The 288,358-nt window shown below is 46.0% G+C and overlaps 11 protein-coding genes and 1 long non-coding RNA gene across 14 annotated transcripts; 6 read left to right on the top strand and 6 right to left on the bottom strand.

The window, feature by feature from the left end:
- Nucleotides 1-25,733: 25,733 nt before the first annotated feature.
- On the bottom strand, nt 25,734-26,592 carry LOC119388820 (ubiquitin-conjugating enzyme E2 Z). Its single transcript, XM_037656214.2, has one exon. The coding sequence runs from the start codon at nt 26,550-26,552 to the stop codon at nt 25,734-25,736; it is 819 nt and encodes a 272-aa protein (XP_037512142.1). The 5' UTR covers nt 26,553-26,592.
- Nucleotides 26,593-45,235: 18,643 nt separating this feature from the next.
- On the bottom strand, nt 45,236-47,377 carry LOC119390276 (uncharacterized). Its single transcript, XM_049414711.1, has 3 exons — nt 47,195-47,377; nt 46,719-47,014; nt 45,236-45,627 (listed from the first exon to the last, which is right to left on the bottom strand). Exons 2-3 carry the CDS (start codon nt 46,991-46,993, stop codon nt 45,528-45,530), a joined length of 375 nt encoding a protein of 124 aa, XP_049270668.1. The 5' UTR covers nt 46,994-47,014; nt 47,195-47,377; the 3' UTR covers nt 45,236-45,527.
- A 252-nt stretch (nt 47,378-47,629) lies between these two features.
- Nucleotides 47,630-55,479, top strand: LOC119390275 (structure-specific endonuclease subunit slx1). The gene is made up of 4 exons (XM_037657853.2): nt 47,630-47,965; nt 48,885-48,936; nt 49,714-49,899; nt 54,629-55,479. The coding sequence occupies exons 1-4, from the start codon at nt 47,799-47,801 to the stop codon at nt 54,989-54,991; spliced, it is 768 nt and encodes a 255-aa protein (XP_037513781.1). The 5' UTR covers nt 47,630-47,798; the 3' UTR covers nt 54,992-55,479.
- Nucleotides 55,480-59,941: 4,462 nt separating this feature from the next.
- LOC119390274 (Hermansky-Pudlak syndrome 3 protein homolog) lies at nt 59,942-63,730 on the bottom strand. Its single transcript, XM_037657852.2, has one exon. The coding sequence runs from the start codon at nt 63,256-63,258 to the stop codon at nt 59,980-59,982; it is 3,279 nt and encodes a 1,092-aa protein (XP_037513780.1). The 5' UTR covers nt 63,259-63,730; the 3' UTR covers nt 59,942-59,979.
- A 3,325-nt stretch (nt 63,731-67,055) lies between these two features.
- Nucleotides 67,056-104,558, top strand: LOC119390273 (microprocessor complex subunit DGCR8). Of its 2 annotated transcripts, none has more exons than XM_037657851.2 (16): nt 67,056-68,167; nt 69,106-69,248; nt 74,124-74,229; nt 74,761-74,850; nt 75,775-75,844; nt 76,458-76,518; nt 81,473-81,554; nt 86,269-86,370; nt 86,488-86,586; nt 88,666-88,754; nt 93,172-93,272; nt 98,129-98,228; nt 98,587-98,643; nt 99,332-99,415; nt 100,457-100,567; nt 104,382-104,558. In XM_037657851.2, the coding sequence occupies exons 1-16, from the start codon at nt 67,477-67,479 to the stop codon at nt 104,469-104,471; spliced, it is 2,076 nt and encodes a 691-aa protein (XP_037513779.1). In that variant the 5' UTR covers nt 67,056-67,476; the 3' UTR covers nt 104,472-104,558. The 2 variants fall into 2 exon arrangements, with proteins under 2 accessions (XP_037513779.1, XP_049270667.1); XM_049414710.1 differs by having other exon boundaries at nt 99,332-99,419; nt 100,461-100,567.
- Nucleotides 104,559-113,359: 8,801 nt separating this feature from the next.
- Nucleotides 113,360-116,215, top strand: LOC125758064 (uncharacterized). Its single transcript, XR_007415788.1, has 4 exons — nt 113,360-113,530; nt 113,999-114,114; nt 115,192-115,303; nt 116,168-116,215. It is a non-coding gene; the product is annotated as an uncharacterized LOC125758064 (long non-coding RNA).
- A 1,279-nt stretch (nt 116,216-117,494) lies between these two features.
- Nucleotides 117,495-179,839, top strand: LOC119390272 (Fanconi anemia group J protein homolog). Of its 2 annotated transcripts, none has more exons than XM_049414709.1 (24): nt 117,495-117,640; nt 123,458-123,613; nt 124,723-125,301; nt 125,984-126,090; nt 127,651-127,832; nt 134,235-134,324; nt 135,439-135,553; nt 143,375-143,473; nt 145,791-145,886; nt 146,212-146,347; nt 155,708-155,754; nt 156,075-156,227; nt 156,834-157,000; nt 158,512-158,570; nt 159,424-159,494; nt 160,282-160,422; nt 162,049-162,168; nt 162,679-162,750; nt 163,367-163,496; nt 166,871-166,974; nt 168,809-168,844; nt 178,362-178,492; nt 178,639-178,703; nt 179,251-179,839. In XM_049414709.1, the coding sequence occupies exons 1-24, from the start codon at nt 117,610-117,612 to the stop codon at nt 179,511-179,513; spliced, it is 3,150 nt and encodes a 1,049-aa protein (XP_049270666.1). In that variant the 5' UTR covers nt 117,495-117,609; the 3' UTR covers nt 179,514-179,839. The 2 variants fall into 2 exon arrangements, with proteins under 2 accessions (XP_049270666.1, XP_037513777.2); XM_037657849.2 differs by having other exon boundaries at nt 158,512-158,554; nt 159,405-159,494; nt 179,251-179,838.
- Nucleotides 179,840-180,203: 364 nt separating this feature from the next.
- On the top strand, nt 180,204-188,724 carry LOC119390271 (N-acetylglucosaminyl-phosphatidylinositol de-N-acetylase). The gene is made up of 7 exons (XM_037657848.2): nt 180,204-180,707; nt 181,860-181,959; nt 183,283-183,373; nt 183,466-183,533; nt 184,044-184,075; nt 184,169-184,299; nt 188,327-188,724. Exons 1-7 carry the CDS (start codon nt 180,476-180,478, stop codon nt 188,447-188,449), a joined length of 777 nt encoding a protein of 258 aa, XP_037513776.1. The 5' UTR covers nt 180,204-180,475; the 3' UTR covers nt 188,450-188,724.
- Nucleotides 188,725-189,817: 1,093 nt separating this feature from the next.
- LOC119390270 (protein HGH1 homolog) lies at nt 189,818-198,143 on the bottom strand. Its single transcript, XM_037657847.2, has 5 exons — nt 197,925-198,143; nt 196,682-197,105; nt 195,797-195,918; nt 190,917-191,107; nt 189,818-190,057 (listed from the first exon to the last, which is right to left on the bottom strand). The coding sequence occupies exons 1-5, from the start codon at nt 198,007-198,009 to the stop codon at nt 189,821-189,823; spliced, it is 1,059 nt and encodes a 352-aa protein (XP_037513775.1). The 5' UTR covers nt 198,010-198,143; the 3' UTR covers nt 189,818-189,820.
- A 317-nt stretch (nt 198,144-198,460) lies between these two features.
- LOC119390269 (transport and Golgi organization 2 homolog) lies at nt 198,461-212,095 on the top strand. Its single transcript, XM_037657846.2, has 7 exons — nt 198,461-198,992; nt 199,919-200,044; nt 205,996-206,110; nt 206,213-206,286; nt 206,610-206,766; nt 208,551-208,658; nt 211,706-212,095. Exons 1-7 carry the CDS (start codon nt 198,851-198,853, stop codon nt 211,833-211,835), a joined length of 852 nt encoding a protein of 283 aa, XP_037513774.1. The 5' UTR covers nt 198,461-198,850; the 3' UTR covers nt 211,836-212,095.
- An 11,083-nt stretch (nt 212,096-223,178) lies between these two features.
- Nucleotides 223,179-225,511, bottom strand: LOC119391310 (ubiquitin-conjugating enzyme E2 Z-like). Its single transcript, XM_037658991.1, has 2 exons — nt 225,496-225,511; nt 223,179-223,618 (listed from the first exon to the last, which is right to left on the bottom strand). Exons 1-2 carry the CDS (start codon nt 225,509-225,511, stop codon nt 223,179-223,181), a joined length of 456 nt encoding a protein of 151 aa, XP_037514919.1.
- A 5,487-nt stretch (nt 225,512-230,998) lies between these two features.
- Nucleotides 230,999-242,805, bottom strand: LOC119391309 (ubiquitin-conjugating enzyme E2 Z-like). The gene is made up of 2 exons (XM_037658990.1): nt 241,952-242,805; nt 230,999-231,149 (listed from the first exon to the last, which is right to left on the bottom strand). The coding sequence occupies exons 1-2, from the start codon at nt 242,803-242,805 to the stop codon at nt 230,999-231,001; spliced, it is 1,005 nt and encodes a 334-aa protein (XP_037514918.1).
- Nucleotides 242,806-288,358: the final 45,553 nt, after the last annotated feature.

Here is a 288,358-nt window from a genome sequence, read left to right as displayed (position 1 = left end):
ACGCTTACTACGTTGGGCTCTCGCCAGACCTCGAACAAACGAGAAACGAGAGCCCATCATGGCTTCAGTGGGGTCCGGTGCACAGAGCAACAGCGAAACCGGTGCAAATCGCCGATATTTCACATTGAAAGGCCATGCTGCCATGCCAGACAAGGTACAAACTGGCGGCACGTTCCGGCGTCCTGACGAGTGGGAAGACATTGCATGGTGCCTCACTTAATTCCGCAAGAAACCGTCCTCGACAGGCTCTGTGCGGGAACGCGTTAATCCCTTTTCGTTAGGCCTCTCGGCAAATGACCCCTAAAAAAAGAAAAGAAAGTGAGCTTGGTTCGCAATTGTATTGCATGCTGCAACATAATGCGCGTTCAGCGTTGTGCGATCATAAACTCATTGAAAGTGTTGCTTGTAGATAGGATACTCAAGAATACCCCGAATGCGACCAGGTGCTGCAGGATGTACTATGCCTCGTCCACAGACGCGTTGGATAGCCTCATCAAATTTCGTCGCGGCCAAGCGGTCGTGGCTAACATTCCAGCGTCATCCGAATCAACGAAGCTTTTAAAGACGATAGTCTTTCTTGGGATACTTAAACGGAGAAATTTTGGTCTGTCTTTTTGTCTGTCTGTCTTTCTGTTTGTCGACACGTCCCTCGATTCAGCCACTCGGCCAAAGTTGAACCACTTCCCTAAGGGCCAGCCGTCTTGAACTGGTACGGCTGTTCATACTTGTGAACGTTGTCGATCAAAAAGTAAATATCCTGCATATCTGAGGTGCAACATCACTAGGTAAGTATTAGGTGGCGTCTTCCTTTAATAGAAAATGCATACATACGTAATTTTAAGGACCCTAGTTTCTTAAGATGCGCTGAAACTGCGACTGCGCTGAAATTTGCCTTCCTCCGTGCCCTTCGCACGAGCTCATTGTTGTGTTTCGGTTTCGGTTCTGTATTTCACTGTACGAATGCCATGGGTTGGTGTTGAAAAACTTTAGTTTTCAGAAGGCCAAGAAGGTGAAAAAAAAATATTTAAAAAATGGAAAAGCAGCGTTGTGGGCGGCCTTCAGGCTGCCGGTTGTGGGCGCCGCTCTGGCATTCCTGTTTTACCCAGGCGACGTGTAAATAAAAGAGTGTAAAGAGTACTCGTTGAGTGCGGATGTTTCTTCTGCTTCAGCGCTTCGCGCCAAACCGCGTGTTCGGGCTGGCTGGCGTCCCCGCCGGTCGCGCTGGTCACCGCCGGTCTTCGCCTGCGGCTGCGCCGGGACTTCCAGCACACAGCACAGCACTCATGTTTCCCGACGTATTGCCAGATGGCGTCCATATCTCACACAGCGCCTCTTCTATCGTCTTTGCACGAGATTTGCAGCGAAGCACGCAGATACGCGGTCAATTTTTTCTTCTGCTTTTTCTTCGCGTACATTTTTTCGACGTGAACAGAAATGATGTCAGTGAAGTCTCGTGGACCCCGGCGTAAGACAATTTGGTGTTAAAATGCACATCGATAGCTCCGGTTCAAGTTAAGAGTTATATAGGCTACATATGATATGGAAGCGTAACTTTACTTAGGATAAGGGCCAAACTACTGTCGCGATAACTAATGAAAACTAATTGATGGAGTTCATTGAAGTAGCTGGAATCGCTGCAGCACCTGACGGAGCAGATCTGATCCACGCGACCTCTCTACGTGGCCTCTGAGATCCTCTTCGGCAGCGTGCGAAACACAGTTCACCCAAGGAATACAGCAGGGCGCACGAATGCGGACGCGCGAGCGCCATTATAAGAGACCTAAGTCCAGGATTAGGGTCGCCTCTAAATTTTATTTCTTGGCAGCTAAAATAGTACTTTGTCAAAAACTAGCAAACAATATATGCAAGTTATCGTTCTCAGTTGTATTCAGGGACATCGCAAGTAGATGTTTATTTTATTAGCCAGTTTGTTGCATAGGTTGCTGAAAATAATTTATTTGCACGCCTCTTCTTGGTCCGTTTGGGTTAATAATGCAAGAGAATAAACTGCGCATTCGTTGTCTTCTTGCTTGCAGGCTCGCTTCGAAATGAAATCATCCGCGAGTTTTTTTTTTTCGCTTTTATTCTTGACCTTTGCTTGTCCCGCCGTTGCTTTAGAGAATGCGTTTCAGGTGTATGATATTTTCGGTTCATGATAAATCGTTTCCGTTGGTCATACCGCTAAAGAAAATACATGTATTATACTTGGTCCTTTTCAAGTTGCTGCGCCGGCAATAGCATTTCCTTTATGCTTCAACAAGAAAAATTTCTGTTTTTGTTCCGTTTAGAACATTCGCAGCATTGCTTCATGAGACGCTTTCGGAATTCCAGGCCCTGCTTCTATTGCGCTGCACATGTTGTTTTTCTCCGTGTAATGCTCCGGACATCTGCTGCATTCTCAATCGCACACGACATTACAGCACGAAAAAATAAACGAAGGACGAAGGCACGGGACACAGACAAACACTGACCTAATTCCAACTAAAATTTATTTCGGAAAACACATTTGTCCCTTCGCGAGGCGCATTATGATCGACTGTCTATAAGTGCGTGAAATTTATATAAATTGATGTGAAGGTTCTGAAGACCACATTGAAAGCAATTAGAATGGTTAGAATAAGTTGTTTATTTATAGTAATTTGTTGTAATTAAAACATAAATTATTATCGAACTGTTGTACAGTCATACATGCTATATTTCTTCGTAAACCGAATTCAACGACCCACTCAAGTTACATTCGATAGTTATCTGCTGGCAGCAAGCATTCCTGAAAAGGTAAAAAAAAAGACTTTTAGATTCCTGTCGACAGGCCTCACGTATAACTTCTCGTTAAACAAGGTACTAGCTTCACCAATGAGAGCGTGTGAAGCAAAATATTCCAACGAGACATCATATAAGGGTCTCAAATACCCCGCTAGCGACCCGTCGTGCATGTGACGGTCTCCGTCCTATATTTTTTTTCTCCATAAGTTTGTTCATAAGTTTCATGGACGTGATTGGTCTCAATCACTCTTTTCTTGAAGCACCCAATGCGGTCACCATGATGTAAAGCATAACCGTGGAACAAAAGCTCTATATTCCATAATTGGCGACCAGATTGCAGTCATTCTCCAAATCAGTATACATGTGATCAGTAGAGATATATGACTATCTGACACGTTACGCCGAAGCAGCTTCCGTGACTTCTGCCTCAGCTTCGAAAGTAGCTGACTTTATACTCCGAGCCCTAATCCTCCGTCACGGTGCTCCTCGTGCCTTCCTAAGCGACCGTGGAAAGGCATTTCTTTCACAACTCGTCGACGAAGTGCTCAAGACCTCCGGAACCACCCACAAAACAAGCTCCATTAAGAATAGGAAACGAAGGGACTGATTGAGCGCTTTCATCGCACGCTTTCAGACATGATAGCCATGTACATCCGACCCGACCACAGAAACTCGGACACCCTTTCACCATTCGTCACTTTTGCGCACAACACCTCCGTACAGCGCACAACTGGTTACTCACCATTCTACCTCGTTCATGGTCGTTTCCCCTCTTCTTTTCTTGACGTCTCTTTCTTCCCTGCGCATGTTAAACTATCCCCACCCTCCAGTGAAGAATACGTGTCTCGTCTGCTTGATCGTTGCCAGCTCGGCCGCATCAACACCGAAGCAAAGCAACAGGACCGCAAGCTTGGCTCGCTTATCTCGTGATCGCGGTGGTTTGTACGTCTTGCGCTCTCACCGCAAGTTTGCGTTGAAGTTAGAGAGAGCACGAAGGTCACTTCGCTCACTGCAGCGGACGCTTGTGCGAAAGTACCGCGCTGCTCACAAACAAATAGGTTACAACTGTAACAGTTCGCGATCAAGCTATGTATACACCACAGCACGCCTGTCTCGCACCCAGGCTGCTGGCGAGCAGAGCGGATACTCTCGCACCCAGACGTTGGACTGCCACGGCGCGCTGGGTTGCGCCAAGTAAACAAGGCAAGCTGCAGCTCTGAGGCTTTAAAGTGCGAAAAAGTACCCGCTATCGCCCTTTCCGCGTATAAGAGCTCGTCTGGGCACTACTGCGTCGTCTTTGGATGCCAAAAGAAGCAGCGCAGCAGGACGATATTGCTGTCTGCAACGGTCACAACGTTCCGCAGGAATCGCGCCGGTTCGGTGTTTTCAGCTTCGCCGCGAGTGGATAACTGTAATTCAAGCAGAAAAACTACGAGCCGATTGAGAATGCGCGAGTAAGTATACTAACTGCGTGTATTCTATAGCGTGATGCCCACCTATTCCATTTTACGAACCTAATTTGCGTGACACGCAGCCGGGTTGAAGGCAGCTTTGTGTAGGGGTGCACTTAATACATTTCAGCGCCTCCTTTGACGAAAATGTAGCGCACGGTAGTGCTTTGAAAGACAAGCAAACAGCATGCTTTGCCACTTTCAACGCACTGTTAAGCTTTAGTGCTTTCGCTGGCATCCACGCCTTGAAGATTACCGTCTTTCGCCTTCAATTGGTAGTAAATGGTACGGTGTTCCTGAACAGCTGGCCAGAACTCCGTGCCTTCATTCCAGTGTTTGATGTACCCAAATTTTATTTGGACACAAGGCATCCCCCGCTGCACAGAATACATATTTCGGTGCCAAAGTAAACAGTACTCGCGCCAGTGTCCTTTCCGTCGCAGACGCAGGCGTAGCGCTAGCTCAAACAGCGATATTTTTAGCATATTTACACAGCACCCATTCAATGAAACACAGCGGGATTCCGCCCATTTCAATATCGGTTTAACAAAAAGCACAGTTACGCTTGTAAAGCATCATCGTTACAGGATTGAAAGCGCGCAGATAGCTTCTAAAAGGGATCGATGAACGATACTGCAGCTGATACTCTCTGATAGCACGCTTTTGTGAGCAAAACACATTATTGTAAGAGCACTCATGGAACAAAAATAACGTTCCGCGAAACTACCCGCAAAGCGTACACTAATTATAACGCGATGCATGCTAAAATGAGTTTTCACAAAATGTTATGCGCAACATGAAAGTACTGCAGCGAGAACGTTTTTTTTTTTTTTATAAATGTAACAGCGTACGTACTTGACGAGGTTGCTTCCGCAGCCTGCTTAGCACTTACTGTACACATGCATGCATACTTGCATGAACAAGGTGTTGTTGATGTTCCAATAAAAACAGCAAAAATGGCCAGGCTAAAAAAAACGCGAAACACACTCTCCGGTAGACTGAGTTCCGGAAGTTTCGCGTTCAGTCTGTGTAGCGTCTGCTGGCATGGCAGTCCAGGGACGTTGCTTCGTCAAGTTTGCGATAGATGGCGCGACGCGCGATGCAAATATGGCGCTACGCATGGAATTCGCTGTGTTCTGGTCTATACTTCTGCGATCGTTTCGTGCGTCCTCCTTTGTATTTGACCAGCACGCTTTAACTGTCGAGCTGTGACAGTTGTTAGTTCGCGCTCTTCCTGTGTATGTTCGTTCCGTGCGTCCTTTCTGCTTGAGCAGCGCGTTGCAAGTTTCGAGATACGTGCCGTTCTTTGCGTGACATTACAATTTCTTGCTATAGCAGTCATTCCTTCGCCCTTGGGGCGAAACAATGCACAACAAACGCTCAACTACGCCTGTGAAGACAAGTATTACTTTCGTGTTATGCCGATTCCTATGACAGAAGGATCAGCCATGTTTTTATTACGTCTCTTGATGCACGGAAAGCTGTTTTTTTAAATGCGAATGCATTTCTTAGTCGGGCTATGTAAGGCATCCGGCTTTGTCCGCGGCGCCCTCTCCCATAGCAACAGCTGCGGGCGCGCGCGCTTATCCTCGCCCCTAGCAACCGGAGCATGTGGTGCGAGAGAGTGTAGGAGAGGGTAGGTGAAGTGCTTCGCCGCTCCTTCTCTCGCCGTTCGCTCTCTCTCCTCCCTGCGCCCCACTCTCCCGTCCGCTCGCGCCTCACTTTCGACCGTTCGCTGGCTGGGCGCCTCTCAAGGCGATGGCAGAAGTCGGTGAAGGCGAATGTATGACGGCAACGGTACCCTCTCTAGGCGCAAGAAATGCATTCGCATTTCCTCACTAATACCTTCGGGGAGGTGGGGGCATTTTTATTGCAGCTAGTTTGATTACTAATTAATTGTAGTCGGGCGCTTTCACGTTGGTAATATTGCCGTTTTAGACATTGTCATACATTGAGCTTCCACTCTGACATGAATTATTTGCCTTTAGTGTCCTTTTAAGGAGGCTCCTCCCGTTACAAGACATTCATATAGTGTTTTTTTTTTTTTCGAAGCTGTTTCAAGCAATGGCGTGGCTCTACGGTAGAGCACCTGCTTGCCGCGCACGAGGCCTCGGTTTGATCCCCACTCGAACAAAAAATTTTTATAATCTTCATCTTTCTCGATTTTTCGGTCATGGACAAAGCTTATTCTTCGCTCAAAACCAACGACGCCGACACCGACGTCGACACCGGTATTTCTACAAACGATTTCTTTAACGTAATCGCGTTATTATTGATTTTATTCGTAAGCCTTTTAAACAAAACATCAAACCAAAATCATCAGAGCGTTGCAGTAACTTGTAGCTCCATATTCATTTGAGGCGATATTTTCTAGTATGACTACCGAGGCATTTTACCGGGTCTCGGCACCGGACGCATCGGGGGAGGCGACCGACGACGATCATCGCTATGCGCGACGGTTAAGAGCTTGGCATCCTGCCAGGAAAAATAAGCACTTACCGTGACGCATCATCTGCGTAGCCACACGTAATCTACCGAAAGTCTTGGTATTCTCGATATTGATAGCGCGTGTAGACAGAGTGATAAGCGTTGCAATGAAAGACACTTTTTTGGACATATGTGTGATAATTTATAAGTATTCCGAGGAAATTCGCAGCTTTGAAATTTTCAAAGACAAAACTGTACATACGGTATTTCTGCCCAAGCAACATCTTTGGATCTGTAAATAAAATCATACAAAGCTCTTCGACCATGCCAGAGACAACCTTGAAAATGACCGGGAGCAGACTTTACACAATAACAGGCTCTGCATCATCTTCGCTGTTCAACTTCTCTTTGAGAAGCCCGCAATAACATTCTAGTGTATTTCATCATTCGCCCTTTCAATAAGCCTTGAAGTGACTCAGTCACAAAGCTTGTCGAAGGGAAAGTGCAGCTCCTGCACCGACTTCAGCGAGCCCTCCGCCGCGCTCGAAGAGTCGAAAACCCTGGCGACGACAGACATGGACAGCAGCGCATCTAAAGAACTGCTCACGCTACTCCACGGTACGCCGAAGTCAGAAAGTTGCTCCCGGCTGACAGCGCTGTCGCTGCGGGGGCGGCCGACCTCATCAGCTGCCTGAGGCCCCTTGCAGTTGTCCCCCTTGGGAGGAACGACGCGAGCGTGCCTGAATGACACGCCCGAAGAACTGCGCTTTCGATGGGACTTGCCATTAAGCTCAGTCGGGGAGTTCCCGTCCTTCTTGGTCTTCTGCTCCTAAAGAAGACGTCGGAAACGCCAGACAAGCACCATCAGCTTCATGTTTACAGCAAGTCTGGAGTTAAAGCCTTGCTGGGCAGCGAAACGTTAACGATGAGAAGAAAAAACTTAAGACTCAAGTTCTTCCACCGTATCTTCTAAAAATTAACAGTCATTGACAGCCGCGCCTACGTCTCAGAACCATCCTATGTCTCGACTCTGCATGACCACTTAAAGAAGGTGCGCGAATACAGTTGCAATACAAAGAGTTGTTCCAAATCTTTCTTCCCAAAAACTGTATAGGACTGAAACGTGCTACCGCAGGAATACGTTTCTGTATTCAATAATCACGACTTTGATTTCCAACTGTATTTCTAATAATGTATTGTTGTCCCTGTTTTGTTTGAACCTTTTGTTACCTTGGAGAATGTTATCGTCCGTTTCATCTTGTTTACCTTGAAGTTAACCTTGCTTTGTGTATTTTATTGCCTACAAAAAAATGTAACACGTGGTACTCAAATTGTCACCCCAGCGATAACGCCTTCGAGGCAATTCAGGCATTTTTGAAATAAATAAGTCTCCAAGCTTTGGGCTTTTCTTGAGTTTTTATAGGCAAGGTAAACTATGCTTAAAGCTCGAAAAGGCTGTCACAAGACCCGACGTTACTGTGCACCTTTCTTTTTCATTTGTTTTTTACGCAGTCCCTGTTATGGGTGATCACCACATCTTATTAAGTGTATCGTTTAGAAAATTTGATACTGGGCAAGATAGTGCATAGCGTTCTGGGAATGTGTAAAGCGCGAAATACACATTCACATAGGCCAAGAAACATAGGACAGGCGCTGCACACAAAGGAGACGCAGGACAGGACCAATATCTGTCCTGTGTCTCTCCGCCTATTTAAATGTCTCTTTCGCGCCATATTTTTTCGCCGAAAGTTACTTGCAAAACAAGACATCCCACGAATTGCGTTAAACGGACCATGACATGGTCTACACTACGGCCAGTTTATCACTTTACCCCTCAGCTAAGGACCCAGTGAGTTTGCGTATACTATACAGAAAGCTGTGTTCTTAGCGACTGAGGTCGAGATCACAATGCATATAGAGTTCATGCTTTTGTTCCTGGCAAAACAGTGCCTCCACCTCCCCGAAGTGAATCGTGAGGAAATGCGAATGCATTTCTTGCGCCGAGAGTACACGGCGTAGTCATTTTAATGGCGTAAATTAATGACGCCGTCAGACATTCGCCTTCACCGACTTCTGCCATCGCCTTGAGAGGCGCCCAGCCAGCGAACGGTCGAGAGTGAGTGCTCGTTCACACAGCCGTCAAACCACCCGTCGCGTCACCGTCACGTCAAAAAAAGAAAACGTACAGCAGACGCGACGGAGCAGTGTACGAACAGACGACGGCGGTTGCAGCGTCGACAGCAGCACGCTTTTGTGCAGTGTTGACCAACTGATGCACCAAAATAGGAATTGTCCACGCAGCTCAAATGGTTCGCTGGCGCTCTCCCGACTCCGCTGGGCTCTCCTCCTCGCACCACAAACACACACAAAAAAAAACAACCACTTGTACCCCCGTTTTATGGTCCATTCAGTCAGGCGCGCGTTCAGTGTTCCAAGGCCACGGACCTGGGGGCCGTATGCTAGACGCGTGGCTCTTCTCAGAACTCGGAACTCCAAACGTAAACTTCTGATTGGTCCGTTTTCTAGGGGCGGGGCTCCGTCCCCGTGCCGGCGACGGAAACGTAGAGCACTGCTCTACGTCGCCGTCAACCGGTTTTTCCGGAGAAAGCGTCTCGGAAATCCTCTCCTCTGACGGAAATCGGTGCCGTGACGGTGACGTGACGGAGCGTTTGACGGCTGTGTGAACGAGCCCTGAGGCGCGCGCTTCACTCCAGCGGACGGGAGAGTGGCGCGCAGGGAGGAGAGAGAGCGAACGGCGAGAGAAGGAGCGGCGAAGCACTGCACCTACCCTCTCCTACACTCTTTCCACACACGCGGGAGCTCCGCCGAGCTCCCGCGATGCGAGCGCCCTCACACGCCAGAGCGCGCTCCTCCTCTCCACTCACTCTCCGCTACTCCGCCCGCACCACCTGCTCCGGTTGCTAGGGGCGAGGATAAGCGCGCGCGCCCGCAGCTGTTGCTATGGCAGAGGGAGTGAGAGCGGAGAGGTGCGTGGACAACGCCGGACGCCTGACATAGCCCGACTAAGAAATGCACTCGCATTTAAAACAAGTGCCCCGTTTGAAACGGTGGCTCCACAGCTGTTTCTTGTTCAACGGCTTCTCTTGTTCAACGGCTTCGCTGCGCAAGTTCTCTCTTGGGGGGACAGCAATGGCAGGGGGCGGAGCTTACGTTAATTCTGAGGTTGCAAGCGACTACAATACACAGCAGTTGCCACTGCCGATGGGTTCATAAGAGAAACTCCGCACCTCGTCAGAGGCAACTTCAGACACTGTACGTCCCGTACGGCCGTCGAGTGACATCGATCGCTGGGAGGCAGGCGTCGACATGACGGCAAGGTGCGGATACTTGGTGTACATCTGCTCATTGCTGAGCACCGGCCGCACGAACGACTCCTGCGACGTGCCGCCTAGGCCTCGAAGTTCGCTCATGCTGGGAGCGACGCCCTGGGTGCTCAGCTCCAGAAGGGAAGCCTGCGTGCATAGGCATGCGCAGTATTCTCTTTAAGCCGAGCCTCCAATTACTGGTCGATTACGAAATAAAAAAAAACGCCAGGCCTGCGCTGAAACCGCAGCACAGTCACAGCGAATGCTGGAAGAGCGGCGTTTCTACGTAGAGCCCGTTAAGCTCTCTTGGGGCTACAATACAAGTACACTAGAAAGGTACCCACTATGCCATAAATCACAATTTTTGTGAAGTTGGGAAGCACCTACTAAGCCATTATTCGTCATTGTGCGGAGAAGCGAGGCACCAGCTACACGTCTGTAAGGCATTATGTGCACTTTGTTGACGCGACAACTGATGACGATGAAGAATTATGGCTCAGCCCTTTGTAATGGGTTGGAATCTTTAAACGGCCCACCAGTTATGTAATTTGCATTGGGTGACGCCCGGTCGCTATTTCCCTCTCCCGTCATGCTGTATAACATATGTTGACGTGGGAGAGAGACGGGGGGGGGGGGGGGCGAAGAACTTTACTGAGACCCCGAGGAAATGGATCATGCGCTTATGCGCTTCCTTGGCAACCAATACAAGTGCACTTGCGAGGAACCCACTACGCTATAAATCACTGTAATTTTACTGAGAACCCGAGGAAGTGGATCATGCGCTTATGGGCTTCCTTGGCAACCAATACAAGTGCACTTGCGAGGAACCCACTACGCTATAAATCCTTGTAATTTTTGAGAAGTAGGGCAACAGGCACTGTGCCATTTTTCGTCATTCTACGGAGAGCGTTGGTACCTGCTAAACGCATGTAAGGCTTTATGCGCACTTTGTTGATGCTGTGCCTGATGACGATGAGGAATTATGACAGATCCCTTTGTAATGGGTTGGAAGCATTCAACAACCTACTCGTTGCGCAATTCGCATTGTGTGACGCCTGGTTACAGAATTCGCGTTGTGCGACGCTTGGTGCTTATTTCACTCTTCTACCACGCTATATTGCCTATGCTAATGTGGTTCCTTCCCGACATGAAGACTGTATAGGACCTTTTTGCAAAGCAGTTTCAAGCACCGGCATGGCTCAGAGGTTGAATACTGGGCTCCCACGCAGAGGGCCCAGGTTCGAACCTCGTTCCATCCTGGCATTTTTTTCTTATTTCGTTTTTTTTTTCTTATTTCGAGCGATACTGGTTACGGACACCGGCGGCGGCGGCGGCGGACAACTACGGCGCCAAAAACGGCCGGTGAAACGACCTCATAACAGCTTTCGCTGTAAAACAAGCTACGCAACTGGTGGGAAATCGAAATGAAGCGGTGATGTGCTCCCACAACGTAAAAAGTACTTTGCATGCAACATCAGAGGTCCTCAGCTGCCAACATCGGCAAGAACTTGCGTGGCCATAATCCTCGACATTAAACAATGACATGGACAAGTCCGATTGAGTAAAGGCACGGGGCAGACTTGGCGGCCTTTTCGGGTAATCCGGAGCCCCCCCCCCTTACCCCTGTGCATACATTCACATGCATACATTCGCAAGCGTGCATAAATTCGCAAGTAGGTCACTACACGAAACACCTCGTGCCATATATAGAAGCACATTTCGTTGCACCTTATCGCACTACAAACCAACGAGGTGAAATGCAAGGCATAGGCTGTTGCATAACGTTTAGTTTCAGAGAATTTTCAGAAACGTTCATTGCATGCCGTGTCAACCTAAGCATTTACGTACGGTCTTGTTCTGATGACATCCGGGGGAACTTAAAAGAGGCGCGCGATTTAAAACACGACGAAGACAACCTTGGAACGGGGAGGTGTGAACAAGATCAGCGCTCATCATTCTTTCCCCCCATTCATCGACAATTTCCCATGTTGACAACCGATGAAGATGTCACCACGGCTGTCACATATTCTTGAGGTACTTTAGCGAATCAAATCCGGTAGTGCAAGCACGTTCTCGTGCGTTACTGCTACTGGATAGTAATGTTTCCATTTTCTTGCTTAATCCTTTCTAACCTTTTTTTGACAGCGAAGCTGTTCTAGCTCGGTGTAAAATGTCTGTCGTGACCCAAAACTATCATCATCACGAACCCACACGCGCTTTCTTCGTCCTCCTCTTCATCTTCTGCTTCGCTCCCAGAACACGTGCGCCGATTTGTCCGGCGTACAGCAAGGAGGTGAGAGAAATAGAGATAAAGAAAGAGATTGAAAGAAAGAGAAATAGAGAAAATCTTGGCGAAAAAAAAAAATATCTCACACGAGGCAGTGGGATTCGAGCCCACGTATATACGATGCGAAGGCGAGCGTCTTAACCAGTCGGCTATCCAGTCGGCTGACAGAACATGCCATAGCCTTGTATAGTATCGTGTAGCGAGGGAGTAGCACAGGGAAGTGAGGGCGAGTAGGAGCGAAATGAGGTGATCTAGTAAAGCATGTAAAGCATAGCATGTAAAGAATGAGAAAGAGAGAATCAGAGAGAGAAATAGACAGAGAGAGAGAAAAAAAGATAGAAAGAAACAGGATGCAAGCCAGAAATAGAGAGAGAGTGAGACAAAGGAACGAAAGAAAGAGAAAGGTAGAAATAAAAAGAAAGAAACAGAAAGGAAAAGGGCGAGAGAAGTACAAATAAACATCGACAAAAAGACAGAAGAAAACAGAAGAGAGAAAAATAAAGAGAGGGAGAACGAAAGCGAAAACTAACGAGGAACAAGGAAGGCCGCCCAGCTCTGTTGTCACTTTAGCATTGCGCCTCCACTGCAAGCTATGCTAATTCTTTTATGCCATAGCATAACAAACTGATACCAACCACTACGCAGCTCTCCGTCTGACAAATAATGAACCATGTAGCTCTCGAAGTAGTTAAGCTCCTAATGTATTGCCACGGCCCAGGATGAAAAAGCTTTTTATCCAGCGGCCGTGGTATTGCGCTGCTAGCCCAGATGGTGCGACTTCCATTCGCGGCCATGGTGGCCGCGCTTAGATTGGGGGAGAAAGGCAAGAACGCCCGTGTGATTGCAGTTGGGTTTACGTTTAAAGTACCCCAGGTGGTGGAAAATCGATCCCGATTTGGAAACTACGGCGCGCCTCACAATTTTGTTGAGGTTTTCGGGGAGAAAAACTGCATAGTGTAGTCTGAAATCGCTACCTGCGATGGAAGAGGAATGCAAGAATTGACATGTGACGCACGCGCCTGGCGTTTCAAACAGCGAGCGGATTTGGCTAGAGAGAAGCGTGCCTAAAATTGCGGCTTAAAAAAGAAACATTGACACGTTTTTCCCGAAAGGCGTGGCACTGATTTTAATAGATTTTAGTAGCAATGCATTTGAGTTATACAAAGAAAGATTCGTAGTTTCATCGGGAATATACATTAGTGTAAACATTATCTTTTTAGTTTTAGCCACCGCGGTGGTACAGTGGTTACGGTGCTCGGCTGCTGACCCGAAGGTCTCGGGTTCAATGCCGGCCGCGGTGGTCGCATTCTCGATCGACGCGAAAATACCAGAGGCCCGTGTATTTAGATTGACGCGCACGTTAAAGAACCCCAAATGGTCGAAATTTCCGGAGCCCTCCACTAAAGCGTGCTTCATAATCATATAATTCTTCTTAGTTAAACGATTCATGGTTCATGCGCGCAAAAGCAAAGACGAGTGCACACTGTGAAAGCTATAATGTTTGCGGTCGATCACCGCAAACACTATAGCTTTCACATTGCAGGCGTGAGGAAAAGTGGGAACAGATGTGAACAAGCGCGCCGCGTCCCATACTGTGCAAAAGGTAATAACGCAACGCAAGGCATCGGAACAAGAAGTAATGGAAAGAGTGTCAGGAAAGAGCGTCCCATACCTGCGAGGATTCGTGTCCCTCCTGATGTTGCGCGGCGACCGTGGTGCCAGCGGCGCCCGTGGACAGCTGGTCGCTCTCGAGGACGACGCCATTCGTCTCGCCGGTCGTGGCGGGCGCTACGAACGTGCTGGTCGTGGGGTAGCCGCCGCAGAGGCTCGCCTGACCCGACACCACAATGGTCGTGGCTGACCGCTCGGCGAAGACCGGTCTCCAGAAGGGCCTCTCGGGATTTCGGCTCCTGCGTTGAGACGACATCGACACGCCCATGGTCCCATCTGAATGCTTTAGCGTTGTTGAGGTGTATGCGCAAAGAAATAACCATTGAATTTGTTTTGTTTTAAATAGAAGCTGAGGCTAGTCTACAGGAACAATCTCGGAATTTGCTTGTCGTTACTGGTACGACAAGCAAATTCAATGTTCTTGCAGAGTGGTTTAGACACTCGGATCACACCACTGGTCATCACTTGAACAACGCAAGATACCTGTCGCGTACGTCATGAAATCCTTTCTCTCAGTCACGTGTGGCACATACCCGCATAGCAAAGTTCATGTTATGCGGGTATGTGCCACAGCTGATACAAAGTCTCAACCGACACAGTAATCGCGAACACACACACACATTGACACGGAAGGAAAGTGATAATAATAATAATTGTTAGGGTTTTATTTCCCAAAACCCCGTTATGATTATGTAAGACGCCGTAGCGAAGGGCTCCGGAAATTTTGACCATCTGGTATTCTTTAACGTGTTCCGTGATCGCGCGGTACACGGGCATCTAGCAATTTGCCTCTATCGAAATTCGACCACCGCGGCCGGGATCGAACCCGTGACCTTCGAGTCAGCATCCGAGCACCGTAACCGCTACACCACCGCGGCCGACGCATAAAAAGTGAGGAAGCTGAAGACAGAACACCCCTGGAATACGCTCAACTACTATCCACTCGTCCACGTGGTCCGCAATGTGGACCACGTGGATTACGCAGAAACCGGGGCCAATGTTTTCTACAATAAATCTGCCGAGAGTACCAGACTTCTCATCATTACCGGTGACTTCAACATTGATTTAGAAAGCGCCAATAACGTCTGGTCCTTATACTGCTTGAAAGACGGCTTGGATTTGGACAGGGCATCAATAGACCGCGCTGCCACGTCCAGGACTGGGGGCATCATAGATAATTTCATCGTAAGAGGCAACCAGGATTTCCACAAGCTGTAGCATACACATTGCACTTCACTACACTTAGACGCAAACAGCGATCACGAATGGATTCCATTAACAAGTCCGGTCCAGCTGCTGGTGCTCACTCATCACGGTGATGATGACCTTGTTCAAGCACTGTCAAGAACCCCTTCCACATATGCACACGGGTTCGTGAAACGTGCGTGCGTTCTCCGTCATAACAGACAAGTGCAAGCATAACAACTGTAACAACTGCAACTGTGACTGTAACGTATGTGCAGTGCGCCTGCGTGTGCCACTCGGCTGTGTATATATCTAGGGAAACTTTCCTGAATAAAGCTTAGTTGAAAGTAACACCTGTCCTGTGCATCTGTGTTCTTTCTTCGTCCTGTTCGGATTCGCGCTATCCGGTATTGAAGAATATAGGCGCTACATATCAGCTTACCGCGTCTTGTGTTGGTAACAACCATGTTGCTGTTGGCATCGTTACGCAACTCTAAACAACTGGTGATATAATACATATGCGACTCTTGAACGTATGAGTGTGCGTATACCACTTCCACATTTCTCTAGCGTAATTCCAGAACGTTTCGCTCAATGTGAAAAATTACGCCACAGTCACCACCCTGCGCATGCTTCGCATAACATCGATTTCCATGGTACGAGGGATCTGCCGAATTTTTTGTTATCCGAAACGTGCAAAGGCTGCTCCTGTTTCTTCAGTAAAAGAAGGCTGATTATTGGAGAAGAAGACTGCAGGTCAGCATTTTTCTTCGGACGACATTTGCTGTGTACCCACAATGCAACACACGCCAAAATCTTCTATTCATTTCCATGCTCTTTTTTCCACAGCGGAGGTGTTTAAGCTCGAGGTTCGGCGCTGGATCGTTCGCAGAAAATTGCGTTGCCTAGCAACCACTTGGCACGGCTGCGTATGGCTTCGCCGAGTACGCCGCCTAGCAACGCGTTAGAGGAAAGAAACGAGGAAGAGAGGAGAAGAGAAGTGGAGAGGAGGAGGAGAAGAAATAAATAAAACAAAATGAAATTTCTTGGCGAGGCGGGATTGTGGTCCCGGGTACCCACGGTCCGAAGGCTAGCGTCGTAACCACTCGGCTATCCAGGCACGCCAGCAGAACAAGCATTTGCAGGAACCATATGATTGCGTTGCTATGGTAGAGAGAACGACAAAAAGATAGCGAGAAAGAGAAAGAAAGAGCGAAACAAAGACAGAAAGATAGAGAAATGGAGAGAGAGAAAGAACAAAAGAAGAAGAAATAGAGAGATAGAAGGAGACAGACAGAGAGAGAGAGAGAGAGAAAGCATAATACGGCCATGTATAATATAGCGTGCAGTGCGCCTGCGCGTGCCACTCGGCTATGTATATATCTAGGGAAACTATCCTGAATGAAGCTTAGTTGTGAGTAACGCCTGTCCTGTGCATCTGTGTTCTTTCTTTGTCCTGTTAGGATTCGTGCTATCCAGTATTGAAGAATATAAGCTTACCGCGTCTGGTGTTGGTAACACCCATGTTGCTGTTGGCATCGTTACGAAACTGTAAACAACGGGTTATATAATAAATATGCTACTCTTGAACATATGAGTGTGCGTATACCACTTCCACATTTCTCTAGCGTCATTCCGTAACGTTTCGCTCAATGTGAAAAATTACGCCACAGTCACCATCCCGCGCATGCTTCGCATCACGTCGATTCCCACGGCACGTGGGATCTGCCGAAATTTTTGTGCACACATACCGACCAAGTACATCACTTCATTCTCAATAAGAAACATCTCGTTCCTAAAGCAAGTTTTAAACGCGAAAAATGACACTGCCTACCGATATCCCACGACGCACAAGTAGAACACCAGCACGAGGATGAGGAGGATGCTTGAGGCCAGAATCATGAAAGCGAACCAGGATGTCACGAATTCTGAAAGTGACGAAAACATATTTGACCACAGAGCTGCCGTGCATACACTGCGTCAAACACACGTGAGCAAAACATTTTAATTCAAGTTATTTTGCCACGGTTCCTCGGTGCACAAGTTTTCCCCACATAAGTGTCTGTCGCTAAAACGTGCGTTATTCAAATCGTACACGGCGTGTCATTGTTCAAATATTTGTGGCGTAAATAGTAAGTGGAAACTCACGCGAACTTAGTTGATATAATATGCTGAAGACGAACGTTTGATGTAATGTAGGAAATATATAGAAAGCTTTTCCGAGACTGCTCATACTGGTCTCGTCTCATTTTTTATATACATATTAACCGTGTATTTCTCGCCTCAAGCGCCAAGCCTTAAACATTTTGGGACAGTTCAGTCGATCTGGAAGACCTTTGCACACTGTTCGTGGAAGGCTATATAGGTTTGCTCAGACATTTTTAAGATAATCTCTTGCTGGTCCTTTTCCGGTCATTTTCTATAGTTGGGCATGTATTTATCCGCAATAATTATTCGCCCAATTCAACTTATCTCAAGAAGAAGTCTTCTATGGCTGGCCGTTTGGTTGGCCCATTCGATTTGCAGGAATAATTGACGTTACCCTAATTCTTTAGTTCACTCACTTTAAGTCTGAAGGGAACTTAGCCCTCTACTTTCAATTTTCGTAGGGCTGCAACCGGTACTTCAAGAAGACAAAAATAAATGAAATTTTGCCTTAGTTCAGTGTCAATACAATGGGTTATTTGTCTAGGAACTTTCAAACTTTGATTAGTTGTGAAAATATTAAAGAAATCTCAGGGCGTGTTAGGCGCTACACAGGGTATGCGGAGCTTCTGCAGTGCCGACGTTTCGGCAAAGTAGCCATTTCATCGCGCAGCCTGTTTAGTGACGCCGTATACCGCTTTGCCTGATGACGCTGCAGTCCCGCTCGTCGGAAGGCTGGTAACCACGGGGACAACGACACTGTCCCGCAACACACGCGGCAGAGCTCGAGCAATCCGTGCTTACGGTGCAGTTTTTTCCCAGCGCCAGAGAAAGGGCAGACCCTGTAAAGGGACAAAGGCGGTTTTACGAAAACGACTACAATTCGACTGGATTCATCATATATGCGGAAGCATGGATGTGAACGATCCCGCAATGATTCCGGATACCGGGACTCATGGCGCTACCCACCGGCAGTCTGCATCACAATACCCTCGTAAATGAAGGGGCAACAAATTACATCGCATATCGGCAAACTTGGCATATGTATCAAAAACGCCAGGCCTGTGCGGAACATGCAGCACAGTCACAGCAAAAGCTGGAGGATAGGCCTTTCTAGAGCCTGTTGTAACTCTCTTGGCGTGACTACTGCAAGTACAGTCACAAGGTATCCACCACACCGTAAATCATCGAAATCCTGCGCAGTAGGGAACTACCCACTATGTCATTACTCATCATTCTGTGGAGAAGCGAGGTACCCGCTACACACCTGTAAGACATTACGTGCACTTTGTTGATGCAATGGCTGATGACAATGAAGGATTATGGCAGCGCCCTTTGTAATGGGTGGGAAGCCTTAACCTCACACACTCGTAATGCAATTCGCATTGTGTGTTGAGTGTTTGTTATTTTGCTCTTCTACCACGCTATATTGTACCTGTTGACGCGATTCCTTCCCCGGTATGACGTCTGTACAGAATCTTTTTTCGAAGAAGATTCAAGCACCGGCATGGCTCCATGGCAGAATAAACTACTGCCACGCAGAGAGCCTGAGTTCGAATCCCGCTCTGTCCTGGATTTTTTTTCTCATTGTTCGCGATAGCGGTTATGGACACCAGCGGCGGTGGCGGTCAGCTACGCCACCAAAATCAGCTGTTGTTGTGATCTCATAACAGCCTTGGCTGTAAAAAGTAACTGCGAGCAGAGGTGTCAGCTACGAGGGCTAGCGGCGGTTGGGAATACTACTTCGCCCCTCCCCCACCCTGCCACGTCCATCGCAAACCATATTAGCAGCTTCAACTACCCGCTGCGTCATTTTCTGGCAAGGTGTGCGGATGTAATTCACCATGTGGGAACAATGACCACCCATAACAAATGCGTCATGCGTAACCTTCAAATTTAAATTCCAAAATATGGTATCCTTCCGTCTGAATTAAATGTAAGAACAGCGCGAGAAACAAGGGCTAACGAGGAAGAACACACTAGTCCACCAGTTCCTAGTCTTTGTTTCCTAATTGCACTGTTCTTACATTTTGATGTGACCTACCACATGCCCAAGTCTCCAACCTTCGTTCTGTCTGAAGGTTCTAATGAAGGTTGTCCCACTAACACCATTCGTCCAAAAGTGAACGCTACACTTCTCAGTACGAGAGCCCAACAATATTTGTAATCGGAAGCATTTTGACTCGGCCTGATTTGTTCATACTTGCCTACATGCGCGCGACAGAGACGAAGAAGACGCATAAACACGTCCCGTACGTGTCCTTGTGACTCCATGTAACCAAGTGGGTAATCAAGTGGCCGTCATCCAGGAACCATGTTTCGAGAACTCGCAACCGGGAACTTGCGAATTAGTGACTACCAGAATCGGTGGTTCAGTCGAAATTGTTTTACTCATGCACAAAAGAATCGGAAACGATCATATATGAAGGTCGTTTCCGACAATGATCGCCGTGCACCTTGTACAAGATATGGCCTAGGGATTTCTGCCACATTATCTGCAAAAGCATAAAAGCGATCGAAAAAAGTTGCACTGCGAAGCTGCAGTGTTAAAGAATACATGACTCCTGACGTATTTATATCTCTCATGCGAGAAGTTGCGTTTGCCCACGTTGTCGTCTTCGAAATTACTTCAACCTAACAGCTGGTCCCTTCGGTGACATGCCTGTCACGCGCCTTCGCCGTACACGTCTACGACTGCTCATTCATAGTACGGACAATGTTTGCTCGATGATTATGACAGGCAACCGCGGAGAAACAAGGAAACTCGAGCGGTGGTATCCAGCATTTGTGCCAGCTTGCTCTCACTGTACGTTGCGTCTACCGCAACTGGTTATGTTAGTTGGTGTTGCGCCACATTGTGTGTTAAGTGCGATCGTTTAGATCGTATGCTCAAGTACAAGAAGACAGCAGGCTGTATTGAATGCTTTCATTCATTCCATCAATACATGAAGAAGTGGACTCACGGGAAGAGTTGCACCCTGTGCCTGTGGCGAGTGGCTCGAAGGAAGGGCAGAGGCACAAGTGTTCCGCGCAAGTCGCGCTCTCCTCGACAGCCGCGCATTGATCTGTCGTGTTGCACGCCACGAACGCCACAACTGCACGCAAAGTCCAATAGTCAGGGTGTACGCTGAAATACACCGGCACGTGACAAGACAAAATGGGCAGTTATCACGTAAACATGTACGACAGATAAAGCCGGACATTATTGTTGTCCGTTAACGTAAACTGCCTGCTTAATATCCCCCTGCAATTCGTAGCCAATCAGCTCATCAGAGGGAGAAATTAGTATATTTTTTCAGGTCTTCGTCGCAAAGTAGCCATTATTTTAGGGCGCAATTGCAATCGCACCACAAAGCGTTCCAGCTCAATGAGTCCTGCAGGGTCAAGGGACGTCGCCACACCAGCTGCGCCCTTTATCGCTTCTCGGCGATTCGTTAGATCGGCAAATAGTAGCCACAGTTTCAAGCAAAAGTATCTTTATTGACATGACATTTAACAAGCTTGCAATACACCTCCTTGTCAACACTGCTAAGTATTCCTGTTTGCTTTCTCGATTGTACCACACAAAAGCAAAATATATGCGTTTGCAACCACTGAGCAACACTGGACTCATACGCAAAATTTAGGCCCCTATAGCCACGACTCTAGGCTTACGTGTTTGCGCCGAAGGTGCCAGCATCGTTTTTGCAAGAGTCGCTCGGCTTCTGCGTAGAACAACGTTAAGAACGCGTTCATTTTCGCTAAGTGCGCACACTTCTGAAAACAGCGAAGGGCTGGCAACTCCTACTGCGCGGATGAGCTGGGTTTCCCTTATTCAACCCTCTATTCTCAGAGCGTCCTTGTCCACGCGTCTTGGAACATTACTACATTGCTATACATGATGTGCCAATGCATATAGACAGGCAGCTACTTTGTCCGTGTTCTTCACTGAACCTTTCGTGATGTATCACCACCAACAAGCCCATTCTTACAACCCAACAAGTCTATTCTTTCAAGTATTGTTGTTCTTCCATTCCCAGTCCGTTTGCTTCTTGTACAGAAAAAGTTCGAAAAGAAAAAAAATTTGCTGACATAAATATCAGAACATGTGAGAAAATGACGAGGAATCGGTCGTTCATAATGGCCCTCGTAGCCAACGTAGCCAATACTATCGTGACCCTTCTAATCATCTTATATTCTTCGCACTTCTTCAAGCGGAAAACATCTCCGTCCCCATTTTACCAATACCTTCGGTCATCGTTGTAGCGCACAGTGGATGAGCACTAAATAAACAGATATAACTAAAAGAAACAGCCAGAAAAGACTACTCGCCTTTTGTTTCGCAGGTGAACAACAGCGGATCTTCTTCTTTTCAGCCTCTCACGCTCCTGTCACGCGGTCGTTCAGATAATGTGCGGCGGCTTTGTCAACTAAACTCGTCGTCACGGTCATTCCTTCAAACTAAAGTAACTGAAAACGTTTTTTTTTTTTTTATTTTGAGGTGAGCTGCCTTACGGCCCAGTAAAGACGAAAAGAGCGTACCAACCAGCTCTGCAGCGCGTAAGAACTCCTGTACTGCCTGTTTATTAAATAGGGTATTTAGAAAACCAAATTAAGAGGTCAGGCTCAAAGCTAGGATTCTTCACGATAACCTGCCGGTTTCTATCTATCTATCTATCTATCTATCTATCTATCTATCTATCTATCTATCTATCTATCTATCTATCTATCTATCTATCTATCTATCTATCTATCTATCTATCTAGAGAGAGAGAAGGAATGTAGGAAAGGATCTATCTATCTATCTATCTATCTATCTATCTATCTATCTATCTATCTATCTATCTATTTATCTATCTATCTATCTATCTATCTATCTATCTATCTATCTATCTATCTATCTATCTATCTCGCCGCCTACGGCTGGGTGCTCCCGTAGTCGTCTCATTAAATAGCATAAGAGGAAACGAGTGTTTGACGAACGATAATAACAGGACATGACACTAATAACGTCACATGCGTGTCACGTACGTCATAAAACCCGTTCCATACGTGATTCACACTCCATATCAACGCAGGAACAGCGGAAAGGGCCATTGAAAGCTTTATAAGACAACTTGCGTGGGTTAATTAGCCAGAAGACGTACCGTTTGCTTGGTAATGTTGATATAGCATACATGCGCTCACAAACCTGCTGCAGCGGCCCTTAGCCAGCATCCACACTGTACAGACCGCAGACATATGCATTACTTCAACGGATTCTGCAGCACCACCACCATAACTCCGTTGTGGTGGTGGTGCTGCAACCCCTCGGCCGCGCTCCCCGTTGGTCGAGTCTGAAAGACAACGAGCTCCGCAATGATGCAAAAATGCGAATGAAGCGATGACGTGCTCCTCACAACGGCTTGCCATTTGTCCCCAGCGTTCCGAGGGTAAAGATGGGAAGCAAGTGGTTCTTGGAATGCAAAATGAAGTGGCCTTGGTCGCCATTGTCGTTAAAAAGCATGCGTAGCCATAACCCTGCGCATTGAAAATGACGCGAAACGTCCGACTTAGTAAAGGTACGGGGCAGAATTGGCACTCCGCCCCCTCTGGATGACTGGGGTGGGGAGCGCTTCCCCTACCCCCCCCCCCCCCTTGCGCATGGTTTCTTGCGGGAAAACTGTGGGGTGCACCCGTACGAGCGATGCTTCAACTGTGCGCTGCACTTTTCCTCGGTTTCGTGCGCTACAGCTTACCTGTGCTGGTCCGGACCCGAAGAACAAACGTACGCGTCCCCCAGTCGATTCAAGCTCAAGCACTGAAAATATGTCTTGGCCTTCCGAGATGTACGTCTTCAGCAGCGGCTGTCGTCATCGCGTGTGATCATCCAATCATAACACACATTCGCGTCGATGCTTTAAGAATGCGCATCAGACATTTCGCCCGGAGTCCATCACACCACCTCACCTGACTTCCTACTTCTAGGTCACACTCTGCGTTCAGCGGCATTATTGCTACCCATAGCACAGTGCTTCCCTCGAACTCCACGCAGGCAGCAAGACGGCCGTTACCGTTGGGGTGCCTACATCGCCCCGAAGCCCACATGAACATTCCCGGAATACCAAAAAAAAAAAAGCAGTCGCCGTATTTGGCCTTACAACTGGCCACACTACTGTTCCTGCATGAGAAACACAGCGGACGCCTTCCCATTTACAAGGATTGCTCAGTTCCTTCTGCAAGCTCAGCAGGGGCAGTAGTTATTCCCGCGAAGTCAGACGCCATAAAATTCAAGACGTCGCTATTCACACCATCGACGGCTGCAGAACTCGCCGCCACCCGTGCTCTTCTAGAGTTCGCAGTTTAAGAACCGTCACAGGCATGCATGGTCAATCTTCTTGGACTCCAAGGCAGCTATCCAGTGCATTATGTAATCATATGGTCATGGACCAACTGAATAAGTAGTCGCTGACATAAGACTGTTTCATCACCGCGCTATAGAGAAAAAGCACAACATAGCGTATCAATGGAGACCGGGCCATTGCGGTATCTACGAAAATGACCGTGCAGATGGAGGCCGCCCAATCTGCTCATGGTGTTCTCCATTGTGTAGCTATGCAGTTATCCATTACGGACGCAGATACAAGGCTTCGTTTGCTCTCACTTGAACTGGCACTTGCGCAGTGGAACGCGATGGAATCCACCAACGCTCGTCTTCACAACCTGGACCCGAATCTACAACTCCGTCTTCCGTCGGGAATGTCTAAAGCTGAGGAAGCACCCCTGTGCCGCCTGTGGCGTGGAGTGCCCTTCACGAATGCCTACTCATTTAGGATCTGACTGGCCAGCAGCCCGACATGTGATAATTGTAGCTGCGAGGAGACAATCAACCATCTTCTCTATGAATGTCCTCGCTTCAGTGTGCCAAAAAGAAGTCACAGTTTTGCCGCAAGGGTGAAGCAATGAATGCGATAGCAAGAAATTGGAATGTCACACGAAGAACGAGAAGCAGCTCGATGCTTCAGCGCGCCGCTGAAGCACAAAGAAGGACGCCCAAAAAGAACGCACAGGCATCCACAGGGCAAGCGTGAACTAACAACTGTCACAGCTGTTACGTCATTATGCTTGAATAACGCGCTGTAAATGTTGATAATGGGAAATCAGACGCTCTTAGATATTTCTTTCTCTTTGGAACTGCGGCGAGTGGAGTGACCCCGCTGCGCCTCCTGCTACACGGAGTCGTCTGACGAAAGGTGTGCCTAAAGCCCTCGAAGGTAGAGGGGCTTTAGGTGTGCCCGGTGTTTTTTGTTGTTGTTTTTTTCTTCCACATTACGAGCGGGTACAGAAAGGGGCCACTTTGTCGTGCGCGTCTCAAGGGCAGTTTCCAAATTGAAAGAAAATGTAGGGGCGTTGCGTGATAGAAAACACGCTGAAGCTCCTCCGAGATTTTCTTACGACCAGCTGTAAATGTTGTATATAAATAGCTCGCCGTTATTTCGCCGGCGCATGAATGGCGCATGGTTGAGTTGTCTAACGTAGCCCGCTGCGGAGCGAGGGGTCGATGGTTAGAATCCCCGGTCGGGTGCTTCGGAATTTTTTTCTTCTGTTTTATTTTTTCTTATCCATTTCTATATATATACATACATATACATATCCGGGACATGAAGGCGACGGCAAAAATCAGCCGAAAGTGTACATATAATTGTCATCGCAATAATAACGTTCAAAAGAGTTATATAGACTTCACAATAGCCCATTGTTGGTGGAGGGGGTCTTAGGACACTGACCGAGACCGTCTTCGACACAGAAGGCTTTGAGAGCGTTGTTGCGTTTCTTGCCGACAACTGGCCTTAGAGACTCTTCCTCCTGGAGCAGACTGACTGCATATTCAAGCCACAGAAATCCTGCAGGATTAGTTCTAAGGGATGGCCACAGGATGTGTGCAGGAAATTTACGAACTCGGTACACAGAGAGGTCAAGTCTAGAGAAAGCTGACGTGGGTGACCAAAGATAGACAGGATGTCTACAGCAAGGCCGAATTCATTTGGGACGTTCCTGCAACATTATCGATAGCGCTTTCGTATCCAGATTTCCCACCACAGTTTTATACACACAGCAAAGGAATTCGTGTCCGCCCGCACGCATTCTCATCGCGAATTGGGCATTTATGACGCAATATTGTGTAGAAAATTGTTAATTTATAAAGGTACAAACCAATGCGAAGGCATTGGTTAGGTTTACAGAAAACCACGCGCATTGGTACATAACTTCTAATCTGCGCTAGTGTCATATGTGCCTCCTGCTACCCGCAGTTCACTAGTAAATGTTCACTAAAAAGTAAATTTATACAAAACTGCGCGATTGAATGGGAGACCGAAAGAGTTTGACGGAAGCCAGGCACCTAAGAAACGACCATTACGAGACAAATCTAATTTTATTGTAGGCGGGGACTATCTCGCCCAGGCATTCGTCGCGTTCCGTAAATTCAGCAGTGCATCGGATGTTGATGTTTTTTTTTTTTCACTTGGCCACCTCTACTTGATTTTCTTCTTGCGCAGCGGCTTCAGCGGCAGCCTTCTTAGCCTCCTCGTTCTTCTTCTCGACCTCCTCCTTGAGGCTTTTGAGACGAGTCAGCAGAGTTTCGTACTGGTACGTCGAAACGTTCTTGGTGTACGGGTCCTTCATCTGCCTGCCCGTCAGATGGAGTTTCGCCGTGATGGCGTCTTCGTAGTTGCCGTAGGACTCGAGGAACGACTTGAGAATACGGCTCCTCAGGGAGGGCGGGCATTCAATGGTCTCCTTGAGGGACGCCTCGACTTGGTCGCACACGGTGACCCTCATGGTCTCGTGTCTAATGAACTCGTTGTAGCGTGCCGACGCTCCTGGAGGGTCCTCTACCTTGAATCCCTCGAAGTACGGCTTCTCGACCATCATCGACTGCACGCTCACCAGGACGCTGGACAGTGTTTGTGCAGGGCTCCAGGCCGGCCCCGTGGTCGTGCCCAGGATACTCAGGCACACCTCGCCGCTCCGGTAGAAGTGCTGGTTGAAGAGCACCCGGCCGGCGTCGGTGGTGACGTGTCGCAACCGGGGTGGACTCATAGGGTAGTCGAATGGAAACTTGAGGAGGAACTGGAAGAAGCCCCCTTCGTACGGCGTCCCGACGGGGCCCACGATGATGGCGTGCACCTTGGTGATGTCATTCTCCTCGGCCGCGACGAAGATGCCCGGCGGAGGCTGGGCGTTGAACTCAGCCAGATCCCGTTTCGCCCTGGCCGTGCACTGCTCTGACGGTTGCTCGTGGGCGAAGGCGAGCGGATCCCAGTAGTTGGGGGCCATTTGCGTCGTCCTTAAAATTTTGTTTCGAGAGGTGATCGAATGAACGAATTCCGATGCGGCTGAACGCGAACCCCGGGATCTTTTGCCTTCTCTTCTTCTCGTCCTCTGAACTCGTGGTCATGTGACCGGCCGCTATGCGAGATTGGCCAGCGCTCCGACGGATGAGGCTGAGTGAACACAGAATATGAATTCAGCTCGCAGAATTGTGTAAACTTAATACTTCATCGTATGTACATGATATATCTGAGTGATCTAACCGTCATCTTTCTCTTCACCTGTCATGCGATGATGACTGCCAACCACGGAACGTTCGCGTCGCCCCCCCCCCTCGCCATTCGAAGTTGGCTGACTCATAATCAGTGACTCTAAAAGAAGATGCAAAATGAGCAAGTACTCGGTCAAATGATTAATGAACTCGAATATATGTACCTTTATCCCACTACATAAAAAAACTTGCAGGACTCTTCAGCTTCGCCTTTAAATGTGCAACACGAGAACGTTGTCGGGCCCCTTTTGCATCGCCTTCTCGTTCGGTTGCCATGCTCCGAATTTCGGTGGACACTTTAACAATGCTGTGAAGGAAGGAACGTCTATGCGAGTGACATTGACCGTAGTAAACGCTCCTATGGTGCCTACGGCAGGTATTTCGGAGTATCCACTCTACGCCATAATCCACGATTTTTCGCATAACTCACCCCCCTACGCGACTCTAAGGCAACACGAGCCCCCTACATAGTCGAACACTTTCTTGATGCCCATTGTTGTGATGTCCTTTGCAGCCCTTTGTAATGGGTCGAAAGCTTTGCAACACTCACTCGTTTCGCTATTCACGTGGTGTGACACATAGTTTGACACCTGGTGCGATTCTACGATTCTGTAAGACATTATAACATCTATCAAGGGGATTCCTCAACCGACACGGCGACTCTATAGGGTCTTTTTCCGAAGCAGTTTTTAGATGCGAAGCATCTTATGGCGGAGTTCAAACCGGTGTTGGTGGTGGTGGTGTGCGGCGTGACCACCCTTACTGCGCATGCGCAAACCCTCTCTACACACCTCCTCTCCACTCCCCCTCTCTAATACCCCTCTCCCCTCCCCTCTTCACTCCCCCTGTGAAACGCGGGCTCGACATGCCGAAACGCTGCTTCGCATCGCCTCATGGTCCCCTTTAGCGGGAGATGATGTGATTTTCCGAAGCCCTACAACCAAAAACGCAATAAATAAGCGGTCCAGTTTATGTATGAGACGACTTCCCCTTCTTTCTGACCAGATTCTGCTGCGACGCGCCTTTTTTTCAAGGTTCATCACGTGAAATTCCGCTCTGACGTAACAAAGTGCCGGGCGTTCATGCGCGCCTGGCACTCAGTTTAGATATCACCTCCATCGGGGACTTGAATTTCGATGATTTTTACCACAGTATATCAAATTACGCGTGCTCTCTTTACTTTTTTCATTTCTACAAGATGAGTATGCCACAAATTGTCACGTCCTACAACATTTCCAAATTAACAACAACGCTCAAGTTCTTAATTAATAAGTTCATTAACGAGATATTGCTAATCACTCATTTGAACGTAACTTTACGTGCGGCGTAGTATTTCAGCCTCATCGCAGACTTCGCGTGCGAAGGCGACAGGTGCCTGACTGTCATAGCGTTACTGTAAAAAGAAAAACCTGTATTGTCTAAAAAACATCCCGTACACATACAGGGTGTTTTTTCATTAGCTGTCGTGGGTAAGGTCTGAGGAGTTGTGAGGGGTTGACCCGCATAGCTGAAGGCGATTGGAAGGTGAGGGTCTTCCACAGGAAGGGGAGGGTTTTCCACACTGTGCTGGAGCCGCTTGATAGCGCCTCTGACTGGCGTTTGCAGGTGGGTGACGCCATGGAGAAGGAGAGCGCAAATGCTGCTCAACGGCGCAGAAGAGCCGAGGAGCTTATCTCGTCGGATCCCGAAGTAGTTGCCTGGCAATTAGCGCTTCAGCGTACGAAGAATGAACAGAAGGAGGCTGATAATCCTAGACAATCTGGAAAGCTAAGAATAATCAGCTGAACCTTTGCTGACGCTACGTATATCCTGGCATGGCCGAGCTAAGCCACTGCAATTTTTTCGGTAGTTTGCACGTTCACGGAATAAGTGTTTTGAACGCCCTGGTATGTGAGCCCTACTGAAAGATGATCTGGTCGGCCACCTTCAATAGCACAGCCCACACACAAATAACCTGCTTCTCGGTCAATCCCCGATTTAGGGTGATGTAAAACTCTATGCAGGTCGACCTTATCATCATCCTCAACTGGTTTCGTTGGGGGCTTTGGATAGCTACGACGAGCAAGCCCTGCAGAACGATCATGGTTTGATGCGGTTGCTGATGGCGACAGGAAAGTCAGCATCCGACGCAGTTATGCCTGTTTTTTCTGTAATTTGCCGGTTCATCGAATAAGAATTTGGAAGGCGCTAACACGTAAGCCCTACTGAAGGATGACGATGGTGCCCTTCAATAGCGTGGGAAGTGTCATATAAGGCGTCACTGCCGACTACGGCGCCAGGAGATCGCACGTGTTCGGCGGCCGCCTCAGCGAAAACGTCGAAGAAGAAATACCTTATTGCGAGAAGCCTTGCGATTGTGTCTGGGACTCCCTAGGTTTGTAGCAATCAACGTTCTGTATCAGGAAGCGCGCTTGCCAACATTGCCTTGTCGATTCCGAATCCTGACGGTGCAGACATTTTCAAAATTTTATAGCTTTCCGTTAAGACGATCTGAATATGCTTTTATAAATGAGCCAGACTCTTTTTTTCTTGCTCATTGGCCACGTTTTCGTACACCACAGATTATTTTTGTTCAGAAGCAGCTAGACCGGATAAACGTGAAGATTCGAGATGTGCCTGCAGCAAATGTGTCCAATCATAATCTTAAGATAGAATTCGATGAGATTTTCCCCTCTAAGCCTAAATTTCAATCATACAGGGTGTTAAATAGTCGGCTGCAAGATTATCTTACACACGCGAAAACAAAAAATATAGTAGCCACAGATGCTTCAGTAATTGACGAAAAGGCAGGCGTAGGTATTTACTCCCCTTCGCTTGGCTGGTCATTTTCATTAAGACTGCCGGGCTTCACCCCTGTGTTTGAAGCGGAACTCTCGGCAATTATGCTAGCGCTGAGAAAACTAGATTTGAACGACCATTGCGCAATAATAATAACAGATTCCCTGTCAGTATGTACATCTCTAACAACGTCATCAAAATCAATTGCCTTAAAAACGCTCCTTACGCTAGTTCCTCCACAGTTGAAAATTTTGAAATTATTATGGGTACCTGGCCATTGTGGATTAGAAATAAATGAAATGGCCGACACACTAGCGAGAGCGGCATTGAACGGTCCAATAATTTCGGTCCTTCCTGTAGTAGCCAGCATAACTGCGATTAGGTATAGGAAATTTTCCCTTCGAGCAGACGCCATAGAATCAATAATTTCATGGACAGAATTTCGACATTTAAAATTTCCATGGAAAATCCAGTGGTGTCAAACTAGACAATTAGAAGTATTATTAACTAGATTACCATGCCGAGTGCCCCCGTTGAATCTATATGCACACAGGGCTGGTCTGGCGATATCTCCCCTCTGTCACTTTTGTTCAGAAATCGAATCAATAGAGCATTATTAAATGCGAAGCATTTCTTAGCGAACTTCTGCGACTTTGAGCGTATCTATCTATCTATCTAGCCGCCTACGACTTTGTGCTCTCCTGGCCGTTTCGTTAATCGGATGTATACCAAAATTGGTGTGTCATAACATGGCCTTATTACGAACATAAATGACAGGTGATATCATGAAAATCATGACACGCATGTCATGAACAGCATGATTTACATTCCACGACCTTAGGCTCTTGCGGCCGTTCCGTTAATTTCATATGCACCAAAATTGGTACGACGTGACAAGAATTCATGACGAACGTAATGGCTGGTCCTAATATGCAAATCATGACGCGCATGTCATGTGCAGCATGATTTACATGACATGGTCTCTGGGTGCTCGCGGCCGTTTAAATGAAGGGATATATACGAAAACTGGTATGACGAGACATTTCTGTATTAACAACATAACTGACACGTGGTAACATGAAAATCATGACATGCATGTCATGTATGACATGATTTACATGCCACGCTCATGGTGCACTCGCGGTCGTTTCGCCAGATGATATACACCAAAATTGGTATTGTGCTATGTGACTGTATGAAGAACATGAATAACAGGTCTAGCATGAAAACCATGACATCCATGACATGTATGTCATGATTTACATGCCACGCTCATGGTGCATTTGCGGCCGTTTCGCTGGCATGATATGCACCAAAATTGGTATTGCGTGACACGACCGTATGACGAACGTAAGTGAGAGGTGGTAACATGAAAATCATGACATGCAAGTCATGTACAACCTGATTTACATGCCACGCTCATGGTGCGCTAGCGGCCGTTTCAGTAGATCGATATGCACCAAAATTGGTATTGCGCTAAGTGACTGTATGAAGAACATGAATAACAGTTGGTAAGATGAAAACCATGACATGCATGTCATGTATGTCATGATTTACATGCCACGCTCATGATGCATTCGCGGCCGCTTCGCTAGCTTGATGTACACCAAAATTCGTATTGCGCGCAGCGACTGTATGACGAACGTAAATGAGACGTGGTAACATGAATATCATGACATGCATGACATGTACGACATGATTTACATGTCATGCTCATGGCGGACTCGTGGCCGTTTCGCTTGCTTGATATCCACCAAAATTGGTGTTGTGCTATGTGACTGTATGAAGAACATGAATAACAGGTGCTGGCATGAAAGCCATGATATATATGACATGTATGTCATGATTTACATGCCTCGCTCATGGTGCACGTGCGGCCATTTCGCTGGCATAATATGCACCAAAATTGGTATTGCATGACACGACCGTATGACGAACGTAAGTGAGAGGTGGTAACATGAAAATCATGACATGCATGACATGTACGACATGATTTACATGACACGCTCATGGTGCACTCGCGGTCGTTTCGCTAGATTGATATAGATTGATACTGAAATTGGTATTGCGCGATGTGGCTGTATGAAGAACGGGAATAACAGGTGGCAACATGAAAACCATGATATGCATGTCAAGCTATTCGCGGATGACTGTATCATTTATAGAGAAATTAGAAATGACCAAGATCACTATTCGCTCAACAAATCACTCTCTGCTATTTCTGAATGGTGTTCAAACTGGCAGATGACAATCAATGTAAAAAAATCAGCTTGCATGACGATAACGAGGAAGAGGGAGCCATCAAACTTTTGCTACACTATAAATGGCACTGCTCTGAGCAGAGTACACAAACATAAATACCTAGGCTTAACAATTACGTCCGACTTAAGGTGGGACGAGCTCATTAGTAACATTACTTCATCTGCCATGCAAAAATTATTTTTTCTTCGCAGATCACTTCAAATGGCTACCTTGCCAACAAAACTCCTAGCCTACAAAACATTCGTCAGGCCTATCCTCGAATACGGAAGTACAGTGTGGTTTCCTCACACCCGCACAAACATAAAGAAAATTGAAACAGTACAGAGGAAAGCCATAAGATTCATCCACAACAAATACAAGCGTGAACACTCACCCACTAGTCTTCTAACTCTTTCTGAACTTCCTACGCTAGAAGTACGAGCAAAACAGGCACGTCTAAAATTTATTTATCAACTATTGCACAATTATTTTAAAACAGACATTTCAAATTACGTGTGTTATTCACAAACACGAGCCACAAGACACAAACATACACACACATTAGTACAATACAAATGCAACACTGATGTGTTTAAATATTCTTTTTTTCCGGTTGCCATTCGCGAATGGAACATGTTGGCCCCTCACATCACTAATACTGAGTCACTGTCTCAGTTTGAGTTAGAAATGGAAAACAATTCTTAGCTTCTTTAAATACCCAATGACAATGGTAATGAAACCGGGATGTACTACTTGTATATTCTGTAAACAGCCATGTGCGCGGCCTTATTGTTAAACTTGCCATTTTGTATGCACTTGTATTTTGTTTGTTATGTTGTGTAAATATTGCTTATGTACACAGTGCCAGGTTGATGTTACTTTTATGTTCTGTATTACAGTTTTTTTTTTACTATGATGAGCAATCATAGCATCTGTACAGAGTGCCCACCTGCTATGGTCTCAGTAGAGACTGGCAGTATTGCAAATAAATAAAATAAATAAAAATATACACCAAAATTGGTATTGTGCTATGTGACTGTATCAAGAACATGAATAACAGGTGCTGGCATGAAAGCCATGATATATATGACATGTATGTCATGATTTACATGCCTCGCTCATGGTGCACTTGCGGCCGTTTCGCTGGCATAATATGCACCAAAATTGGTATTGCGTGACACGACCGTATGACGAACGTAAGTGAGAGATGGTAACATGAAAATCACGACATACAAGTCATGTACAACCTGATTTACATGCCACGCTCATGGTGCGCTAGCGGCCGTTTCAGTAGATCGATATGCACCAAAATTGGTATTGCGCTAAGTGACTGTATGAAGAACATGAATAACATTGGTAAGATGAAAACCATGACATGCATGTCATGTATGTCATGATTTACATGCCACGCTCATGACGCATTCGCGGCCGCTTCGCTAGCTTGATGTACACCAAAATTGGTATTGCGCGATGTGACTGTATGAAGAACACGAATAACAAGTGGCAACATGAAAACCATGATATGCATGTCATGTATGTCATGCTTTACGTGCCACGCTCATGGTGCATTCGCGGCCGTTTCGCTGGCTTGATATACACCAAAATTGGTATTGCGCCACGCGACTGCATGACGAACGTAAATGAGAGGTGGTAACATGGAAGCATGACATGCAGGTCATGTACGACATGATTTGCAAGCCACACTCATGATACATTCGCGGCCGTTTTCCTAGCTTGATATATACCAATATTGGTATTGCGCAACGCGACTGTATGACGAACATGAATAACAGGTGGTAACATGAAAACCGTGACATGGTGTCATGTATGTCATGATTTACATGCCGCGGTCATGGTGCATTCGCGGCCGTTTCGCTAGCTTGATATACACCAAAATTGGTATTGCGTGAAGCGACTGTATGACGAACGTAAATGAAAGGTGTTAACGTGAAAATCATGACATGCATGGCATGTATGGCATGATTTACATGCTATACTCGTGGTGCACTCGCGGCCATTTCGTTCGCTTGATATACACCAAAATTGATATTGCGCGATGTGACTGTATGACGAACATAAATGAGAGGTCTTAACATGGGAATCATGTTATGCATGTCATGTACGGTATGATTTACATGCCACTGTCATGGTGTGTTTCCGGCCGTTTTGTTAACTGGATATATACCGAAACTGGTATGGCACGACTCGAGTGCGTGATGAACATAAGTGACAGGTCATACATTGTATATACCAGAATATGCGTTTCATTGGCATGGTGTCTAGATTGTGCATGCATGCGTGCATGGCAAACATGCTATATATGGTGGACTAGATGCCATGGCATGAATGATTTCATTTGGCTCAAAGACAAACAAGGCGATGTATGCAGCTCTTTGCTGGCTGCTTCGCATTACATCGATTCCCACAGTGCGTGGGATCTGCCGAATTTTTTTTATCGTGTCGCCGCTATATATTACAAAGAAAAAGACTTCTTGAAACTCATTGTGCTAAGCTGGGGATAATTTTAACAATAGACGCTATTCTCACCTTCGGTGCTTCGGATTTGGGCGTCAGCCACAGGAATGTTTTTGATGCTGTAATTGCTTTCCTTCAGGAAACAAAACGAATGTGTTTTTAAGTTCTTAAATGCAAACCTGTTCCGATAATAGCAATGAATCAATAAGAAAAAAATCAATAAGAAAGAAGACGTTCGGTACCACAGCAATTTCATTATTCTAATTTCTAGTTAGGATGAGAAGTCTGGGCTGAATGTAGAAATAATTATTGCACTAGTTCTTTTTATGTTTGCTTGTCTTTTGGGTTAACTTAGTAGTTTTAAATCTTCATATCTGCAATTCTTGGCCAATCCCCCAGAGTGGGTGTGAGCCATGTGTAGAGGAACATCATCATCATCATCATTATTGCTCTTTATCTTAGGTATTTTTTTTCTACTTCAATGATAGGAAGGTAGACATTTTATAATTATCATAAATAGGCCACAACAAGTTTTCTTGGCCAATCCCCCCGAGTGGGTATGTGCCAATATGCAAAGGCTACAAACAAACAAACAAAACGAATGAGGAACGAATGTTTCCTTTTATGTGTCTTAATTGATATGCACGACACAACATATTTTGGCGACGACGGGTTACCAACCCAAGTGCTACCGGTCTGACCTTCATCTTCGTGCGTGCTGTTCGCCTGTCGTCCTCTACGATGAGTGTTTCTGGACTAAACCGCCACCCCCGTTCCTGCCGTCACCTGGACACCCGGTCATCCCTTGGGAGCAATGGATCCAAGCCTTCAAGAATTACATGGTTGCTTCGGGCGCTTCCGACCTACCTGCTCTTCGCCGGAAGGCGATTCTGCTAAACTGATTGGGCTTGGAAGGACAGCGCATCTTCCAGACTCTGACGGCAACGGACGACCCGGGCCTTGCGGCTTCGAGCCCCACGGAAGGGACGTTGGCGTCTCCTAGTCCGGATGATTTCGACCGTGCCGTCGCGACGCTGGAAGGTCATTTCAAAAGCAAGGTGAACGTCACTACTGCGCGTCACCGGTTTCGTCGACGTACACAAGCCCCGGGTGAGACTGCGGCGGATTACATCACCGCTCTGAGAAGTTTGGTAGAAGCGTGCGATTTCGGTGACTTGGCGGACGACATGATACGCGACCAGCTGATAGAGAAAACGACCAGCGAGTATTTACGTGAGCGCCTTCTGCTGGAAGAGTCCCTCACACTTTCAAGGGCCCTTACTATTGCAAAACAGCATGATCAGGCGACAAGTGAAGTCAGAGAACTGTCCCGAAAGGAATCACAAGTTCATCATGTTAAAGATAATTCAAATGAGAGAGAGAAGCATTGTAGCACGTGTACATGCTGTAAGACGCAAAGTCAAAGTCGCCGATCCTTCAAAGAGCAGGAGTGCTATCGTTGTGGTTCGGCGGAGCACCTTGCAAATAGCCCTCAGTGCAAGGCCGAGACACATAAGTATCGAAAATGTGAGAAAATTGGCCATTTGGAAAAGGTGTGCAAGTCGCTACGAAAGTTCGCGAAAAATGTTCAGCATGGAAGATAGCGATACAGCTGACCCAGACGATCACTTACGTGTGTGTCAAATCTGGAGCCGTAAGAAAGCAATTTACGCAGTATTAGAAATTGAAGGAATTTCTGTGTCATTCTTGATCGACACTGGATCATCGTTTTCCATTCTGGCTGAGGACCTTTACCAACGCCACTTTTCTAAAGTGTATCCTCTGACGTCTACGTCTGTTCAGCTTCTCGATTATTCCAAGTCAGCCATTCCAATTCAAGAATGTTTCATTGCTGCGGCCTCATTCCATGGTCGATGCACTTCTATCTTATTGTACATTGTGTCTGAAGGAACAACCATTCTTGGATTAGATGGCGTCGCGGCTCTGGACATGAAGATTCAAGGGTCACCGCTTAAGTGTCTTCTAATGACGCAAGAAACTTCTGTGTTGCCTGAAGAGTTACGCCTCGAATTCGAGCACCTATTCTCAGAAGAGCTCGGAACTGTTAAAGGCTTCTGTCACAAGGTCAAAGTTCGCGCGTCTGTTCAACCAGTGGCCAGCAAGCTGAAACGGCTGCCACTTGTCGTTCGCGAGCAAGTCTCGGCAGAAATACAAAAATTAGAAGGCCAGGGCATCATTGAGCGCGTCGACTCGTCAGAGTGGGTGTCACCTATTGTGGTAGCTAGGAAAAAAGATGGCTCGATTCGCATGTGCGTTGACCTACGGGAGCCAAACAAAGCTGTGGTAGTGGACAGTTTTCCTTTGCCACAAACTGAAGAACTACTGAACAGCTTGGCTGGGGCGCAGCGATTTTCAAAGCTCGACTTAGCTTCTGCGTACCACCAGTTACCACTCAGTCCAGAGAGCCGTGACCTTACTACCTTCATAACTCATGACAGCCTCTTTCGCTTCAAAAGGACTTGCTTCGGACTAGCATCGGCACCCTCAGCATTTCAAAAGATGATGCATTTGATCCTAAAAGGGTGAAAATGCGTCTTATTTTACATTGACGACATAATCGTGTATGGACGCTCCCGAGAGGATCATCTGGGCAATTTGCGCGCTGTTTTGAAACGGCTCACTGATGCGGGTCTCAGGCTCAACCACAAATGTGTTTTTAACGTCGCGGAACTGACTTTCCTTGGTCATGTTGTCAGCGCTAGAGGGTTATTCCCACTTATGTCATCCATTGAGGCAATAACCAAGGCACCATCACCTAAAAGCATCAACGAACTCCGTTCGATGCTGGGACTTGCAGGTTTCTACTCCAAGTTCATCACCCATTTTTCTGACGTTGTGGAGCCAATGCGTGCTTTGCTTCGAGGAAATGCACCTTTCGTTTGGACTGCGGCAGCCCAAAGCAGTTTGGAGCGGCTGAAAGCTCTTCTAACATCTTGCGAGGTTCTTCATCTTTTCGATCTTCACTTACCGGTGTACGTCACGACTGATGCCTCAGGATATGGATTAGGCGCGGTACTTCAGCAGGATAACGGAACCTCACTGCAAACTGTCGCGTTCGCCTCGCGTACCTTGCAGCCGCATGAACGGCAGTACTCAGTTGGCGAACGTGAGGCTCTTGCCTGTGTCTGGGCTTGCGAACATTGGCACGTTTACCTTTGGGGGAGACCTCTCATCTTACGCACTGACCACGCGGCATTGGTTACGCTCCTTTCAACGAAAGGTACAGGTCACCGTCCATTAAGGATTGCGCGCTGGTCCTCACGGCTGCTGTGCTACAACTACACCGTGGAATACAGAAAGGGTAGCGAAAACGTCGTGGCTGACGCTCTCTCCCGGCTGCCCGTACAGAGTTTACTCCGCGATGCACCCGAATAAGAATTCATATGCTTCCCGTCTCCAGTCGTTACCATGCAAGAGCTTCAAGAAGCCAGTGCCAATGACCCCTCTCTCTCTCAAGTCAAGCATTTCACGATTACTTCTTGGCCTGACAAAAGATCTTTGTCGAAAGAGCTGCTGGCTTACTTTCATGTGCGAGCTGAACTCTCAGGTGTAAATGATATCCTGTGCCGGGGTGAAAGGATTGTCGTGCCAGCGTCTATGACACGCCGTTTTATGGATCTGGCCCATGAGTCACATCCAGGCATTAGTCGCATCAAAGCTCGCCTGAGAGAGTCCCATTGGTGGCCGTGCATGGACAGTCAGATTGAAGAGCTTGTGCGCACATGTGTGATTTGCCAGTCTTGTGACAAGTCTGCACGTACCTCTGCAGCGCCAATGCAACCCGTTCCTCTTCCTGACAAAGCCTGGGAAAAAGTTGCAATCGACATCGTAGGACCTTTCACGCGAGCGTCAGCCGACTGCCGTTTTGCCATTACAGTTATTGACTATTACAGCAAGTGGCCTGAAGTGGCTTTCGTAAGAGATGCGACCATACCTACAGTGAAGAAATTTTTACTTGAACTTTTTGCACGCGAAGGATACCCACGTGGTCTCGTATCCGATCATGGGCCACAGTTTTCATCAGCAAATTTTGAAGAATTCCTCGCAGAACGTGGAATCAAGCATTACAACTCTTCTGTGTACTACCCGCAAGCAAACGGCTTGGTGGAACGATTCAACAGGGTATTGAAATCATACATACAACTGGCTCTCTTTGAACGCCGTGATATAAAAATAGCCATGCTTGACTACTTGCAAATATATCGATGTACGCCTCACGCGACTACTGGTGCTGCGCCCGCTGTACTTGTTCATGGACGCCAACCTCGGACAAGACTTGACATAGTGGGCATGCCCGACAAATGCTTCAGCACGGACCCGTCAAGGGCGCTTGAGCAGTTGCGAGAGCGCGTCAAAAACAAGCAAACCAGGTCGAAGAGCTATACAGATAAAAAACGCGGAGCCAAGGAACCAAGCTTCGCCGTTGGTGATTACGTGCGGGTTAAATTATCTGCCATTCCTGGGAAGCTATCTTCACAGTTCTCCGCGCCCAAGAAGATCGTTGAAAAGCGTGGACCGGCCTCGTACTTGTTGGAAGATGGACGAGTGTGGAACGCGTCCAAGTTAGCTGCAGTTCACTCTGCAGCTGTCAGCAAAATGAGATCCGGCACATCTGCTGTCATGAATTGGTCACCGGCATCCACTCAATCGTCTGGTACGAGTGGTACGAGTGATCTATCGCATCCTGGCACATCAAGAGTGGATAATCATGAAAATGCGGACTTTCCTGAACCACTCGCAGAAGACAGTGCGCAAGTTTCACCCAATCTATCGGGATGTCAAGCGCGCATTAGAAGGAGCACGCGTAAGAAGAAGACACCACAAAAGTTCAAGGACTATATTAGGTAGTAACTATATATTTTTTTTTTTCGCAAAAGAGGATATGTCATATAAGGCGTCACTGCCGACTACGGCACCAGGAGATGGCACGCGCTCGGCGGCCGCCTCAGCGAAGACGACGAAGAAGAAATAAAATGAGGAACGAATGTTTCCTTTGATGTGTCTTAATTGATATGCACGACACAACAGGAAGCACTACTGGCAACTGACAGAACCGGACACACTCCGAATTCGAACGACAGTTCGCGCCAGCGTGTCTCCACCACAAGTCGCCATCCACGTCTTGTAAGGCACCGATACGCTCGATACTGCTGCCACCGTTTTACGCATTTCGTGCGTAATTCGTGAGCTGGTGAGCGATGAATTCATTCTCGAATCACCGGCACTCCTTGCCACCCTGGCACCCTGTGGCCCATGCCGTCCCACAATATCACGACGACGCAGGAAGGTGTCCCGACGGACTTCGAAAGTTCTCTGGCTATACTCTATAGCACGTTGGTGCATTGGAGTCACTGCTCCCGTTATCGCTGACTGCTAACGGATTCAGTGTAGCTCATTCGCGGATCGCTAGGCCAGTCCACCGCTGTATCAGCGATCAGCTCTCCTAGACATGCATCGAGCACGAGTCTTACGACTTGTTTATCGAATAACCCAGTAAAGAACTTCATCCTGAGGTCTTATACTACTACATGTTGATGTTTCACGCTGTTTAGGTACTATACCGCAGCCCAGAGTGCAGACCCAGTAAGATTCAGCAGGTATATATAGTCCCAATATCCTGTAGCAAGCACCAACATCGTGTTCGAGTGTCTAAGACACTTGGATTTGGTGGTGGGACATCCGTTGATTCTGACACAGGATCGCGGGTGGAATTGTGGGATAGTGCCCGGGTTGGCCTGTTCCATCAGGCCAGGGCCGGAACCCGGCCCGGCTGTGTCTGGCTCCTCACCTCAGAGCCGGCAGACGGGTGCGGTGGGGGCTTTCAATAGCTGCGGTGGGTAAGCTCTGAGGAGCTGTGAGGGGTTGACCTCCGCAGCTGAAGGCGATTGGAAGGTGAGGGTTCCCCGCAATTTTACTTTTTTTTTTTTTTTTGCGCTGATCTCCGGCGAAGTCTTTTTAAGGTGCGGGCATGTGAGCCCTCCTCAAGGATGATGCTGACGGCGACCTTCAATAAAAAGGAGCTCCACTACCCGCTTTTCGGGGAATCACCGGGTGTGGGTCATGAAAATTTGTGTTTGTGTCGTCATCATCATTATGATCTTTTGGCTGGCGGACATTAATGGCTGCGATGGGTAAGCCCTAGCTGAGCAACTATCAGGGTATAATCCTGTTGCTGAAGGTGACCAGCAGGTAACGGCTCCGCAATGTCATACCAGTTATTTTTCAGTTATTTGCCTCGACACAGGCAAAGAGTTTTCAAGGCTCTGGCATGTGAGACCTACTGAAGGATGATGATGTCGGCGACCTTCAATATAACAGACCTCCCACTACCCATTTTTCGGGAAATCCCCGGTTTTGGGTGATGTAAATCTTAATGGGGGTCGCCGTCATCTTATTCTGCTTTTTCAGGAGGATTTCTAATACTGCGGTGAGTAAGCCCTGAGCAATAATGAAATGTTGATCCATTTAGTGAAGGCGGCCAGCAAGTGAGGATTCTGCTGAGATTTGCCAGTTTCTTAAGCTAATTTGCATGTTCGCAGATGAAGAGTTTTCAGCGCGCTGGCATGCGACCCCTAGTGAAGGACGAAGCCAAAGGCAACCTTTGATAGAGGAGAGAACCAACTACCCGCTTTTCCGCCAATCCCCGGTTGTGGTAATCTAAAACTGGATGGGTGTCGTCGTCCGCATCATTGTCTTCTGGTTTCGTTGGGGACTTTTGATGTCTGTGGGAAGCAAGTCCTGAAACGATCATGATTTGATCCTAGTGCTGAAGGCGACCAGAAGGTGAAAGCTCCGCAGAATTACACCAGTGTTTTTTTTTGGTAATTTGCCTGTTCAGCGATGAAGAGTTTTGAAAGCACTGATATGTGAGCCCTACTGAAGGATGATGTTCTCGAGCAACATTCTGTCTCTTCAATAGAACAAACCGCCCAATACCCGCTTTCCTTCCAATTCGCGGTTGTGGTTCATGTAAAGCTGTATAAGTGTCGTCCTAATCATCATCATCTGGTTTCGTTGGGTGCTTTCGATGGCTGCAATGGGTAAGACCCGCGGAACGACCATATGGCTTGATGCGATTGCTGATGGCGACAGGAAAGTCAGGATCCGACGCAGTTATGCCTGTTTTTTTTTCGGTAATTTGCCGATTCATCGAAGGCCAACTTGGAAGGCGCTAACATGTAAACCCTACTGAAGGATGACGACGGTGACCTTCAGTAGTGTGGGCACCGACTGGCATGATCCGCCCGACTCTTGGCCGATCCCCCTGAGTGGGTAGGTGCCAATAATCCCAGGAGCATCATCATTATCATCACTACTGGCAATTGACAGGACACACTCCGAATTCGAACGACCGTTCGAGCCAGCGTGTCTCCACCACAAGTCGCCATCCACGTCTTGTAAGGCACCGATACGCTCGATACTGCTGCCACCGTTTTACGCATTTCGTGCGTAATTCGTGAGCTGGTGAGCGATGAATTCATTCTCGAATCACCGGCACTCCTTGCCACCCTGGCACCCTGTGGCCCATGCCGTCCCACAATATCACGACGACGCAGGAAGGTGTCCCGACGGACTTCGAAAGTTCTCTGGCTATACTCTATAGCACGTTGGTGCATTGGAGTCAATGCTCCCGTTATCGCTGACTGCTAACGGATTCAGTGTAGCTCATTCGCAGATCGCTAGGCCAGTCCACCGCTGTATCAGCGATGAGCTCTCCTAGACATGCATCGAGCACGAGTCTTACGACTTGTTTATCGAATAACCCAGTAAAGAACTTCATCCTGAGGTCTTATACTACTACAGGTTGATGTTTCACGCTGTCTAGGTACTATACCGCAGCCCAGAGTGCAGACCCAGTAAGATTCAGCAGGTATATATAGTCCCAATATCCTATAGCAAGCACCAACATCGTGTTCGAGTGTCTAAGACACTTGGATTTGGTGGTGGGACATCCGTTGATTCTGACACAGGATCGCGGGTGGAATTGTGGGATAGTGCCCGGGTTGGCCTGTTCAGGCCAGGGCCGGAACCCGGCCCGTCTGTGTCTGGCTCCTCACCTCAGAGCCGGCAGACGGGTGCGGTGGGGGCTTTCAATAGCTGCGGTGGGTAAGCTCTGAGGAGCTGTGAGGGGTTGACCTCCGTAGCTGAAGGCGATTGGAAGGTGAGGGTTCCCCGCAATTTTGCATTTTTTTTTCGCTGATTTGTATCTCCTCCGGCGAAGTGTTTTTAAGGTGCCGGCATGTAAGCCCTCCTCAAGGATGATGCTGACGGCGACCTTCAATAAAAAGAAGCCACACTACCTGCTTTTCGGGGAATCTCCGGTTGTGGGTCATGAAAATCCGTGTTGGTGTCGTCACCATCACCATGATCTTTTGTTTCGCTGGGGGACATTGATGGCAGCGATGCGTAAGCCCTGAGCAACGATCAGGGTATGATCCTGTTGCTGAAGGCGACCAGCAGGTGAGGGCTCCGCAATGTCATGCCAGTTGTTTTTCGGTTATTTGCCTGTACGCAGGCAAAGAGTTCTGGAGGCTCTGGCAAGTGAGCCCTTCAAAAGGATAATGATGACGGCGACCTTCAATAGAACAGACCTCCCATTACTCAATTTTTGGCCAATCTCTGGTTGTGGGTCATGTAAAACTGTATAGGTGTCATCGTCATCGTCTCCTGGTTTCTCCTCGGATTTCCATGGCTGTCGTGGGTAAGCCCTGAGGAATAATGAGGTGTTGATCCGGTTGCTGAAGGCGGCCAGCAGGTGAGGGCTCCGCAATGTTATGCCAGTTTTAGCGCGAAGCGTGTTATCAGACCACAATGACCGTGGGGTAGTTGTCCGCTGCCGCCACCTCCTGTGTCGGTAACCGCTATCGCGCGATATAAGAAGTATTGAAATGAGAACATAAATTCTAGAAACGTCGGCCACTCCTACTGACTATCGTCATCAACCAAGCACCTCAAATAGCGGGTAAGGTTCCGTGTCCTCGACCTCGCTTTTCAAGATAAATCGATGGCGTCAACCTGGGCGACGCATACCGCCAGTGGTGGCTATTATTCTTTGCTTCCATCGACCTTACTTAGCCTTTTTTTTTGTTTCCTTACGCAAATAAAATGTGGGACAGTTTGCATGACGCATTTATAATGATGGGTGTGCCGATTTTGAAAATGCGTTAGATATATAAAGGTTTTGTAACAGTGTATTATAGACAAATTTTGGTACAAATATTTTCTTGCTGATTTTCATTGTATAACGAATTCATTGTTCCTTGTAGTTTTTTTGTTGCTTACCGATAGTGTCTCTTATGTTACTTAGAATGTTATTCTTTATGTATGAATATCGTGTACATTATGATCTCTGTAATGACTCCAGAAATGGGGTCGACAGTATCGAAAATAAATAAATAAATATATGGAAAGGTCGCTATTTTGTGCGGTCCTATACTCTAAGAAAATAAAAAGGGTATGTGTGTTACTTTTTTTGGTCAGTCCTGACCTTGCACGTGTGCGACTCTCTTGAAATAGACGCGTTAACTCGCTTTTAAGTCCCACGATTGTCCAACGAGAGTATATATGATCCCCAAAGAGAGTTCGCGCGTCTTTTAAAGACGATAGTCTTTCTTGGGGAACTTAAACGCAGAAATTTTGGTCTGTCTTTCTGTCTTTCTGTTTGTCGGCACGTCCCTCGATTCAGCCACTCGGCCAAAGTTGAACCACTTGCCCAAGGGCCAGCCGTCTTGAACTGGTATGGCTGTTCATACTTGTGAACGTTGTCGATCAAAAAGTAAATATCATGCATATCTGAGGTGCAACATCACTAGGTAAGTATTAGGTGGCGTGTTCCTTTAATAGAAAATGCATACATACGTAATTTTAAGGACCCTAGTTTCTTAAGCTGCGCTGAAAATGCAAAAGAATGGAAGCTTGAGCGAGTTGGTATGCGTTCATCTTTGTTGAAACAGCGCTCACTAGACGACGACGAAGTAAAAGAAGGCACAGGACAGGCGCTGCCTGTCGTGTGCCTTCTTTTACTTCGTCGTCGTCTAGTGAGCGCTGTTTCAACAAAGCTGAAAATGCGACTGCGCTGAAATTTGCCTTCCTCCGTGCCCTTCGCACGAGCTCATTGTTGTGTTTCGGTTTCGGTTCTGTATTGCACTGTACGAATGCCATGGGTTGGTGTTGAAAAACTTTAGTTTTGAGAAGGCCAAGAAGGTGAAAAAAAATATTTAAAAAATGAAAAAGCAGCGTTGTGGGCGGCCTTCAGGCTGCCGGTTGTGGGCGCTGCTCTGGCGTTCCTGTTTTACCCAGGCCCCCAGGCGACGTGTAAATAAAAGAGTGTGTGGAGAGTACTCGTTGAGTGCGGACGTTTCTCTGCCTCAGCGCTTCGCGCGAAACCGTGTTTTCGGGCTGGCTGGCGTCCCCGCCGGTCGCGTTGGTCACCGCCGGTCTTCGCCTGCTGCTGCGCCGGGACTACCAGCACGCAACACAGCACTCATGTTTCCCGACGTATTGCCAGATGGCGTCCATATCTCACACAGCGCCTCTTCTATCGTCTTTACACGACATTTGCAGCGAAGCACGCAGATACGCGGCCAATTTTTTTAAAGAGAGTCGTATACGTGGCATGTCGGAACTCACAAAAAGAGCCAAGGACTCGCGCATAAGACTCTTTAAAGACAAAAAGACACGTGGACTCTCTTTGGGGATCATTATATACTCTCTTCGGAGAGTCGCGAGTCCTAAAAGAGAGTTCACGAGTCCCTTTGAAGAGAGTCATATACGTGGCGAGTCGGGACTCACCGAAAAGAGCCACACATACTTTTTTTCTTACGAGTGTAGTATGCAACACAAAGAGAGCCTATCATAAGGGTGGAGTTTATCAAAACGATTGGCACAGGCGACACGGTTCCGTTTGCATTTTATTTTTGTGCTTAAGTTTTACAAGGTTGTGCCCATGCACGGCAGCAGTTTTTTTTTTTTTTTCTTCAATGTCCTAATATTTATTCTAAGTGCACACCACGGCACGCACGTCGCACCATCCAAGAACAGCAGCGGGGTCGTCCGCTTCCTTCTGACATTGAGCTTCCCTTTGTATGCTTCAGTATCACCACTTAATTAGCATTTTTTTTCCAATTACCCTAATTATGATTTCAGGCCAAATATATGTGAAGTAGTTGAGAAAAGAAAGAAAAAATGTGGATCAGCTAGTGCTTGTCTTGTGCCCATTCAGCAGTCTTGAGAAGCTTAATCCACAACTGCAGCTGCTCCTCGCTGTCGCACGTTCCACGAACAAAGTCCTCGTACCTGCAAGATCGTATATGTGCGAGAAAATGTATAGGCATAGAAAAAAAAAGCTCCGTAAAGAAAGGGAAAAAATGCATCCAGCTCCATTCCATCGAAGCCGTCAAAAAAGCGAAGTCGATGCCGTTTCGCACCCTCGTCAGGCTATTGCCTTTCTGTTTTTGGAAGTCTTTCTAAATGTTTTGCAATCATTTGCTAGGTATTCCTGTGTTGTATCACTGATCTTTATTCGGCTATGGGTTGCGAAGTGCGAGCAGTCGTGACCATCCTGTAAGAGCGAACCCAAAGAACCGGCAACTGTATTTATACCCCATCTCTGAGCTTACTCCTAGCAGACACCTGCGTTCTGACGCGCTTTCCGCCGAGCATCTCCCTCGCCACTCCAGGCGCACCTCCCATTGGCCCATCCTCTCCACCGAGCATCATCCTCACCACTTGGCAATGAAGGGAAAGCTACGAGGGCGGAGCGTCTGCACATGTACTGCTACGCGAAGTAGTCCGGTTTGGCGCGCGCCTCATAACGCCGTGGGAAGTGATGGCTAGCGTTGCATTTCGACGCAAACGCTGCTTAGCGTCTGAGGTACGGGCAAAAGGCGCGACTTTTTCACGCACGCATAAACGCAAAGTGACAACGCATAAAATAAAAGAAATACAAATATCTCGCTTGTGTGTGCTGCGTTCCGTCTCAAAAAGCTACATGTAGAAAGTGGAGGAGTATTTTATATATCTCACGCAGAAAATACGGACGCAATTGTTGGACTACCTTCATTAGCGGTGGGATACGTGCATTGTGGCTCTGTAGCCTTCGCTTCATTGCCAAGAAAAGTTGTCCACGAGTATAGTGCCTAACTAGAATGTGCTAAGCTAACAGGATCCACATGGACTAGATGGTGTCGCCTCACGTGAAACGCTGATAACAAGTCGTGATCAAACGGCGCTACAGGACGGGACACAAAGAACTGTAAGATGGAGAAGCGTAGCCAAACATTCGCTTGTCTGTCTCACCCTTTCTCTTGTGTCCCGAAGATGAACCTATAACAACATGGCCAGCTTTCTAAGCGACAAAGTGACACGTTGGTTTTACGGGTACGTACTTGTCGTCGGGCAGGCAGTTGAGCTGCATGAGAACGTTTACGAGGCACTGGCAGAGCTCGTTCTCTTCCGTAGGTAGGCTGATGTAGCCCATGCTCGCCTTGGAGGGGTCCGCGCTGATGAGCACCCAACGGAGCAGTTCCATGCGCTCCCTGCTAGGCTGGAGGAAGACCCGCCTGACGTCTTCGTCGTCTCCGCGCAGTTCCAGCGCATCCAGCAACAGGGATACGTTGCGGCACTTGGCAAGATCGGGCATGTCTCCAGATCCACTCGCCATGGTTTCGGTGGACGCTTCGACCTTTGGGCAGGAGAATAGAGTGTTTTTGAATAAGGTACGCAAAGCTTTGCGTTAGCGTTTGTCGCCAATGCGCATGCGTCGTACGCTACCCTCCTGGGCACCCCCGTTAAAAGGTCACACGCGCGCACAAGAACTAACCACGCGAGTTCTGAGAACACTAGTTATAAGCTTATAACTCACAATCGCCTCCAAGAAGTGCGTTGCTTTCGGCGGTGTGAACAGCGACGCGATGGAACGCACCGATGGAAGCAGGGCGACCCACGCGTTTTGACAGAAAGGCAATGGAACTTGTTCCTCTGTGATGGAACGCGGAGGGCTGCAGGGTCGGAACTGTTGCGCGAGCGTCGCGTTCGCACGCGCCCACCTCAACTGCGCTTACGAAGAAAAGTACAATATAGAAATCAATGAACAAGTTTTGACGTTAGTTACTTTGCAAGCCGCTACAACAGTCAACTTAGCGCGTTTTAGTTGCCACACTTTAATACTACCTCATTTTTGTGAATTATTCGAAATGGTTACCTGAAAGAGAAACTAAAACTGAAGCTATCTCGAATGGCGACGTCCATAGGAAGCTCTATGTTGACGTCCGTCAAAATGCGAGGCCAGTGGCGAGGCGGGTAGATTAAATTGAAATACGAAGCGCAAGTATGCAACGTCGTGAAGATAAGTAAACTTCTCCAATGCTGCTTTCGGAATTATAACTGTCGACAAACATCACCGAGCAGCACAGATCGCTTCCAACAACGTTTTTGTCTTCAAACGTGTATGCAAAAGCCTGCGTGGCATGCAGGTGGAGCAGTTTTACGGTTGCTACCTGCTCTACTGCACCAATCCCAAGTACAAGGGGCACACTTACATTGGATTCACGGTGGACCCAAATCGACGTATTAAGCAGCACAATAAGGGATTCAAAGCCGGAGGAGCGTGGCGCACCAGCCGTAAAGGACCATGGTGAGATCGTGTATCGCGAAAATTTTCCAAAGTCCTTTGCCGATGTATGGCATAATCTGACCGTGATCCTGACGACCACGGTCAGTAACTTCGCTTTTGATGTTGCTCGAGTCGGCACGTGTTTTGGCTACGTGGCGTAAACGCGTAAGCCACGTGATGGCATATGCGCTCACTGGATGGGACCCGGCGAAGTTAACGTGCCATTTAATTTCGAGGCTTCTCAGGAAAACTGCCTTCGCTTATACTCGTGATCACAAACGTGGGTGCTATTCTATTTCTCATCCGGTGTCAATACCGGTGTCACACGGCACTTTCGATCGCGATCTAAGAGTAGCACCAAAAACGATAGTGGCATATACCCTGTGTTCATCTTACCAGCAGAGAGACTTTCTGCACTAAGCATCGCTGTCACGTTCAATCTATTTCCTTAAGGCAAAAGTGACAGTTCTATAGCAGTTGAATAATGCAACTTTAACAGCGCGTGATTAAACTTTAGAATATTCTTCCTAAGAGTGGCACAGATATTGTAACATGCTACATCAGGTCATATAATGCTTGCTCTTTCAAGATGCCACTAAAGCCAATCGACTTGGTGGTCACTTTTAATTTATTAGAATGTCTGCATTCTTTGGAGACTAACATCTAACAGGTATCGTAACGTAAAGGCAGCAATTAATACAGTTTAAGAGCTACACTATGTCATTCACGTTGCTCATAATCCTATTACCTCGTCAGTTAATTGTCACAGAATCTTGTTTAGTGCTACGTAACTGCATAGCTTGTGAACACTAGCTGTTTCAAGCTTCGTTTCGTTTCTGCGAATGAAAATGAAAAACTTGTTACTACAATACGAATAGTGAATGAACAGGAGGTCATGAAAGTTCTAGTAACTAATGATGTTGCATTTCTATCATTTCAGGGACATGGCATTGATTGTACACGGTTTCCCAAATGAGATATCTGCCCTGCGAGTACGTCTCTTTACGTCATCTGCATTTTCTCACAGACTGTACATGTAGCATTATGGTGAAATCCAAAAGTGTGCGCGTCTACAAAGCAACATTGACCATAATACACATTCATAAGTCTGTACAAGCTACAAATGAGATTGGCACTCAATGCCTAATTGAAGCTTTCTTTTTTTTTGAAACAACCGTGGGATATAACATTATAAAGGTTTCTACATAGCTTACTGTTCTTCAGTTGTGGACACCATATTTCTCTCAATGTTTGCGTCTGAAATATCTCGTTTGTTTAGCATGTATAATCTGGCACAGTACTCACTGATTCAAATGCAACACCACAAGATTTAGTACAAAGACGGGTACGCGCAATTGCTCGATGTAACGGCGCCATGCTGTTACGAATCAGGCCGCTAAAGCTAACCTTGGCTCTGATCTCAATGCTAGAGTTGAAATTACATTGCTACAACACAAACTGCAGACAGTGGAAAGTAAAGTGTGTGCATTGCTTAGCCCTAAATTGTTGCATTTCTCTCCGGGAGCACTACACCTCTTAGAAGATAGAAAAGAAAGGAACGCTCCATATTGACTGAGCACTTCAACGTAAATTTATCATCAAATCTACGTCTGAGTGCTTTTTTCTATCACATAGGACGTATTTCTATATGCCAATAACCAACATGCACTTACAAAACTAAGGCATGCAAAGAGCAATGCTGCAGCTAATTATCTTTATGGATGACCTCACTGCAAATTGCACATTGTGTTTTTTTTCCTAAACTGCAGTTTGAATGGGCTTGGCAGCACCCAGACCGATCTCGCCGCCTCAGCCACGTTGGAAAGAAGCTTCGTACAGAAAGCCGTTTCGCATATGCATTCAGGGTGGTCTCTCATATGCTAAGGGCCGTCCCATGGGTCAGACTGCCACTTACAATACAATGGCTCATGGAAGACTATCAGCTTGACTTTAAGGTGAGTGCAAAAACACTTGTGCACAGGTTCGACTGACCAAATTCTGGCACATAGGCGTCACTCAGCTTGAAGTGACCTGGCATTGTTGAAAGGTATGCAAGTGCAACCTCACAAGCAACAAGAAAAGGTGCACAAAATGGAATAGGGTTTAATAGAAAACAGTGCAGACCCTTCAACGTGCAAGTACAGAGCTGCAAGCATGCAAAATCAGCCACAGAAGCTACAAACAAATATGCATATCAATAACGCGAAGTCACATGGTAGCCCTGGCAGCGCACGACATTGTACATATGCATGCTTCCCAGATAGCCATCTTGGTTTTTATAGTCGTCCGCAGCAATCTCTTCCTTGATCTGTGCCACAGCTTGCTTAAAAGCCTTCGCCACTACAACTTCTTTGGCATGTGCACAATACTATACCCTGTGAATAAGTGCCTCACCAAAAGCATGGTGACTGGATTATGCATGATCATGAGCATAGCCTTGTCATGTAATGGCAGCTGCAGATTAATTAGTCATGTCAGCAGCTGACACAATGTTGGAAATCTCAAGAGGCTGCACAGTAATGCACTGTATGACCCGTACTGACTATCATGTTGCAAATATGGTTGGCGCAGATCACTGCAGAATGAGTGAGGGTTTTATTGATCATGATAATCTTGCTCTTAGCAGTACATGTCCAGCACATATTATATGTCATAGCTATAAGGATTGTGGCTGCACATACTCTTTTTCGTACGATGCTTCTCTGCATTTATTTGCTGTTTTTTCTGTTTTTTACAATTGCTCCTCTCACATGGAACTGAGCCTCCCTCCGGTGCAATGCCTTTGGATCCTTAAGAAGGAAGTGAATGAATAGAAGCAAATGGCGGTGGTTTGCAAAGTGTTCGACACCAACATAACACCTGCGATCGACCTCAGTGACCAGTGAAGGAACCGTTGGTTTTTGCAATGTCTCATAAGCTGTCGTTCTCAGTCACTCATACTTAGTTTTAGACGCAGCTCACTGTATCTATCTTGGGCTGTACTCCCAAGCAGCTATTTTATACCTGGGCTCCATCCTTGGCATGCAGTTCCAGAAATGGTTCTAGGGCTCCCCACTGTACAGTGTGACCAGAACGTTCATGTTCGAAATGCGTGCAGTGTCATTGAAGGCAGCACCACAAAAGTTAGAGCACAAGAAGGACAAAATGCAAAGGAAAGAGAACAGACACTATGCACGCTCGTGAGCACATGCATTACGTGCCTGCTCCTTTTTGTTTGCCTTTCATCTTTCTGGCACTCCAGCTTTCTTCGCTAATGCAGTACCAGCTAGCCCGCCTATCCGTCCTATTGCGATGAAGGCAGCGCTGAGAGTTTGCTGATAGCTTTTAGGAGAGAGAGGCGTACTGTTAGGGCATTATGCCAGTACTTAGGCGTAACCTAAGGGTCTTGAGCTCGGAGGATAACAAATTAACTTGTGAAAAATACAAAAGGTCTTTATCAACACGTCGTGAAATTGGCGATGACATGCGTGCAAGTGAGAGTTAGGAATACAGTACCAAGCATTAGAGAGATGTTAAAAAACATATTTGTGATGCCTACAGTTACAGGTGCCCCCCCTTCCCCCCGCATAAGATGGTTTCGGCGAAGCTCGCATGTTCGTGCATTTAAAGGGACCGACAACTGCCCAGAATATGAAATGAGTTGACTCCATTGATGTAAAGATTGTCCGTTGCACTGACTCAAACCAACCTTGTTTTTTTCGTGAGATATGGATTTATATTTTTATTTCTTAATTGAAAGTCGCGAAAAATGACCTGTGGCGCCTCTGGCGGCAAAAACATGAATTAACCGATGAAGACGGCCACGTGACCATTGATTGCTGTCCGCGGTCGACGATTTTTTTCTTAGTATTGAAATATTGTTCGTTTCTTTATATTAAAAGGTATTACTCCATAATAATGTACATATAGGCCTGCATTAGTAGTATGCATTAAAGTGGCGCTGCCTTCGCGTGACGTAATGATCCCATGCTCGTCAGCGCGTCTTGAGCAACTTTTCAGCGTGCTCATGCAACTGTGCACGCAGTTTCCAGGTCGCTAAGATTTTAGAGCAACATAGTTTTGCTACCTACACTTCGTCTCAGAAATGACGCGCGCTGCTACTCGGTGCGGCCGTGCATATGCACAGTTACGTTTTCGATTACTTGGCTTGGCTCCTGTATCGAGAGAGTAACGACGCCGGGACAAGCCATCCATGACACAGGCGCAGGCAACCTTGGGCGCAGGCACACACAACGCTGTACAAATACCGGGAAGATGTATAAAGCCACACATCTCATTGTAACAGCTCGCTATCTTCAAAAATGGTTGGAAAGCTCAAAATAAGGGTGGTTAAGCATAGTTACAGTAACTCCTGCAAAAGCAGAACAACGACAGCTTTCACAAGGGCTAGCGGTATCACTATCAATTCTCAGCGTTGCTGGAGCAAGCCTCCATGCGTGTTTGGAGCCTTTCAGATTTAAAAATACTGCTTATAAAATAACTACATGCTTTTCGGATAAACCACTGCAGCTACAAACGCTACGAAGGGTGAGCTTCCTGTCGCGCCGTAAAAAACTGGGTCGAGAAAAATCAGTTGTCGGTCCCTTTAAGAGAGGTCCCAATCATAGAAGCTGGAGCATGGCTGACAGTCGTTTCTGTTGGAATTGTAAAATACAGTGGAATTTCGTTGATACGTTTTTCATGGGATCCGAAAAATGAAACATATGCAAAAAATCATATTAACCAGAGGCTAAAAAAGGAAGAAAGTATGCATACTCTGTCAGCAACTCATCTTTATTGAGCAATATTGAAGTAACTGGTCAATTTGCGCTGCCCTTTATTCTTTTCAACGTGTAGGAATAAATTCTTCTGAAAAACAAAAAAAAAAACATGGTTGATTCCTCCGTCATAGGAATCGGAATAACACGAAAGTAAAGCGTGCCCTTACAGAAGTAACTGAATGCTTATTGTACATTGATATAAGAGAGTTTGCACAATGTATATTGATATCTGGCACCGTTTAACGTGTATGCACCCACTTTGATGATTGGTGGTACATCTCCATCCCTACGACTAATGTCCATGTTAAATGATTAAACAAACCGTTGTGGTAGCTGTAGTAGTTAACGGTGAAAGCGTAATCAGAGAACGAGGTGTGATAGCCAGAAGAGCGTCGCATATTAGACGCAGAACTTGGTCGCCATCCCGCGGCATGTTAAAATGTGATTGAACACCACGGACGGACTAGAGGGAAACGCAAAGTGCGTCGTGCCGCCTCGGTAGCCCGGCCTCGATTTTTCTCGGAGCGAGCGTGTGAGCGTGGAACGCGGTGTTACAGCCAGGTGAGGGAGGCGCGCGTCGCAGAGCTATTTTTGGTTTGTATTAGCGTGAGGCTATGAGCGAGGTCGACGCTTTTACTACGCTTGGGCAAAGATCGCCATCTCGCGGTGTGTTAAGGCATTGACAAAATTCAACTTCTATTGAAAACGCGCCGAACGGGACGGGCGCTTAATGCGTTGCAGGTGCTAGTCGCGGAGGCCGCAGCAATGACGAATTACTTTAGCCTTACCACTCCCAGAGGTCAACACCACCCAGCCAACCGGGAGAGTAGTAGATATGAAAGGCGCGTTTGTAAGGACTCCAGAGTCTGTGACCGTGGCGCAGTGGATAGCGTGCCCGGCATCTGTTGTTGCGGACCGAGCGGTCGTGGGTTCAATGCCCGTTGACGGTACCTTTTTTTCTTTGCCACCTGATCGTGTATATTTTTTCAACGTCATTTCCGTGACGGAAATGCGTCACTGAAGTCTTGGTGGACCCCGGCATAAAACACTTTCGTGTTAAAAAAATAAGAGAAGCTGCAGTTTGCTCACTCAGCTCTGCATTCCTGACAAAGCTACGAAGTGCGTCCAAGTGTTCAAGTGCATCGCTTGCTGTTGAACACCGGCTGCCATGGCTCTCTCTGGCTTCTAATGTGTCATCGCCGTCGCCACCATTCTCAGCGACTCTGCAACGTGCATATCGTGGCCTGTTGGAACATGGTTTGAGCTTGTACACCGAAGAATGAACGTAGGGTTTCCAGATATATTGGTCAATATCCACTTTCACGGTCATATTATCCAATTATAGGCATTTGATTGTATTAAATTCATGAAAATGCATTATTCCCAAGGGACGTTGGCCGGAAATAATTCCATTGTATATGGTACAGGTGCAGCTGATATAATGTAGTTGTAAATAAGAGGAAGGGCCAGTAATGCTGGGCAGGACACACAATGAGTAGAAAGGATTACCAATAGTCTATTAAGGTTACAGAGGATTGCCAAAAGAAGGGAAATGCAGACCGGGATAGCAGAGCATCGTGTAATGTCATAAGATTAGGAATTCATACATAGGAAGGAGTTGGCTCTGAGAGAGTAAGGCTAAATGGTTGGCATTTGCACTGGACCCATAATAGGCCTAGCTTTGCTTCCAGCTACTCAGAAAAGCTTTTCTGGTTTCTTTTCCTCCACTCAGTGCACATGAGTGCCTGCTTTATTTGTCCTCTGTAGTGCAGTGCAAATACTACATGCATGCAATTAGTATGCCTTTAACTTGCATACGTTCATGTTGGTGTAGTCTTAATATTTAAAGAGGTTTAAGATGTTTGGACACTGCAAACAAACAAAACAGAATTCACTGATCTGCATTGCTCCTATACCGTTACAGCCCGACTTGAGACCACCACTTCACATGGCCATCGCATACGGACCTGTCAAGGCTGTTCGTGCTCCCGCCACACGTGACTCTCTTGACAGTGCCCTCGCAACACTGGCATGCGCCGTGTGCGGTGGGCCACTGGAGCGGAAGAGAAGCCTAGCCGAGTGCCCGTACCCCGAATGTATCGCCGTTTCCCATCTCTGCTGCCTCGCTCGGCTTTTCCTCAAAAGCGAGCCCAATCAGACCATACCAGTGGGTGGCAATTGCCCAGACTGCTGCAACTGGTTGCTCTGGGGTGACGTGGTGCGGCACAACAGGTGCAACTACGTGAATTCGACAGCTGCCCACGTTGCACAAAGTGGTGGACGTTGATTTGACTCTGGTGGCAGACTGAATTGGTGACTCGGTTTCCTCGTTTAAGCGTGATGTATGTCACCCTCACCAGTACTGAATGTAGTAACGAGATTCTCTGTGACACTGCTGACATTCTGCGTACAGTGTACTCAAATGACACCAAATCACGTCGTGCTTCATCTACGGACTGAATCGGCAGTTTTGTTTGCTGTCTAAATTCATCTGTTAGTGCTTTCATTTTGTGATCTGTTTTACAATGAATGCAGTTGAGTATCCTTAGAGACATGGTTTTAGCCAACAGTTAAGTGACCAATTGTTTGGTTGTTTCAGTGCTATTATTTTTATTTTGTGCATGCGTATCTCAGAACCGGGATTTTTGAGAGAAACAATTTTTAATGGACTGTGGAAATTACAGGTTATGGTTTAGTATACATGCACTGCATACATAATCGTTCTTATGCATTTACGTAGGTCACAAATATAGCGCTTTTCTGCAGAATGACTTTAAAGGGGCCCTCTAACACTCTTCAACCCCCCACTTTTTACTCGTGGATTGCGTAGTCTGAAGTACGGACGAACTAGTGCAGCAAGAACGGCAGCGATGGCGGCACGCAGTACGAAGTTATTCAATTTAGAAAATTCAAAATACAAGAAAAAAAAGCCTACCCTCAACTCGATTTTCGCGGGCTCACGTGACCACATTTCACTCTCTGCTGTGACGTCGGATGGCGCTCCAATGAAATGGGCTGAAAGCTCTTACGTAGGGGAAGCTCGCACACCATTGTTGCTTCTCGTTTCCAACGTATTGTTGACGTCGTTGCCATAGTAACAAATGTGGCTCCTGAAACCTGACTTGTCAGACCTTGAACGGGCGCTACTGCTTCAAAGCGAGGCTGGCGAGGCTTTGTCTGCTGTTCCTTGCAACGACATTCCATGTCATTCCCTCCTCTTATTCCGAGAAGGGAATTTGTGGAGCTGCATGGGCAGTTAAACACGGTCGCCCCTGCGCGGGTTGTTCGGTGTGCAGCCCGACGAATTACAAGTGTGCAGCGACAACAATTCAGCGAAGAGGATTACTTACACTGTTTCAACAACAATCATGAGCCTACCGCACATGCGGAAAGAGGCAGCTCGCAAACGTACAGACGCAAAAAGAAGGAAGAGGGGCAAGCATTTCATATGGACATCCAACCGGTGCAGGAAAAAAAAAAACAAAAAAAACAGATGCGGAATGGCAACCAGTGCCTCTGTCGTACTTTGTGGTTGTAGTGATATTTTTTGTTGCGATGGCAGCTATTTGGAGTTCATTGAAAAAGCACAGAAAAGAAAAACGAAACACAATAGTAATCTCAACTTTAATGCAACGCCGTTATTACTTCTAATGTTACATTTATCCAATCATAGGCCAGCGCTCATCTTCGTCATTTCCGCCCGCAATAGTTCTGGCAAGCGCCACTACGCGCTGATGCGGTCAGCAGCGATGTAGCGACTTCAACGCGTAATTAAAATACTAAATAATTTGATATCGGTGCTTAGACTTATGCTAAAATTATCCCCAGCCATCAGTCTACGCAACCCGCAAGTAAAAAATGGGGGGTTGAATAGTGTTGGAGGGCCCCTTTAAAGGGCGGCAAATCAACTGATGGTTTTCTTGCAGTGCTGTTTTTATTTATATATGTATATGTGTCACACTAGCTTTTACTGAAGTAATTTTAGTATTGAGGCGAAACGCGAATCTTTCGTGTCCCATAGGGTTCTTCCGGCATGGCTCTCACTTCCTGGAATCCAGAGACTTCTGCGCACACACAAATGTTGCTGAGCAAGACGGTGCCATAGCAATATACAGTACAAGCAATGGTGCAGGTATTGCAACGCCAGCATCCCCTGGCAACGAGAGTACTCGGGCACAAGATGAATTCATTTCTTCCTCTTCAGCTTGTGGACAGCGTCACGCATGAGCTAACCGAACACTTGTGAGCGTCTTTGGTCCTGCTTAACAGGACCGAACTGTGGAAAGCCTCGTGACTTGTGAGACCAAGTATTTGAAGTGCATTACTCTTGGGTGGTAACCAAACTCCTCCGATTTTTCGGCATGTTTCTTTGAGGATGTAGCTCAGCCATCTGATGTTTTTTTTTATTTGTCGTCGTTATGTGCAGCCAAGTCATTGTCAACTCCGGTGACAGCAGTGGCGCATTCTTGTCATTGCCAAGAAAAACACCATGAGTATCAACTAAGAGCACACCCTTGTGCGAGGAGTTGGAATAAATGCCAGATTTTTCGTCTGAGTTGCTGTGTGTAATCTGTTCTACATTGCCCAGAGCGCTTGGCACCAGACTTTTTATCACTTATGTGTAAATACAAGCAATACAAAGGGCGCACAGCAAAATAAAGACTTGAGGTCAACAGCGGCCAATCGAGAGAAACGTTCGCCTGGAGCCGATGTCCCAAGATGTGAACCTGTTTTCATCAGGGCCTTCTTTCCTGGCCTGTGTCTATGGACAGCTCCTTCGCCCCAGAGTCAAGGGCATTTGTAATACTGTATTCAATGTTACGTTGAATACGCAACCTTGTGCACAGTTGTGCGCTGCCCTTGTTATCACGCTACTGTGGAGAGAGAGAGAGAAAAAACTTTATTTTTAAAATCAGTCAATTACGTCAGGCATTGCCCTTCGCCCCTAGCCGTCGGCCGGAATCCCTTGAGACACGGCAGCAGCAAGGGAGATATTATTTCGTACTGCTGAAACTATAAACACCAAACCTCATTTTAACAGTCATAGCTAAGTACTTCAGTTATAGTATAGTTGTACTGGACCTTCGGTACATCCTGATATGTATTAGTGGAAACGCTGCAGACTTATTTCATTTTGTCCAGTAATGCTAATGTTAAGCTGTATTTGCAAAGAAAAAAGGTGCCGACAGAATATACGACATGTACGTTTCAGCGAGTCATGACTTCACAATAAGCTACAAAATGGTTTATTTGTCCGTAAGCACCCATTTCTTGTTGTGTATCGCAAGTTGTAACTCGTAGCTCGAGGGCAAGGCAGGGGGAGTCAGCGGATTAACATGTGCTTTGCTCGCATAGAAACTAGTAGTAGGAATTACATTGTTGCTTTTTATTTTTGCCCACATGGTACAAATTATGCAGCTGGCATCGGCCAGATGCGTTCTCACCGTCATGAAGGATGCTTGCATTTCACGGTGACACATTGTGCAGCTACTGCTGCAGCTTTAATGGCTCTGATATCTGTCTCCATCTTTTCCTTAACCATCTCCATACCCATACAAAAAGTGTGTATCCCCCAAAAGGGGCCGAAGCATATGGATAGTCAAAGACATACACAAGCAATGTATGATTAAAAGAAAATGTACTGCACCTTATGCTTTTGCTGCACTCATGTCAGTCATCCGTAACTATAAAAAAAATCTGATGGGACACACGAAAAACGGTGCTGCTAAAGTTTGATATGGGCCCTACTTCACAACATAATTTGACCAGGGCTGACATGGAGAATGGAGTGTCTGTCGCACGAAGGTAATTAGAAATCTTGTGCTAAGCACCTCTCTCTCTCCAAGGGGAGGACACTACAAGATGGCCTTAAAGGGGTCATGAAGCACCCCTTGGGCTGATTGAAAAAACACATCCTGTGGAAAGCTGACACGACTATGAACTGCTCTGCCAAATATTACAGTCGTGCGCGCCGCGTAATGGCCACAAGCGGAGCGCGAAGTTGCCGTTTCCCCAGGCACCCTCTTTTCAAACAGAGGCCGGTTCTCACTCTCGTCGGTGGGCGGGGCGTCTGTCCGCTGTACGTCGCAAGAGACATAGCATGCTTATTGGCCGATAGCCGACGTAAATCGAGAGCGGCGTTCGGATCAGATGCGCTTCTTGCCGTGGGGTGCCGCCACTTGCCGGCGCCGCACTCCTCAGTACACGGTAGCCGCACTCGCGCAAGCGAATCACAGCGGGAGAGCGATCGCGTTTCATGACGCGCGCTGGCGTAACTTCTTTCCCCCATGCCATCCCTCCCTGTCTAGCTTCCAGTGCGCTCGTCGGCACGAGAAAAGAGAGAAAGCGCTGGGAGCGTGCGCCAAACCCCCGTAACTCCGTTGATTCTTGACGGATTCGAGAAATTTTTGCGGCAATCGATTCGGGAGGCAGTACACTCCGATACTGAGGCCATTAGATCATTACTTGGAAAAGTGGTTCATGACCCCTTTAAAAGCAGTTACTTTTGTCAGCCCTGTCACGAAGACTCATGGAATTCCATGGACTGCTCTTCGAAAAAAGAAACAAAAACGCGTTTAGAGGAGCCACCGGCATACTTGCAGCACTAGGCACAGTCGAAATAACAATGCAGTAGACCTAAACTGAGCTTGAATAGCATTACAGAAGCCACTGGAATGTTCACAGCCGAGACAACCTCTCATCTGCATGCTAGATAAATCAGCGCAGCACTTGCCGGGCGGGAGTGCACTGGTGCGGGCAAGTGAAGTTGAGCATGAAGTGTCAGAAAAGCTATCAGCACATTCACAGCCAAGCCCAGCAAGGCTGATATAACGATTGGCTGTTTTAATTGCTGAGCTAGTTTGGCAGAGATCCAAGGAATTCCTGAGATATTCAACAAATGCTGCATGGTTGACAAAAAAAAAGTGCGCAAGAAAATGTGTATCTGCCTATATGAAGAATGCTCCATTCCTGCGTGTGATCTGTTGTATCAACAAGGATACTGCGAACACCCAATATTTATACATATTACAACTTAGTGCTGAAGTCCCGTCAGCAAGAAGCTACAACTTGCAGAACTTAAATCACACACAAACTAAAGTTTATTTTAATTGCCTCTTTAATCTTTACCTACATAGTGTGGCCACAGATCAACATCCGACAGCACCTCGTTACACAGTGCACAGTAGTCAAAATATCTCAATACAATTAGCATGAACTGAACAAAACAAATAATAAATATACAATGAAGTCGCCACACTCTATTTTCCATAATATTTACATCATGTCCTTTAGCTCTGTCCCAAGTGCAACAATCTTCTCTCTCAGTTGTTTTGCCTGGTATCGTTCCATGCACTGTTTCACATAATCCGCGTACTCTTGCTTGCCGGGTGGAAGCAGATCAACGAGCTGTTCTGGCGTCAGCGCTTGGCTCAGGTAAGACAGCGCACCTTCCATGATGCTTTTGTAAACACCTGCTTTCTTTTTCTTGCTTGCCGCCTGCAGCTTGTTGCTCACGGACGTGTACAGGGACACCCACTCTCCACTGTCTTCTGGGAATTTGTGTACCATGAATTCCAACACGGCGGTTGGATACGACTTGAGGAGCAGCGCAAGCGCCTTGGCGGGGGGCAAGCAGAGGACCTTAAGAGACACATAGTTCTCCGACTCGAGGAGCAACGACTGTTCCAGAACGTCCAGAACTTGCGGTCGGAGCGAAGCGGGCAACAGGTCTGAGCAGAGGAGCGACTGCATACGCAGCAGCTCGTCCCAGCAACTGGAGCAGATGCAGCACTCGGCAAGGTTTATCGTGGTCGAGTACTGGTTGCAGGTCTTCGTGACAGTCCGCCCCAAGAACGGGGGCAGTTCCAGGAGCCAGGAGGCCCGGTTCCCGAACAGGGTGGCCGGCTTCGTGTGAACCAGCTGTACCGGCATCTGTTGAGGACTTCCCGAACCACTGTAGGGTGCCATTTTGCCCACATAGGCCCTGACGAGCGTCATGAGGAGGTGAGGATACGCCTGGGCGTTAGTACGCTTGCTCGAAAGTGTGGCCTCCAGGAACTCCCTCAGCATCGGGACGCAGTGGGGCTCGGCCTGAGGGCTTGCAGCGTGCTGGAGGACCAAGACAATCTGCTCCGGCGCCATCGTTCCATTGTTCTTCAGGTGCACCAACATGGAAAAGTAGGCGTCGGGTCTGGTGGCCTTGACAAGCTCGCCCAGTGGCGTGAGGACTTGGTTCCTGTGCACGAGCTCATGCATTTCCAGGAGCACGGGCACCAGGAACTCCTTGGAAAGTGTCTTCAGCATGGCTTTACCTGCCTCGGCGTTCCCACTTTGCAGCAGTAACTGTACACACGCCAAGCTGTCGGCAGCTTGGCCCTGACTTTGTCGCCTGTCGAACAAATTTCTCTTCAGCAGGGTCAGCGCCTTCTCCGACCTGAAGGCTGTAAAAGTCGTACACAGGACAAGCTTGTGCAAGTATTCTGGACACACTTCCGAAAATATTTCGAGTATGGTGTCTGCCAGGGTGGACGACATGGGCACTAACTTCTTGGCTGACAGTGAAGTAGATTGCTCGCAGACCATTCTGATGTACTGTGCAACAGTCTTAGCCAAGTGAGATTTGTTTAGGAGGCCCTTGAAGAAGAGTATTCTATTAACAATTGTCTCAATGCACTCTTCGGACAAGCTGTAGTACAACGCGGCAATCTCTCTTTCGGCAGGTAATTCACTCTTTAGGAAAGTGTCCCCCAGAATGCAGCACGCATCAGAGTACACCGAGAGCAATTCGGAACTGCAGGAATACCTGCCCTTGAGTGCAATGCTGAGATTTAGAAGACGAAACCCGTGCTTGACAGCGTTTATGTAAGACAACAGATCATCATCTTTACGCATGCTAGCAGCCTCTTTGAGATCCAAAAAGAATTGATCCATGGAAGGTTTCATAAGAGAATACAGAGTGCACGAAGGCTCCGTTGCCTCCTGACTCGTTACCGAGTCACCACCTGCAGTCGAAGCCATGACTAGATGCTGGTCTGACATGAGTAACGTCTTCAAGCCCAGAAATGGTCGTAAGCCAACCATCACCGTTGGTTTTCCTGATGGGGTTATGCGTGAGTCAACGAGCTCCTTTGACTCATACAAAATGGGAACAGTGTAGGTTTCTAGCCCCGCAATTGTTAGTGCATGGAGAAAGAACGCGTCGACTGCCACGCTCTTTGCTTCCTTGGAGTACCTGTAGATGCTCACAAGCTGCGGAATGTCGCTCAACCTGTACAGGTAGCCACGCTTTGCCGATGAGACCAGGCAGGCCAATGTTCTCAGCTTGGTGAAAATTCCGGAATGCAGGACAAACGAAGCGGTCTTTGGGGCATTTGACATGGCCTCCGTGAGAGGGTGCGCCATGCTATCGTTGACATAATACGGCATCCAATGGAACGCGATCACAGGCCCGCTCTCTCTACTGCTGAAACACCTATACAGTAACACAACGGCAGAGACTTCGAGCGAGGAAACGAGGTCGGTGTCGGGATCGACAGTGACAGCAACCTTACAGGAGTCCGGAGGATTGACCCTGGGCCCAAGAACAATTGCGTCTGAGTCCTCCAAATCTTTTTTGCGACTCTTGCCCACCGGCTTGAGGGTGAGTTCCACTGGAAAGCACGAAGGATGCAGGATGGTTTTCAATTCCTGCTCCCAACTCGCATTTACCCACTCCGTAGATTCGTCGGATTCGAACCTCAATTGGACATAGTTTGGGTCATCTGGGATGGCGTCGCTTCCTGGAATGTTTATCGCTACCTGCTTCTTCTTCTGGCTGCCAGTATTCGTGGCTTCTGCGGCCTCCGAGCTTTTGATTGCTTCGGTCTCTTGCCTAATCTGAAAGACGAGAATCTCGCTGTTGGTGCAACAGGCCACGTGATCTTCACACACATAAACGCTGCTCGGCTGAAAGCGGATTTCAAGCTGCATCAACCGTTCGAAGTCATTGTACATCTGTTTCTTCGTCTTGTCGTACGCAGTCTTGAGAACAAACACACTGACGGTACGGCCGGCCGCAACAAGAGTCGTGCCCGCCTGACGGCAACACGCTACGCAAGACAGACCGTGCCTTTTCACGGGCAGTTCGACTATTTCGAGTCGCCTGCCGCCGCCGTTGCTCTCCGGTTCAGATCCGGCCTCCCTCATCATCGGGACCTGGTTGCAAGGCTCGACCCACCAGCTGAAGTAGGCGCGCACGTGAAACGCGTCCACGGACCGCGTCATCTTTTTCTCCAAGGCCAGCACGAAGTTTGCCCCTTCGCAGTAGTCGATCATCACCGCCTGATCGGTGGTCGGGAACGCGAACAGCAGCAATCCTTTCGAGTTGAGATCGCGGACCTCCACGCTCATCCTGGAAGTGGCGATGAGAAGCTTGTCCCTAGCCGCGCACATGGCTACGATGTCCTTGTCCTCTGTGACGAAGACGTCTTGGGAAACGAAGTTGTGGCAGGCCAGCAAGCGCCAGTTTGCGCTCTCCGTGGCGGCCGCCGGCTGCGCTTTTCCAGCGTTCGACATGATGACAACGGAACTTTCAGTTGTCGGTCGACGCCTCGTCGTCTCCGGTGGTCTTGACTTGCTGCGGAGGATGCACGATTCCCGAAGCGACGTCGTAGAAGACCACGTTCGTATCGCCGTCCTGCAGAGCAAGAGTAACTTTCGCTACGCTCGGAAGACAAGAAAGGATGCTCTCAATGGCTTCGAAGTCGAGCACGAGATTAACCGAGAGGGGCACAAGGAGCATAGCTTCGGCGTCTTTGCTTCGCTTGCCCGTCAGGTAGTGCGTGCTGCACTTATCGCAGATCTTCGACTCGACTTCCCACCAATCGCTCGACTCGCTCAAGTACCTGAAGACGTTGCTGGCGATACGCGCTTGCGCTTCTGAACTGCACATCTCAACGCGGCTTGTTGTTGCAATGCGTTTGGCTTTTGCTTGTCGCTACTTTGCAAACCTGGCAGACCCCTGCCCCTGGTAGCGGTCTTCGCCGCAGCACTTGCAGCACATTGCAGTGATTGCAGCCGCAGTTTACGAAAGCTGCATAAGCAATGTTAGAGTAACAAACAAGCTTTTAAAAGTAAATATGTGAACTTTTTTAATTAAATAAGATTTTATAAAGCACATTTGCTATTCATTATGCAACAATATGAGCATAAATACATGCGGTGGTGCGGAACCGCAGTAGTCCATAAAACGGGCTTACTCAGTAGCCCGCAGCGTTGCCAGATGGTGAAATTCGGCACCAGATTGGGAAAATCTGGTGAAAATTGGGGGCTGCTGGTGTTGAGGTGCCAGAACGGCTACACCAGACAAAATCTGGTGAAAAGTGGTGAAAAATGTTGAGGAGTGGCTTGTCACTACAATTATTCTTAGCGCCAGTTTCTTGCTGCACTCAAATCTACAAGCCTTCAAACCGAAACCGGCCGAGCAGGCTCATTGTGTGCCGAAGGTCGCGGGACAGTTCGCGGGCCTGCTGGACGCCACCCCGCTCGTACCTCTTGTCTTCAGTAATAAAGTTAATTTTCTCCTTCTCCTTGTTTATGCATATCCACCTTTATGGCTCTAGAAGGCGACGGGCTCTAAGGAGGTTAAAAAACTTCTATAGTGGAAGTAATCGAAACTTCGGAGAAGCGAATGTGAAGCCAGCGTTTGGACATACCTTACCTGAATAACCTACCCTTCTCGTCTGATGTCTGATTAGAAAATGCCCTTGTTCTGGTGACGTAAATGCTATAGGTTAGTCATTGGTCGGTTACGAGGAAAGTAATATATCCGAATGAGTATGTAAAGCTCGCCAAGGCTTTGATAAGGATGCCAGTAACATAGAGGCACGTTGGGAAGTATCTGTTCGGAACAATTATCCATCGAAGGTCCGTGTTCAAAACCAACCTTGTCTTTACCTCTTGTTTTCTTTGTAGTTTTTGGGCCCTTAACACGCGCTAAGTGGATAAAAACAGTAAACAGGGCTAAATAACTGAAGTCGGTTTGTGGACACTGGCTTCATCATAAGACAAAATGAGATGTATGGGCATGGTGTAAGATATATGTAGATCGAGTATATATCTTACACCGTGGGTAAGGGTAAGCTAATTGGTTTTAAACTAAGAAGAGCACATGTGACAGCTGACTTGCTACTTTTTCTTAGCTGACGACGTTTTATCGTTCGGCTTTTCCACTCCAGCATCTTTTTTTAACATCATTGGGTGGGCCACCCAAAAACCTCCTTGCCTGTTTCTAGGAGTACGTGTGCGAATATATATTCTAAAATTTCGAATAATTAATCGAATAGTGTTCTATTCGATTCGGCATTCGAATCGAATAGTGTATATTCGAAATACCAAATATTTTTCCAATATACACTCTTCAGCATGGACGGAAAACCCAGAAGTAACGACATGCTGGAGCATTGAGGGGTCATTTTTGTACACGCTTACATGCATGACTAACAACAGACGCAACTCTTATGTGTTGCACGGCGGGCTCGCTTGCAATCTTCCAAAGGCATAGCGCATGCAAGACGGGACGGCGAATGACAAATAGACAGGCATAGACATCAGGGAGTAGCCAGGGGGGGGGGGGATTCAACCCTCCCCCCCCCCGAAAATTTTCAGTTTTGCTTCCCCCCCCCCTCGCCGAAAAAGAAATTTCTGGCTTCGCCCCCAGCAGATACACATCGCTGTACATACACAATATGCTGTGTATGTGTGTTTATGCGTCATTCGCCTTGTCCCCTCTTGGACGCGCTACCTTTGGAAGAAATTTAAATGTTATCGCGTGATGTAAATTTCTTGCAGATCCAGTTTTCAACAATGATATTTATCTGTCTGTGGCGCTAAAGCCCATTGTACGTAATAACCGGTTGGTTTATCTGTTTCAATAAATGTTTAGCTCGATGTGCGGTGTTCGGTTAAAGAGACCTTAATTCTTATGCCTCAGTTTTATTTAAAGGCTAGTGACAAAAAGCCACCTTGAATAGTCTTGTCACTGTTGTATTTCAATGTAGGTATAGTTACAAAATAACCCGAATGCTCCAGTCGCTGATGTGTACGCCTACCTCAGTCTAGATAATTGTAGTAGTTTTTGTCGATTAAAAGTAATCGTAATGTTCCTTTAATGTTAAAATCTGTGAATATTTGTTGCAAAGAAAGTGTTATGGGATCCTGGAGCTGTTTCGAAAGTGGTTGCCTGACTATTCGTGCGTCACTTCGCGACGGTGGATGCATCTGTTGAGCGCCACTGCCACGTGCAGACGCGTCTTCGTTTGCGCGCACCCGTGCCCCCTCGCTCTCTCCCCACCCCCACACACAACCGTACGAGTGTAGTACAAGAGATAGCTACACTCCCGCCCCTCCCCCGCTGTTCTTCCCATCTGTACGTAGCCCATTTCATCCGTCTACGGCATTTGTTTCTTTGCCTGCTCGGAAGAGGCGCCTGCGGACTACGCAGCTTCGATGGTGCACCATCCACCCTCTTCCCATGCTTTTTTTTTTTCTTCGAAAAGACATTCCTGCTCCCTCCGCCGCCTTCCGTTCGCCACCCCCCCCCCCCCCCCGGTCCCGAACTTCTATTTTTATATATATTGTCTTTCTTCCGTTCTCGTATGTCACCCCGCGGTGCTTTGTTCGTTGAGAAGTTTGCCTGCTGATACACAGTGTGCCATAGGCACACGGTCACCGGATGTTGCGGGAAGCACACGCCTGCCTTCTTCAATGGCAGCGGCGGGGCCTTTGGCTTCGACAGCAGCACGTTTTTGTGCAGTGTTGATCGACTGATGCACCAAAATAGGAATTGTCCACGCAGCTCAAATGGTTCGCTGGCGCTCTCCTCCTCGCACCACAAACACACACACACACAAACAACCACTTGTCCCCACGTTTTATGGCCCATTCAGTCAGGCGCGCGTTCAGTGTTCCAAGGCCACGGACCCAGGGGCCGTAGATGCCGTAGACGCGTGGCTCTTCTCGGAACTCGGAACTCCAAACGTAAACTGATTTCTGATTGGTCCGTTTTCTAGGGGCGGGGCTCCGTCCCCGTGCCGGCGACGGAAAAAAAAAATTATACGAATGTGATACGAATACGCTGACAGCCACAAGTAAAAAATGCAGAAATAATCAAATCACTCTCCTTTGTAATAATATCGTTATAAACAACAAAAAATATTTTCTATGGGGCAGGGCTTTTGCAAAGTAAAACACTAAAAAGAAAAAAATGACGTCATAGTCGCCATTTTGTAGTGTTGGTGAAATCTGGTGAAATTTTGTTCTGGGGTTGGTGTCGAAGCCCCTTTCCAATCTGGCAACGCTGGTAGCCCGCCATTGTCGTTGTTGCGGTTGGTTGTAAATCGGTTGGACGGTGCACGAGGTTAACGTTTTGGTGTTTTTCAACGTTTTCCGCAGCATGGGTGTTTGAAAAGATGGGAATCTCTTCACGTCTTCAGCAGCGCAGCATTGTCGGCTTTTCACCATCTCATCCTAATCAACGTTCCCGATACCACTATAGATAAGCAGACGCGTTCTCTGCTAGTGGGTTCGCGCGCTACTCTCGTGACGGCACGTTCACTCATCTCCGCTCATTCTTGTTTGTTCCTCGGGTTCCAATCGTTTTAAACTCACTTGTCTTTCGAGCTGAACTGAGCAGCACTGCAGATGTCCTCATAAAGATGGAGCCGTTTACATCTTGAAAGGAGCTCCTTCTTTACCAGCGCATCTTGCAGTGTCTGTCTTCGTCGGCGCCTCACGATGGATAACGGCTGGTACGATTCGGCTGTAGCCGCCGCCGCCGGCTCCGAGGAAGCAGCGCCAGCCTCACCCCTGTCCATGCGAATGTCCAATCGGACGATAGACGAAGGGTTGGACTTTGGGCATGGCGACGGTGCGAGCGCTGAGTCGAAAACGTCGATGGCGGCAAAGCGCGTGGCCGAAGAAGCTGCGGGCTGTGGCGGCAGCGAGAAGTCCCCGCCATCGAAGCAGGCGCGCTACGACGGTGCGTCTTCATCAGACAACGCGTACGCCTGCAGAGGTGACCTACCCTCGACGTCGTCTCTGGGGGGCGACGCGTGCTTCCAGGACGATGACATGGTCGACAGCTTCGGCGAGCAAAGTCGCAGCCAGGGTGCGAGCGGCTACGATGCGGGTACGGCGACGGCAGATCAGCAGCAGGGGAGCAACAACGACCGCTCAGCCGCTGTCATGAGCTTCGACATTTTGGACGAAGTGGGTCGTGGCGACGAGGAAGACGTGGAGGACGAAGACAGCGCGAACAACGGCGGCAGCGGCGGGCCCGGCGAAGAGGAGGAGGCCACTGAAAGCGACATCTCGGACGACGAGATTGAGGCCATGCTCGAGGCGGGCATGCACTCGCCCGGCAAGCCAGAGATCGAAGTAGACGATGACGTCGCGCATGAGGTCAAGGAGAAGGTGATCCTGAAAGGTAAGGAGTGAAGGTCCACATCACCCTGGGAAACGTTTCATACAACCTTAATGAAAAACCAACACATAATGTAGCCAAGTAAGAAATAGGGGATGTTAAATGCACTGTTTTAAGTGTATTGTAGTAACTGTGATAATGTGAAGAAAGTGGACGAAAAGACAACTTGCCTACGGCAGGGACCAAACCTGCAACTTTTGAATAACACGCCCGATGCTCTACTAATCGAGCTACAGCGGCAGTCATCCTCCCATCCACTTGATTGGGTATTTACGTGCACGCAAACTGGGAGTTTTAGGCAGCGCCACTGGTTGCCAGGACGGCGAGTGTCACTGTGGGACACTCTTTTTTGTGGATTTTGGTGGCCGGGGCTCTGGCTACAGGTTTTACATGAAAAACGAAACACTAAGGTGTGGGGTTTCTTTGCGCACCACTTGTTATCGTCCTCGCTAAGTGTCAGTAGCAGAAAAAGCTTCCTAAGAAATGGCCTAGATAGAAATGAGGGCGGGAAAGATGATTTTCCGAGACAGGCATGTGAAGTTCTCTGATAAGGGTAAACACAGGCTGTCCTCATTTGACTATTGCCACCTGTAGCTACCGCAACAGTACCACATCATTTTTGAACTGCTACAAATACACCCGTGATAACTCCAGCACTTTTTCTTTTGCAAGCGCGCAACGTGCGTTCAATTATGCAGACAGCGAGAGACTTGAAACATTGATGGTAGCGAGAGTGTGGAGATGGCAGAGATGAATCTTCTTTCTTGCTGTAGTGAGCTTCGAGAAGAAAACATCGTTTCCTTTTCCCAATTAATGAAATCGTTGAAGGTGAGCAAGTGTGTTCTGCAAGGACCAGGGTCGGCAGACTTACAAGGGTTGTAGCACAGTTGGTAGGCTTGAAATCTGCACACGGCTGTTTTCCTTACCTTCTTATTTAACAGTGCGTGGACATGACCACTTCGAAGTACTGCCGGAAGGTTGGATCCAGGTGACTCATAACAGCGGGATGCCCGTCTACCTCCACAAACAGTCCAGAGTGTGCACGCTGGCCAAGCCGTACTTTCTCGGTCCTGGCAGCATTCGGGTGAGGCCACCATTTTAAATGGTCGTGGAAAATGAGGTGCTTAAAGGGGCCCACAACTAGTTTTTATGGTACCTGTTTCCTTCAGGGCAACCAAAAGCTTACCGGTCAGAGTGTAATCACGGAAAGGTAACGTGAAAAATGCTGTGAAACAATAATAAAAAATTCTCTATTTGTGGCGACTATGAAGTGATATACACAAAAAACATGCTGCAAGCAGTTGGAGGCGAGCGCAAGAGCGGTTCATGTTTGTGTGCGGCAGTTTGCTGCAAATGTGTGCACTCTGGGCACATGCGCCACAGCTTAACATGTTCCATTAGTTGCTGTGAAGGCAGCACCGCTTCTCTGCGTGCAACTCCTTTTGCCTCGTAAGCAGCACAGATCTGATCAAGCGGGGATGGATAATAATATACATACTGCAATTATGAGCTCTTATTATGGTGCGCGTGAAAGCATCAGACTATGTGCAGCAGAGTGAATGACTCCATATTCCAGCTTCGGGGCTCTTCCGCTAGAGTGCGCAATGTATCAGTTTTTGTGACTTCTAAATGCAATTTTAAGAATACAAATCCTACTCAGATTGCAGAAAGGATGCTTGAACCTTTCACTACAATTCACAATCTTTTCATTTCGACCAGGATCTAATCACACGTACTGGCCAGTGGTCGGTCCTTTTAAAGGAGTACCGTCATCACCAGGTGGAGCGTGAACAAGCAGTCACAAAGTAGAATACAGTAATACCTCGTTAACTCGAACTCTCATATCTTGAAAAATCGGCTAAGTCGAAATTTTCCGCGGTGCCAAACAATTTCCCCTAGGTTCAATGTATTTCTTGCCCTTTATCTCGAAGTATTTTCGTGCCCACTTTCGTTTATCTCGAAAGCTTGACTGAGAATGGAACAAAAACTTCGTCGCCGAATCGTTTCACAAAATACTAGCGGCATAATGTCATACGTTTCACAGGGTTCGCGCAAGGCTGCCGGGCTTTCGACAGTGGACACTGTTCCCGAAAGTGAAGTCGGAACCTAGCGGCATAACAACTTTGTCAAGCAACTCTGTGTCATGTCATGTGACGCTATAGACGTGCACAGAGGCAGTAACGTCGAAGTCTGGGTCAGTTGGTACATGACGCTGAGGCAAAAACCAGTCAAAAAAGACGCCGGACAAGGGGAAGAAGTGACACACACAAGGACTGGACTAGCAACTGTGCTTTATTAGCTGACAGCACCTCCCAGAGGCAGGCCTTGCAAAATAGCACGGGTCGTACACGTCGTTTTGTTTACCGTCAGAGATGCGATTTCAGCATTTTATTTACGCAAGGCACGTCGCGCGGATTTTTTCGTCGGCCGTGCGATGTGATGAAGATAACACCACCAAAGCAAAGCAAGTCACTGATGCTGCAAAGAATAGTAGCCCTAATCAGAGAAGTGGATTCGAGGCTCGAAGTTTCCGGACGTCAAAACAGCGTTGATTGTGTGGTTGCATCGTGCGAGAGGAGCCCCTTCCAGTCACAACATTGACAGAGAAGGCCTATTCTCTGAACCAGTGTCTCTTCTCGTTCTACAGTCGGATACAACTTTAGAAGTCAGTGGCATTTCCTCGTCAAAGGCAGATGAAGTAAGCCTGCACCAATTGGTGCGCACTTGGAACTGACGTCATGAGCGGGACGGCCGGTGGCTCCGCCTTCGGAGAACATCGGCGCGTGCATGAGCGGGACTATCTCCTTAGTCGCAGAGGCGAACGAGATCTCCTATATTGAAATTTGAAAACAGTGCTAGGACGGGACACAGAATAGAAGCGACAGGACAAGGCGTTGTTTTGTCGCCTCTATTCTGTGTCTTAACACTGTTCTCAAATCTCAGTATACAGTAGACTCTCATCAAATGGAACCTGAAGGGACCAGGAAAATGTGTTTCATTTAACAGGAGTTCCATTTACAGAGAAATGAACAGCTGTGCAGAATGCAAGTACAAAACCAACCATATTAGAGGCAGTTCAGTTTAAGAGATTTTATTGCGATAGCAATTATATGGACAGTCTCGGCTGGTTTTTGCCGTCGCCATCGCAGCCGTCATGCACCGTACATGTATAAGTATGTATATATATATGTAAATGTCCCAAAGAAAAATAATTCAGAAAAATGCTTCTAAAGTGCGGAATCGAGCCAGCGACCTCTCGCTCCGCAGCGCGTGGCGCTAACCACTACGCCACAAAGCACAGATCTTGCAGGTAGCTAACGGCGAGCGTTATATACACACCCTTTACCGCTGGCAGAACTCAGAGACGGCAGGCGCTTAAAGGGACACTAAAGGCAAATACAGTCAACTGCCGATTTTTCGGACGCCCGATTTTCCGGACATGCTCGAAAATTCGGACACTATCGCGGCACCGTCACCAGCCCCATAGACGTCAATGTATAAGAACGTCCGAAATTTCGGACGCTGAAGCTCTTCGGTGTCCGATTTTTCGGACTTTCTGCCCGAATTGTGGGTCCGAAAGGCATTAATTGGAGCCCTCACCTCTGCCGCGTCAATCATCTCTTAGGTTTGAACCAGCGCGTACGCGAGTCGATCTGTGTGCGACAGTAGCAGAGTCCGAAAGTCAGCGTTGCCGCAATGCCGAAGCGTTATGGGGTGAAGCAGACCAGAAATTCAAAGGGGCCGCTATCGCGGCGCCGTGCGGCGATGTTACGGATAAGCAGCGGAAATGCACGGAGGCGTGATGGCGGCAGCTGGCAAACGCGCCGGTACGACTTAATCGCTGGTAACCCTTACGATAAGCATCTTCAGTTAACTGCTCGGTAGTGCACGTGGCCTAGCGCAGTTGCATGCGTACTGCACGCATTTAATAGGCGAGAGCCCAAATGCGCCGCGCAGCCATTCCTGCTGCCTTTTTGTGCGAGACCGCTAAGTGCGCCGCATAGACGCATAGCCTTCGCGGACGAAACCAGCTCGCCATTGCCACGCCCGTGTGCGGTCAAGAACTAAGTGCGCAACACGAACCCTTTCATGATAAATGCGTGCGTACGATACAGCAACAGTAAAGTGACGGCGTCAGTTTAGTTGGCGATGTACTGCACACAACTAGAAACGATCGGCTTGATACGGCAGCAAATGCTGCGTATCAGAGGCGATTTGGCGATGTGTGTGCGCACACGCATCGGGGAATGCCGGACGAGTCGTCCGCTCTTCCGCCACAGTCTTTGTGTTCCGCGTCATCGTTTAGAAACGCTTCATGCGAGATAGCCGTAATCTATTCCTCGCTTTGCTGTTATCAGCGGCGCTCATCACGAGATGTAAAAGTGGCGGTTGGCACGTACGTAGTTAAGCGGGGTTCGCGGCAGGTACCGAATGTATTTGCGAGAGCCTGGGCGCGCACTAAAATGCCTGATAATTGTACTGGGAGGCATTAAAGCTATTTCGGACGTGGCTGTGGCGATTTGACCGCTTAAGCGGAATAAAAAAGCATGAATTTGTTTTTTCGGACTGCCCGATTTTTCGGACGATTTCGCGGTCCCTAGGGAGTCCGAAAAATCGGCAGTTGACTGTATTAAGTCGACGTTGATTGTTGAAATAGCGGTCCAGAAACCTCGTAGCGCTGCTTTTGTACCAAGGAAGTGCTTATTTTGAAATAAAATCACGTTTTTAGTGGTCCGCATCGCGTTAGCGCGCTTCAAATCTCCCGCCTGAAAATACGACTCATACGTCACTGCTGCCGTGCCCAACGTTGCCCACTTTTACTGCGCGGCCGCCGACACTAGTAGCAGCCGAGCGGAAGTAGCGGGACCTACAGTAGCAACAACGGCGCTGCGGCAAAGACTTGCTCGGATGGGCACATTCAAAGCCGTCACCAAGTTGCGGTTGGTCTCGTAATCCTCAGTACGAAAGTGCAGCGAGCACACACGCAGAGGTTTTGACTGTTTAGCACACTGGTGCAATGGCATCGAGCGTAAGTGTTCATTCCGCGGCACCCAGTGAAAAGACACACCGGTTTCCTTGCTGCAGCACTGGCGTTGTGCACCATTCGGGCATCCGGCAATATCACACGCATGCGGCATTTTGTCGAACTTTCTGTCAGAGCGACTTTCACAAGCGCGCAAAACACGCACGGCAGTACGCAATCCCGAAACTACCACTGAGACGGGCGAGGCACAGTTCGGCGAAAACGGAACCTTTGAACCACGCGCCGTTCCCCATCGCAACGCCACGGAGGTTTTGTTTTCCATGAATCAAGCAGAAACGAACAAACAGCATTTTATTACGTCTTTTGATGCCCGGAATGTTCTTTTTTTACTGTTGCTAGTTTGATTACTAGTGATTTATTGTACGCCGACTTCCCTACGTCATCGGGATCACTTCGAAAATGTCCCACTCGTGGCGCTCACCATGTGATACATTTAGCTTAATTTCTCGGTAAGTAGGGCACTGCTGTTGATAATATTGCCGTTTTAGAAGTTGTCATACATTGGGCTTTCACTCTGACATCAATTGTTATTTGCCTTTAGTGTCCCTTTAAAAGTGTTTCTTCATTACCAGCAAGGTGGCGCGGCGCAACGGGCGCATTTAAAAGTCGTCGGCCAGCTCGCTCGCTTCTAATATTTGCGCAGGGAGAACCTTGCCCTTCTGCTTTCTGCTCGCACGGTGGCTGCTGCCGGGGTAGATGTTTCTGCAGCATAGCAGCGCGACCATCACGGGCCGCGTTTCTTGCTATCACATTCATTGCTTCGCCCTTGCGGCGAAACTGTGACTTTTTTGTTTGCTGAGAGTCTATTGTATACTGACAAGCCCACATTAATGCACTTTGTCAGTTTATCTCCGATATATACTCTTTATTCTCTCTGGCGCCCCAACAAACCTCGTCGCCTGTTTGCTTTGCCAGAAACACGAAGTGCCCATCTCTGGCATCCCCTGCCTCCACTACAGGAGGGAGAAGGAGAAGGAAGAGCAGTGTCCGGTCACAAACGGAGTGTCGGAAGGGAGCGAAGGTACGCACGCCTCGATGCTTTTTTTTAAAACACCACAACAGATGTCACCTGTGACAACAGTCGCTCTTACTGTGAGGTGAAAGTGCCCTCCACCTAAGGTTTCTAGTTGCTTCTAGTGGGAGGTCTCCTCTGTGGTCTCTTGGCTATGGGACATCGCTCTGTTTGTGTAAGCTGTGTTTGTAACACTGTGATATGTGTTTAACTAGAAAATAAAAATGAAGCATCAGCCGTGCACGTTATCAAGCTTTCTGATGGCATCTGCTCAGGCCTAGTTGACTTTTATTGGTAAAGCTAAACTACTATGTAATTGCTTGTTCGTTTGCCTTTGTCTTCTCTGCTTATAATGAACCTATGGTGATTTAATTGTTGACAATAGCATTAAAAAATAATTTATAAGTCTAAACTGACTTGGTGTCTCACTTTATTGTCCCTTTAACGTGGTTATGTGACATGTAGCAGGTTATCCCTGCATTATTGGTAACTCTCTTGTCACTCCATTTTCATCCTTGCCTGTGCTGACTCTTTCTTCAGGGTTGTCGGGAAAGATGGCTGAGCTGGCGGGTCGAATTCCTATGGCGAAGGTGGAGAGTGTGAAGGAGAGCCAGAAGGAACAGTCACTAGGTAACTTAGTCACCACTCACTAGAAGAGTTACTTGGTCACTAAGTTAATGAGAACTAAGAGACAATAATGACCATTTCCTTGGCATTATTGTCTGTTAGTTCTCATTAATATTGTGTCTAACAAAGAAAAAGAAACCCTTAAAAGTCATCTTTTCTTTAGTCACTAAGTGTGCCTCCTCGAGTGGTTTTGTTCAATAAATTACACCATTTAGAACAATGCAGCCACAGTTCAGCATCATGTCGTGAACTTCTTTATGTGCAAGGAAGGGCCCAAATCAACCGCAGTCATACTCCGCATTATGTACTTGTAGTGTGAGGTTATGCCACTAGAGGGCTCCGGGAGGACCTACCCCGAATCGGTGTGCCACCTCACATCAACTGACAACCATGCATATGGATTTGCTGGTGTTTCTCTCTGTGTGTCTGCAGTGCACGCGTGACATGGAGAAAAATGGCATATTCTCATGAGCAAAGTGAAGTCAAGCAGAAAACGAACCTGAAGCAATGTTTGCGAAACGTGACTATTGCATGGCCTCTGATGGTGGGCTGTTTCTGATGCTGTGAACGTGGTTTTGGTTTCACATTTGATTGTATCACTCGGGCAGTTTTCTGACCAGTTTTCTTGAGAAGTTTGAAGGGTTTGTTTGAAGTGTGCACAAACAGTAAAAATTGCAGTGTGGTTTCTAGAATCCCCATTTTTTTGCAATGGCAGCAGCAATCCGGTGCTATTTTAACGTAATTTTCTTGCTTAATAAATCAGTGTTCTTCTCCACAAGCGTCAAAGTACGACTTCTTGGCACTCATCTGTAGCTTCTGCTTGGCTTACATTTCTCTTTGGTGTATTCTTAATGAAAAGCCTTCCGGGTCGGTTCATCACTACGAGTACACTTTCATTTTATCAAGTAACCCCTTCCCTTGTTGCAGATGCTCTGGCATTTCGAGAGTACTGTGAGAAGGTGTTCGACTTTCAGACCCTTCAGCTGCGAAAGTTCAAGTGAGTTTCCTGCATGCTTGTTTGCAACTTCCTCTTGCACCATTTGCTGGTAGGGCCCTTTGTCTTTCTTAATTAATTGTTTGTCTACTTCCATGAAGGCTTGCCATTGGCAAAGTGAAAATGAGTTGCTTGGTACCATTTCACTGTGTAGAGAGGCTGGACAAGCCTATACTTGTTATAAGCGGCTTGTACATATGCATGTTATAGGTGTTATGCGTACTCTTGTTAATATGCCACATGTAATATACCACGTACAATTGATGGTTTTCTTGGCAAAGGGCACAATGTGTAAAACACCAGCAAAGGGGAAAAAGGCAAGCTATTTTATACAATACCCGTCATTTTCTGCGCGATGTTTTCTCTATCACTTTCCACATTGTCCGCTTAGTGGTATTGCCTGGTTTCTTGAGTGGAATAGAATTCACCGCTTTTGGGCCTGACCCCTCAAACTTTCATCGAAGCCTCACAAGCACCGATGACATTGGCAAGATTTCGTCAGCCCATACTGCCATACAAGACAGCTCTCCGAGTATCACGTTGAAACGTCGCACCGTAACGTTTATTTACACACTTTCGCCTGTCTCAACATTTGTTGTTTCACCCTCTCCCTTAGGACTTGGGCCGGTCGTCGCAAACACAAAAAGAAGCTGAAGCAGATGCAGCGCCCCATGCTTGTAAGTAGCAGCTGTACCATATTTTCTTGTATATAACCTGCCCCTGCACCCCCATATACAACTCTTAAAAGACATTAAAGAAAAGGATTCTTGCGTATTGACATAAGGCTACTGTGCACACTAAAACTTGCATATAACCCACACCCTTACTTTAGCTCTGATTTTTTGCATCCTCCGTGTGGGCTATACATGAGAAAATCAGTGATTCCACTCCTGCGCCAACTGCGCCAAAGTGCGCCAAATTGTATTTACTGCGCCATCCTGATAATATTGACGAAATTTGCGCCAAACTGCGCCAAAGTCTCGGGTTTGGGGGCGTCTATCACCGGCAATCGCACCGCCGGCGCGTCAGAACATCTGCAGCTCAATCTTGGGGCTGCCAATAAAGTCGCAATCATGGACCAAGAATTATTCCGCTGAATAAATGGCGCTCGCGCGGGCGTTCCGAGTAAGCCACGATGCCATGCACAGTGCCGACGCAGCTTCTGTTCTGCAAGTCGACTCGACAGCAAAACGCGCTCTCCGCAGAGGCTCGTGACGTCTAGGCCTATCGGTAGCGAGAATGTGCGACGGCGATTCATCGGCGGACGTCGTCTGTTCCAGAAACGCTGCTGATAGCTCGTTTCAAGCGTCGCATGGCACGTAAGGAAAGCAATATGTTCAGTAATAACTACATGAGTGCCGCTAAAATGTCTGTCACTTCTGTTTCCGGACATCGCGGAATGAAATCTGGGATCGCTCGCAGTAGCTATATGGGACAATGTCGAATTTTCCTTGCTTCGCATTTATGGAAGAGCACGCGAACGGTGGAAACGCGTTGACACTTTTCCTCAGATATACTTTATCCATGGATCTTCATCCAGAACAGCTTTTTCGTAATTCCTTCCGCCAGCACGTCGGAGTTTGTAATCACTCTGCGGTAAATACCCCATAAAAGGCCCTGCCCTTTCAAGCTCACGTGCTAGGGTTCAAATTCCAATTTTTTGCTTGCTTTGTGAAAATGTCATCTCATTAGTAAAATCATATCTCCTGGTCGGAGCAGCCGCAAATGCGCAGCTGTCAGTAGCGGGCCCGTCGCTGACGGCCCACAGTGAAGCGGCTACGCCATGTTACACGTCCGCCCCTCGCTTTCGGGGGTCAATAGCTAACGGTTAAAAAAACTCAGTTTCGCTTAAGAGTGAAGCAATGAATGCGATACCAAAAAATTGTATTGTGAAACGAAGTAAGACTAGCAGCTAACTCTTTTGGATCCGATCTCGCGTAACTCAACAAAACGCTGGTTTAAGGGAATATGGCCCCTCCAGGAACCGAAGCGTTTTCTTGCTCTGAGTTCTCTAAACGCGAAGTAAGCGTTGAGAGCACAGCAAGTTTACGAGTAGTCTCCTGATGCGTCGAGATAGCGCGCGCGCAAGCGACTGCGCCCTTCGAACGATGCACCCCCCCCCCTTCCGCTCCCCTGGCGTCCCTTCATGCTCCTTACGAAAGACGGGCGGGGCGTTTCCTCTCTGTTTGATGAGCAATCGACGGCAGGCCCGCACGCGGGAAGATGTTATCTCATGCGCTGTCCGTGCGACGGAGACAGACGGCCGGCTAGTTTAATCTCCGCTTCAGCCGCGTTCGTCGCCAGCGCTCGCGAGCTTTTACCCGCGGCTAGAATGCGCGTGGTGATGTTATTAATTTGGACTTTATACGGAAAATTACGGTACGGTACGGCCCGGAAAATTACGGTACCCTCTTAGGTGATTAGGGGGGGGGGCACCCCCCCCCCGGCCCCCCCTGTGCGCACGCCTATGCTCCTGAGATGATTTTTTCCATGAGATTTGCAATGAATCGAAATATTTCTAGCCTTCATAAGAGCCCCATAATAATACTCAGGTGCTTGAATGTTAATGCAATATGCTTCTGTATTGCACTCCAGGATGTAAAATTCGCTGCTCCAAAGTGCTCCCAGATGCAAAATTATCTGCTCCAAAGTGCTCCAAGATGAAAATTTTGCTGCTCCAAGGTGCTCCAAAACCGAAATTTTGCTGCTCCAAAAATTGCTCCAAATCAGAAGTCCTCGGTAGCATCACTGGAAAATACAGAAATTGTGTTGCCATTCATACTTCTTTTTCATTCTTTACTGTGACCCGTTGTCACTTACTAAAACTGTTGAACGTTGTTGATTCTTGGTCAGCACACAACAGATAATACATGAGAAAGAAAATGGGACAACTGCTGGACTAAGAAAGGTTTTTGAAGCAAACAAATATATACAATAAACCCTGGAATGAATTGCATGTAAAAACACGAGGCTTCTGTGCATACAGTTAAACCTGGATATAACAAAATTGACAAATTCCCCCCAAAAATTCGTTACAAACAGGTTTTCGTTATATGCAGTTTCAATGCGAAAATTCGGAAAAGAAACACACAAATTAAACAAAGGGGGAACTGAAGGCAGGGCTCACCCAAAGCATTTTATTTATTTGGCGGCAAAAAACTGCGTTACTTTTGCTCTATAGATGGCTTGCACGTGACGTCATGGATGCAGCTTCTGAAAGGAACTGGGACTCTACGATGGTGGCTTTGATGACGAACAAGTTGCCTCTATGTGAAACCAACACGGCAGGAATGTCTCTGTGCGTGAATAATGAAAGAACCTGCATGTGACGTTTTGATAACAATGTGACATCGGAAACGTCGCATCCACACATGCTGGTGCTCCAACACGGTGCTTTCAGTGACGTCAGTGCAAGCAATCTATTGTTTGTTCGTGAGGGACGACAGTACCGACCATTACTTGGACATCAATACAATGCTGTTCCATCATTGTCTAGCTGTGGCCTCTGAGATCGGCTCTGGCAGCGCCGTTGCGTTGCCGGAGCTAATCACAGAAGCCACGGTCTAGTGAACCCATGGCGCAAAGCGGCAAAGCGCGTGACGAGTCGAACTTCAAAGATCTGTCGTTTTTACCATTAGATATACAGTCGCCGACCGTTTATTCCGACTCGGCGGGAACTGCCGAAAAGACCAAATAATCGGGAGTCCGAAAAAAAGGATTCACCAGAAAAAAAGCACCTTTATTGGCCCAGCGGCCAGAAAACACTTGTCAATGCGCGTCTGTACACATGCACGCTTACATGCGACCAAGTCGGCCTGTATTTCAGCCAATGTTTAGCCACCCCTGTGGGTCGGCAATAGCACTGCAACAACCTATACTAAATCCACATTTGATAGCTGTGGTGTGGGAGGCGTGCCATTTCGGCAGTCGCTGTCCACATGCTCTGGTTCGAGTAGTTGACGGATGATCTCATCGCCCAACTCAGCGAAAACACCCAAGCAACTTCGGATTGATGTCGGCCGCCTTCCACCTGGTGAATAATCGCAGCTTTTTTCGTCATCGTCAGGACCTTGTAGTTGCCGCGTTTGTTTAGTTATGACGGCACACATGGAACAGGCGGCGTCGGCACAACTTCAGCAAATCAGGCCTCGCACGCCAAGCAACAAACAAGGGAGTGAGAGACAAAGCTCGGGATGCAGATCAGGCCTAGCCACAGAAACACCTGACAACGCAAACCCTGAAACGCCAAAAGGGAACGACGTTGGGCTAGTTGATGTTGCAGCGCTCGTGTTGTCCTACTCTCTCTGTCCGAGTTAGGATCCGCGTCGTGCTAGTACGCCCAGTCGTTCACCTCAAACGCCGCACCGAGCCGATCCCGATCTTAGCTTGGCTTGGCCTGCTGTTTGGCCGTGGTAGCCGTTCGATGGCTAAAGCCAAAAGGTAACTGTTATAGCCAACAAACATAGCCTTCGAGGTCGGTAATTTCTGTGTGGATTTTGACACTGGCATGATCTCCAGCTATAGCCAGTGCAACATTTGAGTGCTGGCAACCTAGCAAAAATATAGTAAACATTGCTGACAGCTTGTCATGGCGTTCAACGTCGCACTCGATCAGCCAGCCGGAGTCCGAAAAATCGAACGGCGCACTGTGGGGCATCCAAATTTTTAGTCGTGAGTTTACATTACTTCAATAGGGCAAGTGGCGGTGCCACGAACGTGTCCGAATAAACGAGCATGTCCGAATTTTCAGCGCAGCGTCCGAATAAACGGTCGGCGACTGTATGTTGCATTTTGAAATGTACTGTAATTAGAGCATATAAGCCGGTATAACAAGCACCCCTCCAGTGCAGGGAAACCAGCTTTACAGGGGGTTAGATGCGGTGTATATGTATGTCTATTCGTTCACTTCGAATACTTTGAGTTAGAATAATTTAAATTTGGTGCACGCACCCGCGGCAGCAAGAAAGCCGGCTCGAGGAGTGCACACCCGCACGCACAAACGAGCGCTCGCTCTTGCCTCGCAGTCGCTGGGGCTTCGAGCGCACCGTGCACGGTGCCGCCGCTTCGTGCTCTCGTTGGCAGGGCAACCACAGAAGATGCATGCGGCTCCTGCTCATGCCAAAATGAGAAAATTCGGGGCGAAATCCCTAGATTGCCGGCAGTGAAAATTCGTTATATTGAGGGTGTCTCCCGCTGCCACTTCGTTACATAGAGGTCATAAATACATGTTCTTCTATGGAATAACGACAGGGAATAGAAAAACTTCGTAATATCGAGGAATTAGTTGTATGGAGGTTCATTATAGGCAGGCTTAACTGTACTTGCATAATGCTCACTCACTTCCTTCTCTACTTCCTTTTTCCTCACAGAAAATTGATTCAAAGTTAGAGGTACTGTAATTATGTGTGGAGAATTTTCTGATAGAACATTCTAGGCAATATAGATGTAAAAAAAATAGTGACTAAATCGAGGTTTAAGCTTGCTTAGCACTAAAAATTTTACATCTTTTTTATTACTGTTGAGGGTTATTTAACATTACACTTCATCATTTACCTGTTTGCAACTGTACAAGCTGTGCCCTTGATTGTAGTTTGTGGCTTCTTTTTCTGAAATAATTTTTTTCGCTTTCAGCCGGAAAGTACAAAGCTAATCATGTGTTCACTGCCGCCTACTTCAGACACAAGCCAAATCACCAGTGGTCATTCCAAGAGAGGTGAGGAGTTTGACTTGTATGTGAAGGTGAAGTTGCCCAGAGCCGTGTCTGGTAGAAGGCAGGCTCGTGTACAGTAGAACCTCGTTGTAACGCTTCAAAAAAAACTCGAAAAATAAACATACGATCCGAATCCGGTAAAAATTGAGGCTGACAAGCCCATAGTGAAGTGCACGGGCAAAAAACATTTATTTCTCAAAAAACATAGAGGGACTCTTAGATTTTCAAACTTCTGGCATCTCGCTGGCACCCAGAGGTCAGCCACCTAGTTCCGACCCTGACAGTAAACGTCAGTGGTCATTTGTGTTGAAATCCCGAGACAACCCGGATATAACAAAATTGAATGCTGGGAACCATGTAAACATAAAGAAACACTGCCGCCGTGGCAGCAAACGAAACTTCGCGCCGCGTGAGCGTCGGTTCTTTCTGCATTACCGCTTGGAAATAAAACAGAGAAACGCTACTGCCGTGGCAGCAAACAGAGCTTTGCGCCACATGAGCGTCGGTTCTTCCTGCATTGCCACTTGGAAATAAAACGTGAAGAAACACTACCGCCATGGCAGCAAACGAAACTTCGCGCCGCGTGAGCGTCGGTTCTTTCTGCATTGCCGCTTGGAAATAAAACGTAAAGAAACATTACCGCCGTGGTAGCAAACAAAACTTTGCTCCGCGTGAGCGTCGATTCTTTCTGCATTGCCGCTTGGAAATAAAACGTAAAGAAACATTACCGCCGTGGTAGCAAACAAAACTTTGCTCCGCGTGAGCGTCGATTCTTTCTGCATTGCCGCTTGGAAATAAAACGTAAAGAAACACTACCGCCGTGGCAGCAAATGAAACTTCGCAACGCATGAGCGTCGGTTCTTTCTGCATTGCGCTTGGAAATAAAACGTAAAGAAACATTACTGCCGTGGCAGCAAATGAAACTTCGCAACGCATGAGCGTCGGTTCTTTCTGCATTGCCGCTTGGAAATAAAACGTAAAGAAACACTACTGCCGTGGCAGCAAATGAAACTTCGCAACGCATGAGCGTCGGTTCTTTCTGCATTGCACTTGGAAATAAAACGTAAAGAAACACTACCGCCGTGGCAGCAAATGAAACTTCGCAACGCATGAGCGTCGGTTCTTTCTGCATTGCCGCTTGGAAATAAAACGTAAAGAAACACTACCGCCGTGGCAGCAAATGAAACTTCGCAACGCATGAGCGTCGGTTCTTTCTGCATTGCGCTTGGAAATAAAACGTAAAGAAACATTACTGCCGTGGCAGCAAACGAAACTTTGCACAGCGTGAGCGTCGGTTCTTCCTGCATTGCCGCTTGGAAATAAAACTTAAGGGGAGACCCTGCTTCTGAAACACGTTTCTTGTTTTTGAGCGTATCATTATGAAACTTTCACAGCTTATGTATTTTTATGTGCTGATTTCAAACATGCAATTATTGTTCTAATACAATATGTAGTTTTGAAACTATTAGATAGTTTTTGTATTGTTAGGAGCAGGCTTTATTTCTAAACTGTGAGAGTTATCAAGCAAATCAGCCTATCACAATAACCTGGAATCAATGCTGTCTGCAATAAGACAAGAATGGATGTTCTAGACCTATTTGAACAAAAGTTATGGTATGAAGAACATTCCCAGCTTGATCCCAGTTTGACCGAGCTCAAAATCGCTGACTTGCCGAGTGTTCAACGTACTATAACTTTTGTTCAATTGGGCCTAGAACATCCATTCTTGTTTTATTGCAAACAGTATTCATTCCAGCTTATTGTGATATGCTGATTTGCTTTATAACTCTTACAATTTATAAATAAATCTTGCTCCCAACAATATACATGAAATATTTGATATTTTGAAAACAGCATAGTGTACTAGAAAAATGATTGCATATTTGAAATCAGGACATAAAAATACATAAGCTGCATAAGTTTCATAAAAATGTACTCAAAAACAAAGAAATATATCTCCGAAGCAGGGTCCCCCCTTAAAGAAACACTACCGCCGTGGCAGCAAATGAAACTTCGCAACGCATGAGCGTCGGTTCTTTCTGCATTGCCGCTTGGAAATAAAACGTAAGGAAACACTACTGCCGTGGCAGCAAACGAAACTTTGGGCTGGGTGAGCGTCGGTTCTTTCTGCATTGCCGCTTGGAAATAAAATGTAAAGAAACACTACCGCCGTGGCAGCAAACAAAACTTTGCGCTGCGTGAGCGTCGATTCTTTCTGCATTGCCACTTGGAAATAAAATGTAAAGAAACACTACCGCCGTTGCAGCAAACAAAACTTTGCGCCGCGTGAGCGTCGGTTCTTTCTGCATTGCCGCTTGGAAATAAGACATAAAGAAACACTACCGCCGTGGCAGCAAACAAAACTTTGCGCCGCGTGAGCGTTGGTTCTTTCTGCATTGCCGCTTGGAAATAAAACGTAAAGAAACACTACCGCCGTTGCAGCAAACAAAACTTTGCGCCGCGTGAGCGTTGGTTCTTTCTGCATTGCCGCATGGAAATAAGACATAAACACTACCGCCGTGGCAGCAAACAAAACTTTGCGCCGCGTGAGCGTCGGTTCTTTCTGCATTGCCGCTTGGAAATAAAACGTAAAGAAACACTACCGCCGTTGCAGCAAACAAAACTTTGCGCCGAGTGAGCGTCGGTTCTTTCTGCATTGCCGCTTGGAAATAAGACATAAAGAAACACTACCGCCGTGGCAGCAAACAAAACTTTGCGCCGCGTGAGCGTTGGTTCTTTCTGCATTGCCGCTTGGAAATACGTGACTAGGTTTGCCGAAAAGCTGAAGCGATATTCTCGAGCATACGCAATTGGTATATGATCATGTGCGACTTGCCCTGTCCGTGAATAAAACTACCACACCGCTATTGGCTTAACAAGCTCAACTCTGCACACTGCATGTAACAATAGCGGTACAACATGATATGCAGAATCTCGCGAAAGTGATAAGCGTCCCCTAAAACGACAGCTGCTTACGGCTATTGTGTACTACGTCGCACACACGCGCTGATCAGTTTGCGTTCTGTCTTAACTTCAGACGTGCGGCGGTATGTTCACCGCCACTAGTAATCGCAGCATCTCGCACGGTGGAACGGGGTTTAAAAGATAATGCCAGGCGTAATGGCAACCAAAGGTGAAGTCCTCAAGCGCCAGCATTGCGGTCTGTCGAGTCCTCACAAAGATGGCGGTGAGCGCGCATCATCTCTTTTTGGCGCCAGATATCTTACAGAACAAATTTGTCCTGGCAGGTTCTGGATACCCAGGGGTAAGCAGAATTGTCCAGCCAGAGAAAAACAAACGGCGACTGGAAGAGCGGCGCGCAGTGGGCGGAGCAACTCGAAAACAAATGTGCTCTGGGAGAAAAGTGTATAGGAAATAACGTCTTATCAGCCATATACACTGCGCACAGGAGCATAGCCAAGGGGGGTTGGGGAGATTCAACCTCCCGCCCCCCACCCCCCGAAAATTTTCAGTTTCGCTTGCGTATAGTATATCCACGTGCACATACATAAGCACGCACGAACATAAAGTATGGTTGAACCCCCCTCTCCCCCCCAAAAAAAAATTTCTAGCTACGCCCCTTACTGTGCACAGTGGCGGCGTTGCTGTGGTTACATGGCGCGGCGTGTTGTGTAGCGGCGGCAGCACATGCGTTTCCGTACGTCTCGCACTGAACCTTGGCGGACTGGAGGAACGACGACCTCCGTTCATTCCGTGTGACGATTTTGACGGCCAGTGTGGCCGCCTGCCTTCAGTCGGTGTGTGGCTGACAGGAGCTGAGGCAATGGCTAAGGGGTCGATTGAGCAATTCAAAGACGCGGAGGGGACGATAGTAATTCGGAGAAGCCACGGAGGGGACGATCGAGCAAGGCAGAGAAGGCGCGGAGGGGGGAAATTAGGCCCTGCGAAAAAGCTGCCATCGCCGCGCGGCGGCAGTCTGCCACTTAGCGCTTCACAAGTGCACGAGTTGGCCCCTTTTTGCACAGCTGAGCGAGAGTTTCTGGCTGCAGAACGTACCATATGACTGCTGTTTCCTACGGTGCTAAACGTTGCTGCTAAATAATTGTATTTTCTGGGATTGTATTAACTGGAACGTATTACACGTAGCTCTATTGGGTTAGTTTTTGTTTTCGCGATTGCGAGCGTAGGAGCCTGGAAATCGTACTAAGCGGGAATGTATCAACGAGGTTCTACTGTATTTGTCAACCAAGTCGAACCTGGGTTTGTAGAACATGGGGATATTTTTTACTGTTGTACCATATATTTGCAGGTATAGCCTGCACCAAAAATGCAGTAATTTTAGCCTTAAAGTAACGTTCACGTATTATACACAGTTTTCCTTTAGTGTCGGTCTGGCGTTATGTGTGCTTGCTTGATGCCCTCATCACTAAGTCGTGACTAAGCCTCTCTCGGTTCGCTGATACGGCTATTTTTGCATGCAAGCCTAATTCAAATGCAGTGCCTAATTAAATTACCAGGAAAAAATATTGGAATGGCACGTAAATTCTCAGAACAGTACGGAAATTGGAAATCAGCCGGGAAATTGAAGGGTACACTTGCTCGGAATTTCACAGTAGTTCACTACGTTTTTTCTTCAAGCATACATTACGAGAGGGAACACTGAGTTCATGTTTCTGTGATTGTTTACTTCCAGCATCTCTCTTTGAACCTTTTCCAATCTCACCTATGACTGCTTTTTTTTTTTCCTTTTTTCCAGAATTCATCATGAACCCAAGCGGGAAATCAAACGTGTGCATTCTTCATGAATACGTGCAACACGCCATGAAAACACAGCCTCAGTACAAATTCAAGGAACTCGGTATGTGCAGGGTTTAGCGAATTTTTGTGGCTTACCCTCACCCATTTGTTGTCTGTTCAGCTGGACAACAACTCGAGTGAACGGTAATTCAGAGGATTCTTTATTTTGTGATCGCAGAGAGCTCAAGCATGCCGTACAAGGCCACCGTGGTCATTGGTGAGATGGAGTACGGCTCTGGCTTCGGAAGCAGCAAAAAGCAAGCCAAGTCGGAAGCAGGTGGGTGCCAACAGTTTAGCGGTGGTATTGTGCCTTGTCTTCTTTCCTTCTTCCTGCTGCCCATTGTGGAGCGCCGAACGTATTTTTGAAGACGTAGGCATTTGCTGATGCAAAAGGGGAAATGGCATTCAGGAAGCATGGAGGTGGAAAAGCGCGTATACATTATGAGGCCTGTGTGTTTTTGAACAGCTCTTACGGGATAAGAGACACAGAAAGACATATGCAGATAAGCGCTTCTTCTGTTGTCACACTTGTGCCATTTCGAATATGGACGTTATTGTTCTTAACTGTTCATTCTTGCTGCTCATGAAGTACTGCAGTCACCGACCGATTTTCCGGACTTGGCGGGGACTGCAAGATAGTTTAAAAAATCAGAGCAGTCTGTAAATGTTAAGACATAAAAATGAAGTTTATCTGGATTAGAGCAGCCTAAAGATGTCTCCAATAATGCCCTGCTTCGTGCTATGCTTAGGGACGAGCAGATTTGGTTGTATGTTTGGGCCACAGTAACGTCGTCGGTGCATTGGCGATCGCTGCCACCGACAGTTGCATGCTGCACAGTTGGTGGCTCCATGGAACCAAGCAAACAAAATTTGATGCCAGTCACAAAAAGATGCTCCCAACATCTCGTCTGGTTGGTGGGATTTAACGACGTGGTCTGGGGTTCTTTAGCCAGCACTGACATCGCACAGTACGTGAGCCTCCAGCATTTCGCCTCCATTGAAACGCGACCGCGGCGGCCGTGATTGAACCCACGTGTTTCAGGTCAGGAGCCGAGCACCGTAACCGCTGAGCAACCGCAACAGCAGAAAGCATGTGACGCGCACAACAGCTCAAAAACACTTGACACATATGCTTGACTCACAACCACGTGTAGAATGACAACCGGAAAAACAAACAAAAAAAACCTATTGGCGTGATAACAATAAAGATGACTGAAAAAGAAAAATTGCTTCCACTAGAGCGTTTTGCCAGCTAAGGAAAATTTGGCATGGCCTTCGAAACTGGGAGATTTTGAGCGCTCCCAATCTTGGAGGCAACACAGTTGGCTACTGGAATCCAAACTTGACCAAGCCAGTGGAAAATCCAACGTGGTGGCTAAAGCAAGCGATCTGGTCTGAAAAATCAAATTTTCGGGCATAAATTCTCTGAAAAATCAGTCGCGAAAATGAATTAGTGCTGGGAACCTTGTCTGTGCATTTATGAAGCCCGAAATATTCATGAAGTCCGAATTTTTGCAGTCCAAAAAATTTGTCGCCGACCCTGTTAATTTGACAATTTACAAGCGTCAACGGTTGGCCCTGTTAGTGCAATACGGGTCATAAGGATGTCTAGCTCAGATTGTTCTTGCACACAGACACAAGAAGGGATGTGCTCGAGCGCTACTTTCAACGGACTCTGTTGAATCGACAGAGTTGAGCAACGGCGCTGCTTTCTACAGAGTCTGCTGAAAGAAGCACTTGTCTGTGTACCTTCTTGGGCTTGCCTACAAAAAGTTTATGTGCTAAACACTCAAGCAAATTGATAGACCTTGTGTCAAAATGGTGTTATTGTGACACCAAGGAGAAACATGCCAATGTGTTGGTAGTGAGACTAGGTACAGTATTGTCAGATGTAAGAAAAAAAGAATGAACAAGAAGGCTGCGTCGATTTATGGCAGGTGCAGCAGTGACAGTGTGTTGTGTCATGTTGCGTCTTATTTTTCCAGTGCCAGAACCAAAACTGGATCTTAAAAATGCACATATGAGCGAATTACTTAGGCATTCGATTGCACAGACGTAGTTGGGTGGTCTTAAACCACCCCCTCCCTAAAGAAAAAAAACAAAACATTTACATTTTGTGTACCACAAATGCACACGTACATACATGTAGGAGGTGTTGGAACACCCCTGGGTAATCAATACCTGGCTATGCGGCCTCCTGACTAAATTTTCGCCCGGTTTAAAGAGCTTGCGGCTTTGTTTAATTAAATGCAGGGGAATGGCAACATGAACGTTCCAATCCAGTAGACTCCTTTAACAAGCACTCCTTCAGTTCTTGCTCACTTGCCCTGCTGACTGACTGCGTCTTTCTTTCCAGCCAAAGCAGCACTGTCAGTTCTCATCCCGCAAATGAGGGACACCAACCAGAAAAACGAAAAGGGCGAGGACTCCCCCCAGGATGTTACCGTAAGTGCTTGTGTTCCCCGTCCGCACTTTGTGTACTTCGTATATAATTGGTTTTTTAGAACACTTATGTCTTTCGCGTGAAGAGTTCAGCTGTGCGTGTTCACAAGCATACATGTTTTACATATGCATCACAGAGACATGTGACACGTGTGTGATGCGTCTCACTTACATGACATCTACGAACATGTCTCGGTAAAGCATTATAAACAATGCGGTTTCATTGTGCGTTCTCATCAGTTATTGTAATAAGCTACAAAGTTCACATGGATCAGCGGTTGTACTGGCGTACAAAATTATGCACGTTCACTAGCTTCTCTCTTTGGCCACATATACAAGCAGTGTATGAGGTAAGTTGTAGTGACTAAGTACAGTAGAACCCCGCTGTTACGTTCCTCACTGCTGCGTTTTCCCGGCTGTTACGTCGTTTTCCGCCGGTCCCGGCATAGCTCCCATAGGATACAATGTATTGGGAACCCCGCTGTTACGTCGTAACTGTCGGACCGTTCCCGTATGATACGTCGCGAAGTGCGCTCGGAGCCGACCGAGTGACTACCAAAGAGAGCCGTCATGGTGCATTTTCACGCAGCTTGGCCTCGTTTGACCGTAATATTAGCCGCATGAGAGGCGCAAGCAACAGAATCTTTCAATTGATGCAAACAAAAGCATGGCCTTCGAGATTCAAATTGCAAAGATGGCGTCTATGACGTAACTGCTTCAGAAAGCAAGGCCTTCGAGATTGGCATTTACTATTGACAAAAGCGTAGCCTTTGAGATTTGTATTGCACAAACATGGCGTGTATGACGTAATTGCTTGCGAAAGCAAGGCCTTTGAGATTGGCATTCACTTCTGCCATCGCGTTGGCGTAGACTCATCATCATCGTTATTTGTCGGAGAGCGGGAGGAGTTCGAGCTGGTTGGAGCTCGCACGGTCGTGCGTGCGGTTTGCGGTCGGACTCGCCGCGCCGGTCGTGATTGCATGTGCTTAGTTCTTTCATGCCTACAGCTGTTGGTGTTAAAAAAATCACATACGTTGATTACACTTCTGTGGATGAGGCCATCCTAAGCTCCGCGTTTCTATCCATCGACTAGATCGCGGCTGAGCGCGCCAATTTTCGTGCTGCTCGTAAGAATTGAAATAAAATTCTGTACCACTAAATATTTTGCCGTTTTTCCTGTTTTTCGGCTCTTACGTTTCCCGTCTCTTACGTTTATTTCCTACGGTCCCTTCAAAAACGTATCAGCGGGGTTCTACTGTATCAGGAAAAAAAGTCCAGTCTGGCACAGCTTTCTGCTGCCTGGAAATTCTGCAACCAAGTTTTTGTGCCAGTGTCTCTTGACCAATGTGCCATTGATAGTGGCAACCTCAAGCAGGTAAACTATGTTGGTACTAAGTATTAGTGAATACATTCCGAGATCTCGTTAAACTCCTAAGAACTTGTACAATGTTCATGATTGCTGCAGCCGCAATAATCATGCACATCACATAGCTGCCATTTTGTAACTAATAATGGTGTTCGTGTTGTATTAAATTGCCTCTGTATTCTCCAGGAAAGTTTGCTTTTGAGTCGGGTTGGTCCACAGCACCTAGAATTGAAACGGAACAACCTAACATCATATTCATTCTACGTCCTGTGGTGCTGTGAGTTCCAGCGTGCTAGCTTTTGATTGTTTTAGTACTGTGTTGCCCGTCATGCACTAGTGCTGCTCACCTAGATTGGAACGCTTGGGAGATCAAGCTTGCGGCTTTCTCAATGAGTGAGTTGAGAACAGGAGGAATCGTCGAAGTTTGTGCCATAGTTGTTTAAAAGTGATGTTGCTGTCTCTAATTTGGAGTCATTCAAGAGAGTGAATGGACGTGACTGAGGGCACATTATCCACATATGAAACAGAATAGAAATATTACGCCAGTTACGTTGGTGTACACACTGATGCTGTGGTTTGATTTGCTTTATTCTTTTTCTATTGGTGATTTATCATTCACAGCGTACGTGCCTAAATTAAACAATGGTAGAATGTCTCTAAATGAGAATTTCAGCTTGAAACAGTTACTGCATCAGCAGAAGATCATCTTAATTTGTTGATATTGTATTTGGGTAACACAAAAATAAAAAGAAACTTTATTTTATTGGGACCATTATTTTTGCAAGTCTCCATAAAAAGGCGTCACAGAAGCAAGCTCTAAAAGATATTTTCCAAAACTGGGACAATCTTATACCCCTGTCACACGGGCACCCGTGAACTCCGTTTAACTCTCTCGTCTTTTCCTCAAGGGAGATGGGGTTCATGTCACACGGTCACCATTTCGTTGAGGAAGTTAAATGGAGCTTTTGGTGGAGGGAGTTCGGTAACGACCGTTTCGTCTCGATGAAGTACTCGCGTTCCCAGCCAGCTACTGCTACACTGAAAACCGCACTAGCAAAATCGTCCTAATGAGCTCAATTATAATTTTAAAAACTATGCTCATTTTGTGCGTAGCATTTCACGCGCCGTAGTGTAAGTTTTAGTTGTATTTTTTCGGATATCAGCGCTTGTACTCTCCACACCAACGCCTCGCCAGCCGCTGTGAAGCGTCGCGCCATATTTGTTTCTGCACGTGTGAGGCGCACGCACAAGCACTGTGACAGCAATGGTGATTCCGAGCACTTCATCAACACACAAAAACACGTTTTCGTTGCTTTAAAGGCGACTGCGCAAGCAAAAAATGGGACGTTTCGACGAGCGCAGCAGCGCTGTTTCTGCCCCATGCGACAACCATCGAAAGCTTGCACCGAGCCGTGTAGCACGGCCACAACTCCATTCTGGTTAAGCTCCATTATGGAGTTCAATGCGGAACGGAGATAAACGGGTTTCGGTGGTGGCCGTGTGACAGAGGTATTAAATTCTTGCGACACCTCTTTGTTCAGAAGAGCCATCTTTAATAAACAGTGACATCTGCACGTTATTTGGCCATTGATTGGAGTATAAGAGTCGTGGTTTTATTCACTACGTCACTGGCTCATCCTTGAAATGGAAACTCAACAAAGCCTAGTACGTCCAACAGCCGCCAACCTAGCCTCTTTGCGCAATACAAAGTTGCTGATACGTTAACTTCTTTATGCTTAGCATAGGTAACAACGCTGAGAGAGCTTACGACAGCGCTGCAGGTCTGCACATCTTTCTCAGTAAATGGTAATCCATACCTGCCAAGTCTCCCGGATTTTGAACGTTTCTCCCGGTTGTACGGGTCATAGAGAAATCTCCCGGAAATCCAGATTTGCTCCGCGCGTCCAGTGCTTTGTCTGGCCACGTAGTAGAAAGGGTTCTTCTTTTTAACGATGGTAGAAAGGTTCAACTCAGTTTCATTGCGCATGAAGTAGCTGTGCACTTTGCGCCGCAGTCCAGCACTTAAAAGGGTAGCCGATGTCTGTCGAGATAGCGCGTTCGCCAGCGCTCGCGACCGTCCCCGTCTCAACGGCGCCCCTTATGGGCCCTTGCCCGACGAAACAACTGGTAAGCAAGCGACGACAGGCCTCGCACGCGGAGCGATGTTATCGCATGTGCCCTTCGCGCGACGGTGACGACCGGGTCGTTTCATCTCTGCTTCAACCGCGTTCGTCCCTAGCGCTAGCGCGCATTTACTCCCACGTGAAACAGACGATGCGTAAGCGATGTTATCGGTTTGAACTCTGTACAGATCAGCGGCAACCGCAAAATCCCGCTGACACTAGGCAGTTTTAGAATTGCGTACGCTAAGTTAGCGTTATATCGTTTGCGACCCGCTATTTCCGTCACTTACCGGGAGCCCGCAAGCGCTTAGCGTACGACGCACGCGCAGGCGCAGTTGCGCTAAAAGCCAGCGCAAAGCTTTGCGTACGCTGTTCTAAAACTGCCTAATGTACGTATAACTGCTATCGCAGTACACCCCACCCCCCGCGGTCAGCATACTTTATACCCCCTCCTCCCGCGGTCGAAATATTTTATACCCCCCCCCGTTGAGTAAATCTCCCGGATTCCGTTTCTCCAAACTTGGCAGGTATGGTAATCCCATTGATGGGGAAGTGTTTTTCCGGTTCCTCGAGCTTTTGTTTAACAGGACTCCACTGTAAGGCCAACAGGGGTGCAGCTATTCGATCCGAAGTGAACCTTGTCTTACGAACAGACCTGCAGATCTTGCACGTTTACGTCTTTCTTTTAGCCAACCCCATCAGTAGTACTAGAATTTCGGTAGCTGTATGCGATTTCATGGCAGGCTTTCTTCCAAATTTGTTGTGCTGGTGTTATATATTTTTGTTATTGTTATTAAGCTAATATTCAGCCATGCCAAATTGATGTCCAAGGTACGCCTGCTTTGCTGGTTTCGGGCCACTTGTCAAATGACACTCTTGTTGCGACGCGCAAGGTGGCATGTGTAGCTCTTTTTTTCCCTCCCACTTGCAGTTCTTTGACAACATCAAAGTGGAAGACCCACGCGTGAATGACCTGTGTGCGAAGACTGGCCAGCTGTCTCCTTACCAGATTCTTCTAGAATGCCTCAAAAGGTAGCTATACATCCCTTTTGTCTTTTTGTTTTCTTGTGTGTGTTATTTTGAATGTGAAGCACTATGGTTTTCTGTCCGTCTGTTAGCCATAAACCCAACAGCTCTAAAAAAATCCATGGTCGCTGAACAGCGTACCTGTGGTTTGTATGCGTCACCATATAAACTGGCTCTGCAGACGCACCAGTTGGTAACTGTGCAACTATGCACTAATGCAACAAGAGGCAAAAAGTATACATCGTCGAGACCAGCATTTCTTTAATAATGTCTGTGCCTCACATCCCAGGGTTCCTAGCTTGGTGTGCTTACCTGTTTGGTATCGCCAGTACAGTATAACCTCGTTACAACGGATCTGTTTACAGCAGACATTCAAATATTGCATACCAATTTGCGGCGTTATGCAGACCTCCGTATTTGTTCCATTGATTGAACTTCGTTTACAACGGATTCTGGTACAACGGACATTCGAATATAATTGACTAAAATGTCAGGCCAGCCAGGTAGTCAGGACTCCTTTAGAGCGGACTTTTCTAACACGGACATAGCAAATTCAATAACTTCCAACTTCAAATCGCTTAGCATAGTTTCGGGACGGGAACAGCACACCGTGGATATCGACGTACCGATTTAAGAACGAAGGCCGCCGATCTCCGGTCTGTCAATGATCAGCTATGCCTAGCTGTAGCGACAAAAAATTGGCACGCAGCATGCTTGGTGTTGCATTTTGGGACGCTGACACGCGAAATTGCTAGCCGCTGCCACCGCTTCTCCGAGCGGTTGCTGCGCGGGGAGCTTGGCCCGATGTCCGCTGCCGATGCACGAAATGCACATCTGCGGTTCTGAGGAGGCAGCGGGCGATGCGATTCGTTGCTTGCGACGAAGGACATTGCGGCTTCTTCGCTTTTGCATGTCTGCTAGTGTGATGTTGTTGCCCGCAAAGTTCGCATTTGGCTCGTACATCGGCACCGTGAGGGGAGTTAGGCCTAACCACGACATTGAGTAGAAAGCTCGGTTGCAATGTGCGTGGCCGCGGTGCGCGCTGTTTCAAAGTACGTTATGCTCGATTGCGAGTACGAAGAGTTGTCCCGTGGTGGTCTTCGCCATAAGCTCCGAAGTGCTGATAAGAAGAACCTGTCCAACGAGTCAACGCTATTACAGTCGCACGCCTGCGATGTTCTACGCATGTCTGCGATGTTTGCGACGAGTGCGGCGCGCTATCGTAATCTGATGATTGAGCTTCCGCTTGCAGCTGCCAAACTAAAGCGTTCTAAATTATCGTTGACCCGTGAACACAGAACGAGTGCGAACGCGTCACTAAGTAGCGCAATTTTCGACAGCCACGACCTCGCGATGCACAAGCAGCAGACTACGATCCCGAAGCGAGCATCACGGCAGAAGCAACCAATCGAAGGCCTTGAATTGAACTTCAAACATGTGCTTTTTGTACGTTTGTTGCTGAATGGAGGAGCTAGCTGAAACGGAGAACTTGAACACGGAGAAATGCTCTCTACGACGAGCCCAAAATGGTGGCTCCCAGTTGCGTCGTTGCCGAGCTATAATTTTGAAAAACGCTTGTTTTTCTTTGTTTTGTTCTTTTGCTATTTCCGCCATTTTTACCAAGTCGGCAGACACAAAAAAATCGGCAGATCCCACGCACTGTGGGAATCGTTGTAATGCGAGGCAGCCAGCAAGGAGCTGCATACATCGCCTTGTTTGTCTTTGAGCCAAATGAAATCATTCATGCCATGGCATCTAGTCCACCATATATCGCATGTTTGCCATGCACGCATGCATGCACAATCTAGTGTACACCATGTCAATGAAACGCATATTCTGGTATATAAATGCCTGACCTGTCGTTTATGTTCATCACGCACTTGTGTCATGCCATACCAATTTTGGTATATATCACGTTAACAAAGCGGCCGGAAGCGCACCATGACAGTGGCATGTAAATCATACCGTACATGACATGCATAACATGATTCGCATGTTAAGACCTCTCATTTATGTTCGTCATACAGTCACATCGCGCAATACCAATTTTGGTGTATATCAAAGGAGCAAAATGGCCGCGAGTGCACCATGAGTAGAGCATGTAAATCATGCCATACATGACATGCATATTATGGTTTTTCATGTTACCACCTGTCACCAATGTTCATCATACAGTCACATCGCGCAATACCAGTTTTGGTGTATATCAGGCTATCGAAACGGCCGCGAATGCACCATGAGCGTGGCATGTAAGTCATGACATACATGGCATGCATGTCATAGTTTTCATGTTACCACCTGGTATTCATGTTCTTCATACAGTCACATCGCGCAATACCAATTTTGGTGCATATCAATCTAGCGAAACGGCCGGGAATGCACAATGAGCGCGGCATGTAAATCATGACATACATAACCTGCATGTCGTGATTTCCATGTTACCACCTCTCATTTACGTTCGTCATGCAGTCGCGTCGCGCAATACCAATATTGGTGTGTCAAGCAAGCGAAACGGCACGAGTGCGTCATAAGCATGACTTGTAAATCATGTCGTGCATGTCATGATTTTCATGTTACCACGTCTCACTTACGTTCGTCATACAGTCGGGTTGCGTAACACCCGTTTTGGTGTATATCACGCAAGCGAAACGGACGCGAATGCACCATGAGCGTGGCATGTAAATCATGACATACATGTCATGGATGTCATGGTTTTCGTGCTACCATCTGTTATTCATGTTCTTCGTAAAGTCACATCGCACAATACCAATTTTGGTGTATATCAATCTAGCGAAACGGCCGCGAGTGCGCCATGAGCGTGGCATGTAAATCATGTCATACATGACATGCATATCATGATTTTCATGTTACCACGTGTCACTTATGTTCGTCATACAGAAATGTCTCGTCATACCAGTTTTCGTATGTATCCCTTCATTAAACGGCCGCGAGCGCCCCGAGACCATGTCATGTAAATCATGCTGCACATGACATGCGCGTCATGATTTGCATGTTAGGACCTGTCATTATGTTCGTCATGAACTCTTCTCACGCCGTACCATTTTTGGTATATATGAAATTAACGGAACGGCCGCAAGAGCCCAAAGGCCGTGGAATGTAAATCATGCTGTTCATGACATGCGTGTCGTGATTTTCATGATATGACCTGTCATTTATGTTCGTGATAAGGCCATGTGATGACACACCAATTTTGGTATACATCCGAGTAACGGAACGGCGAGGGAGCCCAAAGGCCGTGGAATGTAAATCATGCTGTTCATGACATGCGCGTCGTGATTTTCATGATATGACCTGTCATTTATGTTCGTGATAAGGCCATGTTATGACACGCCAATTTTGGTATACATCCGATTAACGAAACGGCCAGGAGAGCACAAAGTCGTAGGCGGCTAGACAGACAGACAGACAGACACAGACAGACAGACAGATACGCTCAAAGTCGCAGAAGTTCGCTAAGAAATGCTTCGCATTTAAAAAATTTTCTTAGAGCACTTCTACGTAGTTTTCAGTGAAGATATTTTGGAATCAGATAGAAAATGGGCTACAGAAACCGAAAATGCGATTTTCCGAAAATCACATTTTTTTTTTTGGTCCCCCGTTAAAAATACGACCATGTTTGTGACTCGTAATTCTCTCCGGTTATAACAAACCCATTCAGTGTTTACATAAAAGTGTGTTGTAACAGTACTTGGATTTTACATACTCCCTTTACAACAGACCAAAATACTCTTCACTATGAAGGTCTGTTGTAATGAGGTTATACTGTAAACTGCAGTTCTTCGTTTCACCATCTCCAGCACCTGCCCACTCTGGTCAGTGTGCTGGGCCCACAATGTATATGTCGCAGCAAAGTGTACCAATCCCCGAGATGGCATACCATAATGCCTCTAACACAGGGGTTCTCAAACTGTATGGCCTTGGGAAGCAGCTTTTCCAGAGTGCCGTGGAACCTCAAACTTTTTCTTTAGCACGAAGACAATGAAAAACGAGGGAGTGGGATGACGCTTCTCAACGTGCACAACCACGGTACTAACACTGTCTGCATTGGCCTGTTATCTTTAATATTGAAGGCCATCGCTGTTGATGTGGAACTCTCGGTATACATAGACTTTCGATTCCTCTGCAAGTTGCATCAAGCACCTCCCGACATACACTGCATGCTTCAGGCACCGTACGCCGTAAACAATGTGTTCACGTAAACGAAGCGCCGGTTGTACAGAAGCCCATTATATTTTTCGCAAAACAAAGAAATGAGGCATGCCATCTGCGCTGTGAAATGGGCGTCCGCCAATGCACCGGTCGTAAGGCTAAGCCTAAATGTTCGTTTATTCCGCAGCCAGCAAGAAGCGATGCCTCTTGCATGTATCAAAATGCCCCTTGCATGTTTTGATTAAAAAACCGACATAGTGCAGTGGAAAATCAGCCTGTGAAAACTGTGCCATGTGAACGTTCAGAGCACCTAGAAAAATTGTTGAGTTTTCTCGGAATCTGTAGAAGTAAGAATAATAATAAAAAATAAAACGCAGAGTAGAGAGAGAGAGGCCATGTCGGGGAAAAAAAATGGCTGAAAGGTTCTAATTGTTGAGTTTCAGACTCTGCCTTAACCTCAGTGCCCTTATTAGTTGAAAAGCTACTGTTCCACAACAAACGAGGAACTCTGCAAACGAGGGCTATATTCGGGTGAAAACTTTTTTTCTCACGTTTGCTATCACCAAAATACACCTCGGACTATACGTGGGTCCGAGCCATACGCGGGTTTCTACGGTACTTCATTATTGTGAGTTCTTGACAGTGCCTTTTTTTTAATCTCTCATTGCCTTGTAAACTTTTCTTTTGTGCAGAAACTACGGCATGGGGGACACAGAAATCAAGCAGGAGATGAGAAACATGAAGCACCAGCGAAATGAGTTCATGATGTCGGTTGGCAAGCACTCGGCTAGTGTAAGTGTTTCTACATTTGCTTATTTATGTAGGATCCTGATGCGTTTCAGCATGGGAACATTGCGTGATGGGGGCCGTTATAACCTCCTTTTACAAAACTAAACTTCTATATTGTAGACAGTGCTAAAATTTGGGGTTATTAGAAGGGAACTTAAAATTGGATGCAGAACTCACACCCATACGACTCGTTCTTTGAAAGATTGCATTCCACTCATTTCTTTAAGAATGCGCTAACCGTATTGAGAGAGCACAGTTTCAAGGAATTGGTTCTTTTTCTTCCAGGAAGTTATTGCATACATACAAGAATGGTTATTGCTATTTTTCATCAGCATTTCTTTCCCCACTTCCTCCCTATCAGGTAATTTGCAGAAACAAGAAGGACGGGAAGCAAAGGGCGTCACAAGCAATTCTTCAAGTGAGTTTCATTTCCGAAATTTGCGCTGAACCCTCAGCACCTGAACGTCGTCGTAATATCGTGGATTTTGAGGCCTTTCTCTTTATTTTTCCGTATTTTGGCCACATTGGCTTAATGAAATTCCTTGAAACTTGTTAATGTTCTAGCTCATAGAAAAATTATTGTAGCATGTTTTGAGTGTGAATAGCGTTTAAAGTGCTAATAGCATTTCTTTAGCTAGCACAATGGGTTCCAGGTAGATGGTCAATGCAGCTTCCGTTGTGAAGTCACTCGTGCGCACACGCACGCACGAATTGTCAATGCAGCACATATGTCGACCGCATAAACAAATTAAAATTTTTGGACAGCATAAGTTCTAACCCCAGGCCTCTAGTACCGAAGCCCGATACTCTAACCTCTATTCCGCAAGCACATGCCTCGTCAAGCTGAATAGCACGCATTTAAGAATGCCCCATACGACAGCCAGCTTGTTTTTTTCAACGCTGATGTAGTGTCGTCAAATCGTCGTTTCGCTATTTGCATTGACACCGATAATTGACATCAGTCAATTTCTGCTGAAATTTTTTTGAACAGAACCCCTTGTCCACATGCTCTTGATCGTAAGTGAGCTTGGTCAGGAACCTCATGCAAAGAATGTTCTAGTATACTGTGTATCTCACACTGTTGCTTCTGTTTGTCTCTAATTCAGGCCTTGCATCCCCACATCATGTCATGGGGCTCACTACTCAGGCTTTATGGAAAGGGCTCCTGCAAGACACTCAAGGAAAAGAAGGCGAGTTGGGTCACAATGCACCGTCCTGGTCCTGCAAACATTGTACCCATTGGGAATGCAACCAGTGTAAAAATATTAGTAGATTTCAAATTGTGCATCAAACAGAATCAAGAAAAATTTTTAAAAAATGAATATAGAATCAAATATAAAAATAATTTCACTCGTGGTTTTCTGCTTGAAAGTTTTGCACAAACGTCTGCGCGTGCTTAGGGTTGGTATACTTCTTAAGTCCACCAAGTGGACTGCCCATTTCAGCTTGTGCCGATTGCATAGTGATCAGAGTTAGATTATGACCATTAACGAGCATGCCCGTCGCCAACATGTCACAAAGGTCTCCTGCATAAGGTGATCAAATATCCAAAAATGAAATGAACTGGCTTTGCCAAGGAGTTAGGTTTTGCACTGTTCACTCTGTGCACGATTATCAGTTAGTGTGACCAGGTAATGCAAGAAAAAGAAACGTCACATTGTGTGAAGTACAAGGAAGAGGTTGTGGGAGGGAACATCACAGTTGGAATTGAAGATGGGAGCAAGCTGGGAGTTACTAGTTGCACTGAGTACGATGTCGTTACTGTCAATGACGGCTGCATAACGTTGCGTTCACATACGACGGAGGTTTTTCACATCAGAGCTTCATGCTTTGGCCAGTGAGGAAAAAGACGATGCATGCTGCAGCAACGATGGCCGAAACGTAACATGCATCCACGTGCTGAGGTGTGCGAAAACAGTGAGGTCACGTGTGCAGTTTTACTATTCAGAAGGCGATCATTGATGATTTGGGCAAGAAGAAAATGCACACAGATATTAGCAATTCTTCCACCTCAAATAAATTAATTGTATCTTTATTTTCAGTACTTTTTGATGGGGCAGGTTTCAGGCGATACAAATATTTTATGCGACTGCGAAATTCTTATCACTGAGGTGTTACTGTATTTGACATTTTCACTTAGTCCTGCTTAAACCATAGTATAAGCAGGGGTCGCACTGCAACTTAGCCTTGCTTGCAACATTGCTATATCAATTGGGGCTGGTGCTGTGCAGGAAGAAGAGCAGCGCATCACGGAATTGCAAAGCAAGGCTAGTGCCAACAGACCCAACCTGTGCATCCTCAATAAGCTCAAGGAAGAAATGTTGAAGATCAAGGAGCGGAGGGTGAGTTGGCTCTGGTGCATGGAACATTTTTTTAAAAGTGATCTTCCAATTAAAGACTTTTAAAAGTCAATTCTTAAGTGGGAGTAGTATTTCTTTTGCTAGCATGGCGAATTCCAAATTGGTGGATGATCCGCCTTTCAGTGCGACGTCGCACACAAACATATACAGTGTAGACCGCTCATAACGTAAGTCACTGGTGTCACGAATATCCGCACTATAAGCGATACCGCGTTACAACCAGCACAAACTTTTTCAAAGGCTGCACGAGTGCAAAACATGTTGAGCAAGCAGCCGTGCACGTCTGAGCATTGATACGTGTGACTGGGGTATTTGCCTCCCTTTAAAGTGGCCCTGCAACACTTTTCCGAGTAGTCACCGAATGGCTTCATTAAGGGAGTTTATTGCCTCACGAATGGACTGCCACAAAATTCTTTAGATTCTGTCAAGTGCGAGCAGAGTTACAGGGATCTGTCGCATGCTTCAAGCGCTTTCTCTCTCCTTTCGTACCAGCGAGTGCGCCGAAAGCTGCACGGGGGTATTGACAAGGGGGACAAGAAGATGCGTCTGCTAGTCAGCACGTGACATGGCCTTGAGCACTTTCTTTCCTTTTTTTTTTTTCTTCGAACGAGTGGCTTACTTTCAGTGTGATCACGAGCATGCACGGGGTACGTGGCGGCATCTCGCGGCGGTCGCAGTAATTATGCAGCTCACGATGCTCGAATCTCAAATGGACCTTGGATTTATGGCATTAATTCATTGAGAAAAGAGGGAATGATTTCTAGCTGACTTTGACTACTAATTGTAAATTCCAGGCCGCATGCAGCGCTATAATGTTTGGCTCGTGTGTTCACACGAGCCTGGACTACCAATAGGCGATGTTTTCTGACCATGCTGGAAAAGTGTTGCAGGGCCCCTTTAAGTTTCCAAATATTGAAAGAAAGTCCATGTACTTGCGTTGCTGACAAAAGGAACGCAGGAAATAGAAAAAGTTAACAAAAGGACACTACAGTAAAAGCTTGTTATTTCCAGCACGTTAATTAAAAGAATTGGATAATTTGGACAAGTTCTGTGGTCCTGGCAAGCATACGTATTGTTTAATGGCATCAAACTCTCGTTCATTTGGTCATATCTGGCCGCAGTCCGGTTAATTCAGACAATCCTCAGAGCACGCCAAGCATGAAGCACCACAAATGTGCGATGCAAAGGAGTGAAAGCAGCGGTCGCGAACACCTGAAACGGTAGTAGGCCTTTAGAAAGGCGTGGTCGCCATCCACAGTCTTACCACAATTGCATTGTTCCGGACCAAGGCTTCAGCGTCTGTGGCAAACTTGTTTCATTTTCGATTTCTCTCAGCGCACGCGAACTGCGTGGGCGCAATCTCTGATCGCGTCGATAGCGGGGGTCAAACTGCGACAAGCAGTAGTTTCGTTTTGCAACGTGCCTTGAGAACTGCATATAGTTGCCATCCATGATGGTGCATTCGCGAGCCAGGTTTATTCAGCACCAGGTGCAGTGCTCAGCAGTTTCTGTTCGACTGTGGACGTAGGCGGCGAGCTTGCCTTTAGAACTGCGTGGATATGATCGTGTCATTAGCAGCCACGGTTTCGTCCACAGCAGATGTGGCACTCAGTAGCTTTATTTTTACTTTGGCCAATGCAAGTGCAATATTACAATACTCAAATATTGTGGAAGCTGTCGTTAAAGATGAAGAGCTTCAGTGATGGTCCGCATGGTGGCTTTAAACTTGCTATATTGTGATGGACAAACAGTCAATTGCCAGCCTTTCTTTCTTTTTCTTTTTTTTTTTTTTTTTTGCGAAAAAGTCGAGGGGGACATGGCACTTTAAAAAATGTTTTTTTGTTTCTGTATCGATTTTGATAAAACTCCCAGAGTTTGTGTACATTTGTGTGCTGATTTCAAATATGTAATTATTTTTTTAGTATAATATCTAGTTTTTAAAATACAATATATTTCCTGTGTTCATTGAGGAGCAAGATTTCTTCTAAACAGAGAGTTGCAACGTAAATCGGCAGTGGACGAAGGTCGCAGGGTCAGTCCCTGCCAGTGACAAGTTGTCTTTTCGTCCACTTTACTTTGCATTTATATCACAATTGTTACAGTACACTTAAAACAGTACAATTAACGTTCAATTTGCCCCGTCACACATATTTTCGACATGCTTCACCCCATCACACTCTGGCATTGCGGCAAAGCTCCTTTCGGACTCTGCTATGGCGGCAAATGGATCGGCTCAGGAAAGTGCTGGTTTGAACCTAGGAGACGATAGACACGGCAGAGGTGGATGCTTTAATTAATGCCGTTTCGGACCTGAAATTTGGCAAGAAAGTCCGATAAATCAGACGCCGAATAGTTTCAGCGTCTGAAATGTTAGATGCTCTTATACACTGATGTCTATAAAGCAACTTGGCATTCGAAGGGAGTGCGCCTTTGTCCGCCACAGAAGTTGGAGGAAGAGAGGCTGAGGAAATAGTTTTTTCCTTTCACGTGTAAAGTGTTGTCAACACCACATTGGTTGCATCAAGTCATGTAAATAAATACAATTCGGCCTCTGCATTGATTCATTCTTGATAAGACAACTAGGGAACACCATCCCTCTTCCCCAACCTAGCCAGAAAAAATGCTTTTACGTTGCCATCTCGTAAGAATATGCATAGACCCTCTGCAACTTTTTTTCTGTAATTTCGCTTCGAAGTATTAGAAAAATATTCGGTTCAATTCGCACTCAAACTTTAATATTCGAATTCGCTTCACAATCAAAATTTTGCTATTTGCACAGCTCTAAATATAACTTTACGATCGAAACTTCGGATGCCCCACCGTGCACAATTCCATTTTTCGGATTCCGGCTGGCTGATCGGGTGCAACGTCGAACACCATGACATGCTGTCAGTGATGTTTACAATATTTTTGCTGGGTTGCCAGCACAGAAAGGTTGCACTGGCTATGGCTGGAGGTTGTGCCAGTGTCAAAATCCATGCATGATTGACTGTCTCGAAGGCCATGTTTGTTGGCTACACGAAATGGTTGCCTTTCGGCTTTAGCCAGTCAAGTATCCATTGAATGTCTACTGCAGCCAAACCACACGCCAAGGCAAGCAATGCTCAGAGTCAGCTTGGTGTGGCGCTTGAGCGTTTGTGGGCTTGCATTGTCAGTTATTTCTGCAGTTAGGCCTAATCGGCGTCTCGTCCTTAGTGTCTTACATTCTTGTTTGTTGCTTGGCATGCGAACGCCAACCGTTCCATCTGCGTCGTCAGGACTAATGAAAAAACCGGCAACTTCAAGTCACTGACGATGATGAAAAAAGCAGCGGTTATTCGCCAGGTAGAAGGCGGTCGACGTCAATCCAAGTTGCTCGAGAGTCTTAGGTCGTCATGCCAACGCAGGTGGGCAGTGACTGCGGTAATGACGTGCCACCCACACCACTGCCATCAAATGCAGATTCAGCGCAGGCTGTAACAGTGCTATTGTCGACCTGCAACGATGGCCAAACACTGGCTGAAATACAGGCCGACTTGATCGTGCGTAAGCGCGCATGTGTACATATGTGCACTAAATTTTTCATCTCCCTGGACCAATACAGGTCTTTTTTTCTGGTGAACCCTTTTTTTTTTGGACTCTCGATTATAGTTTTAGTAAACGGTCAGTGACTGTATTTCTAAGAGATTTCCATTTAGTGAGAGTCTACTGTATTATATTTGCAAGCTTTCTTGAATATGTAATGAAAAACAACAGTGTTACACTTCTTTATAGTATAATTTTCTCTGCCGCCTTTTTTTCCCCCCGACATTTGCAGGAGTCGGTGAAGCCCATCGGCAAGTTTATTCCTCAAGAGGCGGAGTTTCCATCAATGTCGGCAGTGGATCTGAAAGTTCTCGACATGTGACTCTTCCGCCGCAGTTGTAGTCAAGCGTATTCTGGTCACGCATATTTCTTGTCTCATCGCGACCGAGTTCTAGCACAAACGTCCGTTCAGCCCATATCGTGGCTTCTGACATCATCGACCGTGCGCGTACATTTCAAACTGCATTTGTGTGTTGTTTTCTTGCTTTTAGTTTTATTTTAATAAGTGCCCCGTACTTTCTATATGTGTACTATTACAATGAAGGTGCTGCCAGCACAGAGCCATCACTATTTACAAAGCACCGTCACAAGTTGTTTCACTGAAGAGCAAAAGATTGATTGCTGAAACACTGCTTCACTCTGTCAGTGGTCTTTGTTAACGACATCCGGCATGATTTTCTGTAGTTTCCTCTCTTTCACAGTATACTGTATAAACTTGCGTAAGGGCCGCACTCCCAACTTCGCAATACAGCCACTGTGGTGGCCCTGTGGTTACAATGCTTGGCTGCTGACCCGAAAGATGCGGGTTCTCTCCTGGCTGCAGCAGTCACATTTCAGCAGAGGCAAAATGTCAGAGGCCAGTCTACAGTGCAATGTCAGTGCACGTTAAAGATCCCCAGGAGGTCGAAATTATCTGGATAGCCCTCTATATGGCATTTCTCTTGGCCCGAGTCATTCTTGGGGCATTAAACCACCATAATACAATCGACTTGGCTGTCCAAATTTTATGGGGAAAGAAGTCCAACTGAGAAGAAAAATTGACAGAAATTCTCACCTTTTTTTGTTCTAAGTAAGACGTATTTGATCAGGCAGATTCCAAGTATTTAAGCTTTGCTTTAGTAGAGATCTCAATTGCCATGGGCGGCTTGAAAGACTATTTCAACCACAAGTGCAAAGTACAACTCAGCGTAAGCAGCAGTGGCCATAATGACACGTAGCCAACTGCACAGTATTCATGAATGAATCAATAAGTTGATTATGAAAAAGCATAGTGTTTGCTTCTGTGGTGGTGCGCAGTCCTGGAGGAATATGACAAGTTCCTCTCTATTTAATACTTGTGGTCCGAAAGGATCACAAGTATTAAATTGGTTACAATGGATTGGACACAATGGCTCGGTTTTTAATGTGGAGCCAAATATTATTATTGCAGGGAAAAGAAAAGTGCGGCCCATACTCAAGTCTGTACAATATTGCACTTCGCTGGATGCCATTCTGCCATGTAGCGGGACTTCCTCTTCAAACTGTTTGTTCACGCAAGGGTGAAATCTAGTAGTCAGTTTTTGCTGTAGATTCCAATTAACACCCGCCCATGGCTGTTACTGACACTGTAGACTGTTTCTCTAATAGGAGGCAGCCCATATTCAAAAGGCTAGCAAAAAAAGCTCAAAGCTTCGCTCAATACTACAAACATGCTGCTGTGTTTCATATCAGAAAATAGCAAGTGTGCGTGTATGTGTGTGTGTGCAATATATGTAAGGCATTCCGTGATGGAAAGGAGACCCGACAGTGTGACAAACGATAAGAGTGCTGGACCCTTGTCTATTTTGCTGCGGCACAGGCCGCGTCGTTGAGTCTGCTTTTTTTTTTACCAAGGTGTACAAAGCAGCCCAAACAGGTATGCTGTTGAAACATTCTTATTGAAATGTTTCCGTATGTCATTCCAGCAAGTCCGTATGACTTCCGTATTAATATGTAGGGATGGGCGAATATTCAAGTGAATATTAAAGTATTCGAATTCGCTTCGAAATGAATGAATACATGTATGTTTGACCACACATAACCCCCTGTAAAGGTGGTTTCACTGCAGCGTCAGGTTGATGTACCGTGAAACCACCCTGCCAGGGGAAATCTGCACTGCCGCAAAGCCACACTTCAAGGTTAAGTGTACATATTTTTTAAAATTTAACAGTATGGGCTTATATGCACTAAGTATAGTAATTTTTAACTTGTAACGTATTCTACCACTTACAATTCGCACCCTACTGCTATTCAAATTTTGATACCATTCAAGGTTTCTTCCACTTCATTTCAAACCAAAAAAGTGACTCATACCTAGTTCCAATTCTTAAAAATATTGTGCAAGGGTCATGAAGAAAATGCTCAGTTTTTCTTAATAATATGTGGTGAGTACTATTCGAACTATTCAATTCGAAATTATTCGACCAAATCACTATTCGCTTTGGATTCGCTTCGAACCTCAAATTTACTATTCACCCATCCCTAATATTATGTAGTATATGTGGATTCAATAAGAATTTCTTACCAATTTTACGGACAATATAGGGAGTTATTACGGAACCTAATTCCGTATGTTCTATACGCATTCAAAATATTGAATGCTTACGGAACTTTTCAATAGGGATGTTTCACGCATGCATGCCTTTACACATGCTAGTGCTTCAGTAAGTTGCTTTCTTTTCCCGCTATGTTTTAGTCATGCGCCAGTCATGCCCATACTTTCTCAGATTATTTTGAAGTGAGGGAGAATCCACAGTGAAGTATGAATGCATCGAGAGCAGTCTATTTTAAGGAATTTCAAGGTGATTGAGCTCATGTTCAGCATTTTGAAAAAGTTACTCTAACAGTTTTGTTCTGAAAAGCACTTTCTCTCATAAGGACCGCAAACGAAAGAAAAATTATTTCTTATAATGCAAAATGCACTTAACTTTTCTTTTAACCAAGAAAAGTAGCCATATAAAGGTATGCATCCTTTTAAGCCATACAGGCATATACATATTTAGGCTGTTTTATTCGGGCTACTTCCAATTTGGAAAAATCACCTGTAACAGGCAGAATTATTGTAGTCCCTGAGCTCAGTTGTTCAGAGTGGTGGATATTACTTGCATAAAAAAGTATATTATTGAAGTATATTATTGACTAATTAAGTGAAATTCATGAAGTAACTTTAATATTACTTTATGGTATACATATTGCAATCAATTAGTTGCGTGAGCTTGCAAGATATATCGACTTATAGTCGGATACAACTTAAGAAGTCGGGAGGGGCCCCGCCCAGACGACCGAAGCGCGGCAGCCGATCGCCTCCGCGACTAAAGAAATAGTCCCGCTCGTGCACGCGCCGACGTTCTTCGAAGGCGGAGCCACCGGCCGTCCCGCTCATGATGTCAGTCCCAAGTGCGCGCCCATTGGTGCAGGCTTGTGTTCATCCGCCTTTGAGGAGGAAATGCCGCTGTCTTCTAAAGTTGTATCCGACTATAAAAATATATCTAAAGATGGTGCACATTTCGAGATATATCATATGCATTATCAAACTTCACTAAAAATGCATTGCATTTAAAGTAACATTTTTTTTTAATTTTGTTATGTGCGTAGGGCACCTAAGTGACTAGAATGCCGACGTACTTTATGCCGACTTACGTTATAAGAGGAGCACCTAAGTGACGAGAATGCCGACGTACTTTATGACGCGCTATGACTGTTCATGTTAAGAGCATTGTTGCAAGACCGTATGGTAAATGCAGCACCTTTCTCGAACTAGCTTATGCTCCTTTGATTCTTTCCTACAGCAAAAAAAAAAATTTCATTGTTCCAAATGTTTCTAAAATTTTCATGTTTTCAGTGCGAACATTCAGCTAGCTAGTAGGAATAAACTTCGCACAATCTCAGTCATGCTGACGAACATTGCAGTCTGTAGTTTTGAAAGTTGCAGTTAGAAGCAAGTTTACGGATGTGTACTCATCATTCGTATACACAGTGATCTACCTTTCCTCTTCGTGGCTGTAATCAACATTGACCACTACTATGTGATCCCTGCGATGGCTGCGTTCATCAGCGGTAGAAGTACAGGCGCTGAAACATGAGTCTTTGCTCTTCCTTACTTTGAAGGAACTTGGGAGGTTCCTGCGTGATGGGTGTTTGAGGATTTGTTCTTCCAGACGTTCTGTGTGGTACTCCCATCAGCTTCTTAAGCATCGAGCAATCATATTGTACCGTTCTTACACAACCTGCCAGTAGGAGCAGTTACGGTGTGTTGAGCTTGCCTGCTGTGTGGATGCGAATCTTATTTTTTTCTGTGCTAGCAAGCCCAAAATGCTCTCGACGCTGTTTAGGTGTCTGTACCAACAAGCGTTGAAGAAACAGTAGTCTTTGCCAAGGTTTCCACGTCATGTCTTGAGTATCTCGCCTTCCTTTTTAAGTGGTTTACCACATTGCTTATGTGGCTCATTATGCTGTGATTCCACTACCGTCACTAGCACAGTAAGTCGTATTCGAAGGCTTTAGCATAGTTGAGATGCAGTTCTAGCCTAGATGTACACTTGGAGCCGTAGGCATAAGAGGAACAGCACTAGAGGAGACATCTTTTGGCCACGTTGAATTAACCAATGTGCATACAGAGGAATTTCACTTAAAGTTGCTGAGGTAAATGTGCTGATGGCAGTGTCACAACAACAAAAGTACTTCTTTCAGGGAAATGACTTGCACAACAGAAGAACATTTCTAGCGCTTTGTGGTCAAGCATGTCGCCTGGTACTCCAATGTACGCTTATGCAAGTATACTTTTCAGCTATGCTAAAGCTCTGAAGAAAGGGAAAATTGACAACCACCCATATGTAGCACGAAGCCTTGTGGCTTCTTGCTACACAAGGCTAAAGCTCTCAGTTAACCCTTGTTTGGCAGTATGGCCAACTGTCGAAGGCAGCACATTGTTAGTATTCTACCATCAGTAACCGCTGCTATGTGACACAAATGGCTTACCAAAGAATTCTTTTGTGGAATGTCACGCGATCAATTTACATCGGCCACAAAATGTTTCAGTCAATTGAGGTAACGTCAAATTGACGTTAAGCATGGATGGATGCATGCATGCATTACGTTATGGTCTGTACTCTGGCGCTAAGCATTTCATTGTCCCGCTGGTCGTCAGATTTGGATTTAGGACAAATCGTTCCTTACGATTTCGGGCTTTCATCCAGAACAGCAAGCGGAACTCGTGCTGACGCAGAGCAGCAGAAAAAATCTCGCAACACGCTTCTCATTGTTTCTAACGTTATCTCCCTTGTGCCAGAAAGCCGACCGGCCCCAGTCATCTATAATACTAGAAAACACTCGAGAAGTTGTAATGCTCCCTGGGAGGTACAGGTTTCCCTGTTGACCTTGGACCAATGTACTTAACTGCAAGCTCTTTGGTTTGGGGCCAAGTGCAAAGCCGGAACCCCTCAAAATGATTTACACAAGTCGTAGTCTCACAATCGCACCTTTCTCATCCCTATTATACAGTGATTGTGTGTCCTGTTGGAAGCTTTATTAATAGTTCTGTTATTTAATGTGGGAGTAATCATTGCATATAGCTTCAATTTCCCTCTCTCAGTTAGCTTTTTTTTTTATTTGCACTGACTACTTAATTGCATTCGTTTTATTTATAAGCATTTAATGAGTGAGAAATATTTTTGCAACATTCTTGTTCTTACATCGCTTGTCATTAGGAGTTACTTTGCATTTGAAAACTGTTGTTAGCAGAATTTTTAATGAAAATTTTATGGGAAATTAGTGCTAATCAGTGTTTATGTGCACTTCCTCACATTACAAAGAGTTTTCGCTTGATTCTATTCATGTTGGTTCTGTCCTTTGACAATGGAACTCTCTTAGCAACTTTGTTTTTAGGAATGAAAATTTTTCTTCTTGCATCTGCCTCTTCTTGTGAGTGTTACAATTTGTTTATACTGACATGGTCTGGAACACCTGAGAATGTTTCACATAGGGAGTGTGGAGTTACAGTTTGTTGCACTGTTGTGACTAATTGTGGCTTCTATGATTTGATAATCCTCGGGAGTTTTGTTAGGTGTTCAGCTATACACGGCCTTTGTCCTTCGAACCCTGCCTGTTCATGTCAGCCATTGCATATGTATGTTGCTTTCTTTCATGTGTGTGTTGTTGTTTTCAGTACCCTGTTTTGATAAACAATTTTAAACGGATCGCTGCAATCGTTGCCTACAGTCACGTGTTTCGGGCAACGGAAGCACTGCTGTCATTTTCACTTGCCCTTATATGCCTGGACCGTGTGGTTACCTGTCATCTTGCATGGTGGTTGGCTCAGTGTTCCTTGTTTGTGAGCCGTAGATTTTATCTCGGAAAATCACACAATACACATTACCTTTGTTCCATTTCCCAATCTTATGTCGGGCAGCTACTGTATATCTTTATTACCGTGTCTAGTCTATGCTGTCGATTCGTGGTAATAAAGTTACGGCCTTTGTGGACGAAACACAATAAATGGACATCTGTTTGTGGAAAATGTGGTGTCTTCACTCAGCGGAGACCTTACGAAGCCATCGTGTCGGCCGCATGGCAAATGCGTTGATCCAAGCATGCGCTGTTTTTCAAAGCGCAGCTTATCATTTGTAGTGTCAAGAGAGTTCATCCTGGAGCCATGTATTGCGGCGAAGTTGCAGACTCCTAATCGTCTATGCCAGATTACATTGTCTATGGGGTGCGTTTTCCTGCACACACACAGATGGTTACACGCATTTGCTTAGCAAACACACCCTCTTGAATCATTTATCAATAGTGAATTGACATTGTGCAAATCTGAGAGCTCTGGAAAGATGTCTACAAGACCTTCACTTATACCTGTGCCCAAGAAAGCTGGGCGAGCAATGTCTGCAACATCGTCACAGCGGAAGTCTAGATTGGCACTGTGCAGCGCATTATTTCTAGATTCGAGTCGCAGTTTTCAGGTCTATCTAGGTTATCTTACCAGATATTTTTAACCCTTTACATCACGCAGACAAACTGAGCACCTCGGCGCATTTCACGTGCTCCCAACCATGGACCGATCGAGGTTGTTCATGGCAAAATGTCTCAATTTCTCTTGCCTAAGGCTACATGAGCAAGCCCATACATCTAATTATCTTCTTCATGCAGAGATGGCAATACAACACTGAAAAAACTTGGTACTAACTCCTTTAACATTGCAAACAAGGCATACGGTGTTGTGGTCAATGTGGCGAATGGCATACCATAGTGAGTGGCAAGTGTTGGAAATTTAGCTTTTCAGCACAATTAACTGTGGCCCTGCAATGCAATCAGCTGCCATGGATGAAAAATATGAAACAAAAAGTATGTTCTAGGCATAAATTTCTTCCCTACATCAATACTATCCTGTAATTTAAATTTTTTTCATGTTCTTCAATGAAAACGTTTTGAATGTTTTTCTTGTGTTTATTTAACTTGATATTTCAAATCGTGGAAAAAGAAATGGTGATATGGATTTTTTTAAAGAATCGTTAAGGGAAACTTAAGTATTCTAACAGAAAAAAAAGTTAAAATATATTTGTTTTCTCGGAATGTCTTAAAATCCGTCTTGGTTTGCCCAGTGTTCTATCATGACTGTTTTTTATTTCTTGCTATATTGGCCAAAGGAAATCTGCAGTATTTGCAACAATGCCAGTCAGTGAAACAGTTCATTCCATATGCGATTTCAATGGGGTAGAGGTTGCTTTGATCAGCCATGTTACATGTACTGGGTCAGTGTGATAACTTTCTCTGTGGTGATCTTATCTCTTGCACAAGGCAAATGTTTTTAATAAGACTGCACGTTAGCTCAGAAAAGGCTTTCTTTCTGCGCTGGACGCTGTCTGTAGCAAGGAGAGGACAGCCTCTTCTCGTTGCTATTGACATGTCCTTATGGGAAACACCTGTGCATTGCATGTCCCCAGGTGCAAAGACTGAAGAAGCGGCTCCGGTCGCTTCTTAGGTCTTCGCACGTGTGTAGCTACCCCCTTTTTTTCTTTTTCTTTTTTTTAGGATAGAGTAAGTACTGAAATTGCTGAAGCCAAAGTTTGATAAGGAATACAAAAAAATCTGGCTATGCAGCAACATGGAATAAGACCGAGTTTGTTGAATCAACGTAATCATATCAAATTAGTCCATTCATACTTAAATTTCTCAAAGAGGTGACAATCTTGTAAGCTGGGGTTGGGTTGGGCATTGGTAAATATGCAATGAAGAGGGAAAAGGAAAACAACAATTGGAAATATCATCAGGAAATTTGTTTTATGGGGTCAAGAGGTATATGCCTCCATTGAATTCGACTAACTGAACCCAGTTCAGAACAGAATGCTAGCATTATTCCATCAAATTTGGGGTTATTCCCTTCACGTCCAGTGGTTGAGGAAATTTAGGTGAGACATTGAAAAGCTAACAGTGGAAAGGCAGACATGGAGTGCAAAAGAGAATAATTCTGCAAAAGAAAAGGTGTTATTTTCTAAGTCCTTTAGGGAGCGCATCTCAGTGCCTTCGAAAATGTTCTGTAAAATTATTCTCTCGCAAATGCATATGTTAGTGCATGACTGCTTCTATGTTAGTCAAGCTGCTTCTAAGCTACCTTTGCCATTCCTTACTTGCTTGTCCTGCCTCGACACACTTTTTTTTTTTCCATGTTTGCAAATCACGTTATCGTCCAACCAAAAGCACCACTCTTAGCGCGAAAAGCCGCTTGGTAAGCCAGAAAATACCCCCAAAAATAAATACAGCCGGCGACCCCGCCCAGAGGTTCGCGCAATAACTCGCCCTGAAGTCACAGGTCTGCTTGGGCCCATTCTTTATCGTAAAACATCATTACATATATTCTGGCGGGGTCAGATATGTAATATGGCATATGGTTAAGGAAATTTTATTGAGCCAATGGCCAAGGTGCGAAAATTAGACTTTGGAATCGCCGACGTCAACGTGACATTCAGGTGCCACAGTTTCGGCGCGAAATTCGAACATTCACTTGCTCTTTTAATAAGAAACTTGCGATGACTAAATTAACTACAATAAGAAATTTGTTTTAAAATTATTCATTGTAATGAAGTGATTAAGTGTTTTGCTGCAGTATCGTTTAAAATCGAAACCGAAACAATATTTTGCCGAGACACATTTGAGCCATTCCGAGCGCAGTCGTATCCAAAAATACCTGTGCCCACGATTTCTGTATTATCTGTGGCGCGCAATTTTTCGCGCTCATTTGTGCGTGTTTTGACTTGAACGGTCGCTTCCGGATGCTTGTTTATTTCGTTGTCGCAATGCCCCCATACCCCATCGGTCACAGATCTGAAGAAACTGGCGCCTAAGGGCTGCCAGTCGAAGAAAAAATTCCAGGTAAACTGCCGACTTCTGTGCAAACGCTGTCTTCTGCGATAGGGATCTGTGTTTGATTGCTGATCAAGTTCGAATTGCACGTTTATAAACGGTTCCGGCGTCGATCACTGTTAAGTTCGTTGGCATAGGTTATTCACACATGTTCTTGTACAACCGACATCGTAAATCAAACACCACGAAGTATTTAGAAGCTGTCAATAAATTCTACTGACTTACTCGCTAGTGTTTAGGCAGTTCAGCGCCAGCGTATCGCCTAGTGTCAGCTGTATGTACATCTCCGCCGTTTCTAAATGAGGATCAGAGGAGTAGGATGGCCAGCTTCTTTGAGTAGTCCACATGTGCGGAACTGTAAAGCCCACCCTCAAGCTGTGGCAATTCGGTGCAGCGATCAATCGTTTCGTGCTAGCGTCTCGTCATTGTTGGTTTATGTTAATCAGATGATTTTCTTTAATGATATTTGACGTGCAGCTACGATGGACGTGGAAGCAGGGAGCTCGGTGAAAAAAGAGCCCCTCTACATCGAGTCGCATGCTGTGTATTTTCCGCATACACCGTACCAATCCCAAAAGATGGTCATCATAAAGGTGAGAGAGATTTCTTCTTTATTGCACGCTTGAGACGTTTTGCGAGGCCATATGGCAACATGCCACTCGAAGTGACGAGACTGGCGCGAGTGAAATGATGCGTTTGTACGTATGTGCACGACACACACAAGCACACAGTTCAGTGTCTCTGAGGGAGTTTTATGGGAGCATTTATGCTGCATGCAAAGCAGTATCAGTGATTCTCTAAGACCGTCGTACATGGTGCTGCTCAAAGCAGCTACCATATGATTTAAAGCAGATTTCATAGTAGCCCTTGCGACCACAGATACATAAAACTTATGATAACAAGCCATCATAAAGGTTATCTGGATGCACGCAAAACATCTAGGTCAAACATAGATCGACTTAACTGTTTTAACACAGAGGTACATATTCAATAATCTGGTGTCTAGTGCAATGTGCGTGGACTGTGACTGGGATCATACCAGTGATCATAAAAATTTAATTATTTAGAGCAAATGAACTATTGTCCTTGCACTATATCGGTGGCCTTCATTTCGAGAAGCTGTGTGCCCTGGTCACCATTTGAGCCCTGTTCACCAGGTCTAGCTGGTCATTGGGGCTCGAAGTGGACAGCCGGGTCTCCCTATGCTCCTTGGTTGTTACATGCGCCGGGGGCGTGTTGTTCGTGCCCACATGCACCTGCACCATATGACATAGGACGTTCAGGATGTCACAGAAATTTCTATTGCGCGGACGATGCGTGGGTGAAATGCCACGGAGTAGCGTGTCATGCATGCACAGGAATTTGCTTGCGATCTTCCAAGAGTGCCATTTTGATGGTTTGGTAGGACAACACTAACAAACACAAAGAAAGAGTGTACAAGCACAAGCACATACTCGGAACTGAGATTTTATTGAAAGGAAAAACGCATAGGATAGAAAACGACAGTGCCATGCTCACATGACCTGAATTGACAATATGCTGAATCACCTGAATTGACGATGCAGGTGGGACAGTTTTTCTTCAGCTGGTCTGCTTTATGTAAATTCACGCACGTCACTGTAAGTGCAAAGACACAGTGCTCGAATATTTCGTCCCGCTTTGCCCTCCAGGTCCTACAGGGCTTGAGGAATGGAAGGAATTGTCTCATCGAGTCGCCCACGGGGAGCGGGAAGACCCTTGCCCTGCTTTGCTCGTGCCTGGCTTGGCAAAAGAAAAAGAAAGGTACACGAGAGTGCATGCACTTTACTCGAGGTTTCTCCCATAGGCCAAATGCCCTCCTCCTCACCTCCAAAAAATTTTTAGGCTGCCTAACAAGCCTTGTTTTGGGTAAAGAAAGTGCGAAATTCGGCATTTGAGTTGAGAGTGAAAAGCGTTGTGCGAGGTTCACAGAAATGGCCATTTCTGGTACCAAAACTGAAAAAACGTCACCATTACCGCTCGCTCGAAGTGATGGGTGATGGGGAAGAACAGTTGTTTATTTTTTCTAGGCGGCATTGTATTCATTAATGCACTTGCCAACCTAAGGCGAAATGTCAGCTGGTGGAGCTCATGTGTTTTCTTGTGTATCAAGAAACTTGAAAAAGACAGTGTTCTTTCTTCACTGGCATGTATATACCACCCCTCCAGTGTTTAGCTAGGAGACCCCCTTTGCTGTTTTTTTTTTCTTCACATCTGCGTCTTGGCTGTTGAGTGAGCATTCCGACAAAGCTGTCATTGTTGTCATGATTGTGACAGCAGCACATGTGGTTTGTGAGACGTGTTGCTATCCAGTTTTATGTAACTACATGCTAAAAGTGCTATTCTGTATTGCCACGGTGCTTTGGCGGCCTAGTGTCTAGCCATCTTGGAGGGCAGCGCCGCTTTTAACGGCATTTTCGTGCTTGGGCTAAGATGAAGCTCTCATGCTGGCCAAAGGGGCCAGATATAAAATAGTGGTAGCATGCAGTTTATACAAAGGGCATGCTTCTCTTTGCGAGTTCAGGTGGCATATAAATATTTTTTGTTATATTATTGTTTCTTTTTTGTTGGGCTTTGTAGTTCACTACTTCTCTTGCTCAGCAAAACTCCCCTATTGTTGCCTTGCAGAAGTTCATCAAGCGCAGGTGGAAAAGATGATGCAGGCAATGCAAGGCAAGTTGCACTTTTATCTTTATGTAACGCTTGCAGAAATATAAAGTTCATACATTTATAATACATGTATGGCTGTGTGTTGGTGCTGCGACCTGCCCAGTTGTTCGAAGCTTTGTGCAACTGTTTTGTCTACGGAGAATTAAATTTCACCCTGCTTGGGTGCTGGTGACTTTAACCCTTTCAGTCACGAATTATAATGCACTGTCTGAAAATGCATCAAATTTCCATGGCATGATTTCATGGCACTCAATATTACATTCCAAGAAATAAAATGAAGGAATGTGTTGTTTTTTGTGAGTTACAGTAATTAATGCTAATTAGCGTTTAATTAAATATCTAATTATTCTGCAATCAGTCAGCTTCAATCCTTGCATAAAAAGAATCAACTATTAGGCCCGAAATGCATGGACAGATTGGTTTTTGGTTGTATTCTTTTCGAGCGTAGAAAAAAAATACTCTTGACGTTGGTCCTGGAACGTCGCGCGTCGAGCGATCGTCGAACATGGTAGTGTCCCTAGCAAAGTGATCAGCTGCAGCAATACACAGCATAATGAAATTAAATAACCGCTTGTTGTCCACTCAGGAAGCCTGCACGAATGTGCACACTAAGTTTCAGGTCATTTGAAGAAACACGCGGTGCGTGATGCGACTTCGAAGTTGATGTGTACATTTGTACACACCGTGACTGAAAGGGTTAACCCTGTAGTAACGTCAAAGGTGTGCCATTCGCACCAATTTGTGGTGGCATTGTCGAGGGACAAATTTTACTCGCCCATGCTGCAGTGTTCTTTCGATCTTTGCTCACACTGAATGGGTCGCATTCCTGGGCTTATTGCACCACCTGCAAGGCCAAGGTGGTGCATGTATTGTACACGTTACGATTGCCTAAGCATTGAAACCTCTATTACGAGTGAAAAGCTCAGGAAAAGTGTGCGGGAGTTGTCTGTCTGCAATAGTGGTGCCCTCTAACGTAAGAAAATGGGGAAAGAAAATTGAAAAAAATTAGAATACAGGGGATACATGGGGGGGGGGGATAAAGAAATAGATGAAAATGAAAAACAATCCTATAAACTGAAGACTTCGCAGTGCTAAATCAAACCTAGGACCTTTACCATGAAAGCCCAATACTTTACCACAGTAGCCACCACTGTGACCACGTATCTCGTAGAGCCACACAATGAGTTAGCAATTCGTCTCTTTCCCTCATATTGAGATAAGCAGATATTGAGTGTACATAGTTTTGGTGTTGATTTTCTATCTCTCTATCTTATTTTACAGCCCGGAACCAGGAGTTCGAAGACCCTGCCCCGTATGATCCTAGGTGCTCAGCTGTGGCATTGGGCAGTGCCTCGTGTAAAGGCTCCAGAGTGCACGGATGCACGAAACCCGTCGCACCAATGAAGGAGCAACAATCTCCACGAACCAAACGTTAGAAATGTTCTGCTTTTTTAGAAAACTACAGACCTTTTCATTGGACGAGGAGTTAAGGTCTGCCAACTATCACACCTTTCCTCCTCTCTGACTTGCACAAATCAGTGTGGTTCTGCTTGAATGCGTTGCAACCGTGCGCTGTGTAGCAATTTGAAGGCATTCTAGCTCATTCTTTGGAATATTTACATGATATCCGTTTAGACAAGCATCATCGGGGGAACCATTCTGTAGCCTTTGGTTGCAGTAGGGGCTGTAGTATGTGGAAATTTCTCTTGGCCGTACAAATATGCACGTACATCGTCAGCTTTTTCAGTGTCTTACGCCGGCGATAATCTGTGATGCTGGCAGTAATTCACGCAGATGCACAGAGCAATCTACGGTGCGAGCGTTGTCTGCTTAACTGTTTCTTTCAGAAGGAAGTGCTCCCTGCCTTTTTAATTTGTGGGGCCGCATTCTACAAAGTAACACATAGCAACATAGTAAAGATTTGGTCGTTCTTGTAATATATTCCCACGCTTGCGTGTAACTGAAATGTTGCCGCTCTTAGTTGCGTTCATGTTTCTTTTCACACAGTTTTTCTTTTCTTTCTTTTTTTACTTTTAAAGGAGACCAACCCAGACTCATTAATAAATAAATAAATAAATAAATAGTCTTTATTTTTCCCATGCAAAAAAGGGGGGGAAAGGACCACAGACCAAAAGCAACAAAACTGTAGCTTGAGTGCGCCTGAGGCCCAACATAATACATTCATACAATATACATGGCAGACATACCAAAAACGCAGTCAACAAGTAAAATAATCACACTGTACATAGCGTTGTATGGTTACATACAAGCTAGACCTACAACCTAGATCTACGCAAGTTTCGACAAAAATGAAATGAAATACGCCACTGGTATAGCAGACATACGAAAGCAAAAACAAGAAAACCTATACACTGCAGCTTACAAAATATTTTTTATGTTCTTTAGGTGTCAAGGTGAGTACGTGGCTATGAGCTGTTTCATATGTGTTTAAGATCGTTGGCAAGAGAAATTGCAGAGTTTGGTTTCCGTAGTTAGTTCTCACGCGAGGAACAGTATACTTATCAGTACTTCTAGTGCAAACAGCTTTGTCTTTTAAGGTTAAATTAGCTAAAGATATGAAAAACTCGTTTGAGGCGGGTGGTGAAAATCTAAAGTGATACAGTAGCCGATGTTCAAAAGTTGTGGTAAGGCGAATAATATTATATTTAACAAAGAACTCTCTAGTGTGTGCTCTGTAACTAACGCCAGCAACATGCCTCACGGCTTTCTTTTGTAATACCAATAGTCTGTTTAGGTTAGTTTGTGATGTCGTGCCCCAAACCAAATGACAATAATTAATGTGCGATTGAAAGACAGCATGATAGATTCTTAGTTTTAAGCGGGTAGGGAAATCAAATCGACATCTGGAAAGGAAACCAACTGACTGATGCAACTTCTTTTCAATGTACGCTACGTGATTTGTCCATCTCAATAACGAGTCAAAAACTACTCCAAGTGACTTAAAAGAGTCTATTATATCTATTTGATTTTCGTAAAGCACTAGGCGGTTTGTAGGGGCAACCACAATATTTATGGGCCGAAAAAAGACAGCTTTCGTTTTTTTAGTGTTTATGAGCAATCCATTTGCCCTTGACCATTCACTCATCGATTCTAAAACAGCATTTCCTCTATATATAAGCTCGTCGGGGTTGTGCCCGGTAAGAAATATGCTTGTATCGTCAGCATAAAGAATGAACTGTGGGTCACTAGAAATGTTAATTATATCATTAATATAAACATTAAAAAGTAGAGGGCCGAGCAAGCTACCTTGGGGAACACCGCATTTGATTGACCGCAGAGCAGATACCTGACCATCAACAGTGACTGCTTGGTTACGTTGATTCAAGTACGACCGAAAAACATCAAGGCAAGGACCTCGTATACCATATTTATTGAGCTTATCGATCAAAATCTCGTGATTTAAAAGGTCAAACGCCTTAGTAAAATCTATGAATATACCAAGCGTTAATTTTTTCTGGTCAATATTACGCAAAATAATTTCTTTCTGTAACAGCAAAGCAGACTCGGTTGATTTCCCTTTACGAAATCCGAACTGGAAATCGGTTATCAATGAATGCTTGTGGAAAAAACTGTCTACTTTCTTCAATAAAATTTTTTCAAAGGCTTTAGAAAATAAAGGAAGTACGGAAATTGGACGATAATTAGATAAAAGATTTTTTTCGCCACCTTTGAAAATAATAGAAACCTTCGCGGTTTTCATTCCTTTGGGGAAAACAGCCGATGCAATGCATTGATTGAATATATGTACTAGACAAGGAACTAAAATATCGGCAACAAACTTAATTGGCTTTATTGTAGCCCATTGCAATCTTTAGCGGAGGTCGTTTTAAGGTTCATCAGTGCGGAAAACATCTCGTCATTGTCAGTGTCATGAAATACTACAGACTCACTAACAGTGTTTGAAACGAAACTAAGCGCTTTTTGTGGGCATCCAGAAGGCGTAAAGCTTGTAAAAAATTCGTTAAACTTATCAGCTAATTCAGTCCCGGAGGCTGCAATACCTTCGATGGTCAGTTCACCAAGGGCGTTTCCTTTACTCCTGCTTAGAAATGTGTCGTTTAGATATTTCCAAAACAATTTCGAGTTGTTTTTGTTTTTTTCGAAGAAACAGTTTTGAAATGCAGATTTTGACCTTCGAAGCTCTTTGTTCAGTTTATTTCGATAAGCTTTAAACACCTTCAGGTCAACAGGGTCGCGGGTAACCATAAAACGTTTGAAAAGCTTACTCTTGCGTTTAATCATCTTGGTATGTTCGGGAGTTATCCATGGCTTACGTAATTTAACGTTTTTAACTTTCGTTTTCCACGGAAAACACCTGTCATAAATTTCTTTTATGGAAGTAATAAATAATTCGTATGATTGATCAGGTTCAGGACAAGCAAGAACTGCGGACCAATCGGCGTTTAGCACACAGTCGCGAAAAAGACAGAGAGCCTGCTCACTCATACACTGGTAAGAATATACACAACGGTTGCAAGCTCTGTCATCAGTTTGAAACGAAAAACAGGCAAATATAGCGCAGTGATCGGTGATGTCACAAGCAATCGTGCCAGCACAGTTTACAATAGAGGCCACATCAACAATAAATAAGTCAAGTGTACTAGTGGACGATGCTGTGACTCGCGTGGGGGTTTTGATAAGGTTCTGGAAACCATTTGTTGAAATAACAGACATAAAATCGGAAGCAGCGCCTGTCAGGTCCATAACATTAATATTGAAATCTCCTCCGGTAACAGCCATACAGTTTTGTAAGCAACACGAATCAAGAAACATTTCAAAAAACCTTAGGAAAACGATTATATTGCCAGATGGTGGCCTATAAACTACCGATACAATTTTTCCATTAATTTTTGCGGTAAGTATTTCATAATCTGGCGTTATTAAAGAAAACTCTGGGACCAATTCAACCTTGAACTTTTGCTTCACATAAAATGCAACGCCCCCTCCTCGTGAAGGGCGGTTGAGATGATGATGTGCATATCCAGGAATATTCTTGAAATCGGCATCATACACTGCCCATGTTTCCGTTAGTAATACTACGTCAAAATTGCAAGACATGCTTTGCAGAAGATAATCTAGGTCGTCGCTCTTGTTACGGATGGACCGAATGTTTAAGTGCATTAGAGAAAAACCATTTGTTATCTCAGGACAAGAATTCACGCGGTGTGGTAGAAGAAGTTCGAAGTAATTCATAGCTGAGAGTGTAGTTACGCAGTTAATGCCGCAAGGTCAGCTTCAGACCGAACTGCAACAGCGGCATCGCCCGCTTTCTTTCTGATAAGTATTCTTCCGTTAGTGTGCCATGCAAACGCATAGCCAGACCGCTTAATCCACTCTTTACACTTCGAGAGCAGGTCACGAGACCGCTTCGTCATGTTTTCTGAGACGTAAACATTGCTATTCGCGATCCGCAGTGCCCGCCTCCCTGCTAGCCATTTGTCTCTTACTTCCTGTCGAGTGAATCGCACGATAACACCCGGGATTCTGTCTGGCCTTGATGGAAGTCTGTGCACTGCGGCGACGTCTTGGGTGCCTAAGGTGTCAAGGTGGAGCTGAGCCGCAATTTCATTAATTTTGCTCAGCAGGTCTTCAGGTTCCGTTTTTGGGATGCCATGAAACTCGAGGTTTAGCCGCCGGCTCCGCCATTCCAAGTCATCAATTTCTGCTTGCATTTCAGCTATCAATTTCATGTCGCTCGCCTGCTCTAGGCTAACCACACGCGCTTTTAGCTGCTTAGTCTCTTTTTCCTGAGCATCAAGACGCACTGTGAACCTGTCAAATTCGGCAGAAAGCATTTCAATCGATTTCTCGATGCCATCAACTTTTTCAGGCAAAGAGAGAAGAGAGCTCAGCTTGGTGTTCATCTCAAGCAGCAGCGTGCGAACGTCCATCTCAAGAGAATCAGTGTTTCCGATATTAGCACCCTTTTTGCCGACTGGCTTACATGATATGCATTTCCAAACTTTCTTTATCGAGTCTCTCTTACTACTGAATGAATCCTCAGACACACCAGAGCAAGCGCCTACATGGAAGAGGAATTTACACTCACAGCACATCAAATGCGGTTTGTTATCCTGAAGAAGATCTTTACAGGTACAGCAACGAGACATCCTTGACCAGTCCAGAGCACAGAGACAAAAGTTTCGGCACTATGGTAACACGTAACCGTTTGGCAGCAGCGGCAGAAAAGTTATACAAAGAATAACAAAACGTACTAACCTGCAAAATATACGAGCGAAGTTTAGACAGCGTGTTGACGCGAGTTGCCGCTGCTGCCAAGTCGAAGTGATTTAGATCGACTTGGTAGAGCGGCTTGCATTGTTATGAAAGAGACGTGATGCTTGCAGTGGAGGTGCTTTGTAGGCTTACACATACTACTGCTGGTCTAGCCAGTTATTGCCATTGTAAGGGGCTAACATTGTGTGCAGTTGGTGCACATGCGATATAGTTAAATGACGTTGGAGGCTGTACAAGTTGAATGTTGCAATGAGAGCAACTTGATATCCCAAAGGTGGCTGCGGACTCAAATGCACACACATGCATTGTGTTCGGTCTTCGATCTGACTTGCTGGCAGCTGAAACTCTGGTCGTGTCGATCTAAATCACTTCGATATGTCCCACATAGTCATTTGGAAAGTAGGTGTGACATTGTGCTAAGTTGACTGTGCTATCATGAAAGCAACCTCTAGCAAGCAACCAACTACACTCAAACCTCATTATAACAAAATCACATCTGCCACGAAAATAACTTCGTTATATCCGAAAATTCGTTATAAATGTTTATTTGTAACACTGTATCTATGACAAGACTATTCTTCATTTACTTCGTTATAACCGATAATTCGTTATATCCGTGTTCGTTATAACGAGGTTTGAGTGTACCTGGAATACAACACAGCCCATTTGCTCAGGCTAGCATGGCGGTGAAAGCAGCCTGCGCATAAACGATGCCACCACAATAGGGCGGGGACCATGAAAAAGAAATGGTCTGTAGGTCATTCACAACGATTAAATCAATGCGTCACAACTTACCTACTGCTGTTAGTATGGCTACACGAGCTTTGCACAAACGTTGTTTACCACACTACTGTCTCGTACAGTCGTACAATGTTTTTGCTGACTCGTGTCTATTCTCACACATCTTTAGCTAAATACTAATCGGACATTGACTATATATTGTTAGTGTGGATCTCTTATCCTTTGATCTTACTTTGCGTTTACTCACAGCCTGGCGCTACAAGTTGGAAGGACCTCCTCCCAAGAACGACCCGAGCTGCTCGATTGTGGCATTGGAGGGTGCTTCGTGTATAGGCTCCAAGGTGCACGACGGAGGCAGCAGTTGCACCACACCGTTGAGGGAGCCAGAGTCGCCACTAGCCAAACGTGCGAAACATGAGTTTCTCTCTGCTTTTTCTCGCAAATTGTGGACACAATGCACTCCCCAATGCTGCCCAGGCTGCGGAAGCACTACACTTACCAGTTTTGTGTAGTGCAGAATGGGAGGCCTTGTTCGTGAATGCAGGCTGGTGCAGAGCTGCTGTTAAATCTCAATATAATGAACCTCAGTACATATAACAAAATGCTCAATATAAAGTATTTAACTCTTTATCACTTGATTTCCATGGTACGCATTGTATCTTTAACCTCAGTATAAAGAACTGTGTTTAGTTGTGATTTCAATAGTCGAGCCTGGATATATCGGATCTGAAAGAGATCACAAAAAAAGGTTTATATATACGTAATTTACTTTACAACTGTTCGATACACAAAATATTTCGATATATGCGGGCTCGACTGTATAACGAAGTTTCACAACTGCCGCTAAGGAAGATCAACGCACTTAATTGAAACTTCTGCTGGTGGCAGTGGTTGCATGTGGTTTTTGTGAATGTATCTTTAAGTCACCCGATGTGCTCTAGAGAGCAGCTTCCGAATCAGAGCAACGTCCTTTTCAGCAGAGGTTGGTGGGGTAAGGGGTAGCCTGATTGCTCTCCTCGTCACCTCTGGAGTTGGGGAAGTGGAGAGCATCTATATGAGGGCTCCCTAGCGCAACGCATTGTGCACTCTTCAAATGGTGTAGTTCCGTATCTCACACTGCCTGTGCCATGCATCAGCGCCCTATTTGGTGTTTTTGTCATGAAGTAAGAAGTGCAGCTTAAACGTTCAAATGAAATAAACGAGGCCAGCTGTACAGCCCAGTGATAGCGTAACTTGCTGTGGATAGCTGTTACTTGTACTACCCAGTCAACTTCGTTGCCCATTACCAGGTTGCAGCAAGGTTTTTTCAAAACACCAGCACATTACGCCCATAAATGTTGCGCGTCAGACTGGCAGGTCATAGCTTACTCACTTCTGTTAGTTTGGCTACAAGAACCTTGCACAAAACTTATTCACCACACAGCGCTACTGTGATGTAAATAACTGGACATTTACTGTACGTATTTGTGGCATTGGTATCTTATCTCTCGATTTCATTTTGCATTCACTTATAGCCTGGCAGTACAATCTGGAAGGCCCTCCCCCAAACGATGCTGCGTGCGCATTGGTGGCATTGGACGGCGCCTCATGTATAGGCTCTAAAGTGTACGACGAGGGCGTGATCCATTCCACGCCATTGAAGGAGGAACAGGCTTCAGAAGCTGCTGAGCCCCTCAGTCATTCTGTCGTGGCACCGAGCCAGTCAGGGGTGACACTTGCCGGCAAGCTCTCGCTAAAGGCAAACAGTCCGTGTCGTGTTGCGACGAGGGGTGCAGTCCAGTCGCCAAGGCAGCAGGTGACGGTGGTATCCACGCAGCCAGTCGTTGCAAGCCAGGCCGTTGCTTCAACGAGTCAGGCATCGATGCTGGCGAGCCCCACGATACCTGCCGCCTTAGCCGCCCATCTCCCCGTGGCTCTCGGAGGTCTGCTCCCGGCCACCGTGAAGCCGGGCACCAAGTACATCGTTGTTCGCAACACTACTGGCCGAGCGTTGGACCTGAACACTCTGCTGTCATTGCCCGAGCTGAAAACGAACAAGCAGACGGTCATCATCCAGGCGAACCAAGTGAAACCTGCCAAACAGGAAGCAGTCGGTTAGTGTGAAATTACTTTCAAAGTGACCCAGAAATGGTTTCGAAGATTGTTTGTGAACCCACTGAGCTGGTAGTGCAAGTCTTTGGCAGTGGCTTATTGGATAGGTTATAGTACTCCCGCTTCACATCTTCCTTCTTTTGTTTGTTTCTTTGTTTTCGTGCACCTGCTCTTGTCTCCGCTCTTGTTTCCATCTTTCTTCGCTATCTCTCTTGATGATCTTTTACTTTTTCATGCCTTTTCGAGGCAGTACGAAGAAAACTTGGACACTCGTCGACGCATCAGTATTTTTTCATATTGACAGCTATTGCGGATTCTTTCCTGCACTCTTCGAGGTGCACTGTATTCGCACTGCCTGCACTCATGCCAGTTCTGAAGCACATAAACCAAGGAGGGAAAAAAAGAGTGTACGTACTTGGTGGGGCCTGAAAATTCCTTTCTTTGTGGCCTCTTCAGGCATCATTATGCATGCCAAGTGGTTTCCTTGAATGCACACGACCAAATCAGGATTGTGGTCATTTAATGTGCGCTGGTCTGTGGACATCTTCAGGAGGTTGTGTCTCTGTTTTGGTGAGCCATAAATGCAAAGCAAAGATTTTTATAGCTCTCCTGAATGTTTTTTTAACGGGAATTGTGATCTACTGTTTCAAGGCTTGAGCACTATACTCTAAAAAAAATTTGCAGGTGAGCCAGTGAAGGTACAGCCTGTTAAAACATCCATTCCGCTACCCATGGATGACGATGATGATGACTTCAAGCCAATGAAGAAAATGCGCCAGTCTGCAAATACTGTGAGCCTCTGTGTGCCGACATGTACTGTATTTACTCTATTCTAATGCTCATCTTTCTTGGGGGAAAAAATTTCTTAAAAGATGAGGTGCACCTTAAATTTGAGTCTAAAATTGGGATTACAAAAGAAACAGATCATTGTCGTTGCCACTCAAAGTTTTTACCATATTGTAGCAGCTGTGGAAGCCACAGAATAGCTTTATGGAGTCCCTTAAATTCCTAAATCTGCTAGTTTCAATGAAGCATATGTAATAAAAGTACAGTAGAACCCCACTGTTACGTTCCTCACTGCTGCGTTTTCCCGGCTGTTACGTCGTTTTCCGCCGGTCCCGGCATAGCTCCCATAGGATACAATGTATTGGGAACCCCGCTGTTACGTCGTAACTGTCGGACCGTTCCTGTATGATACGTCGCGAAGTGCGCTCGGAGCCGACCGAGTGACTACCAAAGAGAGCGGCCATGGTGCATTTTCACGCAGTTTGGCCTCGTTTGACCGTAATATTAGCCGCATGAGAGGCGCAAGCAACAGAATCTTTCAATTGATGCAAACAAAAGCATGGCCTTCGAGATTCAAATTGCAAAGATGGCGTCTATGACGTAACTGCTTGCGAAAGCAAGGCCTTCGAGATTGGCATTTACTATTGACAAAAGCATAGCCTCTGAGATTTGTATTGCACAAACATGGCGTGAATGACGTAACTGCTTGCGAAAGCAAGGCCTTCGAGATTGGCATTCACTTCTGCCATCGCGTTGGCGTAGACTCATCATCATCGTTATTTGTCGGAGTTCGAGCTGGTTGGAGCTCGCGTGGTCGTGAGTGCGGTTCGCGGTCGGACTCGCCGTGCCGGTCGTGATTGCGTGTGCTTAGTTCTTTCATGCCTACAGCTGTTGGTGTTAAAAAAATCACATACGTTGATTACATTTCTGTGGATGAGATCGTCTTAAGCTCCTCGTTTCTATCCATCGACTAGATCGCGGCTGAGCGCGCCAATTTTTGTGCTACTCGTAAGAATTGAAGTAAAATTCTGTACCACTGAATATTTTGCCGTTTTTCCTGTTTTTCGGCTCTTACGTTTCCCGTCTCTTACGTTTATTTCCTACGGTCCCTTCAAAAACGTATCAGCGGGGTTCTACTGTATTTAGAAACATGGTATATCTAAAGTGCTGTGGATGGTGCCAAAGATAACCTACTCTGAGATCCATGATGCTGTCAATAAAGATCCATCATCCAACAGTGACATTGTCCTATGCTTGTTCCACTGTAGTTCAGACTTAAGTAATTTTTTTGCGTAAGGACAAATTATCATTACTCTCTCTGTAGCTCTCCATTAAAAACCAGCTTTGTGACTCAGAGGTTTGTGCTTGCGACCAGTATATGTTGTTCACTTACTAGAAGAAGCCAGACATCCAAAATTCTAGTTTTCTTTTTTTTGGGGGGGGGGGGGGTGCAGTCAATATTAATCAGCAGTCCCCCCCCAATACAATGTGCCTCATAGTCATGTCATGTTTATGTTACGTAAAACCCCAGAATTTATTTTATTTTATATCTATTTCTTTTGCAGCCTATACATAATAGTGTTGCAAGCCTTCCACCACCAAAGGAGCAGGCTCCAGCTGTTAGCAGTGCTCCAGGCATCTCTACGGTTCTCGAACAGCTACTCCAATCACAGCAGCAGCTTCCTCCTACACAACCATCCACTCCATCCAAAGGGTCTCAGGGGATTGCGGACAAGCCCTTGGAGAGGTGAGTTGTTGACTAAAATAACTTCGCTATATCCGAAAATTCGTTATAAACATTTATTTCTAACGCTATCTATGACAAGACTATTCTTCACTTACTTCGTTATAACCGATAATTCGTTATATCGAAGTATGAGTGTTCATCTAGGGAGCCTACATGACCGGCCGTTCATGTAGGCTTCCTATTACATCGAATGAGAAGAAAAAGATGATGGCTTTTGCCTTCGAGTCATCTTAGGCGAGTGCATAAGGGATGCTGTGAGTTTCTTGTCAGTGGTGTGTGTACGCTGTGGCGTGCCTATACAACAATTACATATGCTCTAGTTAATACAGTCAAACCCGTTTATAACGAACTCGAAAGTGCCGCGAAAACCGGTCGTTATATCAGTAGTTCGTTGTATATGGACTTGCCCTTAAAAACGTGCGCTTAGCGGCCAAGCCGTTTTTTTTTCTTTGTGCACTTTTATTAAAGTGCTAACAACCCCTTCAGTGACAAGCTAAGCCTTTTCGCGTCGTGAAGCGACGCCCGCTGCGTGCTCACGAGTGAATTAACCGGCTTTGCAATGAGCTGACACCATTTCACCGAAGCGCGGTACCGCGACGTGCAGCCGATCATCCCTGGCTAGTTGCGTGCAGCGCGTCGCCTACTCGGGTCGCGGAGTCACTGCCGGGCCACTTGCTGTATGCCGTATGCGCACGTTTGTACGTTCTTCGTGCTAGCTTCACTCCGGACCGTGCACGGACGGGTGCGGCGACTAGCCTCTTCATTCAACGCTGCGAAAACAAGCATTTTCCAAGCAATCGCGCACTCTATGTCTCTGCGATGCCCTCGCGGCCCTGCACGACGATGCGTGGCACACTTCATTTGTCACCTAGTCAAACACGCAGTATACGCTCGCTGTCAGTGCATCGACGTTTCTCGGTGCCCGCGCCGCTTAAAGGGGTCATGAACCACTTTTCCAAGTAGTGATCTAATGACCTCAGTATCGGAGTTTACTGCCTCCCGAATCGATTGCCGCAAAAATTTCTCGAATCCGTCAAGAATTAGCGGAGTTACGGGGGTTTGGCGCACGCTCCCAGCGCTTTCTCTCTTTTCTCGTGCCGACGAGCGCACTGGAAGCTAGATAGGGAGGGATGGCACGGGGGAAAGAAGTTATGTCAGCGCGCGTCATGAAACGCGATCGCTCTCCCGCTGTGATTCGCTTGCGCGAGTGCGGCTACTGTGTACTGAGGAGTGCGGCGCCACCCCGTGGCAAGAAGCGCATCTGATCCGAACGCCGCTCTCGATTTACGTCTAGGCTTGTGTGAATATTTGAGCACTTCGAATATTCGAACGAATAATACAGTATTCGAATTCGCTTCGATTCAAATTTAAATTATTGAAAATTTCTCGAAATGAACGAATAGGTGTATATTAGTCCTCTTATAACCCCCTTGTAAAGGTGGTTTCACTGCAGTGCAGTGGTGCTGTACCGTGAAAACACCTTTCAAAAAAAAAATTTTTCAAAAAAAAAAATGTTTGTAATTTTCTGTAAAGGTGGTTTCACTGCAGTGGAGGGGTGCTATACCGTGAATACACCTTTCCAGGGAAAATCCGCACTGCCGCGAAGCCCCACTTCAAGGTTAAATGAACGTATTACCCTCACATCGATTCATCATTTTTTACTTGTTGTACCAGCTTATATGTTTCAAGTGCAGTAAATTTAAAATGTAACATACTTTACAGGTTATCACTTGCATTCTACCGAAAGCCAAATCCTGCTACTATTCAAAGTTGCTTCCACTTCCTTTGAACCAAAAAGAATGACATTTGCACATGCCTTGTTACAATTAAATGCAGGTTGGTTGGGTCATGACAAATACAGTAAAAGCTCGTTAATTCGGATTTCTAGGGACCGGAAAAAATGTCCGAATTAACCGAATGTCCGAATTATCGAATGGTCGAAATAAACGCAATAAATGCACGAGTTTTTTCAACATACCTTTACTTAACAAAGTAATCGCGGATGCTTGTCTGTTTTCGAGCAGAAATTCGCGCGGACACAATTTTTCTGAGCCCTTCAAGGTGCTCAGCAGCTCGCATGATGTCTGCAGTACCGCAAAAGTTTCACCCGTCATCCACGCTTTTCGGTTGGCACGGTAATCCACGGGAAGATTGTTGATGTTCTTAAAGCAGCGTGGCTTTTGAACCTTTCCGATAACGAGAAGCGGCAAGCGCTCTGTTCCCGTCACGTTGGCGGATAAAAGTACGGTTACTCGTTCCTTGCTTCTTGCCGCCGATTGAAGGATCCCCTTTCATCACTCTTCATCACTTCTTGTCGGGAGAGCCCGTTATTCAGAGCACGCAAAATTTCTACTTTGGTGGTGAAGTCCTTGGCCTCGTACTTGGGCCGCTTCGCCGGCGTTGCCATCGGCGGAGAGTGCGGTCGCACGAGAAGTCAGCACAAAAGCACCAGCAACGATCAAGCTAAAGGAGCCGTACTGAAACGTTCCTCGATAAATCGGCGATCAGCGATGCAGCACACCAACGGGAACAAAGCAACAAAACCCACACGCGAAAAAAAGGCGTTCAACCAGTCTCAATCCAAGCCAAGTCGATAATTGATGTCCATGGCGATGCTGCCTTTGAGCTTCACTTTTGTTCCGAATTGTTCTTTTTTCGTTTTCGAGCCTTGCCAGCGGCCCGAAAGTCGCTGAATTATCCGATTTGCGGTCAAATCTGTCCGAAATAACGAGCGCCCAGTCTCATAGAGTGATGCGTATATTTACAGGGACCAGATGACGTGTCCGAATTAACCGATTTTCCGAATTAACAAGAGTCGAATTAACGAGCTTTTACTGTATGCTCGTTTTTCTTTATAATGTGTGATATATACTATTCGAATTCGATTCGAAATTATTCTACCAAAATCACTATTCGCTTCGAACCTAAAATGTACTATTCGCATAAGCCTATTTACGTCGGCTATCGGCCAATGAGGATGCTATGTCTTTTGCGATGCATCGATGCAGATCACGACGTCACCTGGCAGACGCCCCGCCCACCCCCGAGAGTGAGAACCGGCCTCTGTTTGAAAAGAGGGCTCCTGAGAAAATAGCAACTTCGCGTTCCGCTTGTAGCCGTTACGCGGCGCGCATGACTGCAATATTTGGCTGAGCGGTTCATAGCCGTGTCAGCTTTCCGCAGGATCTGTTTTAAGTGCGAATGCACTTTATAAGCGACCCTGAATCCGCCGTCCCATAGCAACGGCGCGAGGAGCGGAGAGGAGCGTCTGTAGCAACGGCGCAGCGACGTCACGCCCCACGTGACTGCGCGCGCTCCGCCCTCCGCTCCGTGGCTGCGCGCGCCCCGCGCATTGCCTGTGGTGATGAAGGCCGGCGGCGAGACACCGAACGAAAGCGTGCGAAGCGAGCCGAGCACCCCGAAGCCGAGCACCCCGAAGCCGATCTGGCGCGGGGACGCGCGATGCGTGAGCGAGCGCGGGCCCTCGAATTCGATCGGCCGGACGCGCGCTTCAAGCGAGACTTCCTGGACCGCAGCTTCGGATATAGCTGCGCGGTGTGCGATCGACTATGGTTCGACAACAACCTGAGCCCCATCTCGGGCGTGCGCAACGCCGCCAACAAGTTGAACGCGTTGCGGGTTCTTTGGAACGAGTTCGGAAGACAGATCATCATCATCAGTAAAAGTGCTTTGCACTTAAAAACGGCGAGACCTCCGTGGGTCGGCTGGCGCGTGCTCTCTCGCTGCCGTCTCCTTCGCTCGGCTCTGCAGTTTAGTCGCGCGCGCCCCCTCATAGCATCACCCCGTGCTTCGCACTTCCTCATACTCCCCTTCGGGGAAATGCGGGCTTTTTTTTTCAACAAGCCCAAGGGGTGCTTCATGACCCCTTTAACAACAGCAAGCTACTTTCGTTTCTACAAAGTGACGTGCACTTTAAAGCGGTCTCGCACGACGCGGCGGCGGTGAACTTGCGAACGGTAGCATGGCTAAGCATGGCGTGCTCGTACCGCCGTCAATACGCAGTGTACGGCGTACGCCACACGAGCAGCCGAGCAGATATCTACAGATGACTGTGATAAGGTTGTCGGCTATAAGGCATAATGGCACGTTCTTCGACGGCCGCCACTTCACCTTCGCTCATTTCTGATGCTTATCCACAAAGGCATCGCTGCAATCGCGCGGGAGTCGTAATCACCGATCGAACGATCTCTGCCGTTACCGAAAAGACGGACGACTTTTTGCGGCACATTGTGGCGTCGACGAGTTTAGGGATGCAGCGAACCTTTTTGCGATGGAAAGTTATCGCGGTTATCACTTCTTGCATTTATGCCTTCTTGCGTTCCAAGGCATAAATGGTTCATCGCAGGCGGTCGTAGCTGCAGAGAACGGCGTCAGGAAAGGTTACCGTGCGAAAGCTGACCGCAAGGCTTCATGCTGCCTACTGTTTTTTTTGCCCTCACTGCCATTCTACCACTGAAGAAAAGGCTGGAAAGTGAGCGACCTCGCTCGCAGCGTCCAAAATCTGTGTGCGGTGCTCGCCGATCTGGGTATCTTAATCGCGAGTAAACTGTAGCGGGCCACGCGCTCCTGTCACGCTTTAGAAGGCATGTTCTAACTTTTTTTTTTCGCTTCATATACGCCATATTTTTACCGCGACCGTGTCTGAAGTGTTCGTTGTAAAAGTAGGAGGCTTTGAAAAATGTTCGCTATATCTGGACGCAGCTTCAATGGTTAGCATAGGAAGATCGTAAGTGCACACAAATATGGTCGTTATAACCGATAGATCGTTATATGTGGGTTCGACTGTAGCTATGTTCTCTCGGAGGCTTAGACAGTTTTCTTAAACTCCCTAGTGCTATACAGAACAGAAACAATGAAATGTGGAGAAATTTAACCACCTCGGCTATTATTCTAGATCAAGCTCTGTGCTGTGAGTGGTCAATTAATTTTTTTTGTGCCTTAGTCGTCCCAACAGTTTCAGTTTACAGAAATGGTATATCGCTTTTGTTTTTTGTTTTTGAATATGCGAGCCCTAAATAAGAACTTTTAAATTTATTGCAGTTTTTTTTACGAGAGCACTTGTAGTCTAAACAAAAAAAGCTGCTTCTGTTAGCTCTTAAGTTTTATCGCTTGCTTTTCAACTCTACAAATTTAATCTGCATTGGCTCATTGAATGCCAAACGAAGAAAACGACCTCAGCTGTGCAGGTTTCTTGAAAAACGATAAAGAAATTCTGACAGTTGAGCTAATGTCTTTTGAAGTAATATTGAACTAATGTCTTTCTTAAAGCGAAGCACGAGCAGGCTGCCAAGAAGTCGCATGCAGCGCGATGCATCAATGCACATGCCGGTGGCCTATAAGCTATCCCGCATGCAGTGTTGGGCCGGAGCCCCATATCACCACACCACACCCCAACATAAGTGTCACTGATCACCAGTTGCATACGAGGTCTGTAACGTTTAAAAACTTCAAAAGTAGCCGTGACACCTCCTCCCTGAATGTCCAGTAACCACTAGGAAACATGATATCATTTACACTGTCGTGTGGCAAGCCTAAATGTTGATGTGCTTCAAAGAAACATTGACGGTCTTCCTCAAGTTCACTGCACTTATGCGAATAATGTTCTAACGTCATGATGCATCCAGTACATTTGTACTGGAACTCATTCATAGAAACAAGCGTGACACTATATTTAAATCATTAAAAGTGCCCTGTTGCTTGCCATTATATCTTGCTCTTCTGCACTAATAAAGGGCTAAGTTTGTTTAATGCAAAGAGGCACGAGAAATTAAATAAGTGAATAAAGTTGAATGTCAATGCCCTTCTAAGCACCTTTTTTTATTGCTTTGATACTCCAGGCTCATTTTTGCCATCACCGTCAGCTTGAGGTTTCATATAAAGCACAAGTTGCAATAACATCGGCTTGCATGTGACATGTTTTATGTGCGAGTGAAAGCGTGTGAGAGCAGCTGATGATTGCGGCTCATGCGGAGAGCAAACGCACCAGCCGTCTTCCATCACATAAAAGAACCATCTGGAGTTCTGGAGATGGGGCTGCGTGGCTCCAGCAGGAACTGGGAACTGACCGGCCGGGTGCAGTCTTGCGCACTCTATCTTGACAGGCATCATCGGACGGCTCGCACCTCTGTACGTGCTGTGCTCTGCTGTGTTTGCGTTGAAGCAATAGACAGCACGAAGGTTGTTTCGGTGCCTTTCTTTACACCAGCATTTCGTTGAGTTATGCCAGGTCAGATGCTAAAGGAGTTAACTGCTAGCCTTACTCCGTATAACATTCCATCTGGTTGCTATCACATTCATCGCTTCACTGTTGTGGCGAAAGTGCGATATTTTTTGTTTTCAAAGCGTTTACTGTACATTTGTGATATTTCTTTTTTATTCAAGGGTACCCACTATCTTCTATGGCACAAGAACACACAAGCAGATAGCGCAGGTAGTGAGAGAGCTGAAGAAAACGGACTATCGCCATGTCAGGTGAGATGTCTGCTGTGCTCATTCCTTAATGTTGCAATTAGGGGTGTGCGAATATTCGAAATTTCGAATATTTTTCGAATAGTGTTTGGTATTCGATTCGATTCGCACTGGAATTTTACTATTTGAACTATTCGAACTTCTTCAAAACAAATACAGTCAACGTCCGACTGAAAGTGACCCCTTCAGATTTTCAGTATGCTTCACCTCATTACACTCTCGTATTGCGGCAGAGCTGCTTTTCAAGCTCCATTACAGTCGAATTTTGCCAAGACACAGTCAATGTCCGATTGAAAGTGGTCCCTAGATTTTCAATATGCTTCACCTCATCACACCCCGGTATTGCGGCAAAGCTGCCTTTCAAGCTCTGTTACGGTCGCAAATGTATTAACTCAAGAAAAAGCTGGTTCCAACACGGAGATGAAAGATGTGGCAAAGTTGGGGGCTCAATTAATGCTGTTTTGGGCCTGAAATTTGAGCAGGAAGTCCGAAAAATTGGACGCCAAAGCTTTTTAGCATCCAAAATTTCAGATGTTCTTATATATCGACGTCTACGAGGCAGATTTAGAACTCTGGACTTGAAGGGAGCACACCCTTGTCCGCCATATCAGTTGGGCTTCCACAGAAGTTGTAAGAGGAGGAGAGGCTGAGGAAATGGCATCTTTGCCTATCACGTGTAAAGTGTTGTCAGCAACACTTTGGTTGCACCAAATCATGTACATAAATAGAATTCGGCCTCTACATTGCCTTATTCTTGATAAGACAACTATGAAACACCACCCCGCCAGTGCTTCATCAACCTGGTGAAAAGAAACACTTTCATGTTGCTATCTCATAAGAATATGCTTAGGAATCCTCTCTAACTTTTCTTTCTGCAATTTCGTTTCGAAGTATTCGAAAAATATTCTAGAAATATTCGATTCGATTTGCACTCACACTTCAATATTCGAATTCGCTTCGCACCCAAAATTTTGCTATTCGCACAGCTCTACCGAAAAGTTAAAAAATGAAAAAATTTCGGGGGGTGTCAGAACCCCCTACCCCCCGCCACCCTTAGTTATGGCCCTGGGCATAGTAATATAATGCTTGTCCCACCTGTCTGTCTTCATCTCTCCAGGATGTGCATCTTGTCAAGTCGCGAGAGAACCTGCATCCATCCAGTTGTGTCGAAGTCGACAGCAAAGAATGAGAAGTGCAAAGAGCTACTAGACGACATGGCCCATTCTGCAGGGGTGAGACAGCTGCGCATATTGCGCTTGTTTTATATTATTCTATTTTCCTGCACCGAACTGTTGCAAAACAGCCTCAAAAGCAAGAATTTTTATGTCCACATTAGCTTTAGTGGGGTAAAAAGGCTGAGTTGGCATGATTTTCCAAGCAGCGCCTAGCAGCACTAGGGATACCATGAAAATGAGACGTTCGCAGAACGTGTAGACGCGCCCAAGCGTGTTTTATGCACCTTTCTAATGAAGGCTCCTGTGGTGCTGCCATAATCTCCTCTGGGTCGTAAATATGCGTGATCCCCCAAAAATGTGCTGCTGTGCCCTGAGTGTGCTGCTTCTATTCGCTAGGCGCTACTGGCACTACTGTCACTTAGCAAAAGCTATCAAGTGGCATGCATAGCGTGTTCCTCCGGTCGCTGCGGTTTTCCTGTCGACGCTGCTGCGTGTGGTTACCTACACATGCGTTTGCCGTGGGAGCGTTCACACCGTTACGCCCCCTGCTGTGACCCACCACAGTGGTCTAGTGGTTATGGTGCTTGACTGCTGACTCGAAGGTCGTGGGATCGAATCCCAGCCACGGCGGCCGTATTTTCGATGGAGGCGAGAAAAATGCTTGAGGCCCGTGTACCTAGTTTTAGGTGCACATTAAAGAACCCCAAGTGGTCGAAATTTCTGGAGCCCTCCACTACGGCATTTCTCATAATAATGTCATAGTTTTGGGACGTTAAACCTCAACAATTATTATTATTATTATTATTAGCCTCATTCTGTGCACGGGTGAGGCAAGTACCTTGTCGCATCAACTTGGGGACAGCTAGCTTCTGGCATGCGACACGTCTCTGCAATGCTCTAGCGGTTTTGTACAAGAAGGCGGCAGCAGACTGGCACGAAGTGCGTTTGTGTCGTCCCCTAATAAAAGCATGCTGTACGCTTACAACAGTGCTATGCTTGCAGTTCCATATGCGCACGTTTGACACGGTAGTCAGTGCGGTGAGGTTTCTTGGCGTCCACGCCACACTCTTGAAGGCAGTCCCGCAAGAGGTGGCACCGAACTGCGGTGCAGCACGCTTTTGTTGTCGCCTATTACAGTAGAACCCCGCTGTTACGTTCCTCACTGCTGCGTTTTCCTGGCTGTTACGTCGTTTTCCGCCGGTGCCGGCATAGCTCCCATAGGATACAATGTATTGGGAACCCCGCTGTTACGTCGTAACTGTCGGACCGTTCCCGTATGATACGTCGCGAAGTGCGCCCGGAGCCGACCGAGTGACTACCAAAGAGAGCGGCCATGGCGCATTTTCACGCAGCTTGGCCTCGTTTGACCGTAATATTAGCCGCATGAGAGGCGCAAGCAACAGAATCTTTCAATTGATGCAAACAAAAGCATGGCCTTCGAGATTCAAATTGCAAAGATGGCGTCTATGACGTAACTGCTCGCGAAAGCAAGGCCTTCGAGATTAGCATTTACTATTGACAAAAGCATAGCCTCTGAGATTTGCATTGTACAAATATGGCGTGTATGACGTAATTGCTTGCGAAAGCAAGGCCTTCGAGATTGGCATTCACTTCTGCCATCGCGTTGCCGTAGACTCATCATCATCGTTATTTGTCGGAGAACGGGAGGAGTTCGAGCTGGTTGGAGCTCGCATGGTCGTGCGTGCGGTTCGCGGTCGGACTCGCCGCGCCGGTCGTGATTGCGTGTGCTTAGTTCTTTCATGCCTACAGCTGTTGGTGTTAAAAAAATCACATACGTTGATTACATTTCTGTGGATAAGGCCGTCCTAAGCTCCGCGTTTCTATCCATCGACTAGATCGCGGCTGAGCGCACCAATTTTCGTGCTGCTCGTAAGAATTGAAATAAAATTCTGTACCACTAAATATTTTGCCGTTTTTCCTGTTTTTCGGCTCTTACGTTTCCCGTCTCTTACGTTTATTTCCTACGGTCCCTTCAAAAACGTATCACCGGGGTTCTACTGTAATAGTGTGCAGTGCACATGACGCTGCATCAACCGCATGGCTGAGCACCTGAAGGTGCTTAGTGTGATGTTCTCTTGACAAAGACTACCACTGACCTACAGGAAGCCCTGGGGAAGCTTGAAAAGCTAAATAAGCAGATGTACAAAAAGCCAAGGCATTAATCTGCTAAATCATATCACTGATTTTCAGCAAAGGCCTACTGCTATGTAACAATTCTTGCGCATTCACAATTTATTGCAATAGCAATTACAGTAGAACCTCGTTGATACGTTCCCGCTTACGATTTCTCGGCTCCTACGCTCGAAATCCCTAAAATTAAAAATAACCCAATACAGCTATGTGTGATACGTTCCGATTAATACGTTCCTGGAAAATACAAATACGATTGTTCGGCAGCAACGGTCAGCACCGCGGAAAACTGCGGTCGTATGATACATTTTGTACTCAGAAACTCTCATTCAGGTGTGCAAAAAGGGCCCTCTCATGTACTTACGAAGCGCGAAGTGGCAGACAGCCGCCACGCGGCGACGGAAGCTTTTCCACAGTGTCTTTCCCCCCTCCGCGCTTTCTCTGCTTTGCACAATTGTCCCCTCCGCGTCTCTTCCGAATTGCTCGATCGCCGCTCTCTGTCAACCACACACCAACCCGGAGGCAGGCGGCGACGCTGGCTGTCAAAATCTTCAAACGGCTTGCCGCGGAAACGCACATGCCGCTGCCACATCGCCACCGCTGCACAACACGCCGCGACCCGTAACCATAGCAACGCCGGACGTTATCTTTACAAGCCCCCGCCATGCGAGATGGTGCGATTACGAGTGGTGGCGAACATACCAGCGCTTGTCTCAAGTTAAGACAGAACGCAAACTGATCAGCGCGAGTGTGCGACGTAGTACGTGATAGCCGCGAACAGCTGTCGCTTTCGGGGACGCTTACTACTTTCGCGAGATTTCGCATATCGTGTTGCATTGCGGTTGTTACGTGCACTGCGAAGAGTTGAGCTTGTTAAGCCTTTAGCGGGTGGCAGTTTTCTTCACGGCTGGGTCAAGTCACGTGTGATCTTGCGAAGGTACATGATCATATCCCAAATGCGTATGCTCGAGAATATCCCTTCTGCTCTTCGGCAAACCTAGCCTCATATTTCCAAGCGGCAATGCAGAAAGAACCAACGCTCATGCGGCGCAAACTTTCGTCTGCTGACATGGCGGTAGCGTTTCTTTACGTTTACATTTATTGTCCCAGAGTTCGATTTTGCAATAATCGGGTTGTCTCGGGATTTCAATACACGTGACCATGACGTTATTTTCGGTCAGGACCGGAACTAGCTAGCTAACCTCTGGCTGCCAGCGAGATGTCAGGAGTTCGAAAATCGAAGAGTCCCTCCATGTTTTTTTGAGAAATAAATGTTTTTTGCCCTTGCACCTCAATATGGGCTTGTCAGCCTCAATTTTTACTGGATTCGGATCGTACGTTTTCCCGGATCATACGTTTATTTTCCGCATTTTTTCCGGAAACATATCAACGAGGTCCTACTGTATATGGACACTCTCGGCTGGTTTTTGCCGTCGGCGTCGCCGTTTATATGGCTTTTAGCAGCAAATTGAGGGTCGTCGTAAACGAGCATTTGTGCTTGTCCTAACTGTCATTCATTTACCTGAATTGTGCGAGGTTGCATTCTTTTCGTGTGGTTAACGTGTGCAGTAGTTTCACATGTACAGGGTGATTCTTTTAGAACTGACCTATTTCAATGGGTGTGTAGTTTTGTTACAAAGTATCTGATTTTAATGCGGTTTTTTGGCGAAACATTCAGGAAGGATGAAAATTTAATGACCCATCCCATTTTTTTTATGTGTAGCACTGAAAAAAAGAATAAATAAGAAATAATGAAAACCTAGAAATGCTATACAAGGGCGGATAGCTTGCGCCTATAAAACATTGCTAAAAACTCTGATTGTTATGTGACATACCAAACGTGACTAGTAAATGTTTGTAAAGGTTATAAAGGTTTATAATGACTTACCGTGCAGCAGATAACGAGCCTCCTGGCGTGCGCATAACCGAACACGCCGCTGCATGTTGGCTGCAACACTCCACAATGTGTTTGTAGTGAAGTTCACAATTTCCGTAATACTTTCTTTTCTTCGGCGTTGCACACAAATTTTCATCCTTTCGCACTACAGGCTAGGCCGAAGAACTTATCCGCCAGCTCACCCCAGCCTAACTAGGGAAGAGGCAGTAACCCTCAGGAAGCTGCAAACAAACACTTACGTTCACGGTATATTACTTGACCGTATCTCACCGACTGAGCACTCATACATCTGCAAGTACTGTGATGTCCCGGACACTCTATGCCATATGCTATGGGGATGCAAACAAAAACCCTAGCACCGCTACACTGACCGAAGAGCAGTGGGAGGCCAAGTTATCGGACCCAGACCTGAAGAATCAGCGAAGCCTGGTTCAACGGGCACGAGAGATGGCGAAGGCCCACGACTACCTGGAATAAGGAGGCCGCCCACCTTGGGCGCACAGTGCGCTTGCTCCAAATAAACGTTTATTCTCTCTCTCTCTCTGAATCTTTGGTCATAAACCGCATTAAAATAGGATAATTTGTAAGAAAACTAGAGTCGAATGAAATAGGTCAGTTCTGGAAGAATCGCCCTGTATAACCCACGCCAAAACTTCTAGAATCTCAGTATGAAGTGCGCATCAGTGGTTTAACTCTTTCAGGCACAGAACTGCATTTTTGGCAGGAAACAGAGTTTCATGCAAAAAACAGTGAATTCTTTTTGAGAAAATGATTTTCTCACAAGCAAAAAAAAATTAGCACCTTTAGTTCAATAAATATGAGGTGGTCACCTGAGGTGACGACCATGCAGTAAGGGTCTATCAGTCAGTTTCGGTGGAAGGCTGCAAAACAGTCCTTTTTTCCCTGCAGGAGCACGGGGACATTGTATCTACCACACATCTATCTCAATCTTGAAGGCTCATTAAAGTATTTCGCAAAACTTCTCCTCCAAGCACCAATAAAAAAATAATAGTATATTACCAGCCTTCTAAGACCCTTCATGCACGGTGGTCACTCTAGGTGACTACCAACTTCAACGACACAGTGCTCTGTGCTGACTGAGTACAGCTCTTAAATTTTGAATTCCTTGGTACTAGCTGCTTATACAACGTGTTGTCCTAAGCTATCAACTTAACCCCTTAACTGCTTTGGACGAGCAGAGCTCGTCCTGCCCAAACTGTCCCCAAACTGCTTTGGACGAGCAGAGCTCGTCCTAGCGGAATAGGTACTCCCCTCTAGCGTTCAGGGCAAGAGGCGCTCTTCTACAGCTTAGATTGCGTGTAATCCACCAGGTGGCAGCATTTACTTGGCAATTTACTTTTCTCCTGCGGAAAGAGCGCGGTTTTTGTATGAAAAGATGGCTTGCGGTGGCGGGCACCTATGCATAACTTGGTCGTCAACACGAAAGGAGGCTTTTCGTTTTCGTCATCTTCTTCGAGTGATGATCATTCGGATACAGATGTTTATCTTGTGTCCGGAAGTGAAGACAGCGAAGGCGGTGAATTGAGCATCTCCTCTGGTGATGATGAAAACAGCTCGGAAGCGAACATCGCGAGTGCTCGCCAGTGGATCCTGCTTGATGCGGACAATCCTCATGTGAAGCCTCCTCGCTTTCCATTCTTGGTCATTCCAGGCAAGACTTTCAACTTGTCATTGCCAGATGACCTTATGGAATATATTCAGCAGTTTCTTCAAATGTGCTTCGTTTGCTCTCGGAAGCGAGGAGAAAACAGGAAAAAATTGAGAAAGGAAACTCGCTTTTGATGCAGGAGCTGCAACAGGCCCCCTTGCGTTATTCCGTGTTTTGATTTGACTAAGTATGTGGTACAAATATTTTTTTAACATCGACTAGCTATTTTTTAGTACAACCAGATTCGAAATCAGCAATAAAAAAAATAGGCACTATTGGTTGGGAAATTTTCAAAAAAATAAAGCACTTAAGGGGTTAATAAGAACCGGACATTCTTTCATTTTTGTAAAAATATCTCGGGTCCATCGTTTAGCGCGCCTTGAAGACGACGGCAGCTGGATGAAAACAGATATAAGCCATAACAATGAAGCCTAAACGAAGTGGCATCATCTCTGTCACTATGTTGAAAGCTTTAGAAACGTGCCGTATAAAATATAGTGCAAGGGGCTCGTGTGCTTCAAGAGAAAAGAAAATGAAGAAAAGGTGGTTAGCGTTGGTGACCACCGTGCCAGAAAGAGTTAATGAATGAATGGTTACTTCCAAGCGGTGAATTTATAAAGGTACACTTATTTTCCTAAGCTTTCCTCGGTGTCATTGCCCGTTGGATTGATTTGGTTCCTAGGAACAATAGTTGGAGCCCATTGGTTCCTCTGAAACTTAGGACTTTAGGTGACACAAGGTAGTCTACAGTGGCAAGTCACCAGTGAAGCCATCATGTAAAAGTTGCAAAGTTGCTTTCCATGCAATGGCACTCGATATTTTTTCTTTTATGCTGATAACTATTGCAGGCCTTTCCTGCTTTATGCAGAGGCTGTAAGTTTCCTGCTGCATGCGATAAGTATTCTTTGGTCCCCAATGGTTTAACAACATTTGCTACAGATTGCGAACGTTTGTCATGGTGCTGAAAATACCTTTCAGTGCACTTTCTTTTTATTTAAATGAAAGTCCAAGAAGTTCAAGTTCACGCATCTTGACATAATAACTCTTACGTGCGCATTCGCGTGCAGGGTCTGCATTTCCGCAAGCTTGTCTTCAAAGAAACTGGCGAGTGGGTGCGTAAGTCAGACTGACGACCAGGTTGCGCTAGGTTTAACTCATTGCTGTCAAGAAATCTTTGCTGCCGCAACATAACCCTTTAGAGACATAATGACGTATAACTGATGAAAAAACAATGCTTACAATGTTTCGCACAGATAAATTTTTTAGCAGACATGTGCTGTGCAGATTAATTGCATTGGTGAAGCGCTAACAACCAAGGAAGTGGTGTGGTAAGTGTCCGAAGCCTGATTGCACGATGATTCTTCTTGTTTAACTTTAGCATTCTTTCCTTTTGTCATTGGATGACATGACATTACGCAGAAAGAAATGAATAGAAAAAAAGGAAAAAGAAGGATATGTACGTGAACTTATCGCACAAAACGATGCGGTGTCTTATTCATATTGTTACGGAAAATAACGGAAAATGACGGAAAATGAATATTTTCGGCTCATTTCAAGAGCGCATTCATTCCAAAGAAAAAGACAACGCTAAGGCGGGACAAAAGAAGAGAATGACACACTATGTTCTAAATTTCCCAATAGCCAAATAGCTAAACTTGCAGATAGCCTACATTTTTCAACTTTATTAGGAAGAATCCTTTTCAGAATAAAGTGCCTAGTTGATTGGTGTTCAAGCCAGTACACAGGACCATGCACCGCATTTGCTTCTTTCCTTACTTTCGGTTGTATAGATTTGCATAAGGAAGCATTTACCATTTACATTTGCGCAACAGTGGCTGGCTGTACGCTGAGCAATGTCGTAACTGAAAGGCTTTCCAAACTTAGGCACGAGGCAACTACACAAATGCAGTGACATAACACCACACCATAAGGCAAAATTTCTACGGCTTTTCATCGTGAATGTCCTGTATTATCGATGCTGGTAATGTACAATATGGTCCACTGTTAAATATGTACGTACTACATACTAATGTGGCGTTTCCTGTAATGGTAGAGTATGTCATGCACAAAAAGGAGTGTGAAAGAATTTGTTTCTAATGTGTGAACTGGTTTCCCCTAACACTACATTGAAACTAATGCATGCGGTGCACATTTGTTCTAGGGCTGTGGCTACTACATCAACATGAAGAGGGCGCCTCCCACTCCGGCGGTGGAGCCCTATGACTTGGAAGACCTCGTGAAGATTGGCAAAAGGATAATGGTTTGTCCAGCCTTCCAGCCTCCTTCCATCTCGTCAGCACTGCGATCAACAATTTTTAGAATGATTAGAAGCAGTTCAGTGGAAATTTGTGCCTGTCAGTGCTGGTTTGTTATTATAAAAAGGTCATGCAGCACATTTAGAACGTTGAAAATAAACCTGCTTAGTCACTAGATGATCTTTTCACAAGTACTCGAATGAAATATCGTTCCGTTACCGAATGGAAGGGGCCTGCAGTTTTGCTACAAAGAACCCATGCTCTTTCCTTCAACTTGAAATTTTCTACACGTCTTGTGCTTATTGAGACCTGTTGATAGACATGATTGCTCATGGATGGGGATTCTTCAAACGTTAGTCTAAGGAAGGCTTCAGGAATAAAAATAAAATGGGAAGCTCGTAACTGACAAAGGCAGTACAGTGAAACCTCGTTAATACGTACCTGCCGGGAACGCGGCATAACTACGCACTAAACGGTAGTACGCATTAAACACCAAGTACAAATTTGCATCTCCTAGCGTACGCCATCGCCGCCAGCAAATAGAGTGCCACAGCAAATATTGCCTAAAGTACCCACCGCAAAGCCTTTTTTTTCTTTTTGCCAAAGTGGAGAAAAGATCCTGGCACACTCGCACGACCGCCCGATAACGCGTAGTGGCGACGCCGAAGAGCATTTCGAAACTATGGTCCGGGATACACGGTCAACGCAGTGACCGACATAGCGACAGAATGATTTCCGCGGTATATGTGTGTGCGTCTAACCGCGATCTGCCACTAAACGAAAATTGACAAAGTTCCAGTGAAACGCGGTACGGCCGCGTGGAGCCGATCGTCTCCCGGCTAGTTGCGTGCAGCGCGTCGCCTACTCGGCTCACGCCGTCACTACCGGGCCGCTTGCTGTGCCGCACGCGCGCATTTATCGTGGGAATGTTGTTCGTACCCACTTCGCTCCAGATCGTGCACAGATGCGGCGAGTAGCTTGTTCGGTTAACGCAGCGATGACGAGCTTCATGCAAGCGATGCGCACTCCGCAATGCTCTAGCGGTCCTGGCAGCGGACGGAGGCGCGTTGGGTGGTCGCCTAATAAAAAGCGTGCAGTATGGTTACAACCGCGCTACGCTTGCTGTATCGTACACGTGCGTTAGTGTGATAGCGTCAATGCAGCGAGGTTTCTCGGCGCCCGCGACCCGCAACGCTAACTACGCAACAGCGATCTGCTTTCGCTTCTACAAAGCGGTGCGCGCCTGATGACGGCTTAGTAGCGTTTGCTGTCGGGCTAGTTGGTACATGGCTGAAGTTCTTCGACCCTGCCCGAGCATTTGTGCCATTAATTCAACTTCAGCCTTGAAGACGGCCGCGCACAACTAAGCGGCAGCGATCGGCGGCCCAGCGCGTTCAGGTTGTCGCCTAATAAAAGCGTGCAGTAGGCTTAAAAAGTAGCGCTGCGCCGCACGCGTGCCCGAGCAGATAGCTGAAGATACTTATTGTGATAAGGTTGTCGGCGATAAGTCATGTCGGCGCGTTCGTCGGTGGCCGCCACCTCGCCTTCGTTCTTTCCCGATGCTTACCCGCAAAGGCGTCGCCGCAATCGCGCGGAAGTCGGAATCGGGGATCGACTGATCTGCGCACTTCTCAAAAAGGCGGAAGACCTTTGGCGGCACATTCTGGCGTCGGGAAGTTGAGCGGCGCAGTAAAATTTTATGGCACAGAAAGTTATCGCGGTACGCAGGGTACGCACTAACCGGTAGGCATAGGGCGAACCACTACGGCTTAAGCGGTCAGTGAATGCATTGGGCTCTATGGGACTCGGTCGGGGATTCGTCGCAACTACGTTTTAACCGTTAGTACGTTTAAAGCGGGTACGTATTAACGAGGTTTGACTGTAGTAGTGCAATTGGTCGCTATTTTTTTTTTATCATTTGTATGATTGGCGGAACATGGGAGAGGCTTTTCTGCAGTGGATGCAGTCAAGCTGATGATGATGATATACTTTTTATCGGGTGCATTTGCATCATTGACTCATTGTTGGAAACAAGAAATTGATAGGACATGATCCTTAAAAAAAATGCGACATATTTCACACATTTCTTAAAAAACTGGATGATGCACGCCACGTTTGATAATGTTAAATGATATGAATGGAGAGAAGACTCTTCTGTTCTGTGTTGTCTCCTGCCTGTGCTGACAGCTTAGCAGCTAAGGGGCTTTAGAATTAAGCGAGTGGTATAAAGAAAGATATTCATCACTTTGTACACTTCGCTATCGTGGCAGCTTACTCAACAGGCACTGTTGTGAGCTGAAACTCTACTTTCCCTCGTGGCAGGTGTGCCCCTACTACTGGAGTCTAGACCTGATGCCGGGTGCGGACATTGTCTTCTGCCCGTATAACTACCTCATCGATCCAGTCGTTAGGAAATGTGTAAGAAACAACCTATCCTCCTTTTGTGTGGTTGCTATTCTTTCATTGAGAAAACCCTGTATTACGTATCAGCAATAGCAATTCAAATCCTTTAATGCCGACTCTTACAAGTGTGTTTGGGCATGCGCAGAGTCAAACATCGATATATGGAATGTAAAGGGGTCGTGATGTAACTTGATACGAGAGGTAGAATCCCATTAATCTCGTTATCGATGGCTAATATTGGTTATTTACTGTTATAAGACGGGCTTTGCCGTAAATTAATGCCAGTTTAATGATTGAGTTGTCAAGCAATTAGAGTTTTTTTTCTGCTCTTCCCTGCTAGTTGTCCATCGATTTGAATAATGCTGTCGTGGTACTTGACGAAGCACACAACATCGAGGACATCAGTCGCGAAGTGATGAGCATCTCTGTCACGCAAGACCAGCTGCGGGACATTATTGCCGACTTGGAAGAAATGCGTGAGTCTCGTTTCTTTTCAAAAAGAAGGCCTCGAAACTAGGCTTGTGCGAATATTCGAGCACTTCGAATATTCAAATGAATATAATAGTATTTGAATTCTCTTCTATTTGAATTTAAATTATTGGAAATTTCGAAGTGTTCGAAATGAACGAATAGGTGTAGTATATATTAGTCCGCATGTAATCCCCCTGTAAAGGTGGTTTCACTGCAGTTGAGGGGTGCTATACTGTGAGTACACCTTTCCAGGAAAAATCCGCACTGCCGTGAAGCCCCATATTAAAATTAAATGAATACCGTATTTACTCAATTCTACCGCGCCCTCGATTGTAACGCGCACCCGTTTTCCGCGACCAAAAAAAAAAAAGATTAAGACATCGATTGTAACGCGCACCCATGTTTCGCGAGAGAAAAAAAAAAAAAAGTCCGCAGGCATCAACCTTCGCACATTCCGTAGAATAAGTATTTGGGTTTTAAAGAACTAAAGTTTCAAAAAATAAAACAAAGTCAAACAGCGGGCCTTGCCGCTAAAGCTGTCACCACTACGGCGGCGATACGAGTCGCGTAATGGATCAGTCCTCGTCGCTGTCGGACCACTCCTTGTCGCTGTAAACGCTCTTCGATTTCGGGAAACCGGGCCTGCTTTGGTCCACTGAAACCTTTTCATGAAGCTTTGCTGTAAAAAATATTCTGCTTCTGTTTGCGACAGTCTCGCATGCACGTTTCGGGAACTCCGAACGACCGCGATGCGGCCCCATTTCCGTCCGTCTCTGCACATGTAATAACTTTTCTTTTAAATGCGGCATCGTGGTGCACTCGTCGAGTATTTGGAGTCGGCACTTCCATGCCGTCGATGTGAACGCAGAACGGGATGGCAAACTCCTCAGCGCACGTACTAACTGAAACAATGGCAGAAATAGCCGAGGCGCGCCGCACGTAGGAGGTGGCCATTTTGAAATGTCGATGGTAATATGATAACCGAGTTTTTTTTTCGCTACTCGATTCTAACGAGCATGCGATTTTTGGACTCGTTTTACCAAAAAAAAGGTGCGCGTTAGATTCGAGTAAATACGGTATATTACCCTCACATAGATTCTTCATTTTTTAAGTTTAAAAACTTGTTATTTTGGCTTACATGCTCTAAGTATAGTAAATTTTAAAACGTAACATATATTGTACAGGTTAGCACTGGCATTCCACCAAAAGTCAAATCCTGCTACTATTCAAAGTTGCTTCCACTTCCTTGAACCAAAAAGAATGACATTTGCACATGCCTTGTTTGAATTTAAAAAAAAAATTGTGTAGGTTAGTTCGGTCATGACAAATATGTTAATTTTTTTATAATATGTGATATATATACTATCTGAATTGGATTCGAAATTATTTGACCAAATCACTATTCACTTCAATTTCGCTTCAAACCTAAAATTTACAATTTACACAAGCCTACTCGAAACGCTTCCTCGCCATATCGTGGTAACACTAAAATGAAACACTAAACTGGTTTAGACTGATAAATTAGTCTTTGAGAACAATATTGTCATTAATGTTGCCATCATAAGTTCAATATTAGAAAATAAAACTAAAATCAAAGTATAATTTTTTTATTTGATGCCATAATCTCGGCACCTCAGTTTGAGTGCAATGCCACGAAATTCAGTGTTTCTTCTATTTTGGCCACATTAGGTCAATAGAATTTGATGAAACTTGCTGCGCTGCCTCTGGCTCCCGTTGAACACAATGTGATTTATTTTCACCAATAAAGAATTATGTAGGTCATTGCAGATGCTGTCAAAATATGTGTCGCTACGGCGAGTTGGCGTGAATACTCGGAGACGTTGCCGCCACCTGCGTTTTCTTTTTGCACGCTTTCTGGCTTATCGAGTGTCTTCCTGCAGCAAGGGTGGTGCTTCTGGTATTGTAAAAGAGTAATTTACTAATAGAGAGAAGTAGTTTCTCTCTTTTGTGTCCCTGTCAGAACGTGCTGCAGATTCGTTGGTGAGGCTTCTGCGGACATGCGTTGCATGCATGGGCATGCGCTGGGACTCGTACTTGGAGGGGCACTGTAACCTGATGGCATACCGTCTACTCCCAACACCAAATTCAGTGCCAGTCAGGCTGGGGAGGGGCAAGACATTTCTCTAAAATCTTAACCTACCCCTCCCCCCCTCTCTGGAACACCGCAAAGCCGACCTTATACCCTTTCACCTGGTGTTTCACTCACTGGAAACTAGGCTTGCGTGAATATCACTTTTTTGGTTCGAGATGAAGTCGAAGCAACTGATAATAACTAGGGGTGGGCGAATATTCGAGCGCTTCGAATATTCAAATGACCATTACAGTATTCGAATTCACTTCAACATGAGTTTAAATTAGTATTTGAATTTCAAAGTAGTCGAGAACTAATAGACGTACACCGCATGTGACCTGCCTGAAAAGAGACTACAGCATGAGGCTGCTATGCCGTGAAACCATCTATCCAGGGGAAATCCTTACTGCTGCGAAGCCACACTTGAAGGTTTAATGTACACATCGTGTGCACCTCGATTATTATTTTTTTTAAGCTTGAAAGCGTGTTATGTGGGCTTATATGCACTAAGTATAGCAAATTTTAAAATGTAGTGTATTTTAAAGCTTATAACTAGCACCCTATTACTATTCAAATCTTGCCACTATTCGAAATTGTTCCCACTTTGAACCAAAAAAGTGACACTCGAACACACCTAGTTCCAGTTCTTAAAAATATTGTGCAAGTTAGTTCGGTGATGGCAGAAATGCTAATTTTTCTTTAATGAGAACTAACTTGATGCCTTCAGGTAGCATGTGAGGGATTATTGGTCAGCTGCCAGCTCATAAAAAGATCACGTGCGATGTGACGCCAACAGGCATAAAAAGAGTGTTCCACACTTGCCGCCATGGCTGCGATTGGCGCTAATACTCCTACCGTAATAGATTGAGTGCAAATGGACGGGACACAAGGAGACAAGACGACTACACGAGTGCTCATTTTAATACTCCTACCGTATATTGCCGATTATAAGTCGACTCCGATTATAAGTTGACCCCCCAAGTTGCAACTCCTTCTATGGGAAAAAAAAAAGTTGACTCCGAACACAGCCTCATGCTGCGGCCATAGCTCACCAATAAGTTTTCCAGAAGAGGGAGTGATGCAAAGAAACATTTATTTGCCCGTGAAACATTGCTTACGACTCGTCGTCGCTTGAGAGAAGGACGCAGTCATGGTCATTGCCATTGTGTGAGCCACTGCTGCTGCTCGCCGTCGGAACGGGTGACGGTGGTACTGAGATGCCGCACGTGGAAAATGCCGCACGGACCATGTCGGTTGGCAGTCCATACCAGGCATCATTGACAGTACGTGCTTTTGCTTCAATATCATCGTAGCAAACACTCAGGCTCTTGCTTCTCTGGTCGTGAGCCCAATCTCGAACCGCCTCCTCAACGGCAGGGTATTGTCCAGACTTCGGTCCGCGAAAGGAACAGCGTGTAGCAGCGCACGCGAAGATCTTGGTCCTTTGTTTTCTCCATTCCCTCACGCACTTTTCCGACACATCAAACTTGCGCCCTGCTTCAACGTTGCTTTCCAACTCTGCGTAGAGGATCGCTTGCCTCTTGAAAGCAGCGCTGTACTGTTGCCGCTGTAGCGGTGGCATCTTGGCATCTGTTTGGCAGCGTCACAAATCGCGCACACCACTGCTCGCAAGCGCAGCGAAATGCAGAAATGGCGAACAGGCGTGAGTGCAAAAAGACACGAACACGCTTGTAGGCACATGTGACTGGTCATGTGGTTTAGTTCCCCCCGAAGTGTTCTCCTCGTCTTTTTCGCTAGTAAACATGTCCTATTGTTGCCAGCCCACACAGCGCTGCCAGCTTTTCTGTGGAACGCCGATGGCTTGTCAACGAATCGTTTCCATTGTATGAAAACAAAACTGCAGGGCGCATTGCAAGATAAATTCCTCTTTATTCATAGAGCATCGTTCGCCCTCTATCAAAGGTTTGAATGCTGCTTTCGAGACCGTGTTTCCCAAGCAGTTCGCATTAATGCCGCGCGGCGGTGATTTTTAAACGCGCTCCGTAGTTTCGCCTCGCGTGGTTTCGCTATAGTTTCGCGATCGTCATGGCAGATCGCAAAAATGTCCGGCTCCGGAAGCGGCGCGCGTGCTTTGGGAGATAGCTGTTGCCGCGACTCCGCTGCCTCTGCGGCTGATGTTATCGATGCGTCGAATAGCAGAAAATCCGAGGACGACGACGACCTTTCGTCGAGACCCCACAGATAAATCGACTTTACAATTCCGCATATAGGTCGACTCTGATTATAGGTCGACCCCCGAACTTTGGAAGGTCATTTTATGAAAAAAAAACGTCGACTTATAATCGGCAATATACGGTAGGTTTAAATGCACCTATATACCCCATAAAGTGGACGGGAGGATGACCGCCGCCGTAGCTCAGCGGTAGGGCATCGGACGCGTTATTCGAAGGTCGCAGGTTCGGTCACTGCCGGCGGCAAGTTATCTTTTCATCCTCTTTACTTTCTTCTAGGCTTGTGTGAATCTTTGAGCACTTCGAATATTCGAACGAATAATACAGTATTCGAATTCGCTTCGATTTGAATTTAAATTATTGAAAATTTCAAAGTATTCGAAAGGAACGAATAAGTGTATATTAATTCGCTTGTAACCTCCCTGTAAGGGTGGTTTCACTGCATTGCAGGGGTGCTATACCGTGAATACACCTTACCAAAAAAAAACTGCACTGTCCGTTTGTATTCTCCTGTAAAGGTGGTTTCACTGCAGTGGAGGGGTGCTATACCGTGAATACACCTTTCTAGGGAAAATTTGCACTGCCACGAAGCCCCACTTCAAGGTTAAATGAACGTATTACCCTCACATCGATTCATAATTTTTTAAGTTTAAAAACTTGTTGTACCAGCTTATATGATCCAAGTGTAGTAAATTTTAAAACGTAAAATACAGTCAACGTCCGATTTCCCGGACCCTCAAGGGACCACGAAAACGTCCGGAAAATCGGGCAGTCCGGGAAAACGAATGCATGTGAAAACGCACCTTTTTGGTAGGTATTTTTCGCTGACGGAGAGGGTCACAGCCGGAGTACAAGATTCCCATAGCAATTCAGCCAATGCATCGTTTAGGTGGCTCTGAAAAGAGCCGTTTATTTAAAGAAAATACGACGTGGCCGGCACTACCTCATAGGTCAGCCGGCCACGTCGGGCGCAAAGAAGTCGCTTATTTTCTTTTGCACGGTCCGCTTGCCCGCGATTATGTCTGCCTCAATTTCAGTCACGTCATGTTGCCGCTGTACACCAATGACAGTGTCATCAGTGCTCGCGTCAACTCCGAGCTCGTTGGCTGTGTAGGAGCTGGCTCTTCGTTCTCGGTGTCGGAGTCATCGGAATCCTCCGTAACTTCATGAATGATTTCGTCATCGGTCAACTCCGCGCATAGCTCGAGGTCTTTGTCAGCGTCGGCGAAGCCCTCAAGGGTTATCTCGGCTGGAATCAACACGCCGCCAGCGCGCAGATCGTCGAAGGCAACGTCCGCGGATGGCAGGTCATCATCGTGACCTACGAGGTGGCTTTGTGCGCTTCGAAGGCGCGGACGAAGACGAAGGAGCAGTCGGTGCCATTGCTGTAAACGGCGAATCCGCTCGACGAAAAGCGCAGCACGAAACAGCTAGGAACTCGGTGGATGCTGAAGGTCGGAAAACGTGATCACTGAAGGTAGCGCGCAGCAGCAAACGATCAACCGCAGACACGGCCGCACGTGAACGAACACATTGAGGTTTGGCTTGGCTAAGCTACGGCTGGCAACGGATTGACACGTGCGGTTTCGAGGTTACGGCAGCCGCAGCGCGGTGCGGCGGTGCTGCTGGCCACACCTGCGATGCGAGTATGGTGGGCTCAAGGATATGAAAATGAAAACAACCAAAATGGCGGCGTCGGTGGTGACTTTGGGTCGGCGGTTAACAGTAAAAAGTCCGGGAAATCAGATGGCGAAGGCTATAAGCGTCCGGAATTTCGGACTTTTTAATACATTGACTTTACGGGGAACTTGACGGTGCCACAGATGAGTCCGGGAAATCAGGCATGTCCGGAATTTCGGGCGTCCGGGAAATCAGACGTCGACTGTACTTTACAGGTTATCACTTGCATTCTACGGAAAGCCAAATCCTGCTGCTATTCAAAGTTGCTTCCACTTCCTTTGAACCAAAAAGAATGACATTTGCACATGCCTTGTTACAATTGAAAAAAAAAAAAAAAAACGTTGTGCAGGTTGGTTGGGTCATAACAAATATGCTCATTTTTCTTTATAATGTGTGATATATACTATTCGAATTTGATTCGAAATTATGCGACCAGAATCACTATTCGCTTCGAATTCGCTTTGCACCTAAAATTTACTATTCGCACAATCCTACTCTCTTCACATTTATATCCTAATTACTACAAATAACGATCCCTATACTTTTCTTGGCGTTATTGTCTGTTAGTTCTCATTAATATTATGACCAACAAAGAATAACGAGCCCTTAAAAGCCATATCCTTTCCTTAATTTTTCTTTTGTAACATGTAATATACAGTAGAACCCCGCTGTTACGTTCCTCACTGCTGCGTTTGCCCGGCTCTTACGTCGTTCTCCGCCGGTCCCGGCATAGCTCCCATAGGATACAATGTATTGGGAACCCCGCTGTTACGTCGTAACTGTCGGACCGTTCCCGTATGATACGTCGCGAAGTGCGCTCGGAGCCGACCGAGTGACTACCAAAGAGAGCGGCCATGGTGCATTTTCACGCAGCTTGGCCTCGTTTGACCGTAATATTAGCCGCATGAGAGGCGCAAGCAACAGAATCTTTCAATTGATGCAAACAAAAGCATGGCCTTCGAGATTCAAATTGCAAAGATGGCGTCTATGACGTAACTGCTCGCAAAAGCAAGGCCTTCGAGATTGGCATTTACTATTGACAAAAGCATAGCCTTTGAGATTTGTATTGCACAAACATGGCGTGTATGACGTAATTGCTTGCGAAAGCAAGGCCTTCGAGATTGGCATTCACTTCTGCCATCGCGTTGGCGTAGACTCATCATCATCGTTATTTGTCGGAGAACGGGAGGAGTTCGAGCTGGTTGTTGGAGCTCGCATGGTCGTGAGTGCGGTTCGCGGTCGGACTCGCCGCGCCGGTCGTGATTGTGTGTGCTTAGTTCTTTCATGCCTACAGCTGTTGGTGTGAAAAAAATCACTACGTTGATTACATTTCTGTGGATGAGGCCGTCCTAAGCTCCGCGTTTCTATCCATCGACTAGATCGCGGCTGAGCGCGCCAATTTTCGTGGTGCTCGTAAGAATTGAAATAAAATTCAGTACCACTAAATATTTTGCCGTTTTTCCTGTTTTTCGGCTCTTACGTTTCCCGTCTCTTACGTTTATTTCCTACGGTCCCTTCAAAAACGTATCAGCGGGGTTCTACTGTATACCATTTGCACTATTCGATTCGAAATTATTTGACCAAATCACTATTTGCTTCGAATTCACTTTGAACTTTCAATTTACTATTCGCTCATCCCTAATAATAACTAGTTACTTTCATATAATTTCAAAGTGAATTTGAGTAGTAGAAGGATTTTAGTTATCGTAGCATGCAAGTTATAAGTGGTAAAATATGTTGTTTTAAAATTTGCTACACATAGCCCATATAGGCCTGTATAACATAATTTAACTTTAAGAAAAAAATTAACGAATTGATAGTAATATGCAATGTTTCTAGTAATATGAAAAATTTTGCACCCAGCTTTGAAGTATGGCTTTGCGGTAGTGCGGATTTCTCCTGATTAGGTGGTTTCTAGGCATAGTGTCTCCACGCTGCAGTGAAACCACCTTTTCAAGTGGTTCACATGCGAGAAAATGAATCTAGTCATTCTTTTCGAATACTTCAAAATTTCAGAAATTTTAGATTCGTGTCGAAGCAAATTCGAATACTGTATTGTTTCTTAGAATAGTAAAGCACTCGAATATTCTCAGAGGCCTGCTAAGAACAGAGAGCGCTTGCACTACAGTTTTCTTGCCTCAATACCCTTTGTGCTTCATTCGTGGCTATTCCGTTATTCTCGATCATGGCTCATTCTCGAAAATCGGAATGCAAAAATGCTTTGGCGCTATGGATATAGATGTGCGTTAAGCAAAAAAGTCAGTTTCGCCGCAACAGCGAAGAAATGAATGCGATAGCAACAAACTGGAAGGTAACACGAAGAACGGAAAGCAGCTCAAAATTTCCCACCGCGTCGCTCAAGTGCAAAGGACTGCATGAAGAGAACACATGCAGGATGAGTGCAAACTATCAAGTGCCACAGCTCGACACTTAAACCACGCTGCTCAAGCATAAAGGAGGACGCCGAAAACGAAACAAACAGGTAGTATACACAGGACGAGCGCCAACTAATAACTGTCACTGTTACTTCTTTCTGTTTCAACAGCGCAGCTCCTTTTGCAAACTGGAGCCGCTGCAGCGAGCGAAGTGGCCTTCTTGCGCTCTGTAACTTTAGCGCGGATATAGGCGGTGAAAGCACAAGACATACAAACCACCCACCTCACGAGCTAAGTGTGCGTGCAGGCGACCACGCCCTGTGGGGCAAAGTGTACCTCACGTGCCAGGAAGCGCGCATGCATTGCGATGAGCGGGGCAACGACCTTTAAAGCGCAGCCTTCGTGCCATCTTGCTGGTGACCAAGAAAGCACACCTAAGTAAATGGTGTATATAAATAGCTCGCCGTTAGCATGCTGAAAGACGTACTCTTTGTGGCCTAGCCATCTAATGCCGCGCGCTGCAGAGCAAGAGGTCGCCTGTTCGATTCTGTGCATCGGAAAGTATTTTTCTGACTTATTTTTCTTTGTGGCTTTTATATATATATATATATATATATATATATATATATATATATATATATATATATATATATATATATATATATATATATATATAAAAGCCACAAAGAAAAAAAGAATATATATAGATATATATATATATATATATATATATATATATATATATATATATATAGGATATGACGGCGAAAACCAGCCGAGAGTGTCCATATAATTGCTATCGCAATAAAACAAATACTATATTAAAAACACCGTAGTCGTGATACTTGAAATACGAGCCCAATCAGCCATTTTAACCACTGTCGTCTTGTATTTGAGATGTTCATACATTGTAACATGGGTCCTTTCTTATATCAAAATCAGTGTTTGTTCTTTTGCTTGAAGCTGAGACTGCCAAAATGGAAATTGATTGGCATTTGATCAAGTAAAAACCTTGCCTTCTTTCAGAGCGTGTTCCGTACATGCCTGAAGAACACAATGCCATTGCGTGGGTGGTGAGTCATTCATTCTTTAATATTGAGGCATATAACATCTTTGCAGAAATGATCTGCTTATGAAATTCACTTTGTGTCGACTAATGAACACTACCTAAAAAGGCCCTAAATGCTCATACTCATGGTCGAACTAGTGCAACTGGTTTTAACAAATCCCTGATGTTAAGTCTTTGTTCTGCTATTTAGCGCTTAATAATGGATCGTCATCTGTCATGCTTTTTATTTATCAGTTTGTCAAGTTACCACGTAGCTATCTCCAAACGACGTTCAGTGGTCCTGTTAAACCTAACTCCGTCTGTGTTAATTTGCCTACATCTCAGATGTCCAAGCTCAGTCTCTGGATAACGCAACATTCAGATCACCTGAACGACTACAGGGGCTTTGAACAATCTGGAAAGGTCTGGGCCGGCACAGAGATCCTTGCTTTCATGACTGACGTCGGTCTGAGCCCAGACAGTTTCAAGAACTTCAAGGTTTGTGCATGTTCTCACGTAAGACGTACGTGCTATCAGGGTACATCCTTGCCCTTTGAATGGGCTTCGTGACTTTTTTTTTGCATGAATGTGAAACTTGTCAAAATTTTAATGAGTGAATGCATTACGATTCCACACCATTATCTTGGAAGGCCAGATGAACTGGGACTAACGGGGTAGCGGCTCTCTTAAAGGCCAGCTGTAATTAATTTCACTTTGGGTTAATTGGTTACAGATAAGTGGTATCACTGATCAATTTTTCAGACATGCCTGATAGTTTGAGCACCTATGTGGCACTGTCACTTGATGTGCCTCTAGAGCCAATGATGAGGCATTTGAAATTTCAGCGGCGTCCGATTTCTTTGTACCATCTGTTATAACTGTAGGTCCAGAACGGCATTAGTCGATGCCACGATGATTATCTCACAGCTACCATACAGCGCTCTTGCACAATAATCAGCTTGCAGCCATAGTCGTTTCCAAAGGTCGGTTTCACAGCAATGCGTTTCATTGCACGGCACTCCTGTCCGACCTTTGCCCGACGTAGTGCCCAGTGCTCTGACAATATTCGTTGATTAACTTTTCTTCTTTCTTTGTTTTCATCAGACCCTCGTTACTGCCATCACAGCTGTTGAAAAGCCATCGCCAGATATGGATCCGGAGAAGGTCCTGCACCCAACAGTCAATGCGGCGACATCTGCGACATTGCAAAACTTCGTCATCATCCTCGACTTTATGTACAGGGACAACCTTAAGTACCTTGGCGACTTCAGGTAGGCTTCTCCCGAAGGGAGGAAGTTTGGGCATGTTGGTAGTTCACCGTACTTCAGAAACCATAGCACAATAAACGAACATGTGAAAAGATGAGGACAGGACAAGTGCTTACTTTTAACCAATGTTTTGTTGTAGGTTTTGAGCATATATAAACATGCATCTGAAACTGCAAGAGGAAACAACTGACAGAATGAAAAAAGGTAAGTGGACACGTGTCGTCTAAGCCAAACAATCAAGCTCTTTCTTGGGTAAAACAACAGACGGCATGCTGACACATTCAGTTGTTCTGCATCGCCATTTAAACAAAATAACCAGAGAAAGTGTAGAAGTGTCTGAGATAGCTAGGGCAGGAAATGAATGTGTCAGCATGCTATGTCTTGTTTTATCTAAATATAAGCGCTTGTGTAGTGTCTTTCTTCCTTCCTGTCCCTGTGTGTAGTTTTGCGCTTCCTACGAAGAAGCTAAAAAAGAGCTTGATTGGCTTAGACGACACATGTCCATTTACCTTATTTTTGTCCGTCAGTTAGTTTCCTCTTGCAGTTTCAGTTTCCTCTTGCAGTTTTATAAATGCTCAGGATCTGAAAGAAAACCTTAGTTGTTGAAAATAAGCGCTTGTTCTGTCTGCATCTTGTCTCGTGTTCGTTTATTGCGCTGTGGTTTCTGAAGTATGAGAGGTTGCCGCGGAGCCCCTAGCTTCCTTCATTACACTGATGTGCTTTTAGCATAAAGAATATGTCTGCGGAGGATGTTGGGGTGGCTGACAACTCTTCTAGATCCTCGGAGTCAAACTATTAATGCTGCCACAACGGCCCATTATATCTAATCTCAAAGGTCATTGCTGTTAATATGAAACTTGCGAAATACATAGGTTGACTAGTGACTACACCCCTGTGCTGTAAAGCCTCTGCCGACCACACAGCTTCTGCATTCTTTAGGCATCATATGCCATAAATGGCTTTGTGCAAACGAAGCGCCAGATGTATAAAGGTTGTTTTTTCTTGCATAGAACATGGCAATTGCACTGTGGAACGTCCATGAATACACCAGTTCCAAGGCTAAGCCGAACGGTCGCAAGGCCAAGCCTAAAGGCACTACACGAGTGCTTTGTCATGCAGTTGTGTTCACGCAATCCTGCACTGCTGTTAAGATTAGAACTCCCCTTTGGGAATGCTGTGGAATTGTGGCATTCTGCAGAGTTCTAAAAAGCAAGCGTTATTCTGTAGCACTACCTGGAAATAGCAGTCAGTTGGCCTGGACATTCAACTCTGGAATTTTGAAAGGAATTCTGGGGAATTTTAAACCTTCTATCAAAATGAGGATGAAATTGACAGCCCCACCCTGCAAGCCGTGGTTATATATAGGTATTGCGGCATCGTGTAAGTATGCTTATGCGGTCTTGCTTCTGGCTATAACAGTGGTATCTTACTCATACAGATCTTCTCCCTCTTCGGCTTTATTGTGTTTTTTACTGTTTTCAGTTGCATTGAGTGGCTCCTTCTTCTCTTTGCAGAGCTGCCATGGTGAAGGCTCCATCTAAGAAAAAGCAGACAGAGGTGTGTGAAAGCAGCTGTATGGACAGCCTGTTAATTTCATAGGCTACCCAGAGGCTAAGTTGGCCTTGTGTCAGCTGAATACGTTGCCTTGGAGGATTACATTATCATTATGGTATTTGAGAGCTTTGAGCTCTTTCATTTTGTCGACTATCCAAAAGCCAGCTCGGATGCTTGTTGGCTAAATAATCTATGTTGTCATAGTGGGCTTTGAGTGCGTGGAGCTTTGTCATTTCATAGGCCTTATAAGAGCCCCCAGGGCTGCCTGTCAGCTAACTTTGCATTGTCATGATGGATTACATTGTCGTCATGTAATTTGAGGGCTTGTGCATTTTGTAGGCCAATCATCATCTCCGCCTATTTTGCTGTTGTTTGGTTTGAAAGAAAGAGAGAGAGAGAGTGGTTTAAGGAAGATTCACGGTTTCTGCAGCCCTATAGTAGTAGTCTTATTTGTATGTTTTCTTTAGCGTGTGCCCACGGGTATTTTTGCAGATCTTTTTTTCTTTCTTTAAAATTTCTTGTGCAGTTTCTGGGAAAGTTGTGCTGCTTACATGTTTCATACGCAAGGCTGGCTTCAACACGATAGCAAAGAATGTGCAAGAACATTGTTATGTTGTTAGAGGTTTCCTTCATGCAAGTGCAATCAATTGGAAATGAAACAAAGGTCTCTACTTTCATTTGTTAGAAAAATTTATATTTGTGGCTGCACAGAGTCTACTACAAGAACAGCTTATTCCTGTAAACGTTTTGATCTGCTTGAATCTTATGTTGCCTTGAAAGCCATTCCATTCACTTTTATTTCTGTATCTTTTCTTTTCTTTTTACCTTTAAAAAATATTGTCTGGTTTGTCAGGCTTCTAGGTGGTCGTCAGGTGGTGGTGGTGGTGGATTTAATACGGCCTGGACGCATAGTCTCAACTTCTGGTGTCTCAATCCTGCTGTCGTAAGTGTTCCGTTTATGCGGATAATTTAGTGGTTCCTATAACTGATGCATTTCATTGGTCACAGTGTTTTCTGTTAAGAGCTGCAACTTTTCTTTTTAATAGCCGATATTACAACTCGCAGCTTTCTCAGCGTACACACACTAAGATTTCTTTCAGCAGTTTATTAGACACACTTTATTTACTTGATAAAAATTGTCCAAGAAACTGCTAAAAAAGTGTTATGTTAGTGTGTGTGTGTATGCTCAGAGAGCTGCCAAGTTGTAATATCTGCTCGTTGCTGTATCGTATAGTACTTCGAAAACGAGAAACATTCCTTACGTCACAGCTACATATGAGTATTACGATGCACGATCTTTTAAACAAAGCAACTTGCATGCATCTGGAAGGTCCTATTTATTTGGGTTATCAAGGCAATTGACTGTATTAGTATTACTGTTATTATTATTATGACCTATATCCAGCCGCCATTGCAATCATCTTTGCTAGCCATGTCGAATTTAGTGACTGCACTATTATCACAGGGCTAAGTCAAGATACCAGATACCTGCAAGCTAGGCACAAGTGACCTGCAACTGTGTAATGCTAGTTTTCATTAAAGGGGCATTACTCTTACTAATCACCAGTGCCCAGTGTTGTAACATAAAGCAGTTGCGCTAGTCAGTTGTATGAATATTAAAATGCGACATATGCATGCTTTAATCAAGCCACATTGCGCTTGGGCTACTTGCACTCCCAGATGCATCGCAGCCTTCGCCACTCTTCTTTTTTTTCTTCTTTATATTATAGGCCATGTCAGACATTAAGGACAGGGTACACTCCTTGATCGTAGCATCGGGGACGCTGACTCCCATGGAGTCATTTGAGTCTGAGCTCGACATGCCTTTCAAAAGCCAGCTGCAGGCCAACCATGTCATTCCAAGCGAAGGGGTGAGTCAGTACTCCGTACCAGTGCTTACTGGTTTGAATGTTTGTCTTGATTTTTATTTAGGATATGTCTACAGGTAGTACATCGGATGTACCCAGAAATGGCAGTCTAAAAATGCTTTGTCCTTGCACTTTCTTGCTTGCTTGCACTTGATGAAGTTTGAGCTGCCCATTTGTCCATGTCCGTCAATGCCCCGCTTTAACGGACACTGGCAAAGTAGCGGTACGCACAAAACTTTGCCAATCACTGTGAAACCACTTTCGATGTCAGCGCGCTCCATAGTGCATATGACGTTGTTTGGAAAAAAACCTACGGATGCATCATGTGGGGTGAGGAGTCGCATTTCTGGATGTAATACTGCGTGGCAGAAGCATATAATCACATCAGCCGTCGCACCTGGTAATTGCTTAACGATTCTGTGGTTTAAAGCTGCTCACACTTCGCAAAGGGTTCAGCCATAATTATCATCATCATCAGCCAAATCAACAAAGTGCGCAGCATAGGTGTGTGCAGAGTGCACGTGTTTATTGCGTAGTGGGTACTTCACAACTGCACTTGCAGTGGAGGCCCTAGGAGAGTTGACAACGGCGCATTCCTTATCTCACAGCACGGTTGAGGTGTCCATCGAGAAGCAGAGTATGGCAAACGCCGGGAAGGTGTGTTCAGATTATTGGTCCCGTGAAAACATTATGATTCACTATGATAGAAACAAGCACATTTTGTTCCTTATTTAAGAAATCGTTATTTTTACATTGACACCGAAACTCACGAAAAGAACAACACAGGGCGGCACTCTGTGGTTAGACTTGTCATTACAGCCTTGAAAACTGTGTCGCATTTTAAATAAATGTGCAGGCTTCTGTTAGTTTCAAATGCTTCATGTGTCTATAAATTCACAAAAGTGTTTCCTACTATTGTAAATTATGTCTGCTTAGCTGTGTGTTTGCAGTTCATGCGAAGCTGTAAAGACTGCGTATGAGAAACCAAAGGCATATTCTTTGATGGAGTGCCACCTGTCTTGCATTCAGGGGTAGTTCAAGAAACCGTTTATTGTTTTATTTAGCTACTAATATTTTTATTAACATTTATTTTCATTTTTTCTTTTTTATAGTAGTACTTATTACCACCAATAATGTTAACAAGTCATTTTAATTTTCTTTGACTGGCATAATGTTTAGGCTTTGCAGGCGTTTAACTGTAAATATGTGCATCGTGATTCATATTGGGGTGGTTATAATACTGCTGCAGTGGAAAAGGTCCATTATTTGCTGTGAATTTCATCCGTTGTGGAACGGGGGCATGCTAGGTGTAGTGGCTCTTCTAAAAAGCAAATTTTAAACCAGTTCTGCTGTCTGCAAATATATCCTACCATAAGTTGCTAATATAATATAGCTGCATTTGATGCATTGTATTAATTGCGCATTTTACTAGCTTAATTACCTTTACAGAGAAGGCACGGAAGATGATGATACATACTATACTTGTTAGCGCAAGTAGCACTCGCAGTTCTTTATTAGTGTTATTATTATTATTATTATTTTCAATCATAGTGTATCACCCAAGGTCGTTTCACGAAAACCACATATCAGAGAAGCTGACATATGCTTTTGGCCTTTCCTCCCATTCAGGTCTGGATTGGTAGCATTGCGTGTGGTCCCAATAATGTGAACCTCACCGCCAATTTTAAAACTGCTGAGACCTTTGAGTTTCAAGATGAAATAGGGTCCATTCTTTGGGACATCTGCAAGGTAAGCTCTTCAAAATCTACTGGCAAAGACAGGTACATTGGGATAGACAGGATCAAGCCAGCTGCTTAGCCGGGTTTTGTAGCATGTGAAAACAACATGGTTATTAATCGTACATACATGCACACACGTGCACATACAAACACACACGTGGTTCATAAGAGAAGCATGCCACGACACAGTATCACAGCATGTAACACAGCATTTTGTTGTTGCTCTTGCTATTGAATAAAGCGCTAAACTGTGGTGATACGGCAGTGCTGCCATCACCAACTGTGTTTATGTGCATTTTAGTGGTGGCTTTGCAGCATTGCATGGTTGCTTTCTTTGGAACCACACTATATACTATGTTTGACGAATAGCAAATGAAAACAGAAGTGCAACAGCTCTTGATTCCTAAGGGAGCCTCTGCAGTGACACTAGTCCCCCCTCCCCATATATACATATACTAAAAAGTAAATCAACCCAAGCAATAGATCATGTGAGAAACCTTTCTTGCTTTTTTTTTTACAGGCTGTCCCCTACGGAGTGCTGTGCTTTTTTCCGTCATATGGCATGATGAACAAGTTGTCACAACGATGGCAGGTGTGTACTCTACTAATGCTGTTCACCTTGTTCAGTATGTTCTACAACAATAGCCTTTGCGACTGTATGCAACGCATGTTGGGCTGCACAACAAGTGCAGAAATGAAAACTTCTCTCGCGGTTTCAACAGCTGCAGCATTTCGAGTAGATATTACTGAAAAGAAGCACAGTACAAGTCCAAACATAAGTCACTTTTGCGTAGTTCTTGCTTTTAAGAAACATCTAAATGTATTTTATAACTTAGGTATACTAACATAATTTTACTGCTTAAGTCAATGTTTCCTTCACCTCACGAGTTTTCCACAGAAGCAATTTTCCATATTCCCCGTTACTCATGGTGTCAATTCATCTTCATACTGTGATCTGCTAGCCTTGTGGTTATCTCGGATGGTAGAGTGACCGTTCAGCAGTGGTATCGGTCCCTGGTTCGAATTTCAAACCAGGACAAATTTTTCGTCAACTGAGAAGCTTTTCCTTCCGAGAAATCTGTACGGATTTCCTTTATTGCCTCGTGCTACAAACAGGTGGATGCCAATTTCTCCCTTTCATTGTCTGTTATTTGCATCTTGAATAATTACAGTCACTATTCCGTCTCTTGCATTTCAAAACTTTGCAGAACACTGGTATGTGGGACAAGCTGGAAAGCCTGAAGCACATTGCCGTGGAACCCCAGAAGGCAGACTCCAGCACGTTCGACTACACAATGAACGAGTACTTCAACCATGCCTCTGGACAGTACAGTGACGGTAACTACCCACAAGCATAGTACATAATACAGTAGAACCCCGCTGATACGTTTTTGAAGGGAGCGTAGGAAATAAACGTAAGAGACGGGAAACGTAAGAGCCGAAAAACAGGAAAAACGGCAAAATATTTAGTGGTACAGAATTTTATTTCAATTCTTACGAGCAGCACGAAAATTGGCGCGCTCAGCCGCGATCTAGTCGATGGATAGAAACGCGGAGCTTAGGACGGCCTCATCCACAGAAATGTAATCAGCGTATGTGATTTTTTTAACACCAACAGCTGTAGGCATGAAAGAACTAAGCACACGCAATCACGACCGGCGCAGCGAGTCCGACCGCGAACCGCACGCACGACCATGCGAGCTCCAACCAGCTCGAACTCCTCCCGTTCTCCGACAAATAACGATGATGATGAGTCTACGCCAACGCGATGGCAGAAGCACTGATCTCCACTAGGAGGAGCTGGATGGCGCATCGAGCACGCGGGCGTGAAGCCACCGGAAGGCGCCGTTTTTGTCCCGGAAGACAGCTTTTCTCTTCTTTTTTTAAAGAAATACCTGCCTGTAGCGCAGTAAACTGTACGAATCGACCGGAAAAGTAGTCAGGGAAGACATTTCACGCGTAAGCACCTCAAAGTTGCATTACTTTTTACGCGTTTTGTACCGTATTTACTCGATTCTACCGCGCCCTCGATTGTAACGCGCACCCGTTTTCCGCGACCAAAAAAAAAAAAAAAAGTAATACATCGATTGTAACGCGCACCCATTTTTCGTGAGAGAAAAGAACAAAAGAAGTCCGTAGGAGTCAAACTTCGCACATTCGAAGAACAAGTATTTGGGTTTTAAAGAACTAAACTTTCAAAAAAGTAAAACACAAAGTCAAAAAGCGGGCCTTGCCGCTAAAACTGTCACCACTACGGCGGCGATACGAGTCGGGTAATGGATCAGTCCTCGTCGCTGTCGGACAACTCCTTGTCGCTTTCAACACTCTTCGATTTCGGGAAACCGGCCCTGCTTTGGTCCACTGAAACCTTTTCGTGAAACTTTGCTGTAAAAAATCTTCTGCTTCTGTTTGCGCCAGTCTCGCACGCACGTTTCGGGAACTTCGAACGACCGCGATGCGGCCCGATTTCCGTCCGTCTCTCTGCACATGTAATAACTATTCTTTTAAATGCGGCATCGTGGTGCACTCGTCGAGTATTTAGAGTCGGCACTTCCATACCGTCGATGCGAACGCAGAACGGGATGACAATCTCCTCAGCATACGTACGAACTGAAAAAATGGCAGAAATGGCCAAAGCGCGTAGGAGGCGGCCATTTTGAAATGTCGATGGCAATATGATAACCGAGTTTCTTTTTTTTTTTTTTCGGTACTCGATTCTAACGCGCATGCGATTTTTGGACTCGTTTTCCCGGAAAAAAGGTGCGCGTTAGATTCGAGTAAATACGGTACGTTGCAGCACTCCGCCGTATTCGGACGGTGTCGGCACGGCGTCTGTCATCTTTCGTGTAGCGTTCGTCGGCGTCTAAAGTGAGGCGTAATCGCAGAGTTTGAAAAAATAAAAAAGAAAAGCGATCATAACAACAGCTGCCACCCGAGAATATTTGAATTGCGCGACTGAGACGGACAGAAGACGCCAGCTTCCGGGACAAACAGGGGACCTTCCGGTGGCTTCACAAGCGCCCGCCTCGCAGAGCGGGGATGCGCCGTCCAGCCTTTTTAATGGAGGTCAGTGGGCAGAAGTGAATGCCGATCTCGAAGGCCTTGCTTTCGCAAGCAATGACGTCATACACGCCATGTTTGTGCAATACAAATCTCAAAGGCTATGCTTTTGTCAATAGTAAATGCCAATCTCGAAGGCCTTGCTTTTGCGAGCAGTTACGTCATAGACGCCATCTTTGCAATTTGAATCTCGAAGGCCATGCTTTCGTTTGCATCAATTGAAAGATTCTGTTGCTTGCGTCTTTCATGCGGCTAATATTACGGTCAAACGAGGCCAAGCTGCGTGAAAATGCACCATGGCCGCTCTCTTTGGTAGTCACTCGGTCGGCTCCGAGCGCACTTCGCGACGTATCATACGGGAACGGTCCGACAGTTACGACGTAACAGCGGGGTTCCCAATACATTGTATCCTATGGGAGCTATGCCGGGACCGGCGGAAAACGACGTAACAGCCGGGAAAACGCAACAGTGAGGAACGTAACAGCGGGGTTCTACTGTAATATTTCAGCGCAATTGTTCATATTTGTCTAAAATTTATTTATATTTTCTGTTGGCTGCTTACAAATACATGAGGCTGAGAATTGACGCTAAGTCATCGGGGCAGCAACTTTGTACACAGCCACTGTTTTTGCAGAGTTACATTCATGCATCACGTCCAAAAAAAATAAAGGGACAGACAACGACTTTGAACATAAATTGAGATAATCCCACTAAAGGAAAGATTGTCTATCAGATTGCCTAAAACGAGCCCTGTTTTTCTCACTAGACGTGATCTGACATTTTTATTTCTTCACTAAAGCCGCTTCTTCACTAAAAATGACTTTTGGCGCTCCATGCGGCAAAAAAGATGTAGAAGAGCCTGATCACATGACCTTTTACTGGTGTATATGGTTAATGGTCTCTGTATTGGTATTGAAATGCGGTACAGTTTTTTGTTATTATAATCTTTTCGAACTTAAAACGTGCAGATAAGCCTTCGCTTGCAGTGGGGAGAACAGTAGCGCTGCCTTGGCTTGACGTATGATTCGATGCTCATGAGCGGCAGCATGAAAGTTGTTAGCTGAGGGACTAGCGGTACCTGCTGACAAGTTGTAGAAGTACCAGGAGGGTTGGCTCACTAGACAGTAAAGGGACTTCACGTGACGACGAGTGTTCCTGCTTTTTATGTTCAAGAACAGTTAAGAATGTCAGAATGAAAGTGGTTGTCCACAGTTGCGCTTAATCCTGTGACAGCAGAGCGTTGAGCGTAATGAACTGTTTGCTTGGAGGGCTGTCAGCCTCTCTATCACTTCTCAGTGTTTCCGGAGGAGGGATTCATAACTTTTTTGGAGGCTTCTCAGATTGAAAAATTCTGTTTACAAAATATATCCAGACGCTCTTGGAATCAACTGCGGAAGGTTTAACCGCTACTGAGGGGGAGCTTTTCATTGTACCGTAGACAACTAGGTCTCGAAAGATCAGTTGTCAGTCCCTTTAGGTGGCAGGCTGGGCAGCGTCAGAGGTTTTGGTGGCCTCTTTAGGTTATGTTTCTTTCGGGTTTTTCACATTTTTTTCCTTGTCGTCTCAATATTGCAAGATTTTAATTATTCCTGCATCATTTTTCTCACACTGCAGTCGGTTCACGCTGTCCTCGTATTTTCTCTCACCAATAGGTTATGAGGACGACAGGGGAGGAGCTCTTCTTCTTGCCGTATGTCGAGGCAAAGTGAGCGAAGGCCTAGACTTTGCTGACAACAGTGCGAGGGCTGTGGTGACGGTGAGATAGTCTAGGAATCTGTTTCTCTGTATCATCCTTTTGCACCCAGCACTGCAAGAGTGCTAAGAAAAATCCAATATGTAACACACACTGCTTGACATATTAGTAAATACTATAAGAAGCAGCGGCCGAGGGTTGGCTATTAAACTCTGACATAGCAAAAAAAAAAAAATAGGGAGAAATATAACGGTAGCCAAAAATCCCCGAAGCTTCATACAAAAGATGGACCTGTCCGAAAGAAGTTCCCACAACAACATTAGCCCGAACATGCAAACTGAAACATTATGAAATTTTATACACATACGAAGCTTTTATCGGGGACACTCTACAAAAAAAAAAGAAGGGACGGAAATAGCAATAAAAAATTTAAAACGTTGTACGGTACACTTTGTATGTTGTCAAATTAGTTAAGTAATGGTAAGGATGGGGCAGTGACAAATTACTGTTTCGTTTTCGCAGTGAAGTGTGTTGAGTGATGTGAAGTTGTTCTTACTGAACTACGAGTTCACTGTTTGCAGATGTTCACTGCAGAGAACAGATTAACAAGCACAACATACTCTAAATGCCAGCCTGTTTATGCCATAATGTCTCTTGTGCAACAGCCATCGTTTCTTGAGCTTGTTCATCAGTCAAAACATATTTTTATGAAATGTGGTAAATGTGAGTAAGTCGCAATGCTGACAAAGCTTCTCCTCGTCTGTGGAATCCTTTTGAGCTACTTCCAGTAATCCAAAGAACTGAAAACCAGTATGTGATAGCATTTCCTTTGTTCAGTATTAAGAATGGTGTGCCCTGTATCTTGGGACAATTTTCTAATGGCAACAGCATTTATCTGCTCCCAGTATCGAAGGACTGATTCAATTACAGAAATGATCCGTTCTTCAGACTTGCAGCTGTTAAAAACGCGCAGGGGAAAAAAATCGTCTGAAACTATTCTTTCAGATACTTCAAGGTAAAATAAATATATTAGCAAAGAGGCATATATGCTGCCACCAGGTGAATGGAGCTTCAGAACTAACCACAATCGGGCAGCCCAAGTGTACAGCGCTCATACCAATACGTTCCGATACTCCTTCTTTCCTAGCGTAATTAAAATGTGGAATGAATTGCCGATGTGTGTTGGGGAACAGAATGAGTTGTCTAAATTCGAATGGTCCTTGGATGACTATCTGTACGAGTGTACCGCTTGATCTTGATGTATCCTGTATTTGCGTGTTTGTGAATGTTGTTCTTTCTTTCTTTTCTTTTTACGTTACCCTCTCTGTAACGACCCTCGCAAGAGGGTTGACAGTATTGTTAAATAATAAATAATAACAATAAATTCTGAGATTGCAGCTAGAATGCTTGCACAATGCTGACATCGGAATTGGCGCTGTATAAGTTGTAAGTCGGGAAAAAAAAAAAATCTTTTTTTTTAAGTGATCTGGTGTACTACGTTCACAAACTTTGAATTTCGCATTGCAATCCTACGCTGCTCGCTAACATAAGTGAACCTGTTGTAATTCACCCAAAACATATAGTATGGGCTGGAGTTTCCAGGTCTGTAAATTTTAAGCTGTGTGGCAGCTGTTCTTTATCAATATTTTTTCGACTTGGAACCTTTTAGTTTGTAAACTTCTGCAGCTTCCTGTTCATGATTTCACTGGTTGCTTCGCTTTTCTTTGATTATTTTTGCATTGCTTCTTTAGATGAGATTGACATATGTCCAGAAGATGATTGAGTTTAAAAAGTTACGTTTCACTCTCACCTTCTATGTAAGCTTTTGAATGCAGAGTGGCAAAGGCACTGTCCTCGCAATCTCAGACCTAAGCTGTGCTACGGTTTATTCTTACAGATTGGCATTCCATTTCCTAACGTAAAGGATATGCAGGTAAGACACGGTTTGTTTATTCTTTGTTTTAACGAAACCAAGGAAAGCTATTAACGAACAACTTTCCTTGGCTTATGTGCCAAGCTTTTTGGTGGCCAACAGCATTTCTGCGTAAGTCGTGCAGCACACTGTCGGCCTCTTCATCCAGCACACATTTAGGCACACATTCCCCCACACGTGGCTCATTTGTGGCCCGTCACATAACGCATCAATGTATAGTAAGATGTTGTTAATGCGTACCTGCGAAGAACGTGGCATAACTACACACCAAACGATAGTACAGTCGAACCCACTTATAACGATCCCAGATATAACGATCTATCGGTTATATCGACCATATTTCGGTGCACTTACGATTTTCCTATGCTACCCATTGAAATTGCGTCCACATATAGCGAACATTTTTCAAAGCCTCCTACTTTTACAACGAACACTTCACAGGAGGCGCTGTTCAGACACGGTCGCGGTAAAAATATGACGCATACGAAGCGAAAAAAAGTTAAAACAGGCCTTGTAAAGCGCGAGAGCGGCACACGAGAGCGCGTGCCCTGCTCCAGTTTACTCGCGACTAAGATATCCCTGATCGGCGAGCACCGCACGCAGATTTCGGACGCTGCGAGCGAGGTCGCTCACTTTCCAGCCTTTTAAAAAGGAGGCAGCATGAAGCCTTGCGGTCAGCTTTCGCACGGTAACCTTTCCTGATGCCGTTCTCTGCAGCTACGACCGCCTACGATGAACCAAACAATGCCTTGGAACGCAAAAAGGCATAAATGTAAGAAGTGATAACCGCGATAGCTTTCCACCGCATAAAGGTTCACTGCGTCCATAAACTCGTCCACGCCACAATGTGCCGCGAAAGGTCGTCCGTCTTTTCGGTAACGGCAGAGACCCGGTCGATCGGTGATAACGACTTCCGCGCGATTGCGGCGATGCCTTCGCGGATAAGCATAAAAAAAGAGCGAAGGCGAGGTGGCGGCCATCGATGAACGTGCAGTTATGACATATAGCCGACAACCTTATATCACAGTCATCTGTAGATATCTGCTCGGCTGCGCGTGTGACGTACGCCGTACACTGTGCGGATTGACGCCGGTACGAGCGCGCCATGCTGCCGTTCGCAAGTCCGCCACCGCTGCGTCGTGCGAGACCGCTTTAAAGTGCGCGTCGCTTTGTAGAAATGAAAGTAGCTCGCTGTTGCGCGGCACGGGCACCGAAAAACGTCGATGTACTGACAGCGAGCGTATATATACTGCGTGTTTGACTATAGTCGGGTACAACTTTAGAAAAAAGGAGAGGCCCCGCCCATATGACCGAAGCGCGGCAGCCGATTGCCGCGGCAAAGAAATAGTCCCGCTTCTTCTCCTTGAGCGGAGGCACCGGCCGTCCGGCTCGTGACGTCAGTCTAGAGCGCGCGCCCATTGGTGGAAGCGCGTGTGCATCCGCCTTTGAGGTGCAAATGCCGCTTTTTTCTAAAGTTGTACCCGACTATAGGTGACAACTCAAGTGCGCTGCGCATCGTCGTGCAGGGCCGCGAGAGCATCGCGGAGACGTGGAGTGCGCGTTGCTTGCAAAATGCTTGTTTTCGCCGCGTTGAACCAACAGGCTACTCACCGCACCCGTGCACGGTCCGGAGTGAAGCAGGCACGAAGAACGTACAAACGCGCGCTTACGGCATACAGCAAGCGGCCCGGCAGTGACTCCGCGAGCCAAGTAGGCGACGCGCTGCACGCAACTAGCCAGGGATGATCGGCTCCACGTCGCAGTACCGCGCTTCGATGAAACGGTGTCTGTTGATTGCAAAGGCGGGTTATTCACTCGTGAGCACGTAGCGGGCGTCGCTTCACGACGTGAAAAGGCTTAGCTTGTCACCGGAGGGGTTGTTAGCACTTTAATAAAAGTGCACAGAAAAAAAAAATACGGCTTGGCTGCTGAGTGCACCTTTTCAAAGGCGAGTCCATATACAACGAACTACTGATATAGCGACCACTTTTCGCGACAGTTTCGAGTTCGTTATAAGCGGGATTGACTGTACGTAGCAAACGCCGAGCACAAATTTGCATCTGCTGACATGTGCCACCGCTATCGATAGAAAAATAAATGTGATGCCATAGTAAATGTTAGCGTAAGGACCCACTATGAGGCCTCTTCTTTCGTTGTACCGAAGCACAGAAAGAATTCCGGCTCTTTTGCATGTTGTGTTACCACGCTTGCGATAACGCACAACGGTGGTGACGCCAACATGAGCACGTCGGAAAATCTAGGAGCAGACAGATTTGTCTGGCTGACTGCAATGTGTGCATGTGCATGCGTGCAGTGATCTGCTGTTGAGCGAAAATAGGCAGCATTTCTTGGAAATGCGGTACCTGTTGCCACGTGGAGCCAATCGTTCCAGGCTAGTTGGATGCAATGCATCACCTACTAAGGTCACACAGTCACTGCCAGAGTGCTTGCTGTGCCACATGCATGCATTTCCCATGGAAATGTTCTTCATGCCCGGTCTGCACCTTATCATGCACATGTGTGGCAAGTATCTTGTCAGTTCAATCTGCTTTTTGTTTCTTCAGCTGATGTGCACTCTGCATTACCACGATGCACATAACGTTCCCATACGGGAGGCGGCAGTAAAAAGCAGTACTGCCGAGCAAATAGCTGAACATGCCTATTGCGATAGGGTTGTCGGCGATAAGTCATACTGGTACGTTTGTCGGTGGCTGCCGCTACTCCTTCCTGCTTTTTAAATACTTATCTGTAAAGGCATCACTTTACCCGTGATGACGTCAGTGTGATGTTGTGTTTGGGTTCAGGATTCGCTCCAGAAAGAATGACGCAGCACGCAGGTGGACAAGCACACGTAAGACATCTTTACACACACGAAAGGACTCAACGAATATAGAAAACAGTTACATATGCGACGTGATGGCTGCTACGCGAAATAGTCAAGCAGTGGCGTACAGTTTGCCGTCGGAGCCGATGAGGTTGCCGAGTTGACGGCGTCGTGCGTAGACCGTGTCGGTGCCGTAGCTCGGTGCTGGTCTGGCCGCGTGAAGTCACGGGGTCTACTCCGCGGCCGTTGATGCCGGAACTCTGCGCCCGAGGGACCCGCTCCACGGTTGACGGCCTCGGCTCGTGGGCCGAACCCTGAGTGTGCCCGTCTGCACAGGGCGTCGAGGCTTGGCCCGGCCTCGTACACGGTCCCTGGCTCGATCTTCCCGTAGCGGGAACGCTCCGTCACGTCGAGGCACCAGGAGGTAGGGCTGTGGTTTCTCCCATGGACCGGACGCCCAGCGAAGGAGATCCCAGCCTTGGAATTCGACTCTCGCGCACGGCCCACGCACTGGTCACGCTGCCTCGAGGCACGCCGCGCACACGATCGCCATCCTCTTCCCCACCGCACGGCACATACGCAATTCGCCCCCGCACGGCGCACACATCCAAAAGTCCACACAAGTCGCCACACAAGTCGCCACCGCACGGCGCACTGGTTTGTTTTTGCCCATCTTAAACCCACGCGCCCCATATATTATGACAATACCCCCTTTTTCAAGAAAGTTGTTCACAACTATTCTAAGAAGGAAGCGCGGGAAGAAAGAGTTAATGCACAGTACGCTTTCCAGTTTGTGCGATTCAGTTTCTTGTTACATGTTAAGCACAAGTCATGTAATTGCTTCTACGTTGTCCCAGCCTTTTATATTTCGAACACAAATAGAATACTGGGCCCCTCGATACATGGCGACTTTGTCCCTTGCTGGTGAGGTCTGTGGATAGATTGACATCGGTGCGAAATTGCGTGCGATGCAGGTTCAGTACTTGCATAGGATTCACTTTGTCTAATTGGCCTTTAGTGGAGTTTTCATCAATCTCTTGAGGAACTGACACCTGTTGGGGCTGCCTGTGCTCACACTCTTCGTACTTCTTGAGCATATTTATGTGAAATGTCTTGTTTTTCCCGAACACGTCAATGACGTAATCCACGTCGTTTCTTCGCTCAATTACTGTGAATGGTCCTTTCCATTGCACTAGAAGCTTATTGGAGTCAGTAGGCAACAATATGAGAACTTTGTCGCCTGAACACAACTTCCTAGGACGACTCTTCTTGTCGTAGTATGGTCTTTGCTTGGCGCGAGCTTTCTCTAATTGTTCGCGTGCAATCTTGCACGTCTCCTCCAGCCGATTCCGCAAGTCAAAGACATACGTGTAGATTGTCCGTGTTTCTCCGTCGAGGTCCTCATTCGTCCACAGTTCTCTTAATACTGTCAGTGGTCCTCGGACATGACGGCCATAGATAAGTTGAAAAGGAGAGAACCCGAGGCTTGTCTGTGGTACTTCTCGGTACGCAAAAAGCAACGGTGCGAGGTACCTATCCCATGATCGGGGTCTCTCTTGGCACATTCTCCTTAACATCATCTTCAGGGTGCCATTGAATTTCTCGACGAGGCCATTCGCCATGGCATGGTATGGCGTCGTCTTGAGGAGCTTCACAGAGAGAAGCCGACTGACCTGTTTCATTAAGTCGGAAGTAAAGCTCGCTCCCTGGTCGGTGACTATTTCTTTCGGCAAACCAATGCGGGAAAACATTTCGATGAGCGCTTTGGCAACATGAACGGCATCAATTGCAGGAAGTGCTAAAGCATCCGGATACCTAGTTGCAAAATCAACTAAGGTCAGAACGTATCGGTTTCCCCGGTCTGACATTGGTGGAAAGGGGCCGATCAAATCCACTGCCACTCTTTCGAAAGGTGTGCGGATCAGAGGCATGTTGCCCAATGGAGCGACTCCTACTTTTCCTTTAGGTGTTGTTCGTTGACATATGTCACAGGACTTCACGAAGCGTTTTACGTCTCCGTGTAAATCAGGCCAGTAGAATTCTTGCAAAATACGATCGGTTGTTCTTTTGATACCTTGATGCCCAGCCATGATGTTTTCATGGGCAACTTCTAAAATATTTCGTCGGAATGCCTTTGGAACTACCACCTGTCTAAATGTTCTACCTGTCGCAAGGCGATAACGTCGGTAGAGCAATCCATTTTCTTCCACGAATTCAAAGCTGTGGCCTTTTCCAGATTTAAATTCTCTGTTCACCTTAGCAGAAAGCGATTTCAACTTGGGGTCCTTCTGCTGTCCTTCAATCAGTTGCGCTTTGGTAATGTCACTCGACACAACTTCTGGGGCGCACAAGGGACGCATCTTGCTGTGTTTTGGTTGCTGAGCTTTGGCTTTAGCCACGCTTGAAGCCTGTGGAGGGTTCCTGGTCACGTTCGGTTCTTTACACAACTCCTCCTCTTCCTCAGTCGCAACTACTCGCTCCCAGTCAGAATCAGGATCGTATGGTCCTCTGACGCCTGGAAGGTTTCCCAAAACCACGTCGTACAGTGGGTGGTTCATACAAGCCACTTTTATGTTGCCTGAAAAGTAAGGCGTTTTCACTTGTACGATGGCTTCGGGGAGGCGACTACTTGAACCATCAAGCAAAACAACATTGCTTGTTTTGCCCGTCAAGCACTCCTCAGGAATTAACTCTCGCCTGACAATTGCTGTATTGCAGCCTGTGTCCCGAAGCACGCGAACCTTTCGTCCTAGCAATCGCCCTTCGACTACTGGCATCCCGTCGCTTAGGAAAGGTACAGCGGGTTTCCTGCTCTCGTCGTCGTTACTGGAGCGGCTAGCTTGCTTTCGTGGCCACTTTGCTGTTTTGCCCTGATGAGATCCAGTCGGTTGTGCTTCTGTGAATGCACAGGACGAAGTCGGTTTGTTGTCTGAGCGCTGACCTCTGCAGTTTTCAGCTGTGTGTCCCGGTTTGCCGCACAGTTTGCACTTTACCATTTGTTTAGGTTGGCTGCGACAGTCAGGAGCCGAATGGCCGAAATGATTGCAGAACATGCACTTAACTTGCGGTTTTCGGGGCGCTTCATTAGGTTTCTCACCGAAATCCTTCCCGGTATCGGGACCTTTTCCAATGTTTGGCAAATTCTGTGCTTCGAGGAAGCGATCAGTTAGCTTAGCAAGCTCGTCAAGTGATTTGCCCTCTCGCTCCTTCAAGAAGATAACTAGTTTCGGTTGGCAACAGCGTAGGAATTGCTCGGAGATTATATGATCACGTAGCCCTTCGTACGTTTTCGACACGTTGGCCATGTCGATCCAATTATCAAAATAACTCGCAATTCTCACGGCTAACTGCGTTCCAGTTTCGCCATCCGCAGCTCTTGCCTTGCGAAACTTGTCTTGGTAACCCTGCGCCGTAAATTGGAACCTCTGCAGCAAGGCTTTCTTCACCTTCTGGTAGTCCAATGAATCGGCGGCAGTCATCCTACCGATAACAGTTAAAGCGTCGCCAGTGAGGCACATGCTCACAGCAAGGGCCCATTTCTCTTGCGGCCAGTCCTGACCGGTTGCTACTCGCTCAAATCTCTGCAAGTACGCGTGCAAGTCGTCGCGTTTTTCATCGAAGAGAGGAAGTAGTTTTTGTGGGTTAAGCGGTGATGAAGTGCTGGGTACAGGCAGAACGTCATTAGCTGCAGCCGGTACATTCCGAGCTCCTTCCTGAAGCTGTAGCTTTAGCTGGAGGATCTCACGCTGCCTCTCATCAGCTAAGCGCGCTATCTCCACAGCTTCTTTCAGTGCCTCTCGTTCCGCAGCTCTCTCATCCCTTTGCTTTGCCTGCTGAGCCTCGATCCACCTGCTCAGTTCTGCGCCTGTCAGCCCGTGTTGAATACCTACAGCGGTAAGCTTCTCTAAGTCTATGTTCGAGTCCGAACGTGTGCTGGTACACAAGCGAAACTGCTTTCTTTCGCTGTTACTGAGCGGATCCTGGTAGGCTCGCCAGTTTGTGATGTTGTGTTTGGGTTCAGGATTCGCTCCAGAAAGAATGACGCAGCACGCAGGTGGACAAGCACACGTAAGACATCTTTACACACACGAAAGGACTCAACGAATATAGAAAACAGTTACATATGCGACGTGATGGCTGCTACGCGAAATAGTCAAGCAGTGGCGTACAGTTTGCCGTCGGAGCCGATGAGGTTGCCGAGTTGACGGCGTCGTGCGTAGACCGTGTCGGTGCCGTAGCTCGGTGCTGGTCTGGCCGCGTGAAGTCACGGGGTCTACTCCGCGGCCGTTGATGCCGGAACTCTGCGCCCGAGGGACCCGCTCCACGGTTGACGGCCTCGGCTCGTGGGCCGAACCCTGAGTGTGCCCGTCTGCACAGGGCGTCGAGGCTTGGCCCGGCCTCGTACACGGTCCCTGGCTCGATCTTCCCGTAGCGGGAACGCTCCGTCACGTCGAGGCACCAGGAGGTAGGGCTGTGGTTTCTCCCATGGACCGGACGCCCAGCGAAGGAGATCCCAGCCTTGGAATTCGACTCTCGCGCACGGCCCACGCACTGGTCACGCTGCCTCGAGGCACGCCGCGCACACGATCGCCATCCTCTTCCCCACCGCACGGCACATACGCAATTCGCCCCCGCACGGCGCACACATCCAAAAGTCCACACAAGTCGCCACACAAGTCGCCACCGCACGGCGCACTGGTTTGTTTTTGCCCATCTTAAACCCACGCGCCCCATATATTATGACAGTCAGTATCATTGGTAAACCTGCCTCAACACTTGGCGAAAGGACGCAAGACTTCTTGTGGCACATTTTGGTGTTGCCACTTCACATTTTGAGGCACACTTATGTGATAAAAAGGGATCACAGTATGCATCCGTCGGTAGCACATTATGACCCATTACGGTTTAAGGGGAGACATGGGTCTTGAGAAAAGTTTTTTTATTAGTTAGGTTAACTGAATGAAATTTAGTACACTTATTCAGTTTTTCCTGCAGATTCCAAATCTTCAAGTAGATATTATTATCTGCATTAGAACAAAAGATATGCAATTTCTGAGAGCATATTTCTTACGGCACCTTTTAGCAACTTTGCTTTGTCAAACACAAAAACAAAGTATATGGCAGGATTGCCAGAGAGCTCATCTAGCTGATGATGCTAATTTTGTTGTTTTCATCGAACTTCGAATGCAAAATAAATGCATGCAAATATGACTGATAAATTTTTTCTTCATACATTTTATGATTATCGAGAATTATCATTTGGTAAACAACATTATAAGAAAATAAATAGCATCATCAGCTAGATCAGCTTTCTGGCAATCTTGCCACATACTTTGCTTTTGTGTTTGACGAAAAGTAGTTGCCAAAAATCCTCGTAAGAAATGTGCTAGGAAACGTTGTCGAAATAGCATATCTTTTGTTCTTATGCAGCTATTAAAAATCTGCTCACAGATTTGGAATCTGCAGAAAAATCTGAATAAATGTACTAAATTTCATTCTGTTCACCGAACTATTAAAAACACACTTTTCAAGACCCACGTCTCCCCTTAAGCATTCAGCAAGTGCATTATGCTCTAAGGAGACACATTCGCAAGTTCATTGCAGCTATGTTTTTAGAGTACGGTTAAGCCGTGAATATGTATAAAATGGGCACATATTAACAATGTCTTACTGTACCGGGCCTGCTCAGGTTGCTCCACGTCATGTACTCACGTGGCTCAACTGCTAAACAACCCATTCACTCACATCATTATCCAATGTTTTCTTTACTTTTCTCATTGCACTCTGATTGCTTGCAGCGTGGCCAATAGCGATGGTAATGAGGACTTCCAATCTAGGGAAAATGAAATTATGCAGTCATTACAATGATACAGCTCCTAATTGATGTAGTGCGTGTTGTTATTCTTAGTTGCATTGTCTTACCTGCAAGCTTTACTCTCATTGTTGCAGAGCCCAACACGCAATTTTTCATTCTGAAACTGCACACAAGTGGGGCAAAGTATGTTTGAGTTGACTGTACAGATGGCTGTACGCGCTTGTGTAAGGGCTGCGCTTCTTTTTGCAGTCTTGACAGGTGTGGGTTGTTCTGCATTAATTGTTTTTCAACCATGCATGATCTTCATTATCTCTTTGCATCGTGACTGTAAGTGCTATTGCCTTGATGGTGCATTTTGGTGCATCACGAAAACGTTAGCATGAGGACATACAAAGGAACATCATGTGCTTCTAGTTGTGTATTAATTTGTGCTCACACTGCAGTCCGCTAGCCTCCTGGTTAGCCTAAATTGTGGAAATATGACATGTTGAATAGTGGCATGACAGTTAGCTTCAGTATTATCAGGAGCGAGCCACAATCTACCTATTGTAAACTGGGCTATGTGATGCTGACTTTTACCGCATTTTCCTCCGCTGCCACCCGTGTTCTACATCCATGTGATTATTTCGCTTATGAAAGCTGATTTTTTGGGTGACGCTTATTACACCACAAAACACTAATGTGTTGCTCTAGTTCTCCGCAATATGTATTCAGTTTTAGTGCACCTGAGTTTCTTGTAAGCTGAACTTGTTTTTCAGTTGTATCTGTCTGAGACACTGCGTAACGTAAAGATTGCACACTGCACAGTATTTCATTGTCTTGCTTTGCCTAAGGTGTGCAGGGTTTGTTATTGGTGCCCGCTCATCTTTTTGCATTAGGTTGACCTGAAACGCAAGTACAATGACCAGCAGCTCAAGTCTGGCAGACCAGTGATGGGTGGAAATTCTTGGTACGAGACGCAGGCGTTCCGTGCCCTTAATCAAGCCCTGGGGAGATGCATTCGACACAGGTGATTTCTTACACTCTGGTTTGTGTAGGCATTGTTGCTCGTGCAAGTACCGGCACTAATTACCAACTGCAACAATTATTTTTTTAAGTTAAGGTGTTTGCAATCTGTCCCTCCCTCACCGTTTCCTACTTTTCTTGTTTCTGCAGGGACGACTGGGGTGCCTTGATTATAATAGACCACCGCTTTTCGCAGCAACCAAAGTTTCAGAAAGGTAACAAGCCATTGGGCTCATCATAATAAAGAAAAAAGGAACTGTTAAAGGGGTACTGACACGAAAATTTTCAGTAGTTTTTTTTTTTTTGTGCCAAATGAAAGACCAAGTCCTCAAGAGCCTAGAAAATGTACTGGTAAGCATGGAGTACACCATATCGACGTCAGTAGATGCGCCATGTGAAAGTTGACTGTAATGTCTAAATAAAATATATACTTATAAGCATTTTCTGAGCTTCACACTTGCTGAGAGCTCTCTCTGTATACAAGAGCTTTGTATGGCGGAGTAAACCCAGCTTCGATAATTGGTGTCACTACCCCTTGAAGCCGTAAACCATAGAATCAATTTTTCTGAGGTAGAGCTGGGTGCGATGAGTGTTTTATTATGTAGCAGCACTTTTTCCCAATTTGAATGGCACGTTCGCGTTATGCATTTCTAGGCTACAGTGTTTTTCTTTCTCCGTCCTGTGATAAACGCATTAGAGGGGTTCTACTGTAGAAACATCTTTTTACACATAGCTGACAGTGCTTATTGCTCTCTGTTCCAGCTCTGTCAAAATGGATTCGGGAACAGTTTCAGTGCTTTCGGTACTACAATGAAGCAATGGATTCCCTGAAAACATTTATGGAGGGCAAAATGAAGAAGTTGTCCTCTCCGCGTTGTAAAGCGGAACCACGTGGGAGAGGCCCTTATAATGACTGTAGCATGTTACCGGCAGGAGACACATCAGGCATGTCTGTCGACCAAACGGAGCCGATCGAACTCTCTGATGACAGCTGTGAAGAAATGTTCACGTCAAGCCCATCTTGATGGGTTCTTCACGGGACCAGGCCGTGGTCATGTTGTGATCGTGTCCATTTGTGGCTGCAACAGTGACTAGATCTGTGTTGGAATTGACTCGGACCAACGGGTGTGCATAGTTTGCCCAGAATGTAGATATTTGTACATTGTGAATGTTTGCAATGAGAAGATTTGCTATTAGTTAATTTAGCTGTTTTTTAAATGACATTTTTAAAGTGGATTTTACAAGTGCATGAAATCATTGTATAAATTTTTGACCATTAATTTATACACATTTATCTTGTATGTCGATTCCAAACCGCCTATTTCGAATACTGGAGGCATCTTTTTTTTATTAATAAACGGTTATTACTGCATTTTTGTGTCGAGGAAATGGTGATATAAACATCACACCATTAATTTGTGCACATTTGACTCGCACATCAGAGTTCTTATCAGAACAAAACTATAAAAATAAATGTAATCTATTGCATACTTGCGTCAAGCAATTCATGGTCTTGTCGCACTCCGTGCGCCGTAGCGTATGCACCGCGCACTAGATGGTCAAACACCTCCATGGTCAAACATTAATTCACATCTCAAAGGCTACGCATTTGTACGCTGCAGAAACCAGAAATGCGTCGTGGCAGCCATGTTTGACAAATCGTGTCTTGCATTTCGCTAGGTTTGGCTCGCAACCGCTCTCGAGTCTGGCAGATTGAACGACGGCCATTTTTGAAACCGAGCCGAGCCCTTTCTCGCGGCGTGTTTTTTCTCGCCAAATGCTTCGCTTTGAAAGCGCTGTCGGCACTTTTTTTACGCTGCGGTTGTGGCAAACCGATGCTGGCGTGCCACGAAGCCCACACTGGCAACTGCCGGTTAAGTATATCACTCCACGTAGCCTAGCGAACGATGAACGTAGTGTTCGGGTCTCGCATTCTTTCGACGACTAAAGGACGGAGGTAGAAGCTGTCCCGTGCCCGGCGTCAACCATGGAGTATGGCTGGTGGTTATCGTTCACCGTTTTCGTTGTGTCGGTGCTGCTGCTCTTTTACCTGTTCGTATGCAACGTGTGTCGGCTGAGGACGCGCAAGAACATCGGTGCAGTGGGTAGGGTGCTGCTGGTAATAGCGCACCCGGACGATGAGTGCATGTTCTTCGGTCCGACGGTGCTCGGGTTGCTTCAACGGAAGTGCGAGCTCTACCTCCTGTGCCTTTCCAACGGTGAGCCGCCGGAGCGGCGTTGTGCTATGCTGTGATGTCTCTACGTGGTGTGTGTGTGTTTGTGCGTGCGTGAGAGGTTTGCGTGCAGTGACTTTCTTTTTTCTATCCTAGCTCCGGAATGCCGGCCTCAAAATACGCAGGAATGTCTGAGCGAACGTGGTTCTGGAACCTGTCCAAAAGTGCTGACGCGAATACTTTACAAATTAGTAAGCTCGCGCAATCTGAGCTAAGCTTAGCACTGTGCGTAACAGCTGACAGGTTCAAGTTAGAAGCGTCGCCGATCGCATTGCCTACCGCGCTTAGCTGGATGTGTGTGCGTGTATGTTTCCGGATATCGCGTTTACATGCGTTTGAATGACTGCAGGAGTGAGTCTTGCCTCAGCTAACAAGATCGCTTGTGCGCCTGATAAAATGCATTAAAGCGGCTAGACCTTTTTTTTTTTTCGCACTTTACTTACTACTAGGCGTTTTTAAAACTGCGAAAAAAGAAAAAAAGAAAAGGTGGCTCAGGGCTTTTTTAACTAGGTATTTTTCTTTTGACCAATGCTGTGATTACTTGATAGAAATGAGTTTTTTGGTTATACAGGGTGCTAGATTCCTTACCAGTATTATGGCTTTGACTTCATGTCAACATTTTCATTGAATACTCGAAAACCCCATGCCAGTATGTTTTTTTATACTTTGAAGCAAGTTTATTCTTATTCAAGGAGTAAGATAGCGAAGTACGGAGCCAGTTTAATTTACTTCTTTAGGCCAGTCACATGCACAACTAGGTGCTTTGCTGTGCTACGCCTAACTCATCTTTAGATTCGCAGCCTGTCTATTGATAGCTTGCACGTGATGTCATGGACGCACAACGTGGTGGCTTAGACGGCGTCAAGGTAGCATAAAACGCCGTGATTGACCTGCTTCAGTGTGATAACGATGTCGCTGGAACGTTATTGGGCCTCTGCATAAGTAGTGAAAGAACCGGCATGCGATGTGCTGATAACACTAACGTGACATCACAATGTTCGTATCCCACCATGTTGGTGCCCAAACATGGCTGTTTCAGTGTGATGTGAGGAGTTGACTGCAGTGTGCCTTTACTGTACACTGTAGAATGTGTGCACGACTGGCATTACTTAACACAGTGTGGGCACTTGCTTGCAGGCAACTACTACCGGCAAGGTAGTGAACGGAAGGAAGAGCTGCGCAGTAGCTGTCTTTCTTTGGGAATCCCCAGTGAAAACTTGGTCATAGTACAACACAGGTTCGTGTCATTGAATTCATCTGACAGTGGTCACGGAAGTGGCTGTGTAAAAGCTGTGTGGAGAGCACAGAAGTACCGGATACCTGCTGTTGGGCTAGTCGGTTCGTATTACTTGTGTAGACCAAAAAACGCTATGGTCGCTTAGAGCAAAACGACGAAAAAAAGGGGGGGGGGAGGAGCAATGGTGCTCCTCTTCCCTCCCTTTTTTCGTTGTCTTGCACTAAGTGACCATACCGTTTTTTGGTCAACACAAGTGTGTGGAGAGGTTCTGAACATACACTGTGGAAAAACACTTAAATGGGCCCTGCAACGCTTTTCCAAGTAATTATCGAATGACCTCACGAGTGGAGTTACAGGGATTCACCGCATATTGTAAGCACTTTCTCCTTTTGGATCAGCGAGCTCTCTGAAAGCTACACGAAAGTTGAGGGGTTATGACAAGTTGGGGGGTCTGACAACTGATCTCGCCTTCAACATTTTGTGTCAGGGCTTAAGTCAGTTACAGTATTATTCTTTCAAAGCATTAGTTGACATTTGTCTCTTGTGGATCAAAACAAAAAAAGACAACTAATATTACAGGGTCATTTAACCACCTCTGAAATTTGGAACTTGCTTTAACCAAACCTTCAAACTGAATACAATATGCCAGAAAAGCCAAAAATTCAATAATTAATCCCGGGCATCCCATGCCCGTCTCACATTTTTTCCAATCCCATCTTGGTGCACTGGTCTGTCTACAACACCGCTGTCCAACAAGCCACAAAGGCACCGCTGCTGAACAACTCAAAGATAAATTCGCCAGCCGATTATGTTCACTCACATCCATGACGTCCTAGGGGCAAACTTCTGTATCAAATTTTCGGAAACTGTGTTTCCGAGCACAGACGGCAGGCTATAGTGTGCTTTTTTATTTTTTTATGAGAACTAAATTTGTTCTGGTTTATTGGGTATAGTGGCGTGGCTGTGCTAGGAGATATGCATGGTGCTGCAGCTGCATTCGTAATGACAATATTTATAAAAGATTTACTTCAGCTCATTCAATTATTTTGTCTACGGAGACACTGGAATTCAGTATCAACATTTCGCAGTGCAAAAATAGCAAATAAAGAAAACACCTATACATAACTAGAATATGTCTGATCAATGCAGTTAATACGCAATATGTTTAAATGCGGAAATGGTGATGTAAAAAAAAAAGCGTTAGGGTCCTAGGCCATCTTTGGCCCACTAATTGGTGGCTGTACATTTTGCTGCTTATTAATTAATACTTCCAAATGGCACTGTCTCAGCAATTTCAAATTGCGCTCCTCGTTTCTCTTCTAGCAACATGCCTGATGATCCGGAGTGCATGTGGAATTCAAACCTTGTCGGCAGGATCGTGCAGAAGTATGTGAAGTGCCTCGGTGTGGACTCCGTAAGTCTAGCGAACCAATGCAAACCTTAAGGCCAGAACCTTATTCGCTTTTGTCTTTGCAAGATTTGTGCACTAATACTTGTGTTTTGCAGGTCATCACGTTTGACCAGTCTGGAGTCAGCGGCCATCTGAACCACATAGCGGTTCACAAGGGTGTTGTGTAGGTATTAATGTCAAAGATAGAAAGGAAGTTGGTGATGTCACATGTTTTTACTAATCTCTGTTCCCTTCTTATTACCAACTACTCAGACCACTGACCAATTGTGAAAACAAAATAGAACTTGAATGCTAGAATTGTTACATTATTATGCACTTGTAATCTTTATTGATATCTTTATGCTTTCCATGGTTATGGGATCTGCTGGCATATTGTGGTAGTTCTATTCCAAAATGAGTAATATCATTCATCTTACAGTAAATGATCATCTAATTCTTATAATAAAGAGTGCTGCTAAAACTGCTCACAAAGTAGGAGAAAAGAAACTAGAATTACAGTACTAGAGCCATTACTGTACCTTGCTTTTCATGTTATCTCTGCTTTCCATTGCTTCGGCATCTGTAGATGTCATATCATAGTTGACTCCCAAGCCATTATCAGTATTCAGCTTGCGCCGTATTTCATGATCTTGCGCGTCTTTGTGACAATTGTGTCGTCATTCTTGTCTCGTAGGGGCATACTAAAGAAGGAACTCGCACCTTCAGGTAAGTGTGGGACAGCGTAATTTCAATTAGAAAAGCTCTCTCAGGATGTGCGTCCTTAATCACCTTTTGCTTCTTTCCTCCCCCAAAACAAAGGCTGCAGACTTTTCGTACTCGAGTCTGTGAACAAGTTGAGAAAGTACGTTGGCTTGCTCGACGTACCCCTCAGCTACCTCCTCTCGGAGCATGCCTACGTGCTGCCCTGGAGCATGGTGTCCCTCCTGAAAGTAAGTGTGATCTCGCGAAGAAATGGCAAGTTGGTGCGTATTCATTTCTTGAAGAAAAACAGCACATGAATAACGAAGACAAAAAGAGAGGGAAGACGCATAGCGCTGCGTGTGTGTCTTCCCACTGCTTTTGTCTTCGTTTCTTGTGCGGCGTTTTTTTTTTTTTTTCTTTCAAGAAATGAATCTCGCGATGGTGCAGCTTTAAAGCTTAAAGGGATACTGAACAAAAATTGGAAAACCTGACGAAAACAGAAATTCTATTCGGAAGAAACGACTGTTCCAATAAACAGTTTACTTTGCGTATTTTTGAACAGTTGACTGTATTTTTCGAGGATTGCCAGCTCACGGCGGTTGCACGCCAGCGTGAGCCGTGTCACATTCACCGCGGTGCATGCAGGGTGCCCGTTTTCCTGTCCTCTTCCCTTTCTCCACCTCTCCTTTGCATCTCACTCTCTTCCTCCCACAAAGGCGCTGAGGTGTTCCCCACAATTTAGGGGCTTTACACCAGCCGGCGGCACTGTTCGCTACCAGTGCCGTTCGTAGTGGTTCTATGAAACGTAGTGGGAGCCAAGCAGGTTGAGATACGTGGCTGACAGCTGGCATTGCTGGCATGCCTGTTTCCGATGCATAAAACATCACCTCCTCTAGCAGCCACTGGAGGCAGCAGTTTGTGAAAAACGCATTGAATTCATTATTTTCCTCTAGTTTCTGGCTGAAGTGAAGGTTGTCTCTATCAATTTCAGCACTCTTTCAGTTTGGCTGAAAATCTTGGCAGCAAAAATTTTGTTCAGTATCCCTTTAATTGTGGCATGTTTTCAGTGCCTTTTGTAAAGCCATGTTACTTGAATGTACCATCACATCACCCCACGGCACAATTAATTACCTATTGCTCTCATGACCAAGCACTCTTCCCAGTCACTTTGTTTGTGCTGCCAAGTGAGATTTTTGCCGCTTGCCATTCCAGTTTGAAGTAGAAGCGAAAGCGTCACAGTCTAGCCATTGAAGATTGCAAATTAAAAAAAGAAGAAGAAAGAAAAAGCATTGAGTGAGATAATGACAGAATAGAACACAGTCGTACATAAATTGAAGGCTACCTTTATTCAGTAGCATACAACATGGCACATGGTAGCGGAGACCAAGCACACCAAGTTAGAAAAGAAACTAGCAGTGCGACACGCAAATCATGTCTGCACGCTTCACACTAGCGTGTCGCATTTTGTAAAGGTTACACCAACATAGTCATTGAACTATTTGTCTATCGGCAATCGCTGAAAGTGGGCACTGTTTACACTGAAGGTGAGGCTCATCCTTATGTTGAACTTTGACAGTGAACATGCTAGCATGCTTCATTTATTGCCAGACAATTCATAGGTTTACGTTTGTCATGATATCTGTCCTACTTGGAGTTTCTGCTGAGTCATTGAAATGCTGGTTATCAAAACGATAGCATTTCCCTTCATTATCACAGCTTTCTTTTTTCTTTTAGTATCAAGGCTTATGTGTGAAAATGTAGTTGAATTCACTCACTGACCTAACAGGAAACCTTTTCTGCGACGTTGCTTTCAACTCCGCTACCGCAGGAGATTGTGTGTACAAATTCTTTCCTCGCGCAGCATTTCGCTTTCCATTAAAGGTACTCTGACCAGATGAGATAGTGTTAGGGGTGTGCGAATATTCGAAATTTCGAATATTTTTCGAATAGTGTTTGCTATTCGATTCAATTTGCACTGGAATTTCACTATTCAAACTTCCCAAAAACAAATACAGTCACTGTCCGATTGAAAGTGACCCCTTCAGATTTTCAATATGCTTCACCTCATTACACTCTTGTATTGCGGCAAAGCTGCCTTTCAAGCTCTGTTACGGTTGAACTTAGCCAAGGCACAGTCAACGTCCTATTAAAAGTGGTCCCTAGGTTTTCAATATGCTTCACCTCATCACACCCCGATATTGCGGCAAAGCTGCCTTTCAAGCTGCGCTACGGTCGCAAATGTATTAACTCAAGAAAACGCTGGTTCCAACATGGAGATGAAAGATGTGGCAGAGGTGGGGGCTCAATTAATGCTGTTTTGGACCTAAAATTTGGGCAGGAAGTCCAAAAAATCGGAAGCCGAAGCTTTTTAGCCTCCAAAATTTCAGATGCTCTTATATATCGACGTCTACAAGGCAGATTTGGAACTCCGGACTTGAAGGGTGCACACCCTTGTCTGCCACATCAATTGGGCTTCCACAGAGGTTGAAAGAGGAGGAGAGACTGAGGAAATGGCATCTTTGCCTATCACGTGTAAAGTGTTGTCGGCAACACTTTGGTTGCACAAAATCATGTACATAAATAGAATTCGGCCTCTACATTGCCTCATTCTTGATAAGACAACTATGAAACACCACCCCGCCAGTGCTTCATCAAACTAGCGAAAAGAAACACTTTCATGTTGCTATCTCATAAGAATATGCTTAAGAATCCTCTCTTAACATTTCTTTTCTGCAATTTCGCTTCGAAGTATTAGAAAAATATTCTAGAAATATTCGAAAAATATTCGATTCGATTCGCACTCATACTTCAAAATTCGAATTCGCTTCGCACCCAAAATATTGCTATTCGCACAGCTCTAGATAGCATACATCTTATCTCCTCCCTTTCTAATGCCCTTTCCATTAAGATTGCTCGAACGAGATAGTGGAAGATAGCACAACTACGAACTCGAGCAGATAAAGTATGCCATTTTGATGCAGTAAACAGGAAGTTAGGATGATGCATGCCACAATATAATCATCCAACTGTAACATAGTAGTTAAATGTAGAATAATGCACATCTGTATTCGCCAAGGTTATCTGTCTAATTTACAGCCTTCTACCATTTTTAAGCTGTACAACTAAAATAATCCTATTTTTCTATGCTTGCGCACAGAGACTGCCATTGGTCTAGCTACACATGTAGGAAAATTGGTGAAGCTTAATGAAATTGATATTATCAAGTGACAACGCGATAATAGTGCTGTGATTAGAAACGCAGAGCGAGAGAATTTTGAATGTCACGCTGCAGTTACTAAGCTAATTGGAGCCTCCAATAAATGCAACACTTTTGAAAAGTGGTATGCGACTTCCGAGCCTATTGCTGTCGCACACTACCCACACAATGTGCCGACTGTACTTGCAATCTCTGAAGCTGATCCTCATACTGGATTTCTCTGCATATCACCTCCCTTGACCACGGCAAGGACATAAAGCTGTGTCTGTTTCTTTCTATAAATGGCATTGCTGGAATTGGGTGCATTAGAGGTGCCTACACTAGTGTGTGCTCACCACTGCACAGTCTGGCAGCAAGCATCGTGGTTTAACAATGTAGTACATAGCAGTGAATGAAAAAGTCGAGTAGCTGGAGACATTACACAGAAGTACAGTAGTCTGATTCACTTTCCGGGCTGCAGTTCATCTTCTATTGTTAACGGACAGTTCTGCATTCCATTGCGGTATAGTAGTGACTGGAACTCCCCAATGCTACAGAAGAGGCGCCATCAGAATAAATTTAAACAGGAACATGAAATAACTGATCAGAATGCCTGTTACGTCTCATCACAGAGAAAAGTGATGAGCAATCACTTTGTAGCTGTTTTATGGTTGCGGAGTAGTGGAGCAGTCCGAAGTAGTACATGTCTCGGGGTCTGAATTAAGCTACTGTTACAAATGCTGGCAAGTCTTGAAATGTATCGGCGTACTGGAGTTGTTTCAGAATTCTTCACATTCGAATTGGTGCCAATATGGCACATTTGAACTTTTCCCACTAAGCACTGCAATATCATTTATCTGTCACATGGCGTGGAAAGTCGGGAGCCCTTATCATTTATTTGTCACATGGCGTGGAAAGTCGGGAGCCCTTTAAGCCAATTTATACGCCGCTGTTCACTGTCGGTCGTGCAGTGAATTGCGTGCATCCACGAAGCTCTGACTCAGCACTGCCATGCACTTGTGCGACACTTTGCTGGTCATATTGTTGCCGAACTTAATGCGTGTTATGGGTTTCTGCAGGTTGCACTTGGCAAGCACAAGAGTCAGATGCTGTGGTTTCGACACCTGTACAGCTGCTTCTCTCGCTACATGGTCATCAACACACTGTCAGAAGTCACCGTCGATCAGAGCAAAGACAATTGACGAGCTCGTCTTTACCGGCAAGACACGGAAACGTATCTCCGTCCCGTTGCGCCTTTTCCATAGTCAACCAAGTACCGAGGGTGCGTCCTCCCACTTAGTCGCAGTATACTAGTAACTCAAGATACCGAAGTTGCCACCGCCGTTTTGTGGTGGTCGATGCCATAGGTTAGTGCTATTGCGTTATATACACGAATCGATCTCTCCGAAGTTTTGAGCTGTGTCATGTTCAACTATGTTTGAGGGTGATGATACAATAAAGTGCTCAATATTTTTTACACGTTTCTTAAGAACTTCTTGTGTTGCCTCATTTAATTCCAGAAAAGAAGTTTCGAAGTTGGTTTCTATGTTTGAAGATGCTAGGGAAGCTCGTGCACTGCTCAATCACATGGTTTCTTGCGAAGCAAGCGTTTCAATCCAATTATTTTATTACAAAGCATGCTTTCCAGTAAACAGAGTTGCAAAAGCTGCAAGTTCTTCGAGGATTGAAGCCTGCAATTTGATGAAGCGTGTCAGCCTTTCTTTGTGGCATTTCGTTGCAACCTGGCAAACATTTGGCCCTTTTTAATCTTGGCACAGGGATGTTTACTGCTGTCCATGTTAAAATTTGCTCTTTGATGTTGACTCGGGCATAGTACTATGTCCTGTATTATGCAAGAGTGGAATCGAAAAAAATTTGGGGTTTTTATATCCCATAAATTATAAATTATAATTTGATTGTCAGATAAATCGTAGTGCTGGCTCTAAAGAGTAATTTTTAACACCCAGAGTTTGTGCATCGAAGACTTCGCATAGAATTGTTGCTGCAGTCCGTAACCATCAAAATGCAGCTGCTGTGGCATCTACAACTTCGTGTTCACTAGTGCAACGCTATAGCTCTTAAGCTACCACGGCAAGGTGGAAGAGTGGAACACCAAAGAAGTTGTCGAAACCATAGGAACAACGGGAATGTAACAATGGCAAAATATCCCCAGGTCATAAAGCTATCTAGCAGCAATGCCTTTGCCAGACCCACACTTGTGTTCAAACATAGGGGCGTTGTCAGTTTTTTTTCTTCTCAAGGAGTTGTATCTGTCGCGACAGAAGAGGCAGTGATGCGCTACATTGCGGCACTCACACTGCCTCACTCGTCATTACTTGTCACGTGGTAACCAATACAATGCATATTCTGCTCCCATCCTTCTGCGTCATAACACACACACCTCCTGGGAAATAAAATTGGTGCGATAAAACGCTGTCATAAAGAAAATTATTTAGATACTCCCTGGCATTTCACCTACAATTTTGAACTAGGGGATTTTCTTGATGCAAGAAATGAGAGTTTGAAAATGTCATGTCACTAATCTTTAAATGACCTTTACCAAAGATCACCATTCACTCCTTGAGAAGTTCTTCATTGTACGCTTCAAATTTTTTTGTGAGATGCTCCGGAATGTCAACATCCTTGAGGTTCTCCATGCCGGGCTCGGGCTCGTCGCTAATTAGGATGTCCACAAGGTTTTCACATGCCACCACAACGGGACGACAGCTTTCCGACTTGTGCAGCTCTCGTAGCACGTAATAGGCTCCGGAGTTCTTGATGTGCTCCCGGCATTTTTTGGTGGCACAAAGCTGCGAATGAAATGGGAACAGCAATTGACGATTCGTAAACAACGTATCCAGCAGTAAAATAACATCACTATAGCGAACTCTCATTGGACACAACTTTTAACAACTGCTGTTATTGGAGACCCAACTAGTAATCCCAAGTCTGCATCCTTTTAATTTGTATCACTTGAAAACGCAGACAAACCGTTTATAACAGTAGTACTTTCATGAGATCCGATAGCCATGATATTTGGCAGCATCGAAATGATATTCATTTGGCAAAAATCCTTAGATGACCGGCAGTTCTGAGAAAGACTTTGATACCTATGGTGACGCTGTGCCAATGTTTCAGTCAACATTTAGCAGACCCATGGTAAATTGCATGCCAATAAATGTTAAAACCAGCACACGAGTACATTCTGCCACAGATTTTGAGGGATTACTTCTTGTAACTGGCTCCAAATTTATGATGACTAAATGCGACTTCATTGCCACTGTACTTTAACTTTGCAATTGAGGCACATACAATAAGATGTCAGTTCATTACAATGTTAACTGGTGCTGTCATTATTCAATTGCAGAAGTCACTCTGCAGAATCGGAAGGAATTTTTTTTGTTACAAATGGCAACAGTTACAGAATACATACAGGAAGGGGTCATGAAGGCCAGAGACTGCAATGGGACCTTCAGAATTGATCATGGCAGCCTCCCTCAAGTAATTCCGTGATAAGAACGTCCATGATGCTGTCTACCACGAGTCTCTTCAAGACAAGTCTGCTTCAGTTGCAATATATAATGCAATGGGTGTAGATATTGGGGGGACTGCTGGATAGACTGCAAAGATGTGAAGTTGCAGGTTTATTAACGTAAGGAATCACCGCACCTGCATGATCGCCTCAATGAGCATTTGTCGAATCTCCGGGCTCCCTTCTCGCTGCTTGTCGCTGCCCAGGTACTGTAGCTCCAGGGGCAGCTTCTCCATTTCGTCGTCATCCAGCTCCTCGGGGCCCACAAGCGGATACAGCAATCGGGGAAGAATGTCGACGTCAGGACTCAGCAGCCACTCATTACTGTCTGTAGGCACAGGCGGGGAAAGAAAAAAAGACAAAGGCACAGAGCTTAAGAAATGCGTAGCTTGTGAATGAAAAAAAATATTTACTAACTATGGGATTTGGTGTACCAGAGTAACACCCTTAGTAAATCATTGAAATATTCAAGTGTGAACTGGGACAAGGACAAGTGAGGGAACACTGTCCTTGTTGCAGTTTGCACTTGAAAATGCCCATGATGCATATGTGCCAACTAGCTCGTCTTTCCGTACTGCCCTTAGTAAAGGGCTCCGAGTACCTTCACGGTACCACAGTCGGGTTGAAGGGTCCCTAAACCACCTTCGATAATTTTTAACATTTCAAGTAAATGCACACATCGAGTTCAGAATGCCATCACGATGAACAATGCCAAAAGCGGTAGTGCTACGAGCCACAGGCGGCACTCCACATATTCCAAGAAACAATCTTTTATCCTCTCCGGGGCTTTCGGTAATCCCCGGCATTAGCCGTGACGTCAACATTCGCGCTTGCCACGTCACCCACAAAATAAGCTGTTTGTCTGCCGGCAGGTATGCGTGCTCACCGTGCGAGCGCTCCTCCTCACACGGCAAGGAGGACCGCTCGGCCGGGAAGAGAGACAAGCCGATGAACGGAGCTAAGCAAAGGAAAGCGCGAAGCAAGCAGGGGCCATTTCTGAATCGTCATTTGCGTGTAGCTCCGCTATTACGGCACCGTTTCAAAAAATTCTCGCAGCTCTGTGTTTGTTGAATACTTGTGCACAACTTTAAAACAACTAAATTTTCGATCTCTGGGCGGTTTAGGGGCTCTTTAATAGGTCCAGAGAGGCCCCCAACCAGATTAGCAAAGCGTGGCAGTCGAATGCCTCTGCAACTCGAGAAATAATTCCGCTCAGTATGGAGTGCACGCCCATTAGGATAAGCATGTGTGCATCCGCCTTTGAGGAGGAAAAGCCACAGACTTCTGATGTAGTACCTGACTATAAATACAAGTACACCGTTTCTGATGAAGTGTGCCAGGAGTTGAACCATTAATGTCACAACTGGCAATATAAAGGCATACCATCTGCACCAAGTAAATGCAAAAAAACATGGTAAATGTTTCATAATCTTTGTGTGTTTTTTTGTGCGCATGTAATTTGTCTAGCCCCTTCCTTTGCTGCTTGTCCACTGTGACAAAATCGAAACATCCTCACATTAATACGCAATGTACTTACTTTTTCACGGTGACAAAACGAAACATTCTCACGTTAATGCACTATGTATTTACTTCATCTTGGATAATTTAGATTTCTTTCTGCCATGTTTTCCTGTTGCTTGATTTTACAGTGCACCTAAAGTTAAGCTGCGATGATGATCTTTGTTGGTATTCTCAACAGATACCAAATAAGCCACCTAACGTATATCTGTTCTAATCTGGTTTTAATTGAATCTGTAGAACTCTTAGCATTCTGCTTATCTCTGTATGCCTATTAAGGAGCTGCACTGGTTATCAACTTTCAGTATCACGCACCACTTCTGGCAAATATTAATGGTGGCATTTTTAGTCAAGTTTGTTCCTTGTTACATGGCCTCAACTTGCATTAACTAGAACCAACAGACAATCAAGCCAAGGAAAGTACAGGGGATGTTATTTGGTAATTATAAATCTGAAGCAATTAAAGTGGACGATGCGAGGGATTATTGGTCAGCTGCCAGGTTGTAAATAGCTCACGTGCTACGTGACACCAACAGGCAAGAAAAAAGAAGTGTTCCACACTTGCTGTCATGTCTGTGAGCAGCGCTGATAACACTCACAGGTTTGAATGCACAGACATACCCAATAAAGTGGACGGGAGGACAACCGCAGCTGCAGCTCAAATGGCAGAGCATCGGACGCGTTATTCAAAGGTTGCACGTTGGTCCTTGCCGGCAACAAGTTGTCTTTTCATCCACTTTAATTTCTTCAGATTTATATCATAATTACTATAAAATAACGTCCCCTGTACTTTCCTTGGCTTGATTGTCTGTTGGTTCTCATTAAAGTACCGTCTAACAAAGAGAAACAAACCCTTCAATCCCCCTTCTTTCGCTTATTTAACTTGCATGCGCTACGAGGACAAGGCGAAGCATAACAGAGAAATTATGTAAACACATGTTTAAAAAAGTCTGTGTCCTATTTTAACAGCAGCGCTGTTTCAGCTTACTGTTAGTCCGTGCAGAGCGAACAGAAAACCATCATCATGAACCGGCACGTGCTCTCTTCGTCCTCTTCTGTTTCAATGCCAGAACATGTGCGCCAATTTGTCCGGCATGGAATGCAATACTTTGACGGGTGAGAGAGAGAGAGAAAGAAAGAAAGAGAGAAATTTCTTGGGCAAGGTGAGATTCAAACCCACGTAGCTGCGATCCAAAGGCAAGCGTCATAACCACTCGGCTATCCAGGCACACAAGCAGAGCATAGCATAGCCTTGTCTACAGTATAGCAAGAGGGTGGGAAAGGGAAGTGAGGAGGATGGGAGAGAGTAAAGTATAGCATAGAAAGAAAGAGAATCAAAGAGAGAGAGACAGAAAGAAAGAGGAAGTGAGAAATAGAGAGAAAGGCAAGAAAGAGAAAGAAATACATAGAGGGAAAAAGAAAAATAGAAATAACAGACAAAAAATACATAGAAAGTACATACCGCTAGTGCAAAGCTGCCTTAATTTTTTTATTTCCTCGTTTGCTTCATGTACTTACCACATTGTTGAAGTTTATAGCTGCTGTTTATTCTTTCGTTCACTTTCCTTTTCATTGCTACAAAATGTTATTATTACACAACTGTGTGCGTTTTAGTAACCGTAACACAGCACTGCTGCATCACCATGTAGAAAGTGACAAATGTTACAGTGACAAGTTATCTAAAAAAGTACAACTGGTTAGTGGTAATGTGTAGCTAGTAATCAGTAGTTAGTGCCCAAGACTGGTCCTCTTACATGTTTCAAAATGCTACCTAACTATGCCTATAAGATCACCAATTTGGCCAAAGCCAGAGAGATCTGTTCAACTTTGTGTACGCCTAGCAAAAGGAGCGAGTAGCACTGCCATAAAACTATATTTTACAGCATACATTAAACTGCTTTTGTTTTTTCTAGGATCAAGTATATTCCTTTTTAAAAATATCTATGACGAGACAATCGTCAAGCCCCATTAAGCATGCAAATGAAGAAGAGGCAGTCTAGCAAAAGGGCCAGCCGTGGCTGCAAAACTAGAGGATACACATTATAAGCCAAGTTAATGCCCACACAAAAAAAAGCATGGTTAATGATGCATGCCTCAAGATCATTAAGGGCCTATATATACATGTCCACGTATTGGACATCCACTACAACACACTGTCACCCTAGCAAGACAGAGTAGACGCTCCTTGCACAACGGTATTGACACTAGCTCCTTGAAGCAGCTGCCTGGAATTTCAGGACTGCACACTTCGCCGTGAAGTACGACAGAAAGGTCCGTCTTTGCACGCTTTCAAAATGTGTGAGCTCTTTTATGATACTAATTAGCGTTTTGCGAGTGTCACTGTTTCATCCAAGGTTGAACTTTCGGCTCGGTTAAAGATTTGCACTGTGTAATCTACTACTGTGCCATAGTTTGAAAGGATGCACCAGGAAGGAGCACCAGTGAAATTTGCAGGGAAGCACGAGAATGACGATGTGCTGAAGATGTGGAACAGATAGGTTGGATAAAAGGAAATTGTAGCATCCAAAGGCCATTAAAAAGTATGTACCAAGTTAAAATAGATGGTTGGATTGCATGCCTGCTAGTATAGGCTTATCTCGCAGTCAGTAACAAACTAGGTACCGTATTTACTCGAATCTAAGCCGATGTTTTTTTCGAAAAAGCGATGCGCGAAAGTGGGGCAGTCTGCATGGATTCGAGTACAATGAATAGGTTTTTTTTCTTTTCTTGCCTTGCGAATTTCAGGGGTCGGCTTAGAATCGGGGCCGGCCTAGATTCGAGTAAATACGGTAGGTCAGACAGAAATAAAAATAAGAGAGGGGTAGTACCGTCTGTATGAAACTCCCGTACCTGCTCCTCATGATATCATGCGCAGCATGTACTTGTCTGAGGCTAGTTGGTTTATAATGAAGGAATGATTACTTTCATTGTACCTTTTCACTGAACACTACCTTGTGGCTGGTACATCAGAGGCTTCGTCACCTTTGCACCAGGAAAGCCAACACAGCCTAAAGGAATATTAACAACTGCAGTGCTTCTCAAAGAGAGATGAGACTCTATAAATTATGGTACTTTTTGGAAATATTACCCTTATGTAATGCTTCAACAGCCGGGTCACTTGAGGTGTTATGAATAAATTAAACCCCCACCCTCCAATGCAATCTTGTAATCCATCACAAGACACAAAAGACTTCATTCAGTACTACAGTCTCAGCAAAAACTTAAAAGATAAAAAAATCTTACTCGCACACTGTCCATGAATTGTCGGCCATTACTTGAGGATTAAAAGACTGCCAGTCTTAAGAAATGTATTTTTCTATGTAGTGCTTGGCCAGTGGGACTTCGCAGACTTGTTGATGCATGCATTTAAGAGAAGATGCTGCATGGCACTGCCTTTCACTCATACACAGCCTTTAAAAAAAAGAAAAAAGCGCATTCATCTGGCAGCTAAACAAAAAAAAATTTTTTAAATTAATAAATAGTGAAACTGCATGCATACCGGTTTCAAAACAGCAGTTCCGCAACACTGCAGCTGTGCCATGCTTTCGTACCGTAGAAGTCTCAAGTGTCAGAAAAGGAAAGAATTTCTGCACCCTCCTGGCTGCCTGGTCCAGTAACCACCTGCACCGAAAGTGTACCCTTGGTTTCCCAGCGCTTCCAGGTAGACGACAACAGCAATGTTCAGAAACGACTAGTAAAGGAGCGAGCTTAGTGCTTGTTAAAGTGGAACACATGACCTAATGGTTTTGCGGCGTCTCTTGAGAACAGTTTACATTTAATTGCTGCTTTTACATTTTAACCCCATACTATAAAATGAGCTGCATTCCTTGGAACGTATTTCTGTTGCACAGCAACTATCTTCTTCCTTGTGTGCTTTTTCTCGCTTTAACAACCTCTACTTCCCAGTAGCAAGCAGCATGCACATTATCGGTGTATACCCGCCCACAGAAGTTTACGGAACGTGGGCTCCACTGAAAATGGGAATTTCTGCTCTGTTAGTGCATGGTGCTTCTATCCTAGCAGGTACCTGTATAGTTCACAGGCACTACTACAGGCTGGAACATTTATTTGGGGGTTATGTTCCCAGACAAAGTGGGAATATAGCGTTCTCGGATATTTTGCGTTCCGCAAACTTTTGGGGGCGGGGGTACACACTGCAGGTGTGAACGCCACAGCATTTTCCACAGGCAAGCAAGATTGTTGTGCGCCAGAAAGACACCCCATAGGGTGCACAGAAACGCAGTTCTAGGTGTAACACTGTGTGTCAACAGGTGAGCTGGGGATCGGCCAGTAAAATTTCACATACTGACTCAATGCCGCCTTGTATGTTAGCTTCGTGTTAGCTGCAGATGTACTGCACCGCTCCTCCCAACAATTCGCTCACCTCCGAACTTCGTCAAGTTGAGAGAGGTTTGAGAAGACGAAGCTGAGGTGGTCGTGGTTTTCGCTGGTGCTGGAACAGAGCGCTGCCAGAAGGGCGTCGCTCTTGTTGGTCGAGCGCAGCAGCGTCCAGAGCTTTTCAGCACCCTGCCTGCCTCTGGTGAGGTTCGACAGCATGGCGGCGCATTGCAGTGCTGCAGAGTCATCGCTTTCGAGCACCCTGTTGACCAGGTGGGCCAGAAGGCCACCGTAGTCGTGTTCGACGAGGTGCTCCGAGATGGCTGGCACCGACGTGAAGTTCGTCAGGCACTTGTACGCTCGGGAGATGGTCTGTGAGTTCTCGTCCTGTAGTACGAGCAGGGCCACCGCTTTCACCATGTCCGGGTTTTTGAGCAGGAGGGAGCGTCCATCTTCCGAATCTGGGAGGCCTGTAAGCATCAATTAGTGGTCCTCGTAATAAGACACAACTGACCCTTTGTGACGCGGTGTGCACGTTTGTACACGTCTTACTTATGCCATTTCTGTGCACCGGTGGCAATAAAGAGTCAACGAACACTGAGCTATTGGGAAATTAGACATTCTCGCTACCTAAAGTTCCGATATCCGATATATTACCTCTGGGTGAAATAGACTGCTACGCACAATCACTTTGGTGAAAACACTGTGTTTAACGAGATGCACAACACGGGCGTTTCGTTTGGCAGAAATTTCGCAATTTAAAAATTTTTTTTCGGAATGCTTGCCATCTGCAGATAACTACAGGATGTAATTTGAGCGCCTAAATGAATTCGTTGTATGAATAAATACGGCATGGCTAACTGTACAGTAACTAGATAATTCATTACGTTGCAAATTGCTACAAAGTGCACTATATACTTTCACCAAACGTTTACACTCGCTCTAAATTGTCATCAGAACCTTTACATCAAAATGTACGAATTTTACGCATTTGTGGACGGTCCATCGTAATGTGTGTCGCAGAGGTTTATGTAGTGAGACATAACAGTCATACCATGTCACTTTCGCTTGTCATATCTACATAAGACTACATTACCCTATACGAATAGCTCGGGTTAGAAAAAAATGGGTAGAGTGTGAGAATATTCACTGGCCAGTTACATAGGCATTTCAATGATGCATCCCATACATAAGCAACGTGAGGATCAAGTTCTCCATTGTGATGATGAAGGATCTAGGAAATTGGAACATTCTGGGCAAACTGACACCTGGAGCGGGCGCATACAGACCTGTGATGTACGTAAGGGCTTGATTCTTTGGTCCGGTCGACGCGCCTTTGGCCAAGAAGCAAATTAACTCATTCACTACAGACATTCACTACAGATTGACGCAGATCACCTAAATTAACACAAAGTAGAAGCAAATGTTGACACAGGCAGCGATCACACGTGCTCGGCGGAATCGAGAGGTCGCCAGGTCGCCAGTCGCGATTCACGTGCAATGAAAAGAGGCCCGACTTCCGGTTAATCACTTCCGCCAAAAATGGACAAGGGACAAATGATTACCCCACGACCACACAACCACACCTACACTCCAACAAAATGATTAATTTTCACGAGTCTTTGAGTTACTTACGAGGCTTGTAACGTCTATTAGATTGATATATTTTAGGTTAATTGCCTTAATTTTGTCAAAATAAACAACGCTTTTGAGGAACCATGCTACGGCGCTAGCTACTGTTTTATTTCTAGCTAACAGTGCTAGCGTTGTTTCTCTATTTCGTTAATATTCTCTCTCTCCTGTCACTCACAGCTGTTCCAAAAAGCTTGAGCGTCCCGAGAAGTCTGTGAAACGATAACAATTGTTTGGCGCGACCTTCGTCGCACTTAAACGGTGGACGCCCGCGGTATCGGCGATCGCATCGCGAAGATAAATGCAGATTTCGCGCCGGACCTCACGGCCTTTTCATTCTTTCTCGCTGCGGTCTTCTCCTCTCGGCTACCACGTATGACGCTTGTCGCAGTGACAACAAACGCATGTTGGCATGTGACCGCGTGCCTTGTGTGACCCTGTCTTTGGGCGCTGAAAAGGCGGCCGTTTAGCCGCCACCGTTTCCAATTGTCGTGACACTTTGCGGCGGTTGCGAATTCATCGCTGTGTGGTGTGCCGTGGTCGGCGATTTATCGTACCCCGCTTCCCTAACGGCGTTTCCAGGATGTGCCTGCTGTTCATCTACACTAATCCCGACCCGGACGATGACGAATTCAGCATGGTGCTGGTTAACGTCAGGGACGAGTTCTTCCATCGTCCAACGAAGCCAGCGTCTTTCTGGGAGGACGATCCTAATATTGTCGGAGGTACTGCATCACCAACTCGCATCAATATGGATAGCCTCTGCTTTAGCTTCCTCAACGTCTTCGCCGTTTAGACTGCCTGTTGACCGCTTAACTGCGTCCTGTTTAGTCCGATATACGAGCCATATGCACAGCCACTTTCCAAAATGCAACGTGAGCCTAGCATTAGCGTGAACGATGTCAATGTGTTGGTCATGTAATGCACTCGCTAGCGTAGCACAATTGTAATCCATGCTGCGTGCTCTAGATCGCGATGTATTCTCTCTCTCTCACACAGATCCAGCATCGCATAATCCTTTGCCCCTACCTGTACGTGTAACATCATTTTGTCGTAGCCTCTGCGTCAAAATCAAAGGCTTTAACGTAGGATGTAGAATCCCCAGATTTCGTTAAGATGCAAGCACGGTTGTCAAGCAGTAGCGTTCTCAATAAACAGCCATTTCTTTCATGACAATCGCACGTATTTGCTAGAGTCTTGGAATAGGCTTTTGTTTTGCAACTGTTAATAGCATATTTTTCGACTGAACAATTTCTCAGCAGTTCAATATTCAGAAAAACGCGCAGTCGAAGTACTGGAAGAGTGCATAAGATGAGCTTCAGATCAACGATCAAGTTTTGAATAGGGAAGTTGTTATTGTGAGGGAAAATACACACCAGAGAGGATCTGTAGTTGTCAATTATATAGTCCAGAGCCAACGTTTCAAAAAACTGTGCAAAACGGAGCATTCGCTTTCTCCACTGCTTCATTGCAAGTCACCGTATTATAGCTTTCTTGAAGTCTGCTATGCAATCTCGGATATTGGTGTTCATTTCTTTCTGACTTGCACAAACACATCTCTGCCACATTGTGTCTGAATGGATCATATGCAAGACATACAGTGATGCCCCCGTAACCGAACAAAAGATTAACAGTTGAGGTCATCTTTCAGGTCGGGATCAGGAGAAAGGTCGCGAAGGGGGCACGTGGATGGCCGTGTCCAAGGACGGCCGTATCGGTGCACTGCTGAACATCCTCCAGCCGGCACATCGCATGGATCCCACAAAGCGTGGCCGAGGTGAACCCTTCGTCTTTGACACGTGCAGTGACTCCCTCTCGAGTGCTTATCAGCGACGGGTTGAAAGGGCCATCAAAGTGTGGGTTTTCACACTGCCTGTTTTCACAAAAGGCTGTATTGACTGATATCGCCTGTTGCTTCTGCTTTATTGCCACATCACTTTGAAATCTGAGAAATGGGGTGAGCACTCTTTTCTTAGAAATCACCTGGCGCATTCCTTGACAGAGGGGCAGGGTAGTATGAGTACATGAGCAATATGGCATTGTGGCATTGGCTACCCAAAACGGAAGGAGGAGCCAAATGATCCACTTTTTTGCTGCTTTTACAAATTATCTGAAAAAAAGAGCCCCCTGCATATTGTCACAACTATGTCATCGGACATACGTGGCAGTGGTGACAATTATGAAGCAGTGCGTGTGTTTTGGTCTGACAAAGGAATGAAGGCGACGTTGGGTATTTTGGCGATTCATAAAACAATGTTTACGCTGCCTGGCATTCTGTCCTGTGTCATTGCAATTTTACGTCGGACTTTTTACTCGTCAAGACTGGCATCGTTGCTGTTTTTTTTTTGCATCTACTCTCACATGCTAAGATTGCAATTATTACTGTTAACATTAATTGTTAGTTTCATCTTTCATAAGCATGATTTTAGTTCCTGCCTTTTTTTTTTTTTTAGTCTGGTGCAGTCTTAGGTGGCTGTAGTGATGAGAAGGCACACCATCAAGCAGTTTGTGTTTGACGCTTTGCACGGTGTTGTTTTGCCACGATAGTACTAGTTGAAATCTTTGTTGACATTATTATGCCCAGGTTCAAGTGTGTCTTGGCAGGAAAGTGACCTTTACAGCAACTAAGACAGTAACTAGACAACCTTCTTCAGTTTCTTCCAGAATTTCTGTTGCAATAAATGTTTGCAATTACTGCTGCCTGTGTGTTATGAAATTTTTCAGAGTCATAACGGAGTGTCCAAGCACAATAGGTTCACAAGGAAATAAGTGAACCTAATCATTGCTGTATGACAATTTATTATATTGTTGACATAAGATAAAAGGTTTACGACCCCATCCTTTTCATAGCTGGTACCAGATGTAGGTTAGCAAAATAACCATGTGCACTTGACAAAAATGCAGCGGGAATGAATGACTTGCATATCATTAACTTCTTGCATATTGTTAAGTGCATGCAACATTTATCTTTGGTATCAGCTGACAAGCAAAATTGTTTGTTGAGGTACCTTATTTGACATATGAATGCCCACACTCTTCTGCATCAAGCAGTGTTTGTTACATGAAACACCAATTTTGGCTGTAAATCTGTTTTAGAAGTTTTTCTAGCTGCTGTATTGTCACTCATGGTTTTCCTCCCATTTTGGGTACCTCTCATGCAGAGCTGATTGCAACAGATAATTTTTTAGCTGCAGCAAAGCATTGTGACGTGCCAGGTTGCTCAATTTTGAATTGTGGGAAATCATATTCTTAACTTCTTCAGTACATTCTCCATTACATTTAAGCACATGTGCGAAATGATTCATGTATTGAGCTGCTGGACACTTCTACAGAATTGCCTCTCTGGTCCCAGTCAAGCATATTAAAGGCTTTTTTGACCACGACCCTCAGCATCCCGAATGTTGGAAATAAATGCTGTTCTGTTCTGTTCCGTTGCCTTAGGACTTTCCAATGCCTCTGACCAAAAAAATTGGTTTTGCATTTCATAATTTCAGAACCGATCCAGTTCCTTCTTCTGGGGAATTTGGATGCGATTATGAATTTAAGTGCATTTGACTATCAAAAAACATAAGAACTCGCGTCGTTGATGTCCTAGTCTTGCGGTGTTCTTTAAGATTCAGTCTAAGAGCGTGCAAAATATTGCAAAATAGTGTTTCGATAGCTTATGCAAGCCACAGAATATACTCACTAGTTTTTTTCGTGTCTTTCTTTCATTCTGGTCTTGTCAAGCGCTTTTAGGATAACTTCATCTCGGGCGAGTTGGTGTTTACTGAGCATATTGTAGTAGCGCAATGTTCTTAAAAGAAATGAAACAGAAGGTGGTTCGGTTTTGTTTCTTTTACGAACTTCACACTGGGACAATACGCACTTTTAAGCTTCAGTCGTGCCGTTCAAACGTCTCCAAACTGGCACATTAGGCAGCTTCATTCCTAATTCGGTTCTTGGTGGGCTTTTTGTCCGTTCTGTGGTAAAGGCTGAAAGCCTTGGAAACTGCTCGTCATGCAGGAATCTGGCCTGCTCGTGCTGTTACTGGGGCTTGTACTCCTCCTTCACTTCCGTGTACTTTACTCTTACTCATTCAGCACTGAGCACGCTGGTGCGAACTCAAGTGTCAGCAAACATTGTTCACGCGCTCGAGGAGAAAGCTCTCAGTGGTCTGATAACGAGCAGATAAGAATAGGGCTCGACAAGGAGCATCGCTAGAGTGTTGCTGTTATCCGCGATGCTGAAATTTTGTATTTAAGGCAACGCTGGCCAAAAATAAGTGCAAAAGCTGGCTGGCGCGATAATGCGATGTCGAAAACTACACGTAGAGACTTTGTTGCGTGTGTAATGGATGATTTGCAAGAATCCGCGAGCAGGCTTTCCTGCAACGTGTTTTTTTTTTTCAACCGAGCACTCTCATTCACAGACTGCTTTTCTCACTTGTTGTGCTTTTGTTGCTCCCAGTTTCAGTGAAATTGCGCCCCCAAACGACTGGTTCCTTATTCACCATGCGTAAGCTGAAGGTTAACGATGAGGCGTGACGATCCCATTGTAATTTTTGAAATGAATGTTTATGTTGTTTGCATACCTTCACTGGAATTAGGAGTGGCACAAGCACAACGAGCAAGAAAAGCAGTCTGCGAACGAGAGGGCTTGGCTGAGATAAAACATTGCAGGAAAGCCATCTTGCAGATTTTTGCAAACCGTCCATTGCCACTTGACTTTTGGAATTGTAAGACCGGAATTTTCAAAAAAGCCATTCATTTATTCCAGATCTAAGTACAGCTAATGACACTTGCAGGCAATGAATGCATCATTTTATGTGTCACCTTCTGAGCAAGGAGTCCGAGTGACACATTGCTTCTGGTATCCACGTATTGATGCTAACCATCTTGAAAGAACTGCTTGAAAACTGGGTGTCTTTCATTTGCAGAGTATTCGTGTTACCAAGTAATGCCTTATGTGGCCCCATCTACTCAAAAACAGAGGAGTTAAGGGTTTTGAATGATTATTTCAACGGTGAGCTTAGATGTTTTGTTTTGCCACCTGTGGCCAGCTTTCGAAATCACTTTTCATGCAGTGCAGAAGATGCACATAGCTGTGTGGGTACTGCCATCGATCTGGCACGAGACTAGCTTGTGTGGTCACTGCCAAGAGCTAGGACAGCTGGTTAAGAACATCCTCCTTTCATGATTTAAAGCTTCATTAGGTTTATTTGTTATGCAGTAGGCAGTGTGCTTAGAGTCTGCTGTGGAAGAAGTTGCTTTGATGAGCACCATCAGGCAGGCAAACCAGAGCATTGTAACCATGACATAGACTTAGTGACTTGGCTAATAAATGTTAGTTTCTTTTGGGCCATCTGCTTTCACAATTATATCTCGTAAATTTATGCTTTAAATCTTATTTTCAAAATTTGATGAGGCAGGTGATCGAAAGACACCCTCGACCAGCTGTCATCAACTATGCAAGCTCGAATCTAGTGCTATCGCAATGGCAGGGCCCACAGTGCACTGTGCATTTTCTCCACTACATTGGGAATAATCAAACTCGTTGGGCACGTCTGTTGGACAGTACTGTTAGCAGTGATGCTGAAGGGGTTGAATTACAAAAGTGAACCAAGGGATAGTTTCACAAGTCAGCCACAGGCAGTGGGACACGACATAGGTTCAGAGGTTACCCTTGGTAACAAGCCTAGAATGATGGCATTTCATTCTACTGCAGCGAAAGAAGACCTAATAATTAATAGACTAAAGGACTGAAATAGTGCTGCATTCTTCATTATAGCTCGTTGTTCACTGTCTTTTAAGCCTCAGTTCAGTACAATTTGCATAAACACTCGGAACAGAAAAGGTATGAGGTGGTGATGACAGCATTGGTCAGACACAGCTTCATGACGTTGTAGTTAAGATGAAGAAGAAAGAATGGGAGTTGGGCAGGTCATTTAATGCATAAAGCAGATAACCATTAGTTTATTAAAGTAGCATGGTTGTCAAGAAACTGGAAGTGCAGTTTTGAGCAGCTGTAAGTTAGTTCAAAGGATGAGATCTTTAAGCTTGCCGGCATAGATTGAATTCAGCTGATGCAAGGCTGGGATCATAGGACCTGTCTTGGAGAGGCATTTGTGCTGCAGTGGAGCTAAAGATAAGCCGATACTAATGATCAGCCAAGGCTTATGAAAATAGAATAGTGGACATGATTTTGATATGCTCTATACGTAGCTGTACTCTTTGGTACATGTTTAGTATTTATAATTATGCATAGGCTGTCTCGTTAGCTTGATTTAGCTGTCATTTGAAATGTTCTGCTTGAACCTTGTGCAATTACATGCTGGCCCTTTCCTGACACATACACACTGTTTCCTTTGTGCTGTTGTGGTTCATTTTTGGTCTCTTTTTTCCTGCTGGTAATTATTTCACAGCATATTGTCTCTGTGCAATGACAGCACTTAAATTGCACAGTTGAAGGAATTTATATGCCTCCTTTTGCGACATAGCGTACTGATAGGTCAGCATCCATTTTTCGCTGTGTGTGTATAATAAGAAAAAACTTGCATGAGCTCAGTGGACCTAGAGATGATTTCAGTGTTCATTAGGATATCGCTCCAGATTCAGATGACCACCATATGTAATTGTATAAAAACACTTGAAGAATGAGAAACATTGATCGCTCGGTGAATGACAGTGCAATGCACTTGATAGCTTGGGAGTGAAGTAAAGTTGGAAACCCTATGTACGCACCTCAACCTTAATTTTGTCCTGTTGAACCAGTCTAATAACACATACCTGACCAAACATGTGACTTCGAATGGCTGTATTCGTGTAGCTTTGCTCACTAGGATTATGTCTAGCCATCTTCAAAAGGTTTGCCAGCCAACACATCTGTTTTTGCAAATATTGGCTTGGGAGTTTAACTGTTTTGACCTTTTGTTATGGTAGTCCATGTCTGATGCCAGTGATGTTATGAAATAAGGAGGCAAGGAGTCGTAGTGAACAAAGTAGTTGGTGGAAGCGCCTGTGCGGGCTTCATGCGAAACTCATAAATGTTCGTAAAAAATCGTTGAACAGGAAATGAGGGTTCCCCTACAACAGGGATCCCCATTTGGCATACCAACCTGTCTGTCTCAATAGTTCATCCCTACCCTTTCCTCTCTTTCCCTCATTTTTGCACATGCTTTCTCTCCCCCTTCTCCAATCTTGAGGTTGGGAGAGAGTGATCGAAGTCTATTCTTGTAAGTTAAATTGAACGAACAAGGTCCAAAATAATATAACTAACGGAAATAACCAAGAAGTAATCGCAATAATTAACTCAAAATCGATAAAAACATTTCATAAACATGCAGCTCACTCCAATGCCACGCAAGAGGTGGCACCACTGCCTTGCAGAGGGCACGATTTCTTCTCACACCGGCTCTCTACGGTGCTACATCTGAAGGGGGAAACAACCTTATGAAACTCGCTGCAGAGGACATGTATCTTAACTGCCGGTACAAGCAGGAAGTCGATAAAGCTTAGCAAGGAGTAGCGCACATGTCGCACGCTGAGTTTGCGAATCTCCCTAACAAGATTCTACTCGTGCCGGGAAAACCCTACATGCTTACTCTAAACATTGGTGTCATCGACGGTTTGGTAAACGGAGCAATGGGAACTCCACGAACGGGAATTGCTGGGTGCCCATGCTACACACTTCCTCAGGTTTCACAATAGTGGAGCTGACATACGTTTTTTTTTTTCCTTTTCCTTACAGGCTTTCTGGTTGTGGATTTCATAAAGTCCACAGTGGACGGGAACGCGTACCTGACCAAACTGATGAAAGAGAAGGACGAGTTCAACGGATTTCTCTTCGTCGCCATTGAGGCCAAGCAAGTTTTGCAGTGCTTTCCTCTTTGGTGCTGTGTTGGTTCTGCGTGATGCCCTCCCCGGTATGCTCAGCTGCGTTTTGTTGGTCCTGTGTTCGGTTTCAGGCCTCTTAAGAAGAAGATCTCCATGAGTTACTACAGCAACCTCCAAGAGGGCGAACCGGTGCAGACGGAGCCAGGTGAGGGATCCACGAGTTTTGAGAGCTTGTGCCGGCTGCCTTTACTGGCTCATGTCTCTCAGAAGGTTAAGAAAACTTCTGCAGTGGGCCAATGGGTTTCAATTTCATTTCACTTAATTTTTTATTGACATAAAACAGTTTACAAAAATGGAATTGTAGTCTCTTCATTTGAATTTGTTCAAATGAAGGTTAGTCGGTATTTGTTCAAGTCTAGAGAAAAGAGCATGCAGCATAAGAAAGCAGTGATGATGCAAGCAAAAATATAATCTTTAAGTTTACTTTTCTTTAGGTTCTGACCAGACTTTCTTCCATTCTCTTTTCAGGTTTCCATGCATTTGGCAACAGTGTACCCCCACAGTTCTGGGCCAAAGTCAAGTTCGGCAAACAGAAATTTGAGGAGCTCATCAGGCAGAACAACCGGTTCTCTCAAAAGGATCAGCTGCTCAAGAAGATATACGATTTCCTGGACGAATCGACATCGTGAGCCTTGTCATTCTTTTTTTTCTTTTCAAGCGCAGGCTTCAACCGCATGCTTATTAACGGTCGGAGCGTCAAGTGGCTGTGCTGGAATTCGGGTGTTTGATTCCACAGTTATTTATGCATTTCTGTTGTGAGCATTGTAGCCATTGTTTTTTTTTAAGTGTAGAACAAATGGAGTACCATGAACGAAAATGGATTATTTCATGGAGGCCTAGCCTTGACCTCGTAAGCCTTGAAGCGAGAGTGCACACTTCGCTGTCATTACCAAAATAAGTGTCACATGCTGAAATAATGTTGTCTACGTATGACTTCCGTTCAAGACATGTCATAGCCACCTTACAAGGAACTAAAAATGTCGCAGGTGTTTCACTCTTCTGACACCAGAAGGCGAAAGCCTGGCAGCACTCATCTAAGACAGATGAGCTGCAACAATCAAGTACTTAGGTTTCCCATTAAATTGACCCTTTGAATGCCTGTGATCACTTCTGCCTATGTCTTTTCCAAAGATGTGCAGACTTTAGCGAAGTAGCGGCTACGCGTCTGTAAGGCAATGTGCGTACCTATGTAGCTGCACACTTTGTTGATGCTGTGGCTGATGACTGAAGAATTATGGCTGGGGGGGGGGAGCCCATTGTAATGGGTGGGAGCCTTTACACCACCCACTCGTTATGCAATTCACATGGTGCGATGCCTAGTGCGATTCTACACGTCTGCCATGCAATATTATGTCTGTTAAAGGGGTCATGAAGCACCCCTTGGGCTGATTGAAAAAACACATCCTGCGGAAAGCTGACACGGCTATGAACTGCTCTGCCAAATATTACAGTCGTGCGCGCCGCGTAATGGCCACAAGCGGAGGGCGAAGTTGCCGTTTCCCCAGGCACCCTCTTTTCAAACAGAGGCCGGTTCTCACTCTCGTCAGTGGGCGGGGCGTCTGTCCGCTGTACGTCGCAAGAGACATAGCATGCTTATTGGCCGATAGCCGACGTAAATCGAGAGCGACGTTCGGATCAGATGCGCTTCTTGCCGCGGGGTGCCGCCACTTGCCGGCGCCGCACTCCTCAGTACACGGTAGCCGCACTCGCGCAAGCGAATCACAGCGAGAGAGCGATCGCGTTTCATGACGCGCGCTGACGTAACTTCTTTCCCCCATGCCATCCCTCCCTGTCTAGCTTCCAGTGCGCTCGTCGCTACGAGAAAAGAGAGAAAGCGCTGGGAGCGTGCGCCAAACCCCCGTAACTCCGCTCATTCTTGACGGATTCGAGAAATTTTTGCGGCAATCGATTTGGGAGGCAGTACACTCCGATACTGAGGCCATTAGATCATTACTTGGAAAAGTGGTTCATGACCCCTTTAATATGCATTCATAACCACAAATAAGCAATTTATTGAAATGTTTGAACAAAAACAACACATAGTATTTATGCTTTTAAGTGGATTTGTATTATTTAAGCTTAGGTGATGATGTAACTACCAAAAGAAAGATCCGCAGCGGCACACAGTTTTGCAAGAAATGCCTGAACCACTCAATAGCCATTCAAAACTGCCGTGTAGCAGCATGACAACTCCATCTAGTTGACTGAGCTGAAGCATTTTGATGGCCATCTACTGGATGGCCTTTCAGAAGTGCCCATGTGACACAGGTATAACACTTCATATTTTTCAGTTGAATGGCATAGTATTTTAGGCATTTCTGTTTCAAGTTAGTGTGTTGAGCTGTCAAGTTCACATGTCGAGTCTTTGTTACCTGTTGAAAAGTTGCGTCCGTTTATTTCATTTTCTAGCTACCCGGTGGATGATGCCATGAGAAAACAGTCACAAGAGCCCGAGTCAACCCTGCGGCTGATGAACCAGATGAAGTACATCTTGCCTAACTACAACTACGGCACAAGGTACCACTCCTTAATTAACAAACAATTCTGTCATGGCATTATGATTACGCCTACAGGAATGATGCTAGCGCGACATTAAGCATTCATGATAATAACCTGATAAATACTCTCGCAAACTTTGAGGGTCGAATTTTTTCACGAAATGCAGTCCAAAAATGTGTAATTTTTCTATAGCTGAAATAAATTCTTCAGACAATTCTATTTAAGAAAAACATTGGCTAAAATTTTTGTTCGTGACTGTAAAGTGACAAAAAATCATTTTTGTTGTTACATACACATGGTTTATTCGTAGTAACATCAAGCAAAATCCTAAAAAAATACTTATATGATTTTTTATAAATAAAAATTATGCATTGTATTAAACATAGCTCAGAGACATACAAAAGTAAGTGCACCTGAGTACTTTTCCGGTGAAAAATGTTCGTGCTCCACAAAACAGGAAACGCAACCACGGCGGCGGCGTTTGTGTAATTCAGTGCCGCACGGAAACAGATGTACACTCATACCTCGATATAGCGAACACGGATATAACGAATTTACGGTTATAACGAAGTAAATGAAGAATAGTCTTGTCATAGAGTGCTAAAAATAGACGTTTATAACGAATTTTCGGATATAACGAAGTTATTTTCGTGTCAGATGCGAGTTTGTTCAAATGACGTTTGAAGTGTAATCGCACCCTGGGAAGCAATAAACAAGAGAGTAAGAAGCGGTCACCCTTTGAAAAATTAGAAACCAAACAGCCATCAGCATTGCGGGCGCGAGAGGCAATAACCACCCGAAGGACGAAACCGAAACCAGCCACACCGCGTACGTGCGTTCTGATGCGCAAGTGAAAGTTGCTGCGCCACTTTGGAAAGCAAAAAAAAAAAAGAAAAACCAACGAAGAGACATCGGCGCATGAAAAAAAGTCCAAGTGTTCCCGAAGAGTGGTAGCACATGCCAAGGAATAGAAATGATCGAAAAAGGCGTGCATTTTAAAACCAGCCGCACCGCGAACGCGTTTGGATGGGCAAGCGATAGCCGGCGCACTGCTTTGGGAAGCAAAAAAAAAAAAAACTGAGAGACATCGGTGCATGAAAAAGATCTCACGTATTCCAAAATGTGGCAGCACATGCCAAGCAAGAGAAATGATCAAAAAAGGCGCGCATTTTAAACATACAGGCAGTGCCGTACATTTACGGCGAAAACCCTCAAAGGGTTAAGTTTGCCATGGAAACTATAAAACCTGCACAGCATGAGAAAACTTTGGGCACTTATCACATTCGCTACAATTAAGTTTGAAGTATTGTAGGGGTTAAAAGCCACTTTTAGTATCTAAGTGATCTCAAAAACAAGTTTATTTTTCAAGCTTATCATTTATGTGCAATAGTTGCATCACATAATGGGTGCGTAGAATGTAAAATCAAAGACTTGCGACGGGATTTGATGAAGCTCATGATTTGCATACTTTGTTGCTTGTGTGGTAGGCATCACTACAAAGGCACACCGTTCGCATTCGTGTCCAGATGCACCTACGGAATTGAATATTTAGCTGTGCATCATGTCATTCAGCGCAAAAATTAAGGGTCCTACTTTGATGTTGCCAAATGTGATGTGTTTATTTCACGGAAAGCTTCGCAGAGCAGAACCTGCCTACCGTCAGATGAGCGGAGTGACACATTTGTGTGACAAACAGCACATTTGAGTGCTTGTAGTTGTGACTGAAATGTACATCGCACAATGGGAGCATGAAAACATGCAAAAACTACAAAATTTAATGTTAGCTTAAATCTACAATTAGTTGTTGCAATATATAACTTGTTATAGATATTCCATAGTAAGCATCACTAGTAAAGAACAATTGCACTGCAAGAAAGTGGGAAGTGAGACTTCTATGACCACTTACGTAGTTTCTACAGCATTTTTCGCGAAGTGTGAAATGCTGTAATTGTATATGTTGCATCAGAGCTGTGTAGTGAGCATGTGGCTCTCTAATGTCTCTTTATTTATGAATCTCTAAACAGATTAAAGAGTAAAACAAATTGTGCCATTTATCATGGTCATTTGAATGCAGCACTTTTTGTGTTTTCTCTGGCATAATAAATAAATGCAGCAGAATGCATTGCTACACAACTTACTGGAATATACAAGCACGTTATCCTTATGTAAATGACGTGGCATCCACATTGGGTCTTCTCTATTCTGTATGCTCAAACTGTTTTCTTGCTTCTAAAGAAAAACTACCAAGAAACTTATATCAGCACAAAAGGTTCCACAGTTTTTTATGGATTGGGTCTTCAGCTTTACTAGTGCATCATTTTTTGAATCCGCCTGTGGGTCAGCTGTAGCTTAATTTTAAAAAGTGTTTGGGTTTCAGAAAATGTGAGTGCAAAGTTTATCACGTCAAAAAAGTCAGGTGGGAATCTCAAATAAGGATGATTGAGATGACTGAAAAAGTAGCATTAGTAAAATTTTAATGACGTTGAAAAGTGTGGATTACAGTGAAAGTGCAGTTTCCACAGATACGCACGAGAAGAGCTGAATTTTTTGTTACGTTAAAGAAATTTTGTTGCTAGAGTAGTTGCATCTTGCCACCAAGGTATGGCACTGTAGCTCTCCACCCATTTAGATTGTCATAGGCACAAATCCTCATCAGCTAGGCACAAATGTAGCCACTTTTGATAACCACGTATATAAATATTTTAAAATTTTAAAGCATTATATGGCTCATGAAGCAAAACACTTAGCGTTTGTCCTGTGAATGTTGGTGTTACCACCTGACTGCAGGAAAAGTTGCTTGACCAGGTGATGATGATGTCGTCACAGGTGATGTGAAGTGATAAAGCCACGTGTCACGATCGTCCATATAGTCATCGCACCCAGACACGCAGTGCTTCCATATTCAATGTACTTAAGGAGTGTTAAGTGCCACTGCAAGTTTTTACTTTTGCACTTTCTCTGTTACCTGTGTGTTTGCACTGTGTGAGTACGTTGTTGGTAACATTTGGGAAAGTGTTGATGAACGCGCAGTTTGCACACATTTGTTCTGCCTTTTATTTGTTCAGGACACACACCGTTCTCTTTGTGAACGGTGCGGGCAAGGCCGAGTTTATCGAGAAGACTATGAAGGAGCCCATCGACATAACATCCAAGATTGTGTGGGAGACAAAGACCTTCACCTTTGACATTGCATGACTTGTGGATATTTTTAGTTCTTAGACACAAAATCTGGTCACCATTTTTTCTTTTTCTCTTGGATGTGTTGCAGCGTACGTAGTCATTCGTATCGTGTTTCACTCCTTTTTACGGTGAAATTGCAGACTCCCTTTTTTTAGATATTACCGAATACTCTGGGAAGAGATCCTATACGTGAAGCTTGGAGCCTGGGTTTATATGGATCCTTGCTGTTATGCTGGTGATTAAAGATTTTATAAATGTGCGTTGTTGAACCAGAAGTGGTTGCACCTTGTTTTCTTTTTCTATTCTTGCGTCGGGATAGTGCAGAGTAAGGCACCGCAAAATGGGAGGAAGTGAAGAAAAAATAAGCGGCACTTTAGCAAACTCTAAGGAAAAAAAATATTATTTCACTTGTATAAGTGAATAATCATCTTGGAATAGCAAACGGGGCTCTTGCGTTGAAAAGACTCACTAAGCCAGGAAATGTGGGTGGTGGCACCATCTCAATATTCCCATGCCCAGCTTGCTGTGGCGTGATAAATGTTGCTGCTAAAGCCTGCACAATACATTATCGGTGAAAATTAATGGCATTGTGTTGTAATTGAGTTGGAGTTTTGTGAATTTTTGTTTATATCACTTTGCCAAAATATGAAAAAAAAAAGTCTGAAATCTATAGCGTCACACCGATGTAATAGCATTGAAGTTTCAGCACATATTCATAAAATGGGAACTTTGTTCTTCGTTTTTTTCTTCTAATAATGAACATGTTGTCATGGAACAGCTCGCGTCCACATCACAATATGACCTGCAAATTAACCACGATAGAGCTCTGAAAGAATTTACCAGTTCAAATCGGTTTGTGGTTTCACGTTATTGTCCAGCATGACATCAGCCACGAGTACAGTTGTCAATTAAGCAATATCACTTGCAATGTCACTGCAACAGAATAGTGGAGCTATGCATAGGTCACTGATACGACAAAACATGGCGTACCTCGTGATGACAGGTGGCGCCATTGTTCCATTGTAGGGAAACCTGCATCATTTGAGCCATGTCGCTGAAGTCGGCACACACTTGCCATTTCCTCCGATTAGCGTTTTTTGTTGTTTTTTTTTCCCCAGGCAGCATGGCTTAGCGTACATGCTCCCCTAACTTGTTCATTACACTTCAGTTAGTCGAACCAGTTTTACTGCAGAAGTGGTTATTGTTGCACTCTCCATCAAAGTTAGATGTCACGAAGACCGAGTCATTGAACAAGATGGCTCAACATGGACAGTACTCATGCATCGCTTTGTCATACAGGTACAGCCATGTCTATAAGCGGTGCTGAACAATGTCAGGTTTAAATGCACAGATATACTCAATAAAGTGGACGGGAGGACAGCCGCTGCCGTAGCTCGATTGGTAGAGCGTTTGATGCGTTATCCGAAGGTTGCAGGTCCGGTGCCTGCTGGCGGCAAGTTCCCTTTTCTTCCACTTTGATTTCTTCACATTTATATAACTACCGCAAATAACGTCTCCTATGCTTTCCTTAGCTTGATTGTCTGTTGGTTCTCATTAAGGCGAAGCCATTAGTACTGTACCTGAAGATGTCCCGATTTACGGCTGTGCTCTTTATTGGCTTATGTGATGAAACAATGTTAACTAAATATCTTCTTTGCAACAGTTTTGCACTGTGAAGCGTGCCATACCTGTTACAAACCAAGGGGATTTGGTTGGCACACTGCCTCGTTTTATAAAGTACTGTTTTCTTTTTCTCTCTTTTCCCATTTACATACTTTGACTTCCTTCTCTTAAGGCAGTTACTCTCACTTAACAAGTTGCACGGTGCATTTGCCATCTGGCGGGTTTTACCCGCACATGTTGCTGCCCGGCACTTGTACTGTGTCTGGAGGTTTGGATGCCACGGTTGGTGCCAGAACCGTATCTCATTTCTCTGCTGGCTGGACCAACGATGGTAGGCCTGTAAGCTGTGTTGCCGCGACACCTTTACAGCATCTGGAACCTGCTGTGTGTGCCTTGTTGAGATGTGCTGAAACACACGCTTCAGCGCTCATCCTGTGTGCTCCTTCGCTTGTGCTTCGTCTCCTTTCGCGCTGTCTTTCTCATTTACACTCTTCTGCTTTGGCTATTACACAACCTGGCTGCGAACAATGCAACTGCTTAGCTTAAGGTGAGCAGTTGAGAACTACAGCAGAAATCGGGGTGTCATAAGGTCAAGGAAAACCTGGAGTTAACGGGCAATTAGCCAAGTTGTGGCAAATTCTAAACGAAGAAATAATAAAGACAATTTCCACCTCATTTGCTTTGTACCAAGGAAGTTGGTATTTTTATATGGTTATGGTGAAACTAAATATGTGCTAAGATAAAATTAAGTTTTCAACGGAACGTGTGCATGACAAATAGAGGCCTTTCTAGCCATGCTGTGTGGTTGAAATGTGGTGAAGCACACGATTCAGTCGTATCTGATAACCTGTTTCATTGACATTGTACTAATTGACATGTTGCTCGTAGTATACACTAGTTGGAAGTTATAGGCTTCTGTTGTTACTTGGGCAGCTATATTTGACTTCGATTGTCATAAATCTGAAATTTGTGTTTCGACGACATCAAATTCAGAATATTGTTGCGAATATATTTATAACTTATTTACAGTGTAGGATGGTCCAGCAGTCAAGATGGCGGTTGTTACTTCCAGCACACCGACACGTCGTCTGCCTCTTCTTCGCACACCTCACCATAGTCATAGCTGCAACCCCGCTACATCGACCTCCGGCGGCGAAAGCGCCGACTCGGCGCCTGTTAGCAGGTGATGGGCGAAAGGTACGGCTTCAGGCGAGCGACGTGGACGACGTTTGAAGATGTAGAGGGCGCCGTAGGGTCCAGAGGGGCGATGTCATAGGTAACCTCAGTCACCTGGCGTAGCACACGGTAGGGGCCGGAGTATTTGGGCAGAAGTTTTTCGGCCAGGCCAACATGCCGAGACGGAGACCACAGGAGAACGAGGTCACCCGGACTGAAGCGAACGTTCCGGTGGCAACTGTCGTATCTATGTTTCTGGCTGAGTTGAGAGTCCGAAAGGCGTCGATGGGCGATCTGACGGGCCTTTTCGGCTGTGCTGATAGCGTGGCGAGCATATTCGGTGGAGATGTGGTCAGGGATGGGTACGAGCGTGTCGAACGGCAAGGTCGGTTCTCTTCCATACAAAATGTAAGAGGGAGAATATCCAGCAGTGTCGTGGCGCGAGCTATTGTAAGCGAAAGTGACAAAGGGTAGAGCAATGTCCCAGTCGCGATGATCAGTCGAGACATACATGGCGAGCATGTCAGTGATCGTGCGATTCAAACGTTCTGTGAGTCCGTTCGTTTGGGGATGATAGGCCGTTGTAAGCTTGTGCTTGGTTGCACAAGAGCGAAGTAGGTCCTCGATTACCTTGGATAAAAAGTAGCGGCCTCGGTCCGTGATGAGTTGACGAGGAGCGCCGTGATGTAAGATGACGTCTTGTATCAAAAAGTCGGCGACGTCTGTAGCGCAGCTGCTCGGGAGAGGTCTCGTAATGGCAAAACGGGTAGAATAATCCGTAGCGACGGCGACCCATCTGTTACCGTTGTGAGAAAGTGGGAAAGGTCCCAGAAGGTCGAGGCCGACACGAAAAAAGGCTCAGCAGGTATGTCTATGGGTTGAAGGAGCCCGGCGGGGTGTACAGCTGGCCTTTTCCGGCGTTGGCACGACTCGCAAGAAGCGACATAACGATGTACGGAACGGTAGAGGCCGGGCCAGAAAAAGCGTCGGCGGACACGGTCGTACGTTCTGGCAACACCAAGGTGGCCGGCCGTTGGTACATCATGTAGTTGCTGAAGTACGGTCGAGCGGAGATGAGTGGGTACTACAACTAGTAGTTCCTGTCCCACTGGGCGCATGTTCCGGCGGTATAAGATACCGTCTATGATGACGAACATGCGAAGCGAACTGTCCGTCGAGTCAGTATTCAGGCGGGTGATTAGATCTCGTAGGGACGCATCACGCTGTTGCTCGTCACCGATGTTGCCGAAAGCAGAGAGCGAGGAGATACAGATGGACGTGTCATCCGTTACGTGGTCTGGATCGTCAACGGGGTACCGAGAAAGGCAGTCGGCGTCTTGATGGAGACGGCCGGACTTGTAGACCACTGTGTACGTGAATTCCTGGAGGCGCAGAGCCCAACGAGCTAGGCGCCCTGTTGGATCTTTGAGTGCTGAAAGCCAGCATAGAGCGTGAAGGAAGGGAGATGATTTTCTAAGGGCTCGTTTATCTTTGTTAGACACAATATTAATGAGAACTAACAGACAATAACGCCAAGGAAAGTATAGGGGGTGTTATCTGTAGTATTTAGAACATAAATGTGAAGAAAGTAAAGTGGACGAAAAGATGACTTGCCGCCGGCAGGGACCGAACCTGCGACCTTCGAATAACGCGTCCGATGCTCTACCACTGAGCTACGGCGGCGGTCATCCTCCCGTCCACTTTTTGGGGTATATATGTTGATTTAAACGTAGGAGTGTTAGTCAGCGCCAATCGCAGCCATGGCGGCGAGTGTAGAACACTCAGTTTTTGCCTGGTGGCGTCACGTAGCACGTGATCTTTTTACGAGCTGGCAGCTGACCAATAATCCCTCGCATACTACCTCAAGGCATCAAGTCTGCCAGATCGAGACCCTTGCTATGAATGAAGGAAGGGAGATGATTTTCTAAGGGCTCGTTTATCTTTGTTAGACACAATATTAATGAGAACTGACAGACAATAACGCCAAGGAAAGTATAGGGGGTGTTATCTGTAGTATTTAGAACATAAATGTGAAGAAAGTAAAGTGGACGAAAAGATGACTTGCCGCCGGCAGGGACGTTATTGTCTGTTAGTTCTCATTAGCATAGAGCGTGGTGGTCTGTGGTAACGGTGAAAGGTCGACCATATAAATAAGGGCGGAATTTACCAACTGCCCATACAAGCGCCAGGCACTCGCGCTCAGTAATAGAGTAATTGCGTTCGGCAGGGGAGAGGAGCCGGCTGGCATACGCAAGTACTCTATCATGACCGGATTGACGCTGGGCTAACACAGCGCCAATGCCGTAACCACTAGCGTCTGTGCGGACCTCGGTTTGAGCAGACGGGTCGAAGTGGGCGAGGATCGGCGGTGTGGTGAGCAGCGTAATGAGGCGGGAAAAAGCACTGGCTTGGTCAGGACCCCACCAAAATGGCACATCTTTCTTGAGAAGATCAGTGAGGGGGCGGGCAATATCTGCGAAGTTTCTGACGAATCGTCGGAAATATGAGCATAGGCCCACAAAACTTCGAACGTCTTTGGCACAAGTTGGTACGGGAAAATCGAGGACAGCGCGAACTTTGTCGGGGATCGGGTCGGATGCCAGATGAGTCAACGAGATGCCCGAGAATAGCAACTTGGCGATGGCCAAAGTGGCATTTCGATGAATTAAGTTGTAGCCCAGCCGCACGAAACACTGAAAGAATGGACGAAATTCGGTCGAGGTGAGACTCAAGGTGGGGGCAAATACAATGACGTCGTCCAGGTAACACAGGCAGATAGACCATTTAAAGCTGCGCAAAAGCGTGTCCATCATCCGCTCGAACGTGGCCGGCGCATTGCACAAGCCGAACGGCATGACTCTGAATTGGTAGAGACCGTCAGGCGTTACAAGGCAGTCTTCTCACGGTCGAGGTCGTCTACGGCGATTTGCCAGTAACCAGAGCGTAGGTCTATCGAAGGAAAAATAGGTCGCACCATGAAGGCAGTCCAGGGCATCATCGATACGAGGAAGCGGGTAGACATCCTTTTTGGTGATCTTGTTTAAATGCCGATAATCCACGCAGAAACGCCAGGTGTTGTCTTTCTTTTTAACTAAGACTACAGGGGAAGCCCACGGACTCGAAGAAGGCTCAATAATGCCTTTTGTGAGCATCTTGTCGACCTCCTGTGAATAACTTGGCGTTCTGATGGGTGAAACTCGGTAAGGACGCCTGTGAATTGGAGCTGCATCACCGGTATCTATGCGGTGCTTGACTTGCGAGGTTTGACCTAAGGGCCTACCGTCGAAGTCAATATGTCAGAGTAGATCATAAGGAGATCAGTGAGGTCTTTAACATGAGAGGGCAAAAGTTCTGAGGCAATCATCTTGGTGATGTTGTTGTGCAGTGTAGAAGAGGTGACTGCGTCGACTCTATGCGGGTTCGGAGAGACGACAACGGGCAGTTCAGGTGGACACCGATGAGATCTGGCACTCGTGCGACGGTGACAGAGTAGCAAGAGCAATGCCTTGTGGTAGGACTTGAGGGCTGAATCCGAAGTTCAGAAGAGGAAGGCACGTCTTGTTCGCTGTAACAGTTACAACTGTGTACGGAGAGGAGACGCTGCGGGCCAGTAGAACACTGGGAGAAGGAGAAACCACGTAATCACCATCCGGTACATTGGGATAGGGTTCAACAGCGACGCAAGGTTAGGGCTTGTGGTGGCAGACGAATAGCCTCAGCACACGAAGTTTGGTCTGAACCACCTCCGACACGTCGTCTGCCTCTTCTTCGCACACCTCACCATAGTCATAGCTGCAACCCCGCTACAATATAAAGCAGAAGTTCTCGATCTATAGTATTTTCACCGCACATACAACCCCTCTGTGTTCTTCAGTCGGCTATCCACTGTAGAACCCGTTTTGTTTCCTTCTCCCGAAACCTACACTATGTAATTAACCCTAGGGAAATTTTATAAAAAGACTCAAAGGGAGGGTGGCGGGCTTTAAAATTGTTGGAAGATTGCAAGTGCCGACGTAGTAAGCTTTCCGAGTACTGCTGCCGTCAGCATTTCAATTTCCTAAAATAGGTTTAGGTTATCGATACATTTCCATCACCCAAGTGAGGTCTGTCCACGAAGTTTATTTGAATCGGTGTTCTGACGAGAATCGGAGCCTTCAGAGTGGCAGAGTCGATGGCTCGCCGTGTTGTTTCGAAAGCGCGAACATGTGGCAGCACACACTGTCCTCTTCTCTCTGGCATGCTCTCGCGCTCACAAAGGCAACGTAATTTGTAAAGTTGGCTTTGCCTTCGATTGATTCAGTGTGCGGCAAAGACGCCTTATCAGTGCAAGGTAAACGAACTTGTAGGAGTGTTTTCCCTAAAACCATATTGTATGCGGAGAAAAAATAGACACTGCACCACAATAATGCGCAACTCTCTTGGGGCGTGATAAAAGCGGGCATACTCTTGATGAAAAGTAAATAGAGGGAGGGGGTTTTATCTGGTCTTACTGATCGAGCGATGTCCGCTGTTAGAATGATCTGTATATTAATATTTATTTAGTAAGGCGAAAGCCTTAGATGCTAAAACGCGAAAAGTTATACCGTCGGCGTCCACTGCGCAACACGACTGATGCAAAATTATGTTTTGACGTCACAGGACGCCAAAATTTATGTCGCATACCGTGAGTCACATGATGACGGTCGTCGCTTCATCAAAAGTGGGCCGATCCCGAAGGGCACTGCAAAACCATTTTTGGTGCAGAATGCTTTCGGGGGCAGGGGACGGGCAGGGATCAGTACAATTGATTGAGAAGAAAACGCACAAGATGGCTTTCACCTTCGATGCGTCTTGGGCAAATTCATAATACGGAACCGTGTGACCTTTTTACTCGGCCAGATTTTTGTTTCTGGCTTTTATGCTTTAATTGGTAGATGTGTGTCTGATAATTCTGCAAATTGATCGTAATGCTCTGATGTATCGCGTAATTATCGCCAGCGTCGTTATTATGACAATTTTTGCGTTGATCACTTTCAAAACGCCCGCCTAATATAAACTAGCGACCCACCGCGGGTGGAGCCATGAGATCACGTTGCGCTCAAGGTTGGTGACGTTGAGAGCGCGCTGTTTGAATGGGGGTCCCGCGTGCGGGAAAGAACGAGACGATGTGGGTGCTGCGGTGCCATTAGGGTGAGAGGCACCAGGCCACGTTCTTCAAAACGGCATGCGACATGCCTGCGTTCCAAGCAGAGCGCCCCCATCAGAAGGAAAAAAAAAGGCAGTCAGAACCAGCCTTGAGAGCAGCCCGACAACAGACCGAGGGGGCGCAAGAACAGTACGCCTCGCTTACTCGTGGAACGGTCACGGGTGTCCCCAACCTACGTCATACTAGTGGCGATGTCGCAAGGTGCTGCCAATTCATATGAGCACTCAGGCTTACTTTAGCACCAAATTAAAATGTCTTAAGGGCAGCGTTCGCGGCTAATAATTGGTCAGAATTGCCCACGTATGCAGGACAATCAACACAAAACATCTCGAGTTTGTAATTTTGGTGTCAGTGGTTCTTTGGATCATCAGTCGTTGTGGACATGACTTTTCTGACTGGTTGGTCACCTTAGAGCGCGTCTCCGTAATTTGTAAGCTACGAAATAAGGGGAATTGTCGAGGGGCTCGTTCTTTGTTAGACACAAACTCAACGAAACAAACAGACATTAAAGCCGATGGGAACCATAATTATAATTGTTGGGGTTTTACGTTCCAAAACCCCGATATGATATTTAGGGACGCAGTATGGGAGGCTCCGGAAATTCTGACCATCTGGTGTTCTTTAACGTGCGCTTAAGTCTAAGTGCACGAACCTCTAGCATTTCCCTTCCATCGAAATGCGGCCACCGCGACCATCGGGTCTGCAGTGGAGCACCATAACCACTAGACCACCGTGGCGGGTTCCAAGGGAAGCATAGGGGACATTCTTCTCTTCTTTAACAGCGGAAGTTGTTAAAAGACTAGCATAGGTACGTGACGGGTGAACAGCAATAATCACCATCATGGAAACGCACGCGCTCTCTTCATCCTCTTCGTCATCATCTGCTTCGCTCCCATTACACGTGCTCCGATTTGTCCGGCATGGCCTGCAGTAACTCTGATGGGTGAGAGAACGAGTACAGAGGAGAGATAAATAAAGAAAGAGAAATTCTTGGCGAAAGGATTTCTTGAGGAGGGATTCGAGCCCGCGTACCCGTGATCTGAAGGCCGAGCATCGTAACCGCTCGGCTATCCAGGCACGCTAGCAGAACACAGCTTTGTATATTAAAGCTTACCAAGAGGGTGGGAAAGGGAAGTGAGGGTTAGGAGGAGGGGAGAGAGTGAAGCTTAGCATAGGAAGGGAGAAATTGAAAGAAAGGGAAGAAAAACAGAATGAGAAAGACAGAAAGAGAAAACCGAATAGAGAGAATAACAGACAGAAAGAGATAGAAAGGAGAGGAAAGCGAGAAATAGAAAGAAAGGGAAGAAAGTGAAAGGAAGATAGAAGGAGCGAGAAACGGCAAGAACGTATTAGACGGAGTGAGAAACGGCAGAAATTGTATATAAAGAGAAAGAAAGAACTAGAAATAACCAGAGACTATAAGGACACAGGAAAATAGAAGAGGGAATAGAAAAAATAAGGAAAGAGATGAAGAAAGAGAGAGAGAAACATAAAGAGAACAAAGAAGGCCGCCCAGCTCCACACCTCGTTCAGCTTGGCACATTAGTGCGAAGGTGCTTTAATTTGTCTTTTTATTAAACTGTAATGTAATGATTTTGACCTAATTGAAAGGAATTAAAGTGTATCACCCTTACCATCGCAAGGACCCATCGGTGGGGTCCTTGCGACAGTAAGGGTGATACACACACACACACTCACACACACAACACCACACACCACACACACCACACACACCCACACACACACACAACAACACCACACACACACACACACCACACACACACACACACCCACACACACACACACACACACATGTACCTTCGCTGTGGATATTTCGTCTTTCACACAAACCATACGGGACTGCCTCAGAGTTGTAGGGCCTCTGCACTACGTCTCTCTGTCTCTCTTCTGCTCAAGGTGCTGGGCAAGACTAGGTAGGTAAGGAATACCTCCAAGCAAATGTATATAGGGCTGGATGGATGTCGCATAAAATTTCTCTTCTGCCGCGGCTGGGGCTGATGAAGACCGGATGGTTAGCTAGCTGCAGGGTGATACTGACCACTACAGACTGGGGAGGGTTGCTTCCCCGTCGCACATCAATCAATAAGCTGCAGGAATGGCACAGCGCCTCCTCTACACCAATACGTATCCAATCCCGGGACAATCATCCATACAATATTCGGCCAAATGTAAATTTTGTCAAGAAAGGGCGGACCTACATCACATTATTCGGGCCTGCCCATAGGCGCCCCGACAGGGCCGAAAAATTCAGGATGGGGAGCAGTGGGAGACCGTGCTGCTCATCAAGACCCCTGATGACGAACCCAATCCTCAATTGTATACATTCTCGTTGGTCCACGGTGGTGCTGCCACCTCTCATTGCCTAAAAATGGCGCCATCAGAATGAGGAAATATGGCGGAATTCGCCGATGCACAGAATAGCACCTCGGGACGACAATTCGGAGAGAGCGAGCTAGTGGCGACGAATTGAAATTTATTCCACTGCGTGCCGAAAGTCCTTCCTGCAGGAAATGCGTATGAATGCGGAAAGCAGTCAAATTAATTAAAAGCATACCATTTGCTGCTAAATGCGCACGCGCTTCGCTGCCCTTCGCTGTTCTGTCATGTTTTGACAGACAGGCGTGCGTAACAGGGCAAGTAACTGGAGGCCAGTGTAGAATGCACGTGAATGCAGATAACCCCAGCGCTATTTCGTCGGCATAGAAATTACGCAGCTGTGCCGTTTGTTAACACTTCTGAGCGCATTTATAACTCGTGGGTGCAAGGCCAGTAAATGTAACGTTTTCACTGCCTTGGAGTTTGTCACACAGGCGTAATTGTCTGGCGCGAGATGTGCACCAGATGCATTTGATCCTGACTGGTCGCATGGGTATCCAGTATGCTCCAAAAAGGAATGCTGGTACTTCTACCATATACCCTTAGCAGTTCAAGGTGCCGTGTAGTCGCATTGTCACATCTTCCTCAGCGTGAGACTCGAGCTACCTCTGCAGTATTCGACCGTAGAAGTCCTGCAGTCGCTCGAGTAGCGCTTCGTACTGCTGAGAGCCCTTCAAGACGCCGGTCAGCAGGGCTCGGGTTCAAACCGAGCTGGAGATGGCTGCAGTTTTGTACTTGGAATATTGCTCGACGAAGTGTTCATCACAGCCTCTGCAGGACTTTCGGGTACGACGAGTTACAAGGCAGGCAGTCCTCGAGCACGTCGCAAATAGACACCCTGAGGTCTGGAGCGCAAGCTGGCGTTGTATCCGGTCGTCTTTTCGAGCCAGGTTCCAAACTCGCGTCCCAGTCCAGGCTCGTTGGCCAAGGCTGCTCGATGAGCAACGACTGGATCGAAACGAGCACCGTCTCGAGGGTCATGTCCGGAGTCCAGGAGGGTCCAGGAAACGTGCCAGGATGCTGAGCGAGACGAGCCCGCTGCTGTACAGGTTCGGGCTGAAGCGCACCCTTCCGGCATCCGTCGTCATGAAGCGTACCAGCGGCGGCCTGGCCGGGTAGTCGGGGAGGCACTTGAGCACGAATGGAAGAAGCCTCCTTCGTACGGCGTGTTGTCGGGACCCACGATGACGGCGTGGACGTTGGTGATGTTGTTCTCTTCGGGCTCGACGAACACCCCAGGCCGGGTCGTCGAAGATGTTCACGAGGTCACGGTTGAGTCTCAGCAGGCACTGCACCGACGGCTGCTCGTGCTGGCATAACGCGGGCTCCAAACCGTACACGGTTGCACGTCGCCGCGATTCGTCGCTAGTAACACAGGAGAGGCAATGGCGGCTCGCGGCTGGCGAGCTGGACGACGCTGCATTCCCGTTGACCGTTTGTGCTGAGGGGCAGCGAACTGATCGTGCTCGTGATGATGGCAAATGATGTTGTGCTGGTGATATATATTCATTTTGTGGCACATACCCACAACGCGGTGACGGATAGCCTAGGAAGCGGATGGTACATTTAAAATAAATGATTAGCTAACTCAATAAGGGAAGGACACGAAACATTTAAAGGAAAAGAATCAGATAAATCGCCTAGGATTCTTAAATAAAACTTTTAAAGAAAACGCAACTTCTTCCTCATTTTTATTAGCAAGAGACGGAAATGGACGGTGGCTGAGATTCAAGGTCAAATGCATGCACAAAAGTTGTTTTCTGGGTTTGTACCGGGGGCAGTAGAGCTATCGGTCCTAAATGTATTCTCGAATTTCTCTGCGAACGTTAGTCATGTTACAGCAAACGTTAAAAATATTTTCTCTTTCTCTGGCTTTTTCTTTGGGCTTATTCCGTAGGAACGTCTACACGGCCACTTGCGAAGCCGTGTACAGTACTAGGAGAATAATACCTGATTGCTTGATTCGATAATTCGGTCGATATCATACCGACGGTCACTTATTCGACATTATTTTAATACCACAAAATCTTCTTTATATACGCGGTTATCATTTTAAAAATGACAGCACATCCAAGACGCCCTGTTACACAGCGAAGCTTCGATTCGCAGCATATCGAATTTGTTCTCACTGATGCAACGCATATCTTTTGTTCGGCTTTCTGTTTCTCTGTCAGATATAGTTTAGGTCACTGACGGCGAGGACGGTAATGGACCTTTAAAAGTAAACAGCCTGAAACTGTTTCAGAGGCAAGTTAGCTTTCTGTGCCCTTCTTCGCGTACTCGGCTTGCCATTGAGTAAGCCGAGGACACGGAAGCGCCGACGCGGCTTCCGACGTCAAGACGGGCAGCAGAGCGCATGAGCAACGTGAGGCGCCACTTCCTCCAGTGCACTATCTCCTGTCTCAGCGCTGCTCACCGTCGGGCAACACCACCTAGACACATGGGGGGCCATCGCGGTCCCTCCGCCCATAAGCATCAAACGTCCCGCCTGCGCCTGCGCAGTCTGACTTCCCTCCTCCACCTTCCACTGCTGTAGGCGAAGTTAGATGTGAATGGGGGATTCGCTCGCGGATTTCAAGCAAGAGGACGTGCGGCCGCGATGTTCTGGATACTCCTCGTACCTCTCGCTGACCGGCGCCCCGGACGGACTCCTCGCCGCTATGCCGTGCGCCGCTCATCGTCGGGACCTTCTCCGTTTCGTCGATGTTGTGCACTGTGCCTCTAGCTGTGTTTCGCGGACCCGTCCCTGAACTCCCCGTGACGGGTTCCCAGTTTTTCCTGTCCTCTTTTCTCTTCGTTGGATGGATGTGTCTCCACTTTTCTAGTCTATTTCCTACGATCTTTATTCCATCCTTCCCCCCATTCCTACAAGGCACTGCGCCGTGTCGCCTATAGGCAGACAGAAATTAGGGTGCCTTTTCCTTTCCTGAATAACCACTGAAGAAAGAAGAAGAGAAGAAGAAGAGAATGGCTCGATAGCCTACGTGCCTTAGCCTCCCTTACCCCTCCACTTCCCTTCGCGCGATAAGTCGTTACTCACTCACTCAACGATCAGTGAGGGATCGGTCAAGAGCCTCATGACAGAAAGCAGCAGCCATTGGCATGGAAAACCCCAAGAAGTTAAAAAAAAATTTCGTTTTAAAAGTTCCTGTCTCTACAATTTATTTCCAATAGTGTCAACGAATTTAACTTAGCATGCCTTGCTGATAAATTTGCTGTTCGCCTTCTCTTTAATAGCCATCTTCTTTGTCCATCCCCCTAGTGGGTAAGCACCGTGGGATAAACAACACTCACCATCCGGCATCGACATTGGCTCAAAATCTACATCTACAGCAAAGCCATGTTTTGATCGGTCAGCGGCCTGTTGAGAAATATGACGGAGCGCGCGAACGAAGAGACCGGAAACGGGCAAGAGAAAAAGCCGCCAGCGCGGGCTCCGACAGCCTTCTGGGACCCGATCCAGTACGCGGACAAGGAACCGACCGAGAAATGCCTCTCGACTGTGGTGCGACAGATAGCGGACTTGGAGGAGAACCGGCCTTGCGGAGTATTCGTCGAGCCCGAGGACGACGACGTGACCAAGATCCACGCCCTCATTCTGGACCCGCCGGCACCCCTACGAAGGAGGCTTCTTCCCACTTCGTGCTCAAGTGTCCTTCGGACTACCCTTCGAGGCCGCCGCTGGTGAGGCTGATGACCACGGACTCGGGTAGGGTACGTTTCCACCCGAGCTTATACGAAAACGGCAAGGTCTGTCTGCGCTTCTGGGCACAGACACTGTCGGGCCTGCTTGGACACGCTACCGCGCATCGGAAGCGTGCTGACCATTATCAGGTCGTTGCTGGACAAGAGAATCCCATCGCCGAAGGTCGGCTTTCGGTGTGTGCTACCAGCCGTAGGGACGTGGCTGAACAGCGGCATCTGCTACACACCGTCTTGCAGCACGAAACTGTAAGAGTTGCGGTATGCGACGCGGTCGAACACTGCCTCAAGGGTACTTCCCCTTGCCCGACACTCTGAGGAACGAGATGTTGAAACAGTTTCGGAAGTTATACGGCCAGTACGAGAAAGTGGTCAAGGAGCGGCTACCCCTGACGGGCTCCTTCATGAACGACGCATTTGACGGTGGCGTCGCCATGTACCAGTACGAGACGCTACTGGCGTCTGCAGGACCTGCAAGAGAGGGTGGGCACGGGCAATTAATGTTCCCGCCCCTTGTGCTGCACTGCGTACTAATCCTCTAGCGCTGGCAGCTGCATGGCCGCTTCCATTCTCGGACGTGCCACCTGTAAACCGATAATTTCGGCCATCAAAAACGAAATTCATTGACGACACTCGATGTACGAATGTCCATTTTCGCAAATATATTCTCACTGTTAACGACGAGAATGGCGTACATCGTGCTCCAACCATCCCTAGAAAACAAAAAATTTGAAGGCTATACGCATAAACATTGACCCGAGTGTACGACATTCCACATCCTCAGAACTTCTTCCATAGTTAGCTGTGTATTCTCTTCGATCAGCACCTTATACCTCACGTCTTTCTGCACTTTACGCTTCAAAGAAGAGCAAGAGCGGTAAGAAACGCGTTTTACGCTTGCAAGCGCATGTGTAATCATCCGCCGTTCTCGTGAAGATATTTACCGTGGACTGCCCTAGCGTGTGGTCATTTATACGAGACCCGTCTTTCAGCATTATGGCATCCTCCAAGCATTTAGCTCTGGGCCAACTTCGCTTTCCCTGTGAAATAATGTTAAACACAACAATAATCTCGTGAGCCAACCCTGGAATGATTGGAATAGATACACGTTGCATTTGAAAGAGAAAGTTGAATTCCAGCAACTGTTGAAGCGATGTGTTGATTTAGTGTCTCGTACTTTTTAAATGCGAAGCATATTTTGGCGAACCGAAGGCATAACAAAACTGAAAATCGGGCTAGATGGTGGGGATTCATTGTGGGCGAAGCGCAAAAAACATAGACGAAAACAGGAGAACGACACAAGACAGGCGCTGTCTTGTGTCGTTCTCCTCTTTCCGTCTATGTTTTTTGCGCTTCGCCCACAATGAACCGAAGGCATGCACATTGAGCGTATCTATATCTATCTAGTCGCCTAAGACTACGTGCTCGCATTGTCGTTTAGTTAACGTGGTATATGCCAAAGTTGACATGGATGGTATGACATGGTGCATGATGAATAGATTAGTACGTTTGTCACGAATATCATGAGATGCATGTCACGTACGTCATATTGTACACGAAAAGTCGATGCCGTGATGCCATGGTGGTCGTTTCATTGCCTTGCTATACCAGAATGCGCATTCCATGACATGCGCACTTGGCAACGTGAGAGACGGGTCGTGACACGAACATTCGCGCCATGCGTGTTAGCTGTATCATGACGTGAATTGGACAAAAACATGACGCATATACGCCGTGAAGCGTTCGTGGTTGGTTCAATAACATGGTATGCCACGCATCAACGCGTATGCCAGAACGTGCATGCATGCCTCACAAAAATGGTGTAATTAATGTGATGTCATCAACCGCATTAATGACATCACAGCAGTCACCTGTGAAGCTGACATATCTGCACGACACTGCGTAAACGATGTAGCACACGCCATGACATGTACTGTATTGACTTGCATAAACGAACAGCAGATGGCAAAATTTTGGATATAGTGTTGTGTAATAGTGCCTGACGTCAGTTGACCACTTTGAACAACCTTGGCTAATAACTGGCTTGTTTTGGCTAGCGCATCGCTAATGTCGGCTTGTGGTAGATAACTGTCGGATGGAGTTGGCTAGCATGGGCTAATTTTAGCTGTGTGGTGGTTCAGTGTACGAAATATGCAGTATTCTAGTACACTGCATTAGTGGTTAGTTGATGGCTTTTGGCTATAGCACTGTCATGTAGGCTATTAGCATGTGGTGGATTGCCTGGTAAGTTGACAAGTGTTGGATTACCACTCGCTACTACTGTTTAAATGGTGGCTTATTGCTGGGAAGTATCGAAGATACATGTACCTTAAATACTATCTTAGATATTCTGAGCATCTTGTATCTGTATTGCGATGCATTTTGCCAGGTGTGTATCATATCTGTTTCCGATACATTAAAAAATGTATCGTGTATCTTCAGATACAAAATGCATCAGTCGCAACACCACCGTGCAAAGCAATAATATTGGTTGAAATGCGCTTCTTAAGCTAATACTGCGTCAATTAGGCACCTGAATAAAACTAAAGGCAGCGACATTCTTTTATCTCTCTGCCAGAGTCATGCAGCGAAGGCAAGCGATGAGGTATGCGCGTCCCTATTGGTGGAGCAGAATCACGTGGTGGCGCTCGCGCCATGTCAAAAAATACAAGCGCGCGAACGTCTACGCCCAGATGTCTGTCAGTGTCATGAAACTTGCTCTTAGCCAGTGACCTGCTCCGCGTACTCCGGTGCGTGGTTCGTCTACTGTGCAAATTTTCATGCCGCTATAGTGTGGTTATCGAAGTTGCTCTTTGATAGTTGCAAAGGCCAAGCAAATAGAAAGCACACAGGCATAATTAATTATCTATAATATCATAAACAGCATCAACAACGTGTGCAGCCGCGCAGGTGGGTTTTCACGGACGCGTAGTGGTTTTCGCCAATTCGCAAAAGGAAGAATAATGTCGAACTGGGCAATTCGGAACTGTATTTGAAGTATGCATTCTAGGATCGTTTGAAACGGCCAATTTACGCTATAAAGACGCTCCTTTTCTCAGCGTACGATTGAGGGTCCACCGAGAGAAGAAGCCACGCTTGCAATTGTGAAGGCGATGCCCACGGGGCCCGATTACAGAGAGAGAGATATTTATTTACAGAAAGGCAGAGAGGTCGGCCTGAGCTATAGTTTGCTCTGGCCTGCTACTCTACACTGGGGAGGGGGGAAAGGGGAGGGCCCGATACGCTACTATTGAAGGCGAAGCTCACAGGCGTGCGCACGAGGGGGGCAGGCCCCCCCCCCCCCCCCCTCCGACCTGACTCACATAAAGGGTAGTGTGGGGCGCGAAGTCTGCCCCATACTTTTACTCAGTCGACCTGTCCCGTCATTGTTTACACAGCAGGGTTATGGCCACGCAGTTCTTGACAATAATGGCGGAAGAAAGCCCCTGATGCTGCATTCCATAAGCTGTTTACTTCTCATCTTTACTTCTAGGCAGGCTATCAGAAGAAGCACGTCATCACTTCATTTTCGGTTTTTCATTCATTGTTAAGCACATTGTCTTTTAAACTTCACCACGTGTGGGAAGGGGGCGCTGAGATAAAACCTTGTCCCTCCTCCCTGATGGGAAACCATGCGCACGCCTGATGATGATGAGATCCTGGGATGATTGGCACCTACCCACTCAGGGGATCGGCCAAGAGTCAGGCGGATCATATAGTCTGAAAATTTTTAAGCGCTAATAGACTTTACAGTGTCAATTAAATAAAGGTTTTTTTTTTAACGCCTATATCGAAGTTCAAGTGTCCCAGTCTTTTTTTTTTCTTGTACCACCGTCTGCCCTTTCACTGAGGAACCATTTTCATGAGCTGCTTAAGGCCATCGTCTTAATACATGAAAACTAGTGGAAGTGGACGAAATGAACAATTTGCCGAGGGTGGCGGCGAACCCAGAACCTTTGCATTAAGCGCGCGATGATCCACCAATGAGCTGCGGCTGCCGTCGTTTCCCGCGTCTACATTTCCGATTATTTCTGCATATATGACCCACACTAGCGCAGTTCATCCTCGCGAGGACAACGGAGTACTACACATGCGCTCGTTAGCGCAAAACGCGTTTGTGACAGCACCTTCTCTCATTAAAGCGTGCTCGTGAGTATAATTAAGGCGTTGATCTGAGAGAACACAGCGAACTGTCAAGGAAACCTTGTTTGTCCTGCCTCAACAAATTGCTTTAAATAGTCAGGGAGAGTTTCTGAAGACCGGCAACGTCTGTCGCCCAGGTTTTCAAAATTTTGCTTAAGAACTGCAGAAGCGTAATGTACACCATTCTGGCTGAAAGATAGAGCGTATATTTAATATCGTCAATGACGGCTGATACGAACGGTCGCAGACTGGGATGTCCGAAGATGGCAGCGGCTGCGCAGGTTCCAGCGTGTAAGGATTCCACGCATCACAACGCATCGGCAAGCTGACATCATTCACTTGTCGAACCGACCCTTTCGCGCAGTTTCCGCAGACGCACCTAGCGTCTCATACTGGTACATGGCGATGCCACCGTCGAACGCTCGTTCATGAAGGAGCCTGCCAGGCAGCCGATCCCGGACCACTTTCTCATACGGTCGTAAAACTGCCGAAAGTGTTGGAAAATATCGTTCCTCAGAGGGATCGGGCAAAGGGAACTGCCCTTGAGGTATCTTCGACGAAGTCGCACACCGCGACCCTGATAGTCTCGTGCTGCAAGACGGTGTTGTAGCAGATGCGGCTGTTCAGCCACGTCCCCACGCCCGGTATGACACCGAAGGCCGACCCTTCAGGGACGGGGTTCTCGTCGCCAACAGCGACCTGATAATGGTCATCACGTTTACGATGCTGTGTTCTGCTCCAAGTAGGTCCGTGATGTCCGTGCCCAGCAGCGCCAGACACCCTTGCGCCGTTTTCGTAGAAGCTCGGGTGGAACGCCACCGTACCTGGTCCGTGGTCATGACCTCACCAGCGTGGTCCTCGAAGGGTAATCCGAAGGACACCGAGCACGAAGTGGAAGAAGCCTCCTTCGTACGGCGTGCCGACGGTCCCAAGACGACAGTGTGTATCATAGTCACGTCATGGTCCTCGGCTGGATGAATATTCCGAGGCGCCGGCCGCGGACGTGCAGCTCCTTGATGTGTCGCAGCACGGAGACCAGGCATTTCTCGGTCGGCTCCTTGTTCACGTACTGGATCGGGTCCCAAATGTCGGTCGGAGTCGCGCTGCCGGCGAACGCTGCATGAGCTTGGTTCCACTCAGTTCGTCGGCGAGCTCATTCAGTTCCCTAAAGAGGCCGATGAGCGATTGGAACGAGGTCTATGCTGTGATTGTAGCAATCAGAGGTTGATGATGGTGATATCATCCTCCTTCTGCTGGCACTCACTCACAAATGGGGATGGGCCAAGAAGAGGGCGGCAGTAGGTTCAAGGTTTCAGTTGCCCTATGAAGCTAAAGGCAACTGAAATTTAGTTTAAAAGGAAATATCAAGTAATCAAATGCTAGACAAGCAAGCGGTCAGACTATAAGATAGGATTTATGACAGGGATGATAACCCACGTGGTGACGAACATATTTGTAGCGGGGTTGCAGCTATGACTATGGTGAGGTGTGCGAAGAAGAGGCAGACGACGTGTCGGTGTGCTGGAAGTAACAACCGCCATCTTGACTGCTGGACCATCCTACACTGTAAATAAGTTATAATATATTCGCAACATTTTGGTGGAGGTGCGGGGTACTACGCAGACGGAACTCCGCAGCGGACGTATCCTGGACAGCCGCAATATGTCAACAGAAAGCAACTCTGCTGCTGCCGCTTCGACCGCGCCTCCGGTACAGCCGGTACAGCCGGTCGTATTGACTCAACCCCGCGATCCCGGTAACTTCTGCGGCACCGACCACGTTGACGTCGATGACTGGATCGCGAAGTATGAGCGGTTTGCAGCGTCTACCGGTGGGACCCTACAATGATGCTTGCCAACGTTGACTTCTATCTCTGCGGAACAGCAGGTACGTGGTTTCAGGCTCATGAAGCTGACATAACCAGTTGGGATGCCTGTAAACAGAAGCTTCGTGACCTATTTGGTAGAGCCGTCGGACGCCAGCGGGCCGCTTCTAAAGAACTCTCCTGTCGGGCACAATCTTCGACCGAATCGTATGTCTCCTACATCCTTGACGTCCTGGCCCTTTGCCGACGTGTCGACACCAACATGTCAGAGGGTGACAAAGTAAGCCACTTGCTCAAGGGAATTGCGGATGATGCTTTCAATTTACTAGTGTCTAAAGACTGCTCCACCGTGGACGACATCATCAAAGAGTGCCGCCGGTTCGAAGAACTGAAGAGTCGCCGCATTGCCCAGCATTTCGTGCGACTTCCGAACACGGCCGCTACATCATCTTGCGAGGACCTTCAGCCGCCATGCGGTCAACCGCCTACCAACGAGAGCGTAGTTCGCATCGTGCGCCGAGGAAATCGAGGCGGCGTCGCCACCATCTTTCCTGACGCGGCCATCTGATGATCCTCGACCAACGATCTCGTTGATCCAGCAGGTTGTGAGGGAAGAGCTTGCAAATGTCGGACTGCAGCCGGTGTGTTCGTTGACGGAACCTCGTGTCAGTTCCATAACGCCTCCTCGTGCACCGGAAATGTTTCGCCGCTATCGTGACCCTGCCCAGTGGAGAACGCAGGACGACAAGCCGATCTGCTTTCGTTGCCACGGTGTAGGACATATTTCTCGCTACTGTCGTTCTCGCACCTTTCCATCTCGCTCGTTTTCTGGCTATCGACGTGACGACAACCACCGGCCCCTGCAGTTTCCCGCTCGTGACGGTGGACCATACGCTGAGGCTCCTGCGACATCGGTCCGACGCTCCAGCCGTTCGCCGTCCCCAAGCGATCGTCGCTCCCGGTCACCTCAGCCCCGTCGCCATTCGTCGCCCCGCCCTACTGGACGCCCATACTCGGAAAACTGAGCAATGCAGCTCCCGGAGGTGACGCTGCATTCGACCCCCGACCTGAAAACCCTCTGCTGACCCTCACTACGGACCAGAACCTGCTTGCTGTGGAAGTGGATGGCCTACCTGTTACTGCCCTCATTGATACCGGCGCACATATTTCTATTATGAGCTCTGATCTCCGTGCACGATTAAATAAGGTCCTTACGCCGCCCGAGTCCCTATTTGTACGTGTCGCTAGTGGAGGAACTCCGGCTGTACTCGGAATGTGCACGGCACGTGTGAGGTTCTCCGACCGCCAGACGTCCGTTCTGTTTCATGTTCTCGCTCATTGTCCACATGATGTCATCCTCGGACTCGATTTCTTGTCTGACCACTCTGCTGTCATTGACTGCTCGGCCGGTGTTGTACAACTTGACTTGCCTGCGTCCGCCGACGTGTCGGAGGTGGTTCAGACCAAACTTTCGTGTGCCTGAGGCTATTCGTCTGCCACCACAAGCCCTAACTTGCGTCGCTGTTGAACCCTATCCCAATGTACCGGATGGTGATTACGTGGTTTCTCCTTCTCCCAGTGTTCTACTGGCCCGCAGCGTCTCCTCTCCGTACACAGTTGTAACTGTTACAGCGAACAAGACGTGCCTTCCTCTTCTGAACTTCGGATTCAGCCCTCAAGTCCTACCACAAGGCATTGCTCTTGCTACTCTGTCACCGTCGCACGAGTGCCAGATCTCATCGGTGTCACCTGAACTGCCCGTTGTCGTCTCTCCGAACCCGCATAGAGTCGACGCAGTCACCTCTTCTACACTGCACAACAACATCACCAAGATGATTGCCTCAGAACTTTTGCCCTCTCAAGTTAAAGACCTCAGTGATCTCCTTATGATCTACTCTGACATATTTGACTTCGACGGTAGGCCCTTAGGCCAAACCTCGCAAGTCAAGCACCGCATAGATACCGGTGATGCAGCTCCAATTCACAGGCGTCCTTACCGAGTTTCACCATCAGAGCGCCAAGTTATTCAACAGGAGGTCGACAAGATGCTCACAAAAGGCATTATTGAGCCTTCTTCGAGTCCGTGGGCTTCCCCTGTAGTCTTAGTTAAAAAGAAAGACAACACCTGGCGTTTCTGCGTGGATTATCGGCATTTAAACAAGATCACCAAAAAGGATGTCTACCCGCTTCCTCGTATCGATGATGCCCTGGACTGCCTTCATGGTGCTACCTATTTTTCTTCGATAGACCTACGCTCTGGTTACTGGCAAATCGCCGTAGACGACCTCGACCGTGAGAAGACTGCCTTTGTAACGCCTGACGGTCTCTACCAATTCAGAGTCATGCCGTTCGGCTTGTGCAATGCGCCGGCCACGTTCGAGCGGATGATGGACACGCTTTTGCGCAGCTTTAAATGGTCTATCTGCCTGTGTTACCTGGACGACGTCATTGTATTTGCCCCCACCTTTGAGTCTCACCTCGACCGACTTTCGTCCATTCTTTCAGTGTTTCGTGCGGCTGGGCTACAACTTAATTCATCGAAATGCCACTTTGGCCATCGCCAAGTTGCTATTCTCGGGCATCTCGTTGACTCATCTGGCATCCGACCCGATCCCGACAAAGTTCGCGCTGTCCTCGATTTTCCCGTACCAACTTGTGCCAAAGACGTTCGAAGTTTTGTGGGCCTATGCTCATATTTCCGACGATTCGTCAGAAACTTCGCAGATATTGCCCGCCCCCTCACTGATCTTCTCAAGAAAGATGTGCCATTTTGGTGGGGTCCTGACCAAGCCAGTGCTTTTTCCCGCCTCATTACGCTGCTCACCACACCGCCGATCCTCGCCCACTTCGACCCGTCTGCTCAAACCGAGGTCCGCACAGACGCTAGTGGTTACGGCATTGGCGCTGTGTTAGCCCAGCGTCAATCCGGTCATGATAGAGTTCTTGCGTATGCCAGCCGGCTCCTCTCCCCTGCCGAACGCAATTACTCTATTACTGAGCGCGAGTGCCTGGCGCTTGTATGGGCAGTTGGTAAATTCCGCCCCTATTTATATGGTCGACCTTTCACCGTTACCACAGACCACCACGCTCTATGCTGGCTTTCAGCACTCAAAGATCCAACAGGGCGCCTAGCTCGTTGGGCTCTGCGCCTCCAGGAATTCACGTACACAGTGGTCTACAAGTCCGGCCGTCTACATCAAGACGCCGACTGCCTTTCTCGGTACCCCGTTGACGATCCAGACCACGTAACGGATGACACGTCCATCTGTATCTCCTCGCTCTCTGCTTTCGGCAACATCGGTGACGAGCAACAGCGTGACGCGTCCCTACGAGATCTAATCACCCGCCTGAATACTGACTCGACGGACAGTTCGCTTCGCATGTTCGTCATCATAGACGGTATCTTATACCGCCGGAACATGCGCCCAGTGGGACAGGAACTACTAGTTGTAGTACCCACTCATCTCCGCTCGACCGTACTTCAGCAACTACATGATGTACCAACGGCCGGCCACCTTGGTGTTGCCAGAACGTACGACCGTGTCCGCCGACGCTTTTTCTGGCCCGGCCTCTACCGTTCCGTACATCGTTATGTCGCTTCTTGCGAGTCGTGCCAACGCCGGAAAAGGCCAGCTGTACACCCCGCCGGGCTCCTTCAACCCATAGACATACCTGCTGAGCCTTTTTTTCGTGTCGGGCCTCGACCTTCTGGGACCTTTCCCACTTTCTCACAACGGTAACAGATGGGTCGCCGTCGCTACGGATTATTCTACCCGTTTTGCCATTACGAGACCTCTCCCGAGCAGCTGCGCTACAGACGTCGCCGACTTTTTGATACAAGACGTCATCTTACATCACGGCGCTCCTCGTCAACTCATCACAGACCGAGGCCGCTACTTTTATCCAAGGTAATCGAGGACCTACTTCGCTCTTGTGCAACCAAGCACAAGCTTACAACGGCCTATCATCCCCAAACGAACGGACTCACAGAACGTTTGAATCGCACGATCACTGACATGCTCGCCATGTATGTCTCGACTGATCATCGCGACTGGGACATTGCTCTACCCTTTGTCACTTTCGCTTACAACAGCTCGCGCCACGACACTGCTGGATATTCTCCCTTTTACCTTTTGTATGGAAGAGAACCGACCTTGCCGTTCGACACGCTCGTACCCATCCCTGACCACATCTCCACCGAATATGCTCGCCACGCTATCAGCACAGCCGAAAAGGCCCGTCAGATCGCCCATCGACGCCTTTCGGACTCGCAACTCAGCCAGAAACATAGATACGACAGTTGCCACCGGAACGTTCGCTTCAATCCGGGTGACCTCGTTCTCCTGTGGTCTCCGTCTCGGCATGTTGGCCTGGCCGAAAAACTTCTGCCCAAATACTCCGGCCCCTACCGTGTGCTACGCCAGGTGACTGAGGTTACCTATGACATCGCCCCTCTGGACCCTACGGCGCCCTCTACGTCTTCAAACGTCGTCCACGTCGCTCGCCTGAAGCCGTACCTTTCGCCCACCACCTGCTAACAGGCGCCGAGTCGGCGCTTTCGCCGCCGGAGGTCGATGTAGCGGGGTTGCAGCTATGACTATGGTGAGGTGTGCGAAGAAGAGGCAGACGACGTGTCGGTGTGCTGGAAGTAACAACCGCCATCTTGACTGCTGGACCATCCTACACTGTAAATAAGTTAAAATATATTCGCAACAATATGAATATGAATTTATATAAAGAATCGATTGAGAGGTTGGTTGCTTGATTTCTCCCTTTTCCCAGAGCCGCTACGGGAGATTGGACAAGAAGCGGGCAGTTAAAGAGAAGGTGAATAGAAAACGTGAAAGAGCAATAAGTTAATTACGATACAAGTGCTTGAAAATTTTTGAACTATACAGGTGTTTCAAGAAATGTGTCCAACCTTCTCAAAAAATCAGGAAAATGCGATATTTGATTGCTGCCTTCAGAATTGGTTTTTCTGTCGTGGCAGGGATCTTAAGATGGTTAAAGAAATTATTTGGGACTGTAAATTAAAAAGTTTAATTAATTAACTTTTTTAGTGGAGTTAGGTGGTTGTATCAAATGGATGAATTGAAGTTCTTCATGCCAGACACCCAACCCAACTTTGAGATTTCGAAAAAGTGGCATCTAGTAATAATTACGAAGTGATGAAGTTCAACCAAATTCAATGGCGAAACCTAAACAGAAACATGGAAGAGCGCAACTGCCATATCCTTCTGAGACGTTCAAAATGAGTGAATGACTTTTTCTGTAGCGCTAGGCATCTTAAGATGGTTAGAGACTTGACTTGAGACAGTAATTAGGAAATTTAAATTAATTAACTTTTTAATTAGTGGAGTTAGGTGACTGTATCAAATTGGGGAATTGAAGTTCTTCGTGCCAGAAACCCATCCCAACATTGAGATTTCGAAAAAGCGGCCTCTAGTAATAATTACGAAGTAATGAAATTTAACCGAATTCGATGGCTTTCCCTGTTGAAAGCCGTTGCATTTCGTTGAATTTCATTACGTCACAACAATTACTAAGACGCCTTTTCGAATACTCAAAGCTCGGATGAGTTCCTCGCATGAAGAACTTCACTTCTCCCATTTGACACAATCACCTAACTCCACTAATTAAAAAGTTAATAAATGTAACTTATTAATTACTGTCCATAAATGATGTCCTTAACTACTTTAAGAATCCTGCCGCTACAGAAAAAACAATTCTGAAAGCCCCGAGCAAATATCGCATTTTCCTGATTTTTTTGAAGGTTGGACACATTTCTTGAAACACCCTGTATAGGTAAAGAGATTGGAGGCTCTGGGTGGGGTGTGCATAGTAGGCAGAAGGTATGGCGTTATTAAAATAATTTCGAATAAATGATCGTAGGTTTGGTAAAAACATATTTTCCTAAATATCTATTCGGAAAATCAACAGGTTATCCCCCTTGCGTTTCGCGCGAATGGGCAAATGGCCATGCTAATTTGCGTGGTGGTTTGGCTAAAGCTCAATGAAGAACCTCTTGAATATCTGAAGGAGATATAATGCTAATATAATTATATTTATGGATCTGCGACAATAATATGGGTGGCTATTGTAAACCATTCCCTTCGAAATAGATTTTTGCAATATTTTCTCTTGTTTTAAGTTATCGACAGGCAAGTAAGAAACAGCCAATGTCACAAAACCACTAAACGGTCACAAAACCTCACCATTATACGCTGAACATCTTTAGTTGAATGCAGCAGCCGTAATTTTCCGATGATTTCCTATTTGCATATGGGACACCATTGATTGGCCCATGCCCGAAAAGAAATTGGTCAAGTCTTCGTGTTGCTATCTTTAGTTCTGAAGATTTTTTATCGTGGAATCTTGGATTAGAGAAAGTAATACGGAATGGTTTCCATTCACGAATAGCACATACGCCATACACATGTGGGATCAGGCAAGAATATCGGACGTGTTATTACGATGATTGGTGGAAAGAACTTTTAATCAAATTTTTAGGTCGAAATAGGACGTACGGAACAGTGACGATGAACAATTTAACAAGAAAATTTTCTCTATTCAGTTAGAACTTCACCACAGCTGCGTAGCAATGCGTGTGACAACGTTGAAGGAAGTAAACAGTGCAGGCAATAGGGACGGTGAAAGAAGAAGACACGAAAGGCTAGACAACTCACGTCTTCTCTCACAATCTCACTGTTCCTTGTAGTCTTCAGAGACGTTCCAACTTGCACAACTAGCTTATTTACAGCGTCTCACAACGTTACGGCGAGGAGGCTCCGAAAGAGAACCCGCGGAATGAAAATGTACGATTGAATTCGGTGATAACTTCGGAGTTCGTCTCCGCCTTTCTCAACATTAATGGTTGTCGGTTTTATTGGCTCTTCATATTTCGAAACTCCTGTGGCAGCCGCCATTCGGTGAACAGATGTGGTATTTCAGCGCATTTTGAAAAATACTTGGTACGCTTACGTGTGTGACGTGGTTTGTTTTAGGTGTAAAGCGTAAGTTATGAGCGATAGCCCGATGTATAAAACAAACAGAAAAAGCTTGCACCAAATACAATTTAGGCTTATGATTACCGCGGACATCTGGTATGCAACATTTTCAACGAACGCGTAATGGCCTTTAGTGAACAGAAACAGAAGTATTGAAGATCACTCAACATTATACCTTGCGGGGAAAGAGGCTCTGGAATTGCACGATAATCATAAAATCGCGTAGAAACTGCTAGAGGCTGAGTGACAATATTAAGGCACAGATAGTCAAATACGTATGTCAATGGAGAATATGCAAGCACCGGTGGCACCGGTGCTTGCATATTCAACCAAATGACAACTAGGTAACGTGCCGAGAAGCGGAATATAGCACGGCTATGCACCACAATAATTTCGACTACTGTACTGCCATATTTATATCTTCCTGGCTTTCTCTGACGTTACCAGAAATGTCATAAACATGCACTAACTCCCATACATTGCGCGATACTATTATATAGTATCGTTAGTATCGCGATATACGCGATACTAACGCAACAATGCTTCTTTTTTTAACCAGAAGCTCAACAGAAATGGCATGTTAAAGACAGGGCGCGCAAACACTGACACAAGAGATAAGCCAATACACCACAAACCTCCCTCTTGTGTCCGCGTTTGCACGCCGTATCTCTTGAACGTGAATGCCTACCAACTACCTCCGCTCTATGTTATTCTAAGAAATGACATTATTCGCGCGAAGGATAAAATATTTATTACCATAGAAGGTAAGCTTATGCTGTCCTTCTACTTTTTAAAAGGTTTCGACTCTGTATATCATAAGAGAGAGAGAGAAGAAGGAATGTAGGAAAGGCAGGAAGGTTAACTAGACAATGCGTACAGTTTGCTACCCTACACATTGGGAGGGGGAATAGAGGAGTAAAGATATATTGTACTCGAGCTGCTGGGATATGGTATAGGAGGTACACCACCAGACCACATCGTCAGTTAACACAATCCGTGAATGGTGGTGCGCCCAGATGAAAATATTTTCTTAATGACTCCTAAAGTACACGTTGCAGCGAGAAAATCAAATGTATCGCTAACTAACAGTGGGAAGCGACTTATTACTAAAAATTCTTTTTAAGTTCCAAAGAAGAAGTGATAGCAAACACTTCTGCATTCCAACTTCATAATAATAATTAAATCGTACTTCTATAGACCGGTCTATATACTAACGACATCTAAGTCGGGCAAAATAATTCATTAGGCACTTTGTAAATGCCGCCAATTTATGAGTACAACACTTTGCACTCTTATACATCACTATTTGCGGCCTAGAGCAGATACATCTATAATTTACTTCAAGTGGGCTGTCCACTTAAAGAAAAAAAAAAGATCCTTTGCACTTAAGTCGAGTGGAGGGCAACTTGTCCCTGCATGCTCCCACAAGAACACTATACCGTGGTTGCTGTCATTATTTCATGGTTTATGCTATTGATGGCACTCATCGTCTCCTCACAACGTTGTTGCTCTGCCGGCTCGTACAATCACTGTATTAGAGTTCTCCCCATCATTGCATATCGGCAGCCTGTCATAGCTTCACGTGACCGGCTTGCACAGCCCCGACATGGAAGGCTTCATGTCCACGTCTGGGGACATGAAGCCTTCCATGTCTTATGAATAGGGTTCAACCTATATTGAGGACAACGCAGCAAGCCATGCAAAGAAATATGCTGGGTGTAACCTTAAGGGACAAGAAGAGAGCAGAGTGGGTCAAGAAACAAGCGGGTGTCAAGCAGAATCAAGAAGAACAAGTGGGCATAGGCAGGGTATATAGCCCCAAGGCAAGATAACAGCTGGCCATAACATACCGGAATCCAAAGGAGGGCAAGCGCGCGAGGTGTAGGAGAAAGGTGGATGGGCAGATGAGATTAAGAAGTTTACGCTAACGTGGCCCCAGCAAGGACAGGACCGGATTCATTGGAAGAACATGGGAGAGGCCTTTGCCCTCCAGTGGGCGTAGTCAGGCTGATGATGGTGATGATGATGACTGGGCGAAGTGGGAGGTTGGAGAGTTAATGTATATGATCGATGATTTTTGCGCAAACTTTACAAAAAGTGACTGGGGACAGAGAAAGACCACACACACGGCACATATGAGCGCAAACAACTGTTTTGTAAAGTTTGCGCAAAAATCATCGATAATGTTTAACGAACTAGCCCACTGCCAAGTTTTTCTTAATGTATATGGCTCCCGCAAGGAGGTGCCTGCGGGAGCGATATACAGTAACTTTAGAAGGTTGCCATGCCTGGGCCCTCCTCGCGGACAGTTCACATGCCCAGGCGTAAGTTAGCGGGAAACGCAATGCCGCGGTAGCTGTCGGTAGTCAAATCGTTACAATTTTTCATTTCGAAGGACCGGCAATTTCCTTTCTCAATTTTACGAGCTTCCCGATTTAACAAAACACAATTCGAGCATTATCACCAGTTCGTTAAATCGAGCTTCAACTATATATGTAACCCTCGGCCAAACAAGTCTGGATGTAAATGACCACACAATAGTGCAGTCCAGGGCAAATATCTTCAAGAGTACGACTGATGACTACACGCGCGCTCGTTGGCGTAAAGTGCGTTTCTGACAGCGGTCGCTCTATTTCAAAGCGTGGATCGCAGCTACACGAGAGCTATAAGGTGTTGATTTGAGAGAAGATACAGTGAACTGCAAAATACGTTTTGTTTGCGACTGCTATATCTCAACGATGTCGCTTTAAGTGGTAAAGGTACGTTTCTGAAGATAGAAAGGTCTCTCACTCAGGTTACTGAAGCGCCACAGGGTTAAAAATTTTGCTCGTTAATAACTGCAGAAGCGTAATATATACTATTCTGGTCAAGAAATGAGAGTACAATGCTAAAATCAAAACTCGTGCAGAAGTGTCGTCATTTAATTTCGTTTCTGATGGCCAAAAATACCGGTTGCAGATTGGCGTGCACGCATGTGCAAGAATGGCAGCAGCTGCGCAGCTTCCAGCACTAAAGGCCTTTACGAAGCACGGCGCATCCGGCGGGGATATATTAATTTCTCGAGCCGCTTTGCCTGCGCAGGTCCTGGAGACGCGCCAGTAGCCTGTCGTACTGGTACACGGCGACGCCACCGTAGAGCGCGTCGTTCATGAAGGAACCCGTCATGGGCAGCCGTTCCCGGACCACTTTCTCGTACTGGCCGTAAAACTGTGGAAAGTGTTTCAACACCTCGTTCCTCAGAGAGTTAGGGTAAGGGCAAGTGCCCTTGAGGCAGTCTTCGACCGCGTCGCACACCGCCACCCTGATAGTTTCGTGCTGCAAGACGGTGTTGTAGCAGATGTCGCTGTTCAGCCACGTCCCCAAGGCCGGTAGGACACCGAAACCCGACCCTTCGGCGACGGGATTCTCGCTCGCAAGCATCCACCTGATGGCGGCCATCACGTTTCCGATACTGCGGTCCTCCGTCCAAGTAGGTCCGGTGGTGTCCGTGCCCCAGCGCCAGACACACCTTGCCGTCTTCGTAGATGCTCGGTGGAACCGCACCCTACCCGAGTCCGTGGTCATTAGCCTAACCAGCGGTGGTCTCGAAGGGTAGTCCGAGGGACAGCGGATCACGAAGTGGAAGAAGCCTCCTTCGTAGGGAGTGCCGACGGGACCCAGGACCAGGGCGTGAATCTCGGTCACATCGTTACCTTCGGGCTCGGCAAATACTCCCAGGGGCCGGTGGTCGTTCAGCTCCGCAATGTGTCGCAGCACAGTCAACACGCATTCTTCGGTCGGTTCCTCTTTGCCGTACTCGATCGGGTCCCAGAAGTCTGTCGGAGTCGGCGGTTCCGGCGACAGATGCTCTTCGTCGTCGGTCTCATCGGTCTCTTCGTCGTCGAGCTCATCAATTCGCCTGAAGAGGTCAACGAACGATCGGAACATGGTTTATGCTGCAGATGTAGATGTGGAGCTTATGCTGGTCCGGGACGCGCCATCAGAGCTTGCTTGCTTGATTGTTCTTTGGCCCACAGCTACATGCCCACTACGGGGTATTGGCGATGCAGGTGGCAGTCAAAAAGAAGATGAATATAAAATGTTTGAAAGAAATTCTATCAAACTACTTGAAACTGCAATGCAGAGAGATTGAAGGCGTTTGCGTGTGTGTGCGCATGGTTGGTGGTATAAAATTGAATAAGTAATCGCGAGCGTGGTAAATTACACAATTTTCTAAATGTCTATTCAGAGAATTAACAAGTTCTCTCACTTGTGTTCCACTGTAATTCGCAGATGGGCACGCATGTGGCTAAAGCCCAAACTATAATGTTTGTAATATCTGAATTAGATAATATTTTGAGTAGTGGATGTAAATCATTCGCAATTGAATTTAAAACACCTTTTCTATGGTTTATAAGTCGACGGTAGAGTATTGAGAAAAGGTCAATCCCTTCATCTTTGACTGGCAGAGAACGTCATTACGTAGGATTTCTCTCATGCTCGTGGAACAAACGCACGCAGTACACACCGTAGCCCAGCGGACATGTGGACATTTATTAGTACCTTTTACGCTACAGCGAGACCTCCAGCCGAATCATACGAACAACTAACACAACAAAACAATAAGTAACACAAATATAACACACACATACAAAACATCATTACACAGAATACAGCATGATGGCTGCGTCGTCGATGTTCGACTCTCCACGGGAAGCAGTTCGTGAGCACGACCCGCATAATCTCTCCCAGGGACCTCCTCACGAGAGACGACCGTCAACGAGCAGCGCCAAGCACCAAAGGCGCAGCTCCTCAAGGCCCCATGTAAGAACGTCGTCAGGTGGCACCACCGCGGGAACACGGCGCCATCTTTCGCTCGGCGCCGACTGCGCTTCCATTAGTGTCCCGCGATGAAGCCGGCCCGCAGAACACATGGGCGCCATGAGGCGAAGATAGCCTTACAGGGGGTGCGAGCAGCCCCACAGCCATTATGCCTTAGAACAGACTGTTGGGCGAGTTCGTAATGCATTATGTGAAAACTGCGCGAAAAACGTAGACAAAGCGAGAAACAGACGATATGTCGTCCGTTTCTCCCTTTATCTACGTTTTTCGCGCAGTTTTCACATAAGCCATTATACGTGATAAATTAATGCTGGAATGTGGCAGTGGTAATTTTGTAAAGATTTCAGACTTACGCATCTGACACCATTGATTGCCCTCGGAAAGGCGGACAGACGAGCCGATGAACGCAGCGTAGCGAATCAAGGAACGAAACGAGCGAATGCGTGTAACTGCGCTAGCGTTCGCTGTAGACTCGTGCACACTGCAACGCCACAATTAAATTTCGACCACTGAGTAGTTTAGGGGCCCTTTGACAATTAAAGGCAAACCACATATCTTTCTTTGTAATCAGGCATACAACATAGAGCTCAGTATCCGTTTCAATAAAGCAGACCACAAAACAAGCATCAAAACCGCATGCTATAAGAGCCACTTGCACCTGCTAGAGCCACTTAATGGACTCCGTAACCGCATGGGCGCCGCCATGATACATTTATCTGACGCTTGATCATTTGCACGCGCTTACACAAGTGAGAACCTAATAATGACAGTTCACATGATGATTGTACATGTTCCAGACGTTTGCTACATTATACTGCTAAGTTCCAGTGGGCTCCATCATAATTCGTGACACCATGGCGAGATTATTTGCTTCTTTAAGGCATTACATAGGCATGAGACAGAATATACAGAGTGTTCAATGATAACAGGTGTCGGCGAACAACATATGAACGTTTATCTTTAAAAGGCGCGAAAAAAACCACAACGGACAGGTAGGAAGGAGACAGGACGACGCCCAACTGTCCCTGCTAATATGAACGTTTGCATGACATAATAACGAACTAGGATGAGCCATTCTAAACATGTCAGATTGAAAATTTATAACAGTTAGCAAGCAACTTTCATCACAAACCATCATAGAAACCACCAGAGAATAGTTTACACTAAAGAAACTCTTTTTAAAGCTATGACGAATATTAGAACTAGTGTCCAAAGTAGCATCGCTACCCGTTCTTCGCCTTTGCGTCCCTTCTGGTTTGCATTGCGAACTTAATGCCTTATCCTTAGGATATCTCAAAGTAAAAAGAGAGTATATGTTTGATCGCGGTGAAGCTGGTTGATGCACAGGTATGGCGATATGGAGAGCTAAATGAAATGCTAATTAAAGCTTAATAACGTGCACGCCGGAAGTGGGTTAGGTATAGGCAACAAGTGAGTCGATTATAACCTTAATTGGTCAACCAGGGTGGTTATGCAGGATGTGGGAAGGGGAAGTGAAATTAAGACCGGAAGCGTGAGCTGCAAGTGACGCCAGGGCCAGACTAGGGTACCTGGAAGTCACGCCACATAATGTGATGTGCCTGTCACCCAACCCCGCTCACTTCATTAGTTCCAATGTTCACCATGTCACTCATCTTTCTCCTTCTTCTCACAATTACTTGCATTTCATTTGTATTACTACGCTAACTTTATTTCACACCACGTTCATGGGTTCGGAGGGGGGTGCAAGGGGTGCGGCTACCTCCCCCCCCCCTGGAATTTCTGATAATATTTTTCTAGGCAGTAACAATAAGCTACACAGCTTGATAAGCACACTCAGGTCTCGCATATCTGCGTCAAACGGCCTTCAGGATTGCCAGCCAACATTGCACCTTACACACTATTGACTAATCTGGCTGCCTGTACTGGAAGCCCCCGTCCTCCCATGCGATGCACCCTCCTAGCGAAAATTCTGCGGACGCCTTGGCCACGTTCACGGAACTTCACTATCATTGTCCTTCATTTCCCAACTATTACTTTCGAATTTCTAAGCATACAGTCATACAGGATCACACCGGTCCCCTAACCGCCGGCTCTTCGGCACCAGGAACGGCTCCCACTTCTCGCCCTCAAGCATTTGCCTACCATGTTTCATCCAAAGTTCCGGGGACTTCTTCACCTGTGTGCGGTCACCTTCATTCTTCTTTTGCGTTTTATCAAAGAATAAATGGCAACCGGTCTGGGTCACTGCACATCATCCAGTTGGTAGAAAAGCGAAATCTATTACCAAAATTTTACTAATTGGAAGCGCATTCACCACCTCATTCAAAATTTGCGTAGGGCACCTACTTCTTTGTTTTCTTGGTACAGGCGTTGACTGCCGTAATAATAATTTTTGAGGTTTAACATCCCAAAACCACGATATGATTATGAGGGACGCCGTAGTGGAGGCCTCCGGAAAGTTCGGACAACTGGGGTTCTTTAACGTGCACCTAATCTAAGTACAGGGGTGTCAATCATTCTCGCCTCCATTGAAAATGCGGCCGCCGCGGCCGGGATAGGCGTTGACTGCCAGCTTCCGGAGTTTTAGATGCGAAGCATTTCTTAGCGAATCTTTGGAACTTTGAGCCATCCATCCATCCATCCATCCATCCATCCATCCATCCATCCATCCATCCATCCATCCATCCATCCATCCATCCATCCATCCATCCATCCATCCATCCATCCATCCAGCCATCCATCCATCCAGCCAGCCAGCCAGCCAGCCAGCCAGTCAGTCGCCTATGTCTGGGTGCTCTTATGATCCCCGCCTTAAGTTGGGTTTCTATCAGTGCTGGGCAGTATCGAAGATACATGTATCTTAGATACTATCTTAGGTACTCTTTGGGTATCTTGTATCTGTATCGCGATACGTCTCGCAAGACGTGTATCAGTAACTGTATTTACGACACATTGAAGAATGTATCGTGTATCTTAAGATACAAGATATTGCAACACCACCGTGCGAAACAATAAACGTTGGCTGAACTGTGGTACTCATGCTGATACTGCTGCCAGCCACTAAGACACCGGAATAAAATTAAAGGCAGTGACATTACTTTATCTTTCCGCCAGAGTTTTCCAGTGAGGGCAGGGGATGAGAAGCTCTGGGCGTCTGTTATACTGACGGAGTAGTCATGTGGTGGTGCTCGCATCGTATCAAAAGAGAAGCGCGCGAACATCTACGCCCAGCCGACCTACTGCTTTCTCAGTGTTCTTTTTTTTAGATGAGCTCAATCCGGTGGTGGTGGTGTGCGGCGTGACCACCCTTACTGCGCATGCGCATACCCTCTCCACACACCTCCTCTCCACTTCCCCTCTCCACTCACCCTCTCCCCTTCCCCTCTCCACTTTCTCTCTCCCCTCTCCCTCTCCACTTCCCCTCTCCCCTCCCCCTTTCCACTCTTTCTCTGAAACGCGGGCTAGACATGCCGAAATTCACTCCTGCGCAACGCCGCGATGACCTCGAGCGCATGCGCGTCCCCTCCCCTTCTCTCTCCACTCCTACGCTGCCCCCCTCTCGCCCGCCTGTCGACCGCGTTCCCCGCTCGCCCTGTGAGAATTAACGGCCAGGCTAGATGGAAGATATAACGCGCGTAGCGTCCCTCTTCGCGTTCCACGACGCGAGGTCGGTAGCATGCCCAACGAACGCCAACGGAACGCGATCGTGTAAGTGCTCCGGCTTCGCATCGCCTCATGGTCCCCTTTAGCGGGAGATGGTGTAATTTTTATTGCGATAGCAATTATATGGACAGCCTCGACGGGTTTTTGCCATCGCCGTGGCCGTCGCCGTCGCCGCCATGTCCTTCCGGTATGAAGTCCAAATTGATAAGATCCCCCCGCACATTGTATGTTCTACCGCGGGTAAAAGCACGCGAGCGGGGGCGACGAACGCGGCCGAAGCAGAGATTAAACGAGCCGGCCCATTTCCGTCGCTCGGAGGATGCATGCGACAACATCACCCCGCTCGGGAGGCCTGCCGTCGAAGCAGACAGGAACCGCCCCGCCCGTCTTTAACGAGCCTTAAAAGACGCGAAGACGCGAGGGGGGCGGGAGTGTCGTGCGAGGAACAACTTTGAACTTTCAATCTAAGGGCGCGGTCGCGATCGCTGGCACGCGCACTATCTCGAAAGCCATCACAGCGGGCTGCTCGTATACCCTTCTACGTGCTGCGCTCTCAACGCGAAGTGACTATGCGAGAACATCTCTCCCTGGAGCGGCCGTATCCTCTTACACCAGCGTTTTGTAGTTACGCGAGATCGGACACAAACAGTTAGCTTCCAGCCTCACTTCGTGTAACACTACAATTTGTTGCTATCGCATTCATTTCTTCGCCCTTGCGGTGGAACTGTGACTTATTTCTTTTAAGTTGTGTCATTGCCATGACACTGGCTCTTAGCCACTATCCTGTGCCGCGTGCTCCAATGCATGCGACGTCTTTCGCACAAATTGTGATGACGCTGTAGTGTCGTCATCGAAGTTTCTCTTGCGTTGTGTTTCGTCACGAAGTCGGAAGAATACAAGAATGGGGTTGGTTTGCGTCTTGAGGCTTTCACACATCGGCGATTTGAAGGACCTCGTGGATGTAAGTTGACTTAAACGCAATGAGATATGTAAATAAGATTCTAACAGCTGTAGCTCCGGTATCGATGCTGAAGCTAACAGAACGAGCATTCATCTAACAGAAGCTATTCTTGGCGTACGTCTTTTTTATATATCCAATGAATTTTTAAAATCATATTTTATTGTTAGCACAAGTGTTTTCTCAGCTGCCCGTCTTTTCCATCCCATACATTACCTATGTCGCTGTATTGTTTGTTTTTTTATGATCCGCTTACTGCAATATGTCTTTAATGAGCTGCCAAAGTAAGCTCTCCGATTTATTCTTACTTTTAACTGTCTGCGTCGTTTCTGCTGGTGTTTGCATACTTATATTCCTCTTGAGGTTACTGTTATGTCAAGGCGATGTTGAGCACAAAATATAATAATCTGCTCGTGCCTGGAGTGTAAAGTAACAAAAACTCTGCTTAGTACTTAGTAAAATAGCTAAATTTAGTTTGCATTACAATAACGTAAATTATTAGGAGCCATCTTAAAGATGTTAGCAAAGAATTCCGGAAAGATTGTTATACCAGATGCTCCGTTTTTCTCACGAGCATCCCAACGAGCCGTTTTACGCTGTTTTCCATAGGCACTGAACTTTCTGTGGTCTTACCTTGAATGGTTGTTATAGCTATGGGGGGTTACCTGCGACGATGGGCTAGTGGTTATAGCTTGACTGCTGACCCGAAGGTCACGGCAGGCGCATTTGGATGGAGACAAAATGCTACAGGCCCGTGTGCATAGGTTTTGGAACCCCAGGTGGTCGAAATTTCCGGGGCCCCCACTACGGCGTCTCTCATAATCATATCGTGGTTTTGGGACGTAAAACGCAGCAATTATTATTAGCTCTTGGGTGTACCGCTGTATCGTGTTTCTACACTTATTCCCTGTGTTTGATACCGAACCGCTTTTCTATTTTACTTAGATATATTGGATTTCCTTTTTTAAGCTTCCCTAAAGGCTTTTGCTCTTACTTTTCACCAGGTATTCGGAGATATAAGTGGCAATATAGTGGCAATATTGGTGTACTGCGGCGCTTTGTGCAACTATACAGTACGTCTAAGACGTTTCTGGCTGCACATATTCTCTCGTAGAAGAAGAATGTTAAAAAGATTGTGCATTACTGAGTACGTCGTTAACGAACGTTTTACGCCAGCAGATAAGTGAATATAACAGTCACTTCAGTTTTATGTCCTCTACGTAAGCACGATGCGCCGCAATGAATGTCGCTACCAGCGTTCTTGCTGATGTACACCTGTCCGCTGATCCGGTACTGCGAAAACCGTAATACGTTTACGGCCAATGTAGAACTTCACGAGGGTACTTGCACCATCGTGAGGATGATTACAAAGTTCTTGTGAAAGGATCAGCGAAGTGTATAAGAGCTGTCATGTTAAGCAGCTAAAGCAACGCCAATAAGTTGTTTCGGGATGAAACTAATATACCTTGAGCGAGAAATACAAAACTTTTGAGATACTGACAGATAGTTCATTGAAATTGAACAAATCTGGTCGCAATTAGTAAATTTTCAAGCGAACATTTTTGTGCATAGCCGTTCAGTGCTACATTATATGGATTCATAATAAACTTGCGAACGTATCGAAGCATCTTAAGATACAACTGCAGTGTATCGTATCGGATACAAACAGGGTTGTGGTATCTTGTATCTGTATCTCAAGTATTTCTTGCCTGAGTATCTTGTATCGTATCGCGATACAATTTCAATGCATCTTTGCCCAGCCCTGGTTCCTATACAGACGCAACCAGTATTTGGGAAATGCTTTATTAAACCGTCGAGATTAACATAGTCATAAGCACCGTGGCCGCACGTTTCAGCTTCACTGAAGTATCTGTACGGAGCGCTTCAGCGGTACGTACAACGAGAAGATAGCAGGCTCATAGCACTACCCCTCAGCAGTGGGAGGTCACGCTGCTCAGCTACGGCCCGCAAACACAAGTGTGGGTCACGGAGCAGGCAGAGGCAGCCGCCAGGGCCCAAGGTCTCCTGGCTGCCTAGCCAACAGTGGACTCTCGCACGCTGAACATCAGCTCCATGTATATGGTGTTTCTCCTCCTCCTCCTAGGGAATGGGAAAGGTAACGGCGGCTGCGAGAAGATCCGGAAGCGATGGAAGCCCTACATGAACGACGACGTGCCTGTAGATCTATGCGAGGTGCTAACGCTCGGTTTCAGCTCCAGTTTCCGTTTCTGGAGTTTGGGCATCCGTGTCGTGTCTGTAACTGTCTGTAGTTTACCTCGAACCTCTCAGCTCTGAGAAGCAACCTAGAAACAACCCAGCATTACCTAGCTAAAGTTTTAGCAGCAACCTAAGCCACCTAGCATCACCTGGCTGAAGCCTAGCAACAACCTAGAAGCAACCAGACTTCAGAATCCTCCAGCTTCACACAAAATTATCTGTGAGTGGATTTTTTCGCTATGTATATGGTAATATACGTTACTCGAGTTGCCGTGACATGGATTAAGAGTTTCTCCTCTAGAGCACATAAACATTTAATGCACTACGGCAAGGTGTTGTTCCTGTAAATGCTCTCACAGAACACTAGGGTGGTTGCTCTCGTAATTTTATGGTTTATGCGAGAGCTGGCACTCAACGTCTCCTCGCAGCTTTCTTGCTCGACTTGCTTGCACAATCACCGCGTTCGTTCATCGCCTCTGCATACCGGCAGCCTGTCATAGCTTCATGTGACCGTCCAACTGGCCTACACCGCCCGGACAAGGAAGGCTCCATGTCAGGCCAGAGTGGGAGGCTGCATGTCTGGGTTGCCCTCGCAGTCTTTTCACAAGCGCAGGCATATGTTAGCCGGAAATACTGCGGTAGCTTTAAGGAGTCGCTACGTTACAATTTACGTTTCGAAGGACCAAAAAATTCCTTTCTCGATTTTACGAACTTTAAGATTTAACGAAATAATTTGACCGTTGTCATCAGTTCGCTCAATCGAGTTTTTACTGTATATGTAACCTTGGCAAAACACAAACACGTGTCTGAATATAAATGACCACACACTTGTGCATTTCAGGGTAAATATCTACAAGAGAACGACTGACGACTACACGCGGGCTCGTTATGCTAAAGCGCGTTTCTGACAGCGGCTGTTAACGTAGCTCCGCGTGAGGTATAAGGTGTTGATTTTAGAGAAGGCAATGCGAACTGCCAAATAAGTTTTGTTTGCGTTTGCTATATCTCAACAATAGTAAAGGCGCATTTCTAAAAATGGACATGTAACTCACTCAGGTCATTGAATTGACACAGGGTTCAAAATTTTGTTTGATAACTGCACAAGCGTAATATATACTATCCTGGCCGAGAAGCGAGATATGTGTATATTGCGAAAACGAAAACTTCTGCCGGAGTGTCGTCGTTTAATTTCATCCCTGATGGCCAGAAACACCGGTTGCAAACTGGCATGCATGTACATGAATGGCAGAGGCGGCACAGCTTCCGGCGTTGAAGGATTTTATGCAGCATGGCGCATCCGGCGGGAAGATTATGAATTTCTCTAGCCGACCCGCTTACGCAGGTCCTGCAGACGCGTCAGCAGCGTTTCGTACTGGTATGCGGCGATGTCACCGTGTAGCGCGTCGTTCATGAAGGAACCAGTCAAGGGCAGCCGCTCCCGGACCACTTTCTCGTACTGGCCGTAAACCGCGGGAAGTGTTTCAACACCTCGTTCCTCAGAGAGTTAGGGTAAGGGCAAGAGCCCTTGAGGCAGTCTTCGACCGCGTCGCACACCGCCACCCTGATAGTCTCGTGCTGCAAGACGGTGTTGTAGCAGATGTCGCTGTTCAGCCACGTCCCCAGGGCCGGCAGGACACCGAAACCTGACCCTTCGGTGACGGGATTCTCGTTCGCCAGCATCCACCTGATGGCGGTCACCACGTTCCCGATGCTGTGGTTCTGCGTCCAAGTAGGTCCCGTCGTGTCCGTGCCCAGCAGCGCAAGGCAGACCTTGCCGTTTCGTAGATGCTCGGGTGGAACCGCACCCTACCCGAGTCCGTGGTCATTAGCCTAACCAGCGGTGGTCTCGAAGGGTAGTCCGAGGGACAGCGGATCACGAAGGGGAGAAGCCTCCTTCGTAGGGTGTGGCGACGGGTCCCAGGACCAGGGCGTGGATCTTGGTCACCTGGTCGTCCTCGGGCTCGACGAATACTCCGTGGTGGCGGTGGTTCAGCTCCGCAATGTGTCGCAGCACAGTCAACACGCATTCTTCGGTCGGTTCCTCTTTCCCATACTGAACCGGGTCCCGGAAGGCTGTCGGAGTCGGTTGTTCTGGCGGCAGACGCTTGATTCCGGGCTCTTCGTTTCGAGCTGACAGTTCGCCTGAAGAGGTTGACAAACGATTGGAACATGGTTTATGCTGCAGATGTAGATGTGGAGCTTATGCTGGTCCGGGACGCGCCATCAGAGGCTGCTTGCTTGATTGCTCTTCAGCCCACGGCTGTTGCCCATTACTGGGTAAAATGATGGTATCCTCTTCCTGATGGCGTTCGCCCACAAAGGGGGAGGGTCAAGAACCGGGTGGCAGGGTTTAAGGTAAAGTTCTATGAAGCTAGACAATACTGGAAATTTAGACTAAAACAAATATCGAAGAAATGAAAACGCTAACGAGCAAGCGGTCAGACTATCAGATGGATTTATGACGGAGATAATCAACTGCTGAAAAGCTGGTAGTCAAAAGGAGAGGCATATCAGATCAGATCAATTAACTTTATAAAACTTAAAAAAGAAATTTTTTCAAACTACTTGGAACTAAAATATAGAGATTGAAGGCTGTTGGTGTGCGCGCGGAGATAGAAGTCTTGGCGGTACAAAACAAACTTTGAACGAATAATCGCCGGTGTGGTAAATTACCGAATTTTCTAAATGTCTATTCAGAATGGGCAAGTTCTCCCCCATGTGTTCTGCGTGAATTCAGAGATAGCGGCGGAGATGTTCCTGTGGCTAAGCCCAATATGGAATGTGTGAAATATCTGAAGGACATAACCTTCGGAATGGCATTTCCAACAATTCTTTCTGGTTTATAAGTTGACGGCAGGCCAGTAAAAATGGTCAGTGCGTTCCTCCCTGTGAAGCAGAAGACCTGGGGGTTAGACCGAGTTTAGGTATATATTTTCTTTTCAAGCATAAATCTTCCAGTTGTGAGTAAGCGCTCGTAATGTGCACTTTCTTGTCCTTGTCCTTTTTGCGCTTCTGTTACAAGAATGAATCAGTACCAACTAGCTCGCCTTTCTGTTTTGCTTCGTGAAAAATAATGGGTGCTGAGGCAGGGTAATTTTGTGAAGGTTTCCAATTCACGTATGGAACCACCGATAGTGTTATATGCAAAAATGAATTAAATTTTTGGGTCGGTGTCTTTAGTTTTTCACAGCTTTTTTTTTATTGCAGAAACATCGATTACGGAATATTATTGGGCTGTTGGATTTCTATTCATGAATGGCCCGTACCCTCTATCATGGGGATTGAGGGAAGAATGGATGACTTATCACGATGATAGCCAGTAGATCCACTAATTTTTAAGATCAAAAGGGAAAGTAAAATAAAAAGGATTAACAATTTAGCGAAACGATCGTCTTGATTACGTTAGAATCTTCTCAACAGCTGCGCAGACATCCGCACGACAACGTTGAAGAAAGTAAAAAGAAAAAAAATTGGACAGTGAAAAAAAGAGATAAGAGGACATGTCACGATTTGCCTCTCAATCGTCTGCATATCTTTTTGTACCGATCATTGTAATCTCAATTGCAATAAACTGAAACTGAACTGAAACTGAACTGATTTCATGACGTAACCATAGAAGAACTGGCGCAAGCTGTTCAGTTACTCCGAATTCAACCCCCGGTCCTGAGGTGTTACGTCAGGCATGCTAAAAATTTATTTGATGTGTCTCCTCAGAACCTTCTTAATCTTGTAAATCACTCGGAAATGGTTGGATCCCTCCAGACTGGAGACTTGCAAAAATAATTCCCTTGCTTATGAAACAAGGAGCAGGTGTGCATATTGATAATATAAGACCTATAGCATTACCTTCGCATGCCATTAAATTAATTGAAAGAGTTATACATTAGAATTATTAAATTTATTGCAGATAACTCGTTATTGAGCCCATGTCAGATAAGATTTAGACCTGGATACTCCATATGGCATGCACATGTAGATTTAGAGGGACGTATTAAGCTTGCTCGCCACAAGCGGCAATTGGCAGCATTAGTCACTCTAGATTTGGCTAAGGCGTACGACAGTGTCGAACATATCATCTTGCTCAATGCCTTAAAAAACTTGAATTTTCCGGGATATTATCAATTGGTTGTATGAGTTCCTAAACGGTAGGAATTTTGTTGTTCCCAACGTGGCTTATCATCCTCGAAATATGATCAATCTAGGGTCCCTCAAGGTTCAGTTTTTCCCCTGTTTTATTCAATATCTATTAACTCAATTCCTTTGAAACAGTAACGTTACAGTTTATGTATATGCAGACGACATTGAATCTTCGCTTCGCAGGTATATTCATTCACTGTATGCAGTATTACAATCATACTTGGGAAGTTTAGAAGTCTGGTTTGAACATATCGAATGACTCTAAACGTTAGCAAAGTTCCTTGATTGTTTTTTTCCATTGAATGCTCCAGTAACATTCCCTCAGTATCGTCAAGAAGTATTCCCCAAAATGACTGTGTCAAAATTTAGGAGTATTTTATGATGAAAAACTCAGTGGAGCAAACACATTGAGCACGTCAAAGTAAGGCAACCGCGCTCTTAGTATGTTACGTAAGCTTGGTCACCACCCTTCTGGGCTACGCAGAGACAAGACTTATGATTTATCGGATGTATGTTCGACCAATTTAGAGTTTGGTTGAATTATACTCAGGGGGCCTGCTACAAGTTCTCCCTGTTCTCATAGAGCGAGAGGCCCTTCGAAGTTGTCTAGGGGTACCAAAATTTACAGCAAACAGTTCTATACCTAGAAGCTCGAATCTCATTCTAGTTGCAGATTCCGCATTCTCACCGTCAAAAAATATTTAAAAATTTTGCGTCCTCACAAAGTCGAGTACAGTTATATCGTAGCTGAATCGTCAACGTTTTTAATGAGCCTTGGTCTCGAATATATAAACCTCAAGTTTTGTTCGTACAGGACCAACTAGAATCATTAAATGTTAACATAAGCGACATCGTAGCAAACGATAAATCATCGGCCATAGCAAAAATTGAATTTGATGATATCTTCCCATCTAATGCCAAACTTTTACCTTCTAGATATTTAATAGGATTGTTAGAGGATCATTTACTTCGATTGGGCATAGATAACATAATTGCCACTGATGCATCCATGTGCGAAGAGAAAGCGGGAGTGGGCATATTTTCAGAGGCTTTATCATGGTCGTACTCCTTGCGCCTCCCAGATTATACTCCCATATTCGAAGCTGAGCTCCTCGCAATTATATTAGCCCTTCGAAAACTACCAGTAATGAGTCATCAGTTGTTATAGTTACTGATTCGCTGACAGTATGTACATCTTTATCTTCTACTGCTTCTGAGTCTCTCGTTCTAAATGCATTCACTTCCTTAATCCCAAAATATTTGAGTACCGTGCGATTGGTATGGGTCCCAGGTCATTGTGGCATACTAATAAACGAGATGGCAGACACTCTCGCGCGGTGGTCTCTGGGTGGTCCTATTTTGTCCATTGTACCTGATACAGCTTTCATTACTGATTCGAGATTTCGGAAGTATTCTCTAATTCAAGATGCCAAAAGTATGAAATTACCAGTTCCCGAATATGGTCATCTTTCATTCGGCTGGAATAATAAATGGTGTCCCACTCGAAGACTGGAAGTGGCTATTACGAAATTGCGATGCCGGATACCCCCACTTAATTTTTATTTATACAGGTCTGGTCTGGTGCCATCTCCTATGTGCTATTTTGTCAGGAATCTGAAAACATTGATCATTTCTTGCTTACCTGCCGTCGATTCATTAGGCATAGAAAAAAGCATTTCAAAATATTATTCAGAACTTTAAGAATTAATCTGAATTCTCAAAATATTCTTTCCCTTGGGGCGTCTTCTCTTGGCTTCAGCAACAGGAACGTCTGCTCAGCCCTATGCGAATTTCTCGGTGAGACACGAAGAATTCCCTGTTAACTTATTCCTTAACAAAATTTGGTACTCCAGAATTCCTTTCATTCATTCGTTCATTGTTTCTCATATTGTGGTATCATTCTGCTCCTTATTCCATATCGACTAGTCATTCTTAAAATTTCGTTTATTCCTGCGGCAATTGATTTATTCCTCATTCTTTAAAAAATTATTAAATTAACCGCTGGTTTCATGGCCGATCCCCCGTAGTGGGTAAGAGCCAACAAACGGGCACAAGCAAGCAAGCAAGCACCGTCCCTTGTAGTGCGCGGTTTTCAAATTCTTCAAAGATGAACCACCTTGCCCAACTATCTACTTTACTGCCTCTCACAACCTTCTAGCGAGGAGGCTCCCAAAGATAACGCGCGGAATGAAAAGGTTTATTTGAATTCGGTGATAACCTCTACTTTCACTGCCATCTTTTTAAAACAATATTTGCTCTCTGTTTTATGTAGCTATTTAGCTCCGGAAACTGCTGAATTGTAGCTGCCATGCGATGAACAAACGCGAATTTCAGCGCACACTAAAAACTTGATACACTTAAGTACATGATGTAGTTTTAGGTTGAAAGTGTAAGCGATGAGCGATAGCCCGATGTCTAAAACAAACACGAAAAGTTTGCACCAAATGCAATTGCCGAACGATAAACATTAAATACAATAAAACGTGAACGCGTTATCCCTTTCAACAATACCTCTCGCATACGCGCGGAGTCAATGTGATTATGTTAGAATTTAGAAGATAAGTTAATGTACTGATATTGTAAATTACGTACTTTAGACAATCTCTCGTTCGGTTAGTAAAATCGACTCATTGGAGAGAGTGAAGAATTCTTGACTGGAAAGGCAAATCCATTTCGCTCTTCAGCAGTCATATTTATATTGTTTTTTTATTATCTTGGGAAACACATCAGTGAGCTTAACTCGAATGGTCCTTTTAAAAAAAGTCCTGATGTACGACCTTTTGACAGCGTTACGTTCATAGTAGCAGTTATGAATATTGGAAAAAGCTGCATGGGCATACTAGACGCTTTAATTTTACCTTTGAACGCATCGTTCGTGCACGCAATGTACGTTCGCTAACAGATTGGAATTTTGCGATGAGGAGTAACAAAGCTATCACGAAATACAGGGTTCTGAAACGCTGCATCACATATCAGAATAGCCTTAATTCTGCAAAACTGAAAAAAAAATATGAGAAATGGAAACCTGTAAAAATATAGTTATCTGGGCCGATTACTCCTGGCGTAATTTCTCGCCCTTCGAACATTTCCGGAGATGGATAGAAGGATGGATGGAAAACGTTATTGAAAGTCCTGAGGTGCGCGACTCAGTGCGCAGCGGGCCGCTCCCACGTTGGGACAGTCAGGCCAAGCCAGACCGCCGCATTCATTAAGGTAAACTGCAGGCTCGTAGTTCTCTTAAGGCACTCATGCATACACAAGGGCGCAAGCGTGCTCTCCTCCCCTTCCTGCCCTAGATTATTTCGCGGGGAAAGGTGCGCCACGAGGGGGAACGATGGCTTGTGCGCATGTGATAATGAAGGAAAAACATACTAGGTCTCCTTCTCAATCTCGACATGCTTCACTGCAATGCATAGTGCACGCCTCCCCGCAGTACGTTTCGTTGTCTGCTTCGCCGCATAGCGTTTCTGCGCTGCAACAAAACACTGTATGTTTCACCACGAAGCAAGCTTGCACAACAACAAAGTAAATTTTTGTTGCACCTTTTCTTGCATAACATTGCAGTAGTGTGGCAAGGCTAACTTTAAAAAAAAATTACAGCATATTCACGGGGTGAATGATGATGAGTGGGGCGAAGCTCCGGAAGGAATCATCGGTAAACTGTGAAACTCTTCCGTGCAATTCGCCCCACAATTAAAAGTGAAACACTTGAGTAAATGTCCCTCGCGGGCTCGCATATCGGGATTCTGTCTGCGAGCGCGCGCTGCCGCCGCCTTGCGCGCTCGCCGCTCAGCAGCCTTGTCTATCCGGCGACTCCGAGCGCGCGCCAACAGCGAACGGGATTTATTGCACCGCGCCCCCTAGCCTACGTCGCCGAACGATTCTTCCACCAATGACACGCGCCATATGTGACATCATTCCTATTATAACATCTCGCATCTTTCATCATCAACTACAAGTACCGCCATCTAGTTTTATAACATCTCGCATCTTTTCATCAACTACAAGTACCGCCATCTAGTGAACACTCCAAGAACTAACTAGAGGTGGCTACCTACTACTACAACTACATACATCGGGGACGACCGACCCACGCCTTAAGGAGCTTCGCCCCTAAAAATTAATTTTGGTTACGCATATTGGACTCTTGCTGCTTAATTAACGGCTCCTTGGCAAGCATTACCAATCTCGTAACGCCGCAACGTCAACATAGGGTTATATTGATACTACGTAATACAGCAGTGACTGTGCAAACACTTCGTGTACTATCGCAAATATTAGTTTTCCCAAGTTATAGTACAAGAATATAAGATCCCATAAACGGAGTCCGTAATTGCAAGGGGGCCGCCACGGCACATTTATCTGACGCTTGACTAGTTGCAGGCACACACACAAGCTTAGCTTGAAAAATTAATAATGACAGTTCACATAATGATTGCACATACCCCAAACGCACGTTAATGCAGTGCCAGCTTCGAGTGGACTCAATCAAAATACATGACGTCATGGCGAGCTGATTTACTTATTTAAGGCATTACTAGGGGTGGGACTTAATACACAGCGCGTTCACTCATAACATGCTTCAGTATACATCGTCAACATGTTAGGACATAATAGCGAGCAAGCTAGTATAAGCTATTCTAAACATGTTAAGTTCAACATTTATAATAGTTAGCGAGCAACTTTAATTATAAGCCACTATAAGAACCACTAGAGACTGCTTTATTGCTAACGAAATGATTTTTGAAGGGTCTTGGAACTTATGTGCAAGGTAGCATCGCTACCCTTTCTTCGCCTTTGAGTCCCTTCTGGATGCCTTAACCTTAGGAGTGTCTTAAAATGTAGAATGAAAGAAGATAACTTTTTAGGGCTCGTTTTTCTTTGTTCGGCACAATATTAATGAGACCTAAGAGACCATAATGCCAAGGAAAGTATAGGCGATGTTATTTGTAGCAATTAGGGTATAAATGTGAAGAAAGTAAAGTGGACGAAACGATAACATGCCGCCGGCGGGAACCGAACCTGCGACCTTCGAATAACGCGTCCGATGCTCACTGAGCTACGGCGGCGGTCATCCTCTCGTCCACTTTATGGGGATATATGTGCATTTAAACCTAGGAGTGTTAGTCAGTGCCGATCGCAGCCATGGCGGCGAGTGTGGAACACTCTTTTTTATGCCTGTTGGCGTCACGCAGCACAAGATCTTTTTTACGAGCCGGCCGCTGACCAATAATCTCTCGCAAACTACCTGAAGGCACCAAGTCTGCCAGAACGAGACCCTCGCTATGAATGTATGTGTTGATCGCGGTGAAGCTGGTTTGTTACAGGTGCATACCAGTGAGGTAAATGCTAGTTAAAGCTGAATAAAGTGCAGGTCAAAAGCTGGTTAGGCACAGGCCGGAAATGAGTTTACTTAACTTTCATTGGTCAAACAGGGGGTTAAATAAGGAACTGGGAATGTAAAGTATGTCTAAGGATGGAACTGGGAATCGAAAGTAAAATTAGTACCAGAACAGGGTATCTTGAAGTCACGTGACAAAAGTGGGAAAATCATCCCCATCCCCCGCGCTAGGTGCAAGGGGGGTAGTGGTGATGCGTATACAGGGACACTGTTGTTGTTCATAGTCAGTGTCACTCACGGCTATCAGCCATATGCTTGTACTGTATGAGGTCCGTTCGATTCGCCTGTGTCACCCGGACCTGTAATCCAGGGCCCATACAAGGCCATTCATTTCAGCGGAGCAGCAATGTCGTCCTTTGAACCACACCATTCGTCTCAAAATGTGCAGAGCTGATTCACGATTTTCCTGCGCCCTCCCTGACGGTTCCTGCTTGGTGCACGCGGACATAGGATGCGCTGTTAAACCCCGCTTACGCGAATCTGCTGTGTTTGCACAACCTATACGAGCGCCTTTATAGCTCAACAAATTGAACAACGCGGTTCTTCGGCATTTCAAGCTTACGATGGACAGTGTGCATTAATGGACAAAAGATGAACCCTCACCTTGTGTCGGTTCTCCGCGTTTCTATATAGTCACGTTGTGCCTGCACCGCTGAACTCGAGCAGCGCAATTTCGGTATGCTCTGAAAAGTGAGAGAGCACGGTGCAGGCTAATCGAACAAACCTGCGGTTGTCGCGATCACGGTGCAGCATGGGCCAGCAATCTCGGAGACTCCGATACATTCCGGTGTCGTCAAAAGATGGCGCGATGGGTCCGGTAAAGGCCCGTGAAGCTACACTCTGGGCGTGAAGGTACACGTAAAAGAGACTTAAGCGTGCTTCTAAAAATTACCCGCAACTTGCAACAGGATCATAAACCCCCTGGTATCGCCCCAGGCACTATTTCATATTATCGAAGTGTACTTCTACTTCGGAGCACCTGGCGGTTCGTGCAAACAAATAAAGCGCGCTACTATACAGATTTATTAAAAAAACGCCAGGCCTGCGCTGAAACCGCAGCACAGTCACAGCGAAAGCTGGAAGAGCAGCGTTTCTAGAGCCCGTTGTAAGCTCTCTTGGGGCTACAATACAAGTATACTAGAAAGGTACCCACTACGCCATATATCACAATTTTGGTGAAGTTGGGAAGCACCTACTAAGCCATTATTCTTCATTCTGCGGAGAAGCGAGGCACCAGCTACACGTCTGTAAGGCATTATGCGCACTTTATTGACGCGACGACTGATGACGATGAAGAATTATGGCTCAGCCCTTTGTAATGGGTTGGAAGGTTTAAACGGCCCACCAGTTAGTAATTTGCATTGGGTGACGCCCGGTCGCTATTTCCCTTTCCCGTCATGCTGTATACCATACGTTGACGTGGGAGAGAGACGGGGGGGGGAGAACTTTACTGAGACCATGAGGAAATGGATCATGCGCTTATGGGCTTCCTGGCAACCAATACAAGTGCACTTGCGAGGAACCCACTACGCTATAATCATTGTAATTTTACTGAGACCCCGAGGAAGTGGATCATGCGCTTATGGGCTTCCTTGGCAACCAAGTGCACTTGCGAGGAACCCACTACGATATATCATTGTAATTTTTGACAAGTAGGGCAGCAGGCACTGTGCCATTTTTGTCATTCTACGGAGAGCATTGGTACCTGCTAAACGCATGTAAGGCATTATGCGCACTTTGTTGATGCTGTGCCTGACGATGAAGAATTATGGCAGAGCCCCTTGTAATGGGTTGGAAGCATTCAATAACCTACTCGTTGCGCAATTCGCATTGTATGACGCCTGGTTACAGAATTCGCGTTGTGCGACGCTTGGTGCTTTTTACTCATCTACCACGCTATATTGCATATGCTAATGTGGTTCCTTCCCGACATGAAGCCTGTATAGGACCTTTTTGCAATGCAGTTTCAAGCACCGGCATGGCTCAGAGGTTGAATACTGGGCTACGCAGAGGGCCCAGGTTCGAACCTCGTTCCACCTGGAATTTTTTCTAATTTCGTTTTTTTTTTTCTTATTTCGAGCGATACTGGTTACAGACACCGGCGGCGGCGGCGGCGGCAGCGGCAGCGGCGGCGGCGGACAACTACGGCGCCAAAAACGGCCGGTGAAATGATCTTATACAGCTATCGCTGTAAAATACTTTCAAGACCCGAAGACCCTGAAAGTATTGCCCCACAATCTTTTACAGCGAAAGCTGTTATGAGATCATTTCACCGGCCGTTTTTGGCGCCGTAGTTGTCCGCCGCCGCCGCCGCCGCCGCCGCCGCCGGTGTCCGTAACCAGTATCGCTCGAAATAAGAAAAAAAAAACTAAATAAGAAAAAAAATTCCAGGATGAACGCGGTTCGAACCTGGGTCCTCTGCGTGGGAGCCCAGTATTACAACCTCTGAGACCATACCGGTTGCTTGAAATTGCTTTGCTTAAAAGGTCCTATACAGGCTTCATGTCGGGAAGGAACCACATTAGCATATGCAATATAGCGTGGTAGAGAGTAAAATAAGCACCAAGCGTCGCACAACGCGAATCTGTAACCGGCGTCACACAATGCGAATTTCGGCAACGCGGCAGGTTGTTGAATGCTTCCAACCCCATTACAAAGGACCCTGCCATAATTCTCATCATCAGGCACAGCATCAACAAAGTGCGCATTAATGCCTTACATGGTTTTAGCAGGTACCAAACGCTCTCCCGTTAGAATGACAAAAAATGGCAGAGTGCCTGCTGGCCTACTTCTCAAAATTCCAATTAATTTATAGCGTAGTGGGTTCCTCGCAAGTGCACTTGGATTGGTTGCCAAGGAAGCCCTAAGCGCATGATCCACTTCCTCTGGGTCTCAGTAAAATTACAATGATTTATAGCGTAGTGGGTTCCTCGCAAGGGCACTTGTATGGTTGCCAAGGAAGCCCATAAGCGATGATCCATTTCCTCGGGGTCTCAGTAAAGTTCTTCGCTCCCCCCCCCCCCCGTCTCTTCCCACGTCACCGTATGTTATACAGCATGACGGGAGAGGGAAATAGCGACCGGGGCGTCACCCAATGCAAATTACATAACTGGTGCGGCCGTTAAAGATTCCAACCCATTACAAAGGGCTGAGCCATAATTCTTCAGCGTCATCAGTCGTCGCGGAACAAAGTGCACATAATGCCTTACAGACGTGTAGCTGGTGCCTCGCTTCTCCGCAGAATGGACGAATAATGGCTAGTAGGTGCTTCCCAAACTTCACAAAATTGTGATTTATGGGTAGTGGTACCTTTCTAGTGTACTTGTATTGTAGCCCCAAGAGAGCTTAACGGGCTCTAGAAACGCCGCTCTTCAGCTTTCGCTGTGGACTGTGCTGCGGTTTTAGCGCAGGCCTGGCGTTTTTTTTTATCAGTAACCCTCCCCCTCCCCCTCACGCAGTACTCCTGGAGCGTGTGTATATGAATAAACAAATTCTTATTCATCAAACTTTGACTCTACGTGAGTTTCAAAGAAAATATTTGGTGTTGGAATCCCGTTTCCAAATATTCATAGTCCAGTCCAGTGTTGCGGAATGGGCGCCTCCATTCCATTCCAATTTCATTCCGGGGAATTAGAACTTGCCGCAATTCCATTCCTTTCAATTCCTGGGAATGAAAAAACTTAGCCCCCCACTCCGGGAATGGCCTGGCAGTTCAATTCATTCTTGTAATTTCTCAACGTAGGAAAGGCATCTTGATAGTTTTAGCGAGTTAAGAATAAACGCCCATAAAGCTGATGTCATCAGATGCATTAAGAACTGCAGTAGTACGCAAACACGTTACCAAGGTCGAGGGAAGTAGCTTGGCGACATATCTCGTGCAGTACAACCAGCCACTAATTCCCATAGGGCAGTTCTCCCGCTACCTATAGTATTTGCATGGTCAGCATGTTTGAACGAATGGTGATGTTTTAATATTGTTTAAGCTTAAATATGGTAATGCTAAAATGACGATATACGTATTTTTATGCTGACAAAAGTAGTGTTCAAGAAGACTAAACAGTTTTGCCACGCCTCTGGAGCGGTCTATCGTGAATATGGAGAAAAACTAAGATTTGGTTAATGGAGAACAAAACCCTCTAGATCTACTGGTACAAGTTGGAACAGTGCACCGCTCGGGCACGTTGTGCTTTTGCATCGAATATGGAACGCTGGGCCGCACTGCTTGTCATCAATCACGCTTGTCAGGACCTCGCAAGCATGGATGGGTGAGGAAATTTCTGTGTTCGCCTGTGCGCAGGTATGCAATGTCTTGTTGTTAAATTGTTAAATTCGAGGCTCTGACTTACTAATGTTTGAAGTCTGAAAAACAGCGCGTAGACGAAAACGTGCTCTATTTTCGGAAAAAGACATAATTCCCCATTCCATTCCGTGCAAAAGGCGCTTAATTTCATTCCCATTCCATTCCTTCAAACATTGTCCCCATTCCTGCCCATTCCATTCCGGGGTCGCAAAAATGTGGAATGATTCTGGAGTCATTCCAGTTCCGGAGTGGCAACTCCGCAACACTGGTCCAGTCTATTCGAGAAATCCGCAACTATTAGCACGCCTCTAGTAATAATACATTCAAGTGAGGTAACAAAGAGCCATAAAAATGCGAAGAGACTCCGAAAGGTTGAAACACACAATTATACGCGAGCTCTTGTCGGATAGCGCGGTGGAGGGGCAACGCCCCCATTTATACGTTTTCATTCAAAGGACACGTGGCGCAATCATTAATTATACAGAGAGTTGGCACCATACTCGATATTTACTTGGCTTATTAGAGCATCCATTACCTGCTTCGGCACATCAGAGAACGGCACTGGCTAAGAAGGAAAGCTGCTGGTGAGGTCTGTTTTTAATTATACCGGAAAAGTCGATAAATTGCGTCATAATAAAATGCTCTGTTGGGCGTGTTGGTTCATTCTGTAATAGATTGAGCGCAATGGACGGGACACAAGAAGACAAGACGACTAGACGAGCGCTCACTACCAACTGGTTTTATTCAGAAAAAAACATAAGTATATGAAGCATAGTACACACAAGCGCGCCTGCGCACACATCACGTGAGAAAATTATTAATAAAGTTATCTTAAATTCCGCTGAATCAACTGAAACTCACTCCCCCGCAAGAAGCATACTGACGTTTGGCTACACAATCGGTGCCTTTCTTTTGGATGTGAAAAGCCTCCAGAAGCTCACGTGCCACGGTGTCTCTGCGCGGCCCGCACCTTCAGTTCATAAACAGAGGCTCACAGTCGCACTCCGCGCAGTGCGCCGGAAGTGCGCGCGCCAATCATTTGTGAGCGACAGCTCATGCTCACGTGCCCGGTCGTGACACCCGGCTCGTTTGTCCGATATAGGACTTCCCGCAGCTCAGTGGCAACTCATACACGACCGCCTCCGCACATTCCCTGTAAGGCCGGGTGTGCTTTTTACCACAAGACCTTCCTTTTTCCCTCTCCTGCTATGCGCGCACAAAGCTTTGACAGCTTGTTCGGCGCTGATATGGCGATAAGCACATTGTGCCTAGCCGCCACTCTCTTGGCCCGGTACTGCCATACATACACACGTGACGCACAACCTCAAGAGAGTGGCGGCTAGGCACAATGTGCCTATCGCCATATAGCGCCGAACAAGCTGTCAAAGCTTTGTGCGCGCATAGCAGAGAGGAAAAGGAAAGCGTCTTGTGGTAAAAAGCACACCCCGCCTTACAGGAAGTGCGGAGGCGGTCGTGTATGATTGCCACTGAGCTGCGGGAAGTCCTATATCGGACAATCGAGCCGGTGTTCAACGACCGGCACGTGCTCACAAATGATCGGCGCGCGCACCTTCCGGCGCACTGCGCGGAGTGCGACTGTGAGCCTCTGTTTACTGAACTGAAGGTGCTGGGCTGCGCAGAGACCGTGGCACGTGAGCTTCTGGAGGCTTTTCACATCCAAAAAAGGCACCGATTGTGTTTAGCCAACGTCAGTATGCTTGCGGGGAGTGAGTTTCAGTGATTCAGCGGAATTTAAGTAACTTATTAATAATTTTTCTCACGTGATGTGTGCGCAGGCGCTTGTGTACTATGCTTATATACTTATGATTTTTTTTCCGAATAAAACCAGTTGGTAGTGAGCGCTCGTCCAGTCTTCTTGTCTTCTTGTGTCCGTCCATTTGGTTGGTTGGTTGGGAAAAACTTTATTTGGGTCCTGCAAGGCGCGCGTCAGCGCGCAGCGGCGACTCCCACGTCGGGACCGTCAACCAAGCCTGCCGGCCGCTCCGCGGGCCTGCTGGACGGCCAGAGCTGGTCAGCCAGGAGGGATCTGCGGAGGGCCGCCTCCCACTGGCCGAAGCAGTATCGGGACCTCATTACCGTGGCACCGATCCCGAGGAATGTCCATCCCGAGCACAACCGCGGTAGCGACGGGCCAGAGCCGCTGCTATTCTCAAGCAGATCCGTCCCTTTGCGCTCAATCTATTACACAAATTGCGTCATCTTGTCTCGAGGATCGTGGTCACGCTACGAACTTTCAAGCGATAGCTTGTCACTGCCACGTTCGAAGGGTTGGCGTGGCTGTGTCATCGGCCTCGCCAAGCGAGCCTGTATTTGAGACAGCGTGTATAAGTAAAGGTGATGACGACTTAGTGAGCCGATCATATACCATATGCGAAAAATGTGCCCTCGCAATGGTCTAAACTGTTAAGGGTGGGGTCAACACAGACAAAGCAAGAGGCTGTGGTCGCGATGCATCTATAGGTAGCACAGGGAGTATTATCGAGATTGAGAACAGCTCGTCTCGGACTTCCACTTCGCCTTCCTTTCCCGATCTCTTGCTACAGATTTTTTTTTCTTTTCAAGACACAAAACCGAAACACTGAGCTGTCTAGACTTGTCAGTATTCAATGAGACCTCCATGGCCGTAATTTCCACCGTCATCGATTAACTATTAGAGGAAAATCAAACGTCGTATTTTTATTTCTGCATTTCGAACCGAAATTTGAGGACTTCAATGTCATTGTGACCTCAGAAAATTAAAAAAAAAAATGCTTTTCGTATTTGGCCACATTGATTCAGTATCCTTCCTGAAATTTGCCATTTTCAATATGTGGCATCATTAGAACGCAACTTCATTGTTGTTTTAGCGGTAAAGAATCGTAGGCGCTGAGACGCCGTCAAACTTTATGACGTCACCAGAGCTGGTGCGGGATTTTCTTCCCGCGCTTCTTCTCGCTTATACTAAGCTTCAAAACATGGTAAGACGAAACTCCTTGCTTTTGTCTTGCGAAATGTAATTACTCAAACGAGAGGAAAAAAAGAACTTGGAGGACGCTTGACAATTCGCCTTCAAGAGTAAACGCGACCAGCGTAATCGGGCTCCGTGCACATCGCTTTCCCTCCTGCTAGCCTCGCTTCGGTTCTCGGGGCATACCTCAATAGTGCCGCAAGGAAACGAACGTCTTTGCGCGTAACATTCGCCGTTTCAAACTATCCTAGAATACTTACTGCAAGTACAGTTGCGCAGTGCCTACTATCACATAATATTCCTCCTGCGATTCAGCGAAGGGCCCACTACGCGTCCGCAGACACGTGAACGTACTAAGCTGCTCACTTTAATAATATCTGGGGTTTAACGTCCCAAAACCACGATATGATTATGAGGGACTCAGCTGCTCACTTTGTTGATGCTTTTGCTGACGATGGTGATAAAATATGTCTGAGCGTTGTAATGGGCGGGCCTTTAAACACCCACTCGTTCCGCAATTCACATGTTTTGACGCCTGGCGCGATTCTACGCTTCTTCCACGCAATATACATGCGTTAAGGACGCTCCTCCCACTACAAGACATTCATATAGTGCTTGTTTTGAAGCTGTTTCAAGCAATGGCGTGGGGTCTGTGCACATGCTTGCCACGCGGAAGGCCTCGGCTCGATTCTCACTGGAACCAGAGGTTTTTATTATTTAATTTATTTGCATTTCTCGATTTTCGATCACGGACAACGCTGACTTTTCGCTCACAACCAATGACGCCGACACCGACGCCAACACCGAAGTTTCTGTGAAACGAGCTCCTTAACGCTACCGCGTTAAGATGGAAACGACTATATTCCTTGACTAAGGTGACTGGTGGTCGCACTCGCACGTCGGTGTCTGTCCTCGGGTTAACATTGTCTCTCTTCGCGCTGCCGAAGTCTCAGAGGCCACGTAGAAAGAAGCGCGTGGTTGAGATCTGCTCCGCCAGGTGCCCCAACGATCTCAGTAGCTTACGGGAAAATCGTCGGCTTTTTCAATGAACCCGTTGAATTAGATTTCATTAATTATCGTGAAAGTTAATAGGCCCTTATGTAAACGTATGCTCCGATATCATACGTATTCAATATAACTCTACCACAACCATAGACTTCACACCAGTTTTATCTTTAGAAGAATTTTTCTGAATATTCAGAAAACGGAAGTGGTCTACCGGAAGTGCGTGGAAGAGAAAGAAGAGTGTCACTCGGTTGTCGTGCCTCGAGAAAGAAATTCTGCGTGGAATAGTTCTCCGTTGAGACTTCAAAGTATCCCTGTTAGAGACGCAAAACTGTTGCCAACATAACGCACCGATGAAATTTGGTATTTTCAAGGATATGAAGCAGCCATGGACCTATAATAATCACCAGGGTCATGGGCGAGTAGACAATACGCGGATTACCATGAATTCTGGGAGGCAGTGGGTTGAAACCAAGGGGCATACGACGCCGTGAACCCAACCTGGGTTGCAGCATATCGAACTGATCGTGCCGCATAGATGTTGCTTGAGTATGAATCCCTGCCGATGGGACTGCGGGCCTGTGTCACTCATCATAAGGTGAATTGTAGGGCTGCAGCAACACGCTGATTAGCTGTCCGGAAGATGCGCAACAACGTCCCATTATTTTAGCTCTTATAGCCAAACTAGAAGACTTTATAGGGAACGCAAGTGCCATTTGATGCGGACGGGTCAGATTGTCAGTAACATACAGTCAGGGAGCTGTCAATTATTCATAGTAGCCGTGAATCTTAAGACAAGTGATTAATTAATCGGCAAGATGTCGTAGATTTTGGACATTTTTTTCTATACGCAAGCATAATTATGGCAACTCAGTGGAAAACCCCCGCCTCCGGCCGTCTGAAGCAGACGCCTATACATCGCCACAATAAGGCTTTGCTAACGGGCGAGTGGAAAGCAAATGGAAGAAAATCGTGACATGCGCTATATGACGTCATACAGTCGCTTCAGCACAAGGTTCCCAAACACGCGCCCCGCGGTCCACATGCTGCCTGCAAACCTTTCGCCAGAGGCCCGGTCCGCATTTGACTATCTTCGCCTCATTTTTTTATATTTTCTTAACAGTATGTTCATGAGTCACACAAACATGACTGGCCTAAAGCATTTAAGCGCGATGCACTTACAGACCGAAGGCGAACGGCGTCCATCCGTGGTCACGCAGTTTCGTGCGAAACAGCCGCTGAACTTTGCCACTAGGTTGAGAAAGGGTGCCATAATCCCATCATCGGAAAGTTTTGGAGGGTTTCGCCGCTAGGGGCCCTCCCACGCTGCAGCAAGGCGCTGGCTGGCGGAGGGTCTTTCCGCTATGGTCGCCGCTGAGGAGGCTCGCCGAGAACGACAGCGCTCGCTCGCCCGAGAATGGCAGTGCCGACGAAGAACGAATTTCACTGTCAGGGCTAAGCGAGCAAATATAAACACAAGAGACACATAAGGGCAGGGCATGCATTGCATTTCCCCAGTATTCACTTAGAGTGGAGCTGCCCACAATATTGTTTTTCGTGAGGCACCAAATGCGGTCAACAAAATGTAACCGCGGAACGAAAACTACATTTCAGAATAGGTGTCCAGATTTCAGTCGTTGTGGAGATCCGTATTCATACCAGGGCTGGGCAGTATCGCGATACAAGAGTATCGCGATAGTATTTCAGGGAGACCTTTGAGTATCTGTATTTCTGTATCGAGATACGTTTGATAAATGTATTTGTATCTCAGTAGTGAAATATTTTTACGATGTATCGTTTGTATCGCTATACTATGCAGACACGATTATCGCGTTACATTTTTTGTAGGTAATGAGTTCAGTGGTGATTCCATTAAACATGGCAACTAACCGCCCCTATACTAAGTGTTCTTTTCAGACTACATTATCTGATGTTTCCGTACAGCCCTACTCACAGTTCTGTCCACTGCAAGAGCGGCGCAGCGCCCCGATATTGGTCAAGTGTGTTCGTTGGAAGCCGTTGTGTCCAATTAATTCGCGTGTCCACTAATGATCGCACGTATCGAATACTATGGGACTCTTTCCGTGTCCACGAACATGAACATGTGTAGTACACGGAATATATCCTACATCATACCTTATACTTATGTATCTACTACAATTATTATTTCTCGCGTTCCCTTCTCTCCATCACGAAGTTACTTCTTATGTAACTTACTCTTCTTTTAAGTTACCTCTATATGTAACTTAATCTTGTTAGAATGTCAAACATAAATTTATGTTGACTGATTGTGTTAACTACGTGCTTTTGACAATCGCTTATTCCGTTAGTAAAATCGACGCACTGGCGAGCCCGCTGAACTCTTGACTGGAAAGGCCAATCCATTTATCTATTTCACGCTTATACGATCACATTTACGTTATCTTTTTGTCATATGTCAATGAACCTAAATTGAGTAGTTTCCTTTTAAAAAAGTTAGGATGTACGGCCCTTTGGCAATGTTACGTTCATAGAGGCAGATATGAATATTGAAAAAAGTCACAGTTTCGCCGCAAGGCCGAAGCAATGAATGCGATAGCAAGAAACTAATGCTAATGATGTGAGGCTCGCAAATGGATACTCCCAGTTTGAACAGCGCTCCTGTTGCAAAGGCGACCGAAGCAGCGAAGGAAACTAGCGTGCTTCAAGTGTCAAGCTGAGACACTTGATATTTCGCGCTCATCTTCTGTTTGTTCGTTTAGCGGCGTCCCTTGAGCTCGAGTGGCTTTCGTACGCTCGGTAACATGAGCGCGGACATCACGGTGAAAGCGTGAAACATCCCTCTTCCCCTCAGCACAAGAAAACCGCGCGAGCAGACAGCGGAAGGGCAAGGTTCTCCCTGCGCAAGTATAAGAAGCGAGCGAGCTCGCAGACGACTTTAAATGCTCCTGTCGCGCTCCTAACGCCATCTCGCTGGTAATGAAGAAACGCTTATAAGCGCAGCCGTCTCCGAGTCCGTCCAGCGGTAAAGGGTGTGTATATGACGCTCGCCGTTACTTACGTGGAGGATCTGCGTTTCGTGGCGTAGTTCTTAGCGCCACTCGCTGCGGAGGAAGAGGTCCCTGGTTCGATTCCGCGCTTCGGAAGCATTTTTCTGAATTTACTTTTCTTTGGGGCTTTTATATATATATACATACTTATACATATACGGTGCATGACGGCGGCGACGGCGACGGCAAAATCCAGCCGAGACTGTCCATATAATTGCTATCGCAATAAAAGGGTGCAGCGGCATGCATGTAATCTTAATGCCCTCAGCACGGGGAAGGGTGCGCCAGGATGGGTGAGAGAGAGAAGGCGTGTGCGGACGTGATAATAAAGGAAACCCGTCCGAGGTCTTGTGTTCAATCTCGACATGCGTCACTGCAATACATTTTGTACACGTCCGCGCAATATTTTTTGTGGTCTCCTTCGCCGTATACAGCTGCTGCGCTGCAACAAAACATTGCATGGTTCACCCAAGAGCAAGCTTGCATCACGGCAAAGCAAACTTTAAAAATGTTGTGTAACCTTTGTTGCATAGCAGCACCGTAGCGTGGCAAAGCTAAGTTTAAAAGAAATGAATTCCCCTTACGCGTATAAAATTATCGCTGCTGAACGTATGGCTCTTGGCTAGCCTTCCCAACCTCACGACTCTGCTGCGCCATCCTGGGTTTTATTAATGCCCCGTAATATATCAGTAAATGTGCAAAACTTCCTGTACTATAACAAAACATTATTTTTACAGACGTTTTCATTACAAAAGTATCATAAAAGAGCCCAAGACTATAAAACCTAGTTAATGGACTCTGTAACCGCATGGGCGCCGCCATGATACGTTTATTTCAGGCTTGATCATTTGCAGGCGCCTATACAAGTGAGAACTTAATAATGACACTTCACATCATGATTGCACATGCTCCGAAAGTTTGCTACATTATACTACTAATTTCTAGTGGCCTCCATTATAAAATCATGGCACCATGGCAAGAATATATACTTCTTTAAGGCATTACATATGGATGGGACAGAATATGCAGAGTGCTCACTGATAACACGTTTCAGCAAAACAACATGTGAACGTTTGCATGACATAATAACGAGCTAGTATGAGCCATTCTAAACATGTCAGACTGAAAATTTATAACAGTTAGCAAGCAACTTTCATCACCATCCACTATAGAAACCACTAGAGAATACTTTATTACTAACGAAACACATCTTAAAGCTATGACGGATATAAGAACTTGTTTCCAAGTTAGCATCGCTACCCGATCTTCGCCTTTGCGTTTCGTCTGGTTTACATTGTTAGGTTAATGCCTTATCCTTAGGAGCGTCTCAAAGCAAAAATAGAATGTATATGTTTGATCGTGGTGAAGCTTGTTTGCTGCGCAGGTATGGAGATCTGGAGAGCTAAATTAAATGCTAATTAAACCTGAATAAAGTGCAGGCCGGAAGTGGGTTAGGTGTAGGCAACAAGTGAATCAATTGCAACCTTAATTGATCAACCAGAGGTGATTATGCAGGATGTGGGAAGGGGAAGTAAAATTAAGACCGGAAGCGTGAGCTGGAAGCGCACCAGGAGCAGGCTAGGGTACCTGGAAGTGACGTCCCAAAAGTGGGATGCACCGTCACACAACCCCGCTCACTTTCATTAGTTCCAATGTTCACCGTGTCACTCATATTTCTCTTTCTTCTCACAATTACTTGCATTTCATTTGTATTACTATGGTAACTCTATTTCAAGCGTCGGCCCTCAATAAAACTGATCATGGCTGGGACGCGCCGTCTTTTATACATCACGCATCGAACTTTCCAGCCTTATCACCGGTGGTCGCGCAGGCTGTGGAATAATCTTGACTGTTCGCGTCCTGCGCGCAATGTTAACAAAATGATCTACTACAACCGCGAAGCTTCTCGAACACTGCGGCACGGTCAGCGTTGAGCGTGGCTAACCGTCCTTGCGGGTCAAATCCGAATACATCAAAATAAAACAAGAAGCGGGCGGGGTAATATTGATAAAAGTGTTTGTCTCCTCATACCTAATCGGCAATGGCTGATCTTCCTTAATAGTCCAACTGCCCGAACACCCTTTGCTGCGATGTTTTCATTATGAGCCTTCCATGTCATAGATCGGTCATATATGACACCGAGATATTTTACCTTCTCTACTTGTGGAATAGGCTCGAGATGATAGGAAAGTGACATATGGATAGGGTCTTTCAGTGGAAATGTCAGCACGGCGCATTTACTGTCATTCAAATGTAGATGTATACTATCAATCCAGCTTTCTACTGCTGACAAGTACTATTGCAATATTTGGAACAGCTCGTGGATATCACCTGCTGATGAAAAAAATGCGATGTCGTCAGCATATACATAAGTGTGGACATCGTCATGTAGTGAGATAGAACTCATTATGATATTAAATAATACTGGGAAAAGGAGTGCGCCTTGCAGGACACCTCTAGTTTGAGCGTACATAGAAGACGAGGTGCCGTTTTGGAAGCAATAGAATGTTTTATTTCTTAAGAATACCGCAATTCACGCCTGAATATACTTTGGAAAGTTAAGGTTGTGAAGCCGATTGATTAAAACTATGTGTTCAACGCTGTCGTATGCTTTTGCGATGTCAAGAGTCACTAACGCCCCATGTTTTCTTTCACGCCTAGCTAATAGTATACGACTGTCGAGTTGCCCGCTACTTTTCCTAAATGTCTATTTAGGAAAAGTAGTAAATTTAGAAAATTTTCTAAATATCTATTTAGAGAATGAACAAGTTCTCCCCCATGTGTTCTGCATGAATTCAGAGATGGCAGCGCAGAAGTTCCGGTGGCTAAAGCCCAATATGGAATGTGTGAAATATCTGAAAGACATAACCTCCGGAATGGCATTTCCAACATTTTTCTCTGGTTTATAAGTTGACGGCCGGCTAGGAAAAAATAGTCAGTGCGTTCATCCCTGTGAGGCAGAAGACCTGACCATTATACGTGAAAAATTAATGGTGGAATGCGACAGCGGGTAATTTTTTAAAGGTTTCCAGTTAAGGGTATGGAACCATTGATAGTGCTATATGCAAAAATAAAATTTGAAATTTTTGGCTTGGTGTCTTTAGTTTTGCAAAATCCTTTTTCTTATTGCAGAAACTTGGATTAGAGGAAACTTATTGGATGTTTGAGTTTCCATTCATGATTGGCCCGTATTCCCTACAAACGGGGGATCGAGGGAAGAATGGATGAGTTATCGCGATGACAAGCAAGTAGATCCACTCATCACATTTTTAGATCGAAAGGGAAAGTTAAAGAGTAAAGGATTAACAATTCAGCAAAACTATCGTCTTGATTAGGTTAGAATATTCTCAACAGCTGCACAGACATCTGCATGACAACGTTAAAGAAAGTAAAAAGAACAAAATGGGACAGTGAAAGAAGAAAGCATAAGAGGAATTTCATTATTCCAATTTTTAGTCTGGATTAGTAGTCTGGTCTGAATGTACAAATAATTATTGTGCTCTTTCTTTTATGTTTGCTTTTGTTTTGTCTTTAATCATTAGCTATAACTAATCATATTTAAACTTCATATCAACAATTCTTGGCCAATGCCCCAGTGTGGGTATGAGCCATGTGTAGGGGCACAACAACATGTCACGTCTTATTTAACCGTTCCTTGTAGCGTGCAGTTTTCGCATTCTTCAAAGATGAACGAACTTGCACAAGTAGCTACTCCACTGCGTCTCACAACGTCTCACTGCGTCTCAATTCGGCGATAACCTCTACGTTCACTGCCGTCTTTTGTGAACTATAATTGCTCTCTGTTTTATGCAGCTCTTTATCTCCTGAAGCTGCTGGATTGTAGCCGCCATTCGATAAACAAACGCGCAGTTCAGCGCATACTGAAAAACTTGAGGCAGAAATTTGTTTCGGGGGGGGGGGGGGGTGTCACGCCTTTGATCCAACGGTCCGGGCAGGTAAGTGAGGTCGAGTGTCATATTGTGCTCTGTATCCCATGGCAGAAAAAATTTCGGGGAGGGCACTGGCCCGGTGTGCCAACCCCTGGCTACGCCACTGACCTAAGTACATGATGCAGTTTTTGGTTTAAAGTGTTAGCGCTGAGCGATAGCCCGATCTCTAAAACAAAGACGAAAAGTTTGCACCAGATACATTTACCAAACAATGAACAATGCAATAAAGGTTGCACCGTATACAATAAAAGGTGAACTCATTATCACGTTTAGCAACTCTTTTCGCACACACACGGAGTCAATGTGATTTCGGTAGAAATTAGAAGATAACCTCATGTGAACTGATCGACAATCCCTCGTTCGGTTAGTAAAATTGACTCACTGGAGAGCCCGCTGAGCACGTGGCTGGAAAGGCAAATCTATTTTTTTCTTCAACCATCATATTTATATTATTTACTATTCTTGAGCAAGACATAGGTGAGCTTAAATTGACTGGTCCTTTAAAAAAATTCACAGCATATCCACAGGTGAATGATGAAGAGCTTGGGCGAAGCTCCTGAAGCAATCATGGTCACACCGTGAAATCTTCAGTGGTTTCGCCCAGCAGTAATCAAAGCGATAGCCCAGTACATCATCAAAGACGTGACAAACACTGTATATATTTATACAAGAAATTTTATTAATCGTAAGTGGTAGCTAGACGTGGCTTCAGTTCCCCCTTCATTATAACGGCTTTATGGTCGGTGAAGTGATGGATCGGTGATGGGTCGTAGTGGGATGTTTGCAAAGACGAAGTAGTGGGCAGTTTGCAAATGATCGGTGATGGGTCGTAGTATACTGCCGGTTACGCCTTACGCCGGACGCCTTACGCCTTACGCCGGACAAGGTTAGACTAAGAGGAGCTTCGCCCCTAAAAGTCATGATGTACGACCTTTTGACAACGTTAAGTTCATAGTAGCAGATATGAATATTGTGGAAGTCTGCACAGGCATACTAAGCGCACATAATCTTAATGCCCTATATAATTTTACATTTGAATGCATCGTACACGTAATGTACTTCCGCTAGCATCTTAGAACCTCAAGTAATTGCCTTGCACACCTAGATTAGAATTTTACATTCAGGAGTAACAAAGCAATCACTAAATACATGGTTATAAAAACGCTGCATCGTATATCAGAAGAGCCTTAATTCTACAAAACTGAAAAATATGACGAATGGAAACCTGCAAAAAATATAGTGATCTGGGCTGATTACTTCTCGCGTAATTTCTCGCCCCTCGAACATTTCCGGAGATGGATGGATGGATGGTTGCAAAACTTTATTGAAAGTCCTGAGGTGCGCGACTCAGCGCGCAGCGGGCCGCTCCCACCGTTGGGACCGTCAGGCCAAGCCCGACCGCCGCATTCATTTAGGCAAACTGCATGCTCGTATTTCTTTTAACGTACTCGTGCATACACAAGGGCGCAGGCGTGCTCTCCTCTCCCAGAATAATTGTCGGGGAAGGGTGTGCCACCGGGGGGAGGGGGGGGAGGGGGAGTGGGAGATGGCGTGTGCGCATGTGATAATGAAGGCAAAGCGTACTAAGTCTTGTTCTCAATCTCGACATGCTTCACTGCAATGCATAGTGCACGCCTCCCCGCAGTACTTCTTGTCTGCTTCGCCGCATATCGTTCCTGTGCTGCAACAAAACACTCTGTGTTTCACCCCAAAGCAAGCTTGCACAACAACAAAGCAAACTTTAAAGTTTTGTTTTTAAATCTATTTTGCATTGCATTAAAGTAGTGCGGCAAAGCTAACTTTAACGAAATGGATTAGGTTACGCATATTGGACTCTTGCCTCTGCTCCCTGGCAAGCGTTCCCAATCGCGTTACTCTGCTACGTCAATATATGGTTATAATGACACTACGTAGTATAGCAGTAAATGTGCAACCACTTCCTGTTCTATCGCAAATATTACTTTTCACAAGTTATAGTACAAGACTATAAGGGCCCATTAACGGACTCCGTAACTGCAAGGGGGCCGCCACGATACATATATCTGACGTTTGATTAGTTGCAGGCTCCTGCACAAGCTTTAACTTGAAAAATTAATAATCACAGTTCACATATTGATCGCACATACTCCAAACGCAAGTTAGTACACTGCCAGCTTCGAGTGAACTACATCAAAATTCATGACGTCAGGGCGAGCTGATTTGCTTATTTAAGGCATCACATAGGGGTGGGAGTGAATACACAGCGCGTTCACTGATAACGTGTCTCAGCATAAAACATCGTCAACATATTCGGACATAATAGCGAGCAAGCTAGTATAAGCTATTCTAAACATGTTAAGTTCAAAATTTATGATAGTTAGGAAGCAACTTTAATTATAAACCGCTATAGGAACCACTAGAGAATGCTTCTTTGCTAACGAAATAGATTTTAAAGCTATGAAGGATCTTAGAAGTTGTCTGCAAGGTAGCATCGCTACCCTTTCTTCGCCTTTGAGTCCCTTCTGGATGCATTAGCCTTAGTAGTGTCTCAAAGTAAAGAAGAATGTATGTGTTGATCGCTGTGAAGCTGGTTTGCTGCAGATGTATAGTAGTGAGGTAAATACTAGTTAAAGCTGAATAAAGTACAGGCCGGAAGTGAGTTTATTTATCATTAGTTGGCCAAACAAAGGGGGTTAAATAAAGAACTGGGAACGCAAAGTATTTTTAAGGCTGGAAGTGGGATTTGGAAGTAAAATTAGGACCAGAGTTGGGTACCTTGAATTCACGTGACAAAAGTGGGAACATCATACTAATCTCCAGCGCTAGGTGGGAGGGGAAGTAGTGGAGATGCGTATACTATATGAGGTCCGTTCCATTCGCACGTCTAACCCGGACCAGTACTCCAGGGGCCATACCTGGCCATCCGTTTCAGCGGAGCAGCGATGACGGCCTGTGAACCACACCGGTCGTCTCAAAAGCTGCAGAGCTGATTCACGATTTTCCTGCGCCCTCCCTGCTGACGGTTCCGGCTTGGTGCACGCGGACATAGGATGCACTGTTAAACCCCGTTACGCGCATCTGATGTGTCTGCACAACTAATACCAGAACCGTTATAGCTCAACAAATCGAATATAACGCGGTTCTGCGGCATTTCAAGTTTACGTGGACAGTGTGCATTAATCGGACAAAACATGAGGGCTGCACCGGGTCTCGGTTCCCTGCGTAGCCACATTGTATCTGCACCACTGAACTCGAGCAGCGCAATTTCACTATGCTCAGAAAAGTGTGAGAGTGCATGGTGTAGGCTAACCTAACGAACCTACGGGTGTAAAGGTGATGGTGCGGCATGGGCCAGCAATCTCGGAGACCCCGATACATTCCGGTGTCGTCAAAAGATGGCGCGATGAGTCCGGTATATCTACAAGGATGTGAAGTTATCTACATAAGCGGCCGCTTGCGTGTACTTTTGAGTTTTTAAAGGCCAGTAATAGAAAACGTCTGAGTGGAGCTACACTCTGGTCGTCAAAGTACACGCAAAAGTGACTTAAGCAGTGCTTCTAAATCTTACCCGCAACTTGCAAGAGGATCATAAACCCCCTGGTACTGCCACAGGCACTATTTCATTTTCTAGAGGTGCACTTCTGCCTCGGAGCACCTGACAGCTCGTGCAAAGAAAAAAGCGCGCTACTATGAAGATTTATTAAAAATATTATCCAGACCCGAAGACCCTGAAAGTATCGCCCCACAATTTTTTTAATCTGTAACCCCCGCCCTCTCTCCTTCACGCAATACTCCTTCTGGAGCGTGTGAGGTATATGAAAAAACAAATTCTTATTTATCAAACTTTGACTCTACGCGAGTTTCAAGAGAAAATATTCGATGTTGGAATCCCGTTCCCAAATATTCATAATCCAGTCTATTCGAGAAATCCGCCACTATTAGCACGCCTCTAGTAACAATACATTCAAGTGAGGCAACAAAGAGCGAGAAATAATGCGAAAAGACTCGGAAAGGTTGAAAAGCAAAATCTTTGACGCCTTACGTATGCGATGGAAGCAATAACTCCAACGAATATTACGCGGGCGCGCGCGCGTGTGTGTGTGTGTGTGTGTGTGTGTGTGTGTGTGTGTGTGTGTGTGTGTGTGTGTGTGTGTGTGTGTGTGCGCGCGCGCGTGTGTATAATGAACTCGCATATATACACGCGAGCTCTTGTCGGATAGCGCGGCGGATGGCCAACGCCCCCATTTATACGTTTTCATTCAAAGGACACGTGGCGCAATCGTTTATTATACAGGAGAAGGTGGGTACTCTACTCGATATTTACTTGGCTTATTATAGCATTCATTAACTGCCTCGCCACGGCAGAGAACGGCGCTGGCTAAGAAAGAAAGCTGCTGGTGAGGTCTGTTTTTAATTATACCGGAAAAGTCGATTAATTGCGCCCTCTTTGTCTCGAGGATCGTGGTCACGCGACGAAACTTCAAGCGATAGCTTGTCACTGCCCACGTTTCGAAGGTCTGGCGTGGCTGTTTCATCGGCCTCGCCAAGCGGGCCTTTACTTGAGACTGCGTATAAATAAAGGTGATGAAGACTTAGTGAGCCGATCATATACCTGTATGCGAAAAATGTGCCCTCGCAATGGTTCAATACCGTTAGGCGGTGTGAAACACATACAAAGCAAAAGGGTGTTCCCGCGATGCATTTATGAGAGTAGCACAGATAGTATAATCGAGATTGAGACCAGCTCGCACTCGGACTCTCCACTTCGCCTTCTTTTCCACCGATCTCTTGCTATAGATGTTTTTTTTTTCTTTTCAGGGAACACTAAACCGAAACACTAAAGCTGTCTAGGCTGATTAGTTATCCAATGAGACCTCCAATGGCCGTAATTTCCACCGTCATCGATTAACTATTAGAGGAGAAATCAAACGTCGCATTTTTATTTCTGCATTTCGAACCGAAATTTGAGCACTTGAATGTCATTGTGACCTCAGAAATTCGAAAAAAAAAAAGAAGAAAGCTTTTCGTAGTTCGGCCACACTGAAAGTTTCCTGAAATTTGCCATTTTCACTGTGTGGCATCCTTAGAACGCAACTTCATTATTGTTTTAGCGGTAAAGAATTACGTCGGCGCTGAGACGCCGGCCGACTCTATGACGTCACCAGGAGCTGGTGCGGGAACCGCAAGGTGGCATCGCCACCTGTATTTTCTTCTCGCGTGTCTTCTCGCTTATACTAAGCTCGAAAACATGGTAAGCACAGCACTTTCTTTGGTATTCCGAAAGGGTATTTTACTCATACGAGAGAAAAAAATCTTGAAGGATATCTGAGCTTCGCCTTCAAGAGCAGAACGCGATAACGCAATCGGGTCGCGTGCGCATCACCTTCTAAAGTGCTAACCTCGCTTCTGTTCTCGGCATGCCTCAACCGTACCGTAAGAAAACGAACGACTGTGCGCATAAGATTGACAGTTTCAAACTACCCCAGAATGCCCACGGAAAGCACAGTTGTCAAGTGCCCACTACTACATAATTCTTCCTTTTGCGATTCAGCGAAGGGCCCACTAGTCGTCCGTGTCCGTAAGGCGGCACGCGAACCTATGCATCCGCTCACTTTGTTGATACTTTTGCTGTTGATGATTATTAAATATGTCTGAGCGCTTTGTAGTGGGTGGGCCTTTAAAACACCCACTCGTTGCGCAATCCACATATTTTGACGCCTGGCGCAGTTTTACGCTTCTTCCATGCAATATTAAATGCGTTAAGGACACTCCTCCCACTACAAGATATTCATGTAGTGTTGTTTTTTTTGAAGCTGTTTCAAGCAAAGGCATGGCTCAGTGGTAGAACACCTGCTTGCCATGCAGAAGGCCTGGTTTCAGTTCTCACTCGAACCAAAGGTTTTTATTATTTAATGTATTTGCATTATGTATTTGCATTATGTATGTATTTAATGTATTTGCTTTCTCGGCCATTCGGTGAGTGACAACGTAAATTTTTCGCTCACAACCAACGACGCCGACACCGACGCCGACACCGGAATTTCTGCCAAACCAGCTCTGTAACGCTATAGCGTTAAAGTGGAAGCGACTATAATCCTTGACTAAGGTGACTGGCAGTGGCACTGGAACGTCGGCGTTCGTCCTCGGGTTAACTTTGCGTCTCTTCGCGCTGCCGAAGCGGATGTCAGAGGCCACGTAGAAAGAAGCGCGTGGTTGAGATCTGCTCCGCCAGGTGCCGCACCGATCTCAGCTGCTCGCAGGAAAATCGTCGGCTCCATCAGTGAGCCCATTCAATTAATCTCCGTTAATCATCGTGAAAGTTAATCGGCCCTTATGTAAACATATGCGCTGATATCATACGTATTCGATATAACGCTTAACTTCTACAGCAACCATTGATCGCGTACCAGTTTTATTCTTTAGACGACTTTTTCTGAATTATCGGAAAACGGAAGTAAGTGCTCGACCGGAAGTGCGTGGAAGAGAAAGAAGAGTGGCCCTCGGTTGTCGTGCCACGAAAAAGAAATTCTGCGTGGAATAGTTCTCCAGTTGAGACTTGAAAAGTATCCCTGCTAGTTAGAGACACAGAATTGTTGCCATCACGAGGCATTGACGACCATTAGGTATTTTCAAGGATATGAAGCAGCCATAACCTATTAATAATCACCAGGGTCATGGCCGAGTAGTACAATACGCGGACTACCGTGAATTCTGGGAGGCAGCGGGTTGAAACCAAGGGGGCATACGACGCCGTGAACCCAACCTGGGTTGCAGCATATCGGGATGATCGTGCCGCTTAGACCTCGCTTGAGTATGATATCCCTGCCGATGGGACTGCGGGCCTGGTTCAATCCATCACAAGTGAATTGTAAGGCTGCAGCAATGCGCCGGATTAGCTGTCCGGAAGATGCGCAACAACGTCCCATTTTTTAGCTCTTATATATAGCTGAACTAGAAGACTTCATAAGGAACGGAAGTGCCAGTTGGTTTGCCGGGTCAGAGTGTCGGTAACATACAGTCAGGGAGTTGTCAATTAGTCGCATGTAGCCGTGAATCTAAAGACATGGGAATAATTAATCGGCAAGACATCGTAGATGTTGGACACTATTTCCTATTACGCAAGCATTATTACGGCAACGCAACGGAAAACCCCCGCCTCCGGCCATCTGAAGCATACGCCTATACATCGCCACAATAAGGCTTGCGTAACGGGCGCCGATGCCGAGTGGAAAGCAAATTAAAGGAAATCGTGGAATGCACTACATGACTTCATACAGTCGCTATAGCGCAGGGGTCTCAAACACGCGGCCCGCGGGCCACATGCGGCCTGCAAACATTTCTTCAGCGGCCCAGCCCGCTATCTTCGTCTCATATTTTTTTTTATTTTCTTAATAAGTATGTTGATGAGCTACACAAAAGTGACTGGCCTAAAGTATATTAAAGGAACACTAAAGAGAAACAATGTAATTGGTTTAGATTGATAAAGTGTGCTCGGAGAACTCTTGTGTAGTTTATTTCACCACCATAGGTTTATTATTAGAGAAGAAAACCCAAGTTCAAAGTTTCATTTTTAAATTTCGCGCAGAACTTTGTAATTCGTGACGTAAAAGATTTCAAAGAGCATTTAACGTGTTATGGCGCCACTGGCTCGACGAAATTTCCACAAACTCGTTATGTCACCTCAGAGGACAATGTACTTCGATTTAACCGATTAGGAACTACGTAGGCCCAAGCATGGCGCCGTCAAAAATATGTGACGTCGCGGCAAATGGTGCGGGAATTCAAAGGTGGCGTCGCCACCTGTATTTCTTCTTGCGCATTTTCTCGCTTATTAAGCGTCTTCTCGCAGCAAGTGTGGTGTTTTTGGTATCGTGGAAGACTACTTTACTAATGCGAGAAAAATCGTTTTGCTCTTTAGTGTCCCTTTAAGCGCGATGCGCTTATATAGGCAGAAGGCGAACGGCGTCCATCCGTGGTCACGCAGTTCCAAGCGAAACAGCCGCCGAACTTCGCCGCTAAATTGAGAGAGGGCGCCAGAATCACATGATCGGAAAGTTTCTGAGGGTTTCGCCGATAGGAGCCCTCCCACGCAGCAGCCAATGGCAAGGCGCCAGCTGGCGGAGGGTCTGTCTCGCCGTGGACGCCGCTGAGGAGGCTCATCGAGAACGACAGCGCTCGCTCGCCCTAGAATGGCAGTGCCGAGGAAGAACGAATTTCGTTGTCAAGGTTAAACGAGCAAATATAAACACAAAGCAAACACAGGGGCAGGGCATGCATTGCACTTCCCCAGCTTTAACTTAGAGTGGAGCTTCCCACAATTTTGCTTTTCGTGAGGCACCGAATGCGGTCAACAAAACGTAACCGCGGAACGAAAACTCTATATTTCAGAATCGGTGTCCAGATTTCAGTCGTCGTGGAGATCCGTATCCATGCGTCTCTCGAACTCTGATGTCAAAACCGCTTAAGGTATAAATCATATATGAGATATGGACCTTTCAAATGGCAACGTTAGCTGACATTTTGTTCTAAGTGGCCGCCCCCCGCTCCAGCTTCAACTTTCTTCACAATTCCGGCCCATCGGGAGACTAAATTTCGCGACCGCGGCCCGCTATCTAAAAGTTGAGTTTCAGACCCCTGCTATAGCATGTGTATCTACAGCTTCTTTGCCTCTTTCCCTGCATGGGTTTGACTTTGATCTCTTGTCCAGCAGACTTAATCGCAGGGCTCTTCTAGAACCGAGGCTTGGAAAAGGAAAACAGTAACAGCAAGGTAAGGTTATGGGCTAGTTGGTTTTGCATCAATGTTAAACTGCGCTAAAGTTACAGGGTACGTAGAGTGAGGGTAGACACAGGTGCGGTGCGCTGGCTGTGTCTTCCCCGTTCGGTGCGTCCTCCCTAACAGTTTAACGATTATACAGGAAGAACAGCTGTGGCATTAACTTCTGTAGCTCGCAAAAGCATTCACATGTTGGTGCCACAGTTTAGGTGCCACGAATTGTGCAGGTATAGTTCTGTGCAGTGCAAGAATAGGAACGTCTGGGCAGGAAGAAGCAACTGTCCGTGTCTATAATTCAGTATATATAGACGCGTTAACCTTAAAGTACGTTACGTACGTTCTCAGTACATGAACAGACAACCCCATGTAACTGAGTGGAAAAAATTCGGCAGTCATTACATTGTCGCAAATCAAGAAGGTGAAAGCCTGGCTGCACTATATGCGAGACAAACTACCCGCAACGCGTAAGTATACGAATGTTTTGCATTAAATCGACTTTTTCAACGCCTCGTGCTAGCCCTTTCGTTTTTGAATGTCTTTTTCAACGGTGCGCAGACTTTGGCGAAGTATCCCACTATGCAATACGCGCGCCTCCGTAACTGCCCAGTTTGTTGACGCTGTGGCTTAATGATGATTATATTATTGATAAGCCTTTGTAATGAGTGGGAAGCATTAAGCAACTCAATGGTTGCTCAATCTGCATGGTTTAACGCCTGGCGCGATTCTACCCTGCTGCCACGCGGTATAGGTCTGTTCACTCACTCATCTCCCGATATGACGACTGTATATAGGGTCTTTTTCAAAAGCGGTTTCAAGCACTGGCGTGGCTCTGCGGTAGAGATTGTCATGCAGAATGCCTGGGTTTGATTCTTGCTCAAACCCTGACCTTTTATTAGATTATTACCTTTTCAAAATCAGCATCTGATGAGGCACTTAAGGCTTTCGCTTTTATAAAAGGATCCAAAAAGCTCGCCGTCTTGTTCCTTCAACCCGTAGCAGCAACTGGAAAAGCGCTGGGGGAAGCTAATTGTGTGTTCTACTGAAATACCGGAAATGTTAAGTTAAATGGGAATGAAGGACATTAAAGAAAGGCCAATGGCCGCGGGTTGGAGCTGAACCCACATTTTGCCACATTACGCGTGTAGTACGTATACTTTACCGGTTAAGCTATAACACTGCGACCATCCTGTATACCCCACGCGTTCTTCGATGTTTGCGTATGTATACGTGCGAAACATATAGAAACACCCAATACCCTTCCACTTTCGGTTCTCCTGAACTAAGTGTTTGGGTGATTCGATTAAACATGGCAACTAGCCTCCCCTATACTAAGTGTTCTTTTCAGACTACATTATCTGATGTTCCGTACGGCCGTCACAGTTCTGTCCACTGCGAGAGCAGCGCAGCGCCCCGATACTGGTCAAGTGTGTTCGTTGAAAGCCGTTGTGTCCATCAATTCACGTGTCCACTAATGATCGCACATATCGAATACTATGGGACTCTTCCATGTCCCACGAACATGAACACGTGTAGTAAATGGAACATATCCTATATACATCACACCTTCTATACTTATCTATTTACTACAATTATTATTTCTCTAGTTCCCTTATCTCCATCGCGAAGTTACTTCTTATATTAGTCATAAACAGCTGCGTTGGACAGTTAGCCTAGTACGCTACCTTGGCCAAAGCTGCTACGAAATCATAACGTTAGCCAGCAGCTGATGCCCCGTAAAGATATACTTGTACTCTTGTACATACAACCTGCCATGAATAAGCGTTGTGGCTTTTCGTTTCTTTTGTAATGAAATAATTTCCGAGTCACACGACGTGCATAAAATAACAACAGCAACAAATGTGGAAAGAAGGAGCCGTGCCTACTCTCAGAGCACGGTCAACCGGGTCGTTGTCACCGCGATCGCCTGTATAACTCGCACAAACGCGAATGCCTAGCTGCCTGCATTGGCCACTCAAGGCGCCGAATAACGATGGAATAAACGAAAGCAACACAAAGGCCGAATTCCGTAGTACCAGTGGGCCCCACCCGTCAATTACTCTGCGTCAGGAAGAAAGAAAATACGTATAGAGGGTGTCCCAGGACACAGTATCAGAAAGGGAGTGGGAGGTCTCCGCGTATAAGACGCGCCTATATACATAATACACAGCGTGCATGAACGCGAATCAACGTATATTTACTATACACATAAGCACGGTGATAAAGCAGCAGCGTACAGGAGTTCTTCATCGATGTCTGCCAAGGGCCATCTTCCCCACTAAACTCCCCTCCTCCTCCTCATCTACAATGCTTTCAACGCCACAGCTCCATCGCTCCCGAACCTCCCCCTATATCGTCCCTCCCTCTCTTTCCTTCAGCTCGCCGTGTCTATGTTGTATAGCGCGCGCCCCGTTGAGAACGCACACAACGTGGTTCGTGATCCACGTTCGATCTCCACTCTAGAAAAAAAAAGAAAAAAAAACCAAAGAAAACGGGGCGAGGTCCAAACAAGGCTGGGCCCCTATTATAAAACCATTAATCAGCGCGAGCCCTCTTCTTCTTCTTCCACCGTCCTTACTTATTCGCGTCGATATTTATCTGTTTACTCACCTTATTTTTTCTATCTCCCTTTCTTTACCTTGTCGTCTTCATACTCGGGGCTTGCGATTAGAGCAGGCAGGCAGGTACCCGCGATTTGGACTATAGCGTATTATGCTTATACATACGTGAATGTGCACGCGAAACAGGCAGATCGTGCATGGATGCGAACTCGTGGAGCTCAGTATTTCTTTCATCATATTTTCCGCCTCTCCGTTCATTCGCCTACACTAAGCGGAATAAGCGCCGTTCGTGCAGCAGTGGACGTTTTCCAAAAGCTCTGTGCAGACGCTGTCAACAATATGAAGCCCGTACATATATTCATTTACATACACTGTGTGTGTGTGTGTGCGTGTGTGTGTGTGTGTGTGTGCGTGCGTGCGTGCGTGCGTGTGCGTGTGTGTGTGTGCGTGCGTGCGTGCGTGCGTGTGTGTGTGTGTGTGTGTGTGTGTGTGTGTGTGTGTGTGTGTGTGTGTGTGTGTGTGTGTGTCTTCACGCTACCACACAGTGTACTGCGCATATCCAGTGCAAGGTGCGACAAACAATCTGAAGGGAAGTGAACAGCAAAAGGCAGGAAAGTTAGCCAGAAGAGCGTCTGGTTGGCTACTCTCATGCTGGGGAAATAGGAAATGGAAAAAATGATAGGGGGTGGTGCGGAGCGAAAAATGTGCGGTAATTTCGCTGACGTGTATAAAACTGCACCTCTTAGTCAAAGGCGTTCGCGCAGTGTTGTTGTCCTCAAGAAGTACGAAAGTACGTTCACTCCCTCGTGCCCCGACGAGAATAGTGGACGGTGTATACAGGTTGTCCCACGTGTAACTTGAGCCAAGGCTTCTATGACTGTCTTTTTACGAAGACAAATCCTTGGAGAATTCTTGTCTCCTTCACTCTTTCCCTTGCGATTAACTTTAGCTTAAGAGCTTTCTTTTCAAATACGAGCCCGCAAGAGCCACCGCTGAACGCGCCAGCCTACATAAGAGAACCTGTTGAACTGCTTCCCAGGGCACCGATGGTGAAAGCTGTTAAATCTGAACTCTCCAGCGCACGACGACTAATGCGATGAGAGAACGCCGTCCGGCCATCACCATTGCTCCGCTCATGCGCACATGACGCCCTCAGTGGCGTGCCATCGTCAATGTATAGGCCTGCGTAACGACCACAAAAGTCCTGCAGGGATCGGACGGGAGAGATGTTGCGCGTGTCGTTGCCTCATCAACTGTCAGCGATGAACAAGAGGGGCGGACAGCTTAGAGAGCGAGGCCTGATCGCTCCGCAGACTTTGTCGGACGATAAGAGATATTCACTGCGGAAGAGCAAGAGCCTTGCGGGGTTCACCGAGCACGCGTCCAGCTAGCCGCGCGATCCGTCGCTGATTGACGTCCCCGAAGTCCATGGCACGTTGGGGGCGCCCGGAACCTTCTTCGCGCACGGTGGTCGAAGCGAATCACCACCACAGGCGGCGGTTGTTTCTCCCACGTCTACGGATCAAGGGTCCAGAAAGAAACGTGAAAAGGGGGGCATGCGGAGCGTAAAAACGGACGAGCGATGAGACAGGCTGGAAACCACGACGAAAAAAAGAAACATAAAATAAGAAGAACCATCGGAGGCGAAGACAAGGAGCCGAGTGTGTACCAGGAGAGGCCATTTGTAGAAGAAAGGTTGAGGAAGAAGGTTCAGTTTGAGGATGTGTGTGCGCATGT

The sequence above is a fragment of the Rhipicephalus sanguineus genome, chromosome 4, assembly GCF_013339695.2.
Source record: "Rhipicephalus sanguineus isolate Rsan-2018 chromosome 4, BIME_Rsan_1.4, whole genome shotgun sequence".
Lineage (NCBI taxonomy): Eukaryota > Metazoa > Arthropoda > Arachnida > Ixodida > Ixodidae > Rhipicephalus > Rhipicephalus sanguineus.
The sequence above is the reverse complement of the archived record's forward strand: the minus strand, read 5'-3'. Positions and strand labels throughout refer to the sequence as shown.

Bases quoted from the DNA above. Each gene is read 5' to 3' on its own strand.
- LOC119388820 (XM_037656214.2), bottom strand. From the start codon at position 26,552: ATGGCCCCCAACTACTGGGATCCGCTCGCCTTCGCCCACGAGCAACCG.
- LOC119390276 (XM_049414711.1), bottom strand. From the start codon at position 46,993: ATGGCGAGTGGATCTGGAGACATGCCCGATCTTGCCAAGTGCCGCAAC. The intron at 45,628-46,718 runs GTACGTACCCGT...ACGATCTTGCAG, and splicing joins AACTGCCTGCCCGACGACAA to GTACGAGGACTTTGTTCGTG.
- LOC119390275 (XM_037657853.2), top strand. From the start codon at position 47,799: ATGCAGGTGGAGCAGTTTTACGGTTGCTACCTGCTCTACTGCACCAAT. The intron at 47,966-48,884 runs GTGAGATCGTGT...CTATCATTTCAG, and splicing joins ACCAGCCGTAAAGGACCATG to GGACATGGCATTGATTGTAC. The intron at 49,900-54,628 runs GTGAGTGCAAAA...ATACCGTTACAG, and splicing joins ACTATCAGCTTGACTTTAAG to CCCGACTTGAGACCACCACT.
- LOC119390274 (XM_037657852.2), bottom strand. From the start codon at position 63,258: ATGTCGAACGCTGGAAAAGCGCAGCCGGCGGCCGCCACGGAGAGCGCA.
- LOC119390273 (XM_037657851.2), top strand. From the start codon at position 67,477: ATGGATAACGGCTGGTACGATTCGGCTGTAGCCGCCGCCGCCGGCTCC. The intron at 69,249-74,123 runs GTGAGGCCACCA...TTGCTTTGCCAG, and splicing joins TCGGTCCTGGCAGCATTCGG to AAACACGAAGTGCCCATCTC. The intron at 88,755-93,171 runs GTAAGTGCTTGT...TCCCACTTGCAG, and splicing joins ACTCCCCCCAGGATGTTACC to TTCTTTGACAACATCAAAGT.
- LOC119390272 (XM_037657849.2), top strand. From the start codon at position 117,610: ATGAAGGAGCAACAATCTCCACGAACCAAAC. The intron at 134,325-135,438 runs GTGAGATGTCTG...TCATCTCTCCAG, and splicing joins ACGGACTATCGCCATGTCAG to GATGTGCATCTTGTCAAGTC. The intron at 155,755-156,074 runs GTGAGTCATTCA...CCTACATCTCAG, and splicing joins ACAATGCCATTGCGTGGGTG to ATGTCCAAGCTCAGTCTCTG.
- LOC119390271 (XM_037657848.2), top strand. From the start codon at position 180,476: ATGGAGTATGGCTGGTGGTTATCGTTCACCGTTTTCGTTGTGTCGGTG. The intron at 183,374-183,465 runs GTAAGTCTAGCG...TGTGTTTTGCAG, and splicing joins AGTGCCTCGGTGTGGACTCC to GTCATCACGTTTGACCAGTC. The intron at 184,076-184,168 runs GTAAGTGTGGGA...CCCAAAACAAAG, and splicing joins GAAGGAACTCGCACCTTCAG to GCTGCAGACTTTTCGTACTC.
- LOC119390270 (XM_037657847.2), bottom strand. From the start codon at position 198,009: ATGTCTGTAGTGAATGAGTTAATTTGCTTCTTGGCCAAAGGCGCGTCG. The intron at 195,919-196,681 runs GTGAGCGAATTG...CTTTCGGTGCAG, and splicing joins CAACTTGACGAAGTTCGGAG to GTGGTTACTGGACCAGGCAG. The intron at 190,058-190,916 runs GTGCGGTGATTC...TTTCATTCGCAG, and splicing joins TCATTGAGGCGATCATGCAG to CTTTGTGCCACCAAAAAATG.
- LOC119390269 (XM_037657846.2), top strand. From the start codon at position 198,851: ATGTGCCTGCTGTTCATCTACACTAATCCCGACCCGGACGATGACGAA. The intron at 200,045-205,995 runs GTGAACCCTTCG...TTTTCCTTACAG, and splicing joins TCCCACAAAGCGTGGCCGAG to GCTTTCTGGTTGTGGATTTC. The intron at 208,659-211,705 runs GTACCACTCCTT...TTATTTGTTCAG, and splicing joins AACTACAACTACGGCACAAG to GACACACACCGTTCTCTTTG.
- LOC119391309 (XM_037658990.1), bottom strand. From the start codon at position 242,805: ATGTTCCGATCGTTCGTTGACCTCTTCAGGCGAATTGATGAGCTCGAC. The intron at 231,150-241,951 runs GCAAAGCGGCTC...GTTCGCCGGCAG, and splicing joins CGTCTCCAGGACCTGCGCAG to CGCGACTCCGACCGACATTT.